General features: G+C 38.2%; 7 protein-coding genes across 13 annotated transcripts in view; 5 read left to right on the forward strand and 2 right to left on the reverse strand.

Moving 5' to 3' along the window:
* The first annotated feature begins 8,526 nt into the window (after window positions 1-8,526).
* LOC133641452 (pancreatic secretory granule membrane major glycoprotein GP2-like) lies at window positions 8,527-19,193 on the forward strand. The gene is made up of 10 exons (XM_062035185.1): window positions 8,527-8,718; window positions 10,675-10,726; window positions 10,805-10,912; window positions 12,594-12,802; window positions 12,884-13,041; window positions 17,900-18,014; window positions 18,072-18,199; window positions 18,268-18,460; window positions 18,535-18,640; window positions 18,731-19,193. Exons 1-10 carry the CDS (start codon window positions 8,698-8,700, stop codon window positions 18,853-18,855), a joined length of 1,215 nt encoding a protein of 404 aa, XP_061891169.1. The 5' UTR covers window positions 8,527-8,697; the 3' UTR covers window positions 18,856-19,193.
* A 1,355-nt stretch (window positions 19,194-20,548) lies between these two features.
* On the forward strand, window positions 20,549-74,062 carry LOC133641941 (matrix metalloproteinase-15-like). Its single transcript, XM_062036083.1, has 10 exons — window positions 20,549-21,030; window positions 30,814-30,962; window positions 34,518-34,637; window positions 34,700-35,013; window positions 39,919-40,080; window positions 42,634-42,989; window positions 49,522-49,660; window positions 63,713-63,863; window positions 63,940-64,055; window positions 70,420-74,062. The coding sequence occupies exons 1-10, from the start codon at window positions 20,911-20,913 to the stop codon at window positions 70,884-70,886; spliced, it is 2,094 nt and encodes a 697-aa protein (XP_061892067.1). The 5' UTR covers window positions 20,549-20,910; the 3' UTR covers window positions 70,887-74,062.
* A 1,339-nt stretch (window positions 74,063-75,401) lies between these two features.
* Window positions 75,402-145,534, forward strand: LOC133641726 (uncharacterized). Its single transcript, XM_062035671.1, is given in 41 exon segments — window positions 75,402-75,522; window positions 77,969-78,097; window positions 85,650-85,731; window positions 85,885-85,906; window positions 85,970-86,015; window positions 86,179-86,269; window positions 88,972-88,991; window positions 89,066-89,168; window positions 89,597-89,621; window positions 91,275-91,362; window positions 91,443-91,552; window positions 91,671-91,734; window positions 93,079-93,154; window positions 93,260-93,284; window positions 94,310-94,613; window positions 99,617-99,766; window positions 99,856-99,906; window positions 104,534-104,583; window positions 104,692-104,909; window positions 106,805-106,832; window positions 109,819-110,241; window positions 110,243-110,527; window positions 115,828-115,987; window positions 117,440-117,454; window positions 122,245-122,277; window positions 122,443-122,544; window positions 122,620-122,774; window positions 127,366-127,563; window positions 127,712-127,920; window positions 128,518-128,568; window positions 130,040-130,126; window positions 131,359-131,423; window positions 131,530-131,652; window positions 131,814-131,955; window positions 132,030-132,189; window positions 135,826-135,923; window positions 137,656-137,739; window positions 139,092-139,210; window positions 139,298-139,444; window positions 140,209-140,389; window positions 144,494-145,534. Coding segments are annotated over 39 exon segments (4,647 nt in total). The 5' UTR covers window positions 75,402-75,522; window positions 77,969-78,097; window position 85,650; the 3' UTR covers window positions 144,752-145,534.
* Window positions 145,535-151,343: 5,809 nt separating this feature from the next.
* On the forward strand, window positions 151,344-171,658 carry LOC133641996 (F-box/LRR-repeat protein 14-like). 2 transcript variants are annotated; one of them, XM_062036186.1, is made up of 11 exons: window positions 151,344-151,783; window positions 155,143-155,244; window positions 155,336-155,470; window positions 158,406-158,585; window positions 161,314-161,619; window positions 163,227-163,443; window positions 166,372-166,529; window positions 166,609-166,824; window positions 170,140-170,352; window positions 170,427-170,641; window positions 170,702-171,658. In XM_062036186.1, the coding sequence occupies exons 1-11, from the start codon at window positions 151,730-151,732 to the stop codon at window positions 170,862-170,864; spliced, it is 1,959 nt and encodes a 652-aa protein (XP_061892170.1). In that variant the 5' UTR covers window positions 151,344-151,729; the 3' UTR covers window positions 170,865-171,658. The 2 variants fall into 2 exon arrangements, with proteins under 2 accessions (XP_061892170.1, XP_061892171.1); XM_062036187.1 differs by lacking the exon at window positions 161,314-161,619.
* Window positions 171,659-172,049: 391 nt separating this feature from the next.
* LOC133641544 (engulfment and cell motility protein 3-like) lies at window positions 172,050-234,175 on the reverse strand. 2 transcript variants are annotated; one of them, XM_062035337.1, is made up of 21 exons: window positions 233,910-234,175; window positions 206,294-206,406; window positions 204,757-204,797; window positions 204,578-204,650; window positions 201,142-201,192; window positions 200,771-200,940; window positions 200,069-200,168; window positions 199,835-199,986; window positions 199,666-199,744; window positions 197,029-197,079; window positions 196,839-196,961; window positions 192,045-192,167; window positions 191,845-191,949; window positions 191,657-191,765; window positions 191,427-191,563; window positions 179,522-179,685; window positions 178,162-178,274; window positions 177,989-178,093; window positions 173,341-173,420; window positions 173,188-173,265; window positions 172,055-173,116 (listed from the first exon to the last, which is right to left on the reverse strand). In XM_062035337.1, exons 2-21 carry the CDS (start codon window positions 206,369-206,371, stop codon window positions 172,904-172,906), a joined length of 2,145 nt encoding a protein of 714 aa, XP_061891321.1. In that variant the 5' UTR covers window positions 206,372-206,406; window positions 233,910-234,175; the 3' UTR covers window positions 172,055-172,903. The 2 variants fall into 2 exon arrangements, with proteins under 2 accessions (XP_061891323.1, XP_061891321.1); XM_062035339.1 differs by lacking the exons at window positions 191,427-191,563; window positions 191,657-191,765; window positions 191,845-191,949; ... (10 more) ...; window positions 206,294-206,406; window positions 233,910-234,175 and adding an exon at window positions 183,246-183,337 and having other exon boundaries at window positions 172,050-173,116.
* Window positions 234,176-235,137: 962 nt separating this feature from the next.
* LOC133641590 (transcription factor E2F4-like) lies at window positions 235,138-257,092 on the reverse strand. 2 transcript variants are annotated; one of them, XM_062035426.1, is made up of 11 exons: window positions 256,654-257,092; window positions 254,038-254,147; window positions 249,099-249,261; window positions 246,300-246,342; window positions 246,165-246,229; window positions 245,920-246,087; window positions 245,703-245,778; window positions 243,642-243,785; window positions 242,038-242,085; window positions 241,909-241,953; window positions 235,138-236,236 (listed from the first exon to the last, which is right to left on the reverse strand). In XM_062035426.1, the coding sequence occupies exons 1-11, from the start codon at window positions 256,816-256,818 to the stop codon at window positions 236,121-236,123; spliced, it is 1,143 nt and encodes a 380-aa protein (XP_061891410.1). In that variant the 5' UTR covers window positions 256,819-257,092; the 3' UTR covers window positions 235,138-236,120. The 2 variants fall into 2 exon arrangements, with proteins under 2 accessions (XP_061891410.1, XP_061891409.1); XM_062035425.1 differs by having other exon boundaries at window positions 243,642-243,788; window positions 256,654-257,090.
* LOC133641588 (protein C12orf4 homolog) overlaps window positions 256,952-288,358 on the forward strand; it is a 111,051-nt gene continuing 79,644 nt past the window's right edge. Inside the window, exons 1-14 of one of the 4 annotated variants that reach the window (XM_062035424.1) lie at window positions 256,952-257,075; window positions 260,125-260,313; window positions 261,791-261,936; window positions 264,334-264,515; window positions 266,986-267,085; window positions 267,218-267,342; window positions 267,497-267,603; window positions 269,683-269,880; window positions 272,713-272,841; window positions 277,894-277,962; window positions 278,048-278,250; window positions 281,153-281,210; window positions 284,092-284,159; window positions 288,022-288,358. The exon at window positions 288,022-288,358 is cut by the window's right edge and continues 347 nt beyond it. In XM_062035424.1, coding sequence (XP_061891408.1) covers window positions 260,133-260,313; window positions 261,791-261,936; window positions 264,334-264,515; window positions 266,986-267,085; window positions 267,218-267,342; window positions 267,497-267,603; window positions 269,683-269,880; window positions 272,713-272,841; window positions 277,894-277,962; window positions 278,048-278,250; window positions 281,153-281,210; window positions 284,092-284,159; window positions 288,022-288,114 — 1,659 coding nt within the window. In that variant the 5' untranslated portion in view covers window positions 256,952-257,075; window positions 260,125-260,132 and the 3' untranslated portion in view covers window positions 288,115-288,358. Of the gene's footprint in view, window positions 257,076-259,727; window positions 260,000-260,124; window positions 260,314-261,790; window positions 261,937-264,333; window positions 264,516-266,985; window positions 267,086-267,217; window positions 267,343-267,496; window positions 267,604-269,682; window positions 269,881-272,712; window positions 272,842-277,893; window positions 277,963-278,047; window positions 278,251-281,152; window positions 281,211-284,091; window positions 284,160-288,021 lie in introns of those variants that run through there. The other 3 variants (XM_062035423.1, XM_062035422.1, XM_062035421.1) reach the window with 3 other exon arrangements.

The raw sequence follows: 288,358 nt of genomic DNA on the forward strand, positions 1-288,358 counted from the left end.
AATTTGAAAATCCAAGAAAATATTTTAAAGACTTGGTCTTCACTTGTTTAAATAAATTCATTAATTTTTTTTACTTTGCTTCTTATAACTTTCAGAAAGACAATTTTAGAGGAAAAATACAACCTTAAAAATTATTTTAGGATTTTTAAACACATATACTGTACCTTTTTACCTTTTGAATTCCTTCCTCTTCTTTCCTGACAATTTAAATCAATGTTCAAGTAAAAAAAAATGTTTTTATTGTAAAGAATAATAAATACATTTTAATTTAATTCTTCATTTTAGCTTCTTTTTTTTCGACGAAGAATATTTGTGAAATATTTCTTCAAACTTATTATGATTAAAATTCAAAAAAATTATTCTGGCAAATCTAGAAAATCTGTAGAATCAAATTTAAATGTTATTTCAAAGTCTTTTGACTTTCTTTTAAAATTTTTGTTCTGGAAAATATAGAAGTAATAATGATTTGTCTTTGTTAGAAATATAGCTTGGTCCAATTTGTTATATATTCTAACAAAGTGTGGATTGGATTTTAACCTATTTAAAACATGTCATCAAAATTCTAAAATTAATCTTAATCAGGAAAAATTACCAATGATGTTCCATAAATTCTTTTTTTAAATTTTTCTCTTCTTTTTTTCGGTTGAATTTAGAATTTTAAAGAGTCGAAATTGAAGATAAACTATGTTTCAAAATGTAATTGTCATTTTTTGGGGGTTTTCTCTTCTTTTAAACCGTTCAATTAAGTGTAAATATCATTAATTATTAATAATAACAGAGTTAAAGGTAGATTGAGCAAATTGGCTATTTCTGGCAATTTATTTAAGTGTGTATCAAACTGGTAGCCCTTCGCATTAATCACTACCCAAGAAGTAGCTCTTGGTTTCAAAAAGGTTGGTGACCCCTGCTGTAAAATCTACGGTTGTTGTGTTTTATAGTGTATTATTACTCTATATTGAAAGTGGATTTCACTGTAAAAAATGTTTACTGTTAATTTTTTACATGAACGGTTTGTTGAATTACTTTCTTTGAAATCATAAGCAGATATTAAAGTATTTTTGGTACATAGTGCTATTTGGCAAGGTTGCTTTAGCACTTCAGCAACCATCTATTGAAGCAATAGATATTTCCATGGTCTACAGGTTGCTAGTATATTAGCTTTTAGCATTTAATTTGTATTATTTGCACGCCCCGCTCAAAATATATGCATGCATTTTTTCAAGTTACAATTTTTTGAGCAAAATAAAGTCAATGGGACAAAATAACTACACTCAAACATTGTTGGCTCTCATTCAAATCCCAAAGCTCCACTGTGTCTATAAACTTGCAATATCAATAATATAGAAATGTAACATAAGCACATACCCAAAAGAGAAAACTGAAAAATGGTAAAGCAGGCAAAAGTATCCATCTGATGCGGATACTTGCCTTGATATCGACACAATCGATATTCAAATCGACTCAGATTATAAATGTGTCAAGAGAAAAAGGCTGCAATAATGTGTAAACTCTATAAAACATTAAAATATATAAACTGTGTGTGTTTGTTATTTTTATAACTTTGCAAATTATAAAAAATAATAAATTACAAAAAAATTTGCTGTGCTGGACAAAATAAATTCACATTCGAATCTCGATTTCAATTAATTAGCCTCTGAATCGAATCAAAACGTTAAATCAAAAACGGATAATAAAAAAAATGTAATCCTTATTCTTTATTTCAGTGACACAATTAAGACCAGCTATTAAAGTATTGATATACTGCACATGTTAAAAGTATGAGTCAACATTACAACAAAGGACCGTTAACATACTGATACCTTTAAACTGATCGATCACTCTGCATGTTCATATTGGAGAATGATCTTTCTCCTTTTACCGTGAAGAAAACCATCATCAGTCGGCCTTCTGCTGTCTTGGACCTCCAGTGCTGCTGGCAGAAAGATGGAAGACAATAAAAGAGGATGGCCCCTCAGAAGAACCACCTCAGAAAACACTTAGTTCTCAGAGTACCACCTTTCCTGGCCAGTGCCCGCCCTGAGAGCGGTAGGTTGTGAGTTCAAACCCCGGCCGAGTCATACCAAAGACTATAAAAATGGGACCCATTACCTCCCTGCTTGGCACTCAGCATCAAGGGTTGGAATTGGGGGTTAAATCACCAAAAATTATTCCCGGGCGCGGCACCGCTGCTGCCCACTGCTCCCCTCACCTCAGGGGTGAACAAGGGGATGGGTCAAATACAGAGGACAAATTTCACCACACCTAGTGTGTGTGTGACAATCATTGGTACTATAACTTTAACCACCAACATTAAAAATACATTCTCGTATTAGGCGTAAGTATCATAAAAATTCTGGCAGCTACCGTTCAAAAGTTTGGGGTCACCCAAACAATTTTGTGGAATAGCCTTCATTTCTAAGAACAAGAATAGACTGTCGAGTTTCAGATGAAAGTTCTCTTTTTCTGGCCATTTTGAGCGTTTAATTGACCCCACAAATGTGATGCTCCAGAAACTCAATCTGCTGAAAGGAAGGTCAGTTTTGTAGCTTCTGTAACGAGCTAAACTGTTTTCAGATGTGTGAACATGATTGCACAAGGGTTTTCTAATCATCAATTAGCCTTCTGAGCCAATGAGCAAACACATTGTACCATTAGAACACTGGAGTGATAGTTGCTGGAAATGGGCCTCTATACACCTATGTAGATATTGCACCAAAAACCAGACATTTGCAGCTAGAATAGTCATTTACCACATTAGCAATGTATAGAGTGTATTTCTTTCAAGTTAAGACTAGTTTAAAGTTATCTTCATTGAAAAGTACAGTGCTTTTCCTTCAAAAATAAGGACATTTCAATGTGACCCCAAACTTTTGAACGGTAGTGTGTATATTTCTCAGATTTAACTTTCTGTTCTCACATTTATTTTGAATCTAAATGTTGACTTTAAAAACATTATATCTAAATGTTCAATCTAAATGTATCTAAATCCAAATGTTATATCCAAGCCCTAAATCTTAAGTATATACGTTAAATCCAAACCTACATGTTAAATCTAAATATAAATGTTTAATCTAAATCTGAGTACTAAATGCTTAATTTAAACATAAATTTAAATATAAAGGGTAAATTTAAATCTTTAATCTAAAACTACATGTTAAATCTAAACCTAAATGTAATATTTAAATCTTAAATCTAAATTTCAATCTAAATGTTGAATCTAAATCTAAATCTGAGTGCTAAATGTTAAATATAATCTCAAACCTAAATGTGAGCGCTAAACATTTAGCGCTCACATTTGAGATAGGCTCCAGCGCCCCCCCGCGACCCCGAAGGGAATAAGCAGTAGAAAATGGATGGATGGATGGATGGATAGATTTAATATTTATATTTAACATTTAGCGCTCACATTTAGATTTAAGGTTATATCTAACATTTAGGTTTAGATTTAGATTTAACATTTAGACTCAGATTTAACACTTAGATTTAATTTAAGATTTTTTTTCTAGATTCAACATTTAGGTTTAGATTTAACTTTTCGCGCTCACATTTAGATTTAAGGTTATATTTAACATTTAGTTTTGATTTAACATTTAGATTCGGATTTAACATTTAGATTTCACTGGGGTGAGTTTTCCTTGCCCGTATGTGGGCTCTGTACCGAGGATGTCGTTGTGGTTTGTACAGCCCTTTGAGACACTTGTGATTTAGGGCTATATAAATAAACATTGATTGATTGATTTAATTTAAGATTTGTATTTAGATTTAACATTTAGGTTTAGATTTAATTTTTCACACTCACATTTAGATTTGATATCTAGATGCAAGATTTAGATTTAAATGTATACATTTAGGTTTAGATTTGACATTTAGCACTCACATTTATATTCAAGATTTATATTTAAAAATATTTTAATTTAGATTCAACATTTAGGTTTAAATTTAACATTTGTGTTTGGATTTAAGATTTCACACTCACATTTATATTTAAAATCTAGATGTAAGATTTAGATTTAAATGTATCATTTAGGTTTAGATTTGACATTTATATTTAAGATTTATATTTAAGATTTATATTTAAGATTTATATTCAAGATTTTAATTTAGATTCAACATTTAGGTTTAAATTTATCATTTGTGTTTGGATTTAAGATTTCGATTTAACATTTATATTTAAATTGAACATTTAGGTTTGGATTTAACGTTTAGCGCTCACATCTAGATTTAGAGTCAACATTTAGATTTAGATTTTAAGATTTATATTTAAGATTTATATTGAGATTTAACATTTAGCTCTCACATCTAGATCTAGAGTCAACATTTAGATTTAGATTTTAAAAGATGTATATTTCATATTTATATTGAGATTCAACATTTAGGTTTATATTCAACATTCAGATTTATATTTAAGATTTAGGTTTGGATATAACATTTAGATTTAGATTTTAAGATTTATATTTCATATTTATATTGAGATTTAACATTTAGTCCTCACATCTAGATTTAGAGTCAACATTTAGATTTAGATTTTAAAAGATGTATATTTCATATTTATATTGAGATTCAACATTTAGGTTTATATTCAACATTCAGATTTATATTTAAGATTTAGGTTTTGATATAACATTTAGATTTATATTTTAAGATTTATATTTAAGATTTATATTGAGATTCAACATCTAGCTCTCACATCTAGATCTAGAGTCAACATTTACATTTAGATTTTAAGATTTATATTTAAGATTTATATTGAGATTCAACATTTAGCTCTCACATCTAGATCTAGAGTCAACATTTAGATTTATATTTTAAGATTTATATTTCATATTTATATTGAGATTTAACATTTAGTCCTCACATCTAGATCTAGAGTCAACATTTAGATTTAGATTTTAAAAGATGTATATTTCATATTTATATTGAGATTCAACATTTAGGTTTATATTCAACATTCAGATTTATATTTAAGATTTAGGTTTGGATATAACATTTAAATTTAGATTTTAAGATTTATATTTCATATTTATATTGAGATTTAACATTTAGTCCTCACATCTAGATCTAGAGTCAACATTTAGATTTAGATTTTAAAAGATGTATATTTCATATTTACATTGAGATTCAACATTTAGGTTTATATTCAACATTCAGATTTATATTTAAGATTTAGGTTTGGATATAACATTTAGATTTAACATTTAGAGTCAACATTTAAAAAACCCAAGAGGGGCCTAAAAACCCCTCAACCCCAGGGCCAGGCCCTTAGGTTAGCCCAAGTACCACTACCACAGTTTGAGAATCCCTACAACAGATGAATGAGGGTGGTAAGTAAGTAGTCCCTCGCTGTATACTCACCATTTTGAGGTGTGGTGACCGCAACATCCGGGGACTGTTGGCTCAATTCATGTGAACGCACTTTCGCACTCAAAATGAACGGATTCACACCAAAGCAATACCTCTATCCTAAATATCTATGGTGACTGAAGATGTTTTCTATTCAAATACTACCCCTTGTCTGAGAAACCTTAGTGTTGTAGATGTTCATTTCTGTGATGAAAAATGTTCCAACAAATATATGAGGGCAGTTTTAGTGAAATAATATTTTCCAGGCACAGTTCATAGACAACATATCCTGAAGGAGTTTACAAAAGTTGAGCTAAGGAAAATAAGGACAAGATATATTACATACCAAATTGTTCCCAAAATTAAAGAAATACAATTTTAAATGATTAATGGAATATACCCTTCAAAGGATTTTTTTAAACTTAAATTGAACATGGAGGTTGATGGTTGTTATATCTGTGGAGCTGTAGAGGATGTCAATCATCTGTTTGTGGAATGTGAGAGTGTACATGTGTTTTGGGAGGAGACCAGGGGCCGTACTTATCAAGCTTCTTAGAATTACTCCTAAGAAGTCTGCTAAGAGTTGACTTAAGAGTAAATAAATTATTCGCTGAAAGCTGCACTTAAAAGTTAGTTATCAAGCGTCTTACTCACACTTTCAGTGAAGTGTAGGACTGAATCTTAAGTGTCACACTCAGAGCTGAATTACGACATTACTATGTGCCGTAAACGCAATTTTAGGTGACGTCATTTCTGTGTCCATAGAAATGACCAATCACGGAAGGGAATCCGTTGTCTAAGAATAAAGAAATATCTTGGAAATATTTAAGTGGACAATGGGAGTGTATATTTTGACAATAAACTACAAAATAATACAAAACAAACTAGTCCCCGCCGGCACTCACGCTACCGCTCCCTCTCTTCTATCGCCCACACACTCACTGACGTCACTCACCTCACGGCCACACACATACGCTACTGTCATAACATTTTCTTTCCAATTCATTAATTAGGCAACTAATTTGAAACTGGTGTGGGTGGCTCTATATATACTAGCCCACTGCAGCCACATGCAGAAATCAACAAGGAATCGAAAAGTATTAAATCTGTGACAAAAATAATACCCGCTCTGTCTAAACGATACCGTTTGATCAGCTGCTCGTCATCAAACAAATCCAGGACATCGTTCCGCTCCCTGAATGTTCGCGCACGTCTCTCTCGCCTCAGTGCCATCCCCTGCTGGCAACTCCTAACCACTTAAGACACCTCTGAAGGTCTCTTAAATATCGTGGAGAGTAGGAGTGATTCTTAGACTTAAGAACGTTGATAAAAAGCTTTTATTCTTAAGTTTGAGAGTAGGACTAAATTTCGCAAATTCTCAGGACTTAAGTGTAAAATGGCACTCTAAGAAGCTTGATAAGTACGGCCCCAGAAATTTGCTAAGAGACAAGGGTGTGGAGATGTCCCCATTCTCTATAGAAGAGATCACATTTGGTATTTTGGTAAACGACTGTAACACAGACATGTTTGTCAACATTATTATGCCCCAGGCAAAAATAATTTCTACATAAATGTCGATTTATGAAAGTTTAGTTTGTTTAGTTTAGTTGATTAAGGATCCCCATTAGTCTACACCGCAGTGGAGACTATTCTTCCTGGGGTCCAGGCAAAAAACATCACACGATCACAAATCAAAAGATTACCATACCATACCGTACCAGCTTTACAAGGCAGTACAACACGATCAAATAATAAAATGGTGTACTACAAAAATAGCAACAACAAAGAACTAAAAAACAACAACAATAACTTCGAGTTTACATAATAATGTTCACACCAAAGATAAAAAGAGCAATATATAAAAAAATATATATATATATTTTTGCAAAAATTAAACAAAGAACCAATGGCCTAAAATATACACAGTGTACCAAAGACAAACAACAAGTGACGAAAAAGTACCATCCATCCATTTTCTACTGCTTGTCCCATAATCAATAAAATAGTCAATAATTAGAGATGTCCGATAATATCGGTGTCGTTTTTTTTTTTATTATCGGTATCGTTTTTTTTTGTGTTTTTTTTTGTTTTGTTTTTTTTAATTAAATCAACATAAAAAACACAAGATACACTTACAATTAGTGCACCAACCCAAAAAACCTCCCTACCCCCATTTACACTCATTCACACTCATTCACACAAAAGGGTTGTTTCTTTCTGTTATTAATATTCTGGTTCCTACATTATATATCAATATATATCAATACAGTCTGCAAGGGATACAGTCCGTAAGCACACATGATTGTGCGTGCTGCTAGGCCACTATTAGTACTAACCTTTAACAGTTAATTTTACTCATTTTCATTAATTACTAGTTTCTAGGTAACTGTTTTTACATTGTTTTACTTTCTTTTTTATTCAAGAAAATGTTTTTAATTTATTTATCTTATTTTATTTTATTAATTTTTAAAAAAAAGGACCTTATCTTCACCATACCTGGTTGTCCAAATTAGGCATAATTATGTGTTAATTCCTCGACTGTATGTATCGGTATCGGTTGATATCGATATCGGTAATTACAGAGTTGGACAAAATCGGAATATCGTATATCGGCAAAAAGCCATTATCGGACATCCCTATCAATAATCAATAAAGTCAGTCATGACATTAGGTAAGGCCTACATTTTGTAATTGGCTTAATGGGTTACAATTATCAATCACAACTTGGAGAAAGATTAAGAGTACAAAAGCCCTTAAATTGATATCTTTGTTAAAAACATGATTTAGGTAGCCCTTTTCATATTTCATATCTGTATTTGCTTTTGTTTTCTTTCCTTCATGTTGAAAGTGCCTTGACGTTTGTGTGAATTATAAATGCAAGTTTGCTGTTCAATAAAAAAAATAAACAAAAATGTAAAAAAAAACATTTAAAAACATGAACGGATTCACAGCTGAATCAATCGAAGTAAAGAGCGACATCTAACGGTGGAAATTGAAATGACACCAATTACACCAAAGTAATAGCAATTGTGTTCGCTCCGTTTTTACTATTATTGTTATTTTTTTAAATCATCTATCCATCAATTTCAAACAATATTTACGGGAGAAAATAATTTTGATTTTTTTTCTTCGATAAACCTAACCAGGGCGAGGACAGAAAAAGGAGGCGGGCTATAAAAGTGTCAGTGAGGCTGATTCGACCATGTTTACCCGCCATCGCCGACCGCAGGTGTTTTTAATCGAAAGGCGTCGGGTGATACAAACGCCCGCTAAGCAAGCAGTCGGCCTGTTTCACCGCAAACAAGAGCTTTAAAACTACACAATATATGTTTTTAGGTGGGAAAAGGTAACACAGAAATGACTTTAAACGACAATAAGGTGAGTTTGAGTGTGTCGCTTTGGTGTTTTGCTAGCTAGCCTGTTTAGCTTAACTCCACTTAGCCAGCACCCCCCCACCCCAGCGACTCCAAAAAGGGACAAGCGGTAGAAAATGGATATATGGCACTTAAGGAGCATGATGAGAACTAGATGAGGCAATTCCTGGAGAAATTGCGTGTAAATAATGATCCAATGCTGAAGTTGAACTGAAATGCTGACAGAATGTAGCATGAATGTAAGAATGGTTTGAATGTTGAAAAGTTTGAAATTCCAGGAAAGCCGGAATTTAATTTGGAACTTGGTAAAGTGTTAGTTTGAATGTCCAGGATGAGTGGAATGTGTTGATGTTGGAATGGTTTGAATAGGTTGAAAAATGTGGGAATTGTGCAACTTGGGGAAAAATGTCCCATTCATTTTAATGGCAACTTCCTGGAAATGTGGGAATTTTGGAAAAGCAGAATTTTTTGAAAATGATTAGGAGCATGAATGTCCTAAATGAGCTGAATTGGTTGGTGTTACACTTGTTTAAGTCGGTCAAGAAATGTTGAAATAGTAAATGGCGTTAGGGAATTTCGGGAAAATCTGGAATTTTTTTTGAACTCAGAAAAAGGGTAGTTTGAATTTCCAGAATGGTGGAATGTGTTAGAGGTGGAATGGGTTGAAGAATGTGAAAGGAGTAGTCGAACTTAAGAAGGGTGGAAATAGGTTACCAAAAAACGGGAATTTCTGGAAAGTTGTTGAATGTGCAATAATGGTAGGTTGAATGTCCAGGATGAGTTGAAGGTGGAATGGGTTGAAGAATGTGGGAATTGTGGACGTTTGGAAAATGGCCAATTCATTTTGAATGGGGAAAATGCCAAAAAAAAAAAAGGAATTATGGGAAATCCGTTTTTTTTTTTAGAATTGTTGAAGTAGAGCACACAATTCCTGAACACGCTGACAATTTTGAAGTTGGAACGGTTTGACTCGGATGAAAAATGGGAGAATTGTGGAACTTTGAAGAATGTCCCACTTAATTCAATGGGAATTTTTTTTTTTAATTGGAAATTTTTGGAAATGGTAAAAAACTTGAATGGTCTTGAGTTGAAATGGTTGGTATTGGAATTTTTCAAATCGGTTGAGAAATGGTATTGAGTTAAAGTTAAGTGCCAATGATTGTCACACACACACCTAAGTGAAATTATTCTCTGCATTTGACCCATCACCCTTGATCACCCCCTGGGAGGGGAGCAGTGAACAGCAGCGGTGGCCGCGCCCGGGAATCATTTTTGGTGATTTAACCCCCAATTCCAACCCTTAATGCTGAGTGCCAAGCAGGGAGGTAGTGGGTCCCATTTTTATAGTCTTTGGTATGACTCGGCCGGTGTCTGAGCTCACAACCTACCGATCTCAGGGCGGACACTCCAGTACGGAATTCCTGGAATTTCGGTAAAACCGGGAATTTTTCCAGTTCAAAAAACAACTTTGTTTTTTGTCCTAATTAAGAGGAATGTTTTGACGGTGGAACGGTTGAAGTGGGTTGACAAATGTGGGAGGAGTAGTCGCCAGAAAAAAGGGTGGAAATAGGTCTTTGGAAAAGCAGGAATTCTGGAAAAACCTGACATTTTTTTGAACTTGGAAAAATGATAGTTTGAATTCCCAGAATGGTGGAGTGTGTTGAAGGTAGAATGTTTTGAAATAGGTTGAAAAATGGCCAATTCATTTTGAATGGGAAAAAATGTCCCGGGAAATCTGGGAATTTTTTGAATTTGTCAAGGGAAAGCCCGCGATTCCCGAATCGACTGAACAGTTTGAAGTTGGAACGGTTTGAATCGGGTGAAAAATGTGGAAGGTAGAGCGTGGCAAAATCTGGAGAAGAAGTTGAATGTTAAATAGATGAATTTTGGTTTAGAAAACCATGTGTGAATGCTTTGGCGCATTCACACAATTAAGTGGAAATATTTTCTTTCGCACCAGCTGAGGGTCTTCCTCCTGCTCCTGCTTGGCTTTGCACACCGCCAAGTTACAGGTAAAAACAAAACCAAAAAAAACGTTGAGTAAAATGTCACATGAAAGTGTTTAACGACTGTGCTGTTGTGTTGAGCAGGAGTCTGCGATGTCGACTTTTGTACCGATCCGGAGAAATGTATCCTCTCTGAAGACAGGAACAGCTGCAAGTGTGTGGAAGGATTTTATGATAACCACTGTAACAAAGGTTGGCTTGCTTTTTTTTTAATCTGCCATCTTTATTTTTCACTGTGTAAAATGAATATTCCATTTACACAAGGGGTGTCCAAAGTGCGGCCCTGGTGCCATATTCTGCCGGTAGCTCAGATTTTATTCTAAACTATTTTATAACAAAAATAAACGGGGATTTTTGGATTGCCTAGTACACAGTTGTCAAGCTCAAGGCCTGGGGGCCAAATTTGGCCCGTCACATCATTTAAAACGGCCCGGGAGAGCCCTGTACTAATGAGTCAATAAGCATTTTATCATTTACTCAATGTAATGTTTTCATTGTGACAGAAATACATGTATTGCATGCAGTGGATTTTACAGTAAAAAAAACCCCAACTAGTAGCGTTTTTCCATTAAAAAAAAAAAAAAACAAACAAAAAAAACTGTCAATTTTACGGTGAAGTTGTGGCGACTCAGCTGCCAGTTTGTTTTTTTTACTGAAAAATCAATTTTTTGTTACTGTTTGTAGTACAAATCTAATCAAATGTACAGCAATTAATTTTATAATATGAGATGAATTCTTATACATTTATATACGGTTACAAGCGGCCCTCTTAGGGCAGCCGTAACTGCGATGTGGCCCTGTAACAGTGTTCGACACCCCTGGCCTAGTACATATAGTGATCTACATTGGACTGGTTTTAGCAAATCCTAATACCCAAAATATATAAAAAGTGACCGCTGCATCCATTTTTTTTTTGTTTTTTTTGTAAACGACCCTGTGTTGGGATACGTCTGTTTGCAGCTTCCACAATATAATTAGAGCTGTTTAAACATGCTTTTGCACACTTAACAAAGTGCAGGTATTTATTTGCCAAGCATATTTGAAAGCCAACATCCTCTGCAGTGGACATTTTGTTGGTTAGTTACTTTTGTCTGAGCTATATTTTTTGGGGAAAAATGGTTAATTTTCAAGTGAATTGGTTCTCATGTCTTGTTTTTTTTCAGCTAATAAACACACTGCAATAAACTCCTGTTACCCAGTGTTCTGAGAAAATGTGCTACCCATAAAAATTTGCCACCCAACGCTTCTCAGTATGCGCATCAACGCTAAAGGTCCCCTCTTGCCCCGATGTGGAATCTGAACTGAGGATGTCGTTGTGGCTTGTGCAGCCCTTTGAGACATTTAGAATAGACTAGAAAGTACTTTATTGATCCCTGGGGGAAATTCAGCCCCACAGTTCGCTCACAATAGACAAACACTTAGGTATTTTTTGTGATTAAGGGCTACACAAGTAAACTTTAATTGAAACAATAACCATATTAAGGTTAAAAAAAATATTGCTGCAATATATTGTAATTTTTTAGCATTTTTTTTTAACATACCAGGAAATTAACCAAAACAAAAATGGTATTGATTAACCTAAAATGCATGGCTGGTTGTTTGTCTATACTTTATGGTGACGGAGTGAATGTCAACAATAAGTATTTTGACAAGCTCATATATGAAAATAATAAATAACAAAAGCACTTGTTCCAGGACCTATTTTAGACATTTTCTGAAAATGTCATCAAAATCTGTCCATTACTTGCTGCATGTTGCTAACTATCAGATTATTCAACTGGTTGCATTTTTTTTTATGAAGCAGCAAATTTTTTTCAGAACACCGGATTGTCAGATCTTAAATGATTTTATTTGAATTTTTGTTTTTTTACAGATGCACACCTCAAAGTCTTGTGCACTAAAGACTACATGGGACTCAGAGCAACGGAAGCTTTCTTCTTGCATTACAATGCGCCTGTCGAGGCTTTGCACCTGCCCAACAGAGAGTGCAAAGCAGACAGGGAAGTTATCGGCAACGTTCCGTACTTCGTGGTCAAGGTATCTAAAGATCAATATATGGACTGCGGCGGAAAGCCGCTTGAGGTGAGTCGGCAGTAGGTCCTAACATCCATGTGTAATACATCAAAGCATTACGATCATTTGATTAATTTTTCTGCTTCATAGAAAAACTTCACTCATGTCATATATACCCTGAGTCTTCAAACAGAGCCTCGGGCCGCAGGAAATATCATCAGGGATCCAGTCCTTAAGCTGGAATTCATCTGTATCTTCCCATTAGTCAGAACAGTCAGCTTGCCTTTCCCAGTCAACCCCATTATTAGGTAAAGTCACTTTTATTTGATTTTTCTGTCTGATTTTAGCCTTGTTGCTCACTACTAATAACACTGAAATCTCAAGAAAAAACGTCTTCCATCACCAGCAGCTTAGTGGTACACAGAAATTAGTTTCATCAAATCGCCCTTTTTAACACTATTTTACTTGCAGGCCTGTGTATAATAGAAAACAAATGTGCCTAACTCAATGTTCACTTCCTTAGCTCCCGATCCGATGTTAATATTGGTTTGATATCAGCAAAAAACTATCTAAAATCATCTTACATCTAAAATCTTATCTTTGATACATGTAGTCCTGTTCAATTGTGCAAAGCTGGACAGCCAGTCAACATCTAAAGGTCTTCCAATAAGCACACAAGGTTGGTCTGATCTTTCATTTTAGTAAAGTAAATGACAAAGTGAACCTTGTAGGCTATAGGCTACTAGGAGCTAACGGCTACACAACAGCCAAGCACACAGTATGTAGTATGTGTCCTTAACTGAACAAAATTTAATTGGATAAAACGATTATGAACATAAAATAATTATAGCTGCATATTACTTGCAGCTACAAAGTCTCCAAGGCAGAAGCATATTAGAAAGTATCCATTAATAAACCTGTCTGCATCATTCAGCTTACTGCGTAATGAGTCGTGCGCTTAACTTAATGACCACTAGGTGTCTCCAAAATCAATTACCACTTCAACCTACCGGTAAATACATAAGTCCTAAGGTGTATAGGTCAGTGTTTTTAGGGATGTGCAATACCACTGATTTTCTTTCCGATAGAGTAAAATTTAGGTTAGTATTTGAGATTCTGATCCGATACGATACTTTGTGCAAACTTACCTAAGATGTCTGCTAAAATTTTTTATTTTTTTGAGTATTTCAAATAACATCGCTCACAGCATAAATAATACAACTCTGGTATTTCAAATTCTGAAGTATATTGAGGTAATGGCCTAAGTAACTATATAGTCAAGCTAAAACAGGACAAAATCATACTAAGTACAAAAAATGTTGTCTCAAACCATAAAAAAGGAATTGGGTAAAATGATGTCATTTAAAAAAAAAAAATTAAAGTATTCCGAACTACCATTAGCATAAAAATAAATTCACCTTTCAGTGCTTCTCAAATATTTACTGTTGCGACCCCCACTCCTAGGAAAAAAATATTTTGTGCCACTTCCACTCTCCACAGTGAATATAGATATTGGAAAACTTGTCTGTAAAGTTGTTTTAACTATACCCTGCCGCACTCCTTGAGCTGAGCTGAGTTACATGAACATGTTAACGTGATAATACTGAACACGTAAATTAGCACTCAACAAAAGCATCCAACATTGCCTCATTCACTAGTTTCGTTACTTTTTTACACTGTGTTCATGTTATTGCTAAATTATCTCCATTAAATAAAATATCAAACTATTGATATTTTGATTTGACAATCGATATTACAGCATAAATATCTGGTATCAATCTTTCAGTATCGATCCATGCATCACTATTGTTTTTATGTCTACCGTTCTGTTTAATTAGTAGTAAGTAATTTCACTTGATCAAGCGATTTCTAACATGCCACACTACAATATAATGAAAGTATGTATAATTCCTGATGGTATCTGATTAATATCGATATCGCCCAATAGAGAAAATAATGTGTCGTGACACCAATACTTATCATACATTCCTTTTGTCATAGCCCGCCACAAGTAAATTTAGACCACCACAGATTTTTATTTTTTAGATTTGGCGTTTGGTCCTTGCTCTCTAACACATAAGAGAGTGTACAGGTAGCTTGTTTTGTCCAACTCATGCTATGCTGTTACACGCATAGGGAGTCTGCCATTTTGGTTTGCAGGCACTGTTTTTTTTATGGGATTAGTATACCGTTTTGCATTTTGTGTAATTGGGTTTAAAGGCCTACTGAAATGAAATGTTTTTATTTAAACGGGGATAGCAGATCTATTCTATGAGTCTTACTTGATCATTTTGCGATATTGCCATATTTTTGCTGAAAGGATTTAGTATAGAACGACGATAAAGATCGCAACTTTTGGTATCTGATAAAAAAAGGCTTGCCCCTACCGGAAGTAGCGTGACGTAGTCAATTGAACATATACGCAAAGTTCCCTATTGTTTACAATGATGGCCGCATGAAGTGAGAGAGATTCGGAGCGAGAAAGCGACGATTTCCCCATTAATTTGAGCGAGGATGAAATATTTTTAAATGAGGAAAGTGCAAGTGAAGGACTAGTGGGGAGTGGAAGATGCTGTGAGAGCCGGGGGTGACCTGATATTCAGCTGGAAATGACTACAACAGTAAATAAACACAAGACATATATATACTCTATTAGCCACAACACAACCAGGCTTATATTTAATATGCCACAAATTAATCCCGCATAAAAACACCTAGGTGTTTGTTATGCTAGCTCCTAGCTACTAGCTACTAGCTCAAGCTAGTTATAGCTCGAGCGGGTAATATGGACGGGATCCTGTATATATAACCCGCCAATACAATTCAAACACCTGCATAACACACACACTCACTCAGCCCAAACAACCGTTCACCTAACCCAAGGTTTATAAAGCTTATATATTTAATCAAAGTTACGTACATGACACGCACGTACGGGCAAGCAATCAAATGTTTGGAAGCGCGCGGGTGGGACCTGCTATTCAGCTGGGAATGACTAAAACAATAAATAAACACAAGACATATATATACTCTATTAGCCACAACACAACCGGGCTTATATTTAATATGCCACAAATTAATCCTAATGCTAGCTCCTAGCTACTAGCTCGAGCTAGTTATAGCAAGCGATCAAATGTTTGGAAGTGCAGCTACGTACTCACGTTATCGCAACTGTGTATCCAAATCAAAGTCCTCCTGGTAAGAGTCTCTGTTGTCGGAGTTCTTCCATCTTGACTGCATCTTTCGGGAATGTAAACAAAGAAGCGCCGGCTGTGTACGTGTTGTTGCTGACTTCCCTCGCAAAATAGACACTTCGCACCGACAACTTTCTTCTTTGCTTGCTCAGCTTCTTTCTCCATAATGCAATGAACAAATTGCAACAGATTCACCAACACAGATGTCCAGAATACTGTGGAATAATGAGATGAAAACAGAGCTATTTCGTATTGACTTCAATGGTGTCCGAATACTTCCATTTCAATGATTGACGTCACGCGCATACGTCAACCCTCAGAGGCGTTTCGAACCGGAAGTTTAGCGGGAAATTTAAAATTGCACTTTATAAGTTAACCCGGCCGTATTGGCATGTGTTGCAATGTTAAGATTTCATCATTGATATATAAACTATCAGACTGTGTGGTCGGTAGTAGTGACTTTCAGTAGGCCTTTAATTTAATGTTAACATTAGATAATGGACCCCAGGTTAATGTACAGTTAGGGTTGTCTGAGAAACCTTGTTTGCATCAGTGTACTTATTAGACTTGGAGGCCTATCTTGACAGGAAGTAGGAAACATTATGGATGCCTCCCAGAGGGAAGCAATTGGAAAATGTTGTTTCCGTGGGTTGAGCCAGAGGATCTGACCAGCCTGCATTGTTTGTGCAGTGTACAAGTCCTAAGAGGGCCAATCCTTTCTGCAGACCTTACTGTCCTCTGCAATCTATTTTTGGTCCTCATTTGTTGTCAGTGGATTCAGATGGTTTAGTTGTCATGGAGATGATTTAATCACCACTGTCACACTGGATGTTCTGTATGAGACCATGGAGACTGTAAGGATTTTCTGGTATGCTACTTGTCAGTTGGAGCGTATTTTCCCCCTGTACCAAGACTTTACAAGTAATTTCAGCTCTTTTAGGGGAGCTAGTTCTCTTAGCTCGGCTTATGGAAAAATAACCTGCTTTCTCAGTTCCCAAATGGCAAAAATGTTTGTTTTTGCATGAGTTTCATATTCTACCAAAAAATTAAATATATTGTTTTATACGGTATGTAAATGGATTTATTTACTGTATATGTTCAACATTGAATAGATTGCTACAAAAAGGTTTAATCTGTAAATTTCCAACTATTTACAGTGAAACATAATGAAATATGAATTAAAGTGCATAACTAAACACTTTTTGCTAGTCTTTACTAAAGATTGGACACAAAGCGCCTCAGCTTTTGTTCCCTCACTTTACAAGCCTTATATTTGTAGCACATTCTCACAATCTTGTCTCCTTCCGGTTTGTGTGCCAACGACTGTGTTCGCTCTGTAACCTCTTCTGATCAGCGTAGACGCCCAAAGCACCACGCAATTGGACCAAGGGAAAAGCCGCAAACATTCCCCCTGTTTGGAGCCGGCTTTAAGATATAAATTGTTAATGAACAACCCAATTATTTGCTAGATTAAATACAGGGCCTTTTATTGCCAATACTTTTAATTTACTTTCTTCAAGATCATTGTATAACAATATTTAGCAAAAAGTACATATTTGAACTACTTAGCAGTAAGGCAATGTAACACTTTAAAGTTTTCTTATTACATACTATATCACAAAGACAATGGTGCAGAATCAGTAAACAAAAGCAAAAACTATTGGTTGTTATTGAAGTCATTTGGCTTTTTGCCTCCGAAGTCCTCCTGTGTCCAAAGGCTTAGTCCCTGTCTTTATAAATAATATATAACGACAAAAATGCAGAGAATAATTTCGTCACACCTTGTGTGTGTGTGACAATCATTGGTACTTTAACTTTAACTTAACTTTAACTAACAAACAAATCTGTGAAAATTAACCTAAAAAATGTAGATCTCATCAATCTGGTAGCGATCCAATACGTATGCTAGCCCTACTTTGCCCACTTTGGACCTGCAGTGATATTTTGCTCATGGCCTGTTTTGGTGACCCAGTGAGGCGATGGTACGTGTGGATGAGCTGGAGGCGATCATACAGATGAGTCTGTACACCGATCAGAGCTACACTCAAGCCTTCACCAGTGCACCCACCATTGAGCTGGGAGATAAGGTACGGAGTTAAATTATTATTTTCTCGCGCTGTTTTCCCACTTTTCATTCTTTTCAGGTGTTTGTGGAGGTGACTGTGACAGAGCCTGCAGACTTCTTTCTTCTTCGCATCAACGACTGTTGGGCCACACAGAGTCACCAAGCCAATGATTCTGAGGGATTGGACCACAGCCTGCTTTTGAACGGGTTCGAACATAGCAACCTTCACCTTAAAAGTAGATATTTTGTGCATGACTTTTGCCGTCTGTGTGCAGGTGCGTGAATGACAATACTGTGTCCTTCCACAATCTGAGCGAGGAACATTTCCAACACTCTGACACGAACGGGCAGAGCTCCACCCTTCACTACAGCTTTGAAATGTTTCGCTTCACGACCGAGCCCCACGAGTTCTACCTGCACTGCACTGTGCAGCTCTGTGACCCGGATGACAGGAAGTCCTGCACACCTGTGAGCTCATAGTCCTCCTCGCTACTGCAGCATGTACACACTTTTTTTTAAGAGGTGCTTCGCTTTCTTTACAGAACTGTAATTCCATCACTAAGAGGGAAGCCGTGCGAGCAGACCCTCCCCAGGCGCTTATATCATACGGGCCCATCAAAACTCAAATATCAGGCAAACCTCTATCCAGTAAGCCAATTATCACCCATTGCTGGCTGATATTGTGTGAATGACACATTCTGCTATAGTACAGTGTTTTTGTTTTTTTTCTATCCTCAGGTGTCTTGACGACAGTTGTACTGCCAGTAGCAGGTGTCTGGACCGTGGGCTTCCTCCTTACCCTTTTCATCGCTGTGGCAAGAGCTGGCAGTAGGAAGCATGCTGCACAAACTGTGCAGCCCTGAAGACTTCAATAAAAGAAAAAAAAAGTCAACCGTGCTATTATCCCTGCTATGTTATTGTCAGAACAAGCAGGGCTAAAATGGCAAACACTGTGGGATGACAATTGTCCCAAAAAATTGTTTTTTAATCGTATGACATTCATTTAGATGGTAAGAAGGGAAGCAGACAACCATTGACTTCAACTTCTGATTGTTGGTCTCATTGAAGCCTGAAATTTGTTAATTTTTGGATATCCAACAGACCGTTTTTGTCTTTGTAAATACACTTGGGTGCATTATTTGAGACAATTTTCAAGTTGCCTTCTCAAGGATGTTTTTACAAATGCAATAAAAAAATATGAGGGTCAAATTGTGTTTTTATTTAGTTATATCTAAATTAACTCCTGTAGTGTATGATGTAAACCAGGCGTCCCCAAACAATCGGTGTGCATATATTCCTCGCACACTAATTGACTGAAAGACCACGCACTTGCTGCGGCGCGAGCGTGATTTCACGTTGTCTATGGTAAAATGCATTTTTAGACTATATGATTTGCCTGAGTGGCTAGGAGACACTGAGTAACGAGCGGTAGAAAATGGATTATAAATGACAAATTTTAAAAAACTAACTTTTTTTTTTTTTTAACTAGGGACTTTCTGCGGGCCACATTTTGGACGCTGGTCTGCTGTATCCTTAGTTTGGGGACCGCTGATGTAAATGCACATGCTGAAATATATTTAAGTTTTAAGATTCATTTGTTTGCATTGTTAGATATTAACGAGTCATGTTGGGGGCAGCACGGTGGAAGAGGGGTTAGTGCGTCTGCCTCACAATACGAAGGTCCTGTGTAGTCGTGAGTTCAATCCCGGGCTCGGATCTTTCTGTGTGGAGTTTGCATGATCCTCCCCGTGACTGCGTTGGTTCCCTCCGGGTACTCCGGCTTCCTCCCACCTCCAAAGACATACACCTGGGGATAGGTTGATTGGCAACACTAAATTGGCCCTAGTGTGTGAGTGTGAATGTTGTCTGTCTATCTGTGTTGGCCCTGCGATGAGGTGGCGACTTGTCCTGGGTGTACCCCGCCTTCTGCCCGATTGTAGCTGAGATAGGCTCCAGCGCCCCCCGTGACCCCGAAGGGAATAAGCGGTAGAAAATGGTTAGATGATGGATGGAGTCATGTTGGGGACAAAAAAGCTTAATTCACAGTAACTGTAAAGGCAAGCATATCCGTTGTCCCCTAATGTAAATGATCCATACAGCTGTAGTGCTTTTTAAAATGCAGCAGAGGGCGCTGTGTCCTTTCGCTCTACTGGTCTGATAGAGGGGAAGGCTTTCACAGCGGTGGGCGATACTGAAAACATTGGCGTCCATCCAATAACTAAATGCATGCTCAGCGTTGCTTACAAATGTTAAAATGACTACTTTTAATCCGAATTAAACGGCATCAATATTTTACTGAAATATTTTTGTTTAAACCAACTCGTGACCCATTTGACAATATTAAATGCAATTGTTTTGAGCGTTAAAAAATGAATGGTGCAAAATAACTCAATGTAACAAAAGCTAGACAAATGTATAAAAATGAGAAAAGGGACAAGCGGTAGAAAATGGATGGAGTACAGTCTAGAAAACGGAAAATACTGATGTCGATATTGATACTGGTACTGCTGTCGGTCGACTTACCCACCCCCAACTTGTTAGAGGGGAGGACCCTCAACCTCGGAACTATTTGACGACCTATTCGTCTGTTTTATGGCGATCTTCTGTTTATTACTTCTATGGAGGACATGAAACTTCAATGCAGACCTTTGAGGATTACTTTTGCATTCTTTTTTGCCGATTAAACTTTCAAGTTGACTTTTTTTGTGTGCAGAAAGTGGACGTCTTCGTTGTGGAGAACTTGTGGACTAAGGCGGCGTTTTGACGTGGAGCTAAGCTATGGATTTTTAAACTATCTTCTCTTTTCTTTAGGGGCCAGTTGCTTGGGTTTTCATGTAAGGAGACGAGCTGCACTTTTGTGTCCCCGCCACAATCCCTGCCTTGCTGGAGAATCATTCCTTTGTTTCCTCCACTGATCGATGATGATGTCAAAGCAAGAACCCTGGACTCAAATCCGGATCACTTCGGTCTTTGTGATGATTATGGTCCTTGGCAGCTACGCAGCAGATGTCCCCGCGGAGGAGGGCTTCAATGCAGAGGTAAATCCAATCCAATCCACTTTATTTATATAGCACATTTAAACAACAAAAATGTTTCCAGGGTGCTGCACAACAATATTAAAAACAATATTAAAATACCCTTAGCTCCACCAATGACTGAATAAAAACAAAAAATAAATATGATTAAAAACTATTTTAAAGGGTAAAACCAATTAAAACAGTAAATAGAAAAAAAAGGAAAAAAAATGTTACCCAAAGTAATGTCCACGTTTCCATTGCCAATTGACCTTGATTCGAATTAATGAGGGGGGGGAATCACATTTTAATGCACCAAAAGTCACAATAATGGGGTTGCATACAGTGCATCCGGAAAGTATTCACAGCGCTTTACTTTTGCCACATTTTGTCACGTTACAGCCTTATTCCATAGTGAAATACCTTCATTTTTGTCCTCTGAGATTCCCAATAATGACATTGTGACATTTTTTATTTTGCTAATTTATTAAAAATAAAGCGTTCACAGCCTTTGCTCTATACCACGGGTGTCAAACTCAAGACCCGGGGGCCAGATTTGGCCCGCCACGTCATTTTATTTGGCCCTCGAAAGCCTGGAAATATGTATCAATAAAGTAGTGTAACTTTTCTTCCTAAATATATTCTTTCTTTCTATTTTGGGGGAAAACATATATATGTACTCCATGTAATCGCAAATTATGTTAACTTAAATATTGTCCAATTGTACCAAAATATATTAAACATTCAAACCGTTTTTTGAATAGAAATAAATACTAATAATGATTTCAAAGCAAGTTATCCATCTAATTGTGCAATGTAAAAGTAGCAATAGATTTCATAGTAAAATTGTGATATTTACTGTAGTTTTTATATCATTTTTCTCTTAATGAAAAAAACCCTACTTTTTTTTACAGTAATAAACTGTGGTGCCGTTTTGGCATTTACAATAATACACCGAAAAATCTACACTTGTTGATTTGCGGTAAAAAAAATAGAAAAACTGACAGCTCAAGTGCCAAAATTTTACAGTAAAATTGCCGTGTTTTTTATTTACAGTTAAAAAACAAATGTAAATTTTACAGTACAAATCTGTCAACTGAGCTGCCTTTTTTTAACCATAAAAACAGCACTACTGTTTTTCCATTTACAGTAATACACATTAAAATTTGAAGTGAAATTATTGCAATTTACCTTTTTTTTTTTTAACATTTTAGTTTAAAATGCATTAAATTGTGTAGTAGTAGTATTCACTCTTAGATGCGGCCCTCTGTGGCCAAACATAACTGCGAGGTGGCCCTCAGTGAAAATGACTTTGACACCTCCGCTCTATACTTTGTTGACCTTTGGCAGCAATTGCAGCCTCAAGTCTTTTTGAATATGATGCCACAAGCTTTGCACACCCATCTTTGGGCAGTTTCTCTCTTTCCTCCCTGTCCATTCCTCTTTGCAGCACTTCTCAAACTCCATCAGATTGGATGGGATGCGTCGGTTTTCATAATTTTGTTACGTTACAGCCTTATTCCATAGTGAAATACCTTCATTTTTGTCCTCTAGATTCCCAATAATGACATTGTGAATTTTTTTATTTTGCTAATTTATTAAAAAATAAAGCGTTCACAGCCTTTGCTCTATACCACGGGTGTCAAACTCAAGACCCGAGGGCTAGATGTGGCCCGCCACGTCATTTTATTTGGCCCTCGAAAGCCTGGAAATATGTATCAATAAAGTAGTGTAACTTTTTTTCCTAAATATATTCTTTCTTTCTATTTTGGGGGAAAAAATATATATGTACTCCATGTAATCGCAAATTATGTTAACTTAAATATTGTCTAATTGTGCCAAAATATATTAAACATTCAAACCATTTTTTAAATAGAAATAAATACTAATAATGATTTCAAAGCAAGTTATCCATCTAATTGTGCAATGTTAAAAGTAGCAATAGATTTCATGGTAAAATTGTGACATTTACTGTAGTTTTTACATCATTTTTCTCTTAATGAAAAAAAACCTACTTTTTTTTACAGTAATAAACTGTGGTGCCGTTTTGGCATTTACAATAATACACCGAAAAATCTACACTTGTTGATTTGCGGTTAAAAAAAATAGAAATAAACTGACAGCTCAGGTGCCAAAATTTTACAGTAAAATTGCAGTTTTTTATTTACAGTTAAAAAACAAATGTAAATTTTACAGTACAATTCTGTCAACTGAGCTGCCTTTTTTAACCATAAAAACAGCACTACTGTGTTTCCATTTACAGTAATACACAGTAAAATTTGAAGTGAAATTATTGCAATTTACCATATTTTTTTTTTTACATTTTAGTTTAAAATGCATTAAAAAATTGTGTAGTAGTAGTATTCACTCTTAGAAGCGGCCCTCTGTGGCCAAACATAACTGCGATGTGGCCCTCAGTGAAAATGACTTGACACCTCCGCTCTATACTTTGTTGACCTTTGGCAGCAATTGCAGCCTCAAGTCTTTTTGAATATGATGCCACAAGCTTTGCACACCCATCTTTGGGCAGTTTCTCTCTTTCCTCCCTGTCCATTCCTCTTTGCAGCACTTCTCAAACTCCATCAGATTGGATGGGATGCGTTGGTTTTCATAATTTTGTTACGTTACAGCCTTATTCCATAGTGAAATACCTTCATTTTTGTCCTCTAGATTCCCAATAATGACATTGTGAATTTTTTTATTTTGCTAATTTATTAAAAAATAAAGCGTTCACAGCCTTTGCTCTATACCACGGGTGTCAAACTCAAGACCCGGGGGCCAGATGTGGCCCGCCACGTCATTTTATTTGGCCCTCGAAAGCCTGGAAATATGTATCAATAAAGTAGTGTAACTTTTCTTCCTAAATGTATTCGTTCTTTTTATTTTGGGGGAAAAAATATATATGTACTCCATGTAATCGCAAATTATGTTAACTTAAATATTGTCTAATTGTGCCAAAATATATTAAACATTCAAACCATTTTTTGAATAGAAATAAATACTAATAATGATTTCAAAGCAAGTTATCCATCTAATTGTGCAATGTAAAAGTAGCAATAGATTTCATGGTAAAATTGTGACATTTACTGTAGTTTTTACATCATTTTTCTCTTAATGAAAAAAACCCTACTTTTTTTTACAGTTATAAACTGTGGTGCCGTTTTGGCATTTACAATAATACACCGAAAAATCTACACTTGTTGATTTGCGGTAAAAAAATAGAAATAAACTGACAGCTCAGGTGCCAAAATTTTACAGTAAAATTGCAGTGTTTTTTATTTACAGTTAAAAAACAAATGTAAATTTTACAGTACAATTCTGTCAACTGAGCTGCCTTTTTTTAACCATAAAAACAGCATTACTACTGTTTTTCCATTTACAGTAAAACACATTAAAATTTGAAGTGAAATTATTGCAATTTACCATATTTTTTTTTTTACATTTTAGTTTAAAATGCATTAAGAAAATTGTGTAGTAGTAGTATTCACTCTTAGAAGCGGCCCTCTGTGGCCAAACATAACTGCGATGTGGCCCTCAGTGAAAATGACTTGACACCTCCGCTCTATACTTTGTTGACCTTTGGCAGCAATTGCAGCCTCAAGTCTTTTTGAATATGATGCCACAAGCTTTGCACACCCATCTTTGGGCAGTTTCTCTCTTTCCTCCCTGTCCATTCCTCTTTGCAGCACTTCTCAAACTCCATCAGATTGGATGGGATGCGTCTGTTTTCATCCTGGATGTACACAATACAGCGATATTGACGCGAAATCTTGAGTTTTAGAAACAAATGTTTATTATTATTTTGGAAACATACGCTACTTCTGGTTTTGAGATCGAAATGAAATTTCACAATCAAATGATCATCTAGTAGTGTAATTATGATAGTTGAGGGAACTGGCTGTAAAAATGCAAGTGAGTGATTTATTTTAAAATGTGTTAACATTTCTGTATTCATATAATTGCCAAACAAAAATGTGTGTATTGGTTAATCCAATTAAATGATTTTTCAGTAGAATATCCGAATACTAAAATATTCAATAGCTGCAGCCGTAACGCCTCCAACACAAAAATCTTGTAATGATATCAAAATAAGAGAGGCTGTGCAGGTTTAAAGGCCTACTGAAATGACATTTTTTTATTTAAACGGGAATAGCAGATCCATTCTATGTGTCATACTTGATCATTTCGCGATATTGCCATATTTTTGCTGAAAGGATTTAGTATAGAACAGGGGTCACCAACCTTTTTGAAACCAAGAGCTCCTTCTTGGGTACTGATTGATGCGAAGGGCTACCAGTTTGATACACACTTAAATAAATTGCCAGAAATAGCCAATTTGCTCAATTTACCTTTAACTCTGTTATTATTAATAATGAATGATATTTACAGTTAATTGAACGGTTTAAAAGAAGAGAAAAACCCCAAAAAATGACAATTAAATTTTGAAACATAGTTTATCTTCAATTTCGACTCTTTAAAATTCTAAATTCAACCGAAAAAAAGAAGAGAAAAATTTAAAAAAAGAATTTATGGAACATCATTGGTAATTTTTCCTGATTAAGATTAATTTTAGAATTTTGATGACATGTTTTAAATAGGTTAAAATCCAATCCACACTTTGTTAGAATATATAACAAATTGGACCAAGCTATATTTCTAACAAAGACAAATCATTATTACTTCTAGATTTTCCGGAACAAAAATTTTAAAAGAAATTCAAAAGACTTTGAAATAACATTTAAATTTGATTCTACAGATTTTCTAGATTTGCCAGAATAATTTTTTTGAATTTAAATCATAATAAGTTTGAAGAAATATTTAACAAATATTCTTCGTCGAAAAAAAAGAAGCTAAAATGAAGAATTAAATTAAAATGTATTTATTATTCTTTACAATAAAAACATTTTTTTTTACTTGAACATTGATTTAAATTGTCAGGAAAGAAGAGGAAGGAATTCAAAAGGTAAAAAGGTACATGTGTTTAAAAATCCTAAAATCATTTTTAAGGTTGTATTTTTTCTCTAAAATTCTCTTTCTGAAAGTTATAAGAAGCAAAGTAAAAAAAATGAATGAATTTATTTAAACAAGTGAAGACCAACTCTTTAAAATATTTTCTTGGATTTTCAAATTCTATTTGAGTTTTGTCTCTCTTAGAATTAAAAATGTCGGGTAAAGCGAGACCAGCTTGCTAGTAAATAAATAAAATTTAAAAAATAGAGGCAGCTCACTGGTAAGTGCTGCTATTTGAGCTATTTTTAGAACAGGCCGGCGGGCTACTCATCTACTCCTTAAGGGCTACCTGGTGCCCGCGGGCACCGCGTTGGTGACCCCTGGTATAGAACAACGACGATAAAGATCGCAACTTTTGGTATCTGATAAAAACAACCCTTGCCCCTACCGGAAGTAGCGTGACGTCACAAGACAAAGGATTCCTCACAATTCCGCTTTGTTTACAATGGAGCGAGAGACATTCGGACCGAGAAAGCGACGATTACCCCATTAATTTGAGCGAGGATGAAAGATTTGTGGATGAAGAACTTTAGAGTGAAGGACTACAGTGTAGTGCGGGGTGTATCTTTTTTCGCTCTGACCGTAACTTAGGTACAAGCTGGCTCATTGGATTCCACACTCTCTCCTTTTTCTATTGTGGATCACGGATTTGTATTTTAAACCACCTCAGATACTATATCCTCTTGAAAATGAGAGTCGAGAACGCGAAATGGACATTTACAGTGACTGAACATGTAAATACACGGTTAATAATTTTCAGCTTGGCGAAGCTAAAAAAAATAGAAGCTAACTTAGCTACGGGGCTAACGTGATAGCATCAGTCTCAAATGCAGATAGAAACAAAATTAAAAAAAAACCCTGACTGGAAGGATAGACAGAAGATCAACAATACTATTAAACCATGAACATGTAAATACACGGTTAATAATTTTCAGCTTGGCGAAGCTAAAAAATAGAAGCTAACTTAGATGCGGCGGCGGGCGTTGTACGCTTTTGACGACACCCCGGCCGCCATCAGAGTCGGCAAGAAACATATATTTCCCCAAAGTTACGTACGTGACATGCACATATCGACACGCACGTACGGGCAATGCGATCAAATGTTTGGAAGCCAAAGCTGTACTCACCGTAGTGCGTCTGCTATCCTGCTCAAAACACAACACAACCTCCTGGTGTTGGTGTTGCTACAGCCAGCCGCTAATACACCGATCGCACCTACGACTTTCTTCTTTGCAGCCTCCATTGTCCATTAAACAAATTGCAAAAGATTCACCAACACAGATGTCCAGAATACTGTGGAATTTTGTCGAAGAAAACAGAGGTATTTGAATTGGGTCCAAACACTTCCCTTGACCTCGTGACGTCACGCGCATACGTCATCATACCGCGACGTTTTCAAGCGGAAGTTTCGCGGGAAATTTAAAATTGCACTTTATAAGTTAACCCGGCCGTATTGGCATGTGTTGCAATGTTAAGATTTCATCATTGATATATAAACTATCAGACTGCGTGGTCGGTAGTAGTGGCTTTCAGTAGGCCTTTAGGCAACCATGATTTTATTTTTATTTTTTAATTTTATTGTTTCGTTTTTCGCTAAGCAGATAACTTTCTCCTTTTTCTATTGTGGATCACGGATTTTTATTTTAAACCACCTCGGATACTATATCCTCTTGAAAATGAGAGTCGAGAACGCGAAATGGACATTCACAGTGACTTTTATCTCCACGACAATACATCGGCGAAACACTTTAGCTACGGAGCTAACGTGATAGCATCGGGCTCAAATGCAGATATAAACAAAAGAAATAAACCCCTGACTGGAAAAATAGACAAAAAATCAACAATACTATTAAACCATGGACATGTAAATACACGGTTAATGCTTTCCAGCTTGGCGAAGATTAACAATGCTGTTGCTAACGACGCCATTGAAGCTAACTTAGCAACGGGACCTCACAGAGCTATGATAAAAACATTAGCGCTCCACCTACGCCAGCCAGCCCTCATCTGCTCATCAACACCCGTGCTCACCTGTGTTCCAGCGATCGACGGAAGGACGAAGGACTTCACCCGATCATCCGTGCGGTCGGCGGCTAGCGTCGGCTAGCGCGTCTGCTATCCAAGTCAAAGTCCTCCTGGTTGTGTTGCTACAGCCAGCCGCTAATACACCGATCCCACCTACAACTTTCTTCTTTGCAGTCTTCATTGTTCATTAAACAAATTGCAAAAGATTCACCAACACAGATGTCCAGAATACTGTGGAATTTTGAGATGAAAACAGAGCTTTTTTGTATTGGATTCAATGTGTCCGAATACTTCCGTTTAACTACTGACGTCACGCGCATACGTCATCATACAAAGACGTTTTCAAGCGGAAGTTTAGCGGGAAATTTAAAATTGCACTTTATAAGTTAACCCGGCCATATTGGCATGTGTTGCAATGTTAAGATTTCATCATTGATATATAAACTATCAGACTGCGTGGTCGGTAGTAGTGGCTTTCAGTAGGCCTTTAGGCAACCATGATTTTTTTTTTTTTTTTTAATTTTATTGTTTCGTTTTTCGCTCCTTAACTCCATTGTAGTTGTTTTTAAAAAAACTTTTCGTGTTATAATTCTGTTTCATTGTATGTTTTGTTCCTAACACTTTTAAGAGTGTGTTGTTTTACAAAAACACCCAGAAATGATGATGAAAAAGAATTGTTGTGTTAATGAACATCATTTGGTGAAACACAGTTCACTTAATATCGTAATTTAAGCCTCATCAAAAAGTTGAACATTTTCTTGCCCATTCTGACAATTGGTTGGCATGAACTTGCCTATTTATGCAGAAATGGATGTTTTATTGTCTTCTGTGCACTTTTATGGGTGTGTGCTGCATGCTGTGCATTAAAGTAGGAGTCTCGTGACCCTGCTGTGTTGAGGGCGCCTGCTTTGTTGTTTTTGAGTCACGCTGAGGCTTCAAGTCAGGAGTACACTGCAAAAACTGAAATCTAAGTAAGATTGAATATCTCAAATAAGGGTGATATTTGCTTATTTTCTGTCTGATAAGATACTTCTTCTCACTAAGCAGATTTTATGTTCGAGTGTTTTACTTGTTTTAAGTGTTTTGGTCCTAAATGATCTCAGTAAGATATTACAGCTTGTTGCTGAGATTTGATGACGTATATTGAGTAAAACATGCTTGAAACTAGAATATCAAGTGTTGCAAAGCTGTGTCATCAACACTCACGAGTATAAAACTGCTTTTTCAAAATAATAATTTCTCATTTCAAGCATGGAATAAAAAATCATGACTTTGACACAATTGTGTCTCATAATTAAAACAGATGACAGCCAAATGGACTCTGCTGTTTTATTTTCAATGAAACAATAGAACATACGTACTCATACAGTAGTACAGTTGGCACGGTACAGTAAACTGACAGTTAATATTTAAACATTTATCATGTGACATTTCAAACAATTTTGAACAGAAAAAGTTCATGCACATTCAGATGAATTCTTCAAAATTACAATAAATACAAATTTGGAGCACATATCATGTCAAGATAATGGCACTGGCATTTACTTAATTTAAGAATATTTTTCAGCATATTGAGAAAAAAGGTCTCATATTTGTTTTTTTCTACCAAGAAAAGTGCACTTGTTATTAGTGAGAATATACTTATTTTAAGGTATTTTTGGGTTCATTGAGGTTAGCTAATTAGGGTCCGCCCTGTACCCTGTACAAAGGACTCCCTCAGGGAGTCCTTTGTACTGGTTACAAAGGAACCTATTGTTATTGTAATGTTTATTATTTATTATTATTATTCTTTATTTTTCCTCCGCAGCTTTGCGCACTACTTTGCCCCCCTTAACATGCTTCAAAACTCACCAAATTTTTTACACACATACAAACGGGTACAGCACCCTTTAGTAAAAAAACCAAACCCCAAAAATCACAATTGCGCTCTAGCGCCCCCTAGGAAGAAAACTGCCTCTAACTCCCACTAGGAAGGTCGTAGAGACATGAAACAAAAACCTGTATGTAGGTCTCACTTAGACCTACAATTCATAATTTCACTTCTTCGGGCGAAAACCAACAGGAAGTTGGCAATTTCCATTTCAAGACAAAAAATGACTAAAAACACTCATTTTTTATTTTTGAGCTGTAATTTGACCCCCTTAAAATACTTCAAAACTCACCAAAATTCTCACACACATCTGGACTGGTGGAAATTGCGATCTAAAAAAAAAACCGAAACCCAAAACTCAAAATTGTGCTCTACATAATTTTTGAAAAAAACAGAAAAAACTGCTCCTCAGAGGAAAACTCAGACAAAACTGCTTGCCAAATTTTCTTGTTCTATTGGCAGATCATTTTGCTTAGTTCAAGTAAAATGCCCCTAACTTTTGTATTTTTTTTCCTTGTTTTTGAACACTGACTTTTTGCAGTTTAACTATTGGAGTCTTTGTGTCAGTGCACCTTAGACGCATCTTGATGGCCGTGAACAGCAGATTTCAGTGTTTTTGGCGCAGTCATTAAAGTCTGATGTAATGTTTTAATTGTTTTCCTTAACATCTGTTTACAGCCTTCTCCTCATCTTGGCTGTTTTTGCAAAGAAAGGGTCAGGAATGTGCTAATATTATTAGAAGCCATCTGGTTTCAATCAGCTTTCTCTTTTTTTCCTCCTCAGATATTTCCCCAGTTGTTAGACAATGGTTGTGTTCCTGGATGAGCACAGAAGCCCCAAAACCATACCAAGTTCTGATTGTTACAGCTGATTTCTCGTGACCTTTCACCTACCTCCTGCAGGCATGGCTACGTCAGTTTGGCTACCTGTCTCAGGCCAGCAGACAGATGTCCACCATGCAGTCCGCTCAGATCCTGTCCCAAGCCGTCAGTGACATGCAGCGTTTCTACGGCTTGGAGGTGACTGGGAAGACGGACGCTGCCACCATCAGGTAAGCTCAACTTCCCCAAACTAACCGTTTTGCAGGTACTTCCAAAGAGGGTTGAAAATGGGATTGTGGAGGAAAATCTATTTACCGTTTACACCAACGCACATCCAATCAGGCCTGGCCCTAACCAATCTGGCGGCCTAGGCAAGATTTTAGGTGGCGCCCCCCCACATCGGCAGTGAAGTGTATATACTCACAAGAAACCGAATAGCTTTGTCTTTGACCTTTTTTTTTTACTTAAGGAAAGCAAATTAACATATTATATGAGAATGTTATGTTATGATTACCTTTAACCGAATCACAGCAGTGCTCAAATTAAAAAACAGCATTCCCTCATGTGATATTGCTTAATCAACATTAATGATGTGCACTTTCACAACTAGGCTTACAACTACACCTAATATATAAAGGGGTGGAAAAGTGACTATTACCTGCAGGGCAAACATTAGCTAACCAGAAGGCAATAACAATGTAAACAAAAAACACCTGCTTAAAAGATCTAATACAAATGTCCCTGAGGAATGTAAGGTGGGAGTACTGTAATTACCTAATGTTACATTATTTTCCATAACAATTTAGCCCCCTCCACAATATTAACCCGACGTTAAAACAGAACTAGCTATTTATTGATTAGCAATTGCAGAATCATGTAACATTGGCTTAATGCTAAAAAGCCAGGTTACTATCACATTCTGTAACAGACAAATAATTTCATGTAGGCTAACGTTACATATACCTGCTACCTCTGTCTTTTTCTCGTTTCTCCTCCTCTTCTTTTCTATTTTTTCTTCCCTGGGCACCTGATAGTTTTGGCCGTTTTGACATCTGGTGTTGATTTTTTGATGTGTTGACGTCCAAAAAGAGTCATGATACCTAAATGGAGGGGGTGCACCGTGCCGGGGGAGGGGGGGCGTAATGTTGTAACAAATATTTGTATTAAATAGGCTTTACTTTGCATTTTAATTAACGTGGGATTATTTTTTGTATTTAGAAATAATAGTACCAACTTTTTTTTTTTTTTTTTTTTTCTCCAACACTTGTGGCACTGGCGTGGCGCCCCCTGATGGACGGCGCCCTTAGCATTTGCCTATACGGCCTATGCCACGGGCCGGCCCTACATCCAATACATATAATCATGTTAAACCATCATATGTCCACTTAAACATTAACTTGATAATAAAACAAATATTCATTTGCATTAGGGCGTTCTAATAAACAGGACTCTGTAAAGGTCTTAGAGCACCTCTAGTTTTATTGTTTTAATGACCTTTTTACTGCTGTGGCTTATAAAACAAATAAAATCCATATTAGACAGTACAGGCCAAAAGTTTGGACACACCTTCTCATTTCAATGCGTTTTCTTTATTTTCAAGACTATTTACCTTGTAGATTGTCACTGAAGGCATCAAAACCATTTCAGGTGACTACCTCTTGAAGCTCATCGAGAGAATGCCAAGAGTGTGCAAAGCAGTAATCAGAGCAAAGGGTGGCTATTTTGAAGAAACAAAAATATAAAACATGTTTTCAGTTATTTCGCTTTTGTTTAAGTACATAACTCCACATGTGTTCATTCATACTTTGAATGCCTTCAGTGACAATCTACAATGTAAATAGTCATGAAAATGACTATATATAAAATGATGGACCTCCATATACATACACACACATATTGGAACCTCAATTTATGCACTTAATGGTTTCTTGAACAGGGTTCGTAAATACAAAAATATATTCCCCATTCGAAACAATGTACACATGAAAAATAGGTTCCAGCCTCGACAAAAGTCCATGTTTTAATAAAAGTTTGTACACTTTCAACACACTATAACGCACTATACAGTACTATGTATCAAACAAACATGATAAATGGGTGATGGATCAACTTTGTATTTAATAGCAAAGTCAACACAGACACACGGTCACTAGCCCTGTGGTGCACTCACAGTTTGAAGTCACAAAACTCCTTAAATTTAACAGCCAGATCGCCACAAAGATTAGGAATGGAAAAAATAAAATCCACTTGACCTTGTTGGTTAATCTTCTTGGCAGGGAGAGTGAGCAGGAGAAATGCACTGTCGACAACGCTGTGGATACCGCTTAAATGTTCAATCCACACATTGCTTGTCCTTTTTTTTTAAAACTCATTGAGCTAGCACAACTAGAAAAGACACTTAAGAGTTCATAAATCGAGGTTTCGCTTTTACAGTGTGAGTCAAATGAACAGTCCAACCTCAGAATCATGACCACATCAAACTGAAATCATATGTCCCTCTTCTAAAGTGGTTATGTTATTCATGTAGGTTGGATTGTTTGTTCGAACAAGAATACCAAAACCATTTTTTTGAATGTAAATAATACGTTGAATCTTGAAGATTAAATCAGGCATACTCAGGAGGTGGTATCTGTCAGATTGTGCACGTTTGAGTGGCCTGTGTGGAGGTCTCTGCTCGACTGAGCACCGATCTAGTTGTAGTTCTATATGTACGGCAGCCTTTTTGCAACTCAAATGCAGAGTATTTAAATTCTTACATCGGGGTGTTCAAAATGTGACATTGGGGGGCAATTTTTTTAGCACAGATTACGTTTTTTTATTGGCCGTTTGGCGTACTATTAAAAATTAATTAAAATTGTAATCTATATTATCGGCCGATAAATGCTTTAAAATGTAATATCGGAAATTATCGGTATCGTTTTTTTTATTATCGGTATTGTTTTTTTTTTGTTTTTTTTTTGTTCTAATTTTATTTTTTTAATTAAATCAACATAAAAAAACACAAGATACACTTACAATTAGTGCACCAACCCAAACAACCTCCCTCCCCATTTTACGCTCATTCACACAAAAGGGTAGTTTCTTTCTGTTATTAATATTCTGGTTCCTACATTATATATCAATATATATCAATACAGTCTGCAAGGGATACAGTCCGTAAGCACACATGATTGTGCGTGCTGCTGGTCCACTAATAGTACTAACCTTTAACAGTTAATTTTACTCATTTTCATTAATTACTAGTTTCTATGTAACTTTTTTTTTATATTGTTTTACTTTCTTTTTTATTCAAGAAAATGTTTTTAATTCATTTATCGTATTTTATTTTATTTTATTTGTTTTTATTTGTTTTTATTTTTTAAAAAGGACCTTATCTTCACCATACCTGGTTGTCCAAATTAGGCATAATAATGTGTTAATTCCACGACTTTATATATCGGTATCGGTTGATATCGGTATCGGTTAATATCAGTATCCGTAATTAAAGAGTTGGACAATATCGGATATCGGCAAAAAGCCATTATCGGACATCCCTACTATTAATTGATAATACACTAAATTGCCTTATCGTCGATGTCACCAAGCTAAGAATGTTTTGTTGACACAAGTCAGCAGATATTGACCCACATTAGATTGTTTTTTAGCATCTTATATTGTACAAAAATTATCAAAGTGGCCCACCACCTTTCAATTGTTCTGGAAACGGTTTGCACACCTGTGTTTTACCAAAAGCACATGTAGCAAATGTGAAAGTCAAATTAAAATGTACGTTACTGTATGCGTAGAGCCATGCGTCGACCTCGCTGTGGCCTCCCTGACAAAAAAGCCGACACTGAAGATGGAGCGAGGAGGAGACGCTACGCCCTCACTGGACAACGGTGGGACAAGGACCACCTCACCTACAGGTACACCTCACGGACACATCCAAGATGTATTGTATACAACATGACACGTGTGTCTGCCTCAGCATATTGGAGCAGCACATCCCGCCCTCCCTGGGAGCAGGGCGGATGCACGATGCCATCGGTCGAGCCTTTGACGTGTGGAGAAAGGTCACGCCGCTCACCTTCCAAAAGTTAACGGCTCCACAAGGCAACAGCAGCGGGGCTGAGCTCGCCGACATCCTGCTGTTGTTTGCCTCTGGTTTCCATGGTGACATGTCCTTGTTTGACGGCGAGGGGGGCGCGCTGGCCCACGCCTTCTACCCTGGGCCGGGAATGGGTGGGGACACACACTTTGATGCAGACGAACCTTGGACTTTAGACAGTCCAAACTTTCAAGGTAGGCGGCTTGTTTTTTTTTCCCTACATATATGGCCACATCACTCACAAATGACTACAAAACCTATTCAAACTATTCATCTTTATTCCTCCTGTTTGTTGAGTGACTGCCTGGAAACTCCTCAGGCAGTTTTATTTTATCTTTTCTTGTCGCTCTTATTTTGGTTCTACTTCCTGTTTGGCTGCACCTTCACTTTCTGCTCAGTTTCCTGCCAGGGCACCTGTTTTCTATTTTTAATTGATTCTATTTAGGTTCTCCTCCTGCTCCTTGCCAGCGCTGCCTTTAGTCAGTGTGCTGCCGCTACGTGCCTCGCACTAACCTTTCGTAAAGAATTAAATTATTTGACCTTCTGCGTCTTTATCCTGTGATCACGCCATCAGCCGCCACCATGAAACACATGGCGTTTATGCCAGGGGTGTCAAACGTACGGCACGGGTTTTATCCGGCCCGTGGGATGAGTTTGCCAAGTATATAAATGAGCTGAAATTCTTGAATGAAAGAAACTGCTCTTCTAAATGTGTCCACTAGATGTCACAATAGCAATTCTTTGTGTCTTTGTAGATTACATATGTAAAAACAAACAAAAAAACTAGGGATGTCCGATAATATCGGCCGATAAATGCGTTAAAATGTAGTATCGGAAATTATCGGTATCGGTTTTTTTATTATCTGTATCTGTTTTTTATTTATTTTTATTTTTTATTTTTATGAAATCAACATGAAAAACACAAGATACACTTACAATTAGTGCACCAACCCAAAAAACCTCCCTCCCCCCATTTCTTTCTGTTATCAATATTCTGGTTCCTACATTATATATCAAAATATATCAATACAGTCTGCAAGGGATACAGTCCGTAAGCACACATGATTGTGCGTGCTGCTGGTCCACTAATAGTACTAACCTTTAACAGTTAATTTTACTCATTTTCATTAATTACTAGTTTCTATGTAACTGTTTTTATATTGTTTTACTTTCTTTTTTATTCAAGAAAATGTTTTTAATTTAGTTATCTTATTTTATTATTATTTTTAAAAAGTACCTTATCTTCACCATACATGGTTGTCCAAATTAGGCATAATAATGTGTTAATTCCACGACTGCATATATCGTATCGGTTGATATCGGTATCGGTAATTAAAGAGTTGGACAATATCGGAATATCGGATATCGGCAAAAAGCCATTATCGGACATCCCTAAAAAAAACACATGATGTTAGTGCACCAGTCGAGGAAAATGAGCAGACTACATAAATAACATACCGTAATTTGATTTTGGTATAATTTTTTTTATCTTGATAGATTGATAATTAACACCAATGTGTTGACTGATGAACATTATCACATAATTTATTCAGAAAGTAAAAATAACGACAAATTAAGGTAGAATAGTATTAACCGCGACATGTAAGTGTAAAAAAAAACCCCATCAACATTATGATTTGTACATTTTTAGAATGTGCTTGTTCGGTTTTTTAACAAATTAAACAATTTGAAGTTGTCTTCATTTTTAAGTTACCGTGCCGTGATTTTACCAGTACGGCCCACTTGGGAGTAGATTTTTCTCCATGTGGCCCCCGATCTAAAACGGGTTTGACACCCCTGGTTTATGCTAATAAAATGTTATAAAGGGCATGATTATACAAAAATTGTACTATAAATATAAGCAAATAACTTTTAAAAAAAATTAGTTAAGTGTGAATTTGACCAAATATATATATGTACTGTATGTGTATATGTATATATGTGTATGCATGTATGTTACATGTACATTAGGGTTGTCCTGGTACCAATATTTTGGTACCAGTCTCGGTACCAAAATGTATTTCCAATACTTTTCGATACTTTTCAAAATAAAGGGGACCACAAAAAAAAATCTTATTTGGCTTAATTTTAACAAACAATTTTATGATACGTTAAACATATGGTTCCTATTGCACTCAAACAAGATTAAAATAAGAATTTATAGGCATTAAACACAATGGGATTTTCTTGTTGCACTCAAAGAACAATTTACAATTTTATACATTACATATTTCCTGCCGTAATCTAGGATTAGAATAGAATATAAAGCTTTATTGACACTGCTTCATGATTTATGTTTGCCACTCTTGGTTTGTGCTTTAAGGAAAATACAATTGTTAGTAAATACTAAATATAATACCATGGCTGAATGTACACGGATAAGACATGACGCAGGTAAAACTCACATTGTTAAAGATAAAATACAAATTGTAGCAATTTGTTACAAAATTCAGTCATTTCCCTTGCATCACTACGTTGGCGGTTTGGACTCCGCTAATACTGTCCATCTGTCTGCATGTTATTGAATTGTTAAGCTAAGTTTGAAGCAAAGGTGGAAATACTTTAATCATGCCACTTCTGGTGAGGCATGTTTTAAAGCTGCGCTTGCGGTGTGGCACTTCCGTGTTTAGAGCGTCTTTTCAACGATAGTTTTGAAGCCTAAATACCGTCGTATTTCGCTTCATGCACCCTTTTTATTAACCGGTAAAATGGTCTTTATTTGCCATTTTTCCTCTACTCGCTGTTTCTTCTTGTGCGCGCTGACACACTCAACATGCTCCGCCGCTCTGTAAGTCACCACAGCATGCGGATGAAAAAAAATACTGGCATTTTTTAAAGGGAGTATAGTATCATTTTTAATTCATTATTACCGTGGTACTTTATTAGTATCGCTATACCGTACAACCCGAGTATGTATGTATTTACTTCTTATCCAAACTGTACTTTAAAATTCTCTTTCCTTTTGTATTAGTTCACACATTCTCCTGCTGGCCACTAGACTCTCCCTAAATTTGTCTCAATATTTCCTGTTTTTCTCTTTAAGTACTTATAGCCTTTGTTTTACATCCTGTCTCTGCACGTCTTCCAGACTGTGCTCATCTGCTTCTCATCACTTATTTAATTCTTGTGTATTTATTCTCTCTGCTAGTTTTGCTTCGCTTGTAAAAACCCATCCTGGCGTGGGATAGATACAGCAGTGTTTCTTAACCATAGAGCCCCTAGAGGGCGACAAAAAATATCTGGGGCCGTGCTTATCAAGCTTCTCAGAATTACTCCTAAGAAGTCTGCTAAGAGTTGACTTAAGAGTAAATAAATTCTTCGCTGAAAGCTGCACTTAAAAGTTAGTTATCAAGCGTCTTACTCACACTTTCAGCGAAGTGTAGGACTGAATCTTAAGTGTCACACTCAGAGCTGAATTACGACATTACTATGTGCCGTAAACGCAATTTTAGGTGACGTCATTTCTGTGTCCATAGAAATGACCAATCACGGAAGGGAATCCGTTGTCTAAGAATAAAGAAATATCTTGGAAATATTTAAGTGGACAATGGGAGTGTATATTTTGACAATAAACTACAAAATAATACAAAACAAACTAGTCCCCGCCGGCACTCACGCTACCGCTCCCTCTCTTCTATCGCCCACACACTCACTGACGTCACTCACCTCACGGCCACACACATACGCTACTCTCATAAAATTTTCTTTCCAATTCATTAATTAGGTAACTAATTTGAAACTGGTGTGGGTGGCTCTATATATACTAGCCCACTGCAGCCACATGCAGAAATCAACAAGGAATCGAAAAGTATTAAATCTGTGACAAAAATAATACCCGCTCTGTCTAAACGGTACCGTTTGATCAGCTGCTCGTCATCAAACAAATCCAGGACATCGTTCCGCTCCCTGAACGTTCGCGCACGTCTCTCTCGCCTCAGTGCCATCCCCTGCTGGCAACTCCTAACCACTTAAGACACCTCTGAAGGTCTCTTAAATATCGTGGAGAGTAGGAGTGATTCTTAGACTTAAGAACGTTGATAAAAAGCTTTTATTCTTAAGTTTGAGAGTAGGACTAAATTTCGCAAATTCTCAGGACTTAAGTGTAAAATGGCACTCTAAGAAGCTTGATAAGTACGGCCCCTGATTCTCAGCTGTGGTCCTGTATGAGCCACAGCTGAAGTCATAGAGAAGTTTCTGAAGTGCAAAAATTATGACTAAAGTGGTGAAGCTGTATTTTCATTTGCACTTAATTCTTTTTTTAAGAAACACATATTTACTATCAATTTAATTACAACATATTTATTTTAGCACTGCAATTGTATGTACCGTATTTTTCGGACTATAAGTCGCAGTTTTTTTCATAGTTTGGCCGGGGGTGCGACTTATACTCAGGAGCGACTTATGTGTGAAATTATTAACACATTACCGTAAAATATCAAATAATATTATTTAGCTCATTCACGTAAGAGACTAGACGTATAAGATTTCATGGGATTTAGCAATTAGGAGTGACAAATTGTTTGGTAAACGTATAGCATGTTCTATATGTTATAGTTATTTGAATGACTCTTACCATAATATGTTACGTTAACATACCAGGCACGTTCTCAGTTGGTTATTTATGCTTATTCAGCCTGTTGTTCACTATTCTTTATTTATTTTAAATTGCCTTTCAAATGTCTATTCTTGGTGTTGGCTTTTATCAAATAAATTTCCCCCAAAAATGCGACTTATGTTTTTTTCCTTCTTTACTATGCATTTTCGGCAGGTGCGACTTATACTCCAAAAAATACGGGAAAATGTATTTTTAATCAGTTTTTATGACTCCTATCGTTTAAACCGTCTGACCTAAGCCTTGATAATAACCTTTGTGATTAACACTTGCTTTCATATAATTTGACAAGGTTGTAAACTAGATTTAAGTTAGATATAATTACTGAATACGATTAAAATCAAGAGTAAGTCTTCTAATTCAGTCAGTGTTAATATTTGAGTGGGACCCGGGACCCTCTGTAGTGGAAAAGTTGGGCTCTGAAGTCAAAAAGGTTGATTATAAAGGATGCACAATGTGGATATCACCATCATGGTCTGTGTTGCAGGTGTTGATCTCTTCTTGGTGGCGGTGCACGAGCTCGGTCACGCTTTAGGCCTGGAGCACTCGGACAATCCCGACGCCGTCATGGCTCCCTTCTATCAGTGGATTCACACACACAACTTCACGCTGCATGCTGATGACATCCAGGGAATACAGTACATATATGGTGAGACACACACACACGTTACCGTATTTTTCGGACTATAAGGCGCACTTAAAATCCTTTCATCTTCTCAAAACTCGACCGTGCGCCTTATAACCCGGTACGCCTAATGTACGGAATAATTTTGGTTGTGCTTACCAACCTTGAAGCAATTTTATTTGGTACATGGTGAAATTATACGTGTGACCAGTAGATGGCAGTCACACATAAGAGATATGTGTAGACTGCAATATGATTCAAGAAAATAACACAAAAATGTTATGTTCCATTGAAAATATAGAACATTACACACGGCACTCAAAAATCTATCAAAATGTTTTAGCACGACTTTGGTAAGCCATGAAGCCGCACCGCATGATGGATTGTACTGTGCTTCAACATACGAGTATTATTATGGTGTGTGTATAAGGTAAGACATTATCTGGCGTTTTGTTTTGCAATATTATGCAAAACCAACTTTTCTTACCTTCTGGTACCTGCTGATCTGTATTTGGGATCTGCATAAATCCTGAAAATTTGCGTATGTCCGTATGTAGTCGATAAGCTTCTTCTTTTTCTCTATCTTCTTGTAATGGGACATTCATCCTCCGCTGTTGCCATTTCTAATATAAAGTAGGGAAAAGTTCTTACTTATATCTGTCAGTAAACCCGCCATGAAAGCGCTAAAACGTACCGGTATAGTGAGTTTACATTATTCACCCAAGGAACTTTAGTTATTAGAGTTCCGGTCTGACTTTTTTTCACGGGACACATTTCCGGCCTTGTTGTTGCACTAGTGAGCCATGGATGAGGAGATGTTGCTCCGTTATTGATTGAAGTAAAGTCTGAATGTCATTAAATCAGTTAGCTCCATCTTTTGACACTTCTTCCACTCCTGTCCTTGCACGCTACACCGCTACAACAAAGATAACGGAGAAAAGACGCTGCCGAAGGTGAGCCACGTAAATAAGACCGCCCACAAAACGGCGCATCCTGATGCGACTGTCAGAAAGCGACTTGAAGATGATCTGTAAAACATCATCTATGCAACATTTTGACCAAAGAACCACCATTACATGTTATGTAGACCACAAGGAAGGGTTTTATATTGAGAAAAAAAATCGTAATAATATCACCTCTTTAATGCGCCCTATAATCCGGTACGCCTTTTGTATGAAAATAGACCTGACTAGACCCGCTCATCGGCAGTGCGCCTTATAATTCGGTGCACCCTATGGTCCGGAAAATTCGGTATATATTATGTCTGCAGTCAGACCGCCTCACCTCTTTTAAACACTCTTAATGTACATTTTACGTTTCAGTCAGATATAGTAAATATCAAGAACACCCATTCGGGTCGGAGAGATGGTTTGTATTTAGGCGTATGTATTTTGATAGTGTGTGTGTATTACAGTGCATATTACAAGTGTAAGAGCAAAAGAGCGGTTTTTAGGAAAAAAATACTAAAAACTAGTGAAATCAGTGCATCTAGTTAATTTTTCTTGATTAAAAAAAAATCCTAAATTAAGATTTGTAAATCTAGAAATGAGCAAAACCTTTAAGATAGACATAAATATTTTATTCTGAAAACAATCATTATTCAACTTGCAATTTTTAAATTAAGCATCCTTGGGATGTTGCAGAATATTTAAACATTTTTTTCTGTATGGGGAAAACCAAAATATCTTATTGGAATATTTATTTTCTTAATTTTAAAAATGTTTACACTAGAATAGACAAAATATAATTATTCATGCTAAAATTAACCTCTAAAGGCTTAGTGGCCACATGCGTGGACAGCACCTTTAAGCTCTTATTTCCAAAATTGTGTACAATACTGAATTGGGGTCTTATGCAGACATATGGACACTTATCCTGCTATCTGGTGGTGTCAGAAAAGTATAACATACAATGGAATTTGGAAAAAAAAAGTGTAAAAATACAAATTTGCATGTCACTACACAAGAAGTACACGTTTGTGTACTTATATAAAAGTATGAATTTTAGTTTTTATTCTAATTAGGGTCTAATAAGACCAAATAGCAAAGAGAAATAAAAAAGCATGTAAACAAACAGCTCGGGCTTTAAGAGGTTAAGATGATGTCAATGACTTAAAACAGCACAATTTTAACATGTAACAAGCCTTGTAAAAAGAAAAACAAACGTTTAAAAATGTGTAAAAACAATAGTATAATGTAGTATTAACAACTACAGTAGTTTTATAAAGTAATGTAATAATAATGTTCACCTTTGAGAGTGGACCTCTACAGTACCTCCTTCCAGCTGCTTCTCCGTCAAACACACCATCAGCAGCTTTTCCCTATTTTCATGGATCCATGTCCACATTAAGATATTATATTTTTCAAGTTTCAACTTATTATGTAGCAGTGTTTTTGTCTCTTAGCAACCGGTGGCACTGTTTATTTCCAAAGTAGTCAGCGTCGAAGAAATGAGCTGGGGCGTTAAATGGAAGAAACATCGTCTTTGAGTAATGGAGAGGATGATGTTATGAAAAAGGTTTTCAAATGCCACCCACAAGCTCCTGGAAACCACGTCTTGTACTTCTTTCTCTTACAGGTCCTCCTCTCGCCACTCAGGCCCCTCCCAAGTCTCCTCCGTCCTCCGATGGCTATCCTGAAGCTGAATCAACCACCGCTCCTCCCGAGGATGCCAAACCTGACATACCGAACCCGACCGAAAGAGCCCCGCGTGTACCGAGCCAGCCTGAAATAACCCCTGGCACGACTCCCCGCCATCCCGACATCGCCACAACCGCCCGTCCTGATCCTGTCACCCCGCCCATCAGAAAAGACGTTCCCCTTCCTCCGCCTACCCGGCGGCTTCCCAAGCAGCCTGACAACGCGGCCCCTGACATCTGTGACGGCGACTTTGACACCGTCACCTTGCTGAGGGGAGAGATGTTTGTGTTCAAGGTGAGAAATGCACAATTTAGACCAGGGGTGCCCTTTACGTCGATCGCGGAGGGTGTGTCAGTCCAACGCCAGCCAGGCATTAAAAAAATAGTCCTAAAAATTTGCGATCATAAATCTTCACTAAGACGTCCCTTTTGTCACTTGATTGACATTCACGGCACCCGAGGGTCTTGTGAGATGACGCTGGCTGCTGCGAGATCATTATTAAGAAAAAATGACCGACAGGAAGGCGAGAAACACTTTTTATTTCAACAGACTCTCGCGCCGTTGTCGTGGGAAATTCTGTATCCCTGAAATATTGTGTATCTCCTACCGCGGGAGCGCGCATGGGGGCGGAGCTCTGTGACTTGTTTAGACAGTGGCAGAACTTCTGTGTTATTAGCGATGTCAAGGATTATAAATATGTATCCCTACTAACTTTTTTTGTGATTAATAACAAGAGTCCAAATTCACAAGTTTTGTTGTTGATGATGCTAAGTATCTACAGAATCAGACACATGATGTTAGTACATCAATTCAGGAACATAGAGGGGGTGGCACATTTTATGGCAGCACAGAAATATGCTGAAATATTATGCATACCCTACTACCGTAATTTCCGTACTATAAGCCGCACCAGCTAAATTTAGGGGAAAATACAGATGGCTCCATATATATATGCCGCACCCGACTATAAGCCGCAGGCGTTTTGATGGGTAATTACCGTAGTACAGGGGTCACCAACGCGGTGCCCGCGGGCACCAGGTAGCCCGTAAGGACCAGATGAGTAGCCCGCTGGCCTGTTCTAAAAAATAGCTCAAATAGCAGCACTTACCAGTGAGCTGCCTCTATTTTTTAAATTTTATTTATTTACTAGCAAGCTGGTCTCGCTTTGCTCGACATTTTTAATTCTAAGAGAGACAAAACTCAAATAGAATTTGAAAATCCAAGAAAATATTTTAAAGACTTGGTCTTCACTTGTTTAAATAAATTCATTATTTTTTTTACTTTGCTTCTTATAATTTCAGAGAAAAAATACAACCTTAAAAATGATTTTAGGATTTTTAAACACATATACCTTTTTACCTTTTAAATTCCTTCCTCTTCTTTCCTGACAATTTAAATCAATGTTCAAGTAAATTAATTGTTTTTATTGTAAAGAATAATAAACAAATTTTAATTTAATTTTTCATTTTAGCTTCTGTCTTTTCGACGAAAAATATTTGTGAAATATTTCTTCAAACTTATTATGATTAAAATTTTTAAAAAATATTCTGGCAAATCTAGAAAATCTGTAGAATCAAATTTAAATCTTATTTCAAAGTCTTTTGAATTTCTTTTAAAATGTTTGTTCCGGAAAATCTAGAAGAAATAATGATTTGTCTTTGTTAGAAATATAGCTTGGTCCAATTTGTTGTATATTCTAACAAAGTGTAGATTGGATTTTAACCTATTTAAAACATGTCATCAAAATTGTAAAATTAATCTTAATCAGGAAAAATTACTAATGATGTTCCATTATTTTTTTTTTAAATTTTTTCAAAAAGATTCGAATTAGCTAGTTTTTCTCTTCTTTTTTTCGGTTGAATTTTGAATTTTAAAGAGTCGAAATTGAATATAAACTATGTTTCAAAATTTAATTGTCATTTTTTTCGTGTTTTCTCCTCTTTTAAACCGTTCAATTAAGTGTAAATATCATTAATTATTAATAACAACATAGAGTTAAAGGTAAATTGAGCAAATTGGCTATTTCCGGCAATTTATTTAAGTGTGTATCAAACTGGTAGCCCTTCGCATTAATCAGTACCCAAGAAGTAGCTCTTGGTTTCAAAAAGGTTGGTGACCCCTGCCGTAGTATATAGGGGTTCCTGCTACCACGGAGGGGATTGTCGGGACAGAGTTGACTGTTTGGGAACGCAAAGCGTCCCATTTATTAACAATAAATCTTTCAATCATTCAATCAAACTTTCACATCTTTGACATGGCGAACAGCATTCGTGCAGAGTACAAATAATACAACGGTATTACCGGTAGTCGGTCTTTAATCATTGTGTCATCGTCTTCCTCCTGCGTACTAAAACCACCGAAATCCTCTTCGTCGGTGTCGGAGAAGAACAGGTCCAAAATGGCGTCGTCAGCCAAGTCAAGGGTACGTGAGCAGCTCTATTTCCTTCTTTGACAGCCAGATCAATTGCCTTTAACTTAAAAGCAGCATCATATGCACTTCTCCGTTTGTTTTCCATATTGAGGGTGTTTGCATGAACACTTCCTTCGCGCAAACTGTCGCTGACGCTCTCCTACTCTTTGTTTTGCTCTCGGTAGTGCGCGCCCCTGGTTACCGTAAGCCGTAAAAAAGCCGCACCGTCGTAAAATCCGCAAGGACCAAAACGAGGGGGAAAAGTAGCGGCTTATAGTCCGGAAATTACGGTAACTTTTTTCGTAATTTATAAAATGAGCCCAAATTCACAAGTTTTGTACAATGCCAAATCCGTACATGTAATCCACATGTTAGTACAGGCCTGGGCAAATTAAGGCCCGGGGGCCACATGCGGCCCGTTGAGCTTTTCAATCTGGCCCGCCGGACATTCCTAAATAATTGTTTTAGATGTTTAAGATGGAAAGTGTGGCTGCCATTATGATGTGCAGTGATGTTTTCTAATGACCGTAAGTCTTCAACTATACTAAGTCTTTCAATGCTTGGAATCTACATGATATACTAGTTACTGTATATACCAGGGGTCGGCAACCTTTACCACTCAAAGAGCCATTTTGGCAAGTTTCACACATTAAAGAAAGTAATGGGAGCCACAAAAATGTTTTTAAAATTTAAAATGAAAAACACCGCATACCAAGCTTACATGCTTTGTGCTATGTTAACCAGGGGTCTCAGACACACGCACCGGCACGCACTATAATGTGGGAATTGGATGTTAGTGCAGCCCGCGAGTTTTGGATGAATGTCGCTTGCGTCACACTTGCCAACCTCTCAATTTTTCCCGGGAGACTCCCGAATATCAGAGCGTGATGACACTGCATTTGGCGCCCTCTACAGTCTGCCCAATCAGTGTACCTGCTCGACCACAAGTGGAATGCAGCTTTAGCTTGCTCACGTAAGAGACAGCAAGGCTACTAAATCAGCAGCCACACATCTTACACTGACGGTACCAATACCCAGAATCCCATGCAGCCCTAACTCTTCCGCTCAACCAACCACGAAGAGGGGGGGGGGGGGGTTGATGTGTGGGGGGATTTGGTGGTAGCGGGGTGTATAATGTAGACCGGAAGAGTTAGGACTGCATGGGATTCTGGGTAATGGTTGTGTTGTGTTTATGTTGTGTTACAGTGGGATGTTCTCCAGAAATGTGTTTTTCATTCTTTTTTGGTGTGGGTTCACAGTGTGGCGCATATTTGTAACGTAACAATGTTGAAGTTGTTTGATACGGCTACCGTCAGTGTAAGCTGTGTGGCTGATGAGTAACTATGCTTTGCTGTCTCCTGTGTGAGCAAGTAATAACAACATGCAACATGTGGCTGGCCCTGGCATGCTGTAAGTAAATGCTGTAGAGGACAATTACTGCAGTGCAATTAGGGCACGCCTTTTATATAGTAATTAGAGTGTTAATAGTATTATTTTTCCCTGGGAGTAGTCTATGAGAGACACTGACATCCATAAGTCTCCTGGGAAAATCGAGGGGGTCGGCATGCATGTAGCTGAGCCGCATCAGAGTGGTCAAGGAGCCGCATGCGGCTCCGGAGCCGCGGGTTGCCGACCCCTGGTATATACTGTAGTTATTGGGGCGGTATAGCTCGGTTGATAGAGTGGCCATGCCAGCAACTTGAGGGTTCCAGGTTCGATCCCCGCTTCCGCCATCCTAGTCACTGCCGTTGTGTCCTTGGGCAAGACACTTTACCCACCTGCTCCCAGTGCCACCCACACTGGTTTAAATGTAACTTAGATATTGGGTTTCACTATGTAAAGCGCTTCGAGTCACTAGAGAAAAGCGCTATATAAATATAATTCACTTTACTTCACTTCACTTCACTACTGTGGTCATCTAATTAGTTACTTTGGTATGAGATATCTCAGATTGTAGGTGGGTTTTTTTTTTACACGGTCATATTTCACTATGTTCGTTGCATTTTGGTTGTGTTTCGGTTGATTGTAAAATATGTTGTCAATATTTAGTGTTTTATACTTCATAGTTAATATTGTACATTCTTTATTTTCATGTACATTCTGGGTGTCTCATTCAGTAAAAAAATGTCAAACTCCATTCCGTTTTTCAAGGCGGTCTGTCATAACGTTTTTAGCTTTCGATCATTATTGTGAGGTTTTGTATTAGGGTTCCTAAAAATAGATATACCGGTCCCAAGACACATTTTTTTAAAATCTAAATCTGGCCCCCCCCAGTCAAATAATTGCCCAGGCCTGTGTTAGTACATAGCTTTAGGGACATACATGGGACACATTTTCTGGCATAAAATACGTGGTTTTTTTTATAACATGGAATTAAGTCTACACTGTAGTCTGTGTTCCCATTATATTGGTGTTATTTTTAAATTTATCAGAAGATTACATAAATAATAAACCAAATTACAGGATGTTATTCATGTCATTTGCAGAAAATAGCAGGCTGATTAACCGATTAAAGTACAACACAACCCCGAAGGGAATAAGCGGTTTAATTGATTGATTGATTGAAACTTTTATTAGTAGATTGCACAGTACATATTCCGTACAATTGACCACTAAATGGTAACACCCCAATAAGTTTTTCAACTTGTTTAAGTCGGGGTCCACGTTAATCAATTCATGGTATAAATATATACTGATGTAGTAAATGGATGGATGGATGGACGTCATGTACGGATGATCAAAAGCATTTATTTGGGTAGGAATGTCACATGTTACATCAACAGTCATACTTGCCAACCCTCCCGTTTTTAGCGGGAGACTCCCGGTATTCAGCGCCTCTCCCGATAACCTCCCGGCAGAAATGTTCTCCCGACAAACTCCCGGTATTCAGCCGGAGCTGGAGGCCACGCCCCTTCCAGCTCAATGCGGACCTGAGTGGGGACAGCCTGTTCTCACGTCCGCTTTCCCACGATATAAACAGCTTGCCTGCCCAATGACGTCATAACATCTACGGCTTCTAGAGAGTAGAGTGCACAACTGCCCACACAACAAGGAGACGAAGCAGAAGAACGAGGAAGTTACAGACATGGCGACGCCGTCGACGAGCAAGATGAAGAAATACGCTTGCAAGTTCCAAAACGAATGGAAACAAGAATTTCAGTTCATCCAGGACAGTTCGAAGGGGAAGGGGTATGTAATTATGTTGCCTGTACATTTAGTAGAACAGATTTCTCCATTGAACACGGTGGCCGAGTCATGAATGGAGGAGAAGTTAAACAGGACAATACTGCCATCTACTGGATAGCCCCCAGAACACTGAAATTCAAGTATTTATTTTATTTATATGTATAATAAAATAAATATATATATATATATATATATATATAGCTAGAATTCACTGAAAGTCAAGTATTTCATACATATATATATATATATATATATATATATATATATATATATATATATATATATGAAATACTTGAGTTGGTGAATTCTAGCTGTAAATATATTCCCCTATTAACCACGCCCTTAACTACACCCCCAACCACGCCCCCCACCCCCCACCTCCCGGTATCGGAGGTCTCAGGGTTGGCAAGTATGCATCAACATTTTTGACAATCAAGGATTGATCGTAATAATCCACATTTTGTATCATTGACATCGCTAATAACACGGATGTGCTGCCGCTGTCTGAACAAGGAGCAGAGCTCCGCCCCCGTGCGCGCTCCCGCGGCAGGGGATACAAAATATTTGAGGGATACAGATTTTCGCACTACACCGTACGTACCTGCCGTCAAAACTCTAAAGACCGACCGCACAGTTCCTGTCTTCACAATAAAAGCCCTGCTTCATCCTGCCTGCGCTAACAAAATAAGAGTCTAAAGAAACTGGCGTGCACAAGCTAGCAAGCTATGGAGTTTGCCGCCAATGTATTTCTTTTAAAGTGTATAAAAAGGAGTATGGAAGCTGGACAAATAAGATGGCAAAAACCAACCACTTTCATGTGGTATTGGACAGAAAGGAGGACTTTTTTTATCCTCCATTTAAAAAAGTTGATGTTATCCCAACTGTCTGATTCCAATCAATGCAAGTCATCAGAATCAGGTAATACACCAACTTATATTCTTGTCTTCATGAAAGAAAGGAATCTATATGTGCTAAACATGCTTGTATTATCATTAAACACCTTTAACTTGTTAACAAAAATGTATCTTTCATAAATAAATAAATATAAATTATATATATGAATGAGGTAGATCACCTCGACTTGGTCAATTGAAAAGTAGCTCGCCTGCAGAAAAAGGTGTGGGCACCCTTGGTTTAGATCGACAAAGTTCAATTTGGACTGACTAACAAACACAACAGCGATTCAAGGGGGACTAGATGATGTATTGTTTCCTTTACTTCTGCACGCAGGGTCGCTGGTTTTGGCGAGTTCGTCGGAACCGCGTCCTGGACAACTATCCCATGCCGATATCGGTCTTCTGGGGTGGTCTTCCGAGTGATATCGACGCCGCTTATGAACGCCACGATGGCAAATTTGTCTTCTTCAAAGGTATGTTCCCACCGTGATCGTCCTGACTTTCATCAGCATGGTCTGTCACGCTCGACCGATGCCTGCCTTTTTTTTTCTCGACGATCGACGGTGGCCGACAGAGACAAACGCACTGCAAAGTACAAAACACACACAAACCGCCAAAAGACGTGCAACTTCACAAAACGACAACATCCAGTGGAAATACGATGAAACATAAATTAGCTATGGCGGGCCAATTGGGACAAAATTAAACAAATAATGACTTAAATGTGTGGGCAGCACGGTGGAAGAGGGCTTAGTGCATGTGCCTCACAACACGAAGGTCCTGAGTTCAATCCCGGGCTCGGGATCTTTCTCTGTGGAGTTTGTATGTTCTCCCCGTGACTGTGTGGGTTCCCTCCGGGTACTCCGGGCTTCTCCCGCCTCCAAAGACATGCACCTGGGGATAGGTTGATTGGCAACACTAAATGGTCCCTAGTGTGTGAATGTGAGTGTGAATGTTGTCTGTCTATCTGTGTTGGCCCTGCGATGAGGGGGCGACTTGTCCAGGGTGTACCCCGCCTCCCGCCCGAATGCAGCTGAGATAGGCTCCAGCACCCTCTGCGAACCCGAAAGGGACAACCGGTAGAAAATGGATGGATGGGTGGACTTAAATGTGTCATTCATTTATTTTAATTACATACATGTGTATTAAGTGTCTCATTAATGTATTTGATGTAAAATGATTAGTGCTTTTCTCTGTTTACATAGTGAAACCCATGGTCTGAGTTACATTTAAACTAGGAGCAGGTGGGTAAAGTGCCTTGCCCAAGGACACACCGACAGTGACTGGGATGGCGGAAACGGGGTACGAAATATAGGAAAAAACACACACTCTCCAAAAAAACGTAATAAAACAAAAATAAAGAGGTGCACGGCAAAAAGTGTACGTAAAGAAAAAGCAAGACCAGCAACACTTGTGTCCTTCTAATAATTTTAATATAAACTGCGCTACAAAACACAGACCGGTTTCGACAAAGTCTTCGTCTGTGTGCAATTTCCAACAGGAAGTGAAGCGCTTAAATAGTCACAGCTGTGGTCAATCAATTGATATATTAAATCAAGAACAACTTCAAAAATGAAAGTGCACGAATAATAGACAAAATAAAAACTTTTACAAAATAAATCAAAACTCAGTACAGTATCATAGGAAAATTAAAGCTGCAAGCAGCGATGGACGGGACCGACTTTGAGGGGTCATAAAATCTAAACCGAAGCAGTAATTAAAACTCTTTCATCAACTTTTATTCAGAAGGGTTCAACCTCTCTCCTGTGCTAATTTGAAGCCGACACGACAAACGCGCTCAGAGGAGATAATGTTTGAAAAAAAGTGACTGTTTTTACTCAACTTTTGTTTTGAAGGGGGAATTGCAAACTTCCTGTTGATTTTTTCTGGGGGTTGTGAGTGAATGAAATCTAGGTCTAAGTGAGACCTACATAGAGGTTTTTGTTTCATGTCTCTATGACATTCCTACTGGGAGTTACAGGCAGTTTTGTCTGTGTTTTCTTCCTAGGGGGCGCTAGAGTGTAATTTTGAGTTTTGGTTTTTTGATTAGATCGCAATTTTCACCAGTCCTGATGTGTGTGTCCAATTTGGTGAGTTTTGAAGCATGTTAAGGGGGTCAAATTACAGCTCAAAGAGGCGGCGGTATAATAATAAAACGCTAGAAATACAATAGGGTCCTCTGTCCCAAAACGACTCGGTCCCTAATAAATAAAGCAATAAAAAAAACATAATTAGGATAAATAAATAAAAATCGAACCGACAACCCTCAAGTTGCTGGCACGTCCGCTCTACTAACCGAGCCACATCACTTCATTAAAGGCCTACTGAAATGAATTTTTTTTATTTAAACGGGGATAGCAGATCTATTCTATGTGTCATACTTGATCATTTCGCGATATTGCCATATTTTTGCTGAAAGGATTTAGTATAGAACGACGATAAAGATTGCAACTTTTGGTATCTGATAAAAAAAAAAGGCTTGCACCTACCGGAAGTAGCGTGACGTAGTCAGTTGAACATATACGCAAAGTTCCCTATTGTTTACAATGATGGCCGCATGAAGTGAGAGAGATTCGGACCGAGAAAGCGACAATTTCCCCATTAATTTGAGCGAGGATGAAAGATTTGTGGATGAGTAAAGTGCAAGTGAAGGACTAGTGGGGAGTTGAAGCTATTCAGATAGGGAAGATGCTGTGAGAGCCGGGGGTGACCTGATATTCAACTGGGAATGACTACAACAGTAAATAAACACAAGACATATATATACTCTATTAGCCACAACACAACCAGGCTTATATTTAATATGCCACAAATTAATCCTGCATAAAAACACCTCAGTGTTTGTTATGCTAGCTCCTAGCTCCTCTGCTAGCTCCTAGCTCCATAGAACACGCCAATACAATTCAAACACCTGATCAACACACACAATCACTCATCCCAAAAGACCGTTTACCTAACCCAAGGTTCATAAAGCTTATATATTTTTAAAAAGTTACGTACGTGACGCGCACATACGGTCAAGTTATCGAATGTTTAGCAGCAAAGGCTGCATACTCACGGTACCTGATATTCAGCTGGGAATGACTACAACAGTAAATAAACACAAGACATATATATACTCTATTAGCCACAACACAACCAGGCTTATATTTAATATGCCACAAATTAATCCTGCATAATAACACCTGCGTGTTTGTTATGCTAGCTCCTAGCTCCTCTGCTAGCTCCTAGCTCCATAGAACACGCCAATACAATTCAAACACCTGATCAACACACACAATCACTCAGCCCAAAAGACCGTTCACCTAACCCAAGGTTCATAAAGCTTATATATTTTTAAAAAGTTACGTACGTGACGCGCGCGCACGTACGGTACGGTACGTGTTATGCTAACTCCTAGCTCCTCTGCTAGCTCCTAGCTCCATAGAACACGCCAATACAATTCAAACACATGATCAACACACACAATCACTCAGCCCAAAAGACCGTTCACCTAACCCAAGGTTCATAAAGCTTATATATTTTAAAAAAGTTACGTACATACGCAAAAAAAAGCCAAAGCTGCATACTCACAGTAGCACGTCTGCGTCTTTGTCATCCAAATCAAAGTAATCCTGGTAAGAGTCTGTGTTGTCCCAGTTCTCTACAGGCGTCTGTGTATCCAAGTCAAAAGCCCTCCTGGTTAGAGTCTCTGTTATCCGAGTTCTTCCATCTTGACTGCATCTTTCGGGAATGTAAACAAAGAAGCGCCGGCTGTGTACTGTTGTGGCTGACTACGTTCGAAAAATACGTCCATTTCGCACCGACAACTTTCTTCTTTGCTTGCTCGGCTTCCTTCTCCATAATGCAATGAACATGATTGCAACAGATTCACGAACACAGATGTCCAGAATACTGTGGAATTATGAAATGAAAACAGAGCTTTTTCGTATTGGCTTCAATGTGGAAGGCATACCGTGTTCGCCGGGCTACGTCACGCGCATACGTCATCCTCAGAGGCGTTTCGAACCGGAAGTTTAGCGGCAAATTTAAAATGTCACTTTATAAGTTAACCCGGCCGTATTGGCATGTGTTATAATGTTAAGATTTCATCATTGATATATAAACTATCAGACTGCGTGGTCGGTAGTAGTGGGTTTCAGTAGGCCTTTAAGTATCGACTTCATTATTTCATTCATGATTTCATGATTTAATTGTTAGATTTTTTTTTTCATGGATTAATGACACATATAAGTAATTATTCAAACATTATGTTCAATTCTGTTCCATTTGGCCCTCCATAGTTAGCATGTTACTAGGACGTAAGCCCGACCAGTGGCGTCAGGTCTGGGAGGGGTTTACAAATACCGTATTTTTCTGACTATAAGTCGCAGTTTTTTTCATAGTTTGGCCGGGGGTGCGACTTATACTCAGGAGCGACTTATGTGTGAAATTATTAACACATTACCGTAAAATATCAAATAATATTATTTATCTCATTCTTGTAAGAGACTAGACGTATAAGATTTCATGGGATTTAGCGATTAGGAGTGACAGATTGTTTGGTAAACGTATAGCATGTTCTATATGTTATAGTTATTTGAATGACTCTTACCATAATATGTTACGTTAACATACCAGGCACGTTCTCAGTTGGTTATTTATGCCTCATATAACGTACACTTATTCAGCCTGTTGTTCACTATTCTTTATTTATTTTAAATTGCCTTTCAAATGTCTATTCTTGGTGTTGGCTTTTATCAAATACATTTCCCCCAAAAATGCGACTTATACTCCAGTGCGACTTATATGTGTTTTTTTCCTTCTTTATTATGCATTTTCGGCCGGTGCGACTTATACTCCGGAGCGACTTATACTCTTATACTCCGAAAAATACGGTACATAAGAAAGATGGCATACTGAAAAGGTGTTTTTGTACTTCTTTATAGCAATATCATAAAGCTACCAATTTAAAGGCCTACTAAAACCCACTACTACCGACCACGCAGTCTGATAGTTTATACATCAATGATGAAATCTTAACATTGCAACACATGCCGATACGGCCGGGTTAACTTATAAAGTGCAATTTTAAATTTCCCCCTAAACTTCCGGTTGAAAACGTCTATGTATGATGACGTATGCGAGTTACGTCGCTAGTTAAACGGAAGTATTGGTACACCTTTGAATCCAATACAAAAAAGCTCTGTTTTCATCTCAAAATTCCACAGTATTCTGGACATCTGTGTTGGTGAATCTTTTGCAATTTGTTTAATGAACAATGAAGACTGCAAAGAAGAAAGTTGTAGGTGGGATCGGTGTATTAGCGGCTGGCTGTAGCAACACAACCAGGAGGACTTTGACTTGGATAGCAGACGCGCTAGCCGACGCTAGCCGCCGACCGCACGGATGATCGGGTGAAGTCCTTCGTCCTTCCGTCGATCGCTGGAACGCAGGTGAGCACGGGTGTTGATGAGCAGATGATGGCTGGCTGGCGTAGGTGGAGCGCTAATGTTTTTATCATAGCTCTGTGAGGTCCCGTTGCTAAGTTAGCTTCAATGGCGTCGTTAGCAACAGCATTGTTAATCTTCGCCAAGCTGGAAAGCATTAACCGTGTAGTTACATGTCCAGGGTTTAATAGTATTGTTGATTTTTTGTCTATTTTTCCAGTCAGGGGTTTATTTATTTTGTTTATATCTGCATTTGAGCCCGATGCTATCACGTTAGCTCCGTAGCTAAAGTGTTTCGCCGATGTATTGTCGTGGAGATAAAAGTCACTGTGAATGTCCATTTCGCGTTCTCGACTCTCATTTTCAAGAGGATATAGTATCCGAGGTGGTTTAAAATACAAATCCGTGATCCACAATAGAAAAAGGAGAAAGTGTGGAATCCAATGAACCCTTGTACCTAAGTTACGGTCAGAGCGAAAAAAGATACGTCCTGCACTGCACTATAGTCCTTCACTCTCACTTTCCTCATCCACAAATCTTTCATCCTCGCTCAAATTAATGGGGTAATCATCGCTTTCTTGGTCCGAATCGCTCTCGCTGCTGGTGTAAACAATGGGGAAATGTGAGGAGCTCTTCAACCTGTGACGTCACGCTACTTCCGGTACAGGCAAGGCTTTTTTTTTATCAGCAACCAAAAGTTGCGAACTTTATCGTCGTTGTTCTATACTAAATCCTTTCAGCAAAAATATGGCAATACCGCGAAATGATCAAGTATGACACATAGAATGGATCTGCTATCCCCGTTTAAATAAAAATATTTCATTTCAGTAGGCCTTTTAATGAGTTGTTTTCCCCATATTACATGTGTTTTGGGGGTTTGTGTGTGTTTGCCCCCTGTCAACCCCTGTAAAAAACTGAACAGCTCAGCTCGACCACAAATTCAAATCGTGTGTTGAGATTTGAGAGGGTCAAACTCAAAGGAAACAGTGCAAAGTCAGCATGTTTCTCTTGCCAACTCGGAATTCAACACAGCTCTCCACATGCTTTCCTGTATGTGGACGTTGGGGACGCTTCATAACCTACTTTTATTGTAACAAGACATAAGCACTGACCTTAAAGTGAGGGGACAGCTGTTTCCAACAGCTGGTTCACTTTAATTGGCCTTTTTCTGAACAAATCAGTTCTTTACCTTCTGACAATACGGCAGTGAAAAGAAACAGAACATTTGACTGTGACCGCATTTGTGTGCGTGTGCGTGTGCGTGTGCGTGTGTGTGTGTGTGTGTTGCCAGTTCAATGGATGTCATAAATGACGTCTACTGCCTGGCAGCTGTTGCTGCTGGCCCAACAGTCCAGAACCCCAAAACTCCTCCAGAGAGAGAAATAACTGATTGCATCATCCTTCAATCCATGCTCCAGATGTGAACAGCTTTCACTTTTAATCAGGCTCAAATATTTTCTAAGAAAAATGTTGCAAAGTCAATGTGATGGAGGAAGCATATGTCTAAAATATTCAACCAATAGTGTTGGAACGCTCCAGTTTCAAGTAAATACAGGGCCAGTATTGAAGCTAAATGATACTTTTTACTGGAGATGTCTGATAATATCGGCCTGCCAATATTATCTATCGTTTTTTTTATTATCGGTATCTGGTTTTTTTTGTATTTATTTTTTATTAAATCAACATAAAAAACACAAGATACACTTACAATTAGTGCACCAACCCAAAAAACCTCCCTCCCCCATTTACACTCATTCACACAAAAGGGTTGTTTCTTTCTGTTATTAATATTCTGGTTCCTACATTATATATCAATATATATCAATACAGTCTGCAAGGGATACAGTCCGTAAGCACACATGATTGTGCGTGCTGCTGGTCCACTAATAGTACTAACCTTTAACAGTTAATTTTACTCATTTTCATTAATTACTAGTTTCTATGTAACTGTTTTTATATTGTTTTACTTTCTTTTTTATTCAAGAAAATGTTTTTAATTTATTTATCTTTTATTCTATTAATCTTTTTAAAATGGACCTTATCTTCACCATACCTGGTTGTCCAAATTAGGCATAATGTGTTAATTCCACGACTGCATATATCGGTATCGGTAATTAAGAGTAGGACAATATCGAAATATCGGATATCGGCAAAAAAGCCATTATCGGACATCCCTACTTTTTACTTCACATTTTTCAAGATCCTTGATTGGTTTTGTGGTTTTGCCTTTAATTTCTTGGTCATGATAATAATTCAAATTTTGTGGACAATTTACATCTCGCTCATAAACACATAACGCACTTCGGGCCTCATTTACTAATATCCAAAAACCACACGCTAAATAGCGTGTGCAAACAATAAAATTGTGTGTACTATTAGTGGAGCGTGTTGTGCGTGATCTACCAAGACAATTGAAAATTGGCTCAGTCCGCATTGGTACTTAGCCACATACGTAGGTTGAGTTGAGTTTGAGTTTATTTCGAACATGCAAAACATCACAATTTCCAGTTTTTCTTTTCAACATGTTTATTTAATCCTACCCCTTTTCTTTTACATAACAGTTGCTAAAACTTTTGTTCACTTCCTGTTCTCAATTTATTCACAATACACTCCATAAGTAATCACAATAAAAATAAATAAATAATAATTGGTGAAGTAAGTTATATTTCATATGATGAGAGAAGTAAGATTATTTTGAGAATGAAAGAATGGATGGATGAAATACATTCAGAATGTATTTGGTTCTTCTTCTTTGTACTTTGTAAACACTTTAAGTTTGAAGAGTTTCTTGAAGTGTATCATTTTAGTACATTGTTTGATTGCTTTGCTTAATCCATTCCATAATTTAATTCCACATACAGATATACTGAAGGTCTTAAGTGTTGTACGTGCGTACAAATGTTTTAAATGACATTAAGGTACCTACACTCCCACATAAATACACAAATACAGTACATACATACATACATCCACACGCACATTCACTGTACAAACATACATACCCACATACTGTACATATACAAGCACATATGCATATAATCACGTTTCATTAAACATATATTAACGTTGTTCCCCTAGAGCAGGGGTCGGCAAACCAAAAGGTTGAAAGAGCCATATTGGAACAAAAAATACAAAAAACAAATCTGTCTGGTGCCGCTAAAAATTAAAAGCCATATTACATACAGATAGTGTGTCATGGGATATAAATTGAATTAAGAGGACTTAAAGGAAACTAAATTACCTCAAATATAGCTACAAATGAGGCATAATGATGCCATATGTACATAGAGCTAGCCTAAATAGCATGTTAGCATCGATTAGCTTGCAGTCATGCACTGACCAAATATGCCCGATTAGCACTCCACACAAGTCAATAACATCAACAAAACTCACCTTTGTGCCTTCACGCACAACATTAAAAGTTTGGTGGACAAAATGAGACAGAAAAAGAAGTGGCATAAAACACGTCCTAGAAAGTCGGTGAAAGTTGTACATGTAAACAAACTAGGGTGAGTTCAAGGACCGCCAAAATTAGTAGGACAATACGGCGCTTGCCAAATACTTGAATCAGTGAAGCATGTTTAATATAAACAGTGTGATTTCTAACAATTAGGGAGGTTTGTGTCATGTTTGTCCTCCTACAGAAACCATATTAAAACCAAAAAAATTTTTTTTCCTCATCTTTTTCCATTTTTCATACATTTTTGAAAAAGCTCCAGAGAGCCACTAGGGCGGCGCTAAAGAGCCGCATGCGGCTCTAGAGCCGCGGGTTGCCGACCCCCGCCCTAGAGGAAACTGGGTAAAACACGGCACATTGACAAAGCTTAACCTATTTTACTATAACAATCTACAAGGTTAATACAGTTCGCTTATCTTTCTTCCCCTCCATTCATTGTTCTTTTGTATTTCAAGTTATTACATATACAGTACAGGCCAAAAGTTTGGACACACCTTCTCATTTCAATTTGTTTTCTTTATTTTCATGATTATTTACCTTGTAGATTGTCACTGAAGGCATCAAAACTATGACACCTGTGAAGTGAAAACCATTTCAGGTGACTACCTCTTGAAGCTCATGGAGAGAATGCCAAGAGTGTCCATAGCAGTAATCCGAGCAAAGGGTGGCTATTTTGAAGAAACTAGAATATAAAACATGTTTTTGGTTAGTTCATCTTTTTTTAAGTACACAACTCCACATGTGTTCATTCATAGTTTTGATGCCTTCAGTGACAATCTACAATGTAAATAGTCATGAAAATAAAGAACACGCATTGAATGAGTAGAAAGTGTCTCCAAACTTTTGGCCTGTACTGTACATCCACATGCACATTCACTGTACAAACATACATATACACATACATGCATATATAAGCACATATGCATACATACAGTCATGCATATAATCACGTTTCATCAAACATTTATTAACGTTGTTCCCCTAGGGGAAACTGGGTAAAAACACGGCACACTGACGACTTTAAAGGCCTACTGAAAGCCACTACTACCGACCACGCAGTCTGATAGTTTATATATCAATGATGAAATCTTAACATTGCAACACATGCCAATACGGCCGGGTTAACTTATAAAGCGCAATTTTAAATTTCCCGCTAAACTTCCGGTTGAAAATTCCTTTGGAGGATGACGTATGCGCGTGACGTAGCCAGTTTAACACAGGTATGGCTTCCCCATTGAAGCCAATACGAAATAGCTCTGTTTTCATCTCATTATTCCACAGTATTCTGGACATCTGTGTTGGTGAATCTGTTGCAATTTGTTCATTGCATTATGGAGAAAGAAGCTGAGCAAGCAAAGAAGAAAGTTGTCGGTGCGAAGCGGAGTATTTTGCGAGGGAAGTCAGCAACACAACACAGCCGGTGTTTCATTGTTTACATTCCCGAAAGATGCAGTCAAAATCGAAGAACTCGGACAACAGAGACTCTTACCAGGAGGACTTTGATTTGGATACACAGACGCAGACGCGATACCGTGAGTACACAGCTGCGCTTCCAAACATTTGATTGCTTGCTATTACTAGCTCGAGCTAGGAGCTAGCATAGCAAACACCTAGGTGTTTGCTATGCGGGATTAATTTGTGGCATATTAAATATAAGCCTGGTTGTGTTGTGGCTAATAGAGTATATATATGTCTTGTGTTTAATTACTGTTGTAGTCATTCCCAGCTGAATATCAGGTCCCACCCGCGCACTTCCAAACATTTGATTGCTTGCCCGTACGTGCGTGTCATGTACGTAACTTTGGTTAAATATATAAGCTTTATGAACCTTGGGTTAGGTGAACGGTCCTTTGGGCTGAGTGAGTGTGTGTGTTGTGCAGGTGTTTGAATTGTATTGGCGGGTTATATAGACGGGATCCCATCCATATAATCCGCTCGAGCTATAACTAGCTCGAGCTAGTAGGTAGGAGCTAGGAGCTAGCATAACAAACACCTAGGTGTTTTTATGCGGGATTAATTTGTGGCATATTAAATATAAGCCTGGTTGTGTTGTGGCTAATAGAGTATATATATGTCTTGTGTTTATTTACTGTTGTAGTCATTCCCAGCTGAATATCAGGTCACCCCCGCCTCTCACAGCATCTTCCCTATCTGAATCGCTTTCATTCCCCACTAGTCCTTCACTTGCACTTTCCTCATCCACAAATCTTTCATCCTCGCTCAAATTAATGGGGAAATTGTCGCTTTCTCGGTCCGAATGTCTCTCACTTCTGGCGGCCATCATTGTAAACAATAGAGAACTTTGCGGAAATGTTCACCCGACTATGTCACGCTACTTCCGGTAGGGGCAAGGCTTTTTTTTGTCATATACCAAAAGTTGCGATCTTTATCGTCGTTGTTCTATACTAAATCCTTTCAGCAAAAATATGGCAATATCGCGAAATGATCAAGTATGACACATAGAATAGATCTGCTATCCCCGTTTAAATAAAAAAAATTCATTTCAGTAGGCCTTTAACCTATGATTACTATAACAATCTACAAGGTTAATACAGTTTGCTTCTCTTTTTTCTCCATTTATCTACTTTCTTTTGTAATTCAAGTTATCATGACATATATGTATTGTTGCATTTGCATTACATGTGTATCCTATAAAAGTTATCCCATTAAGTACCTGTTTGTATAGTTTTATTAATACATAACTGTTGTTTCTAAAAGAACTACATGTTTACAGGTAAACTAGCTAGCTGGTGAAGCTTCCATTCATTCAGCTAAGAGTAAGCTAGCATCTTTACACCAGAACTATGCAGTGAACATTATTACATTAAAAATAAATAAAAAAATTACAGGAATTTAATGAGGTCTGACTCGTCTCTGGCTCTTCTTTTATTCCAGTAATTACAATGTCCGCCGGTGTTAGTTTGTGACGAGCCAGAATACTACTGTTTAATACTCCGGTTACGGTTCTTAGAATGCTGTTCTGTTGCCCAAACCTCGAGCTGTTGGAAATACGGCATGCACTTTCGACCAACTCCACTCCTGCACATGTCTACTTTGTTGTCCATGTAGTCTTCTTTCAATTTTTCGATTTTGTTATGAATTTGGTCGAAGGACCAAAAACAGCCTAAAGCAGCCATCTCTGTCTCGATTCCCTCCGAAATAGGGCACGTTCTCGTCGAGGTTTCAGATTTGTGCCAAAGAAACAATTTGTCACGTCCGACGTCCAAGATTCACTGGTGTGCTCCATTAGGCCCTTATCCACCAAAAGCTCAGGAACTTTTAGTTCCTGGAACCTCTAGTTCCTGGTACAAGGTTCCTGTAGAAGAGAAGTACAGAGCGCCAATAAACCTTAAAGGCCCCGCCTTTGCGTGCCGGCCCGGTCACATAATATCTACGGCTTTTCACATTCCCCAATGAATGCAATGCATACTTGGTCAACAGCCATACAGGTCACACTGAGGGTGACCGTATATACAACTTTAACACTGTTACAAATATGCGCCACACTGTGAACCCACACCAAACAAGAATGACAAACACATTTGGGGAGAACATCCGCACCGTAACACAACATAAACACAACAGAACAAATACCCAGAACCCTTTGCAGCATTAACTCTTCTGGGACGCTACAATATACACCCCCGCTACCCCCCCCCACACACACACACCTCAACCCCGCCCACCTCAACTGCCTCATAGTCTCTCTCAGGGAGAGCCAAATTCCAAGCTGCTGTTTTGAGGCATGTTGAAAAAAAATAATGCACTTTGTGACTTCAATAATAAATATGGCAGTGCCTTGTTGGCATTTTTTTTCCATAACTTGAGTTGATTTATTTTGGAAAACCTTGTTACATTGTTTAATTTCATCCAGCGGGGCATCACAACAAAATTAGGCATAATAATGTGTTAATTCCACGACTGTATATATCGGTATCGGTTGATATCGGTATCGGTAATTGAGAGTTGGACAATATCGGATATCGGCAAAAAAGCCATTATCGGACTTTCCTAATAAAAAGTAAGTAAATGAAATACAAAGCAATAATATCCAAAAGATATGACTTAAAAAAATAAAGTTGTTCATAAAAAGTCAGGCTTTTGTCCACAATGTCCAACAGTCAGAAAGTCGTCCTCTCGGTAAATGATGAATTCACGAAGGTCAGGCGATTGACTACAATGAACCCTAACTAACCCTAACCCTCCATCTTCTTGAATGACACGATGCATTAATATTGTCCTTGTAGATCACACGTGTCAAACTCAAGGCCCGGGGGCCAGATGTGGCCCAACACTTCATTTTATTTGCCCCTCGAAAGCCTAAAAATAATATGTATCAATAAAGTACTGTAACTTTTCTTACGAAATGTATTCTTTCTTTCTAGTTTGGGAGAGAAAAAATACGTACTTCATGTAATCGCTGATTATGTTAACTTACATATTGTCTAGTTATGCAAAATATATGATCAAACGTTCAAACCATTTGTTAATCAAAATAAATACTAATAATAATGATTTCAAAGCAAGTTACCCATCAAAGTGTGCAATGTAAAAGTAGCAATAGATTTCATGGTAAAGTTGGGAAATGTACTGTTTTTTACAGCATTTTTCTCGAACTGAAAAAAAAACAGTACTTTTTTTACTGTAATAAACTGTGGTGCTGATTTGGCATTTACAGTAATACACCAAAAAATCTACAGTTCATTTGTGGTAAAAAAAAAAAGGCATTTTTTTTACTTACAGTTTTTTTTTAAAAAGTACATTTTACGGTAAAATTCTGGCAACTGAGCTGCCTTTTTTTAACCATAAAAACAGCAGTACTGTTTTTCCATTTACAGCAGGGGTGTCAAACGTGCGGGCCGGATGAGGCCCGCAAACATGTTTTATCCGGCCCGCGGGATGAGTTTGCTAAGTATAAAAATGAGCCAAAATTTTGGAATGAAAGAAACTGCTGTTTTAAATGTGTCCACTAGATGTCGCAACAGCAATTCTTTGTATCTTTGTAGATGATGCTACATTTGTAAAAAAAAAAACAACCACATGTTAGTGCCCCAGTCGAGGAAAATGAGCAAAATACATAAATAACATCCTGTAATTTGATTTTGGAATTATTTTTTTATCTTGATAGATTGAAAATGAACACCAATGAGTTGACTGATGAACATTATCACATAGTTTATTCAGAAAGTATAAATAACGACAAATAAAGGTAAAATACTATTATTCGCAACATGTAAGTGTAAAAAAAAAAACAACCCAACAACATTATGATTTGTACATTTTCAGAATGTGATTGCTCTATTTTTAAACAAAGAAAACAATCTGAAGTTGTCTTCATTTTTAAGTTATCGTGCCGTGATTTTACCAGTCCACACTTGAGAGTAGATTTATCCCCATGTGGCTCCCGATCTAAAATGAATTTGACACCCCTCATTTACAGTAATATACACAACATTTTGAGGTGAAATTATTGCTAGTTACCTTTTTTTTAATTTATTTTAGTTTAAAAAATATCTACTAATAAAATGCATTAAAAAAATGGTGTAATAATAGTATTCACTGTTAGAAGCGGCCCTCTGGGGCAAAAAATAACTGCGATGAGGCCCTCAGTGAAAAGGACTTTGACACCTCTGTTGTAGATGATCGATACTGGATCTTCAGGGAAGCGGATTTACTTCCAGGATACCCACAACCCATTGGGCAATATGGCCAAGGAGTTCCCGCACACAGCATCGACACAGCAATCTGGTGGGAGCCAAACGGACACACCTACTTTTTCTCCGACGACAGGTGTCAGGCACTCGCACGCACTAACTACTCCACGCACGATGACATAATGAAACTAATGTTTGCTCTCTGTGCGCAGGTACTGGCGATACAACGAGGAGACCCGCAAGGCAGATCGAGACTTCCCAAAACCAATCGGCAGATGGGGCAAGATCCCTCACTCGCCCAAAGGAGCCTTCCTCAGTGATGATGGCGGTAAAGGATCACTTCAACTCTGTCATTGTCAATACGTGCAGCTTCAATTCATGGTAGTCCGGAATATAATTTCACATTAGACCGGTGGAATTATTGTGTGGAAGACATACAATATACTTGGAGGAAAATAGTTGTACACTAAGTATAAATAATACTGTATTTTTCGGACTAGAAGGCGCACTTAAAATCTTTTCATATTCTCAACACTCGACAGTGCGCCTTATAACCCGGTGCGCCTAATGTACGGAATAATTCTGGTTGTGCTTACCGACCTCGAAGCTATTTTATTTGGAACATGGTGAAATGATGATAATAATAATAATACCTGGGATTTTATATAGCGCTTTTCTAAGTACCCAAAGTCGCTTTACATGTTAAAAACCCATCATTCATTCACACCTGGTGGTGGTAAGCTACTTTCGTAGCCACAGCTGCCCTGGGGTAGACTGACGGAATAGGCTCCGGTAGATTTATGCTGCTTTAACATCTGCTGACTGAAGCCTTGCTTTTGAAGAATCCTCCATCAAGTCTTTTATTGGGCGCCAAACAATCATCCGTGCCACACCCACTTCAAGTCCATAAGTGTGGCCACACTACAACATACTTGCCAACCCTCCCGTTTTTAGCGGGAGAGTCCCGTTATTCAGCGCCTCTCCCGACAACCTCCCGGCAGAGATTTTCTCCCGACAAACTCCCGGTATTCAGCCGGAGCTGGAGGCCACGCCCCCTCCAGCTCAATGCGGACCTGAGTGGGGACAGCCTGTTCTCACGTCCGCTTTCCCAGCAGCTTGCCTGCCCAATGACGTCATAACATCTACGGCTTTTAGAGAGTAGAGTGCACAACAAGGAGAGAGAGTTCTCGGTTTCTTATGTGGGTTTATTGTTAGGCAGTTTCATTAACGTCCTCCCAGCGCGGTAACAACACACAACAACAGCAGTCACGTTTAGTCTACCGTAAAGCAGTTCGTCTGCCGTAAACAGCAATGTTGTGACACTCTTAAACAGGACAATACTGCCACCTACTGGATAGCCTGCAGAACACTGAAATTAAAGTATGTCTTTTATTTATATGTATAATAAAATAAAAAAATTTAAAAAATATATATATATAGCTAGAATTCACTGAAAGTCAAGTGTTTCATACATATATATATATATATATATATATATATATATATATATATATATATATATATATATATATATATATATATATATATATATATATATATATATATATATATATATATATATATATATATATATATAATATGAAATACTTGAATTGGTGAATTCTAGCTGTAAATATACTCTCCTCTTAACCACGCCCCCACCCCAAACACGCCCCCCACCTCCCGATATTGGAGGTCTCAAGGTTGGCAAGTATGCACTACAAAAACTGAAATCTAAGGAAGATGAAATATCTCAAATAAGGGGAATATTTTTTTCTGTCTGATAAGATAATTCTTCTCACTAAGCAGATTTTGTGTTCGAGTCTTTTACTTGTTTTAAGGGTTTTGGTCCTAAATGATCTCAGTAAGATATTCCAGCTTGTTGCTGAGATTTGATGACCTATATTGAGTAAAACATGCTTGAAACTAGAATATCAAGTGTTGCAAAGCTGTGTCATCAACACTCACGAGTATAAAACTACTTTTTTTAAAGTAATCATTTCTTATTTCAAGCATGAAAAAAAACAAATCATGATTTTGACACAATTGTGCCTCATAATTAAGACAGATGACAGCCAAATGGACTTTGCGGTTTTATTTTCAATGAAACAATAGAAAATACGTACTTATATAGTAGTACAGTTGGCACAGTACAGCAAACTGACAGTTAATATTTAAACATTTGTCATTTCAAACCATTTTGAACAGAAATAGTTCATGCACATTCAGATAAACTCCTCAAAATTACAATTAAAAAAATGTTGGCCGGGGGCCGGGCTGTATATATGCGCACTAATTGACTGAAAGAGCACGCACTTGGCGCGATGATGTCATGTTATCCATGGAAAAATGCATTTTTAGACAATATGATTTGCCTGAGCGGCTAGGAGACCCCGAGAGTAACAAGCGGTTGCCTTGTTGCCTTTCCATTAAGAAAATAAACTAGTTTTTAGTGTAAATTTGCTGGTTTCAAGAAATGTAATGCCGAGCGCATATCATTATGTCAAGATAATGGCACTAGCGTTTACTTAATTTAAGAATATTTTTCAACATATTGAGCAATAAGGTCTCTTTTTTTCTACCAACAAAAGTACAGTTATTAGTGAGAATATACTTATTTTAAGGTATTTTTGGGTTCATTGAGGTTAGCTAATTTTACTTGTTTTGGAAAGTCTTGACAAGCCACATTTTCTTGTTCTATTGGCAGATAATTTTGCTTAGTTCAAATAAAATACCCCTCATTTTGTTTTGTTTTTTTCTTGTGCCATCAGTGAGTGAATGTGTGTGTGAATGGGTGAATGTGGAAATACTGTCAAAGTGCTTTGAGTACTTTGAAGGTAGAAAAGCGCTATACAAGTACCGGTATAACCTATTTATCATTATTATTTGTTTTTGAACACTGACTTTTTGCAGGGCAGGAGCTGGCAGTCACACAAGAGATACATGTGGACTGCAATATGATGGCAGTCACACATAAGAGATCCGTGTAGAGTGCAATATGATGGCAGTCACACATAAGAGATGCATGTAGACTGCAATATGACTCAAGTAAACAACACCAAAATTGTATATGCTCCATTGAAAATATATTGTATATGCTCCATTGAAAATATAGAACATTATACACGCGCTCAAAAATCTATCAAAATGTTTTAGTACAACTTTGGTAAGCTATGAAGCCTCACCGCTTGATGGATTGTACTGTGCTTCAACATACCAGTATTATTATGGTGTGTGTATAAGGTAAGACATATTATCTGGCGTTTTGTTTCACAATATTATGCAAAAGCAACTTTTCTTGCCTTCTGGTACCTGCTGATCTGTATTTGGGATCTGCATAAGTCCTGAAAATTTGCACGCCTCCGCCTTTGCAGTCCATGATGACGCCGTAGTCGATAAGCTTCTTCTTTTTCTCTATCTTCTTGTTCTGGGACATTCATCCTCCGCTGTTGCCATTTCTAATATAAAGTAGTGTAAAGTTCTTACTTATATCTGTCAGTAAACTCGCCATGAAAGCGCTAAAACAAACCGGTGTAGTGAGTTTACATTATTCACCCATTATTAGAGAGTTCCGGTCGGATTGTTTTTCACGGGACACACTTCCGGCGTTATTGCACTAGTGAGCCACGGATGAGGAGATGCTGCTCTGTTATTAATTGAAGTAAAGTCTGAATGTCATTAAAACAGTTAGCTCCATCTTTAGACACTTCTTCCACTCCCGTCCTTGCACGCTACACCGCTACAACAAAGATGACGGAGAAATATTATTGTTATTGTAGTCTAGACGTCCAACCAAATGACCACGTCAGCTCTGTTAGGTCAAAGTATAAAATATCAAATAATTGATAAGGATTGATAAAAATGGAGGACATTTATCGTAATATTTGCCTTCAATTCAAAATGTATTTTACTTTAATCTCACATTTTCTTTGTCTCCGGCCAAGTAAATGTGCAAGCAATGCTTAGTTTCAATATCAGTGATGTTGACAAGCACTTTTGTCCACAGCTGCTTTTGTTGACGTCAATCAGCCAGTCCAAGGAGTGTGAAGGGTTCCACTGTAATGACTTCAATGACCGCATTAAACTAGAATGGGACTTAACAGTAGAGTGCAGAATAAATGTGTGCGTAGTATTTGTGATTTTATCAGCGAGCAGGCTACTTACTGCTTCATGAAGGACGACAAACATATGTTAATGGGTTCTTTTTGGTCTTTGGTTTTACATTTTAAGTGTAATCCTGCTAACTACTCTGTCAAAATGATTGCTGGGGAGAAGATGAAAGCAGTCAAATTAATAGTGGCCTAAAACTTTTACGTAGTATTGAATATTCACTTTTTTTAGAACACTGTGTGCAAACTTCCAGAATAATATGCCACTTTAATACCTTTTTGTACATTAAAGATGCTAAAACAATCCAATGTACTATAGGTCAATTTATGTTTAACAGACATCCACATCTTAGCTTTGTGTTATAGCCAATGTTAAGCAAATTCCTTTTAAAAAGTAATTATAGTTACTTTCCCAAAAAAAGTATTTGAATTATTACTGCTTCGGTTGCTTGTTGTCCGCAAATGCGATATTCACTTCACTGAATTGTTGTTCATTATTCCCACGTAGTAGTAGTAGTACTATGTACTTTACAGGCCAAAAGTTTGGACACACCTTCTCTTCATTCAATGCATTTTCTTTATTTTCATGACTATTTACATTGTAGATTGTCACTGAAGGCATCACAGCTCTGAATGAACACATGTGCAGTTATGTACTTAACAAAAAAAGGTGAAATAACTGAAAACCTGTTTTAAAAGTTAAAGTGCCATTGATAGTCACACACTAGGTGTGGTGAAATTAACCTCTGCATTTGACCCATCTCCTTGTTCCACCCCCTGGGAGAAGAGGGGAGCAGCAGCGGTGGCCGCGCTCGGGAATCATTCTGGTGATTTAACCCCCAATTCCAACCCTAGATGCTGATTGCCAAGCAGGGAGGTAATGGGTCCCATTTTTATAGTCTTTGGTATGACTCGGCCAGGGTTTGAACTCACAACCTACCGATCTCAGGGCGGACACTCTAACCACAAGGCCACTGAGCAGGTTATATTCTAGTTTCGTCAAAATAGCTACCCTTTGCTCTGATAATTGCTTTGCACACTCTTGGCATTCTCTCGATGAGCTTCAAGAGGTAGTCACCTGACGTGTTTTTCACTTCACAGGTGTGCCTTCTCAGGATTGATTAGTGGAATTTCTTGCTTTATCAATGGGGTTGGGACCATCAGTTGTGTTGTGAATGTTTGCCCTGATTACTACTTTGCACTTTGCATTCTCTCGATGAGCGTCAAGCACACCTGAGAAGTGAAAACCATTTCAGGGGACTACCTCTTGAAGCTCATCGAGAGAATGCCAAGAGTGTGCGAAAAAGTAATCAGAGCAAAGGGTGGCTATTTTGAAAAACTAGAATATAAAACATGTTTTCAGTTATTTCACCTTTTTTTGTTAAGTACATAACTCCACATGTGTTCATTCATAGTTTTGATGCCTTCAGTGACAATCTACAATGTAAATAGTCATGAAAATAAAGAAAAACGCATTGAATGAGGTGAAGGCGTGTCCAAACTTTTGGCCTGTACTGTATGTAAAAGTAATTAATTAGTTTACTGGCCATTCGTCAAAGTATCGGCGTAATTCCTGCCACTGGTAATAGCTGACAAAGCGCATCCATCTCATTAATAATGAGTCAATTGTGTTACTGTAAATATTCAGAAGGCCAATAAAAGTTGTAAATTGTATTCGGGGACTTCAGATTTCAGTTTGAAACTTTTTCATCGGTGTAATGCGCATCTTTTTGTACCTAAACGGCTACAAAATAACATTGAACACAACTAATAATTAGAGATGTCCGATAATGGCTTTTTTACCGATATTGTCCAACTCTTAATTACCGATATCAACCGATACCGATATATACAGTCGTGGAATTAAATTATAATGTAGCGTCCCGGAAGAGTTAGTACTACAGGGGACTCTGGGTATTTGTTCTGTTGTGTTTATGTTGTGTTACGGTGCGGATGTGTTTGTCATTCTTGTTTGGTGTGGGTTCACAGTGTGGCGCATATTTGTAACAGTGTTAAAGTTGTTTATACGGACACCCTCAGTGTGACCTGTATGGCTGTTGAACAAGTATGCATTGCATCAATTCGTAATGAGTAAAGCCGGTAGATATTATGTGACTGGGATGGCATCCACGTAAAGGAAGTGCCTTTGGGGCGGTATAGCTCGGTTGGTAGAGCAACCGTGCCAGCAACTTGACGGTTGCAGGTTCGATCCCCGCTTCCACCATCCTAGTCACTGCCGTTGTGTCCTTGGGCAAGACACTTTACCCACCTGCTCTCAGTGCCACCCACACTGGTTTAAATGTAACTTAGATATTGGGTTTCTCAATGTAAAGCGCTTTGAGTCACTTGAGAAAAAGCGCTATATAAATGTAATTCACTTCACTTTAAAGGTTTATTGTCTCTCTGTACCTTTCCCTACGGCCGTGTACACAGCGGCGTTTAAAAACATCATACATTTTACTTTTAAAAATCGAAACTGATAATTTACGATATTACATTTTAAAGCATTTATCGGCCGATGATATCGGCAGCCCGATATTGTCGGACATCCCTACTAATAATCATGTGTTTTGTCTTCTGCAGCTTACACTTATTTCTACAAAGGCGCAAATTACTGGCGGTTCGACAACCACAAGACCGCGGCAGACAGCGGCTACCCTCGCTCCATCCTTAAGGACTTCATGGGCTGCGTGGCCGTCCCCGAGCCTCAACCAGACCCCGAGGCCGAAGACAAGCCCACCGAACCTTCGGACGGAGGAAAGGATGAGAAGAAAGACGCGGACAAAGGCAAGGACAAAGACACGGAAAACGACGACGAAGCAAAGTCCGACAGTCCGGGGGAAGGGGCGGACGACAACAACGAGGTGGACGTGGTGGTGACGGTGGCCGACGACAACTCCAAAGTCATGACTCTGATCATGGTGGTGGCTCCTCTGGTGCTCATCTTGGTCATCCTCGTCTTCATCTACGCCATCCTCAGGACTCTGCAGAACAAGGAGACCCCCAGAGCTCTGGTGCACTGCAAGCGCTCGCTGCAGAACTGGGTGTGACACCAACACAAACCGTAAGAGCTTTTTTTCTTATTCCAGCATGGCGTGAAGATGGTTGTAGCCATGCGACCTACCAAGTGGTTACCACGGTGCCTCTGGAGTCCTTTTTCCAGTACTGCACTAATGGCACAATAGAAATGGAAGGCTTGAATCATAGAAAATGGGGGACAGCTGTGTTAAACACTTGCATCAGCAACACATTTGCACTTTTTTTTTTTATTTTTTTACCCTCTCTGTTGTTGTTGTGCCGGCAGATGTGACTTACAGTGCTCTCACGCACGCACGCTAGCCGGGGTCATCCTCCGAGCACACATGGCCCAGCATCACATGACACCAACGAAGAGACCACTTACCCAAACAAAGGCACATACCAGTTGTTTTTCTTTTTGCACAGACCTCCCTTCTTCCCACTGAGATCCATCCTTTAGGCTCCACCCCTAAAAGTACAATCCCCGCAGTCATAATGTTGCACAGTAGATCCCTGCTATTTGTGGGGGTTACCTTCCAAGACCACCCACAAAAAAACACGGAATGATGGACACACCCATAAAAAGTACTGTTATTGGTACTCTCAACAATAACAGTTTTGAATGTATTTTATATTCGGTTTTACACATTTAAAAACCCCAACAGTGTTGTTGTTAGAAAACACAACAAAGCATCTTCCAGCTGGAAAATGTTGAGCAAATTGACCTGTGAGATAGCGCCCTCTGCTGAGTTCATAGCTGCAGCACTAACTTTACCATGCAGGTAGCGCCATCAAGCCACTTTCTGTTCAGGTTAACAAAAAAATTGTTGGTACAGTCGTCCCTAGTTTATCACTGTTAAATAGTTCCGCTGTAAACACATTTGGAATCATTGATTATAAATCAAATATTTTCATAGCAAGAGCATTAAAAAAACTGTTTATGACTTTCTAAATAGGTTTTTTAACATTATTAAAACCCTCGAAGTATGAAATAACACCCTTTAGTCACCTTTACACTCTTTTAATTCAACATGGTCATGCTGCCTGAGGCTGAGCCAATCGGTGGCCACGATACTGAACCGCCATTTTGTCCAAACAAATATACCCCTCTGATTGGTTTGGTCTCCTCTAGTGGCCAGTACTACTGTATTTTGGTTTATTTAGCCATTTTAATGCTTAATTTAGGCCCAAAATGTTGTGGAATATGCTTTAAAAATGATAAATCCTCCAGTGATATGGTAAAGCCGCAATATTTGAAGCGTGATGTGGCGAGGGATGACTCTTATTTCCTCTTAAAAGGTTTCTATGAAAACCAAAATTGTACTAAAAACCAAGCAATCTTTTCCATAAAATATGTAAATGCATTCCAGACACCCAAAGATATGAGCACATTTTGTAGAGACCAACTGTAGTTGTATGCAGACAATGTAAAATACATATAATTCAACATTTAACATCACTTTTATTTTTATTGTAGACTTGTAGGAGATGACGGTGATGAGTGGACCTACACGGACCCCATCTTTGTATATCTGTCTTGAATTCAATAGTGTTTCTCACCTCCTTTATCAAAGTGCTGGCACTCGCAACTTTCTTTGGCCCCATGTCCCTCAGAGGTTCTTGACCTGGGGCCGTACTTATCAAGCTTCTTAGAATTACTCCTAAGAAGTCTGCTAAGAGTTGACTTAAGAGTAAATAAATTCTTCGCTGAAAGCTGCACTTAAAAGTTAGTTATCAAGCGTCTTACTCACACTTTCAGCGAAGTGTAGGACTGAATCTTAAGTGTCACACTCAGAGCTGAATTACGACATTACTATGTGCCGTAAACGGAATTTTAGGTGACGTCATTTCTGTGTCCATAGAAATGACCAATCACGGAAGGGAATCCGTTGTCTAACAATAAAGAAATATCTTGGAAATATTTAAGTGGACAATGGGAGTGTATATTTTGACAATAAACTACAAAATAATACAAAACAAACTAGTCCCCGCCGGCACTCACGCTACCGCTCCCTCTCTTCTCTCGCCCACACACTCACTGACGTCACTCACCTCACGGCCACACACATACGCTACTGTCATAACATTTTCTTTCCAATTCATTAATTAGGCAACTAATTTGAAACTGGTGTGGGTGGCTCTATATATACTAGCCCACTGCAGACACATGCAGAAATCAACAAGGAATCGAAAAGTATTAAATCTGTGACAAAAATAATATCCGCTCTGTCTAAACGATACCGTTTGATCAGCTGCTCGTCATAAAAAAAAAAACATTGTTCCGTTCCCTGAACGTTCGCGCACGTCTCTCTCGCCTCAGTGCCATCCCCTGCTGGCAACTCCTAACCACTTAAGACACCTCTGAAGGTCTCTTAAATATCGTGGAGAGTAGGAGTGATTCTTAGACTTAAGAACGTTGATAAAAAGCTTTTATTCTTAAGTTTGAGAGTAGGACTAAATTTCGTAAATTCTCAGGACTTAAGTGTAAAATGGCACTCTAAGAAGCTTGATAAGTACGGCCCCAGATATTTTGGCATACAAAACTAGTTTATTATGCTCAATGTTTGGCCGTTGGAGTAACTGAGACGGTATAGAAAAACTGGGACAAAATAGTGACAAGTTAAATCAGAGAAAATAAATCTGTACGGATGGGGAAGGGATCGACTAAAGGATAGTTTCACCTTGTATTGTTGTATTATTGTATGTGTTTCTTCAGTGGGCAAAGCCTGCAGGACAAAAGCAAACAGTCCAGGTCTGCTTTCCATTAGGCCCACATGTTGCAGATTTAGTTGTGTAAGGCTTGCAGAAAGAGGAGGGGGAAAAAGGAATGAAAAAAACTGGTAGGATGAGGAGGAAATGAGAGAATGAGATATAGGAAGAAAGAAAAAGAGTTGGGAGGTGAAGCAAAAGGATTCCGGTTGTTATTTCTGTGGAAAAAGAGGCGTAGAGGAAAGAAAAAAAGAAAAAGGGAGGAGCAGCGCTGGCGTTGAGCCTCTTGACCTAAATCATTCAAATCTCCACGTTGTTTGTCTTTAGCAGGAGATGACTTCCTCTCTGACCTCCTTCTTCACTTTGCCTCTTCCGCATATTCTGCCTTTTGTCTCAACTAAATATTTGTTTTTAACCTGGGTTTACCTTCCTTGCGCTTCATACATTTGTTATTTTTCTCTGAATGTGAGCGTGTTTTGTATTTGCCAATAAAAGTCTGAGGTCTTGACTCCTTTCTCTGCTGAACTTTCTCACACATGTTTATTACCTTGAAGTGTTGCTGTTATCTTTTTCACCACAAGAGGGAGTCCTTGCTGCTCGTATGACAACAGTCATTGTTAATTACTGTACGCCTCATTAGTGTATGCATGTTAATATTCTCTACTTTGTCTGGTGTATGAGTCAAGTTTAACACTCGGTGTCTAACATTTTTCCAGTCAGGGCATCAGAATGAAACATCAAACAATTGATTTTCATATATCTTTTTTCATTTTGTAAAAAGGCTCTAATAATTGACAGATGTTCAAAGACTACACTTTGTGTTAGTAATGTAGAATCAATATTTTTCTCTTTTTGCAATTTTTTTTTTGTTGCAATTTTTCCATTTTGAGGGTTTAATTTAATTTCTGCAATGTGCAGCAGGCCATTTAAATCGAGTTGTGGGTTGAAAATTACAGAGCCCCTAAAGGGACATGGGGGAAATGTATTTTATTTAAAAAAAATTTTTTTTTTTGTGCTCACGAGAAACTTTTTATAAAAAAAAATAAATCTTTTTTTTCTTTTTTTTAGAAAAAGTTTCTCGTGCGCATGAGATACATGTCTGATAAAAAAAAATTATAATTCCCCATGTCCCTTTAGGGGCTCCGTAGAAAATGGGCCCCTGGAACCTTTTTATTTTCTTTTTTTTAATTTTTTTATTGAACAATTTTCACAAAAACCAAGGAACTTTCAACAAATCTCAACAATTTCAAACATCAATCAGGTTGAGCAAATAGTGTCTCACAAAAAATTTAAAGAAAATAAAACTAAAGCAAATACAAATAGAATATAAAAATGAATAAGAAAATTAGGATAAGATACAAAATTCAAACAGACAAAAAAGGCTAATCAAAATCACTTTACATTTCTGCAATAACAAATCTATTTAAGGGTTTTTGTATCTTTTAATCGATTTTATTTTATAATTTTAAAATATTAAGCCAATTAGAAAATGTAGGTTTTGCTTTCATAAATCGACATTTATGTTGAAAATGTTTTGCTTGGAGTATAATAATGTTGACAAACATTTCTATGTGCCCCTGGCACCTCTACACCCGGCATTACGGTACTGCAGGCCGGTAAGTAGCAGTGGAGGGTAAAGTGGGGATGTTGTACCGGGGCTTAATTTGTAAACTTTGAATATTTTTTTCTGTCATTTGAATATGTGGGTTATATTTTTTAACTACATAAATTAATATTGCCATCAATATTTAATAAGGTTGCTTGAATCAAATTAGGAATGTCTAACAATATGAACACCCCCTATCAAAAATGCGAAATGGTTCCTTCCACCTGCTAGCGGCCAAGCTAGCTTCGAACACTTCACTCGAAACCAACTTCATAACATCACCAAAAGCTCTCCTTTAAGCATTTACACACAGTACCAACATTTTGGAACAAGGATGAAGTGATAGAAGAAAGGTAAATACCAAAATATAATAAATAGAACTGTTGCAGCATAGGCGAAATTTATCTTCAAGTTTGCCCCTCATTGCCCATAATTGTGGTGCGTTTAAGGAACCTCGAATGAAGTTAGAAACAGGCGTTACTAGTTTTTTAAAGACTTCACTCCCAGTCTCTCTCTTTTTTTCACTAATAATGAAATAATCATAGTGAAAATTGTGTTTTGTTATGATTAACATTATCCACTGAAGGTAATCTTACGAAAATCCAATTTATCTCTCTCTACGTTACACTCTGAAGTAAAGGAAAACTTGACAGATTTAAAATCATTTAAGTGAAAAATTACGGATCAATCACATTCATATTCTGGAAAGTAAATTGATTGGCAGGCACTTTTCTGTAAAAAATAATTAATGCATAAAAGATTGACTCTTGTGTACCTCACTTTCGTATTGATACCAAGTAAATACAGCAGCACCTTAATTTTCGCTAATTCCATTCGGTTGAAAAATAATTCCCGTAAAAATTATATAAATCCAATTAATCCCAAAAATATGTGCACAAAACTAATTATATTACCGTATTTTTCGGACTATAAGTCGCAGTTTTTTTCATCCGACTTATACTCAGGAGCGATTTATGTGTGAAATTATTAACACATTACCGTAAAATATCAAATAATATTATTTAGCTCATTCACGTAAGAGACTAGACGTATATGATTTCATGGGATTTAGCGATTAGGAGTGACAGATTGTTTTGTAAACGTATAGCATGTTCTATATGTTATAGTTATTTGAATGACTCTTACCGTAATATGTTACGTTAACATACCAGGCACGTTCTCAGTTGGTTATTTATGAGTCATATAACGTACACTTATTCAGCCTGTTGTTCACTATTCTTTATTTATTTTAAATTGCCTTTCAAATGTCTATTCTTGGTGTTGCCTTTTATCAAATACATTTCCCCCAAAAATGCGACTTATACTCCAGTGCGACTTATATATGTTTTTTTTCCCTTCTTTATCATGCATTTTCGGCCGGAGCGACTTATACTCTTAAAAATACGGTAATAATAATTTTGGTTTTGCATATAGAAAGCAATGTGAAATACATAATGATGAATTCAATGATTACATTTACATCTAATATCACACGGGTGTCACCTTTGTGCTTTGCTATGCCTACTCATTCTTTTTTTTTAATTCAACAGTGTTGCTCACCTTCTTTATCATAGTGCTGGCAGTCGCAACTATCTTTGGCCCCATGGTGGATTATTTTGCAGGCGTACTTAATAAAAAAAATTAAAAAATTTCGAACAAATGAACAATATAAGGATACAACAGTACGACAACTTTACAATAACAACAAAATTATACAATTATCCCTTTTTGTTAATTGGTCGAGACAGACGTTTGCAAAATAATTAATGCTTTTGTATCAACCCGAATACTGTTGAACACTTGATACTATCAATATTGATGCGACTCTAGGTACTACATCGGTGTACTTGTTTGCAATGGAGATTTGTTGTTGCAATAAAAGTGGGATGTAATTTGTTGAATAATTTCCTGTGAAAATTAAAATGATCTGTATTAAATAAATATTATATATAAATATAAATGGCTGTGATGATAATTTAAATGAGGGATTTCTAATCACTGTTATGTTGGATTTCTTATTAATATTGATACTGTTGTTGATATTATTTATTTTTGTTTGACTCCTTTTGGATTGTTTTGTGTCATGTTTGTGTGTCCTCTCAATTGCTCCGTTGATTGCTATTCTGAATGTTTCTGGTTTTGGAATTGGAATTGTATTATTATGGTATTATTGTGTATTATTTTGTTGGACTGATTAATACAAAATAAAAATAAAAATATTCAATTTAAATGAATAAATAAAATAATTAAAAAATGTTTTCTTAAATATTAATAATCTGTAGAATTTACGGTAAACCGTATTCATTTGTTACACTGAATTAATGTGAGTCACTGTTATTTTTCAGTAAAGTTCTGGCGACTGAGCTGCCAGTTCTTTTTACCATAAAATCTATGGTCATTTTTTTTTTTTTTACAGTACATTACTGTAAATGAAAAAAACGGTACCAATTTTATTTTTTACAATAAAATTCTGCCACCCGAAATCATAACTTTTTTTGAACAGTGCATGGTAAACGAGCTTGTTCTCTTGCGATACGATATTTATGTTATTGTTGTGTTAATGTTGCGTTATCGTTGCGTTATTGTGTGCGATTGTTCACTGTGAGTGGGAGCTCGCTCTCCTGCATTTCTGTCAGCGGTGATCAGGATTATCTGCTCTCACACAGATCATCCACAGCAGCTTTAGCAGCACTTCCTGTTTTCCTCCCTTCGCTGCGGACAAAGACGTCACCGTCGTGATGCACAGACGTCTCCCTAAATAATAACTATAAATATCCGTCTGTCTTCCATCTTGTCCAGATGCTAGGATGGGGGTCAGTGGGCTGCTGCCACCTTGCAGACCGCTCGTCCAAGATGATCCCCTGCTGAGCTCCTAATGAGATCTGCACGTTTCTTCACTTGCTGTTCCTCTGAAGGCTTTACAAGAAGGTGACCTGCTGGACTTGCTATCAAATTTGCCTCATTTCTCAGTATAAAGCTTTAAAAGCCCCCCGTGGAAAACATTAGGGCCTCCATCTATAGAAGTATAAAACAGTCCAAAATTACGTTCCCTGAATTCATATTCTGCAATTCTAACACCTGATTGATGAGGACGGGTACTCCCAGACCGTAGTTGAGGGGCGCAGGGGAGACGTTTCTCCAGGGCCTATGTGCTTCGGGGCTAACAACCTTCACTTTACCCGGAAGTGGGTCTTTGACGAGGCCGGCGGTTTGTTGCAACTTTGTGACTTTATTGCACGCAGCCATCCACCAAGCTAGAGCACCTGCACGCACTCACTGTCGCCGTTCCCTCACCTCTCTCGCCCACTCACTCACTGACGTCACTCACCTCTCATGCTGTCATATCTTAAAGGGCCACACACACACACACACACACATACGCTACTCTCATAACAACTAACAAGACATCATGGCGAAGCCAGAAGTCAAGTTTCTTAACATGGAGACATTCTCAATACTTTTCTTTTGTTGAGCACAAAGAAAATAACATTTTAGTTAAATGTAGGTTGTGTCTTGGATCAAAGATCCTATCTACTTAAAGTTAAAGTGCCATTATGTTGCAGATATTTAAAATAGTTTTGTCAATTTGTTCTGGCCTGAAATAAATTGGCCCTTTGAAACATATCTTTGTCCACATTGCTTTCTGAGTTGAGTGATGCAAATGCATGTCAAGTTGATCAACACATTGTATTATTCTCCAGTGCAATAACAGAACTGAAATGAAGGCTAAAAGGGCATTAATGGGAGCCTTAAAAAAAAAAGGGGAAAAAAAGAAGTAACTAAATATTTACTTTTCACAATAACGCATTACTTTTTGGTGTAAGTAACTGAGTTAGTAACTGAGTTACTTTTGAAATAAAGTAACTAGTAACTGTAACTAGTTCCTGGTTTTCAGTAACTAACCCAACACTGCCTGTGATGAGGTGGCGACTTGTCCAGGGTGTACCCCGCCTTCCGCCCGAATGCAGCTGAGATAGGCTCCGGCACCCCCCACGACCCCTAAAGGGACAAGCAGTAGGAAATGGATGGATGGATTACCAGATTTTGACACACTTTTTTATTTATGTGAAATCATTTTTTTCTATTTTCATATAAATGTTTTTATTTCAGTCAGGCTTGAATTGAATGTGATGCATGTTTTATACAAAAACTAATTCGTGGAAAATAAATTGTTCAGTAATTCATTTTTTTTTAACATACAAAACCCAAAACCAGTGAAGTTGGCACGTTTTGTAATTCGTAAATAAAAACAGAATTCAATGATTTGCAAATCCTTTTCAACTTATATTCAACTGAATAGACTGCAAAGACAAGATATTTAATGTTCAAACTGAGAAACATAATTTTTTTTTGCAAATAATCATTAACTTAGAATTTAATGGCAGCAACACATTGCAAAAAAGTTGTTACAGGGGCATTTTTACCACTGTGTTACATGGCCTTTCCTTTTAACAACACTCAGTAAACGTTTGGGAACTGAGGAGAACATTTTTGAAGTGGAATTCCTTCCCATTCTTGCTTGATGTACAGCTTAAGTTGTTCAACAGTCCGGGGGTCTCCCTTGTGCTATTTTAAGCTTCATAATGCGCCACACATTTTCAATGGGAGACAGGTCTGGACTACAGGCAGGCCAGTCTAGTACCTGCACGCTTTTACTAAGTGCCACACTGTTGTCACATGTGCAGAATGTTGCTTGGCATTGTCTTGCTGAAATAAGCAGGGGCGTCCATGAAAAAGACCTTGCTTGGATGGCAACATCTGTATGTACCTTTCAGCATTAATGGCGCCTTCACAGATGTGTAAATTACCCATGCCTTGGGCATTAATACACCCCCATACCATCACATATGCTGGCTTTTGAATTTTGCGCCTATAACAGTCCTGATGGTTCTTTTCCTCTTTGGTCCGGAGGACACAACGTCCACAGTTTCCAAAAAGAATTTGAAATGTGGACTCGTCAGACCACAGAACACTTTCACACTTTGTATCAGTCCATCTTAGATGAGCTCTGGCCCAGCGAAGCCGGCGGCGTTTCTGGGTGTTGTTGATAAATGGCTTTGGCTTTGCGTAGTAGAGTTTTAACTTGCACTTACAGATGTAGCAATGAACTGTAGTTACTGACAGTGGTTTTCTGAAGTGTTCCTGATCCCATGTGGTGATATCCTTTATACACTGATGTCGCTTTTTGATGCAATACCGCCTGAGGGATCGAAGGTCCCTAATATCATCGCTTACGTGCAGTGATTTCTCCAGATTCTCTGAACCTTTTGATGATATTACGGGCCGTAGATGGTGAAATCCCTAAATTCCTTGCAATAGCTGGTTGAGAAATGTTGTTCTTTAAACTGTTGGACAATTTGGTCACGCATTTGTTCACAAAGTGGTTGACCCTCGCCACATCCTTGTTTGTGAATGACTGAGCATTTCACGGAAGCTGCTTTTATACCCAATCATGGCACCCACCTGTTCCCAATTAGCCTTTTCACCTGTGGCATGTTCCAAATAAGTGTTTGATGAGCATTCCTCAATCTTCTCAGTCTTTTTTGCCACTTATGCCAGCTTTTTTGAAACATGTTGCAGGCATCAAATTCCAAATAAGGTAATATTTGCAAAAAATAACAATGTTTTCCAGTTCGAACGTTAAGTATCTTGTCTTTGCAGTCTATTCAATTGAATATAAGTTGAAAAGGATTTGCAAATCATTGTATTCTGTTTTTATTTACTATTTGCACAACGTGCCAACTTCACTGGTTTTGGGGTGTGTACATTCCCCTCAATGAACCGCAGCTCCCCATTGGCCGGCAGCACTCGTGTATCATGCTTCCTGCTCCATGCTGGACTGCAGGAAGGACACAATTATGTTGTGTAGAGTTTAGACAAAACAGTCAGGTTTTTAAAAAAAAAAGGTGTTTTTTTTATTTTTCTCAGGTTGCCGCATCTCCTATTAAGTCTTCTAACCATAAAGGCTCATTTTAAGCACAGCGAAAGTACTACTGTAGTACCACCACAGTACAGAAGCACTGGAAGTACTGCGGTACTATAAAAGGTTTGGAAGGAGCGACCATGTGATCATCGCTTGACTCGCCCTCAATCTGGATCCAAGTCCAGGATTGAGGCCTTAACCTTCAGGTGCTGCTGCCTAATCCAGTTAGGAGCAGGCGGCCGCTGTGGAAAATCCCTACAGACCCGAGACCTCACTTTGTGGACCTCATCGACTGCAGCGGCATGCAGGACCACCTGTAGACCCTCAGGTAGGAACAAAGAGACTGTTTGTGTTCATGTTGGGATTATTGGGATTCCTTAAATATTTGTGGTGGATTGAGAAATATTCATAGAAAACGCTGCCTGTTGCCTTCAAAAACGTGCATACGGTACATAGACATACACACACACTTATATATATATATACAGTATATATATATATATATATATATATATATATATATATATATATATATATATATATATATATATATATAATGTATAAATATATATATATATATATTACTGCTAGTTTCCTTTTCTCAACCTAATAATATTTTGCTATATTGTGCAAAAATTTGCATATTTTATTAATATGATTATCATCAAGAGAGTTGCCAATCTAACTCATCATCATTTTAAGTTGAGCCAAGTTGAATTATTATCGGAACTGCTTTTTTTTCATTGCTCTTCTATTATTAGCATTACCTTGGTTGTCATAAACTTCCATTGTCTTTAGTCAAGTATGTGTTGTGCACTTAGGAAATAGTCTCTGACATATGAAGTACTACCAATAAATTATGATGTGCCCACAATATTTTTGGCCTGGTGCCCTGATGCTGACGTGGATTATTCTAACGAGCGACTGAAATCTCCAACCTGACTCACTCGTTTATTTCTACATTTGGTCTGTGTCCAAATTAGGACCCCTGGGGGCCATTTGTGGCCCACGGCGGTTTTTTGTTGTTGACCCTTGGCACGTTTTCAAGGTCCAAATAAAGCAACAGCAAACATAGAATTTACGCTTACACCTACACATTTACATTTACGTCTATGTCTGCAACTACGTCTACATTTACATCTACAAACCCCGTTTCCATATGAGTTGGGAAATTGTGTTAGATGTAAGTATAAACGAAGTACAATGATTTGCAAATCCTTTTCAACCCATATTCAATTGAATGCACTACAAAGACAAGATATTTGATGTTCAAACTCATGAACTTTATTTTTTTTTGGCAAATAATCATTAACTTAGAATTTCATGGTTGCAACACGTGCCAAAGTAGTTGGGAAAGGGCATGTTCACCACTGTGTTACATCACCTTCAGTGTTTCCCATAAACTGCCAAGATACCTGTGGCGGTGGGGGCGTGGCTATGGGCGTGGTCACCATGACATCATCGAGTAATTTCCATAATTTACTACAATGATATGATTTTCTCTAAAAAGGCTAAAAAAATGTATACTTACTAAATAATAACAGTTTTGTTTTAAACGTCCATCCATTTTACAATATAATTACAACACTTTATGTACATATTTATATACAGATTTGAACAATAAGTTATTCACTGAAATATATTTATTAATTGTGGTTCTTACAAAAAATATATCTTATAAAATATAAAAGCTAAAATGCCTCTTAAAGCTCTGCCCCTTTAATTAGTGCATACTAAATAATTTAACTTTAGCCTACTACTACAACCATATTATTTACCAGCAACATAAAGTGAAACAGAGGCAGAGGTGTCCTGCCACAGTCAGTAACAAATAAACAGAAAACAGTAGTGGTCAAATACAAATAAGGCAACAAGAGAAGTATCCTACACTTCTCTTTTGTAAAGTAAATCTGAACAGCCGAAATGGGCATCTACATCAACTATATGATTTGCCTGAGAAGCTGGACAGGACAAAAAATATATTTTTTTAAAATTTGTGGCGGACGTAATTCTTTCGTGGCGGGCCGCCACAAATAAATGAATGTGTGGGAAACACTGACCTTTTCTTTTAACAACACTCAATAAACGATTGGGAACTGAGGAAACTAATTGTTGAAGCTTTGAAAGTGGAATTCTTTCCCATTCTTGTTTTATGTAGAGCTTCAGTCGTTCAACAGTCCGGGGTCTCCGCTGTCGTATTTTACGCTTCATAATGCGCCACACATTTTCGATGGGAGACAGGTCTGGACTGCAGGCGGGCCAGGAAAGTACCCGCACTCTTTTTTTACGAAGCCACGCTGTTGTAACACGTGCTGAATGTGGCTTGGCATTGTCTTGCTGAAATAAGCAGGGGCGTCCATGAAAAAGACGGCGCTTATATGGCAGCATATGTTGCTCCAAAACCTGTATGTACCTTTCAGCATTAATGGTGCCTTCACAGATGTGCAAATTACCCATGTCTTGGGCACTAATGCACCCCCATACCATCACAGATGCTGGCTTTTGAACTTTGCGTCGATAACACATGCCACATCAATGTGGAATGCGCTCCCAACAGGTATAAAAGAAAGGGCGCCTCTATCCTCCTTCAAAAAAGTTCACCTCCAGGCAGCTACAACCCTAAACTAACACCCTCCCCAGATTGCTAATAATCAAATGTAAACAATCAAATGCAGATACTTTTTCTTATGCCTTCTGATCTCTCTCTCTCTCTCTCTCTCTCTCTCTCTCTCTCTCTCTCTCTCTCTCTCTCTCTCTCTCTCTCTCTCTCTTCTTTCTCTATGTCCACTACTTGCTGTCCATATCCTACCCCCCCCCCCCCTCCACACCCCTGATTGTAAATAATGTAAATAATTCAATGTGATTATCTTGTGTGATGACTGTATTATGATGATAGTATATATCTGATAGTATATATCTGTATCATGAATCAATTTAAGTGGACCCCGACTTAAACAAGTTGAACAACTTATTCGGGTGTTACCATTTAGTGGTCAATTGTACGGAAAATGTACTTCACTGTGCAACCTACTAATAAAAGTCTCAATCAATCAAAAAAACAGTCTGGATGGTTCGCTTCCCCTTTGGTCCGGATGACACGATGTCGAATATTTCCAAAAACAATTTGAAATGTGGACTCGTCAGACCACAGAACACTTTTCCACTTTGCATGAGTCCATCTTAGATGATCTCGGGCCCAGAGAAGCCGGCGGCGTTTCTGGGTGTTGTTGATAAATGGCTTTCGCTTTGCATAGTAGAGCTTTAACTTGCACTTACAGATGAAGCGACAAACTGTAGTTACTGACAGTGGTTTTCTGAAGTGTTCCTGAGCCCATGTGGTGATATCCTTTAGAGATTGATGTCGGTTTTTGATACAGTGCCGTCTAAGGGATTGAATGTCACGGTCATTCAAAGTTGGTTTCCGGCCATGCCGATTACGTGCAGTGATTTCTCCAGATTCTCTGAACCTTTTGATGATATTATGGACCGTAGATGTTGAAATCCCTAAATTTCTTGCAATTGCACTTTGAGATACGTTGTTCTTAAACTGTTTGACTATTTGCTCACGCAGTTGTGGACAAAGTGGTGTACCTCACCCCATCCTTTCTTGTGAATGACTGAGCATTTTTTGGGAAACTGTTTTTATACACAATCATGGCACCCACCTGTTCCCAATTAGCCTGCACACCTGTGGGATGTTCCAAATAAGTGTTTGATGAGCATTCCTCAACTTTATCAGTATTTATTGCCACCTTTCCCAACTTCTTTGTCACGTGTTGCTGGCATCAAATTCTAAAGTTAATGATTATTTGCCAAAAAAAAAAAAAGTTTATCAGTTTGAACATCAAATATGTTGTCTTTGTAGCATATTCAACTGAATATGGGTTGAAAATGATTTGCAAATCATTGTATTCCGTTTATATTTACATCTAACACAATTTCCCAACACATATGGAAACGGGGTTTGTAGATGACCATAGTAACTAGTACATCATGCAAAAGCGCAGATTCCAACCATTTAAATACTTTGTATAGTTCAAGACTTACGGTCATTTGACAACATCACTGCACATCATAATGGCGGCTATAGTTTTTATCTTAAAGATTTAAAAAAATGATTTAGGAATGTCCGGCGGGCCTTAATTTGTCCAGGTCTGTACTGGAGAGATTGGAGCAGATGGACGCTTAGGTGTTTTTTTTTTCTTGTTTTTTTTGGCGCATGCGTACTAGGTTGCGGCGGCGGACGGAGGTCTTAAACGGTGGCATTTGTGTGTGGACACGGATAAGGTTAGGTGTGATTTACCCTGGATAACCTTATCCGGCTTAGTGTAAACGGGGCCTGAGTGAAGTGTCTCTCTGTCATCATTATCATTAGCTTTACTTGCCATGCTTGACAAAGGGCTGTGTGTGTGTGTGTGTGTGTGTGTGTGTGTGTGTGTGTGTGTGTGTGTGTGTGTGTGTGTGTGTGTGTGTGTGTGTGTGTGTGTGTGTGTGTGTGTGTGTGTGTGTGTGTGTGTGTGTGTGTGTGTGTGTGTGTGTGTGATTGTCTGTAAACAGGATGTTCAACTGGGTAGTGAAAGTGGTCCCACAGCCCCCTGAAGGTCCTCACCGGGAGGAAGAGATCCGGAAACCTGCTGAGGTACACACACACACACACACACACACACACACACACACACACACACACACACACACACACACACACACACACACACACACACACACACACACAGCATGTTTTGTGTATTTAATTCCTATGTTAACAACCATACTGTTGTCTGTAATTAAACAGCATCGCCCCAAAAGCAAAGATGGTAAGGACTAACTATATTTATTTACTTTCATGTACGAAATGCTAATAGTGATTGTTCTTACAGGAAAATGTCCTGCACCGAAGAACTCTGATGACGTTTCAGAGGACAGGTGGATTTTTCATGCATACAAATACGGTAGAACCGTTATGTCGACACGCCTCGGGCTGGCTTACTAATGTGGCGTCGACTTAAATGGGTCCTACAGTATATATACAGTATTTATTCATGAATATGTCTTGTGTGAATACTGTAAGATTTTGTTCTCTTCACAGTCAGTCCCAGACGGGAGTTTTTGGTTGGCTGTCCAACGGCTTCGCCAGCGCCCTGCCTCAGCCCGCTGGCTCTCCTCACCTGGACGGCAGGGTGAGGCTTTCAAATCTGTCGTGGATTTCTAGTTCAGGAATGAAAACATCCAGCAAAGCTCAGTTTAATAGGTTGTAATTTTTTCAAGCAAACTGATCTTTGGTAACACTTGTGCGAGCTTAAGATGGACGATACACACTTACTCATAGCATCCAATAAGGACCTGCTCATAAATGTGTCATACGTTAGCAATAAATAAACATTTTTTAAAATCTTTTAACAACTTTAGACTTTTTTTTATTGATATACAGTTTTTTTTAAGTTGTATGGGCCTTTTTTATGATGGGAAATGCAATATATGCAATATTTCTAAAAATATATTTGAGGTTCAGTAATTACAGCCTTGAATAGGTCAATAATTCATGACAACATTGATTTTGATGGAGAAGATAAGTAGACATTTATTTTTTACAGTGCCTACTGAGCTAGAATGAGAGCGAAAGCAGACAGGACATTTATTGAGTACACACACGTGTTTTTATAAATATCTGCCATGTTATATATACAAGTCATTGTCTTTGTATTTTAGCAGTTTAGTGGCAGTTTTACCATTTACACTCATCAAAGCTCTTAGAATTATGTAGCACGGTTTTCTGGCACCACCTGGTGTTTAAGGGGTGCAATTACACCAAATCAAAACTCGGTCTTGTTTTTCAATCTACAACAAGGATCGGCAACCAAAACTGTTGAAAGAGCCATATTGGACCAAAAATACAAAAAACAAAAATGTCTGGAGCCGCAAAAAATGAAAAGCCTTATATAAGTGTTATAATGAAGGCAACACATGATGTAAGTGTCTATATTAGCTATAATAGCCTACTATCAAAATGACTATGTGTCGCAGGCTGAAGCAAATCTTCGTTAACGGAAATGTTGAAATGTAATATTTATTCTACACATTTTTACAACATTAGAAACCTTTATTGAATCAGAGGCTACACAGAAGGTGAGATAACTCCAGGAAGTGACTGGCTTTTAATGGCCAAACGTATAGATGTGTGTGTCCAAGTTAAAGGAAACGGCAGGCTGTCTTCTTTTAATAGATGTATTATAATCTTTGGCAAGCTAGGTAATGTTTGCTATTGTCTGGAACAACATGGCACCCAAACAACTATCTGAAATGCAGCCAATATTACATACAATGTGTCATGATGCATGCAAAACTAAATGATATACAAAGAGGATACACGTAAAGGATATTGAATGAGCTCAAATATACCTACAAATGAGGCATAATAATGCATCGTGTACATACAGCTAGCCTAAATAGCATGTTAGCATTGATTAGCTTGCAGTCATGCACTGACCAAATGTGCCTGCTTAACACTCCCAACAAGTCAACAACATCAACAAAGCGCACCTTTGTGCATTCACGCACAGTATAAAACGTTTGGTGGACAAAATGAGACAAAGGAGGCGTGGACGATTTTACGTGTTGCGTCACAGCACACTATGGGGAGTTCAAAAACCGCCAAAATTAGTAGGACAAAACGATGTTCACCAAATACTCTCATCAGTGAAGCATACACACCCACACATATTAAACAGTGGGCTTTCTAGCAATGGGGAAGGTTTGTGTCATGTTTGTCCTCAAACAAAAAACATACTAAAACAAAAAACTATATAGACCCCCCTTCCTTGTTTTTCCATTTCCAATTCAAAGACATGCACCTGGGGATAGGTTGATTGGCAACACTAAATTGGCCCTAGTGTGTGAATGTGAGTGTTTTTTAAAAACTTGTAATAAAAAACCTCCCTGGCGAAATTACAGACCGCTAACAATCGTGCCACTTAAGGAACACACACTGCAAAAACTGAAATCTAAGGAAGATGAAATATCTCAAATAAGGGTGATATTTGCTTATTTTCTGTCTGATAATATAATTCTTCTCACTAAGCAGATTTTATGTTAGAGTGTTTTACTTGTTTTAAGGGTTTTTGTCCTAAATGATCTCAGTAAGATATTACAGCTTGTTGCTGAGATTTGATGAGCTATATTGAGTAAAACATGCTTGAAACTAGAATATCAACTGTTGCAAAGCTGTGTCATCAACACTCACAAGTATAAAACTACTTTTTTAAAGTAATCATTTCTTATTTCAAGCGTGAAAAAAATTCATGACTTTGACACAATTGTGTTTCATAATTAAAAACAGATGACAGCCAAATGGACTTTGCTGTTTTATTTTCAATGAAACAATAGAAAATACGTACTCATATAGTAGTACAGTTGTTATTAGTGAGAATTTACTTATTTTAAGGTATTTTTGGGTTCATTGAGGTTAGCTCATTTGACTTGTTTTGGAAAGTCTTGACAAGCCAAATTTTCTTGTTCTATTGGCAGATAATTTTGCTTAGTTCAAATAAAATACCCCTAATTTTTGTATTTTTTATTCTTGTTTTTGAACACTGACTTTTTGCAGTGCATGCATTGCCACTTTGGGCCCCGGCGAGTTAAACTGAGTGGAAATATGCTCTCATGAGCATTTACAGTAAAAAAAAACAAAAAACTGGACAACCTTTCAGCAACAATTAAGTCAAACTACACAAAACATGGTGGACTTGCTGCACTAAAGATGCTGAAATGCTGTTTTTATCCACCAGGATATTTTGTTTAGTAAAAATATGTATGTAGTTTTTACAGATGTCTAAAGCTTTGTATGTCAATTCATCCTTTTGTTGTTTTTTTCCCGCTCCATCAGACCGGGGGTGATGGTGAAAGGTAAGGTTTGAAGACGCAAACGTACTTGATCTCGTATTTGTTGACGGGTGAAGTGAATGTTGTTTGTGTGGCAGGTCGGGAGTGATGGGCTGGGTGACACAGGGTCTGACCAAGGTGCTGCCGCAGCCTGACGACAAGTACAGAGAGATAGACAACGGGAACGACGAGCACACAGAGGTAACATTTTATGTGTGGTGGCAACATAAGAAATGACTTAAAACCAAGTGCTCTCATTTACCTAATGTCCTTGAAAGCTACATAGTCAACTAGCTAGTTTTTACCAAGCCTGTTAGCATGACTTTGAAGCAACAGTTTTATTTTCTTATGTGCTCTTTCTACACTGACAAAACTAAACTGTATTATTATTTCACACATATAAAAATGTTATATATATATATGTACAAATAATTTAGTCATTTTTGTTCAGGAAAGGTTTCTTCAACCAACCCTAACATTAGCTTTGAAGCTAGCGCTAATACAACGCAAGAGGCTCATTTGCCAATGCTAGCACTATATTACAATGCTGACTACTACAATATTTTCAAACTTATTTTATGTTCAAAAATGACATTTTACACATGTTGTGCTATTCTTTGCTGCTACAGGTCTATGAAGTTGAAACAATGCCAGGTATGTTTTGTCTTTATCAGTCTTAAAATAGCTTAGAAATTAGCTGGATGGATGGGTAGTTTTTTATTTTTAATATATATATATATATATATATATATATATATATATATATATATATATATATATATATATATATATATATATATATATATATATATATATATATGTATATGTATATGTATATATATATATATATATATATATATATGTATATATATATATATATACAGTATATATATATATATATATATATATATATATATATATATATATGTATATATATATATATGTATATATATATATATATATATATATATATATATATATATATATATATATATATGTATATATATATGTATATATACAGTATATATGTATATGTATGTATATATATATATATGTATATATATACAGCTTAGAAATTAGCTGGATGGATGGGTAGTTTTTTATTTTTAATACATACGTACATATATATATATATTTATATATATACATATATATATATATATATACATATATATATATATATATATATATATGTATATATATGTGTGTGTGTATATATATATATATATATATATATATGTATATATATGTGTGTGTGTATATATATATATATATGTATATATATGTGTGTATATATATATATGTCTGTATATATATATGTGTATATATATATATGTGTGTGTGTGTATATATATATATATATATATATGTATATATATGTGTGTATATATATATATGTCTGTATATATATATGTGTATATATATATATGTATATATATATATATATATATATATATATTATATATATATATATATATATATAATATATATATATATATATATATATATATATATATATATATATATATATATATATATATATATATATATATATATATATATATATATATAAAACATTTTATTTAACATTGTCATTATGGGTATTGTGTGTAGAATTTTGAGGACAAAAACAAATTTATTCAATTTTGGAATAAGTGTGTAACATAATAAAATGTGGAAAAAGTAAAGAGCTGTAAATACTTTCCGGATGCATTGTAATAATTTAATCATTTAATTAACTGTTTTTACTATTCAATAACTATTCAGTCTTTTAATTAATGGTTGATTTCATTATTTCATGACTCAATTATTTATTTTATGATTTAATATTGATTTAATTACTTCACAAACTAGTTTGTCAGTGCCTATTTAGATGTATTTCATTTGTTAAACTCAGCCGTTAAAGTCAGTGGGCGGGTCCTAACACCTGATTGGTTAGTTATTGGACCCTTCGACCAGAGAAGCGGAGGAGTACTGGTCGATACTGGGTCTGAAAGTGTGGAAATAACTCTGACAACTTCAATCACATAATCTACAATGAATTACATCGTGAAATAATTCGATCATGAAATAGTTATTTACATCATGAAATGATGAAAATAATTAATTTGATTATTAAATAGTTAAATATGGGAATAGTTAACTGATTAATCAAATAAATGTACTTTTACATTAGATATATTAATGACACATTTAATAACACATGTGTATACTTCTAATTAAAAGTGGTTGATTATAGCTAATTAGACACATTTTTGATGATGAATTTGTTATGAACGTCGTTTTCCAATGTTTCTGTGTGTCCAGATTATGATCCCCTCCCACACATTCCAGTGGTGGAGATGGTGTCAGACGACGAGATGTCTGAGGTGGAGAGTGTTTCTTTCCCTCCAAAGTGAGTGCATCACCATAATGTCCTGGGCATGTCGCTCCTTCACAACACACTTAATGGATTTGGGTGTTGTTGGGTTGCAGTGTGGTGACTTGGATCAAGCAGAAGATTCCTCAGCCAATTCTCCTGCCTGCTAGTGCTACGTCCATCGAGTCCAAACACAAAAAGACTCCCCGCTCCTCTCTGGACAAAAGTACATACTTTACGTTCCCGGGTGGGAAGATTCACGTCTAAAATATTTTGCACAAAACTGTTTAGGTTGTACTTTGTTGACTAAAGAGTTGTTAAATGTTATCTATTGTATGTTACAGTTCTTTCTCCACCACCCGAATCTCTCAGTGGAATCTCATTGGACACTGATGGCAAGGCCTCAAAGTAAGTTTATTTTCTCCTTCACAGCTTTCATTCCCTTCTTTACATCCTTCCTTATCTCCTTCACTTCCTTCCTTTCATTTGATCCTTTACATGGTTCCTTATCTCCTTACATCCTTCCTTATTGCCTTTACATCCTTCCTTATCACTGTCACAGCATCCTTATATTGTATCCTTTACATCCTTTTTATTTTATACTTTATCTGTCATTATCTCCTTTACATGCTTCCTTTTATTTTATTCTTTACATTTTTCATTTTATTTTATTCTTTAAATTATTTCTTGATCCTCAATTTTCTTCTTGGCAATTTGCAGTTTTCTCCTTTACATCTTTATTTATCCCTTTTCTTTTCTCTTTCACTGGATTCTTTGTCTGTGTTCTTTTATCCTTCTTTACATTCTTTTTCTACTTTGTGTTCCTAATTTCCTTTTTAATGTCCTTCCTTTTCTCCCTTTCCCCTCATATATCCTAAATGTCCTTCTTAAAATCCTTCTTTTGTTCCTTTATGTCCTTCGTTTCCTTCTTGACGTCCTTACTTTTCTCCTTGGTATCCTTTTTGGTTTTCTTCTTTTTCCTCCTCGAGGTTCCACATTCTTTTCTTAAGTTCTCAATCAGCTGCTTTATATTCTTATTATTTTCATTTGTATCCTCAATTTTCTTCTTGACAAACTTTATTTTCCCTTATTCCCTTTTTGTATCTTTTGTACGCCCTTCTTTCCCCTAATCTGCCTTGTTTATCTCCTTTGTGTTCTTCCTGACTTCAAATACATCCTTTGTTTGTTCTCCTTGATATTGTTTTCTCAGTCATTTCCTTCTTGACACCCTTCTTTTCCTCCTTTACATCTTTAATCTCCTTTTCATTTTTCTTTCATATCCTTCATTGTCTTCTTGATATCCTTACTTTCTCTGCTTTATCGCCTTCAGTTCCTCAGAGTTTTCTTTTTAATCCTGGTTTTTAAATCCTTAATTATCACATTTGACAATCATTGTTACTTCTTCATAAGTTCTTCATTATCTCTTTAAACACTTCATTCGACAAACTTTATTGATCCCAACGGAAATTCTTTTGTGATATCTTTTTAATTGTCTCGTTCACGTCCTTCTTTTTCTCCTTTATGAACCTAATTTCCTTTTAAGCATCTTTTATCATCTTTATGTCCTTAATGTTCTTTTTTATTTAATGCAACCTTCTTTTTCATCTTTATTATCCCCAACTTGCTCATTCACCTTCTTCATTTTCTCCTTCATCTCTTTTCTCTTCTCCCTTTGGTCCTTTGTTTTCTTCTTTGTGTTTTTCCTTTACTGGCATGAATGTGGAGCACAATGATTGATGTGTTTCTCCTCAGTGTGGTTGGCTGGTTCGTGTCAGGACTTGGCTTGAAGATCCCTCAGCCGATTCCTCCACAACAAAACGACGTTGAGGTAAGTTTTTGCGACAACTTTATGTTAACTGTTTTTCTACATGAGTCTCCTTTCATCCTCGTATTTCTTTCTCCCCACTCGGATGCTGCCGTGGTGTGTGTTCAGGCTGCTGCTGAAGCTCTAAAAAAAGGTATGTTTTGGTTCCTACAAGTGACGTTGTCTCAGTCATAGACGACCGTCCTCCGCGGGCTATTTCCCCCAACGCCACTATTCACAGTTCACTTCGGCCAAGTGTTGTGTTTTTTTCACAGTAAGGACGTTCGGAGCCTAACTCAGTACCTCTTCTCCTTCTGTTTCAGGGGGGAAGGCGCTGCGAGCCCCTTGAACAGCAGGAGGAGACGACTGGGGGACGCTCACGTTCTCACACAAATCCTGATTGACTTATTACTATTTGGCAGTAGTGCAGCTTCATCATACTCGGGCAGCTGGAAAACACAACATGAACATTTAACTTACCTTACTGTACATACACTTCAATATGAATGTTTCAAACGTATGCACGGCAAATCAAATTTGACATTTTGGTTCTGCGCTGTTTGAGTCACCTTCATGCACAGCTATGACATCATATACATTCACGCCTATTAGTCACATGTGTGCGATAAAAACACACTGTATGATGTAAAAGTCGACATTTGTTTATTGTTTATAGAATTTTACACTTTACTCACCAACAAATTCAGATTGCAAAATGAAATATGATAAATGGCAGCTATGTGTATTGTATTGTAGTGTTACAAAAGTAATATTTTTATTTAATCATATTATATCACCAACTTGCATTCAGAGAGATGACTCAGATATGAATTTATGTTCATTTCGGTGCAAAAAATATCTGGATTGTATCCAAAGCAAGCTAAAGTGTTAGTTGTAATGTGTTCATGACTGTCGAATGAAATAATAAGTAATATTATATGCAGAATAAGGCCTGTCTTGAGCCACTTTATCCGCGTATATGGCCTTGAACTGTGAAATGTGGCCTGGGGATGTGTTTTCTTGTTCATGGGACAATCTTTGAGGAATAAAGATTCACTTGTTTGAGACCACGTCTTAAGTTTTCTTACAAGTTCCATAAAATGTTGCTGAACCTTCCAAAAAGTTCACTTCTCTGCTACCTCCTTCCACACAAAATGATCCAATGCCGTCCTCCCTCAGTGTCAACCAAACTCGACCCTAACATGGTGTTAGAGGACGTGGATTCAGAGGACGATGTCCAACACACTTCTACGACAGCCCCCGGACAGCCGGCAGTGATAAAAAGAAGCCAGTCCAGTTCGTCCATGCACCCCCACACGTGTGCTGAGACTAACCGAGAACCAGGACCATCCCACCCGACTTTGCCAACTTTGGCTAAAATACCGCAGGAGGATGCTGAGACTCAGACAGGCCGCTGGACACCATTCATCGAAAACATCAAGAAGGAGGCTGAGGATGTTGCTATGGCCACCATGGAGGAACGGTAAGTGGCCCCGTATGGTCTTTAATATCATTTCTTATTATTACTGAAGGGCCCTCACGTCACTCTAAACCTAATGTCATCACCCTAAACCTAACCTTACCACTCCAAATACACACATACTGTACTAATTATTGACTTAGTTTGGTTGAAACCAAACACATGCAAAAACTTGAGTTTTTAACGTCCCCCAAGATTTTGTATGGAAAAAACTTTAATAAGGTTAAATAAGGATAGTAATTAACGTGACAATACATCATCATTATGATATTAACTACTGGGGCGTTTTATAACTAGCGATGCCTCATTACATTTGTCCTTATAGTGTATGGTGTTTCTTCTTATCATTATTGTTATTATTATTAGCATAATCCCAATTTATCCATCCAATTTACCCGTGATAATGGTCACTAAGTGACTTTTCAACTTTCAGTAAATATATTTTCATAACTTTTAGGATGATACATGGATTTACAGCTAGTTGAATGACACCTCTGTCATGGCCTGCACTGCAGTAACTGAAATCTAAGTAAGATTAAATATCTTAAATATCTCAAATAAGGGTGATATTTGCTTATTTTCTCTCTGATAAGATAATTCTTCTCACTAAGAAGATTTTATGTTAGTGTTTTACTTGTTTTAAGGGTTTTGGTCCTAAATTATCTCAGTTAGATATTACAGCTTGTTTCTGAGATTTGATGACCTATATTGAGTAAAACATGCTTGAAACTAGAATATCAACTGTTGTAAAGCTGTGTCATTAACACTCACAAGAATAAAAATACTTTTTTAAAGTAATAATTTCAATCATGATGCCGAGCGCATATCATTATGTCAAGATAATGGCACTAGCATTGACTTAATTTAAGAATATTTTTCAACATATTGAGCAAAAAAGTCTCTCTTTTTTTTTCTACCAAGAAAAGTGCACTTGTTATTAGTGAGAATATACTTATTTTAAGGTATTTTTGGGTTCATTGAGGTTAGCTCATTTGACTTGTTTTGGAAAGTCTTGACAAGCCGAATTTTCTTGTTCTATTGGCAGATAATTTTGCTTAGTTCAAGTAAAATACCCCTAATTTTTGTATTTTTTTTTTTCTTGTTTTTGACCACTGACTTTTTGCAGTGTGAGGGGTTCTGTATAGCTTTTACTGGCACTTGGCGACATTGAGGAGGGTGGCAGGAACCCTGCCAAACAAAAAACTACAAATGTACTGACTTGCTTTACGACATACATCACTCCCCCTTTCTCCATTCGTTAAAAAGACAGCAGTCGATGCGAACGCCTACGTGCCGCCAGAAAACAAGAAGAAGAACCCCTACGTGCAATTACTGCTATCATGGCTGTGGCTCCAAAACAACCAAAGAAACGAAAAGTTTTGTCTAAGCAGACAAAAAGAGAAAAACGGAGCTTACTCAGATAAAAGGACAGTCAGGATCAACATTGCCCTGGCTTTCACTTGCTGGCGTGAGCTCATATACGAGGAATTCCACGCTGCCTTGGCTCTGTTACTGCTGGATTAGTAAGTGACTTTCAATGCTCAAATCCAAAACGCTAATGCTAATGTAAGCTTTGGGAAATTTGCGTGGTAGCAATAAATAGTCCAACGCTACTTCCTTCAAAAAAACTCTACGCCGGTCTTTTTTTTGCTTCGGACCTGTATCCGCCTCGATACATTCTTGGTAGTAGCGTCACGTTTTTAGCGCAATCCAAGATAGTTTCTTGATCGTGTCTGCTATTTCACAACAGCATAGCCATTAGTGACTTAATATTTGTGCCAATATTTCAATAATGAATAATACAGTGGACGTACGATGCTAAATGTGCTAGTCATCATGGGAAAGGTAGTCTTCCTCTGGAAAAATACTACCGCTTTGGTCCACTGGTGCCGCCAAAATCAACCAAAACTGAAAGTTCTTAAGTGGGGCTTTAAAGCAGGGGTGTCCAAACTTTTTTCCAGAGAGGGCAGTTCACATATTTAAAAACACTTTGATATAAAACATGCTGAAACTACTCTAATGTAATGCTAAGCAAAAAAAAAAATCAGTCAATCAATCAGTCAAAGTTGACTTATATAGTCCTTAATTACAAATGTCTCAAAAGGTTGCACAAGTCACAACGACACCCCACAAATCCCACATCAGGGCAAGAAAAAACTCAACCAAATGGGAACACGTGAAACCTTTGAAGGGACCGCAGAGCAGAAAAGAGAGACGGCAGATCAACCGGTCTAAAAATGGGTCTATTTAAAAGTTAGAGTATACAAATGAGTTTTAAGATGGGACTTAAATGCTTCTACTGAGGTAGCATCTAACTGTTACCGGTTATTGGAGCCCGAATAAAAAACGCTCTAAAGCTCGTAGACTTTTTTTGGGCTCTGGGAATCACTAAGCCAAAGTTCTTTGAAGGCATATTTCTTGCTGGGACATATGGTACAATACAATCAGCAAGATAGGATGGAGCTAGACCGATTAGCATTGGCGTTGTTAGGCCTATTTTAGGGGGGCTCAAGCCCCCCTAAAATGTTCTTAAGACCCCCTAAATAATTTAGTGTTAAAAAAAAAAAATCACTTTTTTTTTTTTTTCTACAAATACATGCTGACATATTCATTATAAAGTGGCCCAAATATGAGTTTAAATAAATAATAATATAACCTGACATTATTCACTCAGTTTCCCCTCACTTCATAGCATAAGGTAGTGAGCCCCTTTAGTGCGTCGGTATCCAATCCATTCCACTTGTTCATATAGAAAATGCCCACATCACTCAAAATCAAGTCCGCATTTTCTCTGCGACCTTGCTTGCGGTCCTTTGACTTGTTCAATTACAAAATGCCCACATCACTCAAAATCCAATCCGCATTTTCTCTGCGACCTTGCTTGCGGTCCTTGGACTTGTTCATATAGAAAATGCCCACATCATTCAAAATCCAGTCCGCATTTTCTCTGCGACCTTGCTTGCGGTCCTGCATGTGTACGAAGCACATTAGCACATAGTACTGCAGAACAAGAACCTTGTGTCTGCAATTGTAAATAATTTCGTTTTTAAGTTTTGTGTTTCTTGTAGAATCTATATAAAGTAATATACATTAGCCTATTGTTAAAATAATGAAAAAAACATCATAAAACACATTTGTTGTATTGTATTGTTACATTAATAGCTGTTGTATTATTATAGGATGGCTTGTTAAACATTTCATAGGATTTTCAGAGGGTGGAAAAACCAAGACATTTAATGTAAAATGAATAAATACATAAAAAGAAAAAGAAAAAAAATGATTAAAAGCCATCGTCCCGGGGAGCATTTAATTTCATCCCGTGCATTTTATTTACCGTCCCCGGGACGACGGGACTACGTTAATCTCAAACCCTGGAAGTTACATTTTATTGTTTGCATTATTTGTTTCAGCATTGCACTTTGAAGATGGTCCCTCAGCTCTTTGACAGCTTTGGCTCTTTTTCAGATCAGCAGACGGACTCTAAGTCTTTCTTATTTACAGTATATATAAAAGTTTCTCATTTCTATTCAGACTTCCATGTATATTTAATTTCCTTAACGGCTTGCCATAAAATATATATATATAAATATATTATATACAAGCCAAATTATCCCGATCCAGATATTACTTTAATTCAAGTAATCAAGTAATATTTCCAGGGCTTGAATTTACAACCATTTTAGTCACATATGTGCCCAAAATGTAATCTGTGCAACTTCAAAATATTTGGGAACAAACAATTATTGTATTGTGAGCTAAAGTGGTGGCATTAGCCTCTAGAGGCTAATGCCATGACTTTCATTGTGTTTCAGTGTATCTTGAAGGATCATGCAAGTCATTGTTTCTTGTTGATGCTGTAAACAAATTGTCACTGTGCAAACCCATGTTTGTTGTTGTACTGAACACAGATTGAAAATAAACCCACTGAAATAATAATAATAACAATGATTAATTTCTAAGTCTTTGTTAGCCATTTGTGAAGTTTTGTGCTTGTTCGCTCGCATCCTGTACATCTCCTGGGGGCTAAGCCCCCCCTGTCCTTAAAAGCTAGTGACGCCCCTGCCGATTAGTATTTTATACGTAAGTAGTAAAACCTTAAAGTCGCATCTTAAGTGCACAGGAAGCCAGTGCAGGTGAGCCAGTATAGGCGTAACATGATCAAACTTTCTTGTTCTTGTCAAAAGTCTAGCAGCCGCATTTTGTACCAACTGTAATCTTTTAATGCTGAACATAGGGAGACCTGAAAATAATACGTTACAGTAATCAAGACGAGATGAAACGAACGCATGAATAATAATCTCAGCGTCAGTGGTGGACAAAATGGGACGACTATTAGCGATATTTCGGAGATGAAAGAAGGTGAATGATTGTACTCAAAATAGAGGCTAATATTATTACCGGTATATATATTTATTTATTTTTTATTTTTTTATTTACATTTTCTGATTATCCAAATAAATGCTATATAAATATCATATACGCTAATATATTTTTTCTGTGATCTATTCATTATTTTTTTGTTTTATTCTATAGTATATGACAAATATTTTTTTTTTCTAGAAAACTTTTTTGTAATCTCAAATTTTTTTTAAATTACGCTAAAATCCTGTTTTATTTTTTATTTCAGTTATAGGCTATCAGAATTGTATATGATGTCTTCTACTTAAAAAAAATGTTTTTTTTTCTTAGTTGTAATGCAAACATTTTATTAATCATTATTCATTTCATAGATTTTTACTGTAATGTTTTCAAAATTTAATTTTTTTAGTGAGGCCCTAATCAGCCCTTGGTACATTAATATTCAAAAGTAGGCTGTATTGTGTTTTTTCTATAAATACATATGCTGAGGTTGCACTTTGGACATCCCAGCATTAAACTAATTCTTTTTTAAATTTGTAATTGATGGTATGAATTATTGATTCACATTTCTAACAAACCCAAATCGACTTGACATATAGCATCTCAGCAAATTTAACTACAGCAATAACCACAAATCCTTTGTTCAGTTTGCTGCAAGAGCGCATGGAAATGACACGTGTGGCCGAAGAAGTGGCGAGACACGCGGCTGAGATGGCCATTCGACAGCTGGCCAGTGAGGGCCAGTCCATTAAACTGTCACTGGGGAGCCAAGAGCTGCTGGAGGAGTTTGACGCAGAGTACGAATTCCTTTCTCTTTCTTTCTTTCTGCTGGCTGTGTGCTTTGTTCATGCTTTGAGGTATGTGACCCTGTGTTGACTGCTCACAGACTGCCAGATTTACAAGAAGACAGAGAAGCCAGTCATCCTGATGGCATCGAGTAAGTTATGGAAGATCTCTGCAGGAACTTTAGCTGCACTTGTTCTGTGTTTGCTGCTGTGTTGCTTCGTCTCCACTCTCCATAAAAGTGTGTGGCTAAGTGTGCTTTGAAAAAAAGATAATTTTGTCCGGTGGAACTTCATCCACAGCGTGGGTGTCTTAAGTGCAGCCTGGGGACCATTTTTGGCTTGCAGCTCATTCTTATGTATTGATGACACGTATAATTTTGTGGTAAATAAATTTTAGGATTCATTTTTTGTTCTACTTTTTTTGCTCAAATGTCTAAGTCAACTGCAGTCCTTAATACAAATTGCTAACATGTTTTTAACAACATTTTAACTCTTATATAATTACGTCAGTTTTTTTTTATATTGCAAAATGTGCATAAAAGTAGTTACCTATATAGTAAAGGTTAAACGGCTGTTGTACTGGAATAAGATCAGGCCTGAATATACATATGATTAGTTTTAAAAATGATTTTGATGCATTGTTGCTGTTTCCAATTTCAGGGTTTTATTCTGGAAAATAATAGCACAATTTGTCATATTCACTGTTTGGAATTAGATGAGACAATTTAGGTCAAGTGTTTCTTACTTTGACAGTGGCCAGACTTCCACATGTTTGCTTTTTTTTATTCAGGACTAAAGTTGGTTCAGAGATTTGAGCAAAAAAAAGGAGAAAAAAAATGAACCCAAAAATGTTTACTTTAAACTCCCAGAGGACTTTTTCATCCTGGTGCTACATAAATGGGCTTAAATTATGTTCTAGTGCAGTGGTTCTCAACTTTTTTCTGTGAACATTTTTTTAATTTAAGTACCCCCTAATCAGAGCAAAGCATTTTTGTTTGAAAAAAAGAGATAAAGAAGTAAAATACAGCACTATGTCATCAGTTTCTGATTTATTAAATTGTATAACAGTGCAAAATATTTCTCATTTGTAGTGGTCTTTCTTGAACTATTTGGAAAAAAAGATATAAAAATAACTAAAAACTTGTTGAAAAATAAACAAGTGATTCAATTATAAATAAAGATTTCTACACATAAAAGTAATCATCAACTTAAAGTGCCCTCTTTGGGGATTGTAATAGAGATCCATCTGGATTCATGAAATTAATTCTAAACATTTCTTCACAAAAAAAGAAATCTTTAACATCAATATTTATGGAACATGTCCACAAAAAATCTAGCTGTCAACACTGAATATTGCATTTCTTTTCACAGTTCTTTTTGACAGACATTTTAGTGAGAAACCTGAGCTTGTGCTTCACTGAGTTTATGAACTTACATTCATATTTTGTTGAAGTATTATTCAATGAATACATTTATAAAGGATTTTTGAATTGTTGCTATTTTTAGAATATTTAAAAAAAATGTCACGTACCCCTTGGCATACCTTCAAGTACCCCCAGGGGTACGCGTACCCCCATTTGAGAACCACTGTTCTAGTGTATCGTTAACATATGTAATGATAAGAAATACTAAAAAATAACTCAATTCAGAGTAAGACAACCAAAGTTATGACCTAAAATAGAGCAGAACTGTATCTGAAAGGACCAAAAAATGGCTAAAAAGTATCAAAATTTCATCCTTTTCTTATTACATTGTACCTTTTTACTCCTTCTTTCCATTATTGTGGGTATTTTCTGCCTGTTTGACTTCGACAATGAGCTGCAGCCCCCAAGTGCACCCCAAACCGCACTTTGGACACCCTGGTTTACGCATTTCACTCTGTCTTTTTAGAGCTATTCCTAGACAAAAGCTGGGCTGCACACTTATGGAGTTGTTCTGCACGCTTCCACACCTCACCTTTTCACGGCCGCATGTGGATGTGCCCTGCATGTCTAAAAATTCACATTTTGCAACCACTTGTATTTTATCATCCGCAGGCCCATATTTTGTGGCCCTTTACTAAACTTCATAGTTTAGTATAATTGCGGCCCACAATATCAATTCAATATATTATGGCAATCTTGAATACCACTAGATACTAACTACAATAACTCTGCAAAAAAGGACTACAAAATAAAACACACATTGGCTAATGCAAAGAGCAACTTCCTTTAAGCAAGCGGAAGTGTCTCCGACCATCTCCTGGGGAACTCAATAGTTTCAGAATATACAGTTTTATATATACAGACTAATACTTCCACTGGCCCCCAGGTAAATTGATCTAGAGGGGTATGAATACTCGCTAAAATTGTCACTACATTGGTAACTTCTTCCTGTGTCTTCTTATTCTCTGGCAGACCTGGGGCCGTACTTATCAAGCTTCTTAGAATTACTCCTAAGAAGTCTGCTAAGAGTTGACTTAAGAGTAAATAAATTCTTCGCTGAAAGCTGCACTTAAAAGTTAGTTATCAAGCGTCTTACTCACACTTTCAACGAAGTGTAGGACTGAATCTTAAGTGTCACACTCAGAGCTGAATTATGACATTACTATGTGCCGTAAATGGAATTTTAGGTGACGTCATTTCTGTGTCCATAGAAATGACCAATCACGGAAGGGAATCCGTTGTCTAAGAATAAAGAAATATCTTGGAAATATTTAAGTGGACAATGGGAGTGTATATTTTGACAATAAACTACAAAATAATACAAAACAAACTAGTCCCCGCCGGCACTCACGCTACCGCTCCCTCTCTTCTATCGCCCACACACTCACTGACGTCACTCACCTCACGGCCACACACATACGCTACTGTCATAACATTTTCTTTCCAATTCATTAATTAGGCAACTAATTTGAAACTGGTGTGGGTGGCTCTATATATACTAGCCCACTGCAGACACATGCAGAAATCAACAAGGAATCGAAAAGTATTAAATCTGTGACAAAAATAATATCCGCTCTGTCTAAACGATACCGTTTGATCAGCTGCTCGTCATCAAAAAACCAAAACATTGTTCCGTTCCCTGAACGTTTGCGCACGTCTCTCTCGCCTCAGTGCCATCCCCTGCTGGCAACTCCTAACCACTTAAGACACCTCTGAAGGTCTCTTAAATATCGTGGAGAGTAGGAGTGATTCTTAGACTTAAGAACGTTGATAAAAAGCTTTTATTCTTAAGTTTGAGAGTAGGACTAAATTTCGCAAATTCTCAGGACTTAAGTGTAAAATGGCACTCTAAGAAGCTTGATAAGTACGGCCCCAGGTGTGCATGATCAGTGTTAGGAAGCAGAGTTACGATGCAAACCTTCACCTGATGGATAGCACATAATCTATTTGTGATGGCTAAAATTCTCCACAAATAAATTAATTTAAGGATTAAATTGTCCTTTATACACAATAATGTCTCGCACCTAGATAAGGGATCCTCATCGTATTGACGTACAAACACATACATACTGTAAATAAATTGTGTGTGTCCTTTGAACAGGCAGAGATCTAAAGTCACAGTTGCTTTGACCTTAACATTAGTAATCACGTTGACCCGCTCTAAGTCCCCCGCGGGCTCCTGTTATGTATACCTCTGCCTCAGCATCTGTGCCCTAGCAGCCACAGCTTCCCCTAGCAACGGCCTGCCTTCCCTCTCTCCCTCCCCCTTTGCATCGCCGCCTTCCCCGCGGTTCCTATGGCAACCTGCTGCTGTGCCACATCCTGACACCAAAGACGCACACAAAATGGAATATGTGGCTTGTTTTTCCAATTAAATGGTGGAATCCTAGTGTTTGTCATTCGGGTGCTCTGGGTTTTTCCCTTTTGACCATTATCTTTATCAACATTGATGGATGATGTGAGTATTGCATAAAAATGTTACATAAACAAAGAGTGCTATTGTTGATTGCTACAGCTTGACTTACAATTCAGTAGTAGCCTAGCATCTATTACAGTATTATTACTATAGTATTACTAGTACTATTATTTTGATATTTCATCCGTTCTTCATCTCTTATATCACCAATTGAACATGGGGAAAGTTAACGTACGCACTCACACCTTAAAAATGTGACTTACAATTGAGTTTTTCATTGATTTAGATAACATATCAGTAATGATGTGTTACTTTCAACTCGTGTAACAATTACGTTGTGCTATTTCTTTGCTAAATGTTTTTTTTTTAATTAACACTCAGACTTTCTATGAATCTATTAATGACATACTGTCTTTTAGTACAATATGATCTAGTTTGATGTAGGGCTGCAACTAACGATTAATTTGATAATCGATTAATCTGTCGATTTTTGCTTCGATTAATCGATTAATAATCGGATAATAGAGACAAACTACATTTCTATCCTATCCAGTATTTTATTGGGAAAAAAACAGCGTACTGGCACCATACTTATTTTGATTATTGTTTCTCAGCTGTTTGTAAATGTTGCAGTTTATAAATAAAGGTTTATGAAAAAAAATTAAATAAAATTGTATTAAAAAAAACAAAAACAAAAAAAAACTGCGCATAGCATAGATCCAACGAATCGCTGACTAAATTAATCGGCAACTATTTTAACAATCGATTTTAATCGATTTAATCGATTAGTTGTTGCAGCCCTAGTTTGATGTTTTCAGTTGGTTAAATGGTAAAATATTCTCATAGTAAAGCCATTTTCACATTAAAACACGCCGCAAACTGGCATATTTGTCAAACTAAATAGAACAAATGCACAAATGTCTCCTGTTCTGCATACAGAAAAGAGAGTCCCGTTGTGGAGGCTGAGGAACACACCATCAGTGAAGAAGGTACAGAACAACCTAGCACCACTACCTTCTGACATGACCAGAATAAAAATGTCTCATCACTATTTAAATGTGCATCCACACTAACATTCCTTTTCCATGTAATCATAGTGAAAGATAATCAAGAGCCCGAAGAAGAGCCCCAGCAACCACCAACAACATCACCTTCGCCACCACCTCTCAGACCTGAACCAACAAAGGCCTCGGAGCCAGACCCTGAACAGCAGGTAGAGGACAAGACCCAGGAAGTAGTTTCTCAACCTGAGCCTGTGACCCAGCAGCCACAGAAGGCTGAGGAAGTCGCTGAGTGTGCCAAGACTGCTGAAAAGGTACTATTAGCACCACAATGACCTAGGGCTGTCTTCTAATAGTCGAAGATTCAACGATTCTATTCGGAGGAGTCTGATTCGGTTTTCAACTTCGTCCATCGTCAGACATGAAATCCTCTCTGTGGGATGAAGACCATTAAATACCTGCTTTGACCCTGCGTATACAGCAGGTGTGTGGGGAGGATACAATTAATTGCGTTCCTTATGTCTTCTTTAAATTTTAGAAAAAGATTCTTGTCTGCAGACAAATTGTGTTTTGTCAACTGAGATGTCTTCTTGATGCTGCGCCAGAGCCGAGGTCGTCACAAACTTTGGTTTAGCCTTTTTTGAGGTGGAAATGAGATCTTTGTTTTGTTCACTTTAATGAAAGACTGTTTTCCTTTTAGTTCCTTTTAATCAACTTTGACAACATTCATGTGACCTTCCTGACACCTAAGTGACCACTACTATTTCATGGGTTTCTTCACATTTTCAACATCAGGGCCCAACTTATCCAATACAGAGGGGCCCGGGGCCGACTTAAATATTAACACTGAATTTGTCATCTTAACCTTGATTTTAATCGTATCAAACAATTATATCCAACCTATTTACAGTTTACAACCTTCTCAAATGATATGAAACTGTGCGTTACTGAGGAAGGTATTACAGTATTTATTGGACAAATAAACCTTGGGCTTAGGTCAGGCTGATAACAAAAATAAGTCCTGACCAAATGCACTGCATTAGAAGGGTTTCATAGATAACTGACAAAATATATATTTACATACAATTATGTTGTGATAAAATGAATGAATTAAATGAATATGTTTCCTAACTAAACTTACAATAAAATCAAAGTGCAAATGAAAACACAGCTTCACCACTTTAGTCATAATTTTTGCGCCTGAAGGGACCCTATTTTGTAAAACCAACTTTTCTTACCTAATGGCACTTTGGGATCTGCATAAGTCCCAAAAAATTTGCAATCAAGTCATGGAGGCATGGCAGAGATATTTATAAAACAATTTTGCCATTCTCCATACTTCTCCTAACGAGCCGTAAATGGGACGTTTTACCCAGGTGTGACTTCAGCGGATTATCCATATATGATAGGGATTTACCAAAAGTGCTTTGCGCGAGTCCGCCGTTGTAGTCAATAAGGTGCTTCCTTTTCTCTATCTTCTTGTTGTGGGGCAGACTGGCTCGTACTCGCACACGCATGCTCCGCTGTTGCCATTTCTAATACAAAGTAGCGTATAGTTCAAACTTATATCTGTCAGTAGAATCCATATGGAAGCGCTAAAAACTACAGCATGGCTGACGGGAAGAAGACGCAGTCAAAGTGGAGGCATGTAGATAAGACCGCCCGCAAAGCTACGCATCCTGACGAGACGGTCAAAAAGCAGCTTGAAAATGGTCTGTAAAACATAATCCATGCAACATTTTGACCAAAGAACTACAATTACTTGTTATGTAGACCACAAGGAAGTGTTTTAAATGTAGAAACAAAATAATAATATGACCTCTTTAAGAAACTTCTCTATGACTTTAACTCCAGACTTCTTCTGTTTTTTGATATTGTCATAACTGCCACAAGTGGTGGAAAAGTGTATTGCATCGTAGTACCGCTACACTCTTACAGACCATAGCTGAGAAACAGATATATTTGGTGGTCCTCTCCAGGGCGCTCATGGCCCAACAATGGGCCCCGGCCCAATGGTTAAGGAAAGCTGCACTACTACATATCTGTTTCTCTTAAAAATGTTCAACTGATCAGCGACGATAGGCAAAATCTAACAAATTTCATTGGAGTATGAAAATCTTTAGTCGAAGACAGCCCTAAAATAAACACATTCAAATTTGCTTTCACTTGTTGTAGCTGTGAAAAATAATTTGTAAGTGTTGTTTTGCAGGAGGAGGCCAGTGAGGACGAGTGTGGGGGTAAGTTGTTTTTGTATTTTTATTCAAGGTTTGTCAGAGAAGTTCCAGGACACATGGAGTTCCAGGACACACAAAAGTCACACAAAATTGTCACAAAAGACAATAATCCTCCAAGTGCAAGTCTGTCAAACGCACTTTCCCAGCCTTCATGCACAGCTGCAAGGATTCTTCTGGGATCCTCTTGATGCCATCCACGTCTTCAAGAAGGGAAAGAGGAAACAACGAAACCAGGGTCATGCTGGAGCAACCTCTCTACTCAGCAACCTGGCTCTGTCCTCATTTTTTTTCCTCTTTTCCAAACTCAAAAGTGGACCAGATCAAGATGACAGTGATGACAAAGCCGCAGTGAACTCCTGGTAGAACCCTTGTTGTAAGATTAGATTCAATCAATCAATCAATCAATGTTTACTTATATAGCCCTAAATGACGAGTGTCTCAAAGGGCTGCACAAGCCACAACGACATCCTGGGCTCAGATCCCACATCAGGGCAAGAAAAAACTCAACCCAATGGGATGACAAAGAGAAACCTTGGAGGGGACCGCAGATGTGGGGACCCCCCCTAGGCGACCGGTGCAATGGACGTTGAGTAGATCTAGCATAATGTTGTGAGAGTCCAGTCCATAGTGGATCTAACATAATAGTGTGAGAGTCCAGTCCATAGTGGATCTAACATAATATTGTGAGAGTCCAGTCCATAGTGGATCTAGCATAATATTGTGAGAGTTCAGTCCATAGTGGATCTAACATAATAGTGTGAGAGTCCAGTCCATAGTGGATCTAGCATAATATTGTGAGAGTTCAGTCCATAGTGGATCTAACATAATATTGTGAGAGTCCAGTCCATAGTGGATCTAGCATAATATTGTGAGAGTTCAGTCCATAGTGGATCTAACATAATATTGTGAGAGTCCAGTCCATTGTGGATCTAACATAATAGTGTGAGAGTCCAGTCCATAGTGGATCTAACATAATATTGTGAGAGTTCCGTCCATAGTGGATCTAACATAATATTGTGAGAGTCCAGTCCATAGTGGATCTAGCATAATATTGTGAGAGTCCAGTCCATAGTGGATCTAACATAATAGTGCGAGAGTCCAGTCCATAGTGGATCAAGCATAATATTGTGAGAGTTCAGTCCATAGTGGATCTAACATAATAGTGTGAGAGTCCAGTCCATAGTGGATCTAGCATAATATTGTGAGAGTCCAGTCCATAGTGGATCTAGCATAATATTGTGAGAGTCCAGTCCATAGTGGATCTAACATAATAGTGTGAGAGTCCAGTCCATAGTGGATCTAACATAATAGTGTGAGAGTCCAGTCCATAGTGGATCTAACATAATATTGTGAGAGTTCAGTCCATAGTGGATCTAACATAGTAGTGTGAGAGTCCAGTCCATAGTGGATCTAACATAATATTGTGAGAGTTCAGTCCATAGTGGATCTAGCATAATATTGTGAGAGTCCAGTCCATAGTGGATCTAACATAATAGTGTGAGAGTCCAGTCCATAGTGGATCTAACATAATATTGTGAGAGTTCAGTCCATAGTGGATCTAGCATAATATTGTGAGAGTTCAGTCCATAGTGGATCTAACATAATAGTGTGAGAGTCCAGTCCATAGTGGATCTAACAACAGTGTGAGAGTCCAGTCCATAGTGGATCTAACATAATATTGTGAGAGTCCAGTCCATAGTGGATCTAGCATAATATTGTGAGAGTTCAGTCCATAGTGGATCTAACATAATATTGTGAGAGTCCAGTCCATAGTGGATCTAACATAATATTGTGAGAGTCCAGTCCATAGTGGATCTAGCATAATATTGTGAGAGTTCAGTCCATAGAGGATCTAACATAATATTGTGAGAGTCCAGTCCATAGTGGATCTAGCATAATATTGTGAGAGTTCAGTCCATAGTGGATCTAACATAATAGTGTGAGAGTCCAGTCCATAGTGGATCTAGCATAATATTGTGAGAGTTCAGTCCATAGTGGATCTAACATAATAGTGAGAGTCCAGTCCATGGTGGATCTAGCACAATATTGTGAGAGTTCAGTCCATAGTGGATCTAACATAATAGTGTGAGAGTCCAGTCCATAGTGGATCTAGCATAATATTGTGAGAGTCCAGTCCATAGTGGATCTAGCATAATATTGTGAGAGTTCAGTCCATAGTGGATCTAACATAATATTGTGAGAGTTCAGTCCATAGTGGATCCAGCATAATAATGTGAGAGTTCAGTCCATAGTGGATCTAACATAATAGTGTGAGAGTCCAGTCCATAGTGGATCTAACATAATAGTGTGAGAGTCCAGTCCATAATGGATCTAGCATAATATTGTGAGAGTTCAGTCCATAGTGGATCTAACATAATATTGTGAGAGTTCAGTCCATAGTGGATCTAGCATAATAGTGTGAGAGTTCAGTCCATTGTGGATCTGACATAATATTGTGAGAGTCCAGTCCATAGTGGATCTAACATAAGAGTGTGAGAGTCCAGTCCATAGTGGATCTAACATAATAGTGTGAGAGTCCAGTCCATAATGGATCTAGCATAATATTGTGAGAGTTCAGTCCATAGTGGATCTAGCATAATAGTGTGAGAGTTCAGTCCATTGTGGATCTGACATAATATTGTGAGAGTCCAGTCCATAGTGGATCTAACACAAGAGTGTGAGAGTCCAGTCCATAGTGGATCTAACATAACATTGTGAGAGCACAGTCCATAGTGGATCTAGCATAATATTGTGAGAGTTCAGTCCATAGTGGATCTAACATAATAGTGAGAGTCCAGTCCATAGTGGATCTAACATAAGAGTGTGAGAGTTCAGTCCATAGTGGATCTAACATAATAGTGAGAGTCCAGTCAGGGGGACTTTCAGTCCTGGAACTTTCCTGACACACCTCGTCTGTACAGTGTTGTTCCAAGGAGTCCAGCATTACTGATGAAAGCGTATGTGTGCTATCCACTTGTCTCCTCCGTAGCGCCTGTGAGCTGCGATGCAATTAAGAGCTGCCTGATGCGCATCCCTCTCACCTCGGAGTGCCTGGGCAATATCAACGCCTTCTTCAAAGAGAACGGCATCTCCCGTCCCAAGATCCCCTCCATGCCGAAACCCCCCACGCAGCTGTCTGACATCACCAAGCATTTACCCTCTCTGCCCCCCGAGCTGCGCCAGGAGCTCTCTCAGATCCGACTCACGCAGGTCCCTCGCAACATCGCCCGGACTGTGAGCGAGCTCCTGCCCGCAGCGTCTACCGCCACCTCCTCGGTCGGTTCCACTCTGACCTCTTTCTCCCAGAGCTTGTCCAACGTTCCTCAGAAGCTGTCCCAGTTTCCCAGCAGGACCCGGCAGTACTTTGTGAACGTCAGGAGCCGCCTCAACAGCCTTATGCCTCAAGATGCCTAAGAAGCGACAACAACAGCAAAAACAGGACTTCGAACTCAACCCCTTTGCTCGACAAGGTCCTCTCCCTCCTCACCTCCAACAGCTCCGCTCCCGCTCCCCGTCTCCGTCCTCGCCCAACGGCAGCACCCTTGAATTGCCAAATGTCCCCTCACACCCCCGCCTGCCGCCCATTGTCAGCCCCCCGTCTAAGCAGCTCAACTCGCTGCCCCGCCAGCTTTCAGGCCTTTCTAACCCTGCCTTCTTCATCGAAGACGACTCGCTCATTACACCAATAAGACGCACAGGTGAATCCGTCCACGTACAACTTGCACATACTCTGCCGTAGAGTTGAATGACATCACAGCATATCATAGCAACCTTACAATACCATGCCAACATACAGCACAGCTGGACATCCAGTTAACGCCTCGATGTTTTTGTTTACAAAGGGTAAACATGGTAATCTTTAGACTCCTAGGAACTTGCAGCTGCACAACAGCTAAGCACACAAGCTAGACATACGTAATAAGTCTCCTTTACTGTACAATGTTGCAGTCTAAAACATGGCATTTGTCAATATAGACAAGTATCAAATAATTCAAGTTGCATATCACTTAGAGATACGCAGTCCCCAAGGCAGAAGCGTATTAGAAAGTATCCAGTATTCAACTTACTGCGCCATGAGCTTAACTTAAAGGCCTACTGAAATGGATTTTTTTTATTTAAACGGGGACAGCAGATCCATTCTATGTGTCATACTTGATCATTTCGCGATATTGCCATATTTTTGCTGAAAGGATTTAGTAGAGAACAACGACGATAAAGTTCGCAACTTTTGGTCTCTGATTAAAAAAAAGCCTTGCCCCTACCGGAAGTAGCGTGACGTTGTCAGTTGTTCGCTTCCTCATATTTTCCTATTGTTTTCAACGCAGCTAGAGCGATTCGGACCGAGAAAGCGACAATTACCCCATTAATTTGAGCGAGGATGAAAGATTCGTGGATGAGGAACGTTAGAGTGACGGACTAGAATGCAGTGCAAACATATCTTTTTTCGCTCTGACCGTAACTTAGGGACAAGCTGGCTCATTGGATTCCACACTCTCTCCTTTTTCTATTGTGGATCACGGATTTGTATTTTAAACCACCTCGGATACTATATCCTCTTGAAAATGAGAGTCGAGAACGCGAAAAGGACATTCACAGTGACTTTTATCCCCACGACAATACATCGGCGAAGCTCTTTAGCTACTGAGCTAACGTGATAGCATCTGGCTCAAATGCAGATAGAAACAAAATAAATAAATCCCTGAGTGGGAGGATAGACAGAAGATCAACAATACTATTAAACCATGTACATGTAACTACACAGTTAATAATTCTCAGCCTGGCAAAGCTTAACAATGCTGTTGCTAACGACGCTGAAGCTAACTTAGCAACTTAGCAACCGGACCTCACAGAGCTATGATAAAACATTAGCGCTCCACCTACGCCAGCCAGCCCTCATCTGCTCATCAACACCCGTGCTCACCTGCGTTCCAGCGATCGACGGCGCGACGAAGGACTTCACCCGATCACAGATGCGGTTGGCGGCTAGCATTGGCTAGCGCGTCTGCTATCCAAGTAAGTCCTCCTTGTTGTGTTGCTACAGCCAGCCGCTAATACACCGATCCCACCTACAACTTTCTTCTTAGCAGTCTCCATTGTTCATTAAACAAATTGCAAAAGATTCACCAACACAGATGTCCAGAATACTGTGGAATTATGAAATGAAAACAGAGTTTTGTATTGGATTCAATGGGTCCGAATACTTCCGTATCAACCGTTAACGTCACGCGCATATGTCATCATATCTAGACGTTTTCAACCGGAATTGTGGCGGGAAATTTAAAATTGCACTTCATAAGTTGACCCGGCCGTATTGGCATGTGTTGCAATGTTAAGATTTCATCATTGATATATAAACTATCAGACTGCGTGGTCGGTAGTAGTGGCTTTCAGTAGGCCTTTAAGGAATTGTGGCCAATAGGCATCGTAAAAACAATTACCACTCCACTTCAATTTAAAGGCAGCATTAGTCTAGTCCAGACTGTTCATAATAAATGTGTTAGAGTTTTTCATAGCTACCATAGTTGTTTCACTGATATCACACAGCCTTTTCTAACATTTCACACTACAAACTAGGGTTGTCCCGATACCAATATTTTGGTACCGCTACCGGTACCAAAATGTATTTAGATACTTTTCGATACTTTTATAAATAAAGGGGACCACATAAAATGGCATTATTGGTTTTATTTTAACAAAAAATCTTATGGTACATTAAACATATGTTTTTATTGCGATTTTGTCCTTAAATAAAATAGTGAACATACGTGACAACTTTTCTTTTAGTAGTAAGTAAACAAACAGAGGCTCCTAATTTGACTGCTGACATATGCAGTAACATATTGTGTAATTCCCAATTCTATTATTTTGTCAACATTATAAGGGACAAGTGGTAGAAAATGAATGATGAATTCACTGTTAATATCTGCTTACTTTCTCTTTTAACATGTTCTATCTACACTTCTGTTTAAATGTAATAATCACTTATTCTTCTGTTGTTTGATACTTTACATTAGTTTTGGCTGAGACCACAAATTTGGGTATCGATTCGATACCAAGTAGTTAGTAGTCAAAGTCATGATTTAAGTCCTCATGTGTCCAGGGACGTATTTCCTGAGTTTATAAACATAATATAAATGTAAAAAAAAACAAAAAAAGATTTTGTGATGCTAAAAAAATATCAAACTACTGGTAATCATAGTCGTATTGACTAGATACGCTACTTGGTATCATCACAGTGGATGTCAGGTGTAGATCCACCCATGGCGTTTGTTTACATACGGTGTGTAGTGAAGCATGTTTAGCTACTCCTCGTCCTGCAGGGATGATACTTGTAAGAAACATACTTTATTTGTCGCCATGGAGGCGAGGATTAGTGATTTAGAAGTAGCTAAAACACTGCAGACTGTGGCTGGAAGTTAGCCGCTAGCTAGCTAGCCATGTCTTAAAGCACTTCTTCCTGAGGGCGTTTCAGTGTTATAACTTCACCTTTATCTTCAGTTTTCAAGCCAAAATGCATCCGTTCTCCCTTTTCTGTCTACACACTGTGTCTGCTTGTAAGTACTCTGTGATTGTGCGCTGCCGAACGTGCTCCTCTGCTCGTAAAACCAGCAATGTCACGACGTGACGTCATGCCCGGGAACCGGTACTTTTCAAACACAGTATAGTACCGTTTTTGATTCATTAGTACCGCGATACTATACTAGTACTGGTATACCGTGCAACCCTACTACAAGCTAATTAAAGTATGTATGATTTCTGCTGATATTGTATTGGATCAATATCGGTATCGGACAATACTTAAGGCTCCAATATCAGTATCATTATATAGTATTGAGACACCCCTAGTAATGATGACAGCAGCCAATAACTACATTTTTCCATTTGTTTGTTTCTAATTGCATTACATTTTAACGGGTTCTTGATGTATCGTATATTCCGGACAATAAGCCGCACTCACTAAATTTGAGAAGAAAACAAGATTTTTTTCATATATTAGCCGCACCGGACTATAAACCGCAGATATATACCAATACGATGTGAAATGAGATATTTACATAGAAGATTTTGTAAATGTTTATTTACATACTTTGTTTCCAAACGGCTGATCAAATAAACAGAAAAGTCGATGATGTCGTTTATGAGATGAATAAGGTTTTTTTTCCTTTTTAATGAGGTTCAAGATGTTTATCAGGATTCTTCTTCCTTGTACTTTGTAAACACTTTGAGTCTGAACAGTTTCTTAAAGTGGATCATTTTAGTGCATCGTTTGAGTTCTTTGCTTAGTCCATTCCATAATTGCATTCGCTTGTGAAGAAAAGTCCATAGATTAGCCGCAGGGTTCAAAACTTGGGGAAAAAGTAACTAATAGTCCGGAAAATACGGTACTCGTAAAAGTTTAATGGAAATGTGTGCTGTAGTTGTTATGCAGTATATGGCAACTAACAAACTAGCTACCTAACTACAGTGTTTCCAACAGGACTACAGTCTGTGGTGTTGGGTAGCCGGGGAGGATAGATGACGTCAGTGTCTAATTAGCATAATTGGCCATGACGCATGTGAGCATGTGTTATACAAATTAACTTAATTTTTGTGCCTTTTATTGTCACACGCCTGTGTGTGCGGTTGGATGGGACAGAGGGTTGTATGCGTAAGGACCCGCTGCTTTATGAAAAGAGTGAAATGTCGCCAGTTTTGTTTCTGGCAGCGTTATTTTGGAAAGGACAACTGAGAGGGGTCTGGATACTCGCTAAATATACGACTAAGTTGGCAACACCGATGCCTCCTCCTGCTACGTCTTCCTACTCTCTGGCTTATGAGATGTGTTAAGAAGCAGAGTTCTACTGTACAGTTGTAACGACAAGCTGCATCCACAGACAGTCCCATCATAATGTGTTTATGATAAGGGAGTAATCGTCAAATCTAAGTTGGGGTGGCCTGTCAACAAAAAAAAATTAAAAAAAAATGCATGGGGCAGCACGATGGCAGAGGGGTTAGTGCGTCTGCCTCACAATACGAAGGTCCTGAGTAGTCGTGAGTTCAATCCCGGGCTCGGGATCTTTCTGTGTGGAGTTTGCATGTCCTCCCCGTGACTGCGTGGGTTCCCTCCGGGTACTCCGGCTTCCTCCCACCTCCAAAGACATGCACCTGGGGATAGGTTGATTGGCAACACTAAATTGGCCCTAGTGTGTGAATGTGAGTGTGAATGTTGTCTGTCTATCTGTGTTGGCCCTGCGACTAGGTGGCGACTTGTCCAGGGTGTACGCCGCCTTCCGCCCGATTGTAGCTGAGATAGGCTCCAGCGCCCCCTGCGACCCCGAAGGGAATAAGCGGTAGAAAATGGATGGATGGATGGTATGGCAAGCACTCTTGACCAACAGTACAGAGTTCACAATAATTACTATAGATAGTTAAACTTTTTACAAATGCGAGAGAGGAAATCAATGATTATAAAACGACAAATCCTAGAAATAATTTTAAAAAACATGTTATTTACCAATATTTGTTGATGGAGGGTCATCAACAAAAAACTGATCATAAAAATTAATGTTATTGTGAGACAGTAAATGTTTAATAGAGCAATAGTCGAAACAAAAATCGTTTTTGAGTTGTCTCAGTCCAGAAGATTGCTATGATATGCTGTGATGTTCTTGCCAGAATTCTAGTCAGTTCAAATCTTTCTTTGGTGCTCGAGTTTTGGCAATAGACTATAATGTCCTTGTTTGTACTTACTCAACAAGTATTAGCTCTTGTATTTTTCTAGAGCTTAGTTTGAGGACACATTTTGTATATAATGAGTGAGACGCAGCTGAGCTAGATTATGCAGACCCATGAGTTTGTCTAATGATCTGTCAGGATACGCTTACAGGTGACCTAATTATCAGGTAAGCCGTCAAGCCTCTGCGCTCTGCTTGTGGCCCGCTTTGCTGCATGCATTTCCTCCTTCCTCATCCTTGTTACCCTCTTTTAACACAACAATTGTTTGTATAAACCTCCACAGATAGTTCTAGACTCGGCCTCCGCCCAGCCGTCAATGTTGAGGATGTCGACTCGGACCGGGAGAAAGCTGGGGAGGGAAATGGGGAGGAGCTCCTCGCCCCCCAGGACCCCAAACTGACAACTCTGACTGTCCCTGTGACCCCCACAGGAGGTCGACAGAGGTGGGTGTGGACATTGTTTCTTGCGTTTGTGTACCTTTTAGTAACAATAAAAACACGGTGGGCTCAATCCGTGGGTCAACATAAGCGGCACAGACTTAAATATGTTCCACTGTACCATATTTCTTCATATCGTCCCTCGCCACATCGTGCTTTAAATATTGAGGCTTCACCACATCAGATTATCTTTTTTTTTTTTTTAAATCAAATTGTACAACTTTGTTGCCAAAAATCAAGCATTCCAAGCATAAAATGGCTAAATGAATTAAAAATATCAATACTACTGTATTATTGGCCACTAGAGGAGACCAATCAAAGCGCGCTGTTCATGTTTGTGGCGACTGATTGGCTCAGCCTCAGGCAGCATTACTCAGTGGCCTAGTGGTTAGAGTGTCCGCCCTGAGATTGGTAGGTTGTGAGTTCAAACCCCAGCCGAGTCATACCAAAGACTATAAAAATGAGACCCGTTTCCTCCCTGCTTGGCACTCAGCATCAAGGGTTGGAATTGAGGGTTAAATCACCAAAATGATTCCTGGGCGTGGCCACCGCTGATGCCCACTGCTCCCCTCACCTCCCAGGGGGTGATCAAGGGTGATGAGTCAAATGCAGAGAATAATTTCGCCAATCATTGTGACAATCATTGGCACTTTAACTTTTAATTACTATATTTGATTAAAAGAGTGTAAAGGTGACTAAAGTGTGTAATTTCATATATAGAGGGTTTTTTGGCCCCTTGCCAATTTTTTTTTATCCCAATGCGGACCCCTCGTGAGTTCAAACCCCGGCCGAGTCATACCAAAGACTATATAAATGGGACCCGTTTCCTCCCTGCCTGGCACTCAGCATCAAGGGTTGGAATTGGGGGTTAAATCACCAAAAATGATTCCCGGGCGCGGCCACCGCTGCTGCTCACTGCTCCCCTCACCTCCCAGGGGGTGATCAAGGGTGATGGGTCAAATGCAGAGAATAATTTCGCCAATCATTGGCACTTTAACATTAACTTTTAATTACTATATTTGATTAAAAGAGTGTAAAGGTGACTAAAGTGTGTAATTTCATATATAGAGGGTTTTTTGGCCCCTTGCCAATTTTTTTTATCCCAATGCGGACCCCTCGTGAGTTCAAACCCCGGCCGAGTCATACCAAAGACTATATAAATGGGACCCGTTTCCTCCCTGCTTGGCACTCAGCATCAAGGGTTGGAATTGGGGGTTAAATCACCAAAAAATGATTCCCGGGCGCGGCCACCGCTGCTGCTCACTGCTCCCCTCACCTCCCAGGGGGTGATCAAGGGTGATGCTGAGAATAATTTCGCCACACCTAGTGTGTGTGTGACAATCATTGGTACTTTAACTTTAACATCAAAACGTTTGGACACCCCTGGCTTATATACACAGCAATAAGTGTGTTAAATGCAAGTGTGTCTCTCTCTCTCTTTTTATGTTGCATCTGCAGCAAAGGAGATAAAGAGTAAGGATGCTGCATGGGTTAAGTTGTAGTGCGGTGCTATTATACTGTGTGGACACATTCTTTACATGCGTACAGCTTTAATGCACCACTTCTTTGCAAGGCTAATATTTCAGTTCAAAAATCAGTGAACTGGAATGGGTGAGGGCCGACATCCGGGCAACTGAGCTACATACGGGTTCTTCGAGCCATAGCAACCAGACTGGCGTTGAAAACAAACCGTTGCCATTACTCTTTAACCTGTCGACCTACGCTGGTTAAACCCGTCATTCTGCCTCCAAAATGCCGAAAAACTGTGTTGTTTTTGGTTGTGCTAACCACAACCGGAAACAGGGAAAACAAAGGTTGTATTTTGTTCTGCCAAAGCGTGATAACAGCCCACAGAGACGAGACAAATGGCTCGCAGCTTTACACCGGGAAAACGAGGACGGTTCTCACTGGAGTCCCCCAAAGTCCCGGGTCGTGTGTTCGGATCACTTCGTTTCTGGTAAATATAAGGAACAAAAATCCACCTTCTTAACCACAACTTGGCTATACGTCCGTGCTAATGTTGTACTTGTTGAATTTGTACCTCATAACGTTCGACAGCTGAAGTTGTTGTTGTACAAAAATAACATGCGGTATATACTATATAGTCTATAGCCTAGCTAGCTATTTTCGAAAACCGGTTTCGTTTAAATTTGCACTTAACAGTTGGGTTTTTAAAAACCAATAAACCCTATAATTTTCATGTTGCCATTCAATACATGTAGCCCTCAAATCTCTCAATATTGTATACACTAACACTTGATCTTGTTGTTGAAAACTTCCGCGTCTTTCTTAGTAGCGCGCAGGCTAAGCTAACTAGCAAGCTAAGCTAAGCCTGAGAAGCTTTAAAGTTCACTGAGACGAGTCTGACGCAAATAATACATTTTCGTTTTTTCACACGATATGCGAATAAGTAAAAATGTGTAAATGAAGGATTTAACGCCGACTTCCAAGCCACAACGCTCGTTAAATGCTTTTTCTGTCAATGCTGTGTTCGCTGTGAGCTGGTTTGTTTTCAACAAATTCCCGGTTGCTAGGGGATTGGTAGGCGGAAGTGACGTAGGTCCGCCCTCACCCATTGTGTGAATTCCCATCAGTTGGAATGTGTTGCTTCACATTTTACTTCCTGTGTTTGAAATTGTCTCTGGTGCCCTCTACTGTCCAGCCTTTAGCAAAGCGGTGTTGGCGCCTTTTCCACCAACTTTAGAATAATACCAATTTTACATTATTATTGATGATCTGTGTAACACCTCAGAATTCCTTGAAAACATACCTCATCAGTGCATGGGATTCTGAAAGACAAACCTCGTTACCAGGTATTTTTTAAAGGTTTGGATCGGGAGAAAGTTTTTTAACTCGACTTTTTCAAAACCCCAGGAAAAGTTTCTGTGGTGGAAAAGAGGCTATTTTGTTTTATTTGTGTCCTGCAAACGCTCCAATACACTATGTTTAAAGTACAGCGGAACCTCGATTTATGAACCCTTCTATTTGCAAACTTTTCTATTTATGAACCTTTAGATCGCGCCCAACATGCTTCTTTGTGCGAAGAATACCAATACCATTATTTATAAAGCCCTTTAAAAACAACCACAGTTGAAGAACAAAGGGCTGTACACCAAAGAAATACAGGCAAAGGACAGACTAAAAAATAAAAATCGCAGTCAATACGAAAGCCCAGGTTGGTGACCATGGGCTTAACGTGCAAAGCCAAGGGGCCAAAGTCAACAGGGGGGAGCTCACAGGTACCACTAGGTCCAAACACTATTACTTCTGTCTTCTTTTCATTGAAATTGAAGAAGTTTAGGGCCATCCAGGCCTTGATATCATCAAGACAGGCAAGTAGTGGCTTCATTGAAGAGGCATGATTTCTCTTTAACGGAAAATACATTTGTGTGTCATCACCACAACAATGACAAGAAAATGTCTCTGTGTACGCTTTAGGTACTAATAAAGTACTGCAGTACTAATTAATTGAAAACGGTACTATACTGCCTTTGAAAAATACCGGTATTTTCTTTTCATCCGCATGTTGCCGTGTGACGTACAGAGCGGAGGAGCATGTTGAGTGTGTCAGCGCGCATACACTCACAGAGCACACAAGCAGAAACACCGTGCGGAGGAAAAATGGCAAATAGAGGCAATTCTACTGGTTAATAAAGAGCGCGCGTGAAGCGTAATTTAAAGATGACGCTTTAAACACAAAAGTGCCGCGCTGCAAACCCTGCTTTAAAAACATGCCTAGCCAAAGGTAGCACAATTTAAGTATTACTAGGTAAACATTTTGATAACAATCATCGAGACTTGCACAATGAGTTTAAAGGTTTTCTAGTAATTAGCGCCACTGTTGTGCACAAATCGTTGACGAGCACACAGTTGCTTGGCTTGATGCCAAATATTAGCGGAGTTCAAACCGGCCATGTTGCGCAAACTAATACAAGTTAAATGACTGAAATTTGAAACAAATTGCTGCAATTTGTGTTTTATCTTTAACAATGTGTGTTTTACCCGCTACATCTGTGTACTTTTAACGATAGTATTGTTTTTAGTATTTACTAATGATTGTATTTTTCTTAAAGCATAGACCAAGAGTGGCAACCATAAATCATGAAGCGTTTAATATATTGTAAATAAAGCTTTATATTATATTTTAAACGAATCCTAGTGTGGGGAAGACTTTATGTAATACATCAAATTTTAAGTTGTTCTTTGAGTGCAACAAGAAAATCACATTGTGTTTAGTGCCTTTTAATTTTTATTTTAATCTTCTAAAATTGTATTTTGAGTGCAATAAGAACAATATGTTTAACGTATCTTCAAATTGTTTCTTAAAATGAAACAACATTTTTTTAACAATTCATGATCCTCTTTATTTTGAAAGGTATCGAAATACATTTTGGTACTGGTTCCGGTACCAAAATAGTATCAGGAAAACTCTAGTACGCTTCATTCATTAATTTTGTGTCCCAGCCATTTTGGGCTGTTCGTATTGAAAAGATTGAGGAAGTTGTCTTCGTACCACAGAAGGTTTTTAATTGTGATGAGAACAGACTTTTCTGGAATAAATATGCCAAAGCGGACTTACTTCACAGCGGAAGAGAAGACGACCTCTCTTCCAAAGCACACACATGGCCCCACCACCCAGCCACCTCCCTTCTCTCCCTCTGTCTGCTCATTTCTCTTTGCTGATTATATACTTGAGTGCATAATGCTTTTTAAAATGTTTATTATTGTAGCAATATGGCTGTGAAAGTTAAGGATTTTTGTAATTTCTAGTCGTTTGTGAGGGCACCAAAGGGACTTCTTGTGTGTGTGTGCATGTGCACGCGTTGGCAGAGCAGCACATACAGGACAGTTTAGCTTGTTGTTCTTGTTTTAGATTGTTAAAAAAGTAGTTGAGTTTGAGTTTATTTTGAACATGCAAGCTTACAACATGATACATCACAATTTCCAGTTTCTCTTTTCAACATGTTCGAAAATGAGTAGGAAGAAGCAGAGCTTATTTAATCCTACCCCTTTTCTTTACATAGCAGTTGCTAAAACTTTTTGTTCACTTCCTGTTCACAATTTATTCACAATAAACTCCATAAGTAATCACAATAAAATAAATAAATAATAGTAATAATTTAATAATAATAATTGGTGAAGTAAGTCATATATATAAGTATGTAAGTAACATTTATTTGTATAGCACCTTTCACAGACAAAAGCCACAAAACAGTTAGAATACGATACATTTTGCACAATATAAAAGGCAAATATAAATATATAAAGACAATATAAAAAGCACTATATAAAATAATATAAAAAATACAAAAAAAAGATAAAAAACGTAGCAGCCCAAGAGTAGCTAATTAAAAGCCTGAACAAATAAATGAGTCTTAAGTTTGCTTTTGAAGGTGTCAATCAGTGGCCTAGTGGTTAGAGTGTCCGCCCTGAGATCGGTAGGATGTGAGTTCAAACCCCGGCCGAGTCATACCAAAGACTATAAAAATGGGCCCCATTACCTCCCTGCTTGGCAGTCAGCATCAAGGGTTGGAATTGGGGGTTAAATCACCAAAAATGATTCCCGGGGGCGGCACCGCTGCTGCCCACTGCTCCCCTCACCTCCCAGGGGGTGAACAAGGGGATGGGTCAAATGCAGAGGACAAATTTCACCACACCTAGTGTGTGTGTGACAATCATTGGTACTTTAACAGAGTCAATAGGGCACAATGAGGGCGGAAGTCAGTAAAGAGACAGTCGATCCATCACCTCCTTGTTATGTTTGTTTGATATACAGTGCTGTATTGTACTTTATATTGTGCTCAAAGTAGACAAACGGTCTATTATTTTAGTCCTTATTTTAGTTAAGGTTTGAAACCTTAACTAAAATAAGGACTTTTGTTGAGGCTGGAACCCATTATTCATATTTACATTGTTTCTTATGGAGAAATTTGCTTCACTAGACAAACTTTTGGATTTGCGAACCCTGGTCAAGAACCAAAATCGAGGTTCCACTGAACTGGTATTAACCCTGTGACACTGAAAGCAAACCAACACATTTTGTCTTTGTTTGTTGTGATGTATTGTGAAGTTCTCCTCACTTGTGCTGTTTTTTTGTTGTTGATGTTGTAACGCTTTATAATCGTGACCGCACTAAGAAGATCATATTGCGCCTTTCAGTGAAAGTAAATAACATGCATTATTGTGTCAACTCTGTTGTTCTGAACATTACGCTCACTCTGACACTCACTCCCCTTTCTTAAACCTTGTCTCCAACCATGTAGTGGAGGAACTCGTAGGACTGTCTGGACAAAGATGTAAGACTTAACGAATACAGCATCCCCTTCCCCCTCCAGACACCATTCATCTTGTCACCTGTTCATTAAGCCTCTCTCCAACTGCACTACATCATCCACTAATCCATCACACGTGTCGTGTGCTGCAACTGTCAATTTGTGACACGGCCCATCTTGCTTCAACAGTAGGAGGCTGCAGTCTCAAAGTGAAGAAGAAGATGATGAAGAGGCAAGCATCCCTGTCAGAGCCTGGCCCAGTCAGTCGAGCCTCCACAGCAGCGATGACCCGTGAGTATCACGCACGCACACACACAATCCTAAAATAAGAGTCTGCACATAGTAACACGTGTGTTGACTTTGAAGCCTGCGAGAACGTCCCTCATCGTCAGCCAGTCAGACGAGTGCGGTGGTCAGCGAGCGTCTTCAGGAGCTGGTGCGCATGTTTAAAGAGAGGACGGAGAAGGCTAAAGAGAAACTCATAGATCCTGACAGCTCGGATGAGGACAGCGTCGTCCCCTGTGAGTGACACTGGACACTGTTTCCCAACCTTTAATGTGCCACACAGCACAAATTTTACATTAGACAACAAAAATTTGCATCTACATGCATCGGTACTTCCCACTTTTCATATGATTTGGTTCATGACTGCCAAAGGTTTGCCCCGTTTTTTGTCTCGGTTATCATACAGCCAAACATTGCACCTGCGTGTCATTCGTGAGTGGCTAAGTCTTTTTTGAAAAATGGATGTAGGTTATTTTAAGAGTTGGGACAGGTTAAATCAGGGGTCTCAAACTCGTGGGCCATTATGCCATGCAGCGCCAGGGCCGGCCCGTGGCATAGGCCGTATAGGCAAATGCTAAGGGCGCCGTCCATCAGGGGGCGCCACGCCAGTGCCACAAATGTTGGAGAGAAAAAAAAGTTAGTACTATTATTTCTAAATACAAAAAATAATCCCACGTTAATTAAAATGCAAAGTAAAGCCTATTTAATAAAAATATTATTTGTTACAACATTACACCTCCTCTCCCCCCGCACGGTGCGCCCCCTCCCTTCCCGTATCATGACTCTTTTTGGATGTCACCACATCAAAAAATCAACACAAGACGTCAAAACGGCCAAAACTGTCAGGTGCCCAGGGAAGAAAAAATAGAAAAGAAGAGGAGGAGAAACGAGAAAAAGACAGATTTAGCAGGTAGGTAACGTTAGCCTACATGAAATTATTTGTCTGTTACAGAATATGATAGTAACCTGGCTTTTTAGCATTAAGCTAATGTTACATGATTCGGCAATTGCTAATCAATAAATAGCTAGTTCTGTTTTAACGTCGGGTTAATATTGTGGAGGGGGCTAAATTGTTATGGAAAATAATAATGTAACGTTAGGTAATTACAGTACTCCCACCTTACATTCCTCAGGGACATTTGTATTAGATCTTTTAAGCAGGTGTTTTTTGTTTACATTGTTATTGCCTTCTGGTTAGCTAATGTTTGCCCTGCAGGTAATAGTCACTTTTCCACCCCTTTATATATTGGTATAGTTGTAAGCCTAGTTGTTAAAGTGCACATCATTAATGTTAATTAAGCAATCTCACATGAGAGGGAATGCTGTTTTTTAATTTGAGCACTGCTGTGATTCGGTTAAAGATAATCATAACATAACATTCTCATATAATATATTATACTGTTACTTTGCATTCTGCTATTCAGCATTTCACTGTAATGATGACAATAAATTGAATCTAATCTAATTTGCATATCAGTTAACATCATACATATATCTCCTTGGTTTTTCATCTATATTATATCATTTCATTTTATTCCTGGAATCATATGTTTTTATTATTAGACTGTAATACTTCACTACCGATGTGGGGGGGCGCCTCCTAAAATCTTGCCTAGGGCGCCAGATTGGTTAGGGCCGGGCCTGTGCAGCGCCATATTTTGTGTGTCTCTACATAACTTCATAGTTTTGTGTAATTGCTGCCCGCACTCTCTGAGTGCAGACATAAAAATGACAGCACAACAAACACATATTGGGCAACACAAAGAGCAACTTCCTGTAAGCAAGCTGAAGTGTCTCTAACCATCTCCAGGGGATCTCAACAGTGTCAAAGTATTGCATTTTTACATTCAATTGTACATTTATAACGCTGGGGATCACTAAAGCTGCTGGCCCAAGTAGTTAGAGAATGTAATCACGTGGTTAAAACGTGATTCTGAAGTGAATACTTTGTGCGAGCCAGCCTCACCCTGACTCGAGCACCAGCGGTACCCAGGTAAATTGAGTACGAGACCCCTGCTTTCGATAGATTCTGGCCACTGAATCCTTTTAATCATTTAATGTGTGTGTTTTCTTTGTTCATAGAACGCACACAGAGTCATAAAAAACTCCATTACTGTGTACTGTCTACCAATCTATTGAGCACTGTGCTACCTGCATAATCAGCTGTTCACCCGATGAGGCATTCAAGCACACAGCGTAACTCTTGAGTGTTCCAACAATAGGCTTTTAGACAGTGTCTGTTCTTCTTTTAATTGTAAACGACTGCAAAATAATTCCACATAGGGCCAATGAAGGTTGTAAGTGCCAGGACTTTGATAAAGACGGTGATAAACACTATTGAATTCAATATACCAATTACAGTACAATGGTAAAAAATCTTACAGTAATGAGAAATAAAAATGTTAATATTATTTTAAATGGTTAATTGCGTTATTATTATACATTACGATTAAATTACATTACAAACACTGTATCGTTTTTATCAATAATTATTTGGTTTAATGGCATGATGAATCCAATCCAATCCAATCCACTTTATTTATATAGCACATTTACACAACAAGAATGTTTCCAAAGTGCTGCACAGCCATGTTAAAAACAATATTAAAAACAATATTATGCTCCACCAATGACTGAATAAAAACAAAAAATAAATGAATAAAAAAACAATATAAAAACAATATAAAAAATAAATATGATTAAAAAAAACTATTTCAAAGGGTAAAACCAATTAAAACAGTAAAATAGAAATCAAAATTTATAAAAAACACAGAGGACAGAAGACCACACAACTCACGTAGTGTTAAAAGCCAAAGAATAAAAGTGGGTCTTAAGACGAGACTTAAAACACTCCACTGTGGAAGCAGTTTGAACATGGAGGGGCAGGGTGTTCCAGAGCTTAGGGCCGACCACAGAGAAGGCCCTGTCTCCCCTGGTTTTAAGTCTCGTCCTGGGCACCATGAGCTGGAGCTGGCTCTCGGACCTCAGAGCGCGCGCAGAAGTGTAAATTTGGATGAGGTCCGAGATATACTGAGGTGCCAGTCCAGGTAAAGCTTTAAAAACAAACAGCAAGGTTTTAAAATCAATTCTAAAATGAACAGAGAGCCAGTGCAAACTCTGAAGAATTGGGGTTATTTGCTCGCGTTTCCTGGCCCCGATGAAGACAAAAGCTCTGAGTCTGTCTGCATTAAGCCAAACATTTTTTAAAGTAAATTATTGCATATTGTTCTAATGTGTGGCACCTTTAGACAAGAATATGTTGATTGACAATCTAAAAGTAAAATGTCTTCAATCACTCGTTATTTTTGCAATTTTATGCATTTGTATGTATAAGATATCTATCCATCCATTTTTACATCCATACTGCTTGTCCCTCTCGGAGTCGCGGGGGTGGCTGTAGCCTATCCCAGCTGCATAAAAATTGTATACCGTATATATATATATACTGTATATATTTATACACAAAGAAACAACCACATTGCTGCAGTGTCTGGTGCATGACAAAAACACATATTGATAACTATGGAGAAATTGAACAACTGATGAATCAATTGTTATCCTAATGTGTCATACTTAGCTGATTGATGCCTCCCATAGGAAATGCCATAGCATGGAAGTAGCTCACAAGTGGAGACTGAATCAATAGTGCTTCTGCTAGTTGCGGGCAAGTACTGCGCTCCCATGCCGCATAAATTGCTTCCATTAATCCTGTGATTCCCAACCACTGTGTATTAGTGCACTGTGAGAGATCAACAGGTGTAGTTAAAATGTATATTATACCTTTGTTCATCTATCAATGCAGTGTTTTCCACACATTCATTTATTTGTGGCGGCCCGCCACGAAAGAATTAAGGCCGCCACAAAAAAAAAGTTTTATTTTTTTTATTTTTTAAAATTATTTTTTGATATTTTTTAATTTTTTTATTTTATTTTTTTTTGTGTGTCCTGTCAAGCTTCTCAGGCAAATCATATAGTTGATGTAGATGCCCATATCGGCTGTTCAGATTTACTGTTTATTTGTTACTGACTGTGGCAGGACACCTCTGCCTCTGTTTCACTTTATGTTGCTGGTAAATAATATGGTTGTAGTAGTAGGCTAAAGTTAAATTATTTTCGATGCACTAATTAAAGGGGCAGAGCTTTAAGAGACATTTTAGCTTTTATATTTTTACAAGATATATTTTTTGTAAGAACCACAATTAATAAATATATTTCAGGGAATAACTTATTGTTCAAATCTGTATATAAATATGTACATAAAGTGTTGTAATTATATTGTAAAATGGATGGATGGATGGATGGACGGACGTTTAAAACAAAACTGTTAATTATTAATTAGTAAGTATACATTTTTTGAGCCTTTTTAGAGAAAATAATATCATTGTAGTATATTATGCAAATTACTCGATGATGACATGGTGACCACGCCCATAGCCACGCCCCCACCGCCACAGGTATCTTGGCAGTTTATGGGAAACACTGCAATGCCAGTGATGTATAGTGAAAGACAGGGCAATTAAACAGTATTTCACAAGATGGCAGAAGGTACATAATTGTCCTGTGTATCCTGTGAGATTTTTCCACTGTAAAATATGTGCCTCCATTCAAAAAAGTTAGGAAACATTGTCTTATTCCATAATTCTCCTTCGTACTGTAGGACTTTCCCATTGATTAGGTTTGTTTACTGATTCTAATGCAAGAATGAGGGGAGTCAGGTTATTGCAGGAAGGGGTTTTAAGCAAAGAAGGCCAGACCCCAAAGACAAGGTCCAGCATAAGCAGTCGTGCCTTCTTCATACAACCTTCCTCATGACCTGTGACCTTTCAGCAGCTCCTCCTCAAGCCACAGCACCGCAACCTGCCCCTGCTCCTGAGCCCCTGGACGAGGACGAGGAGCCACCTGGTCCGTCGGTAGGAAAAGGAGAGAGTGAGGCAGAGGAGAAGTCGAGGCCCAGGGTGAAATCCCATCGATGGATACCAGCCTGTGTGCACTACCGCTTCCCTGCCAGCATCGACCCTTTCACCAGTGAGCACGCTGCCCTCCCTTCCCCTTCCACCTTCCCTCGCCACCATCCTCATACACAAATAGCATGCTTTAGCTTAGCACAAGCAGCAACTCAGACCAAATCTTATTGTCTCGCTCATCTTCACTCCCTCCATCCGCTTATCCCCAGATCTGATGTACGTGTTGTGGATGTTCCTGGTGTCTTTGGCGTGGAACTGGAACGTGTGGTTCATCCCAGTTCGCTGGGCCTTCCCCTACCAGACGGCAGACAATATTTACTACTGGCTGCTGACCGACTACCTCTGCGACCTCATTTACATCCTGGACATCACCATCTTCCAACCGCGCCTGCAGTTTGTCCATGGAGGGGACATAGTCGTGAGTGCCAAAGATATCTTTTTTTTATATATACACTACCGTTCAAAAGTTTGGGGTCACATTGAAATGTCCTTATTTTTGAAGGAAAAGCACTGTACTTTTCAATGAAGATAACTTTAAACTAGTCTTAACTTTAAAGAAATACACTCTATACATTGCTAATGTGGTAAATGACTATTCTAGCTGCAAATGTCTGGTTTTTGGTGCAATATCTACATAGGTGTATAGAGGCCCATTTCCAGCAACTATCACTCCAGTGTTCTAATGGTACAATGTGTTTGCTCACTGACTCAGAAGGCTAATTGACGATTAGAAAACCCTTGTGCAATCATGTTCACACATCTGAAAACAGTTTACCTCGTTACAGAAGCTACAAAGCTGACCTTCCTTTGAGCAGATTGAGTTTCTGGAGCATCACATTTGTGGGGTCAATTAAACGCTCAAAATGGCCAGAAAAAGAGAACTTTCATCTGAAACTCGACAGTCTGTTCTTGTTCTTAGAAATGAAGGCTATTCCACAAAATTGTTTGGGTGACCCCAAACTTTTGAACGGTAGTGTACATGAGAATTATTTATGAGATGTGTTTTTTTCCACAGTGTGACAAGAAAGAAATGAGAAAGAATTACATGAAAACTAAACGTTTCAAGGTGAGTAGTAGAAGTTTAGTAGTCTACTTCTAATGTTTATCGACAAACAGGGTGTACAATCTATTGCAGAAAGATGACAGGATATGGAGGCCACATTAATATGATAATTATGTAAATAATTAATACATTTATTCTAAATTTTTTCTTTATTTATTTTTTTACATTATACAACCAGTCCAGTGTAGGTTGAGCTATGCCAAGCTGGTACATTTATTTTAACAATGTGATGTTTTGTACAAACATTCAATATTTTATCTTTCTTCTTTGGTTCAAACCCTCCTTGATAATGTTTCATTTTATGTATGGAATATTTCCCAAAGGAAGGAAATACAAATGCCGCTCCTTTGGCACCCTTTATCTATAGAGAAGGGGCTTACACATTGGCAGATTATTGTACAGTCGTCCCCCATTTATCGCGGCTAATTGGTTTCAGGCCTGACTGTGGTAAACACATTTCCACGAAGTAGGATTATTATTAATAATAAATCAAATATTTTCAGTTAAAGCAAAAACATTTTTACATCTATCTAAATAATAAAAAAATAACATTATTAGAGACCTCTAAATATGAAATAACACCAATATAATCACCTTTTTACCCAATATAGTAGCCTTGAGTGTATTCTACTGTAGATTACTGTACTCACTTCTTAGCTAGACCAGTGGTTCTCAAATGGGGGTACGCGTACCCCTGGGGGTACTTGAAGGTATGCCAAGGGGTACGTGAGAATTTTTAAAAATGCAATATTCAGTGTTGACAGCTAGATTTTTTGTGGACATGTTCCATAAATATTGATGTTAAAGATTTCTTTTTTTGTGAAGAAATGTTTAGAATTAAGTTCATGAATCCAAATGGATCTCTATTACAATCCCCAAATAGGGCACTGTAAGTTGGTGATTACTTCTATGTGTAGAAATCTTTATTTATAATTGAATCACTTGTTTATATTTCAACAAGTTTTTAGTTATTTTTATAATAGTTCAAGAAAGACCACAACAAATGAGCAATATTTTGCACTGTTATACAATTTAATAACTCAGAAACTGATGACATGGTGCTGTATTTTACTTCTTTATCTCTTTTTTTTCAACCAAAAATGCTTTGCTCTGATTAGGGGGTACTTGAATTAAAAAAAATGTTCACAGGGGGTACATCACTGAAAAAAGGTTGAGAACCACTGAGCTAGACGACCCTCCATGCATATGTTGTGGTCGTCGCCTGGCCATTAAAACATAGCCACAACAAGAAAATACAGTACTTTGTCACATCCTGGAGAATTCCTGTAAGTTAGGCTTTGAGTCCTGAAACCAGGGACATGTGTTGTTCTGACAAAAGTTGGTCAGCTTGACAGTGTTGTTATCGCTCTGTGTAGTGTAATTAATGCATGTCTCTCTCTACTTTGCTTTTATTTTATTTTATATGCATTACCCTTATCAAGAAGCATCGAGGTATCACCATCTTTCTTTTCAGTTCGACGTTGCCAGTCTTGCTCCGCTGGAGCTCTTCTATTTCAAAACTGGCATCAACCCTCTTCTACGGTTGCCTAGGTTACTCAAGGTGAGCTTTGCCATGTAACGTTTACAGTTTAAAAAATGGCTTACCGATAGCAACATTACAAGAGTAATGGTCACACTCCATCACAGGCATCACCAGGCACGTGCACAGATAGACCCCTAGTGCTGCTCAAAAGTGGAACCCTTTTTATAAATGAATTTACATAAAAATTACGATCTGTCATCAATTCCCTCGGATATGTTTTGATATCTGATGGGCATACACTACCGTTCAAGAGTTTGGGGTCACCCAAACAATTTTGTGGAATAGCCTTCATTTCTAAGAACAAGAATAGACTGTCGAGTTTCAGATGAAATTTCTCTTTTTCCGGCCATTTTGAGCGTTTAATTGACCCCACAAATGTGATGCTCCAGAAACTCAATCTGCTCAAAGGAAGGTCAGTTTTGTAGCTTCTGTAACGAGCTAAACTGTTTTAAGATGTGTGAACATGATTGCACAAGGGTTTTCTAATCATCAATTAGCCTTCTGAGCCAATGAGCAAACACATTGTACCATTAGAACACTGGAGTGATAGTTGCTGGAAATGGGCCTCTATACACCTATGTAGATATTGCACCAAAAACCAGACATTTGCAGCTAGAATAGTCATTTACCACATTAGCAATGTATAGAGTGTATTTCTTTCAAGTTAAGACTAGTTTAAAGTTATCTTCATTGAAAAGTACAGTGCTTTTCCTTCAAAAATAAGGACATTTCAATGTGACCCCAAACTTTTAAACGGTAGTGTATATTTGAGTTTGAGTTGGAATTCCTTCCCAAACTGCTTGAGGGCAGCCTTCTCCCCCTCCTCCTGTAGTGTTTAGTGTCAACGCAAACATCTGCAGCCTACGGTGCGTCGCCTGTGGCACGCAGCATCAGACAGACAGGAAATAACAATGTTTATATACCGTAATCTCCTGATGTTGTTTGACGCTAAATAAACCACAACATTACGCTAACAACATTATGTTTGACGTTTCCTAAACAAAATGAAACAGCAACTCAGAGCCTTGTCCAGCTCGAAAGAGGGCATACCCGTCAATATTTGCATTCCAATATAAGGGACATTTCCATGCAGGAATCCACACAGATTGACCGTTAGTAATAAAATTTGATGAATAATTCTGTCTGAGCGCCCACACCGCCAAAACGTCTGTGCACGTGGCTGCATGACCCCGACAGTAAGATCAGCGTCAACACAATTCTCAAGCATTTCTGTGTCGATGCTTCAACAGATCAACTCATTCTTTGAATTCAACGAGCGCTTAGAGGCAATCTTGACCAAAGCCTACGTTTACAGGTATGCTGCCAAGGATGCAATATGGTGGAACAAACTTATATTTCTTCAGATTTCAACCAAAATGGTCGTCCTTGTCACACATAACGCGCTGGGATGTGTCCTTCAGGGTGATCCGTACCACCACGTATCTTCTCTACTGCCTCCACTGTAACGCCTGCCTCTACTACTGGGGCTCTGCCTACAATGGACTGGGCTCCACTAAGTGGGTGTACGACGGCAAAGGCAACAGGTTGGTGCAACAATCACATTTAGTTTTTGGCTTTGTGTGCGTCATTGTAGTGCGGTTTTCAACAGAACTCAATGATGGCTGTGTGATAATCTCTCTGGTTGCCAGTTGTGCTGAGGTGAAAGTACACACTGCCTTCTGTGTTGTGTCCTCCCTCACCACAGTTACATCCGTTGTTACTACTTTGCGGTGAAGACGCTTATCACCATCGGGGGGTTGCCAGATCCCACCACCCTGTTTGAGATCGTCTTCCAACTCATCAACTACTTTGTGGGAGTCTTCGCCTTTTCCATCATGATTGGCCAAGTATGTTTTCAAATAAACCAGTGCTGGTAATGAATTAGAGACACAGAGATACATAATCGATGCATTTTTCTCAGATGCGTGATGTTGTTGGTGCAGCCACAGCGAGTCAGACCTACTACCGCACCTGTATGGACAACACCATTAAATACATGTCTTCGTATCGCATCCCCAAGGATGTCCAAAACCGCGTCAAAACATGGTACAACTACACCTGGCAATCACAAGGCATGCTGGGTAAGTTGGTAAACGGATTTGACCTTCAAGTTGAACAGTCAAGTGCTGCAGGTTACAAGTGTTGATGTTTTTTAACCTTTCTGGACTTCTATTGACCCGTGGCTCTGTTTGAGTTGTGGCATTATTTGGACAATATTAACATGATTCAACAACAGATTGTTTTTCAAACTTGGCATTTTAGACATAGATGTACTGTATACAGCAGGCCTGGGCAATTATTTTGACTCGGGGGGCCAAATTTAGAGAAAAAAATATGTCTGGGGGCCGATATATCTATTTTTAGGAAAACTAATACAAAACCTCACAATAAAGTCTGATTGAATGCTAAAAAGGTTATGACAGACCGCCTTAAAAACGGAATGGAATTTACTTTTTTTCTATTTTTTTATTTATTTTATTTAGCCTTTATTTAACCAGGTAATATCCCATTGAGATCAAAGATCTCTTTTCCAAGGGAGACCTGGCCAAGAGGGCAGCAGCAAGGTTACATTAAAAAACAACACATAAAACATCACATTTACAACATTAAAACTTGCTCACATAACACATGTGCATACAGACAAGGTAGACTGCAATCCGGACGGCGTGGCGAAGTTGGTAGAGTGGCCGTGCCAGCAATCGGAGGGTTGCTGGTTACTGGGGTTCAATCCCCACCTTCTACCATCCTAGTCACGTCCGTTGTGTCCTTGGGCAAGACACTTCACCCTTGCTCCTGATGGCTGCTGGTTAGCGCCTTGCATGGCAGCTCCCGCCATCAGTGTGTGAATGTGTGTGTGAATGTGGAAATACTGTCAAAGCGCTTTGAGTACCTTGAAGTTAGAAAAGCGCTATACAAGTATAACCCATTTATCATTTATAATCCTTTCACAGAAGCTTTAAACTCATTCAATGTAACAAGGGTTTGAAGTTTAATATTCGATCGTAGGTTATTCCAAGCCTTCGGTGCTGAAAACCTAAATGCTTTCTTGCCCAGTTCAGTTCTTACTTTGGGGACGACAAATTGCAGAACATTCATTGAACGAAGATTGTGACTTCCTTGTTTCTTTGTTAAATGACAAGACAGATAAGATGGAGTGATACCCAGAATGGTTTTGGAGATGAAAACATACCAATGATTGAGGCGTCGAGCACATAAAGATGTCCAGTTAACCATTGAGTATAATACGCAATGGTGAGTAAGGGGAGCGCAGTTGGTGATGAATCTCAGTGCCCCGTGGTACACACTATCCAGCTTGTGGAGACAACCAGCAGTAGCATTCATGAACGATAAAACCTTGGATATTGAGAACATATGAACGTCACACCCCCTCTCAATCGACATATTTTAAAATCAAGCCAAATGCAACAAAAATGCAACAAACACAGCGAAATATGAACGTGAAGGGTAAAAAAAACAAAAAACATCTACAATCTGATATACCGTGTGTGATATATCACTAAGCTTTAGAACTTTCTTGTAAAAATCTCCTTCCACGACTGTCCCTGACACCCACATTTCAGGCTACCGCTGTGGAAACGCTCCCCACCCACACTGCTTGGTGCCTCGTCTGACCTGCTGTGACGTACAAACCCCGTTTCCATATGTGTTGGGAAATTGTGTTAGATGTAAATATAAACGGAATACAATGTTTTGCAAATCATTTTCAAACCATACTCAGTTGAATATGCTACAAAGACAACATATTTGATGTTCAAACTGATAAACTTATTTTTTTTTGCAAATAATCATTGACTTTAGAATTTGATGCCAGCAACACGTGACAAAGAAGTTGGGAAAGGTGGCAATAAATACTGATAAAGTTGAGGAATGCTCATCAAACACTTATTTGGAACATCCCACAGGTGAACAGGCTAATTGGGAACAGGTGGGTGCCATGGTTGGGTATAAAAGTAGATTCCATGAAATGCTCAGTCATTCACAAACAAGGATGGGGCGAGGGTCACCACTTTGTCAACAAATGTGTGAGCAAATTGTTGAACAGTTTAAGAAAAACCTTTCTCAACCAGCTATTGCAAGGAATTTAGGGATTTCACCATCTACGCTCCGTAATATCATCAAAGAGTTCAGAATATCTGGAGAAATCACTGCACGTATGCAGCTAAGCCCGTGACCTTCCATCCCTCAGGCTGTACTGCATCAACACGCGACATCAGTGTGTAAAGGATATCACCACATGGGCTCAGGAACACTTCAGAAACCCACTGTCAGTAACTACAGTTGGTCGCTACATATGTAAGTGCAAGTTAAAACTCTCCTATGCAAGGCAAAAAATGTTTATCAACAACACCCAGAAACGCCGTCGGCTTCGCTGGGCCTGAGCTCATCTAAGATGGACTGATACAAAGTGGAAAAGTGTTCTGTGGTCTGACAAGTCCACATTTCAAATTCTTTTTGGAAACTGTGGACGTCGTGTCCTCCGGACCAAAGAGGAAAAGAACCATCCGGATTGTTATAGACGCAAAGTGTAAAAGCCAGCATCTGTGATGGTATGGGTGTGTATTAGTGCCCAAGACATGGGTAACTTACACATCTGTGAAGGCGCCATTAATGCTGAAAGGTACATACAGGTTTTGGAGCAACATATGTTGCCATCCAAGCAACGTTACCATGGACGCCCCTGCTTATTTCAGCAAGACAATGCCAAGCCACGTGTTACATCAACGTGGCTTCATAGTAAAAGAGTGCGGGTACTAGACTGGCCTGCCTGTAGTCCAGATCTGTCTCCCATTGAAAATGTGTGGCACATTATGAAGCCTAAAATAGCACAAGGGAGACCCCCGGACTGTTGAACAACTTAAGCTGTACATCAAGCAAGAATGGGAAAGAATTCCACCTGAGAAGCTTCAAAAATGTGTCTCCTCAGTTCCCAAACGTTTAATGAGTGTTGTTAAAAGGAAAGGCCATGTAACACAGTGGTGAACATGCCCTTTCCCAACTACTTTGGCACGTGTTGCAGCCATGAAATTCCAAGTTAATTATTATTTGCAAAAAAAAAAAAAAGTTTATGAGTTTGAACATCAAATATGTTGTCTTTGTAGTGCATTCAACTGAATATGGCTTGAAAAGGATTTGCTAATCATTGTATTCCGTTTATATTTACATCTAACACAATTTCCCAACTCATATGGAAACGGGGTTTGTAGATTACCATAATAACTAGTAGGGTTGTACGGTATACGGGTATTAGTATAGTACCGCGATACTAATGAATCATATTCGGTACCATACCGCCTCTGAAAAGTACCGGTCCGCCACACCCTAAGATTTTTTGTTAAAATAAAGCCAATAATGCAATTTTTTCTGGTCCCCTTTATTTAGAAAAGTATCGAAAAGTACCGAAAAGTATCAAAATAATATTGGTATCAGGACAACTTTAGTCACTAAAATATCATGCAAAAGCGCAGATTGCAACCATTGAAATATGTTGTATAGTTCAAGATTTATGGTAATTTGAAAACATCACTGCACATCATAATGGCAGCTACACTTTCCATCTTAAAGATCTAAAAAAAATATTTGGGAATGTCCGGCGGGCCAGATTGAAAAGCTTAACGGGCCGCATGTGGCCCCCGAGCCTTAATTTGCCCAGGTCTGGTATACAGGGTAGAACTTACTGAAAGTTGTCCACCATCCAGATGAACAGGAGCTGCTGACTCAGTTACCAGATAAAATGCGTCTGGACATCGCCATCGATGTCAATTATTCCATTGTCAGCAAAGTCCCTCTCTTTCAGGTAAAAGGAAACATATTACAATCATACAGTGGAACCTGTTCATGTTGACCGCCTGTTGACTGGCTGACTCACGTTAACGTAGGCGGTTGTCGCCATAACCAAATTGCTGTAACTATTTCTTGTGAGTTTGCTCAGAGACATAATGAGAATGGGTGATAATTAGGGTTGTCCATTGTGAAGTGAAGTGAGTTATATTTAAATAGCACTTTTTCTCTAGTGTCATTATCTACATTTAAGCTACGTTTACACCAGTGTGGGTGGCACTGGGAGCAAGGTGGGTGAAGTGCCTTGACCAAGGGCACAAGGGCAGTGGCTAGGATGGCAGAAGCTGGATTCAAAACTGGAACCCTCAAGTTTCTGCTAAGGTAGCCACTTTTGTAGGCCAAAGCTTTTGTTTAAATGGCTTTACCTTACCTGCTGTAATGTGAGGAAGAGCAACAAACTGGATTAAATTGGATCGTACAAAATAAAAAAATCAATGGACCGTACTGAGACAAACTGTTCGCTATTCCAGAGGCTCGCTACCTCGATAAAACTAAGTTAAATTGAGTTGAGTTTGAGTTTATTTCGAACGTGCAAGCATACAACATGATACATCACAATCTCCAGTTTCTCTTTTCAACATGTTCGAAAAGGAGTAGGAAGAAGCAGAGCTTATTTAATCCTACCCCGTTTCTTTTACATAACAGTTGCTAAAACTTTTGTTCACTTCCTGTTCTCCCTTCAGCTTCTTTCCCTGTCTCAGCAATGCCATTTTAGATGTTCTGTTTACGAGTTTCACGAGGACGACTGGCGTGGCGTTGTTGTTTCTTCCGTTCAGTGGGATGCATGTTGCGATGGTATTGATGATTTCAATTTCCTTTGAGTGCAGAAAGTTGACCACTTGCTGTTCTGCTGAGACAATATCCATTTCATCTGGTTCACCTCCATTATTCACAGCTTTCGCATTGGATCTTGGTTTAATTCGGCAGTCAAGTGCTGCAGGTTACAAGCGTTGATGTTTTAGACTGTAATATTGTTCAGTTAACGACATTTATTACATACGTTTAGCTTGTGTGCTATTGTGTGCTTAGCTGTTGTGTAGCTGCCTGCTATAGTAGCCTACAGCCTACCATGTTTATCTTTTGTAAATGACTTGACTAAAATACAAGAAAAGGCCACCTTGTTTGCTTATTAACTGTCTGTCCGGCACAAGTAACACGCAAGATGCAATCCGACTTGTTTTTTGATATTGGACCAATATCCTATATCAATATCGGATCGTGACACCCGTAGTGATAATAAAAGATTTGTGAACCTAAGGCAGTTTGTTGATGACAATAAAGTTTTTGTTCATGTGCAGATTTGAAAAAATAAATAAATAAATAGCTGCATTTCGTTAGTTGCTGTGGTAGAATCCAGATTAATGCTGTCATTCTTTTATTTTGAAGCTTACTTTGCACATAACAGGAAGTACCTCTGCACACACATATATATGTAACTAGTCATGTTGCTGTTTTTTTAGCGTTATTGAGGAACTTGACAATACTACAACACATGTTGACATAAACGGTCAGATTTGTATAAAATGACCCTTCAAATTTCATGTGATGGTCAGCATATAGATTGCAGACTCAAACAGGTTCCACTGTAGTAGTGAATAATAAGAAATTATTATCCAACTCACCTGAATGTGAACTATACCAGATAGCAGATGTTGACTAAATCCATTGTTTTTGTTTGTTTTTAACAGGGTTGTGACCAACAGATGATTTTTGACATGTTAAAAAGCCTGCGTTCAGTTGTCTATCTTCCAGGCGATTATGTCTGCAAAAAGGTGAATTGTGGGCGTCTTTTGTGTGTCGTTTGCATGTTCTGCCTTGTGTGGGACTTTCACTGTCTAAAAACAAAAAACTCCTATAAGTATCATGTAGAACGCCAATTGATGAATGACAGGGCGCTTCATATGAACGTATCCATAGCCCCTTCCTGCTACGTCATTGGTAAGAAAATAAAGGCACATTTCACCAGACAATTTATCCCATGGAACACATTTGTTAGTGTTGGGCTGGAAAGTTGACATTCAGGGTTTGAATATTGGTCAAGGTTGTGCCAGGAATGTGTGCTACTTTAAGTTTCAATTATGTTAAATGTGTTATTTTGCACTAACATAACATTATAAAAACAATTTATTTCCAATGAATTAGTGTTTGTACTGAGGTGAATTATACCATGTACCATTTACTTATATGATTGTGAGCTTGCAAGTGTTTGTATTTGGTCACAGAATACTTTAGAGCAGTGGGGTGGGGGGTTATGGGTTTTTTGTTTTGTTTTTTGTGATAAAGAAATACAATCATGTGTGCTTACGGACTGTATCCCTGCAGACTGTATTGATTTATATTGATATATAATGTATATATTGTGTTTTTTATGTTGATTTAATTTTTTTTTTTTAATTTTTTTTTTTTAATTTTTTTTTTTTTTTCTTGTGCGGTGGTTGGGGACCACTGCTTTAGAGGATTATTCTACTAAGGAAATATACCCTTAGATAACTTCAAAGGTGCACATGTCCATCAAAAGCTCTCTTGAGAGTGGTGGCTCTTTCCCCCCTGATACCTGGAATCCAGGTTTGGATTTTAGAAGTGAAAATAAAAACATTAGCAACATCTGGTAGGAAGCCCTCACAGGTAGGAGTAGAGGATAGGAGTCGGAGGTCACCCGACTCAAACTGATCAGAGGAATAATGTCAGGGAAAGATTGACTGGCCAGACTGACCGGCTCCAAGGCTAGAACTACAAATGTACAAAGAGTAAGGGTTTTTGTGTAAAGGGTATTTAAGGACAGTTGTTCAAGAAGACAGGAGAAGAGAGATCCGGCCCATACTCTTTCTCTTGGAGCTGCAGCTGCAGTCTGAGGCTCGCTGAAACAAATAAAGCTTTTTGTTCGACGATTCCTCGTTGGCGTCTTCCTGGCTCATCACCCATCGCACGACCAACAAATATACAACAGTACAAAACGTGCATAAAATGTAATTCAAGTTTGATTAAAAACAAAATATAAAATCCTTTTGGCATAAGTAAAAAAAAGTGTGAGAAAGGGCCTCAATTTAGCATGGCCTTGAGCCCGTGATTGACAGGTGACCAGTCCAAGGTGTAGCTTTGACGATGCCACAATTTTCCCCCTCAGGGGGAAGTTGGTCGGGAGATGTACATCATCAAAGCTGGGGAAGTCCAAGTGGTTGGCGGTCCAGATGGGAAAACCGTGTTTGTCACTCTCAGAGCTGGCTCAGTCTTTGGAGAGATCAGGTAAGGATGTTTTAAATGTGCTTCATGATTGCTAAGTGTATTTTCTTTAATCATCTAAAATATCCGTGTCTTCTGTCTGATTGGCAGTTTACTTTCCGTAGGTGGGGGCAACAGGCGCACTGCAAATGTAATTGCTCATGGCTTCGCCAATCTGTTCATCCTGGACAAGAAAGACCTGAATGAAATTCTGGTCCACTACCCGGAATCCAAGAAACTGCTGCGCAAAAAAGCTCGGTTAGCAATGTATATTATTTTATATGACCCATTTCTACGAGTTTGGAGTGTGTCTAGTTTCAATCATAATGAGATTCGTCATATCACCCACATGCAACAATAATCTTGTTCATCTCAAAGGTGACAAGGAGCCCGTAATTAGTTGTTAAGATGTGTGCCCTAGCACATACACTACCGTTCAAAAGTTCGGGGTCACATTGAAATGTCCTTATTTTTGAAGGAAAAGCACTGTACTTTTCAATGAAGATAACTTTAAACTAGTCTTAACTTGAAAGAAATACACTCTATACATTGCTAATGTGGTAAATGACTATTCTAGCTGCAAATGTCTGGTTTTTGGTGCAATATCTACATAGGTGTATAGAGGCCCATTTCCAGCAACTATCACTCCAGTGTTCTAATGGTACAATGTGTTTGCTCATTGGCTCAGAAGGCTAATTGATGATTAGAAAACCCTTGTGCAATCATGTTCACACATCTGAAAACAGTTTAGCTCGTTACAGAAGCTACAAAACTGACCTTCCTTTGAGCAGATTGAGTTTCTGGAGCATCACATTTGTGGGGTCAATTAAACGCTCAAAATGGCCCGAAAAAGAGAACTTTCATCTGAAACTCGACAGTCTATTCTTGTTCTTAGAAATGAAGGCTATTCCACAAAATTGTTTGGGTGACCCCAAACTTTTGAACGGTAGTGTACATGCATCAAAAATGCTTAAAAAAACAACTGCTTTTATCTGAATTCTCTTTCCATCATTTCCTTTCAGAAAGATGCTCACAAAGGGGAAGAAATCTGAAGCCAAAGAAGAAGCTAAGACAGCCCCCGTCAAGCCCGAGACTCCCAAATTGCTAAGAGCCGCCCTGGAGATGACTGAAAAGTTGGCTGGACTTAAAGGAGCCATGGTCCAAGTTAAAGAGAAGACCAACAAGTCCAGTGTCTCACTGCAGGTTACCTTTGAACGCACACTATATTCTCACATATATTTACTCAACTGCAGAGAGTATGAGGTGTCTGTTAGGTATGAGACCTTTAATTATATAACAATATTGGCATATATCGTTTAACATATTTTCCCTACTTTTGACCACACCCACTAAATTACACAGGACTATAAGCCACAGTTACGTTGTGAAATGAGTTATTCACACAGAAAAATCTTGTAAATGTTTATTCTCATACCTTAATTGTTTCCAAACGATGTCTGTAACACGGCAGTAAAACGGTTTATCAAACAAAACAGAAGTCATCGTCATGACTGCGGAAGGTGGCTCTCTAACCAGCTAAATAGATTCAATAACTCCGCGGGGACGTTTTGGTGAATTTACTGAGGAATTTGTGAAACTGAAACAATACAAAAAGAATGCTATTGTAAGTTAATAATACTGTGTTGATAAAACGAGATGTATTAAGTTTCACATTTGAAGTTGAAAGTGAGGTGAATTATGTTTGTATAGCGCTTTTTCTTTAGAGACTCGCAGCGCTTAACATTGTGAGACCCATCATCTCCATTTTTAAGAGACATTTAAACCAGTGTGGTAGGACGGTGGGTGAAGTGTCATGGCCAAGGACACAATGGCAGTGACTCAGATGGATTCGAACCACGAACCCTTAAGTTTCTGGCCGGCCGCTCTACCACATGAGCCATGCTGCCATGATTAAAAAAACGCTGAAATGAATGGACTTTGACACGATGTTCTGTTTTTTCTTTAGTTTCACCTGTAGTATCTACACCACAAGGAGGCGTTTTAGACGTAGATAAAAATCATCATCAGATCGTTAACGATCTGGCAAAAACAAGCGAATTCCTTTTGTTTGGGTTGAAATAATCTATGAAAATAAACGTTAAAAATGAGTAGTACTGCCATTTTCTTTTTGTAAAAGTAGCTCTCTGATGAAAAAAGGTTGGAGACCCCGTGGGGTCCTCACTTCAGTCAGGGTCTGTATCTCATTAAAAAAGAGTATGCCAAGAGCCGATTAAAAAGTGAGCTGCACTTTGCTCACCCCTGCAGTAAAGGTGATTACCGTATTTGCGTTTGAAGGTAAGGGGAATTCCCCCACAACTGCCTGCTGGTTCACGGCACCATTGCCTCGCACTTTGCTGTGGTTAGAATGTAGTGTGGGGAACTTTTTGAATTGCGGTCATGGGGAGAAAAGGTAGACAAGTACGGTAATTCCAACCAGATGTGTCATTTCTTTTCCTGAGTGAAAAAGAAGGCGTATATTTGAGGTGTGGCGTTTCTTTAAGTCATGACCTCTCACGACAGGTCTTGTCTTGTGTTTGTTATGATTCGTCTTAGTTTAGTGTTTCTGTTCTGTTCTCAGTGCTCCTTTACGCCTTTCTTTACAGTCCTTGTTGCTAAGGGCGCTGACTACACACACCCGACTCTTGTTTATTTGATTGGTGTCCCCACCTGCTGCCGACACTAATCACGTCCCTTATATACCCGGTTTCGCCAGCTCTATGTGACAGCTTACGTTTGTACAGTCCATGTTATGTTCTAGTTCAGGGGTCACCAACGCGGTGCCCGCGGGCACCAGGTAGCCCGTAAGGACCAGATGAGTAGCCCGCTGGCCTGTTCTAAAAATAGCTCAAATAGCAGCACTTACCAGTGAGCTGCCTCTATTTTTAAAATTGTATTCATTTACTAGCAATCTGGTCTCGCTTTGCTCGACATTTTTAATTCTAAGAGAGACAAAACTCAAATAGAATTTGAAAATCCAAGAAAATATTTTAAAGACTTGGTCTTCACTAACTGACAAAGAAACAGATAACAGATTTGGTGTCCAGTTCAAAGTGTCACATTATTTATGAGTTATTATTTGTACAAACATGGTGCAAAGTAATTCATGATTTGTTAAAAAATGTTAGTGGCTAGCTAGTTAAAATGGAATATTGTGATTTCACAAGACTGTCTAAGAAGTCATCATTTGAAAATGTTCAATTTGAAAAATTTACATTTAGAGAAAATATAAAAATAAAGTGTTGCATATTGATATTTATCTGTTTCTATATATATTTATTGTGAGAAATCATTAAGATGATCAGTGTTTCCACAAAGATAAATATCATTAATTATTAATAATAACATAGAGTTAAAGGTAAATTGAGCAAATTGGCTATTTCTGGCAATTTATTTAAGTGTGTATCAAACTGGTAGCCCTTCGCATTAATCAGTACCCAAGAGGTAGCTCTTGGTTTCAAAAAGGTTGGTGACCCCTGCCCTAGTTCATTCATGCTAGCCTCATGCTACTATTATTACTAGAGATGTCCGATAATGGCTTTTTTGCCGATATTCCGATATTGTCCAACTCTTAATTACCGATTCCGACATCAACCGATACCGATATATACAGTCGTGGAATTAACACATTATTATGCCTCATTTTGTTGTGATGCCCCGCTGGATGCATTAAACAATGTAACAAGGTTTTCCAAAATAAATCAACTCAAGTTATGGAAAGAAAATGCCAACATGGCACTGCCATATTTATTATTGAAGTCACAACGTGCATTATTTTTTTTAACATGCCTCAAAACAGCAGCTTGGAATTTGGGACATGCTCTCCCTGAGAGAGCATGAGGAGGTTGAGGTGGGCGGGGTAGGGGGTAGCGGGGGGTGTATATTGTAGCATCCCGGAAGAGTTAGTGCTGCAAGGGGTTCTGGGTATTTGTTCTGTTGTGTTTATGTTGTGTTACGGTGCGGATGTTCTCCCGAAATGTGTTTGTCATTCTTATTTGGTGTGGGTTCACAGTGTGGCGCATATTTGTAACAGTGTGAAAGTTGTTTATACGGCCACCCTCAGTGTGACCTGTATGGCTGTTGATCAAGTATGCCTTGCATTCACTTGTGTGTGTGTGAAAAGCCGTAGATATTATGTGATTGGGCCGGCACGCAAATGCAGTGCCTTTGAGGCATGCCCCCAATATTGTTGTCTGGGTGGAAATGGGGAGAAATTCGTGAGAATGGTTGCCTCGGGAGGGGCACAGAAATTCGGGAGTCTCCTTGGAAAATCGGGAGGGTTGGCAAGTATGACTGGGAGACGCAACTGCTCTGTACTTCTCCCTACGTCCGTGTACCACTCCGTACAGCGGCGTTTTAAAAAGTCATATATTGTACTTTTTGAAACCGATACCGATAATTTCCGATATTACATTTTAAAGCATTTATCGGCCGATAATATCGGCAGTCCGATATTATCGGACATCTCTTATTATTACTATTACTACTATTAAAAGACTTTTACCAGCACGCTGCTTCTGCCGCTTCCTGTCCTTCCGCATCTTGAGAAACACGACCAATTTATTTGTCTATTTACTTGTAACTAGGGATGTCCGATAATGGCTTTTTGCCGATATCCGATATTCCGATATTGTCCAACTCTTTAATTACCGATACCGATATCAACCGATACCGATATCAACCGATATATGCAGTCGGGGAATTAACACATTATTATGCCTAATTTGGACAACCAGGTATGGTGAAGATAAGGTACTTTTTTAAAAAATTAGTAAAATAAGATAAATAAATTAAAAACATTTTCTTGAATAAAAAAGAAAGTACAACAATATAAAAACAGTTACATAGAAACTAGTAATGAATTAAAATTAGTCAAATTAACTGTTAAAGGTTAGTACCATTAGTGGACCAGCAGCACGCACAATTATGTGTGCTTACGGACTGTATCCCTTGCAGACTGTATTGATATATATTGATATATAATGTAGGAACCAGAATATTAATAACAGAAAGAAACAACCCTTTTGTGTGAATGAGTGTGAATGGGGGAGGGAGGTTTTTTGGGTTGGTGCACTAATTGTAAGTGTATCTTGTGTTTTTTATGTTGATTTAATAAAAAAAATAAAAAATAAAATAAAAAAACGATACCGATAATAAAAAAACCGATACCGATAATTTCCGATATTACATTTTAACGCATATATCGGCCGATAATATCGGCAGGCCGATATTATCGGACATCTCTACTTGTGACACAGCGTTTATTTATCACAACATTCAGTACTGACTTCTATATCGTTCCTCCTCCAGGCGTCCATCTCCTCCCCCTTGCCGTCTCCCGCTTCCACGTCCGGCCCGGACAGAGACGTCTCCACGCCCTCGCCCACTTTGGACAGTTCCACAACGTTCCTCTCCACCTTCGCCTGCTACAACGACAACTCCGAGATGTCGCTCCCGGAATCCCAATGTTGCAGTGATACGGAGGACGTGCTGCCAGTCGATGACAGACAGGAGGGGCCGGGCGAGGAGGAAGAGGCCTACGAGGGAGGAAATAAGGTGCAGCGATAACAAGGGGGAAAATATTACTGAGAGCAGAAAGGTTGAAGGTCAACTGCCTTAGCGCGGACGGACTAATTGCATGGCTAGAGATAAAAGTCTTGCTTAAGAATAGGCTCATATGAGACTTCGGATTATTAATACCAACTTCACAACAATATCAGCTCACTGCAGGCAAGTTGGTTAAATTCATACGATATAAACAAAAGCTCACAACTTTTAATACGATTAATCTTGTTTTTGCTGTTGTTGAACCATAAATGTTTACATTTTTTGTACATTAAAAGGTTGCCTTATTTTATGTTAATGTCAGTAGCTTACACGGCTAACGTGTTGATGTTTTTGAACCTACGTATAAAAAAAGAGTCCATAAGTTGTATTTAAAATGTAAATGATTGTTAAAAAAATATATTATGAGGTCATGATTGATAATTAAACAGTGCTTGATTTGTACAATAATAAACATGTTTTATTGTTAAAATTAATTGTACCGATCAGAGGTGTACAAGGGGCTATTTTTCAAATATATTTATTACCTCTTTATTTCTTTTTACCATTTTCACAAAATTAAAAAGGTGAAAATGGCCCCTCAGTGTAAAAAGTTTGGACACCCCCCTGGTATAGATGATTGTATTGCTTAAACAAAAAGCAGTTTACACTCTTTTCCAGTAAGTCCAAATGATATTGTCTATCCTTTTGATTGTGTAGGCTGGCTAATCATGCCAATGTTTTATGGATATCATAATAGTGTGCTCATACTCAATGTGTCACTAAAGTAGCACTGAAATAAAACAATAAAACATCTAAATTAAGTTGTCCGGCTGCTTTCTCAAACACTTTCATTCTGTGATTATTCTATGAGTTCGAGTGTTTTTTGTAACTAAAAAATGTAACCCTCGGGGAGACCAGGGACTTTTGTGGGTCTTTAATTGCTTTTGACTTCATGCAACAGAAAATTAATTTAAAAGGTTAACGGGATAACATATGGCCACACAAGTTGTAAAGGAATGAATCACAAAAATTGCATTGGTCCGCTTCTTTGCTAACTTATTTTTAGCGCGAGCTATTGAGTGAGTACACATTGGAGTCCCCTGGGACCGTTTTGTCCCCCATTGACCCCCTTTTATAACGGCCTGTTAACCTGATATTTTCTGAGTTTTCCATGAGAGCCAAATTAATTCAAACATTTCCCTGTGAAACACATGCAAGTCCTATTCGAGGTGTAATTTGAACCATCAACCAATTAATACCACAGAGTACCATGTATTTATATTAGACGCATAATTGCTTCCAATCTGCCAACAATTTAAATGTGATAAAAAACAATGTTGGTGAGTTGGTAGTGAGATAAGATGTAGTTACAACAATATTGTGCATGCAAGGAACCAATATTGCATAATTTGTGTTTTTGTCATAAATAAAAACTAGGTTTCCTTTGACAAAAAGAGCACAAAACTTAGAAATAAAAAAACTTTATATCAATGGATGGATCTGAGAGATTTAAGGGTTGAAAGTAAAAATATATGTTTACATTATACATATTGTTGCGTTGACCAGCATTCCTCCAATGGGGAATTCAAATTGCTAGTCTCTCCCAGATTCTTTTTATGGCAATATGCTGTTGTTTATATTCAATCACCAGGCAGAAGTTGGTATTTTGTAGTTTATTCTCAAAGCTTAGAGGACAAACCTGAGACCAACCCAGCACCCAAGCGTTTCCTATCCCGGTCCAGATCGGTCTCTCCTCCACCTCCTGTCCCCCCAAGCTCAGCACTGCCCTGTGCTCCTTATCTAAGGAATGTTATGGCAGTCTCAACAGCGCTCTGCCTGTCTACTCAAGGACACTCGAATCCAAGCACTTTGTACCACACGAGACATTAGCTGATGTAAATATGACTATAGGAGTTTTAGAAAGAAGTAACACTTAAATATGGATATGATTCTGATCTGCTTCCATCAATATATAGTCGCGATCAAAACTTTACATACACTTGACCTCACAGGGACAAAGATGAGACTTTCTAGAGGAAAGTTCTGTGGTCCGATGAAACATTGTTTTAGCTGTTTGGCCACAATACCCAGCAATGCGTTTGGAAGAGAAAGGGAGAGGCCTTTAATCCGAAGAACACCGGACCTACCGCCAAGCATGGTGGTGGTAGTATTATGCGCTGGGCCTGTTTTGCTGCCAATGGAACTGGTGCTTTAAATGGGACAATGAAAAAGGAGGATTACCTCCAAATTCTTCAGGACAACCTAAAATCATCAGTTCGGAGGTTGGGTCATGGGCGCAGTTGGGTGGACAATGAACCCAAACACACGTCAAAAGTGGTAAAGGAATGGCTAAATCAGGCTAGAATTAAGGTTTTAGAATGGCCTTCCCAAAGTCCTGACTTAAACGTGTGGACAATGCTGAAGAAACAAGTCCATGTCAGAAAACCCAACACATTTAGCTGAACTGCACCAATTTTGTCAAGAGGAGTGGTCAAAAATTCCACCAGAAGCTTGTGGATGGCTACCAAAATGCGTCTTATTGCAGTGAAACTTGCCAAGGGACATGTAAGCAAATATTAACATTGCTGTATGTATACTTTTGACCCAGCAGTAGACCCATAATATATTCATAAAAGAACCAAACTTCATGAATGTTTGTTGTGACCAACAAGTATGTGCTCCAATCACTCTATCACAAAAAAATAAGAGTTGTAGAAAGTATTGGAAACTCAAGACAGCCATGATGTTCTTTACAAGTGTATGTCAACTTTTGATTGCGACTGTATATTATACCTGTATATACCGGACAGTCCAAAAGTTTAGACACACCTTCTTATTCATTGGGTTTTATTCATTTTCATGACTATTTACATTGTAGATAGTCACTGAAGGCATCAAAACTATGAATGAACACATGTGGAGTTATGTCCTTAACAAAAAAAGGGTGAAATAATTGAAAACACGTTTTATACTCTGGTTTCTTCAAAATAGCCACCCTTTGCTCTGATGACTTTTTTTGCACACTCTTGGCATTCTCTCGATGAGCTTCAAGCGGTAGTCACCTGAAAGGGATTTCACTTCACAGGTGTCATAGTTTCGATGCCTCCAGTGACAATCTACAATGTAAATAGTCATAAAAATAAGGAAAACATATTGAAATGAGAAGGAATGTCCAAACTTTTGGCCTGTACTGTATGTATATATATATATATATATATATATATATATATATATATATATATATATATATATATATATATATATATATATATATATATATATATATATATATATATATATATATGTATATATATGTATGTATATATATATATATATATATATATATATATATACACACATACTACCGTTCAAAAGTTTGGGGTCACCCAAACAATTTTGTGGAATAGCCTTCATTTCTAAGAACAAGAATAGACTGTCGAGTTTCCGATGAAAGTTCTCTTTTTCTGGCCATTTTGAGCGTTTAATTGACCCCACAAATGTGATGCTCCAGAAACTCAATCTGCTCAAAGGAAGGTCAGTTTTGTAGCTTCTGTAACGAGCTAAGCTGTTTTCAGATGTGTGAACATGATTGCACAAGGGTTTTCTAATCATCAATTAGCCTTCTGAGCCAATGAGCAAACACATTGTACCATTAGAACACTGGAGTGATAGTTGCTGGAAATGGGCCTCTATACACCTATGTAGATATTGCACCAAAAACCAGACATTTGCAGCTAGAATAGTCATTTACCACATTAGCAATGTATAGAGTGTATTTCTTTAAAGTTAAGACTAGTTTAAAGATCTCCGGGTTGGGGAGGAGACCCTGCCCCAAGTGGAGGAATTCAAGTACCTCGGAGTCTTGTTCACGAGTGAGGGAAGAGTGGATCGTGAGATCGACAGGCGGATCGGTGCGGCGTCTTCAGTAATGCGGACGCTGTATCGATCCGTTGTGGTGAAGAAGGAGCTGAGCCGGAAGGCAAAGCTCTCAATTTACCGGTCGATCTACGTTCCCATCCTCACCTATGGTCATGAGCTTTGGGTTATGACCGAAAAGGACAAGATCACGGGTACAAGCGGCCGAAATGAGTTTCCTCCGCCGGGTGGCGGGTCTCTCCCTTATAGATAGGGTGAGAAGCTCTGCCATCCGGGGGGAGCTCAAAGTAAAGCCGCTGCTCCTCCACATCGAGAGAAGCCAGATGAGGTGGTTCGGGCATCTGGTCAGGATGCCACCCGAACGCCTCCCTAGGGAGGTGTTTAGGGCACGTCCGACCGGTAGGAGGCCACGGGGAAGACCCAGGACACGTTGGGAAGACTATGTCTCCCGGCTAGCCTGGGAACGCCTCGGGATCCCCCGGGAAGAGCTGGACGAAGTGGCTGGGGAGAGTGAAGTCTGGGTTTCCCTGCTTAGGCTGCTGCCCCCGCGACCCGACCTCAGATAAGCGGAAGAAGATGGATGGATGGATGGATAGTTTAAAGTTATCTTCATTGAAAAGTACAGTGCTTTTCCTTCAAAAATAAGGACATTTCAATGTGACCCCAAACTTTTGAACGGTAGTGTATATATATGTGTATATATATATATATATATATATATATATATATATATATATATATATATATATATATATATATATAAATTACTTACTTTTAAGACAACACTCACCACATTTGTGGGATCCCCAAGGGTAAAAGGAGTTACTTGCTTTTAATACTTATTAAGATTGTGCACACTTAAAAAAAAATTAATTTCCTGCATAACAACCACGTTGCTGCAGAAAATCCGGGTATAAAGGAAATTCGGGTTCCTGACTGCATTTGGAAGCGTGGTTAGTTTGGTTTTATCTCTTGACAAAAGTGACCTACATAGCCTATAATGAGAATCGAGCACATTTCCACAAAGACTTAACCACATGCTGAGAAATATAAACGTTTATCACAGTGCGTCGTTATTTGTATTGGTTTTGAGGGATTTACAGTTAAAGGTGAAAGAATTCAACCTCCTATATATTCATTTTCAAATTGTTCACATTGTTAACACAAACATTTGATTATGACCATGTGTGGAATTATAGATATGGTTACTTATTTACAAATTATTATTTTTTTAGTTGTTTTAGGCGGGCAACACGTCTGCCTCACAGTCAAACGTTCATGTGGAGTTTGCGTGTTCTGTGATTGACTGGCGACCAGTCCAAAGTAAGCTGGGGTAGGCTCCAGCTCACTTGGGACCCTAATGAGGACAAGCTGAATGGATGAAAGGTTTATAGCTACTGAAAGGCAACAAACACTGCCTAAAAATATTTGTAATGAGGGTTGAATGTTTTTGAGTACAACAATACACACAAAAAAAGAAACACTATGGCACATTGAGAGACCAAAAAACCCCCAAAATAAAACCAAGCTCCTGAAGAGAATTAATTAATTCATATTATGTTCTACATTTATATTCACCTTATGTGAGTGCGGAAATACGACCACATCACACCAGTTCTCAAATCCCTTCACTGGCTTCCTGTTCCACTCAGGGTTGAATACAAAGTCTCCCTGGGGCGGCATAGCTCGGTTGGTAGAGTGGCCGTGCCAGCAACTTGAGGGTTCCAGGTTCGATTCCCACTTCCGCCATCCTAGTCACTGCCGTTGTGTCCTTGGGCAAGACACTTTACCCACCTGCTCCCAGTGCCACCCACACTGGTTTAAATGTAACTTAGATATTGGGTTTCACTATGTAAAGTACTTTGAGTCACTAGAGAAAGGCGCTATATAAATATAATTCACTCACACACTCACACTCCCTACTAACCCACCAGTGCCTCCATGGAAATGCCCCCCAATACCTCAAAGAACTGCTCACCCCCAAATCCTCCCCACGACACCTCCGCTCCAGACAGACTAACCTCCTCCATGCTCCGAGGACAAAGCTACGAACAATGGGAGACCGGGCTTTCTGCTCCGCCGCTCCCAGTCTGTGGAACGCTCTCCCTGACCACCTGAGGGCACCACAGACTGTGGATGCTTTTAAAAAAGGCTTACAAATCCCTCTTTTTAAAAAAGCCTTTTTTTTAGCTGTAGTTCTATTTTTTTTAAATATTTTAATTTTTTTTTTTAATACACTGTAGCACTTATTATATATATATATATATATATATATATATATATATATATATATATATATATATATATATATATATATATATATATATATATATATATATATATATATATATATATATATATATATATATATATATATTCCTTGCGCACTAATTGACGTTATCGATGGGAAAATACATTTTTGGACAATATGATTTGTCTGAGTATATAGCTATGAGACCCCAAGAGTAACAATTGATAGAAAATGGATTAGAAAGGACAGATTTAAAAAATAATGATAATAATTTAAAAAAATTAAAATGAACTTTTTAAACTTGGATTTTGGACGCTTGCGGGCCGTAGTTTGGGGACTCCTGGATTATTTGGTGTTTTGATTGAGAAGACATTCTTAACAAACACTCTTACAACACGATAGTAATTGATTGACGGTCCCTAAATGTAAACGACCAGCATTGAGCTGCATTTCTCCCGCGAGCTCCCCGGTAGCATGAGAGAGCTTTACGGGCTCGGTGAGGCGGAGCTTCCGCTGGAGCTACGGAGGTGAATATCCACCTCCGCTCTTCCACCGGGTTGGTTTTCCCGCCCATAGTGACGTCATGGCAGTCAGCTGATCCAATTCAGGACACCGGCGCAGCCTCATAAATGAACAAATGTATTTACTGTCCCGTTCTACGAACGCTGTGTCAAAGTCTGGAGGAGGCAGTTGTTGACACGACAGTTGTTGACATGGCTCTTTACTACTCTCTACTGTCACGACGTCGGCCATGTCGCTCATTATTCTACATATGAGCTCGAGTCCAGCTGGCTTGCTAGCTATTAGCATTCAGGCTCGGTAGCTGCTAGCTAGTGAGCGGTTAGCTCCAGACCGCTGAGGGCTACTCTGAGATGGAAGGCAGCGATGAGGAGGACTCGCCGGAAGCACCGAATTTACCCCTGGAGGTGAGTCAACTCGGAGGTCATTCAAGGAGATGCTAGTGTCAACTAGTTGCAAAGAGTGAGCGTGTTGTAATGTAAATATATACATGTAATGTACATATAGACATGTCATGTACATATAGACATGTCATGTACATATACACATGTAATGTACATATAGACATGTCATGTACATATACACATGTAATGTACATATAGATATGTAATGTACATATACACATTTAATGTACATATAGACATGTAATGTTCATATATACATGTAATGTACATATACACATGTAATGTACATACACTACCGTTCAAAAGTTTGGGGTCACCCAAACAATTTTGTGGAATAGCCTTCATTTCTAAGAACAAGAATAGACTGTCGAGTTTCAGATGAAAGTTCTCTTTTTCTGGCCATTTTGAGCGTTTAATTGACCCCACAAATGTGATGCTCCAGAAACTCAATCTGCTCAAAGGAAGGTCAGTTTTGTAGCTTCTGTAACGAGCTAAACTGTTTTCAGATGTGTGAACATGATTGCACGAGGGTTTTCTAATCGTCAATTAGCCTCCTGAGCCAATGAGCAAACACATTGTACCATTAGAACACTGGAGTGATAGTTGCTGGAAATGGGCCTCTATACACCTATGTAGATATTGCACCAAAAACCAGACATTTGCAGCTAGAATAGTCATTTACCACATTAGCAATGTATAGAGTGTATTTCTTTAAAGTTAAGACTAGTTTTAAGTTATCTTCATTGAAAAGTACACTGCTTCTCCTTCAAAAATAAGGACATTTCAATGTGACCCCAAACTTTTGAACGGTAGTGTATACACATGTAATGTACATATAGACATGTAATGTACATATAGACATGTAATGTACATATACACATGTAATGTACATATACACACACTTACATTAACAGTTTGTAGTGAATGTGTGTATTGAGAGGCATCGATATTGCTCTCTGTTCTCTTCTAAGTAAATTTTTTTACAAGTATCTGTGATTTTTAAGTTGTTTACATTTTGGATATGATGTTCTCATATTGTTATACAGTATACACACACTATAAATGTGTGTATATATGTGTGTGTGTGTGTATATATATAAATGTGTGTGTGTTAGAGCTGGGCGATATTGCATTTTTTTAATATCGCAATATTTTAAGGCCATATCGCGATACACGATATATATCTCGATATTTTGCCTTAGCCTTGAATGAACACTTGATGCATAAAATCACAGCAGTATGATGATTCTATGAGTCTACATTAAAACATTCTTCTTCATACTGCATTACTATATGCTACTTTTAAACTTTCATGCAGAGAAGGAAATTACATGTAAAAAAATCACTATTTTTTTCATACGGTGTTGATCTGGAAATGTTTGCCTCTGCATTTTGATGGTCTGGGCGTGTGGCACCAAACGGAGATATTGACGTGCGGAGTAAGCACTCTTCATTGTCTAGCAGGTGACTTTTCAAATGATGCTAGATATTAGCAGTGTAGCCGAGTGTCCTGGGTTTGCCTATACAGTGTACTTATCTAATAAAATAATAAACAGGAGACATTAGAGCAGGTTCGGTAGCCACCGCTTCTTTAATGTCAACATCACACACCTCCTTCCACAACCACACGTTGTGGAAGGAGCTAATCTAGATGTTGACATCTAGATTAGCTTCAAGCACACTTGTGAAGTGAAAAACATTTGAACCTACCTCTTGAAGCTCATCGAGAGAATGCCAGGAGTGTGCAAAGCAGTAATCAGAGCAAAGGGTAGATATTTTAAAAAACTAGAATATAAAACATGTTTTCAGTTATTTCACCTTTTTTTGTTAAGTACATAACTCCACATGTGTTCATTCATAGTTTTGATGCCTTCCGTGACAATCAACAATGTAAATAGTCGTGAAAATAAAGACAACCCATTGAATGAGAAGGTGTGTCCAAACTTTTGGCCTGTACTGTGTGTGTGTGTACACAAATTAGAAGCAAAATCACTAAATGATTACAATTTCAAGGAGAACGTACAATATTTGTATCAGCATTGGCAATAGAGAATTTAAAGAAATCATTTATTCTGAAACTACTACATCAACCATATAAGCAATATTCAAGTCATACTAGTGGCAGGGCACATAGTACAATTATGAGTATAAAGTCGTAATGGTACGAGTATCGTATATTACATGATTTAGGTTCAGTAGAAATAGATGATAAATAAATAAGTCACAGGCCATTCAAGTTCAGACACATCTGATTGGAATAATTGTCATACATATTTGAAATTCATTGTTTCTGATTTAGTTTTTTACTCTCAATCCAAATTTGCCATAGTATTCGGTTGTTTATGTATTGCAGTTGATTATGTATATGTGTGTGTGAGCTTGTGGGGTGTGCGGTGCTGCGGATGTGGTAGAGCAGTGTGTTTTTGTGTTAGTTGTGTTTTATTGTAATGTATGTTTTAAGTGTTGGGACGCCCTTGAAAAGAAGATGCTACCTCTCAAAGGGTCTGTCCTTTATAAATTGAAATTGTCAGGGGTAATTAGATCGTTTTTGAGTGTTGAATTTTCCGCACAAATGTGCATACCCAAATACCAAAATACCAGACCTCACCTGTCGTCATGTTTTTTTACATTTATATAATATTATTAGGGATGGGTACCGAATTTGGTACTTTTATAAGCACAGACCAAAGTCATAGGACACGTAAAACCAAACAGTGCAATATATCGTTACTTTTGTTGCACCTGATGTCACGTGATGTCCGGTTGCAGACTAAACGCCAGCTCAAGGAAACCCTTACTCAAGCATTTCTCAGGGCGGACTCAGCCAAACTCCCTCTTAGTAAATTTGCAATTTTCAACACCAACAAAGAAAGTATGATTGGTAGAAAACTCTTGAACGTAAAGTAAGGTTCCACTCTTCCAATGATGCTAATTTACATCGGATTCACCATAGGCAGGCTACGATTAGCGATTTTACATGGTTTTCAACACCTCCAAATTTGGTATTGAAAACTCCAACTAAGTTGAATGCTACAATCAAACAGCTGGTGTGTAAAAAGCACAATACTCACAGTATAAATACTTTGTAGGGTGTAACATAACACACTCAGCTTCACTGAAAAAGCTACTTCCTAATCAGACAACATGTCCTAGATAGCCTATACATACAGTACTGCCAACTAATGTCTTGGAAGTGCAATTGCATTGCAAATGAGACTTGGAAATGTATAAGAGAACAAGCATAGTTATCGTAATCAGCTCATTTTTAAATGTTACCTTAAAAATTTAATTGTATCATGTTCTCAGCAACCCCCTTTTCTTTTAAAGCTAATCTAATGTTCCCCACCACGCTTTTTTGACAGATCCTAGTGTACGTGCTGGGCTTTCTACCGACTTCAGACAGGAAGGAAGCCTCACTCGTCTGCCGCAGCTGGTACTTTGCCAGCCAGGACTCCTGCTTTCAGGTGATTTGTGCCACATACATGTCACTTCGGCGACGATGATTGATTATTACTTGAAGGACAAACCTCTCGTCTGTCTGCTCTTTTTGTGTAGAAAAATGTCATGTTTTGCTTTCCGGCTTCAGCCGCATCCCTGGAACTGGTCAGGGGTCTGGGGCGAAGATCTCGCTGCAGCCTGATCATCAGCCAGCTGGATGGATTCAGCTTGTCCAGATCTCTGTTGATGGAGGTCAGTTTGTGGTGCATCAAACCTTTATAAAGGGAGCGGCTTTAATCAGTGTCGACCAGGTTTCAAGTTGTCCAAGCTTGAAATTGACTAGCCTTGTATTTGTTTGTCTACATTATTATACTATTACTGTCATGCAGATTATTATACTATTACTGTCTTGCAGTGAGGTTCAGACTTTAGACTAGCAGTGATGACCAGCCGTATCTACTGAGCACCAAATATTGGAAAAACAGCTGTGGCCATTTTAATATTGAAACATTTAAATAAAAAAAAAAGCTAAAACTATTTAACATGTTGACATTAGAAGAAGTTTGTGAAGTGGAATAATGAATAATTTTTCATTTTTTTGTACAAATTAAAAACAGAAAAGTGTAAAATATTCAGCCCCCCTTTACTCTGAGTGCAAGCAATTGCCTTCCAAATATTCCTTTATGGGCCCCTGATCAGATGTTGACCTATTACAGAAATACCTTAACTTAAGAGTTCATTACGTTCCAAGAACGAACTCGTATCCCAAATCAGCCCCTCCCATTTAAATGAATATCACTCAATCAATCGATCAAAGTTTATTGGCCTTTATTGGCTGTGCCTTCCAAAACACAACAATTTTAACATGTAACATCTCTTTGAAAAGAAAAACTAACTTTTAGATAACAAATATTGTTTGAAAAAACATTGCAATAAGATGTACTGTAGTACAAACAACTATACTAGTTTATGAATTAATGTATTAATATTGTTCAGCATTTACCTAGGTGAGATCATTTTGCAAGTGTTTCCTACAGGCTGTTTCTCCGTCAAATATATTTATGTTGCACACAAATATTTGAGTGACGGACCGAAGAGTTAACTAGTGATATGTATTTTTGTGTACCAAAGGTAATGCCCGATTGTCCAGTTTGAGTCAGTAGTAGACAGAACACATTGAAAAACGGCGAACACAGCATCTGCAGCTTCCCAATATTTTTCTGGATAAATGTTCGTTGTTTGGACGTTTGTGGCTACAGGCCGCGGACGCTGGCTGCAGCTTGTGTAATGCGGACTGACGCTGCAGTGGGGCTGACTGGTCGCGTAGGCTGCTAACCAGTAGGGCATGTTTTTAATGGTTTGTTTCTCTTATTCGGTCGTCTGATTTTTCTTTTTTTGCACTTTCTCACTTCTGGTGGTTGGAGGGCAGGATTGTGATGATCTCTGAGCGGCGCTTAAACGCGCATGTCAACTGTCTAATCAAAACTTGTGTTTAGAGATGTCCGATAAATGCTTTAAAATGTAATATCGGAAATTATCGGTATCGGTTTCAACCTCCCGATTTTCCCGGGAGACTCCCGAATTTCAGTGCCCCTCCCGAAAATCTCCCGGGACAACCATTCTCCCGATTTCCACCCGGACAACATTATTAGGGGCGTGCTTTGGAGGCACTGCCTTTAGCGTCCTCTACAACCTGTCGTCACGTCCGCTTTTCCTCCATACAAACAGCGTGCCGGCCCAGTCACATAATATATGCTGCTTTTACACACACATAAGTGAATGCAAGGCATACTTGATCAACAGCCATACAGGTCACACCGAGGGTGGCCGTATAAACAACTTGAACACTGTTACAAATATGCGCCACACTGTGAACCCACACCAAACAAGAATGACAAACACATTTCGGGAGAACATTCGCACCGTAACACAACATAAACACAACAGAACAAATACCCAGAACCCCTTGCAGCACTAACTCTTCCGGGACGCTACAATATACACCCCCCCGCTACCCCCTACCCCAAACCCCGCCCACCTCAACCTCCTCATGCTCTCTCAGGGAGAGCGTGTTCCAAATTCCAAGCTGCTGTTTTGAGGCATGTTAAAACAAATAATGCACTTTGTGACTTCAATAATAAATATGGCAGTGCCATGTTGGCATTTTTTTCCATAACTTGAGTTGATTTATTTTGGAAAACCTTATTACGTTGTTTAATGCATCCAGCGGGGCATCACAACAAAATTAGGCATAATAATGTGTTAATTCCACAACTGTATATATCGGTATCGGTTGATATTGGAATCGGTAATTAAAAGTTGGACAATATCGGAATATCGGCAAAAAAGCCATTATCGGACATCTCTAATATTACCTGTCACTTTTTAAACTCCATGTGCAGATCTGAATGCCTATTATTTAAATGTGTACCTAAGTTTGAAGCAAAGGTGGTAATACTAATGGCAACGTTTAGCAAGGCGTGTCTTAAAGCAGCTGTTGTGAGAGTAGTGTATGTGGGTGTGTGCTCCTTTAAGAATGGCAGTATGTGGGGTGAGTGACGGCAAGGAGAGGTAGCGGTAGCATGTGCAGGAGTGTTAATAGCATGGTGGGCGTGCCCAGTGGAAATGATAAATAAAGTGACCAAGTTGTAACTAATCGACGGCCTCGTCATTCCGACTAAAGAGCGGAGCTTTACAGACCCAATGTTACCCCCGACAAAACATTGGCCCTGGAGGGAACGTCTCCCGTGCACTGCTCAAGCAGGAAAGGTGTAAAACAACCCTTGACGTTTAAAGTGTCACCTTTATTGTTAGTTTTGAAGTCCAAATACCTCCATAATGCGCTTCACGCACCCTCTTTATTAACCAGTAGAAGTGTCGTTTTTTGCCATTCTTCCCCACCACGATGTTATTGCTTGTATACACTTTTGTGTGCGTTGTGACACACTCAACATGTGCCTCGGCTCTCTAGTCACCGCCGCACAGCGGCATTCAGATGAAAGAATGGTACCGGTACTTTTCAAAGGTGGTATAGTACCGATTTCAGTTGATTAGTACCGCGATACTTTATTAGTACTGGTATACCGTACAACCCTGGTATGAAGACTTTTTAAATTCACTGTACGTTTATAATCCTTTCCTCACAATACTTTTCACTCTGTCCTGTGTTTGTCCCTGTGCCCTTCAGGTGGGTTTATGTCTCGGCTCCAGGTTGGACAGTTTAGCACTGCCTGGCAGCAGTGTGTCTGAGGCCTCTCTGCTGGCCCTCCTCCCTCGCCTCACCTCCCTCCGCAGGCTCGACCTAAGAGGGCTGGACAGTCTCTTTATGTCAGGAGCTTTCCTCTCCAGGGAGGAGCACAGACAGCAGGTGACATCACATCTTGCTACCACTATTGAGATATGGCTCGTCTTCTAACTGATGCAGCGACTCTGTTTTTAGGAGTGTTCTTGTATTTTCTGGCTTTAAAAATGTTAAAGTTGAAGTCAGGCTGCAACTAACGCCAATTTTGATAGTTGACAATTCATTGTCTAGCTTAACGATTAGTTGACTAATTGGAGAATGAATATTCAGTGGTTCTAATACAACCATCGGCTTTTTAATTTAGTGTTAGATAATTTTAGGCATTTTCAGCACACGTGCTCTTCTTGACCTGCTAAATTCAGAATAATCCTTACAAATTCTTCCTATCGATGTAATCGGGTCTTCTGCTGTGTTCCGTTTGTTGAAAACCATATACCGTATTTCCTTGAATAGCCGCAGGGGCGTTAATTAATTTAAAACCTCCTGTCACTCCTGCGTTTACCGGAAACCGGCGGGATGGCCGTGCATGCGGTAATTATTTTAAAACCTCTTCTCACTCCGGCGTTTACCAAAAGGAATCCATAAAATTTAGGCGTGCGCTTTGAGTGTGATGTAAGCATACCATCATGAAAAGCACATTTAATTAAAAAAAACGTTATTATGGTCTTACCTGTACTTATAAATGGAGTCCATTTGCAGCTCCTTCTGACCAAAAGCATCGATAGCTTGTTTATAGAAGTCTTCCTTATTTTCTTTCTTCAGTTTTAAAAGTCTCTGTTTCGATGGAGATATTCCTTTAATTATTACCTCCTGCTTCCATTGAAAGTCCAGTTTAGAAAACTGTTTTATTTTAGATACCCTCCTTGTTAAAAGGAAGACAAAAAAATCTCTTGCTGTGTGTGTTTACTTCTTCTGCAGTACCGGAAGTAGCAAGAATGATCACTAGCGCGGCAGCGCCCTCTACCACCAGGAGGCGGGAGTCATTTAATGACTTATACAGTATTTCACACACGCAGCTACGGTATATTAATAAAACATAGCTGCTTACTGTTCTCTTTAGCATACTGTACCGGTATTCAATAGCTTGGACCTTAAATCCAACTGAATAGCTCTTTATCTTGTTTCCTTTGTGCGATTGTAAACTACTACAAGCAGCTTCCTCCATTTTGAAAATGAGGACAGATGCGTCACTCGTGACGTAACGAATTTGACCCGGTGGAAGTTCTAGCCATATGCTAAATATTTTGCGAAACGAGTTTGACCCGGTGAAAATTATAGACATGCGATAATAAAATTAATATTTTGCGAAACGAATTTGATCCAGCTTCAATAATAAACCGGCGATAAGGCCAAGCATGCGTTAATTATTTTGAGAAACGAATTTGACCCGGCAGTAATTCTAGACGTGCGAATACTATATTCCCTGCGCCAATTCAAGGAAATACGGTAGAATCAAGTTGGCAATACCGTATTTTTCGGAGTATAAGTCGCACCGGCCGAAAATGCATAATAAAGAATGAAAAAAACATATAAGTCGCACTGGAGTATAAGTCGCATTTTTGGGGGAAATATATTTGATAAAACCCAACACCAAGAATAGACATTTGAAAGGCAATTTAAAATAAATAAAGAATAGTGAACAACAGGCTGAATAAGTGTACGTTATATGACGCATAAATAACCAACTGAGAACGTGCCTGGTATGTTAACGTAACATATTATGGTAAGAGTCATTCAAATAACTATAACATATAAAACATGCTATACGTTTACCAAACAATCTGTCATTCATAATCGCTAAATCCCATGAAATCTTATACGTCTAGTCTCTTACGTGAATGAGCTAAATAATATTATTTGATATTTTACGGTGATGTGTTAATAATTTCACACATACGTCGCTCCTGGGTATAAGTCGCAAACTATGAAAAAAACTGCGACTTATTGCCCGAAAAATATGGTAATATTTTCAGAATGTGTTTGTTCTATTTTTGGCCAAAGTAAGACAAAGAAAACAATCTGAAGTTGTCTTTATTTTTTAGTTTTAATGCCATGATTTTAATAGTCCGGCCCGCGTGTGCACAGCTTTTCCTCCATGCGGCCCCTGAGCTAAAATGAGTTTGACACCCCTGCAATAAGCCTTGCAATGTGTTTCTCACAGTTTTTGAACACATCACAGTATCATACAAAAAGTCTAAAGTGACTTGTTAGACGGCGCCCTCTGCTGGATTCATGATTGCAACACTTTTTTACCCCCTGCAGATAGTGCCATCTAAACTCTTAAGTTTGCATAAAAAAACCAAGTAACTACACTGCAAAAACTGAAATCTAAGACGCATAAATAACCAACTGAGAAGGTGCCTGGTATGTTAACGTAACATATTATGGTAAGAGTCATTCAAATAACTATAACATATAGAACATGCTATACGTTTACCAAACAATCTGTCATTCATAATTGCTAAATCCCATGAAATCTTATACGTCTAGTCTCTTACGTGAATGAGCTAAATAATATTATTTGATATTTTACGTAATGTGTTAATAATTTCACACATAAATCGCTCCTGAGTATAAGTCACATCCCCGGCCAAACTAAGAAAAAAACTGCAACTTATAGTCCGAAAAATACGGTAGCTGTTTTTCACTATTTAGAACGCACAGAAAAGGGAAAGACGTGTGTGTTCTTGTCTCATGTAAGGATTGTGGCTTATGGGCAAAATTCCAAAAAACTGCAGTCTCTTTTTAAGCAATAATGTGTGTACAGAAATCAATGTTTTCCATTGGGTCCTAGGTCAGATCGGCCTTATCCGGGCTAGAAGAACTGGATCTCTCCGACCTGCGCTACCTCTCTGACCTCACCTTCAACCGCCTCACAGGATGCACGCCGCGGCTCCGCCGCCTCTCCTTGGCTGGCTGTCATATTGCTTTTGAGTTTGACCCATATCGCGGATGCCCGGTGGGAACTGTGGAGGTTTCCTCAGCACTGCTCTCGCTGAGGAATGTGCGGAAGTTGCTGATTGAGCAGAACACCACCATTGTCGCCCTGGACCTCAGCAGGACCTCCATCACCCCTGAGTCACTTCGCACGATTGCCAAGGTCAGCAAACCTCATCTTGTACTATGGCTCTATAAACACTACTTTTTTTGGGGTACAATTTTCAGATGATTTTGCTGCTGAAATATAAGATACATTTGAATAATATAAGACATCACCTACTTTTCAAGAAAAAAAAAACAAAAATATGCACAAATGGGGGGAAATGATGACAACAAACTGCCTATGTTTCCAGACAAAGTCCCAAGTGTGCAAGCAATGGCTAGAAGGGCTGCAGCTATTACCGTATTTTTCGGACTATAAGTCGCAGTTTTTTTCATAGTTTGGCCGGGGGTGCGACTTATACTCAGGAGCGACTTATGTGTGAAATTATTAATACATTACCGTAAAATATCAAATAATATTATTTATCTCATTCACGTAAGAGACTAGACAAATAAGATCTCATGGGATTTAGCGATTAGGAGTGACAGATTGTTTGGTAAACGTATAGCATGTTCTATATGTTATAGTTATTTGAATGACTCTTACCATGATGTGTTACGTTAACATACCAGGCACGTTCTCAGTTGGTTATTTATGCCTCATATAACGTACACTTATTCAGCCTGTTGTTCACTATTTCTTTATTTATTTTAAATTGCCTTTCAAATGTCTATTCTTGGTGTTGGGTTTTATCAAATAAATTTCCCCAAAAAATGCGACTTATATATGTTTTTTCCCTTCTTTATTGTGCATTTTCGGCCGGTGCGACTTATATTCCGAAAAATATGGTAGTTATTTTAGTAATCCAGTAATCCATCAATTAACTTCTTTGATTTACTGTATCAAGTATTTGAATAAAACATACTTTAGCCTAAATGTGCCTTTTAGGGAAAATAGTTTAAATAAACAAGGATTTGTATTCTTTCTTCCTATAAACTTAGACTCATACTTTGTTGATCCACAAGGCAAATTGTTTGATCAAAATAGCTCAGTTACAAAAAGAAAAGATAAAAAGAACACTCTCAAAAACACAAGAAAAGAGAAAAAACTTAATAGAAATAAAAATAGAATAACATATAACAAACAATACTAATCATACAAAATAAATATAATATAATAGGAAGAAAGAAGAATGCCTGGAATAAAATAACATTAAAAAAGGCTTTGTATAATTACAAATAGGATGCACATAACATTGAAGTTACCCTTTTAACACGGGAGTATCACTATATACTATATTACTTGTATTTAAAAAAAGATAAGTACAACCAAACTAAACAAAATGACTGACAAAGTACAATATGATAAATTGAGTGGCAATATATTTAGCAATTAAACATATACAGATTTTGAAAAGGTATTAATAGGAGGAGTGTTTGATCTTTGGACACACAACTTGTTAGCACATGCCATATCGCCTCCAGACTGCAGCGTGACCTGCATCACCAGTAGGTGCACCTGTGCGCTGTGTTGAAACAGTCATGCAGAAACAATGTCAGCGTATTTTATTTATTAAACAAATCATTCAAGCAACAACATTCAAATTGTTGCTTTTTTCTAATTGATGAATCGTTGCAGCGCTAATGGCTAGTTACGTCGACATAAACAAGTTGTATTTTTTTTTGCTAAAAATTCAAATATTAAACATGTGTGTGTTGTTGCAGGTTGAAGGTCTGGCCTTAGAGGAGCTGTGTCTGCAAAGCTGCAAGGAGCTGACAGACTATTCAGTGGAGCTGCTGCTGAAGCACCAACCCAGCCTCCAGAGATTGGACATCAGCGGCTGCACTGAGCTGACCAGCAGGAGCGTAGTCGCCATCGCGCGAGGCCTGAGCTCGCTGACGCACTTATCTCTGTCACGTGCCTGGAGGATCACTGAAACAGGTGTCCTGTCAGTCAATAGTTCAACACTATTATTACTTTTAGTGTATATACTGTATAACCTTAAATACCCAGCTACTGAATAATAAGTCACCATTGCTAAAAGCCCGTGAATGTTGTCATTCGTGCAGGTCATCGTCTTCTCACAGTCAATACATCTTAACTGAACTGCTCTGATTGTCTTAGAAGATGTTCTCATCAAGCAGGCTTCATTAGTCCATGCTCACAGTCTTAAACATTGTATGCACACTCTGAAAGTGCCCAGACAAGGAGGGTGTTGCTCCATTGTGGTGGACTTCATCCTAAGAACATCTTCATAGACCTTTTAGAGCAGGGCTGTTCAACTAAATTGTTTTGGGGGCCACATTTCCAGAAAGCTAAGGACACTATTCTTATTTTGTACTGTGTAATCCAGAGAACTAATGTCCTCTACAGTAGACGTTTGATTTTGCTCTATTTATTTTGTCAGAGTAACTGGAGCGCTCTGCTGTTTTCAAGGACCTTCTCAGCATAAAAGCTACCGTTTTTTTCGGACTATAAGGCACACTTAAAATCCTTTAATTTTCTCAAAAATCAACACTGCGCTTTATAACCCGGTGCGCCTAATGTACTGAATCATTCTGGTTGTGCTTACCGACCGCAAAGCCATTTTATTTGGTACATGGTTTATTGATAAGTGTGACATAAGAGGTACGTGGAGACTGCAATATTACGCCAGTAAACAACACCAAAACTTTAAATGTTCCATTGAAAATAAAGAACGTTACACACCGCACTCAAAAATCTGTCAAAATGTTTTAGTATGACCGCACCGCTTGATGGATTGTCGGCCCATTACGGCTACCGTAGTCAGAGATACAAGTATTACTATGGTGTGTGTATAAGGACTGCAAAATGGCACCTGTAAGCAGACATATTATCTGGCGTTTTGTTTCACACTATTATGCAAAACCAACTTTTCTTACCTTCTGGTACCCGCTGATGTCTGTGTTGATACCATAGTCGATAAACTTCTTCTTTTTCACTATCTCCTTGTTATGGGACGTTCATCCTCTGCTTTTGCCATTTCTAATATAAAGTAGTGTGAAGTTCTAATTTATATGTCGCTATGGAAGTGCTAAAAACTACCGGTGTAGTGAGTTTACATAATTCACCCAAGGAACTTTAGTTATTAGAGAGTTCCGGTCGGACGTTTTTTCACGGGACACAATTCCAGCGTTATTGTTGCACTAGTGAGCCACGGATGAGGAGATGCTGCTCCGTTATTGATTGAAGTAAAGTCTGAATGTCATTAAAACAGTTAGCGCCATCTTTTGACACTTCTTCCACTCCCGTCCTTGCACGCTACACCGCTACAAAAAAGATGACGGGGAGAAGACGCTGCCGAAGGTGAGCCACGTAAATAAGACCGCCCACAAAACGGCGCATCCTAAAGCGACTGTCAGAAAGCGACTTGAAGATTATCTGTAAAACATAATCTTTACAACATTTTGACCAAGGAACCACCATTACATGTTATGTAGACCACAAGGAAGTGTTTTACATATTGAGAAAAATCATAATATGACCCCTTTAATGCACCTTTTAATCCGGTGCGCCCTATCCAGCACTCTAGTGTTTTTAAGACTGCTGCAAAAATGTGAGTCTCTTTTTGAACTAAACTCGGTGGCCACTATTGAAAAACCCAAATGGTGACAAAGACTGGACCTAAAATGAACTAAAGAGGTTGACCAAATGACTGCATCTGAAGTAAACAAGTTACAGTAACAACTTGGATACAAAAATCACATTCGCAATCAAAAATGAAACTGCCAGACAGGCGAGGATTTAAAGGAGTACTTTGAGGAACGCCTCAGTTATGTAAATCACAAGTTATAGATAGAGATTTCCGATACTATCGGCCGATAAATGCTTAAAAAATGTAATATCGGAAATTATCGGTATTGGTTTCAAAAAGTAAAATTTATGACTTTTTAAAACGCCGCTGTACAGAGTGGTACACGGACGTAGGGAGAAGTACAGAGCGCCAATAAACCTTAAAGGCACTGCCTTTGCGTGCCGGCCCAATCACATAATACCTACGGCTTTTCACACACACAAGTGAATGCAATGCATACTTGCACAACAGCCATACAGGTCACACTGAGGGTGCCCGTACAAACAACTTTAACACTGTTACAAATATGCGCCGCACTGTGAACCCACACCAAACAAGAGTGACAAACACATTTCGGGAGAACATCTGCACCGTAACACAACATAAACACAACAGAACAAATACCCAGAACCCCTTGCAGCACTAACTCTTCCGGGACGCTACAATATACACCCCCCGCTACCCTCAACCCCGCTCCCCCCATCCCCGCCCACCTCAACCTCCTCATGCTCTCTCAGGGAGAGCGTGTCCCAAATTCCAAGCTGCTGTTTTGAGGCATGTTAAAAAAAAATAATGCACTTTGTGACTTCAATAATAAATATGGCAGTGGCATGTTGGCATTTTTTTTCCATAACTTGAGTTGATTTATTTTGGAAAACCTTGTTACATTGTTGAATGCATCCAGCGGGGCATCACAACAAAACTATGCATAATAATGTGTTAATTCCACGACTGTATATATCGATATCGGAATCTGTAATTAAGAGTTGGACAATATTGGAATATCGGATATCGGCAAAAAAGCCATTATCAGACATCTCTAGTTACAATGTTTGCTAGCAAGGTTCAAATGACAATGGAAGGATATGCCAATGTGTTTACAGTGGTCCAAGTTCCTCTACACAACAGGAGCACTCTAGTGTTTGTAGGGACTTTCTGTCAGTTTTAAACTGAACATCTGGTTTTGGCCCTCAGGCTGCCAGTTGTGTTTTAGCTGCCATGAACATTTTGTGGGGGGTTATAAAGGTTAATGATGGTGGTCATGTGGTCTACAGGCCTGGCTGACCTGCTGTCGGTGTCATCCCTGAAGAGTGTGGATCTCTCCGAGTGTCTTCACATCGGGGGCACAGAGATGGTGAAGGGTTTGTCTCGCTGTGATGCTGAGCGAGCACAGCTGGAGAAGCTCCACCTCAGGAGCTGCGCTTACGTTCGGGTCCGTCCTTGTCTCATCCGTCACATTTGGGTTGGAAAAACAAACAACTATTTAATAACCTCCTTTTTTTTCTCTTCAGGACGAGGCTGTTTTGGCCCTCACGCAGCTTGTAGGCAGCACCTTACGTCAGCTGGACCTGACCTCGTGTGTCAATGTGACCGATCTGTCGGTGCGTGCCATCGCCTCCTACCTGCAGGGCCTGGTAGTGCTCCGCCTGGGTGGGTGCAAGGAGGTGACAGACTGGGGTCTGCTGGGCATAGTGGAGAACACGACATGTGAGCTGGATGAAGAGAAGGTGAAGAAAACACACTGTAGTTCTATCACCTACTCAGTGGCCTAGTGGTTAGAGCAGACCTGGGAAAAATAAGGCCCGGGGGCCACATGCGGCCCGTTGAGCTTTTCAATATGGCCTGCCGGACATTCCCAAAAATTTTTTTTTAGATCTTTAAGACGGAAACTGTAGCTGCCATTATGATGTGCACTGATGTTTTCTAATGACCGTAAGTCTTCAACTATACAAAGTATTTCAATGGTTGGAATCTGCGCTTATGGATGATATACCAGTTACTATGGTAATCTAATGAGTTACTATGGTAATCTAATGAGTTACTATGGTCATCTAATTAGTTACTATGGTAATCTACGTCACAGCAGCTCAGACGAGGCACCAAGCAGTGTGGGCGGGAAGCGTTTCCACAGACGCGGAAGGAGATTTTCACAACAAAGTTCTAAAGCTTAGTGATATATAAAATACAATAGAAAGTACTTTATTGATCCCTGGGGGAAATTCTGCAAATATCAGATTGTAGGTGGGTTATTTTTGTACCCTTCGCATTTCACTGTTTGTTGCATTTTTGTTGCGTTTCACTTTTGATTGTGAAATATGTCGATCGAAAGGGGGTGTGATGTTCATATTTTGTCAATATTCAGTGTTTTATCGTTCATAGAAAAATGTGAAATTCCATTACGTTTTTTAAGGCGGTCTGTCTTAACGTTTTTAGCATTCAATCAGACATTATTGTGAGGTTTTGTATTAGTGTTCCTAAAAATGATATACCGGCCCCCAGACACATTTTTTTTCTCTAAAATGTGGCCCCTGAGTCAAAATAATTGCCCAGGCCTGGGTTAGAGTGTCCGCCCTGAGATCGGTAGGTCGTGAGTTCAAACCCGGGCCGAGTCATACCAAAGACTATAAAAATGGGACCCTGCTTGGCACTCAGCATCAAGGGTTGGAATTGAGGGTTAAATCACCAAAAATGATTCCCGGGCGCGGCCACCGCTGCTGCTCACTGCTCCCCTCACCTCCCAGGGGGTGAACAAGGGGATGGGTCAAATGCAGAGGACAAATTTCACCACACCTAGTGTGTGTGTGACAATCATTGGTACTTTTTTTATTGACAATGATTAATAGTCTATTATTATACAATGGAACCTCCATTCACAAACTCCTCTATTTGTGTCCTTTCCGGTTTACAAACGTTTATGTCGCGCCAAATATACTGTACCTGCGTGTATGAACCACGTCTCGGCGTACAAACGCTTCATTCATTCATTCATTTTGCATACCACTTGAAGCCATGACATCACTTCCTGTACACATAGGCACGGCCATTTTTACAGTAAAAAAAATCGATTATTGATGTTTACTAATCGATTTTATTATTTTCCATGTCCAAATTGCGATGCATCTAAAAATCGATTACTTCCCCCACCTCTAATTGATGTGAAGTTTTTATTGTTTTATAAAATACAGTATTGGCCAAAAGTTTGGACACACCTTCTCCTAATTCAATGTTTATTTTCATGACTATTTACATTGTAGATTGTCACTGAAGGCATCAAAACTATGAATGAACACATGTGGAGTTATGTACTTAACAACAAAAGGTGAAATAACTGAAAACATGTTTTATATTCTAGTTTCTTCAAAATAGCCACCCTTTGCTCTGATTACTGCTTTGCACACTCTTGGCATTCTCTCGATGAGCTTCAAGAGGTAGTCACCTGAAATGGTTTTCACTTCACAGGTGTGCTTGACAGAGCGCCGTGCTTTGTTTTAAGATGTGTAGTGAAACCTGCTTCTTTCCCCCCACCCAAAGCCATGAGCGTGTACTACAATTGTGTTACTGTTCCAACTAGAGATGACCGATAATATCGGTTGTGTCTCCCAGTCATACTTGCCAACCCTCCCGATTTTCCCGGGAGACTCCCGAATTTCAGTGCCCCTCCCGACAATCTCCCGGGGAAACTATTCTCCCGAATTTCTCCCGATTCCCACTCAGACAACAATATTGGGGGCGTGCCTTAAAGGCACTGCATTTGCGTGCCGGCCCAATCACATAATATCTACGTTTTTTCACACACACAAGTGAATGCAAGGCATACTTGGTCAACAGCCATACAGGTCACACTGAGGGTGACCGTATAAACAACTTTAACACTGTTACAAATATGTGCCACACCAAACAAGAATGACGAACACATTTCGGCTACCCACCTCAACCCCGCCCCTCCAACCCCGCCCACCTCAACCTCCTCATGCTCTCTCAGAGAGAGCATGTCCCAAATTCCAAGCTGCTGTTTTGAGGCATGTTAAAACAAATAATGCACTTTGTGACTTCAATAATAAATATGGCAGTGCCATGTTGGCACTTTTTTCCATAACTTGAGTTGATTTATTTTGGAAAACCTTGTTACATTGTTTAATGCATCCAGCGGGGCATCACAACAAAATTAGGCATAATAATGTGTTAATTCCACGACAGTATATATCGGTATTGGTTGATATTGGAATCGGTAATTAAGAGTTGGACAATATCGGATATCGGCAAAAAAGCCATTATCAGACATCTCTAGTTACAATGTTTGCTAGCAAGGTTCAAATGACAATGCAAGGATATGCCAATGTCACACTCACCCACGGACCTTTTTATATAATAAAATAACATCTGTGAATTAGTATACACAACATTTTTGTAATATATAATGAATTAATTCAGCCATTATTAACATACTGAGATGAAGAATATGTTATTTTCAATAAGGTTGAAAGTATTTCTCATAATTCTTCTTCTTTGTACTTTGTAAGCACTATTATTTGGAACAACCTGGATCATATCAGTACAATGTTTAACTTCTTTACTTAATCCATTCCATCATTTAATTCCACATACAGATATGCTAAAGGTTCTAAGTGTTGTACGTGCATACAAATGTTTTAAATAATATTTTCCTCTAAGGTATTTCTCCTCTTTAGTTGAGAAGAATTGTTGTACATTCTTATAGCACCAAATGAGGTCAAAGTTCCTTGGACCTGTTTACTCTTTGGCTCGTTGACCAGAGTTGTGCATTTCATGTTCTTTTCTGCGCTGAGATTTGCTTAAAAAATATATTTGTATTTGCAGGTGAAATGTAGTGACTTTTTTAATCCAGCAGATGGTGCTATTATGACACACTCACCCAGTATCAGTGCAGGCTCAATACAGCCATCTAGAGGTCAAATGTAGAAGACATTTCACGCCTCACTGTTGTGCATCAACAACACTTCTGATTTTGTGTGTTTGTGGCTTTAAGAAGGCACATTTTAAAGCTCCGTTGATGCCCTCAACAGGAGGACCACGGCCCCAGGTTCACGCGCACCTTTGGAAACATGGGTTTCTTCAAGCCCCCCCGCTTGCCTTTTGAGGATCGTCCCAAGCTGGTGACGCAGGACCACCTGGAGCGCTTCAAACAGGAGGCGGGAGCGTCGCTTTTAGCTCTCTCCAGGCTGCGGGAGCTCAACTTGTCCGCCTGCTGCAAGCTGACCGACAGCAGCATCGCTCAGGTGGTGACGTCATCACGCACGTGGCGTCAAACACGGGAGAAAAGCGGGACTCATGATTTGACGAATCCACGCAGGTGGTGCGCTACCCAGACCTCCAACATCTGTCACTGTCCATGCTGCCTGAGGTCACAGACGCCAGTTTGTGGGCCGTCGCTCGTCACTGCCGCAGCCTGACCAGCCTGGACGTCAGCCACTGTGCACACCTAAGTGACCTGGGCGTGGCACAGGCGCTCCCACACCTGCACAGACTGCAGCACCTCTACCTCGCCGCTTGCAACATCACTGACAAGTAAGTCCGCCCTTTTGTTCACGTGCGACACTTTCCCTTCTTTACCGTGTGGATGTGCAGGTCTTTGTTCCTGCTGACTCAGCACTGCAAGAGACTGAAAACTTTGGACGTGTCAAAGTGCAGCAGAGTCTCAGTGACCATGGTGGACCGTCTTCACTCTCAGATGCCCTTTTTGGAAAATGTCCAATACAGACTACATAACGGTACTGAATTCACACTCTGATTGGACCTTCACAGCAAAAGTATTTTCTGTCCTTGTGGTGGAGACCAGCTTTTATACACGCTGTGGCCCAAATATATAAATATCATACATATACAGTACAGGCCAAATGTCTGGACACACCTTCTCATTCACAACACAACTGATGGTCCCAACCCCATTTATAAAGCAAGAAATTCCACTAATCAACCCTGATAAGGCACACCTGTGAAGTGAAAACCATTTCAAGTGACTACCTCTTGAAGCTCATGGAGAGAATTAGAGTGTCCGCCCTGAGATCGGTAGGTTGGAGTTCAAATCCCAGCCGAGTCATACCAAAGACTATAAAAATGGGACCCATTACCTCCCTGCTTGGCACTCAGCATCAAGGGTTGGAGTTGGGGGTTAAATCACCAAAATGATTCCCGGGCGCGGCGCCGCTGCTGCTCACTGCTGCTCACTGCTGCTCACTGCTCCCCAAGGGGATGGGTCAAATGCAGAGGACAAATTTCACCACATCTAGTGTGTGTGTGACAATCATTGGTACTTTAATCTTTAAGAATGCCAAGAGTGTTCAAAGCAGTAATCAGAGCAAAGGGTGGCTATTTTGAAGAAACTAGAATATAAAACATGTTTTCGGTTATTTCACCTTTTTTTCTTAAGTACATAACTCCACATGTGTTCATTCATAGTTTTGATGCCTTCAGTGACAATCTACAATGTCAATAGTCATGAAAATAAAGAAAACACATTGAATGAGAAGGTGTGTCCAAACTTTTGGCCTGTACTGTATGTATATACAATATATATATATATATATATATATATATATATATATATATATATATATATATATATATATATATATATATATATATATATATATATACACACACACACACACACAGGTATGTTTATGTATATGTGTGTATATACATGTAATGCATATATGTATGTATACATGTGTGTATATGTATAATGCATATATATATATGTATGTATACATGTGTGTGTATATATATATATATATATATATATATATATATATATATATATATATATATATATATATATATATATATATATATATATATATATATATATATATATATATATATATATATATAGTGTAGATATATTCTAAACAGAAGCATGGGGTTATTGAGGGATAACCATTAAGCAGATATTTCAGTATCGCCAGTAAAGTCATTTAATGCATTTATGTTGACACAAATTAAGTTTTATCAATATGACAGACAATCACAAACATTTCAATATGCTACTGTGTAAAAATACTGTTTTTAAAAAATGACAAAGGAAGCTGGACTCCAGTAAAACTAAAGAGATCTGGAAATTGTACCTGGATTTATTTTTGACAATTTTTTAGTTTTTAACAGATCTTTGTACAAACACACAAAATAACGTCCAAAGTCTCCGTTGTCAGGGCATAGAGAAATCTAATTTCTGACACAATTTGCCATGACTGACTGAAAAATCTGATATAAAAGTTTTTTTGTATTTAACTAGTTGGTGTGAACTCATTTCATCGTGTAAGGTGTTGGCATTAAAAGATGTTGGGAAGAACGAGACAGACGTATCTATCATCATGTTTAAAATACAGTACATCATTTGTACCATAACATTTACAAGTGATTTGCACACGGTGTATGATTATTTTCATTGTACCGTAAGTCCTAAAAAGGCTGATTTTAAGCTCCACCTTGGTAAGATAACATTTTTTAAGGCAGTCTTTAGCCTCAAGTGTTCACGCAGGAATAGTCCATCTATCACACAGATTATTATTGGTAAAACAGTACAATCATTAAAAAAAACAACAGTTTTTGGTGGTGCTTCTGTAATGTCAGGTCGGACAACAAATATGCAGCAGATTATTAAAGCAAAATTGCACTTTATGCTTTCAGTCAAGCGATGGGTGTTGTTGACATGTGTGATTCGAAAAGAATCACCATGATTTATGTTGTAAAAAAACAAAACATGAATGCATTGGTCACATCCCACACACACACACACACACAGTATATTTACACACACACACACACACTTTACTGCTCCGTTTGGCTGAAGTCGTAGCAGAAGTTGTAGTTGCTGGGTGGTTTGGGCACGACGGGCGCACTCTCGGGGATGGGGACGTTCTCTAAATCCAGGAGGCGGAGCTTGATCTCCATGGAGAGGAGGATGTCCAGCTCGCTGCGCATGGACTGGCTGCTCATGTCTCGGCCCAGGAGGACGTTGAGTCCGTCTGTCCACAGGCAGAACTGACAGCGCAGACACAGACCGTCAAGAAGTGTTTGATCGACTAAAAAAAGACGAGCTGAGACCAACTCACGTCAGTTCTGGAAGGTGCGATGAAGTTGAGGCTGTACTCCACGTCGTACGTGATGCTGAAGGCCAAGTCCAACACCTCCTAAATACAACATGGTGGACAGTGAGGCTCTCTGCATCTCTTCTGCAATATTATAGTGAATGTAGAGCTGTGGACCTTGTTCTGTTTGCCTTTGTTCTCCTTCATGTGAGGACAGTCTTTGCCCGTCAGCACAGCTTTGATGTCCGCCACTGGAACTACACCATAAATATGTTAGTTACTGTATGCCCTCAACACATCTACTGTACACCGTCATGGTATGGAGCCTAACCCAGCTGCACTCGGGCAGAAAGCGGGGTACACCCTGGACAAGTTGCCGTCTCAACGCAGATCAAAAGAACACAAATAGTTACACCTAAAAAGCCATAAAAATGCCTATTTTTGATACATTTAGAGCCTATGTGTCAAAGTCAAGAATTATCAAAGGTAAATATTTTATTTTTTTTAAATAATCAGTCCAACAAAATAATATAATTCCAAAACCAACAACAGCAACATTCAGAATAACAATCAACAGAGCAATTGACATGGATGGATGATATTTGATTAGTATTAGAACCGGCCCGCAGGCCACAGCCGCCTGCTGCTGTTTTGCACGCACCAATACTCCATCAGTGTTGGCACTAGGAATTTTCCAAATGGGGTCCCAGGGACCCCATCAAGTCATAAAAATGAGGTCCCACAGTACATTTTTGGGGTCCCACTTTTTTTGTAAGCGTTTTGAATAAATAAATAAATGGGTTATACTTGTATAGCGCTTTTCTACCTTCAAGGTACTCAAAGCGCTTTGACAGTATTTCCACATTCACCCATTCACACACACTGATGGCGGGAGCTGCCATGCAAGGCGCTAACCAGCAGCCATCAGGAGCAAGGGTGAAGTGTCTTGCCCAAGGACACAACGGACGTGAAAACAAATGATAAATGTATGCATGATTCTGTTATATCTCACATTCTATATTGTGTTGTGGGAAAAGGTTGTCATAAATGTTAATTCATTTAAAAAATAATACAAAACACGTTTTTATGCATATGCAAATGTATTCAGTTATAAACATTCATTCACTTTCTCCTTTCCTTCATGGATCTAAACTTTTCAATATTTTCATTGTACCATATTTTTCGGGGTATAAGTCGCTCCGGAGTATAAGTCGCACCGGCCGAAAATGCATAATAAAGAAGGAAAAAAAACATATATAAGTCGCACTGGATATAAGTCACATTTTTGGGGGAAATGTATTTGATAAAAGCCAACACCAAGAATAGACATTTGAAAGGCAATTTAAAATAAATAAAGAATAGTGAACAACAGGCTGAATAAGTGTACGTTATATGAGGCATAAATAACCAACTGAGAACGTGCCTGGTATGTTAACGTAACATATTATGGTAAATAACTATAACATATAGAACATGCTATACAATCTGTCACTCCTAATCGCTAAATCCCATGAAATCTTATACGTCTAGTCTCTTACGTGAATGAGCTAAATAATATTATTTGATATTTTACGCTAATGTGTTAATAATTTCACACATAAGTCGCTCCTGAGTATAAGTCGCAAACTATGAAAAAAACTGCGACTTATAGTCCGACAAATATGGTAATATTTTCAGAATGTCTTTGTTCTATTTTTGGCCAAAGTAAGACAAATAAAACAATCTGAAGTTGTCTTTATTTTGTAGTTTTAATGCCATGATTTTAATAGTCCGGCCCGCGTGTGCACAGCTTTTCCTCCATGCGGCCCCTGAGCTAAAATGAGTTTGACACCCCTGCATTAAGCCTTGCAATGTGTTTCTCGCAGTTTTTGAACACATCACAATATCATACAAAAAGTCTAAAGTGACTTGTTAGACGGCGCCCTCTGCTGGATTCATGACCAACACTTTTTTACCCCCTGCAGATAGTGCCATCTAAACTCTTAAGTTTGCATAAAAAAACCAAGTAACTACACTGCAAAAACTGAAATCTAAGTAAGATGAAATATCTCAAATAAGGGTGATATTTGCTTATTTTCTGTCTGATAAGATAATTCTTCTCACTAAGCAGATTTTATGTTGGAGTGTTTTACTTGTTTTAAGGGTTTTGGTCCTAAATGATCTCAGTAAGATATTACAGCTTGTTGCTGAGATTTGATGACCTATATTGAGTAAAGCATGCTTGAAACTAGAATATCAACTGTTGCAAAGCTGTGTCATCAACACTCACAAGTATAAAACTACTTTTTCAAAGTAATCATTTCTTACTTCAAGCATGAAAAAAAAAATCATGACTTTGACACAATTGTGTCTCATAATTAAAAAAGATGACAGCCAAATGGACTTTGCTGTTTTATTTTCAATGAAACAATAGAAAATACGTACTCCCATAGTAGTACAGTTGTTATTTTAAGGTATTTTTGGTTTTACTTGTTTTGGAAAGTCTTGACAAGCCAAATTTTCTTGTTCTATTGGCAGATAATTTTGCTTAGTTCAAATAAAATACCCCTCATTTTTGTATTTTTTATTCTTGTTTTTGAACACTGACTTTTTGCCGGGTATTACTACAGATGCTTGATATTGGCTTTGTTACCAATATCTGATATGTTGATACTGTCCAGCATTTTCTTCATTACCAGTATCGACTGATACCACCATCCTTTCATTTGGGCCAAATTCAAGCAATAGCTCATTTTGTATCATTATCGGCACAAAACCGATACAGCTTTTCATGATATACGGGCCGATATTAGCGATCATTGCTGTCCTTTACAAGTCAAAGCAGAGAAAAGAAATCAGCAAAAGTGCGGTAGAACGACTAAAGAACCGGATTGTCGGGCAAAATCTGCTCTTTCCTGGTCCAAACATGTCCCATGTTTGCTTAGTCTCCACCAACACAACGCTGACTTGTTTTTTCTTGGATATTAAACAAGCATATTGGTTTTTAGTACATACAATAGGAAAGGGATTCGTCACAGTTTACCTGACACATGAAACGTGACAAATTTGGGGCGCGCACTATCCACCTTAGCCGCCAGATGGCAGTGGAGCAGGGGTGTCAAACTCATGTTGGAGGAACATCTGTGCACACGCGGGCCGGACTATTAAAATCATGGCATTAAAACTAGAAAATAAAGACAACTTCAGATTGTTTTCTTTGTCTTACTTTGGCCAAAAATAGAACGAACACATTCTGAAAATATTACAATAAAAATATAGAAAAAATAACCGGCAGCGGTAAAGTTTAGATCCATGAAGGAAAGAAGAAAGTGAATAAGTGAATACATTCACATATGCATAAAATAATGTTTTCTTTTGTATTATTTTTTAAATGAACTAAGTAACGTTTATGACCACCTTTTTCCAAAACACAATATAGAATGTGAGGTATAACAGGATCATGCATACGTTTATCATTTGTTTTCAAAACGCTTACAAAAAAGTGGGACCCCAAAAATTTACTGTGGGACCCCATTTTGAAAATTCCTAGCGCCAACACTGATGGAGTATTGGTGCGTGCAAAACAGCAGCAGGCGGCTGTGGCCTGCGGGCCGGTTCTAATACTAATCAAATATCATATCATTCATTCGCGGGCCGGATCTGGCCCACGGGCCTGGACTTTGACACAAAGGCAGTAGAGTGTTAAATATCTTCAAATGTGTTTTGTGGCAGTTCCAACATAGACCACAATGTCAGTGGGCTATGTAGAGTGGCGCTTTCCGTCATTTTCAGCAGACCGCATTGCAAAATCATTACCCCCCCCCCTTCCCTTCACACGAGACCATACTTGCCAACCTTGAGACCTCCGAATTCGGGAGATTGGGGGTAGGCGGGGTCGAGGGGGGGGGGGGGGGGGGGGGGTTAAGAGGGAGGAGTATAATTATAGCTAGAATTCACTGAAATTAAAGTATTTCTTATATGTATATATATATATATATGTATGTGTGGGGAAAAAATCACAAGACTAGGAGATCCTGAGGATTGAGGAAAACCCCTCATGAAACAGGCCTGTAGAGATGAAATAGTCTTGTGATTTTTTCCCCACACATACATATTACGCTCTACCACGGTATCGAGCACTAATTTTTGGATAATCTAATTAAGACATATATATATATATATATATATATATATATATATATATATATATATATATATATATATATATATATATATATATATATATATATATAGTACAGTAAACAGTAATGAAAACTGTACTGTACTTGCTGCTTACTTAAAAAAAACAACACTTACCTTTCACTATTTGAGTAGCCTTTGTTCTGCCATTTGAGTACTGGCGAGCAATCTCTGAATCCGGGAACATATCCTTCACGGATTTGTTGAAAACATCCGCAAATGAGAACGGAATGTTGCTTGCAAGGTGGCCCATAATACTGCGTTGCCGCCGCCTTGTGGATGTTGTATGTCAGTGTATTAACGTGCCGGCTGGAATAAACACACGCTGAGAAATAGCTCCATGCCTGCCTACTTTATGGGTTATAGATAAACCTATGGATAACGGAGACATATGTAATAGTCTCCTTTTCAGGTGAGAGAGGACGCTAAAGGCAGTGTCTTTAAGGCACGCCACCAATATAGTTGTCCGGGTGGAAATCGGGAGAGTGGTTGTCCTGCGAGATTTTCGGGAGAGGCACTGAAATTCGGGAGTTTCCCGGAAAATTCGGGAGGGTTGGCAAGTATGTGCGAGACCCACCCAGGAATGGGGCCGTACGGAACCCTTCCCCGCTGTCCCTCTATGCCCTCCAACAAAGACGACACTCACTCTTCTCCTGCAGGCTCTCAATGGGGGGGTTCTCCGCGTCGTCCTCCACGTCTCCGTAGTGCAGCATCTTGTGATTGGGTGACAAGCGGCAGTACCACAGTTTGTCTGAAGGGGGAAGCACAAGCCGAGAAGTTGGTAAGCGACATTTCCCGCGTGGATCGAAGTGCGCTCACCTTGTCTGCGCCGGCTGCTGATCTTCCTGAACATGGTTCCTTGGCACAGCCGGTGGAGTCTTTGTTGGCGGATCAACTCCAGCAGCTCGGGCTTCAGACGCTCTTTCAGTTCCCTGGCACACCAAAACAAGAAGTGTTACAAATAGAGATGTCCGATAATATCGGACTGCTGATATTATCGGCCGGTAAATGCTTTAAAATGTGATATCGGAAATGATCAGTATCGGTTTAAAAAAGTAAAATTTCTGACTTTTTAAAGCGCCGCTGTGGTACACGGACTAGAGAGAAGTTCAGAGCACCAATAAACCTTAAAGACACCGGCCCAATAACATAATATCTACGGCTTTTCACACACACAAGTGAATGCAATGCATACTTGGTCAACAGCTATACAGGTCACACAGAGGGTGACCGTATAAACAACTTTAACACTGTTACAAATATGCGCCACACTGTGAACCCACACCAAACAAGAATGACAAACACATTTCGGGAGAACATCCGCACCGTAACACAACATAAACACAACAGAACAAATACCCAGAACCCCCTGCAGCACTAACTCTTCCGGGACGCTACAATATACACCCCCCGCTACCCACCACAACCCCGCCCACCTCAACCTCCTCATGCTCTCTCCCAAATTCCAAGCTGCTGTTTTGAGGCATGTAAAAAAAAATAATGCACTTTGTGACTTCAATAATAAATATGGCAGTGCCATGTTGGCATTTTTTTCCATAACTCAAGTTGATTTATTTTGGAAAACCTTGTTACATTGTTTAATTTCATCCAGCGGGGCATCACAACAAAATGAGGCATAATAATGTGTTAATTCCACGACTGTATACATCTGTATCGGTTGATATCGGAATCGGTAATTAAGAGTTGGACAATATCGGATATCGGCAAAAAAGCCATTATCGGACATCTCTAGTTACAAATGTTTACAGCTATGTAAAAAAAAAAAAAGAATAAAAAAAAAAAAAAAGGCTTCACTACACATCTCAAATGAAAGCCTGGAGAGCTGCCATCAGTCAGTTAGAGAAATGGGAGCAGTGAGTTGCATCATGATCATGGACACTACATACAAAGTATTCACAGCAGCACCCGCTGCTCGTTGAGAAGATGTTTTCATGTCCGTCTGCACCAGTCATAAAGAAAACTTATTGAATGCGGAGAAGGTGTGTCCAAACTTTTGGCCTGTACTGTATGTAAATAGTTTTTTGTCATACCTAAAATTGACAAAATATTACAAATAACAGCGGCGGTCAAAGGATGTCTACATGTGACACTGACACAGACCTACAGTACGCCATAACGTGCAAACGTTCCGCATTCGCCATCTTGGCGGTGTACTCACAGTACGGGCGCCGCCAGCGTCTCTTCCTGGTGCAATCGTTCCGTCTGTCTCAGTTTGAGGATCTCGCTGTAGTTCAGAGCGTTGACTTTGTTCTTGAAGAGGTCCAGAGAGGTGGGCTTGGTGGAGAGTGTGCGCGTGATCTGCTCCCTCACCACCTGCATGACCTGTGCGAAAACCACAACACGTCTTGTGAAGAAGGAGCGAAGGATGCTGCGGTGAACTTGTATCCGTGACATCGTCTTGTGTCACTTGCACATCTTTGGTTTCAGATTAGACACAAACAAAATGTCAATTACTGTACATTTATGTGTCCTTGCACTGTCATTACAGGCTGCACTATTTCTTTGAAAAGCACTTTCTGACCCCAGGGAATGACCTAGTCCGCATTGACTCACTGAAAGTACCTCTTCTCCCATCTCGTTGCTCATTGAACATTGCACCATTGCATTTTTTTGCTCTTGCCCCCCTCCAAACTGAGCCTACTCCCTCCCCCTTGCATTCAGTGTATAAAGAACAACACATTTCTCTTCCAATTGCACACTCCTTGCATACTTTGCTATGACGTGACTTCTGCCTTTTGAGATGCTCGAGCTTCTCAAATAAATGGTAAATGGGTTATACTTGTATCGCGCTTTTCTACCTCCAAGGTACTCAAAGCGCTTTGACACTATTTCCACATTCACCCATTCACACACACATGGCGGGAGCTGCCATGCAAGGCCCTAATAAAGACCCATCAGGAGCAAGGGTGAAGTGTCTTGCTCAAGGACACAACAGATGTGACGAAGTTGGTAGTAGGTGGGGATCAAACCAGGAACCCTCAGGTTGCTGGCACGGCCACTCTCCCAACCGCGCCAGGCCGTCCCCTAAAAAAAAAATCTAAAAAACACAATTTTGTTGGACTACTTAAAACAATTTCCAATACAGGCACATGATCAAATCCTCCCTGGTAGGCCACACCCCTTCATGCTCATCCATTCACTACTTCTTTGATCTGTTGTAACTCAGCTTGTCCACCCCGCCCCCGGCAATTTCCTCTCAACAGCACGCCATCAATGACACGTGGCGTCTTTATTAACCTACTTCAGTCATTGATCACGCAGAATTAGAACGATCAATGCCTCCTTTCAAAGGTTAAACCCCCCCCCCCCAATAAAAAGACAATGACCATTGACAGAAGGTCCACAGTGTGTGGTTTCACCATCTCATGTACAAGGTTTTATATTTAATACAGATTCAGTCATTTTTTTTTAGTCTGACTTCCTGTTCCTGCACTTGCATGTGTGTAATTTAAAACAAATAATAATGAAATCTGCCTAGCAACCACTTTAAAGGCCTACTGAAAGCCACTACTACCGACTACGCAGTCTGATAGTTTATATATCAATGATGAAATCTTAACATTGCAACACATGCCAATACGGCCGGGTTAACTTATAAAGTGCAATTTTAAATTTCCCGCTAAATTTCCGGTTGGAAACGCCTCTGAGGATGACGTATGCGCGTGACGTCAATCATTGAAACGTAAGTATTCGCACACCATTGAAGTCAATACGAAATAGCTCTGTTTTCATCTCATTATTCCACAGTATTCTGGACATCTGTGTTGGTGAATCTGTTGCAATTTGTTCATTGCATTATGGAGAAAGAAGCTGAGCAAGCAAAGAAGAAAGTTGTCGGTGCGAAGCGTCTATTTTGCGGGGGAAGTCAGCAGCAACACGTACACAGCCGGCGCTTCTTTGTTTACATTCCCGAAAGATGAAAGATGCAGTCAAGATCGAAGAACTCGGACACCAGAGACTCTTACCAGGAGGACTTTGATTTGGATACACAGTTGCGATACCGTGAGTACACAGCTGCGCTTCCAAACATTTGATCGCTTGCTATAACTAGCTCGAGCTAGTAGCTAGGAGCTAGCATTAGGATTAATTTGTGGCATATTAAATATAAGCCTGGTTGTGTTGTGGCTAATAGAGTATATATATGTCATGTGTTTATTTACTGTTGTAGTCATTCCCAGCTGAATATCAGGGGCCGTACTTATCAAGCTTCTTAGAATTACTCCTAAGAAGTCTGCTAAGAGTTGACTTAAGAGTAAATAAATTCTTCGCTGAAAGCTGCACTTAAAAGTTAGTTATCAAGCGTCTTACTCACACTTTCAGCGAAGTGTAGGACTGAATCTTAAGTGTCACACTCAGAGCTGAATTACGACATTACTATGTGCCGTAAACGGAATTTTAGGTGACGTCATTTCTGTGTCCATAGAAATGACCAATCACGGAAGGGAATCCCTTGTCTAAGAATAAAGAAATATCTTGGAAATATTTAGGTGGACAATGGGAGTGTATATTTTGACAATAAACTACAAAATAATACAAAACAAACTAGTCCCCGCCGGCAGTCACGCTACCGCTCCCTCTCTTCTATCGCCCACACACTCACTGACGTCACTCACCTCACGGCCACACACATACGCTACTGTCATAACATTTTCTTTCCAATTCATTAATTAGGCAACTAACTTGAAACTGGTGTGGGTGGCTCTATATATACTAGCCCACTGCAGACACATGCAGAAATCAACAAGGAATCGAAAAGTATTAAATCTGTGACAAAAATAATATCCGCTCTGTCTAAACGATACTGTTTGATCAGCTGCTCGTCATCAAAAAAACCCAACATTGTTCCGTTCCCTGAATGTTCGCGCACGTCTCTCTCGCCTCAGTGCCATCCCCTGCTGGCAACTCCTAACCACTTAAGACACCTCTGAAGGTCTCTTAAATATCGTGGAGAGTAGGAGTGATTCTTAGACTTAAGAACGTTGATAAAAAGCTTTTATTCTTAAGTTTGAGAGTAGGACTAAATTTCGCAAATTCTCAGGACTTAAGTGTAAAATGGCACTCTAAGAAGCTTGATAAGTACGGCCCCAGGTCACCCCCGCCTCTCACAGCATCTTCCCTATCTGAATAGCTTCAACTCCCCACTAGTCCTTCACTTGCACTTTCCTCATCCACAAATCCTTCTTCATCCTCGCTCAAATTAATGGGGAAATTGTCGCTTTCTCGGTCCGAATCTCTCTCACTTCATGCGGCCATCATTGTAAACAATAGGGAACTTTGCGTATATGTTCAACTGACTACGTCACGCTACTTCCGGTAGGGGCAAGCCTTTTTTTTATCAGATACCAAAAGTTGCGATCTTTATCGTCGTTGTTCTCTACTAAATCCTTTCAGCAAAAATATGGCAATATGGCGAAATGATCAAGTATGACACATAGAATAGATCTGCTATCCCCGTTTAAATAAAAAAAATTAATTTCAGTAGGCCTTTAAGGTGCTAACGTCTTCTGAGTTTGCCGTAGGAAGATTTTGAATAGAAGCAAACACGACCACCCATGTTTGTGTTGACATAAAATAAACACAGCATTGTAAAGTTTAAAATTGCTCTCAGTATCCGTTTCTAGGCTGCAAATAGAATGTTTGTATAAATCCATCAGCTGCACTTGCTCCACTCTGCTGACAAATTATACTGATTGTCGCTACATTGCACACACGAAGCAGGCGCCTGAACACAAAAACTCAGGTTGCAGTCAACCAACTTAATCGACTTCCCGCCGTAACCCTCCGAAAGAAAATACCTTCATAACAAACTCCTGTAAGAATACGTCAACCATCAAGTCAGTTTTGACGTAAAAATGAAAGTTAATCAAGCAAATCAACCTTACCTCCATTTTGAGCAAATATTTCAATCCCCAGTGTGAGGCGGTAAGAGAGGCAACGATCACCTACATGACGGCAGCAGAGGTGGCTGTCTGTTTTGTAAACAAACGCCCTGACACTCTCACACACCCCTAACGCCCTCCACCCCCTCCCCAGACAACCTGTCAGCCAATCAGAGCCATGAATGGCAGCTGTCTCAGAACCCTTCAGCATGTGCGTGAACGTTCACACGCGTGTGTGTCTGGGGGAGCACCGTCGGTCTTCGCTCGTTTAGCGACAGTTTCAAACCTGCATAACACACAGTGCATTTAAGTTGCTATGGTAACCGCTATGTCACACTGGTATCAATATATACTTGCTATACAGGCACCTCACTGGAAATATGTCAGCTAAAGGCTCAATTAGGGGAAAACAGAAAACAATTCAGACCACAAGCACTTAAAAAAACAAAAGCTTGAAACAAAAAATACATCCTAAGACTAGCATAGATCATTCGTAATTCCACTAAACAAAACACTAATGCTGCAAACTTAGAAGGAATAGTAAGTTGTTTTTTTCAAACAGTGTGCTAGTGGTAAAGTGTCATTCCTCTACTGCTAAAACTCAAATAATAAGAACTAGAGATGTCCGATAATATCGGTCTGCCGATATTATCGGCCGATAAATGCGTTAAAATGTAATATCGGAAATTATCGGTATCGGTTTTTTTTATTATCAGTATCGGGTTTTTTTTGTGTTTTTTTTTTTATTAAATCCACATAAAAAACACAAGATACACTTACAATTAGTGCACCAACCCAAAAAACCTCCCTCCCCCATTTACACTTATTCACACTCATTCACACAAAAGGGTTGTTTCTTTCTGTTATTAATATTCTGGTTCCTACATTATATATCAATATATATCAATACAGTCTGCAAGGGATACAGTCCGTAAGCACACATGAGTGTGCGTGCTGCTGGTCCACTAATAATACTAACCTTTAACAGTTAATTTTACAAATTTTCATTAATTACTAGTTTCTATGTAACTGTTTTTATATTGTTTTACTTTCTTTTTTATTCAAGAAAATGTTTTTAATTTATTTATCTTATTTTATTTGATTCATTTTTTTAAAAAGTACCTTATCTTCACCATACCTGGTTGTCCAAATTAGGCATAATAATGTGTTAATTCCACGACTGTATATATCGGTTGATATCGGTATCGGTTGATATCGGTATCGGTAATTAAAGAGTTGGACAATATTGGGATATCGGCAAAAAGCCATTATCGGACATCCCTAATAAGAACCTTTGTTTACTTTTACTTAGTTATTCCACAGACTCGATGCTAAAGATATAAAATGTATAATCAGGCTTACATTATAAAAATTAACTGTAAAATATATTTTTTTTAGATTGTAAAATACTGTCCTGCACATTAATCTGATCGTTTTTTCATAGTTTTTTTAATTAAATGAACTGAAACTATCTTGAACACAGGAAAAATAGCTTCTTTTTTTTTGTCCCCACTATCAAAATTATATTTGATTTTACCATGAAATATAATCCTAAATCAGAAAAGTAGATTTTTTTTTTTTAACATATTTGTATTACTCCTTACCCGAACTATACAATACAAGTCACACTTTAGTCATGTCCCTCGGTTTTCACTCAGTACTGTTCAGGAGCGTCGGAGTGGAGGGATAAGTGGGGAGGTTGTACCAAGGCCCAAAGCACTTCTGTAAAGTTTTTTCTGTCATTTAAATATGTAACTTATAAAAATACAACAACGTCATAAATGATAACCTACAATTAAAATAGCCAGGAAAGTTTATTAATAAGGTTGCTTGAATCAAATTAAGAATGTCCAACTACACCCCCTGTCAAAAATGCAAAATGGTTCGTTCATAGCAAACTTAACGAACTAAACAAACACTTAACTCCACACGGGCATCGAAATGTCATTAAAGCTCACCTTTAAGAATTCACACACAGCACAAACATTTTAGGAAAAGAATGAGGTGATGGAAAACAGTTAAAAAATATTACAATCTATCGGTGGCAACATAGGAAAAGGGATGTACTAGTTTTATTTTTCGCATAATTGTGGTGCGTTTAAAGACCCCCTTGATTAAAGCTAGAAACAGAGGTGTCACTAGTTGTTGAAGATGGGGGAGACTTTATCCCAAAGAAATGCGCTAATAATAATATAATCATAAAAATAATTAAGTATTATTTTATATGATTTGTATTATCCACTGATATGTATATCAGCTAATCTCTGCTTTACACTCTGTATCATATTCTGGCGACTTCATATTTAATTTGTTGGCATTTTTTAAAATAAACAAAACCAAATTATTTAGGAGGTATATCTAGGTATGTTAAAATAAGAGTTAAAATATTTTAAAATATTTGAATTGCTTTTTTTTCTCATGTCTTAAAAAGCTGGTTTTGAACAAATCCATGCACTAATTAGCTTTGTAGTACATGTAAACATACCAAATGTGTGTGTATGGCATGGCGAAGTTGGGTTTTGAGTGGATAGGGTGCCACTCAGGAATTTGGTGCTACGTCCCTGGTTACCTTAAAAAATGATCCCCTCTGAAAAATGTGGAATATTCCACAAGTCATATTTTCTGAAGACCATGGAAAAACCAAAAGTAAGGATATACTTACATTCATCCCACCATTGGGAAATTATCACTCATTTATTTTACCGTGTATTCCATGACATGTGACTATGACTGAACGGGGTTCAAATCTCAGCCCAATTATATTTATACTATTTGTTTATTTTTAGGGATCACTGTAATGTGCTGAGTACCAACATGCTGTCAGCATGAATGTCCTGTGGCAATAGTTCATGTATTTAAAAGTCAAAGATCCTTTATTTGCTAATTCTATGCTAAAAAAACTCACTCCAGTGACTTTCAGTAGGGATGATGTTCGAAACCGGTTCTCCCGGTTGTTCGATAAGAAAAGAACCGTTCGACAAGAAAAGAACCGATTACATGGACTCGAATCCCTTTTTGAGAACCGGTTCCCGTTATCGAGGCCACTATAGTAAAGAAAAAGAGTTGGTTCTTTATTTGAATCCCTGGGAACGAATCCCGTCCCACAAGAAATGCCCTGTGGGACATCACAGGAAATTACGTAGCTCAGTCATTAGACTGAGCTACGTAATTTCCTGTGATGTCACACAAGCAGCAAAAATAATGGACCGGAAAAAACGCCTCAAGGTATGGCTATTCACCTATAGATCACAGAGACAGGTTGTTTTTGTGTTACTGTATATATTTGTTTTTCTGAAAAATCCCACTTAATATACTTTGGGTAACAACAGTCAATATTTTTTTTTTTTTTTTTTTTAGGGGGGTAACAGTCAATATTTATCGATTTATTTATTTATTTTTCTTATAAAATAAAAGTGAGCTTTTGTAAAACCAAATATTGTGTTTTTTTCCATATACAACAACCTATCTGGATTCGATAAGAGAATCGATAAGGAATCGGTTCGATAAGAGGATTCGATAATGGGCTCAAACTCGATAATTTCTTATCAAACATCATCCCTAACTTTCAGTTCCTCAAATGAGTCATATTTGGCTTTTTTTTTTTTACAAAAAATTAATAAAAGTTTAATCAGATTTTTTAAATCAGATTTAGAGTTGAACATTTACAGCAACCATTAAAGTCTCCCTTTCAATTTGATACGAAGAAAAACACCATTTTACTTTGGATATGACTTTGTCTAGCAAGCCTCTTAAGCCCAGGGTTGATGAGGTTAATCATTTAAATGTGCATATTTGTGTCTCACATTTGGACCCAACTCGTTCAAAAAATTTATAATAAAACATGTAATAAAACCTACTCAGTGGCCTAGTGGTTAGTGTCCGCCCTGAGATCGGTAGGTTGTGAGTTCAAACCCCGGCCGGGTCATACCAAAGACTATAAAAATGGGACCCATTACCTCCCTGCTTGGCACTCAGCATCAAGGGTTGGAATTGGGGGTTAAATCACCAAAAATTATTCCCGGGCGCGGCTACGCTGCTGCTCACTGCTCCCCTCACCTCCCAGGGGGTGAACAAGGGGATGGGTCAAATGCAGAGGACACATTTCACCACACCTAGTGTGTGTGTGTGACAATCATTGGTACTTTAACTTTAACTTAATACACAATCAATGTCTGACTTGTTTTTATTTTGAGGTAAAATTGAACAATATCCTTTACGTCTTCCTCCTTGATGTATACACATAAGTAAAATATCTGATTCTGTGCCGCAGTTTGGATATTTCCTTTAATTTACACATTATTTGTATACATTAATTTATCATGTTCCTCTTCATTCCTCACTGAACACAAATGCCATATTAAAGCCCTCTAAAACACACTTTGCACATGTAATTGTGAGTATTAATGTTTAAAAAAATGTCAATTGAGTAAAAGTGGGTCGCGACTTAATTACCGTCAATGTCATACTGTGAGTCCCAGGTTGAGACCATTTGGGAACTCCTGCATTGAATAATAACAATAGTAAAAAGTCAATTAAATGTAGTATCTTCCTGCAGTGTTGTGCCCTCATACATGATTGTGTGAAATTCCCTCTCTTGTTGTGTAATTACTGCTGACGCTATGAACGCTTTGTTTCCCTTATTTCCTTCTCCCCCTGTTTCTGCCGCCCTGCACGCTTTCTCTCTTTGTTCAACCAACGTCCCTTTGTGCTCGCCCCAAAGCACCCTGGGTAGGGAGTTGAAAAAACAAAAGGCCAGATCTCGGGCCTTGGGCTCCGGACACTGGCCCAGCTCCGTAAAAGGTCAAGAGGTCGCTGGGTTTTATGGCCATCAAGGGAGCGCTTGGTGGGAAAGTATGGCTGTGGGTGCTGTGGACATGCACAGGGGGGGACAATAGCACGGCCGCTTTGCCTTTGAGGACGATCTGAACAGACAGATGATCAATATCCCTTGTAGACAAGCTCCTGCTGCTCAACACTTGGCTCTAACGTTCACCGTTGTGCAAGCATGACGATCACTGTGTGGTCTACCCTGCATGTCGGTGAGGGACCACGGTTAGCGTTAAAATGAGGTTGTACAAATTTGTTAAGCTAAAAATTATTTAGCTTAAAGGCTACGATGAATTTAGTCTTTTCTAACTAATAAATGTAACAATGTTGGATACTCGTGTTAAACAATGCCAAAGAGGAGCTCCTCCCCCTCTGTCTCAGGCTAGGAGAAAACGCAGGAAAAGTTAGGATAAAGTAATATTTTCATATAATCTTGGCATGTGTGTTATAACACCGCCGTGCGACATGCTGTGAAAGAAATGCTGCAAACAGCTTTTTTTTTTAATGCGCAGTCTGAATCAATCGGCGAGTGTGCCGGTGTCCCTAATAATGAATCCATGAAATGTTTATTTTCCACCGTGTCTGGAAAACATTTCCAAAAAGATACACTGCCGTTCAAAAGTTTGGGGTCACCCAAACAATTTTGTGGAATAGCCTTCATTTCTAAGAACAAGAATAGACTGTCGAGTTTCAGATGAAAGTTCTCTTTTTCTGGCCATTTTCAGCGTTTAATTGACCCCACAAATGTGATGCTCCAGAAACTCAATCTGCTCAAAGGAAGGTCAGTTTTGTAGCTTCTGCAACGAGCTAAACTGTTTTCAGATGTGTGAACATGATTGCACAAGGGTTTTCTAATCATCAATTAGCCTTCTTAGCCAATGAGCAAACACATTGTACCATTAGAACACTGGACTGATAGTTTCTGGAAATGGGCCTCTATACACCTATGTAGATATTGCACCAAAAACCAGACATTTGCAGCTAGAATAGTCATTTACCACATTAGCAATGTATAGAGTGTATTTATTTCAAGTTAAGACTAGTTTAAAGTTATCTTCATTGAAAAGTACAGTGCTTTTCCTTCAAAAATAAGGACATTTCAATGTGACCCCAAACTTTTGAACGGTAGTGTAAATCGTTCATTTGCAATCGGGGAATGCTTGCAGACAGTCGCCATTTTGCAGGCAGACTCAAAACACTGTCAACGTGGAGCCAAAGCTACGCAAAAATGACACCAAATCATATCCAATACATATATGAAGTCTTTTAGATCATCGGAGGTCCCCTTTAATTTATTTAGAACACAATCTGGGACTCTGGTCCACCTTCATTTTTTTCAGAACCCCCAAAAATAAGTCAACGATTGAAAATGAATTAATCCAGCGGTGCTCAAAGTGTGCAACGGGAGACATTTTTGGCCAAAAGCTTGTTTTTTTTATTGACATAGGCTAAAAAAAAACTATTTATTGAGATATATTATTGGATTTGCAAAATGTGTCACCTATTACACAAAGCTAAAATGTTAATGTTTTGTTCAGATAGCTTACTGACTTACATTAGATTGAGTTTAGCATCTTTAATGCACAAAATGTATCATATCACTAATGAAAGATACACACTATACAGTACAGGCCAAAAGTTTGGACACACCTTCTCCTCATTTAATGCGTTTTCTTTATTTTCATGACTATTTACATTGTAGATTGTCACTGAAGGCATCACAACTATGAATGAACACGTGGAGTTATGCACTTAACAAAAAAAGGTGAATGAACTGAAAACATGTTTTATATTCTAGTTTCTTCAAAATAGCCACCCTTTGCTCCGATTACTGCTTTGCACACTCTTGGCATTCTCTCGATGAGCTTCAAGCACACCTGTAAAGTGAAAACCATTTCAGGTGACTGCCTCTTGAAGCCCATCGAGAGAATGCCAAGAGTGTGCAAAGCAGTAATCAAAGCAAATGGTGGCTATTTTGAAGACACTAGAACAGGGGTCACCAACCTTTTTGAAACCAAGAGCTACTTCTTGGGTACTGATTAATGCGAAGGGCTACCAGTTTGATACACACTTAAATAAATTGCCAGAAATAGCCAATTTGCTCAATTTACCTTTAACTCTTTATTATTATTAATAATTAATGATGTTTACACTTAATTCAACAGTTTAAAAGAGGAAAAAACACGAAAAAAATGACAATTAAATTTTGAAACATAGTTTATCTTCAATTTCGACACTTTAAAATTCAAACGAAGAAAAAAAGAGAAAAACTAGCTAATTCGAATCTTTTTGAAAAAATTAAAAAAGAATTTATGGAACATCATTAGTCATTTTTCCTGATTAAGATTAATTTTTGAATTTTGATTACATGTTTTAAATAGGTTAAAATCCAATCTGCACTTTGTTAGAATATATAACAAATTGGACCAAGCTATATTTCTAACACAGACAAATCATTATTTCTTGTAGATTTTCCAGAACAAAAATTTTAAAAGAAATTCAAAAGACTTTGAAATAAGATTTAAATTTGATTCTACAGATTTTCTAGATTTGCCAGAATACTTTTTTTGAATTTTAATCATAATAAATTTGAAGAAATATTTCACAAATATTCTTCGTCGAAAAAACAGAAGCTGAAATGAAGAATTAAATTAAAATGTATTTATTATTCTTTACAATAAAAAAAATAAATTTACTTGAACATTGATTTAAATTGTCAGGAAAGAAGAGGAAGGAATTTAAAAGGTAAAAAGGTATATGTGTTTAAAAATCCTAAAATAATTTTTAAGGTTGTATTTTTTTCTCTAAAATTGTCTTTCTGAAAGTTATAAGAAGCAAAGTAAAAAAATTAATGAATTTATTTAAACAAGTGAAGACCAAGTCTTTAAAATATTTTCTTGGATTTTCAAATTTTATTTGAGTTTTGTCTCTCTTAGAATTAAAAATGTCGGGCAAAGCGAGACCAGCTTGCTAGTAAATAAATAAAATTTAAAAAATAGAGGCAGCTCACTGGTAAGTGCTGCTATTTGAGCTATTTTTAGAACAGGCCAGCGGGCTACTCATCTGGTCCTTACGGGCTACCTGGTGCCCGCGGGCACCGCGTTGGTGACCCCTGCACTAGAATATAAAACATGTTTTCAGTTATTTCACCTTTTTTTGTTAAGTACATAACTCCACATGTGTTCATTCATAGCTTTGATGCCTTCAGTGACAATCTACAGTGTAAATAGTCATGAAAATAAAGAAAACACATTGAATGAGAAGATGTGTCCAAACTTTTGGCCTGTACAGTATGTCATTTTTTTTGCAATAAAAGATCAATTAAATTTGTTGCAGTGTAAAGTTAGCCTACTGCACCTTGTCAAAGTCCTCCTGTGTGGCTCTCATCTCCTTCCAGGTTTTGTTGAGCAGCTGGATGCACACACAAAAGAGCTCCTCCAGGAGTCGGTCCTGACTGAAGAAGACAGGGTGGTAGTCGGATCCTGTCTCTGAGGCTGTGAGAATAAAGCCAAAAAAAAAAATGGACGACCGGTTATGGAGATGATTTGTCTACACTGAAAGTTCAGAGGAACTGATGGCTGACTCACGGGGCTCGCCGATGCGGAGGATTTCACACAAGATTAAAGTAAGCTGGATGCTACTCCGAGCGAACGGACACTCGTGCTTGTCCTCCCTGCTGCTGTTCTCTAGAACAAACTGTCAAGAAAGTGGAAGGTAGAAAAAAAATATCGTACAATTAGTTTTAAATTGCGTAAAAACCTAAAATCATGCTTACCCTGCTGTATGCATCGGGATTGCGAGTAGCAAAATATAACATGGTGTCCAAAGCTAAAAGGCCAGGAGGCGTTCGTATCAAGTCCTGACCAGGGTTGCTATTGTTCTTGAAAAATTAAAAAAAGTCAAAGACATTTAGAATAATAGAAAAACTATATAACACAACAGTTAGAATACCATGTCGATACTAAAGCAACTTACAGAGAAGCCCAACTTCTTGAACTCTTTGGCGCAGAGAGAACGTCGTCTCTCGTGGTTCAGGCTGTTTTCACTCTCCGTCTCAAAGGCGGTCTGCCGCAGAATGTGAAGGTTGTCTCTCTGCTCCTGCATGAATACAACATGCATGCCTTTTGACTCACCTCCAATCTAACCTCATGTAAACAATACAAGACTTGAAATGTCAAGTCATGAGGAGGAAATTGCTTGCATTCAATCTAAGCTAATAACTTCTTTATTGTGTTCTATCAGACATTTGGTCATAAGCGTTACAAATTAATGCTTAGCTTTGTATATTTTGGAGTTATAACTATAGAGGTTGTACACCCACTATAATACATACACTACCGTTCAAAAGTTTGGGGTCACATTGAAATGTCCTTATTTTTGAAGGAAAAGCACTGTACTTTTTAATGAAGATAACTTTAAACTAGTCTTAACTTTAAAGAAATACACTCTATACATTGCTAATGTGGTAAATGACTATTCTAGCTGCAAATGTCTGGTTTTTGGTGCAATATCTACATAGGTGTATAGAGGCCCATTTCCAGCAACTATCACTCCAGTGTTCTAATGGTACAATGTGTTTGCTCATTGGCTCAGAAGGCTAATTGATGATTAGAAAACCCTTGTGCAATCATGTTCACACATCTGAAAACAGTTTAGCTCGTTACAGAAGCTACAAAACTGACCTTCCTTTGAGCAGATTGAGTTTCTGGAGCATCACATTTGTGGGGTCAATTAAACGCTCAAAATGGCCAGAAAAAGAGAACTTTCATCTGAAACTCGACAGTCTATTCTTGTTCTTACAAATGAAGGCTATTCCACAAAATTGTTTGGGTGACCCCAAACTTTTGAACGGTAGTGTACAGAATTTCACAAAAGTAAGTAAACCCATGACAATGTAACAAAAATCTTATGATATATTTTTAAAGTACACATAAGCATCCAGATGACCGAGATTTCACTAACAAACCCATCAGGACAAAGTTACAATCTATGGGCCGCCGGGCTTTCTGCTCGACCGCTCCCGAACTTTGGAACGCTCTCCCCGACCATCTTAGAGCACCACAGTCGGTCGACCGTTTTAAGAAGGGACTAAAAACCCACCTTTTTAGCACAGCTTTTATCTAATTTCTCTGCCTTGTTGTTTTTAAATACACTGCTTGCTTATCTGTTTTTTATCCAGTGCTTCCATGCTTTTATTTCTATTTTTATCTATGTTTCTGTTTTATCCAGTGTTGATCTAGTGTGTCATGATTTCATTTCTATTTGAATTTTTTATTATACATTCTTACTTTCTATTTTTATTTTTATACTTTGTAGCACTTTGAGATCTTAACAAATGTAAAGTGCGTTACAAATGTAATTCATTATTATTATTATTATTATTATAAAAGTTCTCTATGTATTTTTTCCTCTTGAAAATGAATCTGGCAGTCATTTTCCAGAATATTCATTGTTTTTTCAGTAATCAATAGATTGTACCTTTCTATCGCCAGAGTCGTCTTGGCGTGACGTCAGCTACAGAACTGAAGCCCATTGCCCGGCATAGACAGTGTGAATAAAAGCTATTATTTTGATCATTTAGTTGCACGTTTGTCACCCTGGTCCATGATTACTTTAAAAGCAATAAGGTGTAACATTGTGAGCAAAAAAGAAATACAAAGGAATCGCCATTTACAGACTTCCCTGCTCTTCCATAGACACCATAGCCTGTGTTTCCTCATGCTGTTTCAGCATTTAATCAAGCAACTTGAGGAAAACATCAGTAGAAGAGGACGCAAAACAGAATACTTGCGGCCAACATTCTTTTTCTCTCATTTATGAGCGCCCGGTCTGCTCTTTCTCTAGGTTCTGACTCAAGTCTTTTCTCCCCTCCTCCTGATTTTCATAATCACATTTGGCTTGAGTCTTTTATCAATCAATCAATCAATGTTTATTTATATAGCCCTAAATCACTAGTTTTAAATGTGTTCCATCCAAACTCCGACCAAAACCCTTCTTTTACAAAGTCAGAATCAATAAAACGATCGCTGAAAATTCAATTTCTCTCGCTTGGTCCGTCCCATTTTGCACAGGTTGATTTGGCTAAAGAGGTCCATACTTTGCTCATATTCTTATCATTTGGAAATAATATGCAGGCCGACCCCTTCTTGAGTTGTATTGCTACCACCTGCAACAATGCAACTGGCAGCCATATTTGATAGTTCCTTGAAATTCTGTGTGAAAATATTGTGATTCCTGATGGAGATACTACCAAAACACATACTACGCAATATGAAACTACCTCTAGTCTTCTGTAGGTGACGGCAGCAGGCTGATGAAGTCCCGCCTACATTTTGGAACCAAAAGTGAGCGTTCCAAAACGTCCTGAAACTTGTTAGAAAACAAGCCTAAAATCACTACTATTTTCAGGGGGAATTTTACCTGTAGAAACATTTTAGATCCAGAACTATAAAATAAGTGCCAATGTTGTCAGCATTTGAGGGATCACAGTGGAACCTCGGTTCTCATTCGTATGCCATTACAAAAGGACAAAAATCAAAGCAACTTTCCCGATTAGGAAGTAATGTAAATCCAATGAATCCTATAACAGACAACCAAAAATACAAACATCTTTTAGAGATAGTTTACATGCAGAAAACAATGTGAAATTCACATTCATTATGAACTAAATGGATGATTAAACATTTAGCTTAAAGGCCTACTGAAATTAATTTTTTTTATTTAAACGGGAATAGCAGATCCATTCTATGTGTCATACTTGATCATTTCGCGATATTGCCATATTTTTGCTGAAAGGATTTAGTAGAGAAAATCGACGATAAAGTTCGCAACTTTTGCTCGCTAATAAAAAAAAGCCTCGCCTGTACCGGAAGTAGCGTGACGTCAGAGGAGCTAGTATTCCTCACAATTTTCCTTTGTTTACAATGGAGCAAGAGAGATTCGGACCGAGAAAGTGACGATTACCCCATTAATTTGAGCGAGGATGAAAGATTCGTAGATGAGGAACGTTACAGTGAAGGACTTGAGAGGCAGTGATGGACGTATCTTTTTTCGCTCTGACCGTAACTTAGGTACAAGCTGGCTCATTGGATTCCACACTCTCTCCTTTTTCTAGTGTGGATCACGGATTTGTATTTTAAACCACCTCAGATACTATATCCTCTTGAAAATGAGAGTCGAGAACGCGAAATGGACATTCACAGTGACTGAACATGTAAATACACGATTAATAATTTTCAGCTTTGCGAAGCTAAAAAAATAGAAGCTAAGTTAGCTACAGAGCTAACGTGATAGCAGGCTCAAATGCAGATAGAAACACAATTTGAAAAAAACCCTGACTGGAAGGATAGACAGAAGATCAACAATACTATTAAACCATGAACATGTAAATACACGGTTAATATTTTTCAGCTTGGCGAAGCTAAAAAAAATAGAAGCTAACCTAGCTACGTAGCCAACGTGATAGCATCAGTCTCAAATGCAGATAGAAACTACATTTTAAAAAACCCTGACTGGAAGGATAGACAGAAGATCAACAATACTATTAAACCATGAACATGTAAATACACGGTTAATATTTTTCAGCTTGGCGAAGCTAAAAAAAATAGAAGCTAACTTAGATGCGGCGGCGGGCGTTGTACGCTTTTGACGACACCCCGGCCGCCATCAGAGTCGGCAAGAAACATATATTTCCCCAAAGTTACGTACGTGACATGCACATATCGACACGCACGTACGGGCAAGCGATCAAATGTTTGGAAGCCAAAGCTGTACTCACCGTAGTGCGTCTGCTATCCTGCTCAAAACACAACACAACCTCCTGGTGTTGGTGTTGCTACAGCCAGCCGCTAATACACCGATCGCACCTACAACTTTCTTATTTGCAGCCTCCATTGTCCATTAAACAAATTGCAAAAAGATTCACCAACACAGATGTCCAGAATACTGTGGAATTTTGTCGAAAAAAACAGAGGTATTTGAATTGGGTCCAAACACTTCCCTTGACCTCGTGACGTCACGCGCATACGTCATCATACATAGACGTTTTCAAGCGGAAGTTTAAAATTGCACTTTATAAGTGAACCCGGCCCTATCGGCATGTGTTGCAATGTTAAGATTTCATCATTAATATATAAACTATCAGACTGCGTGGTCGCTAGTAGTGGCTTTCAGTAGGCCTTTAATTTTTACACTGAAGATCATTGTAGGTAAAGAGGACGATGAACAGGGTGGAAAGGAGGAAAAAGTCACACAGATGACACAGTCGTACTTTGCTACGAGTTCTTTCTTGAGTTCAATAGTGCTTCCCACCTTCTTTATCAAAGTGCTGGCACTCGCAACTATCTTTGGCTCCTCAGAAACTGGAAATGGTGCTGTATCATGTTGTAATTGTATGGATGTTCGAAATAAACTCAAACCAGAACCATAACCACGGTGGATTATTTTGCAGTCATAATAGTAAATACAGTGCACTGACTCAAGATACAGGATAACTGACTCATTTGTATCTCGCAATGCTTGGCCGTATAATAACGGAGATGGTACATGAAAACCAGGGGAAAAACATTTGTTGAAAATCAAATCATACAAAACGGGGCCCAAAACAGAGGTAGTAAAAAAAATGTGGGTATACTTTAGAGTAGTCAGTGTACAGCTTATTTAACTGTCCTCTGAAATTCCAGTCAATATTGTCCACATATACAAAGTGTATTGTGGCAAAATTCTAAAAACTGCCCAAACCAAAGTGTACATGTTGTGTATGTGTCTCACCTGGCTGTAACAGTCCAGCGGCATCCTCATTCGTGGCTCCAGGTGATTCAAAGTCACTGATTGTAGGACATAGAGGTAGTGGGCCATCTCGTCCTGGACTGAACCAGAACTGTGGATGATGTTCTATAACATAACATCATTAGCTTCATGGATGAAGTCATGTGATTACATATCTAAGAACATCATTTACCTTGTAAATGTACTGGCGGAGATTTTTCTTATTCATGTATGCAAACATTTCCTGGGGGTGGAAAAAAAAAAGTTGTGATTGCAGGATTCTAACACCAGGTGGCGACAGATAGGTAGTAACATATCTAGAGGGTTAGACAGGATTAAACTTTGACTTCTGTGATGAAATCATGACTTGCTGGGAGTTGATGGGTGGATTTGTGAGGAAGTGTGCGTAATGAAGCGAGATGAGAGAGAATAGGAGACGGCAGTTGAATGGGGAAATTGTTCCCGTACAATGAAAGCAAACAGAGTTCGAGCAGAGGCAAAGAAAGACTTGTCTGTCTAATGCATGGCTGTCCAAAGTCAGGCTCATGTGATATTTTACAGAGAACATAAACATTACTTATGATAATTATAACATAATCATTTTTGTGCATTTATTGTGACATTACAAACAGTTGCTGTAAATAAAGATGTACAGTACGTGTAGGAAAACCCTTAAGTGTTTTCAGGCTTTAAGAATGAATTTAAAAATAATGTTTAAAAAAGCAACATTAATAGATCATAGGTTAAGATATTTTCAAAATGTGGGCATTTTGGTGTCTAAAGTCTAATAAGGCGCCATTTTTAAATAGGGCAGAAAAAGTTCAAATGTAAGATGCGAGCTGTTATTTGTTTAAATATACTTAGCATATATGGACCAACATTGGATTGTAGTTTAGCGTGTTGAAAAACTAAATTTAAAAATATCAATGTGGTCCCTGAATTCTGAAAGGGGACCAATGCTGATTTCAACCTACATTTAAAATAATAATAATAATAATAATACCTGGGATTTATATAGCGCTTTTCTAAATACCCAAAGTCGCTTTACACGTGTGTGGGGGGGATTAAAACAACTTTATTAGGAAAAGAAACTAAGAAAAGAAAAAAGAAAAAAATAATAATAAAGAAACACCAAGGGCAGGGTCAGTTTGGAAAGGCTAATGTGAAGAGGTGAGTTTTTAGGGTGGTTTTGAAGGTAGGGAGGGAGGGGGCTTCTCTGATGTGCCTGGGGAGAGCACTTCCTTGTGGTCTGGATCAGTGGTCCCCAACCTTTTAGTCACTGCGGTCAGCGCTTGAAAATTTATCCCACGGACAAGGGGCTGGGGGAGGGGGGATTTTTTTTTTTTTTATGTTTTTTTTTTGTGCCCGGACTGTATCCCTGCAGACTGTATTGATCTTGATCTATATTGATATATAATGTAGGAACCACAAATATTAATAACAGAAAGAAACAACTCTTTTGTGCGAATGAATGTAAATGGGGGAGGGAGGTTTTTTGGGTTGGTGCACTAATTGTAAGTGTATCTTGTGTTTTTTATGTTAATTTAATTAAAATAAAAAATAAAAAAACATTTTTTTATTTTTTTTATTATTTCTTGTGTGGCCCGGTACCAATCGAGCCACGGCCCGGTGGTTGGGGACCACTGGTCTAGATCAGGGGTTCTTAACCTTTTTGACCTTGGGGCCCAACATTTTCACTACATATTTCACTGAAATATCAATATGAACACTAAATTAGTAATCTTACTCTTGATTTTAATCCTATTAAATAAATATATATACATAACCTACTTGTAGTTTAACTTTTTTAAACGATATGACAGCATGTGTTAATCACAAAGATTATTATCAAGGCTTAGGTCAGGCTGATTCTAATCCAATTTTTTTGCAAAAGAAGAAACTCATAAAAACTGATGAAAAATATTACATACCCAGTGCTAAAATGAATAAACTAAATCGATAATAAATAATAATAATGATACATATGTTTCCTAAATATACACTACCGTTCAAAAGTTTGGGGTCCCATTGAAATGTCCTTATTTTCAATGAAGATAACTTTAAACTAGTCTTAAATTTAAAGAAATACACTCTATACATTGCTAATGTGGTAAATGACTATTCTAGCTGCAAATGTCTGGTTTTTGGTGCAATATCTACATAGGTGTATAGAGGCCCATTTCCAGCAACTATCTTTCCAGTGTTCTAATGGTACAATGTGTTTGCTCATTGGCTCAGACGGCTAATTGATGATTAGAAAACCCTTGTGCAATCATGTTCACACATCTGAAAACAGCTTAGCTCGTTACAGAAGCTACAAAACTGACCTTCCTTTGAGCAGATTGAGTTTCTGGAGCATCACATTTGTTGGGTCAATTAAACGCTCAAAATGGCCCGAAAAAGAGAACTTTCATCTGAAACTCGACAGTCTATTCTTGTTCTTAGAAATGAAGGCTATTCCACAAAATTGTTTGGGTGACCCCAAACTTTTGAACGGTAGTGTACTATCAATAACATTAAAGTACAAATGGGGGCGGTGTTGCTCGGTTTATATGGCATAGGTTATAAATAGCATAGGTTAAAAAACGGATTACAAATAAAATGGAATAAATAGAAAAATCTAATAAATTGTGGTCCTGTAGTGCAAATAGATAGTACAATTAATGACAGCAAACCAAACCAAATAAAAGGCCAGTTCAGCCCAGTTGGTACACATGTGCATTTTGTCAGAACTCCAATTCATTCGCACAACAGTGCTTTGACTGGCGAAAATAAGCACCCTTCACCTTAAGTTATACATACTGTACATCACTTTCAATCAAGTCGGTACCTGTCTGTCCGCATCCCCTGCTGTTTGCAGCAGAGCCATGAGTAGAGCCATTGCTTTGGTCTGGATCTGCTGATTGGTCCTGTGAGACAGACACACGAAAGGTAAAAATTGTCGGTCACAATTAATAATTTAACAATTTGATAAAGTCAGTAAATCAGGGGTTACTCACGTCTGGAGGTGTGTGATTAGCCTCTCCATGGTAACCACTTGTTTGACCTGCAGGAAGAGGCTGTGGCTGCTCGGGACCATACTCTCCAGGATGTCTAAGCACACCTGCTGGATGGATGCATCTGCCACCTTGGTGTTGACAAAACTAGCGATCTAAACGCAGAGAGTGGGGCAAAAACAAGTTGGAAAAACTAATGTGTAAAATGCCTCAGCGAAAATTGGAAAACCACAGCACCTTCTCAATGAAGATTGATGAGAGATTTTCCCAAGAAACTATGCCATGATCCATCAGCTCCATAAAGGCCGTCAGCGTGTGAGTCATGATCAGAGCACCCCTAAACAATACAAACAAAGGGAACAAATATGCATAAGCACATTAAACCAAACATTGACTTTTTCTGTGGACACAATACAGTTAAAATGGGAATATTTCAGGTATTGTTGCAAATAATGATTCATTTATTGGTAAACCATGATTATTCTGATTATACATTTTAATCATTTGACAGTCCTTCAAATAATGAATCCCTGTGATGTATAGTGACAAGTGGATCAATTATATACTCTTCTACTAGATGGCACAAAGTACATGATTAACCCTTAAAGCCACCCATTGCAACAGAATAAGTCATGGCACGCTTGTGTACGGTGAGATTTTTCAAAAGTAAAATACTGCATGTATGGCTCAGTTAAGTTTTGGAAACAGAGTCTTAGATACTAATTATTCCAGTAGCTGATACTAATTATTCCAGTAGCTGTTGTGAACACATTCTTAAACTCTTAAATGATTGTGTGTAAGTGTGTAGAATCATAATTCTATCAATTTCCAGAAAGGCGTGACACAATTGAATTTCTGTGGTTCGAAACCATCATATTTTGTTTCCCTTGTGCTCATACAGGTACAATAGTAAGTTGAGAACACACAGACAGCACTAACTCATTAGAATCTTCCACTATCTTGACCAGTAAGATGTGTCCGTCTCGGCTGATGAACTCTTGAGCGAAGGTCACGTCTGTGGCAACATTCGCCAGTTGCTTCAACGAATCACATCGCACGCCCAGGTCCAAGCTTTGGATGCCCTTGAACAAGTCCTCCGCACAGCGCCCCTGTGTTCCACCACAAGAATAAAACACGTTCACAACATACCCCACAGTTTTCTCCTTTTCGAGAGGTTTAGACGACGTGGTGCTTTTGTGACGGTCAGCAGTGACACATAGTAGAAATTGCAATGGAGAGGCCACAGATGGCCACCAAAGGAATGTTGGAAGGTGGGAGGTGAAAGGGAGGGTTTGTGGATGCAGACTCACCGGGGCCTTGGTCAGACGCAGAATGCAACCGTTCTTTATGTCCAAACGATTCTAGAACACACAAATGAACACTTTTGTTAAGCACTTAGGCAAAACGACACTACAAGTGTATGGCCAAGACTGTTTATTACAACTAAAGAATGGTTCTCTGCGCTGATCTGAAAGGTTTTTTTTAGCTTTTACAGGTTGGGCTTTAAGAAAAAAAGCCCCCACACAGGTCCTTGAGGCCAGGAATGTTGTTTCTGTGTTCACTGACCTCCGTGACGGACCACGAAAATGATAACTGATAACTGACAACATCAATAAACGTATTCGGAAACCTGTGCAATAATCACTGCATACTAAAAATGGAAGCGGTCCCTATAAAATATGTTTCTATTCATTACTCCTGAACTATTTTAGAAGGTCAGAGGTCACTGTTATGCAAGGGGGCCGTCTAGCTCACAATCTCTGTTCTAGTACCCATCCAACATGGATTCATGGACCTGCAAAGGGAAATAGTCTAAAACAGAAAAGGCGCGTCCCCAAACTCAGCCTGTTGTATATTTTTCCATTGTTCATTTAAACATAGCCATGTAATAGAAGAACATGCAATTATTATGCAGTTAAAAATATCAATATTATGTTGATTGGGTTATTTCATCGAGTTGTGCAAGTCACAGGTTTTGCTAATTGAAGTGACAATGCCAGAGAGAAGTCTTCAAGGTTTCTAGAAAGAATGACACATTAGAATATAAATACTGCACAATTACTACAGTACAGTGACAATCATTGTGTCGTGTTCATTGTGGAGTTACGACTACATTTAAACAAAGTTAGAAGCATAATTTGTCCAAAGTTATTAAGTTACTTAGTGATTTATGTGTAAGTGGATCTATGAGGTCTTGGGGGATCCATGAACTAAACATTGTCTCACTGGTTTTGTTTTTAAGGAAAAAAGCAAATGTGCATGCACTCTCTTTTTAATGTTGAGGTTGTGCAACTTCTGAATGAAAATGGCTAAAAATAAAAGTTAGAAGCAAAAGCAGAGGCATTTCCTTGTGCTCTGACTTTTGACAGCTAACAAGCCAAATTTTTCATTCTCGCAGTTAGAATCTGTCTGTGTGGTAAAACGCTTCCTGACTTGGCATTGAGGCTTTAACTCTTACTCTACTCTTTTGTGGCTTTCTAACTAATTATAATGCAGGTGTTAAATCCATGAAAATAGTCAAAAGCCTTGATACTAAAGAATATGAGTTTGAACACATTAAGAGTAAAGCCAGTTTAGTTTAGAAATATATGCCTTCAAATTAAAACACAATGAAGCCATACCTTGAGTCTTTACCTAATCCCATTTTAAATTAGACAATGTATCAGATACAACAAAAATAGTATTTCACAGGTGTTTCTAAAGTTAAGATCAAGCATTCCAAAGATGAAAAGAAAGCTTCATGGCTTCCTGATACTTAATCATGCTTTTGAAGACAGTTTTGTCGGGATTGTTTGGAAAATAAAGACTTCAAAAGATGAAACAGTAGTTGGTTATTGTACACAATATTTCATTGAGTCAAGTGAGGTTTTGGTCAAAAGTTCATAGCCCAAGTTTTATTGCATAGCTTCAAACTAATGAGTCCATGCTAAACACATTTACAATCAACAATACAGTCGTCCCTCGTTAGATTAAACTTCAAATCTCGCAGTTTCACCACATCGCAGATTTAAAAATTATTTTTTATTTTTTTAAAAAGGGGAACTGCACTTTTTTTTTTTTTTTGCCTATCATTTATAATCCCTATGTGAGAAAAGAACGCAGAATATTCTTTTTTTTGTGCATTCAAAATTGGAAGAAAATCAAAAAACACTAGCAGTAGGTAGCTAATAGTAGAGGTAATGGGGGTTTGATCTAATCTGTCAATAAAGCGCTCTAAAAACATTCTAAAACCTCTAACAACATTTTATATACATGCTGTAAGTATATATTTAATGTAGTACCAACTTTTTAATGGACTTCATCTTCAACTCCTGCCTCATCAGTAACACATGTCCACATTGTTGAGACTTGATTGCGAGTGATGTCGAAAGAAAACAGATGGAATTAGCATCAGACATTTAGCGCAGCGCTAGAGAGGGCTACCTTTAACTGCTATAAACTATTATCTATCAGCAGCTGTCCAGTCAAAGTGGAGATGAACTCTTTTAATGTACTTTATCTTCAACATCAATAATACTGCTTTGATATGATTGAAGTAGAACGACAATGCAGACACACAAAGCTAACATGGAATGATAACGTCACAGCGGATGGCTGCATCTCCAACTGTCGAGTTGACCAAAAGGGTCAGAACAATTTAGGCCTGTTATTTCAGCATTGAAAAACCAGTTATAACTTAGGGCAATGATTCTCAAACTGTGGTAAAGGTACCACTAGTGGTACGCTGGCTCCATTTAGTGGTACACCAAAGAATCACTTGATTACAGTGTTTTACTTTCCTAAATTCAAACACTGTTACTGTTCCAATTGTGTGTAATGTTACAGTGCCATAAAATATTACATATACTTGTTAAAACCTTTGCCATGTTTTTCTGAATACTTAGTCCTACTAGGCTACTGTATTTTAATGTTGGTCAATATGTTGGTGCTTGGAGAGTCAAGTGTTTTCTGAGGTGGTACTTGGTGAAACAACTTTGAGAATCACTGACTTAAAGGAAATACACGGGATGTGATGAAGTATATGCAAATCGTGGTCGTGTTGTAGTGGCCGGGTGATGGCCATAGCAATGGTGCCTGGAGGATTCTCCAAGCTACTGGTAAGCAATTTACAATAGAACAACCTCAAAGCTACAATATTGGGTGAAATTGGTGTAAAAGTGAATTTATTGGAGTTATTTAATGTTCAGAGGTTCTAAATTATGTTAAAAGGGATTAAGAAACAGTTGTTTTAATTCTGTAACTATGAAAATATGTGATTTATTAATAATAATAATACTTTGCAGAAATCATTATCTCGTGGTCATGTCCCGATAAATGAGGGACGACTGTAAGTGGAGAAATGCGCATCTGACTAAAATGATAGAAGTGTGCAGCAGAGGTTTGTGTGTCTTTAAGGATGTAAGGATTAGTGTGGATGAACTATTTATATTCACCGGACCATTGTCAAAATGCTAACATAGTAGGACCTGATTTGTTATACATTTTTCTGATGTTGCAAAACTGAGAGGCTACGAAGGTGAGTGTCATTAATGGCCATGTTTTTGGCGAGTCCAACGTTTATATTCACAGAGCCTGCAGTTGTAATCTCAGCGGTATAAAATTGACAATTATGTAAAACACAGTAAGGCAGGCAAATAGGAGGCTGTGAAAAAACCCTGTTTTCATGAGTAAAACAATGGGCGGCCTGCTGGCTGGCCATTGGAACGTTAAGGGGTTAGAAGACACATGTTATCAATAATCACTCACTGATTCAGTGATGTATGTCTGCACTCCATCGGCATACTGCAGGGCGTAGTTTTCATGGCCTGGAAGATTCCAGCTGCGCATACAAAACACACACACCCAATATTATGAATACAATTTAATCAAAATGATTTAGAAAATGGATGGATGGATGGATTTTAAACATAAGAACATGGACGTACCCATCACAGACCTCCTTAATAACAGCAGACAGTGGCTTTTTCTGCACAAGAAAACAGATACAAGTCACATACACCATGTTAAAGTTGAAGTACCAATGATTGTCACACACACACTAGGTAGCATACTGCCTGTTGATAGAGTAGTACCACTTTGCCTTCTCAACAGAGCGCCCCTTGGTGACCTGCTCCCAGTGAGCATGTAAATACAAGTCAGACTTCCATCATGTCTAACACTCAACTATCCTACTATTAGTGGTCAGACCAGTGGTCAAGCTGTCAGAGTGTGTGGTACGCCCCGTGACTGCTGTGTTATTAGTGGCAGCAAAACGCGGCCACCAGTCACATATACAGGGTAGAGACAGTTGGGGCTTGAAGATGATCTTATTGAAAAAAAAAAGAACATTCACAATGCATATGAACACTCAATTACTTTGTCTAGTTTATTATAACAATACTGCATTAATATTACAGTCTCCGTACACATGCGGGCTAAAACCAATCCAACGCAGATATAGTGGGAGACAAGAAGTTCACATCACAGGTATGTAACAAAGTGTATTATTAAATCAATATCAGTGTTTCCCACACATTCATTTATTTGTGGCGGCCCGCCACGAAATAATTATGTCCGCCACAAATAATTTTTTATTTTTTTTGTCCTGTCCAGCTTCTCAGGCAAATCATATAGTTGACGTAGATGCCCATATAGGCTGTTCAGATTTACTTTACAAAAGAGAAGTGTAGGATACTTCTCTTGTTGCCTTATTTGTATTTGACCACTACTGTTTTCTGTTTATTTGTTACTGACTGTGGCAGGACACCTCTGCCTCTGTTTCACTTTATGTTGCTGGTAAATAATATGGTTGTAGTAGTAGGCTGAAGTTCAATTATTTAGTATGCACTAATTAAAGGGGCAGAGCTTTAAGAGACATTTTAGCTTTTATATTTTATAAGATATATTTTTTGTAAGAAACACAATTAATAAATATATTTCAGTGAATAACTTGTTGTTCAAATCTGTGTATAAATATGTACATAAAGTGTTGTAATTATATTGTAAAATGGATGAATGGATGGACGTTTAAAACAAAACTGTTATTATTAATTAGTAAGTATACATTTTTTGAGCCTTTTTAGAGAAAATCATATCATTTTAGTAAATTATGCAAATTACTTGATGATGTCATGTTGAACACGCCCATAGCCACGCCTCCATCGCCACAGGTATCTTGGCAGTTTATCGGAAACACTGAATATGTTCTACTTTTTCTTATTCATTTTACACCTTTTTGTTAATTTTTGCTCTAGATTTCTTGTTTTATTTTATTTAACAATGTGCCGCAGGACACTAAAAACCAAACTGCGGGCCACAAATGGCCCCCGGGCGGCACACTATCAGAGCATAAACTGGGTGAGACAATTAACAGGGCCTCTGCTACTTTCCTAATTGTGTGTTACTAAAAAAAGACCAACATTAACTCCCTGTTTACTGTAACATTAATTTGTATTGTTGACATTCATGCAAGCTGTGTGGTACCTGGTCCAGTCGTATAAGCTGGGGATAGGCCCCTGGCATCTGGATGGCTATCTTCACTATGTCTTTCTGCTGCGGCATTTTGGCACCTCTGGACTCCACAACGATGGCTGTTGCTAAAAAAATGAAAAAAACAAAACCAAAGTGCAGTTAGTTAGACAATCAAATATAAGATCATCTTTAAGCTGTATTGCAAGAATTGATTACAGTGGCTGTAGTTTGCACTGGATCTTACACAAAGATGTTTCTGACATTTAATGTAGCTAAATGAGGTGACCCCAGAAAGTAACTAAAATAATTAGAATATTAGAGGTAAAGTACAACACGTCCATGATGACTGGTGTAATAACATGATTTGTTGTTTTATTATATTTTGAATCAACAAATTCCAACAACTTTTTATTTAAAGTAAGCTAGTAAACTTATCTAAGATTACACTATATTTAACACATACATGCTGTGTTGAAGAGGGTCATTTACTGTTGACTATGGCTAAATTAAGGACGAAATTGTTTACTGGATCAGTCAACTCATTTTACAAAATGTGGCATCTCAAAAAAAAAAAACAGGGATTAGACGTTGGGTTCGGCTCAGCAGAGTAGACATTTGGTATGTGTTTTTAGATTTATGACTCACTCACTATATGGACCAAAGCATTGACATATAAAGGTAAATCTACAATCCAGACGATTAAATGCTGCCATCTTTGTAAGAAGATTTGGGGGAAAGACCACTGTGTTCCTCTGCGCAAAAAGCCAATTTCAAAGTCAGTTGGAATAAGCTCCAGCTAGACTTGAAAACAGTTTTCTCCTATAGGGTTTGAAAGATTTTGAAATGCATTGTGGGGGCTGGGTAGATATACTGCAGCCTACCTTTTTCCCCCAGGTGTTTCCGTATGCGTCCCCCTCCCCTTGTTTCCCTAACAGACACACACAGCAACGGCATCACTACCTCCAGCGAGAAGTTTAGAATGGAAGGTGTGAAACTATTTTGGTTTTGTGAGAACAGATGTGAACCTGGTGACTGGACACTGCAAATGTTGTCTAAAGTCTGTTGCAAAAAGAAGCAGCAGCATAACAAACTTACTTTCTCATAAAAAAAACAGAGTTATCCAGCTGAGTGGGAGAAATTACACTCTTTACAAGGAGAACAAAACTGCTACAACCAACAAACTCCGGCGAAAAGCCATCTTACTGGGGTTACTTTTACCCAAGCTACCAGCTACTCTAGGAATGGGGCAGAAGCTTAAAATAATGAGCTAATGCGTATTTTTTAAACTTGGTGTAAGCAAGTCTGTCTTCTTTCAAACTACAGTGTCTTTTAAAACAAATTATTTTGGCACAACTCAAGAAGGGAAATAGAGTTAGTTACCTCCGCAAGGACGTTATGTAAGATCCCATTAGTCAGTTAGTTACTTTGATGAACTAGCAAAAAAGCTAAAAAAGTTATGGGCGAATGTTGACGTAACTTGTTCAAAATGGGATAAGGAAGTGATTAGATTTTGGGGATAATCCGAAAAATTTCTACTAAATTATGAGGCTGAACTTGTGTGTGTGTGTGTACGCAAGCGTACACGCCTCCACCCACAGAGACAAAGAAACTGGATGACTGACAAGAGAGTTCCCTCCGTTTATTTCAGTGACATAGCTCAAAAAGTTATGGGCAGATTTTGATTGAACTTTCAGGAAAGGAAAAAGTGGTTCGATTTATGGGGTTATGGGATCATCGTCTGGATTCAAGACTTAAAAAAAATAATGATTTACTATTGGAAGATAGGACCTTGCAGAGGTCTGTGCTTTTCAAGTGTTGTTATGGTTTTGATCATATTTAATCAAAACTTGTTTTAAATTATCTTCCGAATTTGTACATACATTTTTTTTAAGTAGAGGAAAAAAACATCAATGTATGCCATTCTGGTAAAAAAATCGCCAATTTTATTTTTAGGCCCTAAAGACCCTGGTAAGCAAAGGTCACTAACCTATATGCACCGGAAATTATAGTCAAGAAATTATCTATTTGCTTTAAGTTTCAGTGGGCCGATTCTATTTTGACCGGCACAGGTTTTAGAGACAGTACAATAATGGTAATATTTAATTTTCTTTATTTAACCAGGTGCTATTAAAGATCTCTTTTACATGAGTGACCTGGCCAAGAGGGCAGCAAAAAACAGGTTTCATTAATACAAAGAAAAACACACTACAGTTAAAAGCACAAATTACAACCTAAACACGTAATAGATAAAAAAAAATGTAAATGATTCAATAAAAACTATTTAAAAACAAGTATGGTGCCCAATAGAAACAGCTTCTTGATATTATAAAATAGCCCGAAATTCCCCCAAAGTAGCCTCAAACCCTTTTGTAATTCATTCCATGACCATGGAGCAGCAAATCTGAAGGATTTTTTTCATAATCTAGGAAAGGCATAAACGTGGTCAGGATCAAGCGTTTTCTAACTTGTAAAGAAAATAAGACTTGTTTCCAAAGAAAGAAAACAGTTTATTTTAAGTTTAGCCACAAATTTTTCTATCTATCCATCCATCTTCTTCCGCTTATCCGAGGTCGGGTCGCGGGGGCAGCAGCCTAAGCAGGGAAACCAAGACTTTCCTCTCCCCAGCCACTTTGTCCAGCTCTTCCCGGGGGATCCCGAGGCGTTCCCAGGCCAGCCGGGAGACATAGTCTTCCCAACGTGTCCTGGGTCTTCCCCGTGGCCTCCTACCGGTTGGACGTGCCCTAAACACCTCCCTGTGTAGGCGTTCGGGTGGCATCCTGACCAGATGCCCGAACCACCTCATCTGGCTCCTCTCGATGTGGAGGAGCAGCGGCTTTACTCGGAGTTCCTCCCGGATGACAGAGCTTCTCACCCTATCTCTAAGGGAGAGCCCCGCCACCCGGCGGAGGAAACTCATTTCGGCCGCTTGTACCCGTGATCTTGTCCTTTCGGTCATAACCCAAAGCTCATGACCATAGGTGAGGATGGGAACGTAGATCGATCGGTAAATTGAGAGCGTTGCCTTCTGGCTCAGCTCCTTCTTCACCACAACGGATCGATACAGCGTTCGCATTACTGAAGACGCCGCACCGATCCGCCTGTCGACCTCACGATCCACTCTTCCCTCACTCGTGAACAAGACTCCCAGGTACTTGAACTCCTCCACTTGGGGCAGGGTCTCCTCCCGAGACCAACTAATTTTTCTATGTGAGATTTAATATACAAGTTCTCATCAATAACAATCCCCTAGTAGTTATATGTTGTGACCATTTAAAGTCCAACCTTCTGAGTAGTCAATATTTTTGGAATGTTCAGTGGTAGCCGTTTGCCATTTGAAAATAACCACCTTAGGTTTCTCTGCATTTAGTACTAGTTTCAGCTGAGTCAGCTGGGACTGAATCAATCAATCAATCAATGTTTATTTATATAGCCCTAAATCACAAGTGTCTCAAAGGGCTGTGAACAACATTAAAAGCAAACTGCAGGAGCTCAAAGGTTTGCGCTACAATGGGGGATGAACAATATATGACCGCGTCATCTGCATAAAAATGGAACGCGGCACTTGACACATTATCCCAGAGAATATTTACAAAGATGGAAAACAACATTGCACCTAACATAATCACACATACACAGGGTGCTCCCTGAGAAGAGAAAAGTGGACAACAAAAATAGAGCTTTTTAACCCAGAATGCACCGACTCATGTATGTTCATTCTTTCCTCTTGAAGCCCAAAATGTGTTTGTCTCATTCTGAGAGACTGAGACAATAATAGAAGAAAGTTAAATTAAACATTTACAAAAGTAAAAAAAACAACCTTTAATGCAGAATATCACAGAAATTGACATAAATATGACTAAAAACCTGTCATTGTGGCGTGAAGGAACGTTTGGGGAAATCGGGTTTCCGGGACCGCTCATTCATCCCTGAAACGCTCAACTGCTTCATACTGAATTAAACAATATTGAAACAGCCATTTGAGACACCGGCTAAGTCTGTGAACAAACTACAAAGCTAATGCTAGCCGGGACAGTCGATGCACATCTCATCTGCTTGTCATGGACGAGACCACAGATGCAAACTCAATGTACAAACAGGATGGCAACCATAACTTGAGCCACTCATAAACATAGCAGCCGTCAAGCGCCCTTAAGAACAACAGCGCATTTCCAGCCTTCTCAATAACTGTGCTGTGTGCAACATCCGGTCTGACTGTGCTAACAAAATAAAGGTTTCAAAAAAAGTACCTTACATAAGCACTTTGTACTTAAAGCACTCATTGGTAGAATTATGTTACGCATTTATTATGTTTTGACTTAAAAAAACTGGTCAAAATTGTCCAAGGAGGCGAGCTGATACCTGCTTGGGCACCCGCGTTCAGCAGGATGTTTTAAGAGGATAAATTGATTGTGTTCATCACCCATCCAGTCATCCATTTCCTACCGCTTGTACCTCTCAGGGTGGCGGGGGGCTCGAGCCTATCTCAGCTGAACTCGGGCGGAAGGCGGGGTACACCCTCATCGCAGAGCCAATACAGATAGACAACATTCAAACTCATTCGCACACTAGGGACAATTTAGGGTTGCCAATTAACCTATCCCCCATGTCTTCTTTAAATATTACAACAATATTATTCTGTCCAGGGTGCTGACAAATAGTTTTTACAAATCCCCAAACCAGTGAAGTTGGCACGTTGTGTAAATCCTAAATAAAAACAGAATACAATGATTAGCAAATCCTTTTCAACCTATATTCAATTGAATAGACTGCAAAGACAAGTCACTTAACGTTCAAACAGGTAAACTTTGATATTTTTTGCAAATATTAGCTCATTTGGAATTTGATGCCTGCAACATGTTTCAAAAAAGCTGGCACAAGTGGCAAAAAAGACTGAGAAAGTTGAGGAATGCTCATCAAACAAGTCCCAGAGGGGTACAGGCTAATTGGGAACAGGTGGGTGCCATGATTGGGTATAAAAGCAGCTTCCATGAAATGCTCAGTCATTCACAAACAAGGATGGGGCGAGGGTCACCACTTTGTGAACAAATGCATGAGCAAATTATCGAACAGTTTAAGAACTACATTTCTCAACGAGCTATTGCAAGGAATTTAGGGATTTCACCATCTACGCTCCGTAATATCATCAAAAGGTTCGGAGAATCTGGAGAAATCACTGCACGTAAGCGGCAATGCAGAAAACCAACATTGAATGGCCATGACCTTCAATGGTTCAGGTGGTACTGCATCAAAAACCGACATCAGTGTGTGAAGGATATCACCACATGGGCTCAGGAACACTTCAGAAAACCACTGTCAGTAACTACAGTTTGTCGCTACATCTGTAAGTGCATGTTAAAACTCTACTATGCAAAGCAAAAGCCATTTATCAACAACACCCCAAAACGCCGCCGGCTTCGCTGGGCCAGAGCTCATCTAAGATGGACTGATGCAAAGTGGAAAAGTGTTCTGTGGTCTGACGAGTCCACATTTCAAATTGTTTTTGGAAACTGTGGACGTTGTGTCCTCTGGACAAAAGAAGAAAATAACCATCTAGACTGTTGTAGGCGCCATGTTCAAAAGCCAGCATCTGTGATGGTATGGGGGTGTATTAGTGCCCAAGGCATGGGTAACTTACACATCTGTGAAAATACCATTAATGCTGAAAGGTACATACAGGTTTTGGAGAAACATATGTTGCCATCCAAGCAACGTATTTTTCATGGACGCCCCTGCTTATTTCAGCAAGACATGCCAAGCCACATTCTGCACGTGTTACAACAGCGTGGCTTTGTAGTAAAAGAGTGCAGGTAATCTAGAGCTGTCTCCCATTGAAAATGTGTGGCGCATTATGAAGCGTAAAGTACGACAACAGAGACCCCGGACGGTTGAACAACTTAAGCTGTACATCAAGCAAGAATGGGAAATAATTCCACCTGAAAAGCTTAAAAAATTGGTTTCCTCAGTTTCCAAACATTTGTTGTTGTTAGTGTTGTTAAAAGGAAAGGCCATGTAACACAGTGGTAAAAATGCCCCTATGCCAACTTTTTTGCAATGTGTTGCTGCCATTAAATTCTAAGTTAATGATTATTTTCCAAAAAAAATTTTGTTTCTCAATTTAAACATTTAATATCTTGTCTCTGCAGTGTATTCAATTGAATATAAGTTGAAAAGGATTTGCAAATCATTGTATTCTGTTTTTATTTAGGATTTACACAATGTGCCAACTTTACTGGTTTTGGTTTTTGCAGATAGTGTGCGATATATCCTAGTTTCGGCTGTCACTTCAGCCTTTTCCTCACAGCGGTCGCAGCTTTCTGGTGTGACATCAGGTCTCTTAAATCAGTTGCCGTGTTTTGCCCTTCCACATCTCTTATTACATAAAATCTATTTGTCTACACACTAGAACATTTTACTAATATTGTTGGGCAGATGTTGCTACATGGAGTATGTGATTGAGGCTCATGGGTACAAGCTTCTGCCGATGGCCACAGTGAAACCTGCCAGAAATTGGACACGCATGTGTAGCTCTTGTTTTGTAAAGGTAATGATCCTTCAGCAGGTTTATATACAGAACCTCAGCAACTGTGTTTTAGCCTTTTTTGAGGTGGAAAAAGTCGCAAATGAGATCTCTGTTTTGTTCACTTTAATGAGACTGTGTTCCTTTTTTAAGTATCCTTGGTTACATTTGGAAAATTCACATATGTGTGACGTTACTGACACCTATTGACCAGTAAGTATACACTAACTAACTACTACATATCATCATCTGTTTGTTTCTCTTTAAAAAAAAGAGAAAAAAAGAAGGGCAAAATCTAACAAATCAGATTAGACTATGAATATCCTTTGTCAAAGCGAGCCCTAAAAAGCACACATTCTAAGAAGGTAAAATAAGTGTAAAAGGTTAAAAAACCTCATTTGAAAAATATTAGAAGGGGGGAAAAACGGAATTTGAGAAAAAATAAAACCTGATTTGGAACAAAAAACAGATTTTATAGGGCCCTATATATAATATGAACAACCCATACATTTACTACCTAACAGATGTGAATGCTCCTTCCCTGCCAGACCTTTCCAGCCTCAGTTTAAAATCAGGGCAGGACATGCTAAAGCTTGACGGACAGTTGGTTTTTTTGATTGATTGATTGAGACTTTTATTAGTAGGTTGCACAGTGAAGTACATATTCCGTACAATTGACCACTAAATGGTAACACCCGAATAAGTTTTTCAACTTGTTTAAGTCGGGGTCCACTTAAATTGATTCATGATACAGATATATACTATCATATATACTATCATCATAATACAGTCATCACACAAGATAATCACATTGAATTATTTACATTATTTACAATCAGGAGTGTGGAGGGGGGGTGGGGTGGGGGGGTGGGGGGGGGGTAGTGGACATAGAGAGAGAGAGAGAGAGAGAGAGATCAGAAGGCATAAGAAAAAGAATCTGCATTTGATTGTTTACATTTGATTATTAGCAATCCGGGGAGGGTGTTAGTTTAGGGTTGTAGCTGCCTGGAGGTGAACTTTTATAGCGGTTTTGAAGGAGGATAGAGATGCCCTTTCTTTTATACCTGTTGGGAGCGCATTCCACATTGATGTGATTACATGCACACCTCAATACAACTACAAGGCTACTGTATATTACACAGTATACTAAATTATAGCGTAGTTTAGACATTATGATGTTCTAGACCTTTGCTTGAAGAAATTTTCTCTTACTGGACCGATTTGAATTTTTGTTGAATAAACCTGCTGTACAGGATTAGCATTGATCTGAGACAGAATTGGTCACACTGTGCATCCAGTACAGGGGTCACCAACGCGGTGCCCGCGGGCACCAGGTAGCCCATAAGGACCAGATGAGTAGCCCGCTGTCCTGTTCTAAAAATAGCTCAAATAGCAGCACTTACCAGTGAGCTGCCTCTATTTTTAAAATTGTATTTATTTACTAGCAAGCTGGTCTCGCTTTGCCTGACATTTTTAATTTTAAGAGAGACAAAACTCTAATAGAATTTGAAAATCCAAGAAAATATTTGAAAGAATTGGTCTTCACTTTTTTAAATAAATTCATACATTTTTTTACTTTGCTTTTTATAACTTTCAGAAAGACAATTTTAGAGAAAAAATACAACCTTAAAAATGATTTTAGGATTTTTAAACACATATACCTTTTTACCTTTTAAATTCCTTCCTCTTCTTTCCTGATAATTTAAATCAATGTTCAAGTAAAAAAAAATTTTTATTGTAAAGAATAATAGATACATTTTAATTTAATTCTTCATTTTAGCTTCTGTTTTTTCGACAAAGAATATTTGTGAAATATTTCTTCAAACTTATTATGATTAAAATTAAAAGAAATTATTCTGGCAAATCTAGAAAATCTGTAGAATCAAATTTGAATCTTATTTCAAAGTCTTTTGAATTTTTTTTTTAATTTTTGTTCTGGAAAATCTAGAAGAAATAATGATTTGTCTTTGTTAGAAATATAGCTTGGTCCAATTTGTTATATATTCTAACAAAGTGTAGATTGGATTTTAACCTATTTAAAACATGTAATCAAAATTCTAAAATTAATCTTAATCAGGAAAAATTACTAATGATGTTCCATGAATTATTTTTTTAATTTTTTCAAAAAGATTCAAATTAGCTAGTTTTTCTCTTCTTTTTTTCAGTTGAATTTTGAATTTTAAAGAGTCGAAATTGAAGATAAACTATGTTTAAAAATTTAATTGTCATTTTTTCCGTGTTTTCTCCTCTTTTAAACCGTTCAATTAAGTGTGAATATCATTAATTATTAATAATAACATAGAGTTAAAGGTAAATTGAGCAAATTGGCTATTTCTGGCAATTTATTTAAGTGTGTATCAAACTGGTAGCCCTTCGCATTAATCAGTACCCAAGAAGTAGCTCTTGGTTTCAAAAAGGTTGGTGACCCCTGATCCAGTACATCATTCAACAATACTAAAGTAGTTGAATTTTAAGACAAAGGCGAGTTGCTTCTAAAAGGATTCAAAGAGCTCCATGCAACTATCATTTTCAGTTCATATGTTCCTCTTTCATCATGCCGTTATGGCACACTGTGCAAAAATTTACTGTTTGTACATACTAGGGTGTACGCCAATGATACACACTTCCTCCTTAACCTTCAGACTTCACTCCCTGAGGGGACAGAAGAAGCCATCATTCCCTCCAACCCCCACTTCCTTGTCCTTTGCTCTGAACACATGGAAAGGCCATTTAAAATGATTCTACGTGTTCGTGAGGTCATTCCGGCAGAGAGGAGCTCGAACTTGTGCCTGCTTGTGTTCAGAGCGATGAATGGACCCCACCCTGTGCACCATCTCCAGGATAGTTCACATACCGTGACTCTCGTCTGGAAAAGAACGCTCTCCCTCTGGCTCTCAGTTTATTGCCGCTCCTGTCAAAACAAACCACACATCTTTACCGCCTTTACTTCACTCGCCCTGGGGCTTGAATTTAACCGGCGTAAAAAAAAGCCTTGAAAAAGTTAGGTCCTCCTGAATTGGATCAACAAACACAAGTGCAACATATTTGTTTTGAATCATGCACATTGGCTGCATAGTGAGAACAAGCCTGGTATGCAGTTACAACAAAAGGTCAACTCAAACACTACTACAACAACTCCCGGCTTAATCTGGACTGGAAGAAGTTTTATGGGAATGCAAACATAATGAGAAGCTTATGAATCAGCTCAGTTCACAAAAGGGCAAACTGAGGCTAGTGGTGAATCTTAATAGGAAAATACTAATGGTTACAATATACTGTAAATTCTCTGTAATGTAAATTTGCATTTTTGCTTCATTTATTGCCTGCTGTTTTTGTACTGGTCAGTGCAAAACCAGATATAAATTAGTAATGAATAAAAATATAATAATAATAGCAATAACAACAAATGTAAATAACAAATAATAGAAATATGAAAAAGTATAACATTTAGTTTTTCCGTTTTAATTGTTTTTAATTCCGTTTTTTTACCTTTTACACTTATTTTACCACTATGCTCTGTGTGATTTTTGTGTCAAATGTTTGACACAAAATCCATCCATCCATCCATTTTCTACCGCTTGTCCTTTTCGGGGTGGCGGGGCGTGCTGGATGTTTTTTTTAATAAAATGCTAAAATCCTCACATTTATTGGTGCAATAAGTCTTTAGACATTTTTTGACCAGTATTTTAGGTCAAAGTATAATAATTATCTAAATGTATCAATAAGTGCTATCAGTACATTATGCTTGTTTAAGGCGCTTTATTGAAACTTTTATTTTGTTAGCGCAGTCATACCGAATGTGGCGCACCGCACTATTACTGTGAAGGAGGGGAAGTGTGCTATGCGGCTGTTCTCAGCTTGACCAGTAAAAAGGCGATTCACTTGAAGTTGAGGCTGTTTAAAAAAGAGAGAGAGCCTCTCAAATTGCAAGTTCCTGTTGTTATCGATGATGTCGTTCACAACAACACAAGTAGATAAGATTTGTTGTGGGTGTATGGAATGTTCTTGTTAGCTTTAGCTTCGTAGTTTAGTCTGTGTTTTTTAAGTGAACCTCTCGGCATTATTTAGTTTAGAACAGAGCGATTGGCCGTGTCGGGGATTAATGAGCGCTACCGGACACATTATGTTCCCAAACAAATGTTGCTTCTCTTCACAATGACAACATTTCACTTAAATTTATGACAATTTCCCTGATATTCTGCGTTTAACAACGGATTCCGCTTGATTGGCTAATTATTTGACTCCGTCGGCTGTTACGTGAACACTGAAGTCATATGCCTTACTTATTTTGTTGGGTGAAGTGATTATTGATTGGGCATACTAGCGTTGTGACAAATAAAGAGTAGCAACCATGGTGACATCCCAAACTTCTCGTAGACATTCTCTATACACATTTTTATATAGTTAGAGAATATTTTCCCTGCGTTTGACAGAATAAGAACGTCTTGGAATTGGCCTTCAGTCTGCTAGAAGAAGATAAACACAAAGAATGCAGCTTGTTATTTATCTGTGCACTCTCACACATGTCATGAGGTACAGGCCTGAAGATAGAGAGGTTGGAGGTGAGTGTGTGCAGTAAGCACACACACGTCAAGTAAAGTTTCAGTTTCTATTCCTGCGGGTGACACATGGCAAATTGTGTGGTCAAATACATATACTGTACATAGAAAGACAGGCAACCATTTTAGAGGCTGCTTCGACCTTTAGAGAGCTCAGCTCCCTCTCTACAGCGCTGGTATCTTTATTGTTTGTACTTACTTTTGTTTTGTAGAATAAATTGTTAAACATCAGTTCTAGTTACCTCTCATCATTTTAGACAGCCTTAGAACTAAAGAATCTGGGAGGACTCTGCCCTCTTAAAAGGGAGAATACTATTATAAATTGAATAATATTATTAAAAAAAAGAGAGTGAGTGTGCATCTGACAGTTTTGGGGAAGTCGGCCACCGCCAAACAGAATAAACAAATATTAACTAGAAAAGCCATCAAAGAACACAGACCTACAATAGTAAAAAAGTCCTGCATCCACGGTGACGGTGATCCAGATTTAAACCAAAATGCAATCACTTGCGCCTTATCCAATTTCTGACAATATCCTGACACTTTAATCAAAATGTGCCCATAAACCAAAAAAATAAAACATTTAATTAGGGATGCAAAATATTATCGGCGGCCGATAATTATCTCTGCGTTTGTCATTGGACTCTCTGTCGTGGCTTGTGCTGTCGCCTGGTATGGTCGCATATTCGTTATGTCATGACACTACACGCGCCCTGAGAAAAGCATGATGGCGCAGCAGTCACTTGTGTGGGCTTTCTTTGGCATTCCAGAAAAAAGACATTTCACTTGTAGTTTGCAAAATGTGTTCTGCCCACACTGCCAAGCCGAAACCTAGCATTAATGGCGGCAACTGCAGCAAATGAAAGCCACAGGACTGATGAGAAAGTGTACGATAAAAGGTAACAGACTGAAAGAAAATACCTGAGAGGGGAAGAATTTGATGATAAAATTAGTTTCTTATTTTTCTTAAAAACCTTTCATTTTCCTAAAAATCGACAATGCATATGTATGTAATAATTCTAGTTGTGCTTACCAACCTCAAAGCAATTTTATTTGGTACATGGTGTAGAGAGTAGATGGCAGTCACACAAGAGATACCAGAACCAGGTATTGCTTGGATTCACATGATGTCACGTCCGGCTCACATCTGGCTCATTAAATATGCGTGGTGGTCAAGCCAGTGTCTGTTCTCAATGTGTACTGGGCTCCATTTAGCCTTTCTCAAAGAAACATTCCCTTTGCTTGTGTTGTTTTAGGCTGTTGGAACCGTTCAAATCGTGAAAAGGATACACGTTTTTTTCAGAATTGCTAGGTAATAAAGAAGGGCGGAAGAGTGCAAGGTTTTAGTAGACGACGAAAAGAAAAGAGGCACGGGAGCAGAGTCAAAGACGGCACTAGGTTGCAGCAATCACTTCGTTAAAGGTTTGTTTGATATAGTTTTAAGTGTTATCTTGATAATATTTGTATTTCTTAAACACATTATTGCTGCGAGTGTTTCGGAAAGCACCAACTCGGCAAAGCACAGGTGGAAAAACCTAAAAGAGTAAAGCTTTTACCAAAGGAAGCAATCATAAATGAAGCTTTCAGGACATACACAATGTTGACATCTATACTTATATTTTGATAAAGACGGGGGAAAACACACGTACTCGTACACGGCGCGTGCAAAAACAACAAACATGGCAGTAGACTGTCTGGGAACGCGACCGACAGATAATTCTTGATATCACTCAACATCTTTATTTTTATTTTTTTAAGTATCGGGATCTATTCTATTGCACAGTTACATTTTTTGCTCGTTCCTGCTTTTTGCAGAAAGGCCCTTTGCGTACATCTTGCACGCTGCTTGCTGAACAACAGCCATCTTGGCTTGGTTGACCACCACTGTTTTTAGCTTCCGGGAAGAAATCATGTCACGGAATACAAGCAATAGACAGAGTATGCCTATGATGTAGTCAATAAGCTCCTGACGGGGAGAAGACGTTGTCGAAGTGGAGCCATGTAAAAAAGAAAAAACATAAATAAGCCCGCCAACAAAACGGCGCATCCTGTTAAACATAATCTATGCAACATTTGGACCAAAGAACCTCTTCATACCCAAAATGTATTCGAATGCTCCTAATCCCATTCCTGACATTTCCTGAAAGTTTAATCAAAATGTGCCCAAAATGTTTTTAGCTATTTATAGTGGAAATAAAAGAGTCAGAGGGAAGCCTCTTGTCTTTCATTCACTCTTTGTCTCTGTAAGTGGAGGTGGGGCCAGAAGCAAACACTCAACACAGAAGTTGAAGTTTGTAACGTAAACGTAAGGTAAAATAGTAGAATGCTCCGGATCAGGTCTAAAGTCTAATCAGTTGTTTCCTTATCCCAATTTGGATACTTCTTAAAAGTTTAATGAAAATCCACCCATAACTAAGTTATTTTGCAAACAAACAGACCAACAGCAACAACCACATAACCTCCTGGCGGAGATACAGTAATTATTAACTTTGCAGAACACGCTTTAATTTTAGTGTAAAAGAACGCCCTTGTTAAGAAGCGATTCAATTTGGCAATTATTGCAACAATTAAGTGAGTCTTGCAGCAAAATTAATATTCTGGCAGCCCAATCATTGTTCCTAAACAGAATAAATGTCACAGCACAAAAATGTTTCTGCAGTGGAATAAATGTTTCTCCAGCAGAATGAATGCTCTTAGACAATAACTATTATTACTTCCACAAAGTGCAGTAGAATGAATATTCCTGTATGACAATACGGGTTATTTCAATTCAGTGAATTATCCTGCAGAAAAACAATTGTTGCTGCAGAAGAATAAACGTTCAAGGAGTTGAATACATTTTAGTGCAGCTAAATATATGTGTCTATGGCAAAATACCTCTTGCTGCTGTTTGTTCTCCATCAGAAGTATTACTCTTACAGTAATAAATGTTCCCAGGGAAAAGTGAATGTGCCTGCAGCAGATTACACATTACTGCAACCTAATAAAATGTCACTGCAGTGAAATAAATGTTCTTACATAGGAATTAATGTTTTTGTAGCCAAATGTTGTAGTTAGTCCTGCAACAGAGCAATACATTTTCCTGCAACAGAATGATTGTTATAGCAGTGGAATGAATGTTCCTCAGCTGATGACAAATCACATTTGGCCTGCCTGTCCATACATGCTTGGTTACAAAAAAAATTTGAGGATAAACTTTAGCCAGAGCTTAACTGCAAATCAAAACAAGCTTAGCAAGTGTTGTACGCCACATCCTGACTCATCAGATTTATTGAATGTATTGTATTTACTCATGATGGCTTCAGTGTTTCACATGTTAAATTAAAGTTAAAGTACCCATGATTGTCACATACACACACTAGGTTTGGCGAAATTATTCTCTGCATTGCACCCATCACGCTTGATCACCCCCTGGGAGGTGAGGGGAGCAGTGAGCAGCAGCGGTGGCCGTGCCCGGGAATATTTTTTGATGACTTAACCCCCAATTCCAACCCTTGATGCTGAGTGTCAAGCAGGGAGGTAATGGGTCCCATTTTTATAGTCTTTGGTATGACTCGGGTGGGGTTTGAACTCACTACCTACAGGGATAGAGACTCCTCTAACCGCCCGCCACAAATACATATGGGCCACACCAAATAGATGTGGAGCTACCGGTTTGCCCTTGCTCATAAACACATTATGTAATAGGACTGAATGTGAAATCGGATTGCTATAGACCAGGGGTGTCAAACTTTATTTCTTTGAGGGCCACATCACAGTTGTGGTTGCCCTCAGAGGTCCGCTTCTAACAGTGAATAATATATGAATATTAATGTATAAGGATTCGCTCCATGATATTTCATAAGTTCTTGTGCATCTGATTATTAAATATGTTTTCATGTACGCTGTGAATTTTTCTATTTTGATATTACTGTTAAAAAATCTGGCAGCTCAGTCGCCAGAATTTTACTGTAAAATTTGCGATGGTTTTTACAGCATATTATTGTAAATGGAATGCAAAAAACCATACCACTGTTATTTTTACGTTACAATTTAAACAACTTAGCTGCCAGTTTTTTTACTCTAAAATTGACGGTTGTTGTTTTTAGAGTGTATTACTAATACTGTAAATGGAAAAATGTACCAAAGTTGTTTTTACGGTAATTTTTGTTTTTTGTTTCAACGGTTTTAAATGTTTCTACGATAAAAAAAAACTGGCAGCTCAGTCGCCAGGATTTTACTATAAAATCTATTGTCATTTTTACAGTGTACAATTTGATGGATAACTTGTCTTGAAACTATAAGTCAACCAGATATTTAAGTGTTTATTTTTATTTTCAGAAAAAAATGTTTCGGAATGTTTGATAATATATTTTTGGGGCATTTGATCTATTAAAGTTTAAATGATACGCAATTGCATGTAGTACATGCATTTTTTTGTATGTCAAAACGGAAAGAACAAATACATTTAGTAAGAAAAGATAAAGTACTTTATTAATGTATATTATTTCCAGGCTTTCATGGGCCATATAAAATGATGTGGCGGGCCAGATCTGGCCCCGGGCCTTGAGTTTGACACTTGTGCTATAGACAATATAAATTATATACTGTAGATTTGGCTGACGATAAAGCTTTTAATATGATCGTTATATTGAGATAATGCATGTTGACACGTTCTAGCTGTGTCCGCATGTTTGACAGTGACAAGTGAACAAATGCGTCCTTAACTCAATGTAGTGTCGTTTCTAGCGAGCTAGCAGCTAATGTGCCCCACAGTGCAACGTCACTTCTAAATCAGCAATCCTTGCTGCCATGGCGACAAATAAACTACGTTTCTTACAAGTATCATCCCTGGAGGACGAGGAATAGCTTAACATGCTACACTACACACCGTAGGACAGGGCTATACAACTGGCGGCCCTGGAGCCAAATCCGGCACAAGATTGACACCAGACTGGCCCCTGAGTTCAGCTCAAAAGGTGGGAGACAAACATCTTTGAAGCTAATTGCTTAAAGCACTAGTGTACTAGAGTACTTTTCTTGTATGGAAAAACTTGGACCAGTGTAAACACATTGGCAGATCCTTGCATTAATATTTAACCTCCAAATGGCCAACGTCCACTATTTTGAATAACTTGGCTATTTTCTTCGGTAATTAGTAACTCATGAAATAATAAGTCTATAAACAAAACGTCTGACAATGCTGGTTCTCAAAATAGGAATAATAATAAACGGAAGAGGAGGATAAGTTAATCGCTAAGCTAGAGCTCTGGGGCCGTACTTATCAAGCTTCTTAGAATTACTCCTAAGAAGTCTGCTAAGAGTTGACTTAAGAGTAAATATATTCTTCGCTGAAAGCTGCACTTAAAAGTTAGTTATCAAGCGTCTTACTCACACTTTCAGCGAAGTGTAGGACTGAATCTTAAGTGTCACACTCAGAGCTGAATTACGACATTACTATGTGCCGTAAACGGAATTTTAGGTGACGTCATTTCTGTGTCCATGGAAATGACCAATCATGGAAGGGAATCCGTTGTCTAAGAATAAAGAAATATCTTGGAAATATTTAAGTGGACAATGGGAGTGTATATTTTGACAATAAACTACAAAATAATACAAAACAAACTAGTCCCCGCCGGCACTCACGCTACCGCTCCCTCTCTTCTATCGCCCACACACTCACTGACGTCACTCACCTCACGGCCACACACATACGCTACTGTCATAACATTTTCTTTCCAATTCATTAATTAGGCAACTAATTTGAAACTGGTGTGGGTGGCTCTATATATACTAGCCCACTGCAGACACATGCAGAAATCAACAAGGAATCGAAAAGTATTAAATCTGTGACAAAAATAATATCCACTCTGTCTAAACGATACCGTTTGATCAGCTGCTCGTCATCAAAAAAAAAAAAAACATTGTTCCGTTCCCTGAACGTTCGCGCACGTCTCTCTCGCCTCAGTGCCATCCCCTGCTGGCAACTCCTAACCACTTAAGACACCTCTGAAGGTCTCTTAAATATCGTGGAGAGTAGGAGTGATTCTTAGACTTAAGAACGTTGATAAAAAGCTTTTATTCTTAAGTTTGAGAGTAGGACTAAATTTCGCAAATTCTCAGGACTTAAGTGTAAAATGGCACTCTAAGAAGCTTGATAAGTACGGCCCCTGGAATATAAACAAAGGGGGGTGGATTGATAAGAATATCAACAGTAACAATACACAGTACAAATAATGCCATTATATGGTCGACACTACAGTGGCTAGATCGATATTTTGTATTCATCAAAAAAAAACTTTGTCATTTTTGTTATTGTTTATAAACTCAGCCAATAAGTCCCTGGACTCACGAGGGCTTTTAGGGAAAAAACCAAAAGATTTAAATAAGAGTCAGTAGTAGAAAATACTTTAAATATTTAATGTATATTGTTACACCGCCATGCTCTGTTTTTGTCTGATCTAAATTGAGATAAAAATTTACCAGTATCAGCAATGGTATGACCAGTACTGCTCCTGTAGTTACTTGGTATTAGATCGAGTGCAGCTGGGATAGGGTTCAGCCCTCCTGCGACTCCAAGAGGGACAAGTGGTAAAAAATGGATGGATGGATCGATACCCACATTAGTAGTATCGCCCAAACCTAATGTAAAGTATCCAAGCAACAGAAGAATAAGTGTTCATTACATTTTTACAGAAGGGCAGAGAGAACCATGTTACAACATAAATTAAACAGATATTAACAATAAATCTTCAAGTATCAATCAATCAATCAATGTTTACTTATATAGCCCTAAATCGCGAGTGTCTCAAAGGGCTGCACAAGCCACAACGACATCCTCGGCTCAGATCCCACATCAGGGCAAGAAAAACCTCAACCCAATGGGATAACAATGAGAGTAGATAAATAATATTTTGGGAAAATAATTCAACCGCAAAATGTTACCGCATATGTCAGCAGCTAAATTGGAGCCTTAGTAACCCGCTTTGAAATGCCCCAAAATATATCCGTGATGCATATAGTTATTGCGGGAGGCTGCAATATGTATCACAATGTAGATTGTAGGCCACATCGACCACCTCTAATGTGAATGTAGCTTGTCGTTACAACTCCGTACAGTAAATCATATCAAAACTCTGCTTCTAAACACACTTCAAACGCAGCCGGGGCCTTATCTATAAAAGTCTTGGTAGGCCACAAACACCAAATTTGTGTACGTGCAAAAGTATTCAGACTTTTAAAACCTGGGTTTCACACACTTTTACGCAATTTGGAGTGGAAGTGTGCGTGCATAATCCCACCTCACGCCTTGCCCTCCTCATGCCTCACTTTTAACACACAAGGTCAATGCGAATGATTTATGAATTTGGCATTTCCCGGAGACAGAGGTTGGAGAGGCGGAGTTACAGTATGGTGCACTGCCTTGGTGCATCATGCAGAACTTTAAAAAAAAGTGGTCGGAGATTAAGGTACACACTTTCATTTGCAGCTAGCATGTTTTTAAGATTTTGATGACGATCTATCCATCCATCCATCCATTTTCAACCACTTGTCCCGATCTAATTGATTCATTATTTTAGATTAAAATAAGTATAGTAAAACCTGTTTTATTTAAAAGTGGCTGCAGAGAGTTAAAAAATGGATGAAGTTATGCAGACGAATTGCTGTATTTCCAGATGTATATTTCAAAATCATTTCACGTTATGCTTTTATTACCACCATGGAAATATTAGGATCGTTATATCTCCCTGCTTGGCACTCAGCATCAAGGGTTGGAATTGGGTGTTAAATCACCAAAAATGATTCCTGGGCGCGGCCACCGCTGCTGCCCACTGCTCCCCTCACCTCCCAGGGGGTGATCAAGAGTGATGGGTCAAATGCAGAGAATAATTTTGCCACACCTAGTGTATGTGTGACAATTATTGGTACTTTAACTTGAACTTATTTATTAGGGTCTACATTTGTTTATAATCGCAGCAAAGCAAAATCCTAAAATGGGTTAACTCATCATTTGTGGAAAAAGGAAAACTAGTAAGAGTAACGTGACCTGATACTTCCACACAAATAAAGGTCGTGGTAAGATAAATACATGATTATATTGATGACATATGCGACGAAGAGTTGCCTTGATTTATGATAAATTGTCCAATGTAGCACTAATGACATGAATAAATCATGTGCACTTGAACCCATTTAATTATTGAATTGAATAACTTGATGTTTATTATAATTGATGATTGCCAAGTACATATTAATGTGACCATGATGATACAATTAAATGTAATATCCAAGTGCTATGAGGTTTTTATGTGTCTTTTTGGACACTGATGCACTCGTATTTAATAGCGTTTACTTTCTGCTACCACTACTATCAATCTATTTACACACGAGTACATTTTATTGACCAGTTGATTGATCAGTGTAATGTAAAATAGACACACTTTCCCCAAAGGCTTTTTAACAACGGCGTGATGGTTAAAGGAGCTATTTGCAACATTTATGCAGATGCCTAGTGGGCGCTAACTTTCCAATGTGTCCTGCAAAAAGAGGAATCCAGGTGACCACGGTTAATTTCTGGAGCGGTACCAGTCTGGAGGAGGTGTTAGCTGACCCGAATTGAGACCTGAGATGGACCACTCGTTGGCCCACTCTTCCATGAACAGCTATAGACATCTCTGGGAGCTGACTAGATGAGACTGGAACAAGACACAACACCCCCCCTCGATGACTTTCTATTAGTTATGCGATGGACTGGACTCCCGCTTTATCTATTAATTTAACAATTAATTTGACAATATTCATTTAACAATTTAATGACTGTACCCACTTGACATCCATTGTAGACGGTCACCCTGGAAGGAGGGTCTCTTCATATGCAATCCCTTCTCAATGGTTTTTGTTTTTCCTCATATGGGAATTTTTTTGTTTTTCTTCGCCCGGATGTGGATTTAGATCAGGGGATGTCGTTGTGAGTTTGTCAAGGCCTTTGAGACAACATAAGTCAAATTTGATTGATTGAGTGATTAAGCATTCCAGCCCAGGTTTTAGGACGTAATGACGTACACTTTGTACTGTATATACGCAACACGTGCATGCACATTAACTTTGTGTGTTATTAGCTAATGGTGGCCGTTTGGATACCTAATGTTAGGGATTATTGTTTGTATGTTCTATCATAACAACAATATGACAGAGCTAATATTTTAACATCGACGTCATTAATGGCTATAAGTGAGGAAATTACTAATGCATGGTAAACCGTGTGCAGCAGCAGTATTTATGGATCTAACAAAAGCATTTGACACAAGCATAATGTCTTAATGAAAAAAATAAAACAATATGGCATCAGAGTGTTTGTACTGAACAGGATAAGAAGCTATTTAACCAACAGGAAGCAACACATCCAGGCAACTTCAACCCTAAACTAACACCCGCCCTTCCTCATATTACCTCTTTGGATTGAAAATAATCAAATGTAAACAATCAAATGTAGACACTTTTTCTTATCATTTCTGATCCCTCTCTCTGTGTCCAATACTTGCTGTACATATCCTACCTACCAAGTCAGACCTACACTGTTCCAATGTCAATTTCTCTGATGATGCAATTGTTGATGACTGAAGTGTTGATACCAACCAAACTTAACCCCCCGCCCCACCCCCTCCATATCCCACACCCCGGATTGTAAATAATGTAAATAATTCAATGTATATACTCTGATGATTATCTTGTGTGATGACTGTATTATGAAAATAGTATATATCTGTATCATGAATCAATTTAAGTGGACCCCGACTTAAATAAGTTGAAAAACTTATTCGGGTGTTACCATTTAGTGGTCAATTGTACGGAAAATGTACTTCACTGTGCAATCTACTAATAAAAGTTTCAATCAATCAATCAATATGTGAAGCTAAGTGAAAAAATGTCAACAGAACTAAACATATCTTGCAGTGTACCCAAGGGATCAATACTGGGACCAAAACGATTTAATCTCTATATAAATGACATTTGTAAAGTTACAAAGGGCTTAAAGTTAGTATTGTTTGCGGACGACACGGCTTTGTTTTGTTCAAGAGAGAACACAGAGAAGCTAATACAAATAACAGAAGAAATTAACAAATTAAAGAGATGGTTTGACAAAAACAGACTATCTTTGAATCACAGTGAAACTAAAATAATGCTATATGGTAACATTTGGTAATATATGGTAATATTTATATTTATTTTTATTGTCTGCATTTTTATTTTGCTTTTATTTTCTTTCATTTCACTTTGTTGTACCACATGTGCTGTGAAGCACTTTGAGTCGGCCTTGTGTATGAAAAGTGCTATACAAATAAAGTTGCCTTGCCTTGCCTTGCCTTGCCTAACAATAGAAGAGACAGTCAAACACAAGACATTGAAAGGGTGAAATAAATCAAATTTGGGGGCGTAATAATAGATGAAAAAATGAACTGGAACTCTCATATAAAAAATATACAACCCAAAGTTGCAAGAAATATTTCAATAATGAATAAAGCAAAATATCACTCCATATTCTCTACTGCTCGCTAGTGTTACCATATCTAAATTATTGTGCAAAAATATGGAGAAATAACTACAAAAGTACACTTTACTCACTAACCATGTTACAAAAAAGATCAGTTTGAATAATATATAACAGTTATAGACAACATAGAAACCTTAATTAATTGAATATACAATACTGAAACTTGGTAATTTGGAGCGTTTACAAATAGCTAAAATGATGCACAAAACAAACCATAACCTGCTACCCTAGAGTGTACAACAATTCTTCTCAACAAAAGAGGAAAAATATAACCTCAAATGAAAATATAATTTAAATAATTAGTATGCACACACAACACTTAAAGCCTTTAATAGAGGGGTGTCAAACATACGGCGCTCGGGCCGTATAAGGCACGCAAACAGGTTTAATCCGGCCCGCAGCCTGCAAGATGAGTTTGCTAAGTATAAAAATGAGCTGCAATTTTTTATTGAAAGAAACTGCTGTTCTAAATGTGTGCACTGGATGTTGCAATAGCAATTCAAATGTAACCCACGTCAGATGGCGTTTCAGCTGACTTTAGGTGCCCCCTTGATTGGCTGCCGCTACTCCAATCAGCGCAGGTGCACGCAATGAGCTGCTCTGGTTGTTGCTGGCAGCAGACTAATGCTGTAGCAACACACAAAACCTTCTCTAATTGTAAATGATCCACGTAACGGATAAAATAACGAAATGGTAAGATGCAAAGTTTTAAGTCAACTTGACCATCATGTTTGTAGTTAGTTCCGTGCAGCGCTCGCAATTGGTTAACGGCACAATGTGCACACTGAGCTCCATTATAAAAATGTGTGTTTCTACATTTGTTTTGTTTGCTTTATTTTATTTTATGCTTAAATCTACAATGTTCACAATGGTTAATTTTTTAGTCACGTTACCTTTGATTCGGCTACAATGGTGTAATTTTTTTGACAATTGTTTTGATGATATTATAATTGTAATACTTGAATGATGATAAATGAATGTGTTGTGGTAGTTGTGGATGTCAACAATGTGGCAGTTTAAGGAAACACTTGATTGCTTTTCCAAACACGTCTTTAACAGTGAACTAAAAGTTTGGCTTTGTAAAAAACACAAAGTCCAAGTTCATTATGTTCTTCATGGTGTTTTTGAAACCGCACCCAATTTTTCCTCAGAATGTTCATCCAATTTGAAGTGTTTTGCCAAGAGGGTTAGTTCTAATATGTACATTTTAAGAATGTACTTGTTCTATTTTTGGCCAAAGTAATACAAAAAAAAAAACAATTTCAAAGTTGTCTTTATTTTTAAGTTATTATGCCTTGATATTGTTAGTCCGACCCGTGAGGGAATAGATTTTCCTCCATGCGGCCCCTGAGCTCAATTGAATTTGACACTCCTGCTTTAGTATATCAGTATGTGGAATTAAATTATGGAATGAACTAAGCAAAGAAGTCAAACAATGTACTAATATAATCCAGTTTATGTTCAAACTACAAGTGTTTACAAAGAAGAAGAATTTTGATCAACTTTGTTGAACATTAGATACCATTCATCTCATTATGTGAATCGTAACTGACTTAACTATTAAGAGAATTGTTGCATTTAGAAGTTATTAATGTAAATTGTGTTACACAATGAGAATAGGAAGGGAACTAATGTGTCAGTAATTGCTACAAATTGGAAAAGTGGTAGGAATAACTAGGCTTCCTACTCCTTTTCGAACATGTAAATAGAAATAAGAATGTATGGATTATATGATGTGTCATATTGTATCTGTATACATATTCAAAATAAACTCAAACCATAACCATAAACATACGTTACACGTGCACACACAATACCTTTGTGTGTTGTTAGCTAATGATAGCAATTTGGATACCTAATGTTAGCAATCATTGTACTGTATGTTCTATCATAACAACAACATAACTGCAAATGGTTTGTTGCTTCTCGGACTGCTTTGTTTGTTTGCACGAGCTACCTGCGTGTACGCGTTTATGAGACAGTGGGAGTGACAAGGGAGGGAGGGGGGGGCAAGCTCCAGTTAAATTAATTTCAACTAATTTAAATGACGTTGACTTGAGATGCAAGGGTTTTGAGTTAAGAGCAATTAAGCTCAAAAGTGTAGGTACTATTCATCCAAATATTGCAGACTACTGTGCACATTCCAACGTCAGGTTGTGCGTGTGTTTAGTAGCTCCCACACTAATAGCGCCGCCCTGCTTGTGACATTTGTTTTTCTAAACAAGTTTTTCTTTTCATGATTTTAGCTCACTTTTATGTCTCTCCCAACAAAAAAGGTTAGATTCTCATGTATCATGCCCACATTGCCCAGCTATGCAAATTAGACGAGTCTCTTGCATCATGCTGGTTGCAGCTTAAATACTGTAAATAAGAGGTTCTCAACCTTTTTGACCTAGGGCCCAACTTTTCCACTACAGAGAGGCCCGAGGCCCACTCAAATACAGACTTAGACTTAGACAAACTTTAATGATCCACAAGGGAAATTGTTTCACACAGTAGCTCAGTTACAAAGGATGGAAAAGATAATGCACACAAGGGCACAAAAAGAGGGCAAAAACAAAAAGGTATAAAGTAGACTAAAAATGTACCATAGTAGCAATATAAATTATAATATATAGGTAATATTTACATATTATATATGAAGTATATAATATATACTGATATATTATATCATAATATGATGTAATATATACAATATATAACAAATCCCAATTACCATGTACAATATTACAGTATTTGTAACAGCTGCAGCAAAAAAAATTGGCAACATAAAACAAACAGTGAATTAGCAATATTACTCTTGATTTTAATCACATTCAATATTCATTTCTAACCGAAATACAGTTTACAACCTTGTCAAATGATATGAAGCCATGTGTTAACCACAAAGACTATTGGTTATTTAACACATAATTCTTAGGCTTAGGTCAGACTGATTATAAAAATAAGGACTAACCAAATATACTGCGTGAAAAAGGACTCATAAGTAACTGATGAAAAAATGCATTTACATACAATTATGTAGTGCTAAAATAAACAAAGTCGACAATGAAAAATGTTTAACTAAACTGTCAAGTCTCAATGAAAATACAGATTCACCAGTTTAGTCATATTTTTGGCGCTTAAGAAACTTCTCTATGACTTTAGCTCCAGACTTCTTCTCATTATTTGTTATTGTCATTACTGTGCGAAAATAAACTAAGTTGACAATGAAAAATGTTTAACTAAACTGTCAAGTGTAAATGAAAATACAGATTCACCAGTTCAGTCATATTTTTTGCGCTTAAGAAACTTCTCTATGACTTAAGCTCCAGACTTTTTCTCTTTATTTGTTATCGTCATTACTGCCACAAGTGGTAAAACAGTGTATTACAACTGAGTACCAACGCAGCCCAAATGGGCCCTATGGTTAAGAAACACTGATCTAAATGACAATAAGATGCAAAGGCAGCTACTGTACATCCCACCCTGTGGAATTAAATACGAAATGACATGTTCAGCAGCTGTCTGTGTGTGTGTGTGTGTGTGTGTGTGTGTGTGTGTGTGTGTGTGTGTGTGTGTGTGTGTGTGTGTGTGTGTGTGTGTGTGTGTGTGTGTGTGTGTGTGTGTGTGTGTATTCTTCCATGGCTAGTGGGCTTTGTTAAAACATAAAGCCGCAAGTAATTCTTTCTGGACCTTTTGTTTGCCTGTGGATCCACAAGTGTGTCTCAGTACCAGTCCCCCCCATTCACATTCCTCCTGTGTGTGCGCGTGCGCGTGGATGTGTTGGAGGGGCACCTCTCAGCTGCCTCAAGATTTTAACGTGACAGGCTCCCACCTACACACACACACACACACACACACACACACACACACACACAGACACACACACGCGTGCACACACTCACACACACACATTATTGTATTTGTTACCTTCTTGAGACCTCCGAAAAATGCCTACCTCTTTAGGACCACCCTTTCTAGATATGTAAAGATTTGTATTTACAACATTAATAATATATACATACGATGCAAATATAAAAAAGCTTGCTGTGAAGAATGAATTGGAATTTCACAAGAAAAAGGTCACAATTTCACAAGAAAAACCTAGAATTTTGGCAGTATTATAATAAAAGTCGTAATTTTACTCAACGCAAGTCAAAATTTCATAAGAAAAACTGAACATTTGTGCAATATTATGATAAAAGTTGGAATTTTACTCAATAACAGTCGCAATTTTACAAGAAAAAGCTTAAATATTTGGCAATTTTCGTAATGTTACTCGACTTTTGTCGAGTAACATTACGAAAATTGCCAAACATAACATAAGAAAACTTTAAAAATGTTGGCAATATTATAATAATAATCTGAATTTTACTTGGCAAAATGACAAAAGTCATAATTTTACTCAAAAAATGTCACTATTTTACAAAACAACAAAAAAAATGGCAATATTGTGATAAAGGTCAGAATTTTATATGACAAATGTCACCATTTTGCATTAAAAGTTATAATTTTACATAAAAAAAGTAATTTTACGAGAAAATATTGCAATATTACAGAAACAGAAAGAATATGAGAAATTGTTCCCAATTTTATGAGAAAGAAGTCGACACTTTGTGAGAAAAAGACTGCTTTTAGTTCATTTATTTATTTATTTATTTTGTCTTTGTAATTGGTTTTTAATCTTCATTATTTACTTCCAAGTTATTACAGTATGTCTCAATATACTTTTTTTTTTTTTAATACATTAAATTAAGGCCCGGGGGTCACATGCGGCCCGTTAAGCTTTTCAATCTGGCCCGCCGGACATTCCCAAACATTTTTTTTAGATCTTTAAGATAGAATCTGTAGCTGCCATTATGATCTGCAGTGATGTTTTCACTGCAGATTTTTACAACAATGTTCTAAAGCTTAGTGAAATATCAGATGTATCAGATTGTAGGTGGGGTTTTTTTACCCTTCGCGCTCATATTTCGCTGTGTTTGTTGCATTTTTGTTGCATTGTTTCGCTTGATTGTAAAATATGTCGATCGAGAGGGGGTGTGACATGTGATATGTTGTCAATATTCAGTGTTTTATCCTTTTATAGTTCATATTGTAAATCCCACATTCTTTATTTTCATGTACATTCTGTTTGTCTCATTTAGTAAAAAAATTTTAAATTCCATTCTGTTTTTTAAGGCGGTCTGTCATGACGTTTTTAGCATTCAATCAGACATTATGGTGAGGTTTTGTATTAGTGTTCCTAAAAATAGATATACCGGCCCCCAGGCACAATTTTTTCTCTAAATGTGGCCCCCCGAGGCAAAATAATTGCCCAGGCCTGATGTACATGGTCACATATGGGACGCGGTCAGCACCAGAAGTCCTAAAATCAGCTGTTCACCTGGCGGGTTTTTCCGGGGATGAAAAGGTAAGTCCTTCTTTACCTGCCGTCTTGTTTGATCATATACTGCCGCCTTTGCACCTGTCGATGTTTACTTTTGTATGCACATTAAATCAACAAAAACAATCCTGACTTTGGGGCAATGTTCACGGACTCTAGTATTTGTCTCTCTATTAGATGCAATGGTTTTCCGTATTGGGACCATGATTTCGGTCCTAACATGTTCACCGGTCCTCATAGGGAAGGTACTTTTCCTTGTTGATGTCTCAAGAAGGGCAGAAATACAAGAACACACACACACACACACACACACACACACACACACACACACACACACACACACACATATATATATATTGACATTCACATACATACACACACACACACTTTAAACGTAAAACACCTACCTAGGTAACAACCGTGACAATGTGGAGCTAATTAACATAGCGTGTTTTTTGTAGTTAAATAATTTTGTGTTTGCATGGTTTATTTGGGGTTTTTTCAGCATGTCGTTTTTACATTCAAAATATAAGTTAGTTAAATCTAGGCAAAAAAGTGTGGCTTTGTGTATGTCAAAGGTTATTGTAAATGAGGCTGTTCTAAAAATACATTTAAAAAGTAGCTTTAATGCAAGAAAAGAGAATGCGTCCTACCTGATTAGAAAAGGCAAGTTGAAAGTTTCTCTCCCGTAGGAACGGTTGCCCTCGCAGCGAGGAACATTTGAAGCAGTCTGTTCTCCACTCAGAGGGAGCACAGTCCGGTTTAAAAATCCTACTATTCCAAGACAAATGTCCGAGCTACCTATTAAACTACCTATGAAAACGGTCGAAAGCCGTAAAGTGCGTTTTCAGAATTACTCCGTTTATATTAAAGTTCCGGGTTAGTTGAGTAGCTCTGGTACAGATTTTCTTTTCGCAAATCCAGCAAAAATGGCAAATCCTTTTCCGCTTGGTGTATTTCAAAATAAAGCCGTGCACCGCGCCGTTTTAAGACTCAGAATGTAATAAGTGAAATACCCCGTTATTAAAATTGACGTGGTCAACATTCAATTCAGAAGTTTAATTTTTAGTCTGTTTTAAAAGTTTAATCACACTTGGGCGTAAGGTAGTACATGACTACAAACGAAATAGGGATTTTATTTGGAAAAGGAAAGACAGGAACTTCCACGGAAATGCTGTTTTGGGTAAGCGTTTGCAAACGAGTTGTCCTCGGGAAAAAGATGAACTGAATATTTGGGAAATCTACTTTCATTTCATGGTGAACAAAGTTTATTTCAGTGCTTTAGGGCTCTTTGTATGTTACCAAATGATGACATCTTTGAGTGGGCGTGAACGAGTTGTCCCCTTGAAGGGTTTTCCGGGCAAACATTAAAAAAAGTCAGTCGTCCCATGCAAAATTCGAATTAACTTATAAAGGCCTATTTGTAATTATATTATATTTTTCTTCTTTTGTGAAAAATACAAATACATTTTAAACATTGACCATTTCAAAAAAGCAAAACGCTATCTTGACTCATTCTGAAATTTGTCACAATATATTGGAGTGGAAGTACATGTATATTCAATTGTTTGAATTGAAAAGATCAATCAATCAATGTTTATTTATATAGCCCTAAATCACAAGTGTCTCAAAGGGCTGCACAAGCCACAACGAGATCAATGACTCAATGTCATATTTTCTTAAATTAAATGCATTGAATGGATGGATATAGTTAATTTGCATTTAAACATACACAGAGTATTGTTCTCTGAATTACACCATTAACACTGTTGTCATTACAGTACTTTCATTTTGTGTAGTTCCCCAAACTGATTAGTAAGCTAAGCTTACTGCTGCTTTTTAGATGACAAAAGGATACAACCATATAAATGCCACACAATCTAAAAAGATAACAGTGTTTATTTAGTTTCCTCTGATGCAAATACACATTGCCTGTTAAAAAAAGGCATGAGAAGTTGTAACTTAATTTCCATTTGGCTCACTCACACACTTTACTCATCAAGTTGTGCTGAATCGTCTTCCCTAAACTCCAAAGTACTTGGTGTTGCATTGAAGGATTAGGCGCAAACACAATGGCTGGTGACCATGGTCTGAAAAAGTGGTGGTTCAGTGTGATGTAAAGTGCACCGAGACAAGATGCTTTGATGATCCAGCAAATAGAGCCGCTCAATTCCATATACTATAGCTTGTACAGCCCCGAATGGATCCTTTAAAAAAATCTAGCAGATACAAATGCTATTCTATTAGCATACAGTGTATGGGGAAATAAAATACACAGGTTGACTTTACAGAAAAGGGAAAAAAAGCTATTTCAACCAACTATATCTTCTTCTGTTACAAATGCAATAGACAATTGACTGGTGTGCTCCTAAGACAAAATATATATTCTTTATGTACACAAAGATAGTGCATATTTAACCAGCTGCGTTTGGACTGATTCAAGCCACGAGTGAGCAGCTGGCGGGTGATAAAGGCTGCGCTCCGTTAGTCCACCATGACTCTGGACCTGATAGGAAAATGTTTCTTGTTTTCTTCCCCCTGAAGACACTGGACTTAATCGTACAAAACACACAATAGTATGCGTATACACGCACACACGTTAAGCCTACACACATTCATTTGCAAGTCCGTACACGGATGGGACATATAATCAGTAATTCAAAAATAGATTTGTTCTTTTTTGTGTTGATCCATGGAAATGCTGAAAATCAAATAAAAAATGCTGTGTTTCCCCCTTACGTGGCGCTATGGAGCTCCCTGTTCATAGGAGTCTGTCAACAGTGCTGCTCTACTTCTTCACCATCATGAAGGTAGTTGTAAGGGAACATTAGCTTAAGAGAGTTTCGGTGGCCATCTTTGGAGGGTCAGAGGTTAAGGATGGGCACGTCGAAGAGGTCACACAGGCCTTCGGTCTCATCCAGGTTGTAGATGTATTCATGGTCGCTGGGCGGCGGGGACAGACGCAGGAGAGGCGAGAACACTGGAGGTGGAATGGCAAGAGAAAATAGATTCCACACGTTACACCAGGAGTTTGCAACTTTGTAAAAACTCAATTTATGTAACTGCAAACATTTCATTGTACCACAGGTAGGTACAAGGAAATACTCTGCTGGCCTAACATAACCAGAAATCATAATCATAATTAAAGATAAAAGTAATTTTTAATTTACTTTCCCTAAATATGTAAAAGCAACCCCCGCGAACACGAACGGGACAAGCGGTAGAAAATGGATGGATGGATGTAAAAGTATTCATATTCTCTTCATGTCATATCAAGCTCCTTCCAATGCTGTTGTTTTTAGATTAGAGTTTGTATCCAATCAGAATTCAGGTAGCTTATGTTGCCATGCTGTACGAAATCTGCCCAGGGCCTTCAGAATCAACAATGACTTTGCGCTGTAAGTGAACAGGCACATACAGTTGATAGACAATTGAGATAGCCAATCAGATCACGAGTTGTTGTCAGTAAGGCCTTCTTTTCTGCCTAACGCTGTGTTTGAATACTCACTTGGGACTCCCAAGTGAGTATTCAATCGCAAGTTGCGAAAACAGGAATTGGCACCGGAGCCATAGAAAGCCACATAAAACTCACCGGTAAAATAAGAAGATAAAGTGTTTGTTTTACACCTAGTAATCCGCTGTGGACAGAGGAAGCCAAGTAATGCAGGTTTAGCGAGCGGTGCGTGCTTCCGCGAAGGAAATATATTTTTGGCAGGCAATCAAATTTTGGCACAACACCGGCGGCGAAATGGTTTGCTCGCCACTTTCACACGAATCAAAGGACTATGACTGTACCACTGGCTTATACGGCGTCGGATAGGTGCCACAAATTGTGAGTTCAAATATTTTATTCCTTTATTTGTTTTATACAATTCTTTTAATTTTGACAGTACCATGTAAGATATGTTTTAATTGCAGAAGCGGTTTTATTGAATGTTGTGCCAAAAGAATAGACCCTTTTGTACACTGTTGAGGGGATCAATGCCCAGTATTGTGCAAGTGTGTTTCTGTATAGTATCCCCAACCGTGTCCATGTGGTGACAAAAATTACGGTATTTTGAGAGGTGAAGTCGGACTAAGTAGGACATCACTGAAGGCCTAGGTGAGAAACGCACGGTCCGCCACTGCCTTGTACTGTATGTACAGTTGCACTGTGATTCAGTCGACACTATTTAAATGTGAGGGGAAAACCACTGGTTTATCCAAATAAATCATTTACAATGGGGGTTAAACACTTAAATACTAAAATCCACTTCTTCGCTACGTCAGCGCGGCCGCCATCTTACGGCAGTCCCGTATGCCCCATCTACCAGTACAAGTCAAAGTGACAGCAATGTGTTTTATGAAGAAATCGCTCATTTAAGTGGCTGTCAAGAATCTTAGTGTTGATAGATTTATAGTTATCGATGCAGCAGCAGTGTTTTTTATGACATGGTAACAATGTAGCATACAGACTCCTTTTGGTGAAGATATATGATGTAGTTGATGTCAAAAACATGACAAACTATTCATTTACATAAGTTAGGCATAGTGATACGGGTGAAGTCTTGTCAAATGACTGCCGTAAGATGGCGGACAGCTTGAAGTATGATTCAGCCAATCCGTGGGGCGTTTAGTGTATACTGTAAGTCTATGGTCTATATAACCTGTAATGGTGGTGCTTTGGGGAACATTTTACTGACCTAGAGCGAGAGGAAAGCGGCGATGAAGAAGAAACTTCAGAACCGAGCCTTGACATAAAGCATCTCAAAAAGTTTGTTTATTTATTTATTCTTTCCACAATTTTCATTGCCATGAAACAGTAAGTATACACGCTATGTGTTATTATAGTATCTGTCTTCTTGTTTAAACCGACATATGGACCTAAATAAATTTAAAAAATATAAACGTGTTGGCCCTGTGATGAGGTGGCGACTTGTCCAGGGTGTACCCCGCCTTCCGCCCGCATGCAGCTGAGATAGGCTCCAGCACCCCCCGCGACCCCAAAAGGGACAAGCGGTAGAAAATGGATGGATGGATAAAAAATAAGGAAATTGTCAATCTGTTATTGAACGTACCACTTCATTGTCTCCCCCATTGCCATAAATACAGTAGTAGACACAGATCCAGCCGTAAATGTGTTTTTTGGGAAAAATCCTACTGTGTATTATCGGAGGTTGGTAAAATAGCGGTCTTTAAAGTGGTCTGCACACATGGAGACTTCCTCAGGGTTGTAAACACAAGGTCACAAAACCCAAAAGTTTCTTACGTCGTTAGATGAAGCTGGAGGTTGGTATGGTGGCCGGTGCTGATTAATCCAACCAATAAGAGAGCATTTTACGTGATATTGGTCTGCCAGTGGACATACTGCATTTTTGTTTGCACAATAAACACTAATAAGGCTCAGGTCTGTGAGCACCCTTTGAGAAAAACAGAGAAAAATGGGCACAAAGTGCTGCCAGGCAAGCCCTGAAAGAAAATTGTGAAAATCAAGACTGCAACTGCAACTGAACTGGGTGCATTTCTACACTATATTTCACTTTTAGATTTATTCCCATCTACCAACCTCTTTTAGCTGTCTTTTTGACACTTACATGTTCCATGTAATTTATCACATCATTTTGTAGCTTTTTTTAGTAGATAATTTATTAACATTAATATAATTGAAAATATAGTGTAAAATTCTATAACATGTATGCAATGAACTTTAGCCCACATCTCATGTTTTGTTTGTACACAGCTCACTGGACAGTGTATGCACTGTAGTTGTAATAACAAGCATTGCGTGCTACATTTATCAATATTATAGTGACTCACTCAATGGACAGTCGTGTATTTGGTCTAGCTGGCCGGGGTTGCTTTTTTTCCGGTTTATTTTGGGTAAGCACGCCATTTATGTCGGCATAGTTTGGCTCCAAGTTCCACATTTGCCGTGTCAAATCAAGCTGACCTCACTCTCTCGGCTTCTGTCTGCTCCAACGTTTCAGTCTCTTTTTGTGCTCGATAAGCTTCTATAACCAATAGTTCATCCTCTGTATATTTAGGTTAAAAAAGATAAGGTTGTGAAATCTCATTTGTCCAAAAATAGCCATCTTCGTTTTCTATTACAAAGTCTTCCATGGTTAGAACACACAAGCGTTTGTTTCCAGAAGTAGAAACACACATTTGTTTCCAGAAGATTGTTGCTATGAGGAAATAAGTTTTGGTAATGCATAAAATTGACCAAAATACGCTAAATATTGTACATATTGCATATTGTTATTAACGTGTCTGTTACTACATTAATTTCCCCTCAGGGATTAATAAAGTACTTCTGATTCTGATTATATATACAGTTATGTTCATAATAATAGCAGTGTGTTTAAAAAGGTGAGTAAACCTCTAAATTCTTCAAATAAATTGTATTTTAATGAACACAAATGCATTGGAGACACTGCACATTCTATTTCAAAGTCAGAAAATTGGAAAAAAGTAATTTAATTTGACAATATTTTACAGAAAGTCAAGAAATATAAAACCAAAAAATAGCAGTGTTGACATCTTTTTTTACAAAACTCAAATGTACTGTATAAACTAAGAAAGGCTAGCAGATTCAACTTTCCTTAGAATTATTAACTATAATTTAGTTGCATAACCAGGGTTTCTGATAACTGCTTCACATCTGTGGCACATGGAGTCGACCAACTTCTGGCACCGGTCAACAGGTATTGCAGCCCAGGACAATTGTACTACGTTCCACAATTCCTCTGCATTTTTTGGTTTTGCCTCATGAACAGCATTTTTTATGTCAGCCCACAAGTTTTCAATGGGATTAAGGTTCAGGGATTGTGCTGGCCACTCCATTACTTGAATTCTGTTTGTCTGGAACCATGATTTTGCTCGCTTGCTGGTGTGTTTGGGGTCATTGTCTTGTTGAAACACCCATTTCAAGGGCATTTCCTCTTCAGCATACGGCAACATGACTTGTTCCAGTATTCTGATGTACTCAAACTGATCATTGATCCCTGGTATGCGATAAATAGGACCAACACCATAGTACGTGAAACATCCCCATATCATGACGCTTGCACCACCATGCTTCACCGTCTTCACTGTGTACTGCGGCTTGAATTCAGTGTTTGCAGGACATCTGACAAAACTGTCTGTGGCCCTTAGACCCAAAAAGAACAATCTTCTTGCTGGTAGCTTGGCTTCACATAAACGTGGTCTAAATGTTACAGTACTCACAGGCCATCTTAGATCTTCTTTGATCCTCCTGGAGCTGATCATAGGCTGAGCCTTTGCCATTTTGGTTATTCTCCCATCCATTCCAATAACCGTTTTTCTTTTTCTTCCTCGCCTTTTTGGTTTTGGCTGCCATTTTAAAGCGTTTGATATCATTTTAGCTGAATAGCCTATCATTTTCTGCACTTCTTTATAGGTTTTCCCCTGTTTTATTACATTTTTAATCAAAGAACGCTCTTTTTCTGAACAGTGTCTTCAACGACCCATTTTACTCTGTTTTTCCAAGGACAAATGCACAGCCAGCATATGCAGAGTCAGTTGCCTTGATCCTTAAATAAGGGCTACTTGTTTAACACATTTTTTTCCCACATAATCAATGACATCACTAATTGAACTACGCACTGCTATTTTTTGGAACACGCCCCTTTCAGTAAATGATTCAGTTTCACAGAATCAGCAGCATGAACGTCATGCCTGTTGGGTCTGTTGGTTTTCTATACCTTTACTAAACATTCTAGAAACTTACTTGCAGTGTAGAAGTTGAAATTCTAACAAAAACAGTGATTTATCTTGCTAGTGATGTGGGACTGCTATTATTTTGAACACAACTGTATATACTTGCAGTGTGTATATAAAACAATGGCGGGTTTTGAAGTAGTTTTAGAGGGCTTTGAAGGCTACAATGGTGATTCAGATTAGCCGCATCTAGCAAGTGTTTTTTTTATCAACTTTAGAACCCTAAAAAAAAAGACATACGTGTTCTTGATTGATAATGATTGTGAACAATAGGCAAAATTACCCAAAAAAGTGTGTTCCCCTTTAAGACATAGAGCTTATTATGCCACAATGAAGGTGATCATTATTAACTTAGGAGAGCAGCTCCAAACTGTGTATGGAGACACATAATTAAATGCTAGCCGGGGGACTAAAAATAAATAGAGTTAGCCAGAGGGGATTGGCGGCAAAAGAAAAAAAATGGCCGATACTGATTGGTGGCCGATCGATCGGCCCATCCCTAGTGACAACAGGTACAAAAAGCGGGCTTTGTATAATATGACCCCTTTAAAGTGCTAACGTAAATAGCCAATTTCCACTAAAAACTCTCAGTAATTTGTCATAAAACCAAAAAAAGAATAGGTAAAGTGATTTTATTGTGATTACTTATGGAGTTTATTGTGAATAAATTAAGAACAGGAAGTGAACAAAAAGTTTTAGCAACTGTTATGTAAAGAAAAGGGGTAGGATTAAATAAGCTCTGCTTCTTCCTACTCCTTTTCGAACATGTTGAAAAGAGAAACTGGAAATTGTGATGTATCATGTTGTATGCTTGCATGTTCGAAATAAACTCAAACTCAACTCAACTCAACTCAACTCAAAGTTAATTGAATAGTTCTAAAAACACCAAACGTCAGCATCCATTATCTGCTCAAAGAATTTTACTCTTCTTACCTTCCGATGACATCAGGTCCTCCAACAAATCTCCGCTCATGATCTCTGCGACACAGAGAACGGATGTGGAAAATGTTGTTTTAAGAAGGTCACGGCACAACGCGCCAACTTGAAAGGAATTTAACTCACCTTTTGTTGGATCAAACATCTCTGAGAGCTCTTTGGGAAAGTCCAGCACTGAATGGAAACCAATAGAAATACATTATGTTAATATAGCATACTACATAGTTGGCACCGACTTATAAAATGCAATTCATTCATAAAAATAACTAAGTTGAGCTATTGTACATCTTACATGTGCGCAAGTGCTCGACGTGGATGTGATATTTACTCAATACGACCATTCCTCCAGCAAGTTATTGAGCATGGGCGCTTCATGTTGACATTGAAATGACTATAGTGAGGTGAGCAAATGACTCTTAAGTGAATTTCCAGTTGGTCGTTCGCTTGAAAGTCTTTTTTTTCTACTAAAATTGCCTACAGTATATTCATGCGCCACATTTATTGCTGTACCAAGAAGGAAGAGATATTGGCGCGTGAAAAAACGTAATTCAGCAGGTAGGGTAGAACAGTTTTGCGTACACATTTTGAATCATACGCACATTTGTAATGTACGGTACTTGCATTTATTTGTAGTATAATCATTTAATTCCATTTTGTTTATTTTTGCTGTATTGTTAAAACGGCGGTGGAAAACTTTAGTTGGCACAGACTTTGTCTGTAGAATGTATAGTTTGTTTCTGTACTACAAAGTTCTTTAGGTAAGGGGAAATACAAAATAGTGCTGTCATTACCAAAAAATTAGGATATGGCACCACATAATGTAATGTATACAATAAAAACAAGACAAAATAAATTATAATACTACGTCAGGATAATTTCTACCATCCATCCATCCATTTTCTACCGCTTATTCCCTTCGGGGTCGCGGGGGGTGCTGGAGCCTATCTCAGCTACAATCGGGCGGAAGGCGGGGTACACCCTGGACAAGTCGCCACCTCATCGCAGGGCCAACACAGATAGACAGACAACATTCACACTCACATTCACACACTAGGGCTAATTTAGTGTTGCCAATCAACTTATCCCCAGGTGCATGTCTTTGAAGGTGGGAGGAAGCCGGAGTACCCGGAGGGAACCCACGCAGTCACGGGGAGGACATACAAACTCCACACAGAAAGATCCCGAGGCCGGGATTGAACTCACGACTACTCAGGACCTTCGTATTGTGAGGCAGACGCACTAACCCCTCTTCCACCGTGCTGCCCAATAGATTAATTATTGGTGGCATATGTAAACTTAAATTATTCTGAGAAATCTTATCTTTTAACTTCTACAAGTCATAGTTTCCTTCATATTTGAGTTAATATAACGAGACAATCTTTTGAACGGCTCTTTGACATGAACGACTTCTCAAGATCCGGCTCCATTAAAAAGAGCCATAAATCCCATCGCTACATGATTGCACTTTACGCCAGTTAGTATTGCTAATTAATTAACTTGCAAAACAAAAATAAACAGATAGACAAGAGAAGAAAAGAAAAAGCAAACTCGTAACCCCCCACAACAGTTAAGTTTCATTTTCACACTTAAGTTTTCACATTTAAGTTGGAACACATTCAGAAACGATTTATCGTGCTTTCATCAGAAACAACTTCTAACTTTCTTTATCCACAGTCGCACTCTTGGCCTTCAAAAACCTCAGAAGAAAATCCATTCGGGCGGCGACTCACGTTCAGACGGGCCCGACTTAACGGGTTCAAACACTGTCGATGCAGAAGAAGACACAGATCCATCCAATAAGGCAGAGGATTGAAGTTGCTGAGTCATGGCCGCAGGGGCGTCTGTGGTTGGAGTGAGTGGTGTGGTGCTGGTCACTTCTGAAACAAATGGCATATAGTCTGTATTTATATAGCACTTAACTATACCTGACGTGAAAAATGTGAGACAATAACAACAAATAATTGATACACTGGAGGAACGCTTTTATCTCGACACCACTCGTATGGGCTGACAGATGTTCACTTTAGTGGTTGTCGACATACACAAAATCGTAACTTGCCATTGCTTGCACATTTACTGGTAACTTTGTCCAGGCGTTTAAATATTTTTTAACCTTTATGCATATTTTTACTCAGATCCTTCTGTTTTAATGTTACTTTTATAGTCATATCTAACACAGATGCTGTGGTGATTTATTTGTATGTTTTGACTACTTAGACAAAAAACTTTCATACAAAAAAACTAATCTTAAAATAAAATCAAAAATGAAATGGGTGCATTTTGTTTTGTTGCTTCTATTTTGTAACTTACTTTGCACTGAACATGAAATGACTGTATGCATGTTCAATAACCAGACATCGACATAAACTAACCCATTTTTCATAAAAATGACCTTTAGGTGTCAACGTCAACTAGGTGGACAATGTTTAGTCATATTAAAAACACAGCGGACCAGGACCTGATAAGTTGGTCCACAAACAAGTTTTTTTTTACCATAAAAGACAGCAACTTCTTTGTTATTATTCGATTTGATTATGCGATTAATCCTTCTTACTGTTTTTCTTTACTCTATATTATGTAAAGTATTACATATTCTCCACTCATTATCACCAAACAATGTTACTATTAACCCATAGTTACTTATTTATCGATCAATATCTATATGCTTTACATTTATATTTAATGCCAAGAGTGTGCAAAACAGTAAACAGAGCAAAGGATGGCTATTTTGAAGAAACTACAATATAAAACATGTTTTCAGTTATTTCACCTTTTTTGTTAAGTACATAACTCCACATGTGTTCACTCCTAGTTTTGATGCCTTCAGTGACAATTTAAATAGTCATGAAAATAAAGAAAACCCATTGAATGAGAATGTGTGTCCAAACTTTTGGCCTTTGCTGTATGTTTAAAATAAACTAAAATTACGACAAAAGCATACAGTAAAGAGTAAATCCTTGTTTATCGCGGTTAATTGGTGTGAAATTTATAATACTAATAATATATTAATAAAATATAATATTTTAATATCCATCCATGCATTAGCTACCGCTTGTCCCCGTCTGGATCGTGGGAGCCTATCCCAGCTGCACTCGGGCGGCAGGCAGAGTACACCCTGGACAAGTCGGCACTTCATCGCAGGGCCAACAGATACGCACATTCACATATAATAATCTTCAATTAAATTTTCAATGATAAATCAAATTTCTTCATAGCGAGATTAATGAAAAAAAACCTTCTGAACACGGTTTTCAACATTATGAGAGCTCTTTAGACATGAAATAACACCCACATAGTCACCTTGGACGGGATGCTGCCTGAGGCTCAGCCAATCAGTGGCCATGATACTGAACATTGCGCTGTGACTGGTTTGGTCTCATGTAGTGGCCAAGACTATTATTGTAATTTTATTTTTTGTTTGTGTAGCCTGCAGTTGCATGCCTGAAAATGCTTAATTTAGGTTAAAAAAATACATAGAATATGCTTTAAACAATCTGAGATAAAGTTAAGTCGCAAACCTCGAAGTGCGATGTGGCGAGGGACGACTGTATTGCAGTAATCCAAAGAGGTTCATTAGGTCTTCAAAAAACTATGCAATTTGTTATTCTTATAGCCATACCTGTGTGTTTACTTCCGTACCTTCCTCAGAGGTCATCACATGACGACCTCTGAGAAAGGCAACAGTTGTAGCCGAAACTGTCAGGTACGGAAGTAAACACACACGTCTGGCTATAAGAATAACAAATTGCATGAATGTATTGCAATTTCAAGTAATAGACCTTTAGGCCCACCTGCAACTGAGCTTGACTGGCTGGCGGATGGTGAAGCAGAACTAGGCTTTAGCGATACTGGAGCTGCTTTAGGAGCCTTGAGGGAGAAAGTGAGAAGTAAAGTTAAACGCATGGAAAATACATTCAAATAAAACAAGTGGGAAAGCTTTCCATTTTTCAATTCATGTGATTTCAAGTTAACAGACCGAAGCAAAGCCAAGCAAACATCTGTGCACACCTGGGAGGAGAGTGACGGTGCAGGGAGGCTCTGGAGGACGTCATCTGGGGGCGGGACAGGCAAAACAACTGGCGAGGAACTGGATGCATCCTTATTGACCAGTAAAACCTCAATGGGGCCGGATGAACTTTTCAGACGGATCTGGTACTTCCTTTGTCCGTTCATAACCTGTAAATACACGATGGTGGTCAGAGGCGACACAGGTGACCAGCAGATGGGACTTGTGTGATAGGAACTGAACTTACGGCTTCTGGTATTGGCACCTCGAGTTGAGTGCCGATTGGAGCGCGTATCGCCAGGAGGGTGTCACCTGTGGAAAGACGAAGATAAGTGATGGAGCCTGTTTGAGGTGGTCAGCTTCGAGTTGGACAAGAGATTACCTTTGAAAGCGCCACAGAGGTCCTCATGTTTGACATATGCCATTGTATCGACAGGTTAAGGGTCAATTAGCCAGAAACAAGTTAGAATGTACACCTCAACCTAAGAATGCCCCAATTTAAGAGTGTTGTGAGATAAGCTAATTGTTAAGATTTAGGTCGCAAGCTAAAATTTGAGTTAAAAGCATCCCCGCCATTAGTTGGTGTAACAAAAGTCATAGTGAACCCCGTAAGATCCGACCAAAACATCTGGTCTTACTTGCAAGCATTAGCTTATAGCTAGAGATGGACATACATTTGTTTTCCAACCACTGGAAGAAAGAAAATAAGTGTGAAGAACAGTGCTGAGAAGAAGAAGTGGATGATGTTCATTGAATTAAAAATAGAAATCATGACCAAGTGTGTTGCTAACTTGGCGAAACAATTCCAGCGTATTACTGCTAGTCTACTGAAGCAAAATGAGTCTATTGCCAGACATGAATGTTGAAATAATATTTAAAAGGTGGACATTTATTCATAAAAACATGTAGAAGTTGCGGATTGTGTGTTTGACTGAGAAACAGCTGAGAGGAGATACCGCAGAAGTCCGCTCTCCAAGGTAAATGCTGTACAATATTTACTTCATAAGACTAAATCTATTGCATTATTTTTATATATATTTTTATTTTTTTATGCAATATTTCTAGCTCAAAGTGTGTTTTTCTTTTTGAAATGTATGGTACATTGTGCTGTTTTAGAGGGGCAAGCACCAAGTAAAGTAATTTAAATTCATTTCAATGGTAGATGCTGAGGAGCTCCGCCACAGTACAGGCTTCACTACACATATTAAAATATAGCCTGTTGCGCTGCCAACTTTCCAACAGCTATAGACATGGAAGCTGTAAATTTGATCATACCGTTTTTTGTTGTTGTTGAGAAAATAAGATAATCAAATAGGAAGGAATAAATCAGTTCAGTTGCTTGTAAACCGTAATATTTACAGGATTTCATCCTACTACTGTACTTGCGTATCCTGATGCTGCTGAACAGCAAGTACCTGTGACTGAAGCGAGCATTCAACAAATTTTGATTAGATCGTGTTTTATTGATATTTCATTTTAAAAAATTTTAAGAAGGCAGAATTTCGAGTATGACTGTGAAATAATCCACTGAGGGGCCAAAAAAGCTGGTATGTGCAAGCACTTTCATAAAAAGGTGAAAAACACTATTAATTAGTGCATACTAAATAATTTAACTTTAGCCTACTACTACAACCATATTATTTACCAGCAACATAAAGTGAAACAGAGGCAGAGGTGTCCTGCCACAGTCAGTAACAAATAAACAGAAAACAGTAGTGGTGGTAGATAGACACAGAGCTTCATCAAACATCTGATCCACTGAACAAAGAGCTCCAAAAATCTTGAACTTTAGACTGCCATTAGTTTTACTCCCTACACTTAACCATGTGTTTCCTACTGCCTGCAGACTTTGCACCCTTTGTTATATACACATGTTGTGTTTCTAATACAAATACATTTAATAAAGTCAAATACAAATAAGGCAACAAGAGAAGTATCCTACATTTCTCTTTTGTAAAGTAAATCTGAACAGCCGATATGGGCATCTACATCAACTATATGATTTGCCTGAGAAGCTGGACAGGACAAAAAATATTTATTTTTTTTTTAAAAATAAAAATTTATTTTTATTTTTTTAATTTTTATTTTTATTTGTGGCGGATGTAATTCTTTCGTGGCGGGCCGCCACAAATAAATGAATGTGTGGGAAACCCTGACATACTTAAAATACTCAGATGACACAGCCATTCTTGCACTTTTCTCCAACAGTCAATCCATCCTGGACTATCATAACACAGTCAAACATTTCACAGAGTCATGCACAGCCAGTTATCTGGAAATCAATGTCAATAAAACAGAAGACACATGGTTCAACCCCCCCTCACCTCAGCACCCCATTATCATAAACACACACACAGTTAAAACAGTTGACACTTTTAAATACCTGGGCGTAACCTTGGACAATAAACTCACCTTTGCTCAGCACACCACGGACATTCAAAAAAGAAGTCAACAAAGACTGTCAGCCATCCGTAAACTTAAAGGACTATACGTTGCACCTCACCTCCTGTTATTACTTTACCAAAGCATTGTTCAACCCATCCTTCTGTACTGTTCCACATGTTTTTTCACTATGCTTTCTGTAACCAACCGGACCAAACTCACACGCATTACAAACAAAGCAGCTAAAATCATCAGCCTACCCACACCCAACATTTCAGATCTAAACCACAGGTCCATCATTCGACTGGCAAACACAATAGGATATGACTCACCCACTACACTAATACATCATCCCACTACCATCAGGGCCCAGGTACAGAACTATCAAATTCCGGAGGGCCCGCCTCGGGAAAAGCCTTATCCCTGCAGCTATAGCCGCCCTAAACAGCAGGCCCGGCCGACCTGTCTGACAAGCCTGTAAATGTGTTGGTCATGTATAATGTCTTTTTGTTATTTTTGTTTGTGATGTGTAATGTCTATTGTTTAAATGTACGGCAGTGAAAATGTATTTCCCCAACGGGGACCAATAACTCTAAATCAATCAAAATCAAATCAGCTCATTAGCATTAAAGCTACAGACACACAATGTGGTGAGTTCTCTAGTAGGTTTAACCAAAAGCACTTTAAACTTGGTTTTAGGCAACACACTTCCAATACACTACTGTGGGACTTCACAATAGTTAGAAGTACTAGAATATGGCTTCCTTTCATAGCTGTATATAAACTGCTAATAAGGATATGGACTATTGTCAGAGTCGTCTGTGACATTTTTGATGCTCTGCTGCACCCAATTTCTCTGCTGGTCCAGCTCATGTTCCTTCTTGGCCAGATCATCAAGTTCTACCTTCAGATCATTCAGCTTGTTCGCTATCTCTCTGGTATTGCAACCTGGACCCACACCTCTGAAACACAAAGAAAAACAGATGATTGGAAACATACACACGAAAGGGCAGCTTTACCTATAAAATACATTTTCTGAGAAACAATTAAAGTGCATTTTCAACTACATCTACAATAATGAGGCAACCTAAATACATCTCTACATTTCTTGACACAGTATACTTAAGGCAGGGCTATTAAAAACATTTTTTTTTAAAAGCCTAGAAATGACACCATGTCATTTGGGCTATTCAACTGGTGGCCCATGAGTTCAGTTCAAAAAACCTATTAAAGACTCACATTTAAAAACACTAAAGTGCTGTCATGGAGATGATTTTTGACTTGCTTTTTTGCATTAAGTCCTGAAAAACACCAGAAAGCTTCTGTAACTCCGACAAAATAAACGAGACCAAAATCAAATGTTTACTGTAGAGGACACTGGTTATCTGGAATATAATAGAGTACAAAATAAGAATATTGAAGGGAGAGGTCCGGTCCCCCGGTCCTTAGCTTTCTGGAAATTTTTTGTTGAATATCACTGTCTTCGGGCATTCAATCTATCACAGCTGGACTGTTCAGATTACCTAATTTGAGAAGGCTTCATGCTTAAAGACTAGGTAGGTCCGCTCTAGTCTGAAGAGAAGAAGAGGACAGACAAGAGCAGTATCCTGTAGATATGTATAAAGATAGATGTATTTATGAGCTGTATGTCTGCATGGTAATCCTAGAAAGTTTTGACATGCAACGTGAAGAAGATAGTAGTCTGATATAAGCAAAACCAAAAATGAATATTGGATTATTTTGGCCTTCATCTGAAATCCCCAATATAAGAACTCGAATACAAGCAGTTCATTACAGACCGCACTCCAGCAAAAAATATTGTTCTCTGTTTGGGTCATTTCACTTGCTCAAGACTTTTCTAACAATACATATTACAAATTAGTAATAGAAGTACAGTGAAAACTCAATTTACTAACTTAATTGGTTCTTGAACATGGTTCACCAACCGAAACAGATGTTCCCGTAAGAAACAATCTAAACATGAATAATTGGTTCCAGCCTCGACAAAAGTCCCTATGTTAAATAAAAAATGCACACTTTGAAGACACTATAGCAGGGGTCACCGACCTTTTTGAAACCAAGAGCTACTTCTTGGGTACTGATTAATGCGAAGGGCTACCAGTTTGATACACACTTAAACAAATTGCCAGAAATAGCCAATTTGCTCAATTTACCCTTAACTCTATGTTATTAATAATTAATGATATTTACACTTAATTGAACGGTTTAAAAGAGGAGAAAACACGAAAAAAATTACAATTAAATTTTGAAAAATAGCTTATCTTCAATTTCGACTCTTTAAAATTCAAAATTCAACCGAAAAAAAGAAGAGAAAAACTAGCTAATTCGAATCTTTTTGAAAAAATTAAAAAAAGAATTTATGGAACATCATTACTAATTTTTCCTGATTAAGATTAATTTTAGAATTTTGATGACATGTTTTAAATAGGTTAAAATCCAATCTACACTTCGTTAGAATATATAACAAATTGGACCAAGCTATATTTCTAACAAAGACAAATCATTATTTCTTCTAGATTTTCCAGAACAAAAATTTTAAAAGAAATTCAAAAGACTTGAAATAAAATTTAAATTTGATTCTACAGATTTTCTAGATATGCCGGAATATATTCACAAATATTCTTTGTCGAAAAAACAGAAGCTAAAATGAAGAATTAAATTAAAATGTATTTATTATTCTTTACAATAAAAAAAATAAATTTACTTGAACATTGATTTAAATTGTCAGGAAAGAAGAGGAAGGAATTTAAAAGTTAAAAAGGTATATGTGTTTAAAAATCCTCAAATCATTTTTAAGGTTGTATTTTTTCTCTAAAATTGTCTTTCTGAAAGTTATAAGAAGCAAAGTAAAAAAATTAATGAATTTATTTAAACAAGTGAAGACCAAGTCTTTAAAATATTTTCTTGGATTTTCAAATTTTATTTGAGTTTTGTCTTTCTTAGAATTAAAAATGTCGGGCAAAGCGAGACCAGCTTGCTGGTAAATAAATCAAATTTAAAAAATAGAGGCAGCTCACTGGTAAGTGCTGCTATTTGAGCTATTTTTAGAACAGGCCAGCGGGCTACTCATCTGGTCCTTACGGGCTACCTGGTGCCCGCGGGCACCGCGTTGGTGACCCCTGCACTATAGTGTGTACATCAGGGGTGCCCATTACGTCGATCGCGAGCTAACGGTCGATGGCGGAGGGTGTGTCAGTAATGCCAGCCAAACATTTTAAAAAATAGACCTAAAAATTAGCAATCATCAATCTTCACCAAGACGTCACTTTCGTCACAGATTACAAATATTACGTCTCTAATGGCTACTTTGCTGATGTTAAATAGCAGACAGCACCAATAAATGATCTTAGATTGCGCTACGAACATGACACTACTACCAAGAATGTCTCGAAACGGATGCAGATCCAAAGCAAAGAAAAACTGGCGGGAGAAAGTTGTTTTTGAAGGAAATATTGGACTAAGAATCATGGAAACAAAACTTTAAAATGAAAAAATATACAGTACAGGCCAAAAGTTTGGACACACCTCATTCACAACACAAATGATGGTCCCAACCCCATTGATAAAGCAAGAAATTCTACTAATCAAACCTGATAAGGCACACCTGTGAGGTGACAACCATTTCAGGTGACTACCTCTTGAAGCTCATGGAGAGAATGCCAAGAGTGTGCAAAGCAGTAATCAGAGCAAAGGGTGGCTATTTTGAAGAAACTACAATACAAAACATGTTTTCAGTTATTTCTCCTTTTTTTGTTAAGTACATAACTCCACATGTGTTCATGCATAATTTTGGTGCCTTCAGTGACAATCTACAATGTAAATAGTCATGAAAATAAAGAAAACGCATTTAATGAGAAGGTGTGTCCAAATTTTCGGCCTGTACTATATGCCTGTATATAGTTACTAATCAACTTTAGTTATTAGAGAGTTCCGGTCGGACGTTTTTTTACGGGACACATTGTTGTTGCACTAGTGAGCCACGGAGGAGGAGATGCTGCTCCGTTATTCATTTAAGTAAAGTCTGAATATCATCAAAACAGTTAGCTCCATCTTTTGACACTTCTTCCACTCCCGTCCTTGCACGCTACACCGCTACAACAAAGATGACGGGGAGAATACACTGCCGAAGGTGAGCCACGTAAATAAGACCGCCCGCAAAATGCCGCATCCTGAAGCGACTTGTCAGAAAGCGACTTGACATTTTGACCAAAGAACCACCATTACATGTTATGTAGACCACAAGGAAGTGTTCTCATTTTAGAAAAAAAAAAAATATATATATATATATATATATACAGGGGTATATATATATATATTAGGGCTGCAACTAACGATTAATGTGATAATCGATTAATCTGTCGATTATTACTTCGATTAATCGATTAATAATCGGATAAAAGAGACAAACTACATTTCTATCCTTTCCAGTATTTTATTGAAAAAAACAAGCATACTGGCTCCATGTTGTGGAAATTGGGGGTGCAGCATACACCGATAACACAGAAATGTAACTCATCAGATCAGAACTGAATCAGATATTGTACACGTTTCTGTTGTGAATAATAAAGGATTCATTTTAGGCTGCCTCTGAATAATAGCATGAAATATTCCAGCACCTTCATAACGTTTAGTTATACTGAAGCGTCACTCAAATCTAAATATATTTATATAGCTTTATCGGCCCGGCTACATTGATCCATTATGAAACCAACCTGAGATATTTCTGTCTGTTACGTTTATTTCGAAATTGGTAACCGTGCGTTTTCTCTCTCAAGACGGAGTCAAATGTGCCGGAGACACATTATCAGCCCCGCGTTGCAACAAAGGCATAACTTTAACGTTACTCACAAAAAAGCTGAACTCATGAATGCCTGTTGCCACTATGGACTTAAAAAGTTACGTACCATGAGTTCCTCCCTTCATCCATGGCTCCAACATGTTTCCTTTTCAGGTGCTTCTGAAGCAATGTTGTACTTCCGTGCCATTTTGCAGGAAACGGTCTTCTTTGAAGTCTTTAAAGTAAAGAGTTCCCACACTTTTGACGACTTAGGTCGTACACTTTTCTCCATTGAAACAATAACCTCAAGATGTTTCTCCGCTAAACTATCGGTCGTGTTTTCCTGCGACATTTTTCGAATTTTTCCAGCAAAGGAGACGCCGTCGTCACGTGAGCTGCACATGACACATCATTAGCTAGCTTACGCCACCTCATGAGACGTAGCCTCAGCGCCGCCCTGGCGCTGTTTTGTACTGTTTTTGTACTTATTTTGATTATTGTTTCTCAGCTGTTTGTAAATGTTGCAGTTTATAAATAAAGGTTTATAAAACAAAAAAAACCAACAACAAAAAAAATAACAAAAAAAAAGATTAAAAAAAAAAAGCCTCTGCGCATGCGCATAGCATAGTTCCAACGAATCGATGAATAAATTAATCGCCAACTATTTTGATAATCGATTTAATCGATTAGTTGTTGCAGCCCTAATATATATATATAACTCCTTTAATGCTCCCTATAATCCGGTGTGCCTTATATATGAAAAAAGACCATTTATCGGCAGTGCGCCTTATAATCTGGTGCGCACTCTGGTCCGGAAAATACGGTAAATGCAGAAGAAACATCATTAACCTGTGGTTGCCAAATAATTCATGTGCCGTGAGATTTGTCAGTACCGGATGTCAGTTGGGAAACATAATTAAATAACAATGAGTGTCCTTACTTCCACTGGATACTGTTCTTGGACTTTTTCTCTATCAGGCCAATTCCCTCCAGCACATTAGTGATGTCGTAGATCCGCCGCTTTTGCCGCACGGCCAGTGTGTCTGCAGCCTGATTAACAGAACAGAAACAAAGCACAAAACAACGCTAAATATATTTGACGTGTCATTGAAATAACACCAGCAGAAGCAGAGTCTGCTTTTTATAGCATCGAATTCGGCGCCTTAAAACCATTACGGAAAAGTGTAGTTGTTCAACTTCCTTCCTAGCTGTCGGGTTGTGTCAAGTTGGTGCACAATAAAAGTGACGATAACGGTGTCTGTGCGCTGATAAGTCTACGCTCTGGCACAAGGAGCTGCAGGTGCACCCTCAAAAAACTTGAACATGAGGAAACGTTAACAGTTTAAGACCCAATTATGCAACAACTCTTTGTTACTGGTGACCTTTCACAAGTGGAGAATGCGCTGAAAAAGATTAGACATGGATATACTCAAACTTTAGAGGAAGGAGATTTTCCTAAAAAGCGTTTGGTAGGGCAAAAAATGTGAATCAATTTTCTTACTTTCAATTCGGTGTTTACGTAAGGAATTTTGCAAGTCAAGAGTTTTATGCTGCCAATTGTGTGTTGATTGGCAACACTAAATTGGCCCTAATGTGTGAATGTGAGTGTGAATGTTGTCTGTCTATCTGTGTTGGTCCTGTGATGAGGTGGCGACTTGTCCAGGGTGTACCCCGCCTTCTGCCCGAAAGGGATAAGAGGTAGAAAATGGATGGATGGATCTTGAACTCCCTTTTCTCATTTTTTTATTGAGACAAATAGTAGGGCTGTGAATCTTTGGGTGTCCAACGATTCGATTCAATAACGATTTTTTCCCGATTCAAAATTCATTCAATACATAGGATTTCGGCAGGATCTACCCCAGTCTGCTGACATGCAAGCAGAGTAGTAGATTTTTGTAAAAAGCTTTTATAATTGTAAAGGACAATGTTTTATCAACTGATTGCAATAATGTAAATTTGTTTTAACTATTAAATGAACCAAAAATATGACTTATTTTATCTTCGTGAAAATATTGGACACAGTGTGTTGTCAAGCTTAGGAGATGTGATGCAAGTGTAAGCCACTGTGACACTATTGTTCTTTTTTTTTTGTTTTTATAAATGTCTAACGATAATGTCAATGAGGGATTTTTAATCACTGCTATGTTGAAAGTGTAACTAATATTGATACTGTTGTTGATAATATTCATTTTTGTTTTACTACTTTTGGTTTGTTCTGTGTCGTGTTTGTGTCTCCTCTCAATTGCTCTGTTTATTGCAGTTCTGAGTGTTGCTGGGTCGGGTTTGGTTTTGGAATTGGATTGCATTGTTATTAGGGGTGAGGGAAAAAATCGATTCGAATCCGAATCGCGATTCTCACGTTGTGCGATTCAGAATCGATTCTCATTTTTAAAAAATCGATTTATTTAATAATTTTTTCAATTTTTTTATTAATCAATCCAACAAAACAATACACAGCAATGCCATAACAATGCAATCCAATTCCAAAACCCAAACCCAACCCAGCAACACGCAGAACTGCAATAAACAGAGCAATTGAGAAGAGACACAAACACGACACAGAACAAACCAAAAGTAGTGAAACAAAAATGTATATTATCAACAACAGTATCAATATTAGTTACAATTTCAACATAGCAGTGACTAAAAATCCCTCATTGACATTATCATTAGACATTTATAACAAATAAAAAGAGTAACAATAGTGTCACAGTGGCTTACACTTGCATCGCATCTCATAAGCTTGACAACACACTGTGTCCAATATTTTCACAAAGATAAAATAAGTCATATTTTTGGTTCATTTAATAGTTAAAACAAATGTACATTATTGCAATCAGTTAAAAAAAACATTGTCCTTTACAATTATAAAAGCTTTTTCCAAAAATCTACTACTTTGCTTGCATGTCAGCAGACTGGGGTAGATCCTGCTGAAATTCTATGTATTGAATGAATAGAGAATCCTTTGAATCGGAAAAAAAAAATCGTTTTTGAATCAAGAATCATGTTGAATTGAAAAAAAAAAATCGATTTTGAATCGAATCGTGACCCCAAGAATCGATATTGAATCGAATCGTGGGACACCCAAAGATTCACAGCCCTAATTGTGATGGTATTGCTGTGTATTGTTTTGTTGGATTGATCAATTTTTTTTTTTTAAATAAATAAATAAAATAAATTAATTAATAAATAAAAAAATTGATTTAAAAAAAATGAGAATCGCGATTCGAATTCGAATCAATTTTTTCCTACACCCCTACCAAATAGCATTATTTTAGTTTTCCTGGGATTCAGATTCAACTTGAAAACTGCCAGGGGGTGGGGAGGCAGTCTGAAAAAAAAGTTGGTCGGACAGCGCTTCACAAACTTCCTGCACTTTTGTCACAAGTAAACGCACCGCCATATTCAAGTTCGTGTTGCGAAGTACGACACATTTCCGAATGGAGACTGTCAAGAAGCTAGGCTATGCTAGCAGGCAGGCTAGCAGAAGTGCGTGTAACCCAACGACAGCGGGGTGACATGTGCTAGCTAACACAACAAAGACTGCAATGCTCACGGCTTTCAGGTCCAGCACGCCGTCCTTCGCTTCCTGCAGCAAAGTTACGAACTTGGCGGTGAGGAGTCCCAGGCTTTTTTCGTGTCTGCTCGGCGTCTGTGGCTGCAGGGGATCCCCCATGGATCCCAGTTCGCCCCGATTACTGGCCGACTCGAGCTCCATCATCTCTCCACTCCCGGGACCAGTGCCTCCCCGACCTCCCCCCCCAACAAAAACCCAGGAAGCGAGCCTGGGAAAGCACGCTCCGCCACCCTTAGTCGAATGAAATAAAGGACCGTGGCGTGTGTGGCATTAGCGCGTTTTTTGATGCGCTTTCATGGGCGGAATGGCTCCAAAACACGGCACTAAATCAACCGGCGTAAGACAGCGGCGATGATTCATTGAGCGAGCTTTCCGTTGGGGAGAGCCGTTGGCCACGCGAGGTATGACGCGACTGTTCAAGCATTGGAGAGAGCGTCGAGCAATGTGTAGGTTTTCAAACGCGTACAACCGAACATTGGTTGACGTATATACATTCAAAATCAATATACCAAAGTTTTTTGTATAAATATAATTCCAGAATAAGGCCAACTTGAGTCATTTAGTATTTTTACATAGTTAAAAGTTATCATACCTGGATTTTATATTATTGCTGTTTGTAGACATACCCTTGTCGACCCAAAACTTGAAGAAAACGTGACTGCGCATGCGCTTGTGCAATATGCGGATGTAGCGAGCATTATTTTAATTTATTTTTATTTTTTATTTTTAATAGACGCTACAAACATACATTTATAATGCGCACAAAGGCCAACTTGAGTTGTTTAGTATTTTTATATAGTTAAAAGTTATCATACCTGGATTTTATATTATTGCTATTTGTAGACAGACCATTATCGACCATGAATTGATTAATGTGGACCCCGACTTAAACAAGTTGAAACACTTATTCGGGTGTTACCATTTAGTACGGAATATGTACTGTACTGTGCAATCTACTAATAAAAGTTTCAATCAAAAAAAAAACTTGAAGAAAACGTTACTGCGCATGCGCTCTTGCAATTTGCTGATTGATTGATTGATTGAAACTTTTATTTGTAGATTGTACAGTACAGTACATATTCCGTACAATTGACCACTAAATGGTAACACCCGAATAAGTTTTTCAACTTGTTTAAGTCGGGGTCCACGTTAATCAATTCATGGATGTAGCGAGCATTATTTTTATTTATTTTTATTTTTTATTTTTAATTGAACAAAAAACATACATTTATAATGCACACAAAAGTCAAAGCACTTTCAACATAACCAACAATCTACACATCAGGTTGGGCAAATCATGACATCAGCAAAACATGTCAAGGAAAGAAAATTTAAGCAAATACAGATAGAGTATTAAATATTGATAAATAATAATAATAATAAATATAAAACAAAACACAAAAAGGGCTACCTAAATTACTTTTTTTTTAATTAACAAAGATATCAATTTAAGGGCTTTTGTACTCTTAATCAAGTGAGACCTACACTGTTACAATGTTCATTTCTCAGATGATATAATCGTTGATGACTGAAGTATGCTGATAGCAACCCAACCTAAGCCCCCCCCCCCCCTCCCGCCGCCCCCATCCCACCCCCCGGATTGTAAATAATGTAAATAATTCAATGTATATACTCTTATGATTAACTTGTGTGATGACTGTATTATGCTGATAGTATATATTTGTACCATGAATTGATTAACGTGGACCCCAACTTAAACAAGTTGAAAAACTTATTCAGGTGTTACCATTTAGTGGTCAATTGTACGGAATATGTACTGTATTGTGCAATCTACTAATAAAAGTTTCAATCAATCAATCAATCAATCAATCAATCAATCAATCAATCAATCAATCAATCCTTCAATATTTGATTGATAATTCTAGACCATTAAGCCAATTAGAAAATGTAGGCCTTACTTTCATAAATCGACATTTATGTAGAAACAATTTGGCCTGGAGCATAATAATGTTGACAAACATGTCTATGTTACAGTCGTTTATAAACAATACTAAATGTGATCTCTTCTTTATTAAAATATTATTTCACTAAAGCTGCCCTCATAAGCTTTATTTTTTGAAGATATGCTACAGGCTTACCTTTATATATATATATATATATATATATATATATATATATATATATATATATATATATATATATATATATATATATATATATATATATATATATATATATATATATATATATATACTTTTGGATACTTTCAAGGCATTGCATTCCCACAATATAGTTGTAAATACATCTATAGCTACGTTAAAATATAGGGTCTTTTATCGTTTATGCCTTTTTAGTAAAAAAGTGTTTTAATTTTCCTCACTGGATAAATAAACAATATTTTTGTAAGTAAAAATCGTCGAACGAGTGAGAGATCTTTCAAGTTATCCTACCGAGCCAATCTAAATAGAATGATTTTAAGCGACTGTTCAAACTACAAGTGTTCACAAAGTATAAAGAACAACAATTATTATGAATATCTTGAACCTTTTTGGGGGTTGTGAGACAATGATTATTTTTGTATTTAATATTTGTTTACTTACTATCGTATAATATTTATTTTTAATTAATTTATTTATTGTTCTGTTACAGAGAACAAGGAAATGGGATACAATTGCTATGATTAGAAAGGGGGTAGGATTAAATAAGCTCTGCTTCTTCCTACTCCTTTTCGGACGTGCTGCTGTAATGAAAGAACTGGAAATATGTGATGCATTACATTGTATCGGACGCATGTTCGAAATAAACTGAAACTGAACTCAACTGAACTGAAATTTTGCAAGGATGTTATCTGGCCACGAGGGGATAAATAATACTCGCCGAAATTCAGAGCCGAAAGTAATTATCCGAACATTATTTTTTTTTAATTATTCAATAATTTTATTCGGCCTTTAATGGCAACAAATTGCATTAAAATAAATACCAATATTTATTTAAAATCTAAATAAATGGTCAACAGTCTTGTCTGCTTCTAAAAACCAAATTACAACGCATGCTTCAGAATGACGAAAGTGCTGCTGCTGTCACACCTCCTCTTGAGTCGGTCAGCTGACCAGGAACAGGAAGAAAAACAGTGGCCGTAGTTCCTCTGTCACACGGGTACATTTATATTTTCTTGGTTCTGTTGATCGATAAAATGAGGATAAAAGCGTAACTGCACTGTTATAAAATGGGAAAAAAGGCTTTACTGTCATAGTTTTTATAGCGTTAGCAAAAATACTAGCTAACGTTGAGCTTCCTGTCTGACAAGCTAACATCTCTACAGACACACATCCAAGGTAATCATCCATCCATCCATCCATAACTGGTCAATTTTTTGTCTTTATTTCAAATACCGTCGATTCTAGTTCTGCGTATAAGTAAAAAAGGTTCCACATTGCACTCGACAATAATAGTATATTTAAATTGTTGTCTAATGTCTGCTGCCCTCAGTTTGTGCAATGAAGAGGACCAAAGCAAAAGAAAGCAACAAAACTGAGAAGGAGTTTGTGTTGGAATTCAAGGCAGGGAAACACAACTGTCTCCTCAAAGTGCCTCTGCAGTTCCCTGTTGAAGAGAACATTAATGACCTCCATGGACGTCTGATGCTGCTTCATAAAATACCTTGCTACATAGAACATGGTAAGGATGCTGTTGTGACTGGCTGCATTTTGGCAATCTGCAGGAGACGGAATGATTGTTTCCTGGCCAAAGGTTGCCAAACAGTCTTTGACTCCCTGTGAATCATAAAATAGTGTCTACATTCGTAATTGTTGGATTTGTTAGTTTAAACCGGGGGTCGGCAACCCGAGGCTCTAGAGCTGCATACGGCTCTTTAGTCTAGTGGCTCTTTGGAGCTTTCTCAGAAATGTATGAAATATGGAAAAAGATGAGGGAAAAAATATATTTTTTCTTTTAATATGATTTTTGTAGGAGGACAAACATGACACAAACCTTCCTAATTGTTAGAAATCACACTGTTTATATTAAACATCCTTCACTGATGAGACTATTTGGGGAGCGCCGTTTTGTCGTACTAGTTTTGGCGGTCCTTGAACTTACCGTAGTTTGTTTACATGTATAACTTTCTCTGACTTTCTAAGACATGTTTTATGCCACCCCTTTTTTTTGTCTCATTTTGTCCACCAAACTTTTAATGTTGTGTGTGTGTGAATGCACACAGGTGAGCTTTGTTGATGTTATTGACTTGTGTGGAGTGCTAACTAGACATCATTATGCCTCGTGTGTAGGTATACTTGAGCTCATTTCATTTTCTTTAAGTCGTCTTAATTCAATTTATATTTGCATGTCTCATGGCACATTATCTGTGTGTAATATTTGCTGCATTTCTGATAGTTGTTTGCGTGCCATGTTGTTCCAGACCACAGCAAACGTTACCCAGCTTGCAAAGGTTGTAATAAATCCATTAGAAGAAGACAGCCTGCCGTTTCCTTTAACTTGGACATACACATCTATACCTTTGGCCATTCTAAGCCAGTAATTTCCAGGACTTATCTCAACCTCTGAGAAGCCTCCATTTTACTAATGATTTCGAATGTTGTAAAAATGTGTACAATAAATATTACATTTGAACATTTCTGTCAACAAAGATTTGCGTCAGCCTGTGACACATAGTCATTTTGATAGTAGGCTAATATAGCTTATATAGACACTTAGATAATGTGTTCATTATAACACTTATACAGGGCTTTTAAAGTCATTTTGATAGTAGGCTAATACAGCTAATATAGACACTTACATAATGTGTTCATTATAACACTTATACAAGGCTTTTAATTTTTTGCGGCTCCAGTCAGATTTTTTATTTTGTATTTTCGGTCCAGCATGGCTTTTTCAACATTTTGGGTTGCCGACCCCTGGTCTAAACATTAGTTAATATCCTGAGATGAGCGTAACTGGCACTCAACTAAATTATTTAAAGACAAATACAAAAAAAATACGAGAACATGTTTTTATAATGTTGTATATCAAAACAGAATTATAGGATGTGATATATTTCGCAAAGTTGGGAAGTTTCCTGTGTTCTTCATTGATGTTCTTCATGTTTTAAATGAAAATGGTTGCAATGTGTTTTTAAAAAAAAAACATTTTCTTTTAGATCTGAAAGTGTCTTTGTCGGACTTTATTGAGAAGGAGACCATCTTAGATTACGACAGGGAGGCCGAAGCAGCCCTAGAGAGACTCACATCGGGCCATGTAGACATTAACCAGCTCGCCAATGCGTGGACCAGATCCTACGTGGAGGTGAGGACATACAGGTGCATCTCAATACATTACTCTGTCAGTTCAAACTAAGATACAATTCAAAGGCTCGGGAAGTTTTTGCAGTTGATTTGCTGATTTACAGTAGTTTGTATTAAAGTTGAAAAAAGATAGAGGTATCGTATTTTCCAGACTATAAGGCACACTTAAAATCCTGTTTTTCCCCAAAACTTGACAGTGCGCTTTATAACCCGGTGCGCCTAATGTACGGAATAATTCTGGTTTTGCTTACCGACCTCGAAGCAATTTTATTTGGTACATGAATTGATTAACGTGGACCCCGACTTAAACAAGTTGGGAAACTTATTCGGGTGTTACCATTTAGTGGTCAATTGTACGGAATATGTACTGTACTGTGCAATCTACTAATACAAGTTTCAATCAATGTTGTAATGATAAGTATGACCAGTAGATGGAAGTTAAACATAAGAGATACGTGTAGACTGCAATATGACTCAAGTAAATAACACCAACATTTTATATGTTCCATTGAAAATATAGAACATTACACACGGCGCTCAAAAATCTATCAAAATGTTTTAGTACGACTTTGGTAAGCTATGAAGCCGCACTCCTTGATGGATTGTCGGCGCATTAAACATACAAGTATTATTAGAGTGTGTGTATAAGGTAAGACATATTATCTGGCATTTTGTTTCGCAATATTATGCAAAAGGCAACTTTTCTTACCTTCTAGAACCTGCTGATCTGTATTTGGGATCTGCATGAATCCTGAAAAATTGCGCGCGTCCGCCTTTGTAGTCTGTGCGGACACCGTAGTCGACGAGCTTCTTCTTTTTCTCTATCTTCTTGTTATGGGACATTCATCCTCCGCTGTTGCCATTTCTAATATAAAGTAGTGTAAAGTTCTTACTTATATCTGTCAGTAAACTCGCCATGAAAGCGCTAAAACATACCGGTGTAGTGAGTTTATATTATTCACCCAAGGAACTTTAGTTGGACGGTTTTTCACGGGACACATTTCCAGCCTTGTTGTTGTTTCTGGATGAGGAGATGCTACTACGTTATTGATTGAAGTAAAGTCTGAATGTCATTAAAACAGTTAGCTCCATCTTTTGACACTTCTTCCACTCCCGTCCTTGCACGCTACACCGCTACAACAAAGATGACGGGGAGACAACGCTGCCAAAGGTGAGCCACGTAAATAAGACCGCCCACAAAACGGTGCAGCCGGAAGCGACTGTCAAAAAGCGGCTTGAAGATGATCTGTAAAACATAATCTATGCAACATTTTGACCAAATAACCACCATTACATGTTATGTAGACCACAAGGAAGTGTTTTACATTTAGAAAAAAAATAAAATAATAATATGACTCCTTTAATGCGCCCTATAATCTGGTGCGCGTTATATATGAAAACAGATCGAAAATAGACCATTCATCGGCAGTGCGCCTTGTAATCCGGTGCGCCCTATGGTCCGGAAAATATGGTACATTCATTTATTTGGACGACCACAGATAGATTTGGTGCTAACTGTTCGTCCTCGCTCATAACACATTATAACGGGGCTGTCTGTGAATGTAGCCTGTGGGTACAACTGTGCAGTACAAATCTGCTTCTTCACACTCGTCACATGTCTGCCGGGGACTAAGAAAACGTAGCAGCAGGAGGGATCAGCAGCGAGTATTCAGACCAGAAGCAACAGAAGAAAGTTTATTTGTGTTTCCGAACATATTTGTTTTGCTTTTCATGTTTTGTTCTCACTTTTTGTCTTCTGCATCATCCATTAAGATTACATGCACATACTCTATGTCATGGCCAATTATGCAAATTAGACATTTGTGTTATCTACGTCCCCCTTGTTGTAAAGTGCAAACTCACTATTTACAAGTGCAGAGAGGAAAAAAATAATTGTACATGAAGTCTGCCAACTCTGATTTGATAATTCTAAGACAGTTGGAGATGGTACAGAACAATCATCAGAGGAAAATACGGTAGATCAAGGAGAAACATTGATTTTTAATAGAACTTGATTGTGGACTACTGTCACATTGTTGTATTTTAAAGAAGGTTCAGGAGTATAAATAGTTTTGCCACCTTGCTGGGCTGCCACGAGCTTGAACCGTCAGGCCTCCCTTGCCTTCTGCACGAAAATATTTAAGAGCGGCTTTTACTGCAGTCTTTCAAAAATAACCATGGAAGCTTTCCAGTGTCCATCGTGATTCCTGAGCAAGTATAAATAGAGGAGTTCTGATTATTTTCTATTGACGTATGTACTGCTTAGGTTTTCTTTGAACATTGAAACAACACATTTGACACTGTACCAGTTCTCTCTTTTAAGAAGAAGACTAAACTCATCATGAGATGCATCAATAAATTGCTTGAATTAATGATTCCCTGTCTGTAATGATTTTAGACCACACTGGAGCACGCTCGACCCGAAGAGCCCAGTTGGGATGAGGACTTTGCCGACGTTTACCACGAGCTGATCCACTCCCCTGCCTCGGAAACACTCCTCAACCTGGAGCACAACTACTTTGTTCGCATATCCGAGCTCATCAGCGAGAGAGATATGGAGATCAAGAAGATACAAGAGAGGTCTGTGTTGGAGCTCATTGTATCCCATACATTTATTTGTTTGTGGCAGCCCGCCATGAATACATTTGGACGGCCACATGTATATTTGAAAGTGTGTCTCAGGGAGCATTTGTGTACCGCGGCTTGTTTTTTATGGGCCCAGGGTAAATTGTTGAAATAAGATAAAAGGAAAATGTAAAAAAGGAGCTACAATACATACAGTAAAAAGTGGAAATGTTGATACTACTGTAATAAGTAACAGAAACAAAAATTAGAAATACTGTAGGGTAGTTTTTTTAACCATAGCCCCCAAAAATATCTGTTTCTGCCGTGGTCCGTGTGGGGCAGCGAAACTCAATTGTAGTACACTTTTCCACCACTTGTGGCAGTAATGTCAATATCGAACAAGCAGAAAATGTCTGGACTTATTGGACACACCTTCTCATTCAATGCGTTTTCTGTATTTTTATGACTATTTACATTGTAGATTGTCACTGAATGCATCAAAACTATGAATGAACACATGTGGAGTTATGTGCTTAACAAAAAAAGGTGAAATAACTGAAAACAGGTTTTATATTCTATTTTTTTTTCCAAAAAGCCACCCTTTGCGCTGATTACTGCTTTGCACACTCTTGACATTCTCTCGATGAGCTTCAAGAGTTAGTCACCTGGGGCCGTACTTATCAAGCTTCTTAGAATTACTCCTAAGAAGTCTGCTAAGAGTTGACTTAAGAGTAAATAAATTATTCGCTGAAAGCTGCACTTAAAAGTTAGTTATCAAGCGTCTTACTCACACTTTCAGCGAAGTGTAGGACTGAATCTTAAGTGTCACACTCAGAGCTGAATTACGACATTATTATGTGCCGTAAACGGAATTTTAGGTGACGTCATTTCTGTGTCCATAGAAATGACCAATCACGGAAGGGAATCCGTTGTCTAAGAATAAAGAAATATCTTGGAAATATTTAAGTCGACAATGGGAGTGTATATTTTGACAATAAACTACAAAATAATACAAAACAAACTAGTCCCCGCCGGCACTCACGCTACCGCTCCCTCTCTTCTCTCGCCCACACACTCACTGACGTCACTCACCTCACGGCCACACACATACGCTACTGTCATAACATTTTCTTTCCAATTCATTAATTAGGCAACTAATTTGAAACTGGTGTGGGTGGCTCTATATATACTAGCCCACTGCAGACACATGCAGAAATCAACAAGGAATCGAAAAGTATTAAATCTGTGACAAAAATAATATCCGCTCTGTCTAAACGATACCGTTTGATCAGCTGCTCGTCATCAAAAAAACAAAACATTGTTCCGTTCCATGAACGTTCGCGCACGTCTCTCTCGCCTCAGTGCCATCCCCTGCTGGCAACTCCTAACCACTTAAAACACCTCTGAAGGTCTCTTAAATATCGTGGAGAGTAGGAGTGATTCTTAGACTTAAGAACGTTGATAAAAAGCTTTTATTCTTAAGTTTGAGAGTAGGACTAAATTTCGCAAATTCTCAGGACTTAAGTGTAAAATGGCACTCTAAGAAGCTTGATAAGTACGGCCCCTGAAATGGTTTTCACTTTACAGGTGTCATAGTTTTGATGCCTTCAGTGACAATCTACAAGGTAAATAGTCTTGAAAATAAAGAAAACACATTGAAATGAGAAGGTGTGTCCAAATTTTTGGCCTGTACTGTATGTATAAAATGTATATTCTTTATTTTTAGGACTGGGTGTGTAAATGTATTTTTCATTAGTTTTTATTAGTCCAGTCTATCTGATTAGTTATTTTTGTAATCAGCTTGACCTAAGCCTTGATAATAATCTTTGTGATTAGCAAATGGTTTCATATAATTTAACAAGGTTTATCCTGTTAAACTGTAAGTAGGTTAGATATGTATTCAATACGATTAAAATGAAGGGTAAAATTACCAATTCAGTGTTAGTATTTGACCGTGTCTCGAGCCCCTCTGTATGTAGTGGAAAAGTTGGGCCACAGGTCTAAAAGGTTAAGAACCCCTGCTGTAGGGAAAACTGTGTGTCCCTTTATTTCTTGGTTTGGACAAAATACTGCCATTGCTATCCTTATCCACCCCAAAACTTGCATCAAAACCAAAATTTTTATTTAAATAACTAGGATCTACCACCTTACATCATCAGAATTAATAACACATTCTTACCTACCTTCTTACCATAATAGAACATTATAAATGGTTGTAATAACAACAATAAATCAATAATCACATTTGCATTCATGTTCCATTTAGATTAAAATCGGATGTATGCCCATTGAGACGTATGTCAATATTAACATCCATCCACAATAGAGTACAATGATGACGTTGTCCAATAGAGGGCAGCATAGATCTTTCAATTAAGGCCTCATCAGCACTTCATACAATAGTCAAGTCTGATGGAAAGAAAATATTTTTGGTTCCTATCTCATGTTGCAATGGAAACATAAGTTTTCTCCTCCTATGTGACAGGCAAGCTGCAGAGATGAACAAAGTGATGCACGAGTTGGGAAACACGCTGAGTGACCATGATGTGAACGCAGTGGCGTCGCAGCACTTTGATGCACAACAGGTACAACGTGCAGTCAGCAGCGGGGTTTGACCTTGTGCGCAGAGCTGATTTATCTTGTTCTCACCACAGTTGTAATGTACCTTTTGTTCGAGTTGGGGTTCCTCAATTGCTGCCTTCCTTTTAATTGGGCAGGTGCTGGAGAACAAGTGGGCCAATGAATTAAAACAAGTGACTTGTATTCAAAAGCAAGAATATCAGGAGTGGGTCATTAAACTGCACCAGGACCTGCGGAAATCCAGCAACAGCAGCAAAATTAAGTACGTTTGTCCGTAGGTACTTGTGTGCAATATGATGATTTTTGAAGGCATGATATGCTGGGTGCATTTTAAGTCATTTATTGAAACTTAACAATTTATATTTCCTGGGAAAAAATGTATAATAATGGTTAATTTGCTTGATTCTTATATCCAGTGAGGAGATTAAAATGCAGCCCAGCCAACTGTTGGAGCCTTCTGAATCAGGTGGCAGGATGTTTGAGGAGCAGCCCCAACTGGAAGAGAGCTTCACTATTCATCTAGGTAGCTGCCTGACATGTTGACTAAACTTTACCACTTTGGGTAGTCAGGGTTTGTCTGTGCTGCAAACCGGCTAGGAGCTCTCCGTGTTGAGTTTGCATGGTTCGTAGGATTTTAGGTTGATTGGAGACTCTTAATCAGGGCTATCAACTGGAGGCCCAGGGGCTAAATCCAGCCCAGGAATGAAACCCTACCGGCCCCTTAGTTTAGTTCAAAACTTAGGAGTCGAACATTTTTGCAGCACATTCCTTTTGCAGGAACTTGGACCTTTTTAAACAGATTGGTAGATCGTTGCATTCACATTTGAACATTGCTCGCTAACATAGAACTAGGGTCATTACTTGTGGTTTACATAACTGAGGTGTTAAGTCTTCTCCTTTCTGGTAGTTACCAAGTGTTTTCCTATTATGTTTTATGTAAATAAGGTTTTGCTGTAGCTTGTGTACTTCCAATGCCGTCAGTAGTCATTTGTTCAACTTCTTCAGTTATAATAGTGGTGTTCCTCAAGGTTCTATTTTAAGGTCCTCTGTCTTTGTTTTGGCCTATCCAGTTCAGTTCAGTTCAGGAAGAGAGTCACATTTTTTTGCAGCAGATTCTTAAAAACACTACAATGCTTTCATAGTGATGATCTTTGACTTGTTTTTTTTGCAGATGGTCCCAAAACACAGCAAAGCGCTCCTGTAACTGAATATAATATAGATCAAAATCAAGTGTCTACTGTAGAGGACGCTGGTTCTCTAGAATGCATAACAAGACTAATAGTGAAGAGAAAAGTCTGTTGTTCTGTTTAGGTGAGCTGCTTTGTCAAAAAGATTTAATGCGCATTAATGTTTAAGTTTCCTTGAAACAAATTAGAATCAAAATTAACTACTTTTTGTAGTCTTACCTCATGTAGACTTTGTCACTCGCGCTACAAGTAAGTAATTATTTTAAATTATATTTGATTCTGTTTTCTGACCAGTAAGCATGTTGTAGACCAGGAGCGTCAAACTCATTTTTGCTCTGGGGCCACATGGAGGAAAATCTATTCCCAAGTGGGCCGGCCTGGTAAAATCATGGCATGATAACTTCAAAATAAAGACAACTTCAGATTGTTTTCTTTGTTTAAAAGTAGACCAAACACATTCTGAAAATGTAAAAATCATGTTGTTGTTTTTTATACTGATATATTGCGGTTAATAGTCTATCTTCATTTGTGGTCATGTATACTTTCTGAAGAAATGATGTGATTATGTTCATCAGTCAAATATGCCTCCCAGTTATAAGTTATAACACAAAATGTACAGATTATCAAAAGCATATATTTGGGTATAAATGTAACATGATACACTACCAACATCTTTGAGAAGCAAAACATGAACCGACAATCCACATTTTGTATACTATCATTAATAAGCAACGTAAGTACGAAGTGTCCAAACACGGAAGCGGTAGCTCTGCCCCCTCTGAAGTCAGGGAATTCAAAGAATTGCTGTTGCGACATCCAGTGAACACATTTAGAACAGCAGTTTCTTTTATTAAAAAATGTCAGCCCATTTTTATACTTTGCAAATCTTGCGGGCTGGATAAAACATGTTTGTGGGCCACGGGCCGTGCGTTTACCACCCCTGTTGTAGACTCTTTCAGAAAGTTCACATTGACACACATAATAGTAGCCTAAATTTTTGTTTTCGGCACCTTTGTTTAAACGGGAATAGCAACTGGTAGCTTTTTTTTTCGAGGAAGCAGCTAAATTAGACAGAACACTTGCCCCCCGGTCCCTAGCTTTTTGGATATGTGGCCCCCAAAACAAGTGAACAATTTAGTTGAATATCCCTGCTCCAAATTGGTGTTAATGTGTGTATGAATGGTTGCTTATATGCAGTATATGTAACCAGTCCAGGGTGTTCCTTACCTCTCGCCCAAAGTCAGCTGGGATAGCTCAGCCGTGACCATAAACTGTATAGAAAATCACTTACCAAATGAATCAACTACTCACCATATTTAGCTGTCATTGCTCAGTATTTATACATAAAAATCATTCTTAATATTTTGAAAAAAAACCAAGTTACAATATATATTTTTTTCTCACCTTGTTTTCAGGAGCCCAGTTGAAGACAATGCATAACCTGCGACTGGTCCGGGCTGATGTGTTGGACTTTTGTAAGCACAGACATCACGGCAGCGGCGGAGCAAAGCTGCGGCGCCTACAAACGGCCCTTTCGCTCTATTCATCTTCACTCTGTGGTCTGGTTCTGTTGGTTGACAACAGAGTCAACTCCTTCAGTGGCATCAAGAGAGGTTAGATTGCATGTACTGTACATTATATAGGGCTCATTTCATATACTGTACATTATGTAGGGGTCATTTCACCGAACCTGCTGTTTACTTGTTGTAATGCGCTCCATATAAACATAAATATTTCTTGCATATGCCTTTTTTTAACTGTCACTCTAAATTTAAATAATACACATATTGAACAGTAGTACCCTAACTTGCAAGCTTAACTGACAGAGCTTTTAACTCAAAACACTTGTATCTCAAATTAACGTCTCCCATTGGAATTAATTAAAATTTATCAATTAAACTGGTGCCTGGCCCCCTTAAAACAGCACAATTTTAACATGTAACATGCCTTTTCAAAATAAAAATCAACTTTATTGATAAGAAATATTGTATAAAACAATACCGTAGAATGTACTACTAAAACAACTACAGCATTTTTTTGAAGTGATGTCATAATATTGTACAGCATTCTACAGTATCTCATTCCAGCCGCTTCTCCGTCAAACACACTATCAACAGCTTCTCCATAATTTCATGGATGAATGTCCGCTGTTTAGATGTTTTTTTTAAATGTATTGGCCTTCGCATTTTATGTTGCATTAAGCAGTGATACACTTGAATTGCTTTGCAAAGTTGGCGACACATTCGGGCATGTTTTTGATTATTTATTTTTTTAATTCGATTTATATCATCCACTTCTTTTTCTCAGTACTCTCCTTCAGACTCCCTTTTTTCTTCCAGTTGTTGGAAAAGAAAGTTATGTCCATCTCTAGCCAAAAGCTAATGCTAGGTAGTAAGACCAGATGTTTATAGGTGGAACTTACGGGGTTCACTGTAACATTTGCTATGCCAACTAATGGCGGGGACCCTTAAAACTAAAATTTTGGTTTCCAACTTAAAGCTTAAAAACTAACCGAGAGACAGCTCTTATCTCAAAACACTTAAGTGGGGGCGCTCTTAAAGGAGAACTGCATTTTTTTTGGAATTTTGCCTATCGTTCACAATCATTATGAGAGACAAGACGATGGATGTTATTTTACATTTTTTGCTTTCTAAATATTGAATAAATGCGATCAAAAGTTTGGTTATAATGGAGCTGTGGGAGCCGCGCCATTCCGCCTTTAAAGCCCTTAAAAAAACATCCAAACACCTCCATTGAGGTTTTATATACGTGATGAAAGTATGTAATGTAGTACTGGGTACATTTATAACAACATTTAATATTTACGTACATTGATCATTTTAAGCATACGTGGCGCATTAATTTAAAAAATGCATCACAATGTTTGCTTTTTTTTCTTTTCTTCATCACTGAATATTACTCAGTGCAGACTTCATGAGAGACAACAAACATAATAAAACATCACTTACTGTACAATGTTTGCTGTCATTAGGATGCAGACTGTTGGGATGTTCATATAATTCCCATTAAGATGAAGAATGTCTCATAATCCTCACGAAGAAACAGGATAAGAAACAGGACAAGTGTCTTTTCGTGTCTTTCTCGCCATTTCCGGGCCCTAAATGGCTGTCAAAGTGTACCAACTTGTCGGATTACCTACTCAGACGTCTTCTGTCCAGGTGAGATACATGATTTATGATCTAGAATAAACTTACAGGGAGCAAGGAAGCGAGGAAGCAGCTGACCACTCGATGATGTAAATATAGACACACACGAAAGTGATCACGGCACCGCTACGAATAGTGTGTCTGCGTTAGCGCTTATAATAACAATATCACTAATACTTGGTTAATATTCAAGTCACAAAATGTAAATGGAGTATTGTTGGCGCTTTTTGTATGGGTATTTATTAGATTTTATGGGCAAAATAGATGAGCTCCCATTGGCTATGCTGTAAGCGGACTTTTATGTACTATTATTTGCAAGTTAGAATGCATTAAAAAAAAATCTATCTGTTGTGATGTCTTTCATAATAACTGTGAACGATAGTCAAAATTCCAAAAAACTGCAGTTCCCCTTTAAGTTGAAGTACCACTGTACTCCAAATGTGTATTGGCCCATCTCAGACAAGTTTATTTCCCTTTTGTACAAGGTTCTTAAGCCAAAGATGACTCATTTAAGTAACAAGACTGAAAGTAAGATGCGAGTTTGAGCATAACATTAGCCACATTCCATTTTTACTACTTGTAAGAGCATGTCACATTACAGTGATACAAAAATAGTATTTTAAAGTAATGTAAAAAAGAAAAAGGTAAAAGGACTGAGCTTCCATTTTACTTTTGGCCTTTCAAATGGCCTGGAGAGAATCGGAATGATGCAACTTCCTATGGACCATGTGACTTTTGGAATATGCATCATTTTTTAGAGGTAGTAAGTAACGTGTGTTCGGCTTACAGGACTGAGGGAAATGACTAAGTTCATTGTGTTTAAAAAACAATTTTTAAAGTGTAGTTGGGATAAGGAGTAACACAAATATGTATAAAATACAATATTTCTGAAGGATCATGTTTAAGTCTAATTTAAAGACAGGCAACAAATATTATTTTTCCAGTGATCAGGATAGTTTCAATTAATATTTTAAATTGTATTCCTTCCTTTTTGTAATCAAATGAATGAACGGGACACTTAATAAAAATATATATTTTACTGGTAATTTGATCATGCATTCATACATTTTTTTTCTTAGACACGCAACTGGCACCAATTAGGGGAATGGACCATAGACGCTGTATATATCAGTTTGTCTTTACATTGCTGATAAGTTTTTAGCTGGGATTATTTAATTGACCCTCCCCTGATAATGATGTAGCGATAATCGTCCTATTTAGGCACCAACATGGCCCAGTGTATCATGGAATGACTGTTTTATCACCTTGTTGACCTAGATTTTGCAACGGTTGCAAAGGAGTGCACAGACTTCCACTTTCCTGCTATGGAGCAACAGCTGGAGGAGGTGCAGCAGGTGGTGCTCTATGCTCGAGCGCAGCGGAGCAGCAAGCAAAAAGAACAACCCGGTAAGACGTTTTTGAGCTTGCATTGTCGTGATCCCACATGACAGTTTGGATTTTGTTCTTTGTTTTCCTCGTACTGGTGATTTTGTTTTGGTAGTACTTCCTGTTGGATTCCTTGTTTTGCTGCACCTTCACTTTCTGTTTAGTTACTTGCCAGCGCACCTGTTTTCTATTGGTTAATTGAGTCTATTTAGGTTTACCTTTTGCGGTCCAGGAAGCGTGTGCCCTGGAGAGAGTCCTCTGGCCGCGGCTAGAGTGATGTGAATAGGTTTAGCCTTCGTAACTATATGTGTGTTGCTGTCGGTAGATTTATCGTCAGCTCAGTATGTAGTATTTTTAAACATAATACATTGAACTCTTTAATTACTTAATAACTTCTTACCAAATTTGTAAAGCACTCAGGTCAACTTTATTATTTTTATTGCATACTGTTTACTGTAGACTTCAGGAATAAGAACTTGTTAGGATATCTAGGATTAGGACTCTATGTATTGAATTTTTTATGTATTATTATGCATTAATTCATTCTTACCTGAAAGGACCATGGTTCTCTTTATATACCAAGTAAAATCATTTAAAATATATTATTCCTAATTAATAGTTATTAAATAGTTACTTACTTACTTACTTAGGCCTTAGTATCACCTGAGGAACATAGGCCGCAGACGAAAGCCTTCCATCCATTCCGGTCTTGTGCCCTGCGGTCGAGTTGTTGCCATGACAGCCCCTCAGCCCTGATCTCCTGTTCCGTGCTCCTTCTCCAGGTTGTTGTTGGTCTCCCTCTGTTTCTTTTTCCCTGTGGGTTCAATGTTAGTGCCTGTTTGGTGATTGATTTATTGGGTTTTCTGAGTGTGTAGCCTATCCAGCTCCACTTCCTTCTCCTGATTTGCAGTTCCACTGGTTCTTGTTTGGTGAGTTCCCACAGGTTGGCATTGGTGATGGTGTCTGGCTAGTAGACTCCTAGGACCCGACGGAGGCAACGGTTTATGAATGTCTGTAGTTTAGTGAGTATGCTATTGGTGGTTTTCCATGTTTCTGATCCGTACAGCAGGATGGATTTGACATTTGAGTTAAAGATTTTCAGTTTGGTTTTGAGAGAAATGTTTTTTGCTCTCCATATTTTGTTGAATGATGTTCTTGCTTTCCCTATTCTGGATTTGACATCTTCATCTGCCCCTCCATCTACACTGATTATGCTCCCCAAGTATGTAAAACTGACTACCTCCTCTAATTGATTATGGTCCATTGTTATCGGTGTATTGTTCTTGTTATTGATACGCATGACCTTTGTTTTTTGTGAATTGATCTTAATTTTTTATGTATTATTATGCATTAATTAATTCTTACCTGGAAGGACCATGGTTCTCTCTATATACCAAGTAAATCATTTAAAATAGATTATTCCTAATTAATAGTTATTAAATAGTTAATGGAGTGTTAATTGTATGATGGTTACTTTTATAACTAGAGTGTCAGTCAGTCAGCCGTTGGCTTTGCAAAGTCACTTGACAATGTAGTTTGACATGTACCCTCTGAAACACGCTAAAAACAATCCAAATGATGTCCCAGAAAGACCTACGTGGTCTTTCCTGTGGGAATCACACAGTACTACTCATATATTATTTCTAAAGAGGTGTTTGATGTCATTTCTAAATATAGATGTCTTATGTAAAAGCCTAGACTATTCTTGTAATTAAATTAAATGTAGTTTAATTAACCTTTTGTCACTACAATTAAGCGGTTCATTTTAGCCCTGTTGTCCTTTAAATAGCCTTGAGTCCATTTCCTCCTTGAAGGTGAACACAAGATCACAACAGTGAGTTAAAACGCATATAAAAGTGAACATTTTCCAATAAAATATAAATGTACATGATGCTCACAAACAATAACTAATCTCGGTCTATGTATGAAAGCAATCTACAGTATATTGCAAAAATAGTTAACGTATGATCAACTATTCCATTCACTCATTAATAAGACACCTAATAAGACATTAGGGTTGTACGGTATACCGGTACTAGTATCACGGTACTAATGAATCAAAAACGGTACTATACTCTGTTTGAAAAGTACCGGTTCCCAACGGGTATGACGGCACGCCATCACGTCATGACATTGCTGGTTTTACGAGCAGAGGAGCACGTTCGGCAGCGTCTACTTACAAGCAGACGCATTTTGACCTAAAAAGTAAAGATAAAGGTGAAGTTATAACACTGAAACGCCCTCAGGAAGAGGTGCTTTAAGACATGGCTAACTAGCTAGCAGCGAACATCTATCTGCAATCGGCAGTGTTTTAGCTACTTCTAAATCACTAATCCCCGCCTCCATGGCGACGAATACAATTGGTTTCTTACAAGTATCATCCCTGCAGGACGAGGAATAGCTAAAAATGCTTCCCTACTAGAGATGCGCGGTTTGCGGACACAACCGCGGAGTCCGCGGACAGTCCGCGGGTCGGACGGATGCATGACGAAAAAAATAGATTTTAATTAGATTCGGGCGGGTGGCGGTTGAACCAAGTCTCGAATATCTGCTGATTTTCACCCAATCAACAATAATAAGGGCGTGCCGTGTTGGTACTGCCTTTATCACCCTCTACAACATGTACAGCCAGCGTGCTAGCCCAGCCACATGTTGTACGCAGCATCTGCTTGCACACGTAAGTGACAGCAAGGCATACTTGGTCCACAGCCATACAGGTTACACTGACGGTGGCCGTATAAAACAACTTTAACACTCTTAATATGTGCCACACTGTGAACCCACACCAAACAAGAATGACAAACACATTTCAGGAGAACATCCGCACCTTTAGACAACATAAACACAACAGAACAAATACCCAGAACACCTTGCAGCCCTAACTCTTCCTGGCTGAAATATACACCCCGCTACCACCAAACCCCGCCCCCCGCCCACCTCAACCGACGCACGGAGGGGGGTGGAGGGTGGGGGGGTTGATGTGTGGGGGCGCAGTGTAGGGGGGGCGGGGTTTGGTTGTAACGGGGGTGTATATTTCAGCCAGGAAGAGTTAGGACTGCAAGGTGTTCTGGGTATTTGTTCTGTTGTGTTTATGTTGTCTCATGGTGCGGATGTTCTCCCGAAATGTGTTTGTCATTCTTGTTTGGTGTGGGTTCACAGTGTGGCACATATTAAGAGTGTTAAAGTTGTTTTATACGGCCACCTGTATGGCTGTGGACCAAGTATGCCTTGCTGTCACTTACGTGTGCAAGCAGAAGCCGCACACATGTGACTGGGCTGACACGCTGTCTGTACATGTTGTAGAGGGTAATAAAGGCAGTACCATCACAGCACGCTCTAATTATTGCTGTAAGGGTGCGACCCCTGGTCTATATTATATATATAACAACGAGCGGGTGGCGGGCGGTTGTGGCTTTGATAAAATGTTAGTTCGGTTGGATGGCGGGTGGATGACGACTTTTGTGATGCGGATGCGGATGAAGTAATTGCCTATCCGCGCATCTCTATTCCCCACACACCGTAGGAGGATACAATAGCTCACCGGCGTCACCGCGAACAAAAGCTAGCGCGCTTGAATGTAAACAAATGCCGTGGGTGGCTCTACACCTGACATCCACTGTAATGATACCAAGTTCAACAGTGTATCTAGTCGATACTACTATGATTACATGTATATTTTTTATCCTCACAAAATCTTTTCTCCTTTTTAAAAAAAAAATCATATTATATTTATACACTTAGGAAATACATCCCTGGACCCATGAGGACTTTGAATATGACCAATGTATGATCCTGTAACTACTTGGTATCGGATCGATACAAAGTAGTGGTTTCATCCAAAACTAATGTAAAGTATCAAACAACAGAAATGTTTATTACATTTGAACAAAAGTGTAGATAGAATATTTTAAAACAGAAAATAAGCAGATATTAACAGTAAAGGAACAAGTGGATTAATAATCCATTTTTACAGCTTGTCTTTAATAATTTTGGCAAAAATAATAGAATGAGAAATGACACAAAATGTTACTGCATATGTCAGCAGACTAATTAGGAGCCTTTGTTTGCTTACTACTAAAAGACAAGTTGTCTAGTATGTTCACTATTTTATTTAAGGACAAAATGGTTCTTTGATTGCAATAAGAAACACATTTTTAATGTACCGTACGATTTTTTTGTTAAAATAAAGCTTTTGCTATTTTTTGTGGTCCCCTTTATTTAGAAAAGTATCAAAATACATTTTGGTACCGGTACCAAAATATTGGTATCAACCCTATAAGACATACTTCTACCTTTTTAGATCTAGTAATTGAAAGAATATGTAAGGCTTTACTTCCAAACGCTGAAAAAAGCTCCATGCATGTCGTTGTCTGCAAAGCCCGCTATGAGGCTATATCTCAGGGTGAAAAGAGCAACGCACAGCATGGAGGTCGCTCAACATTACGATAATCGAGGTCTCATTTTTTTAACACAAATTAAAAGTTCTACTGTCACGCCAAGCTTTAGATGTCTGGTTTTAGATTATTTAAAGGAAATTATAAAGCTACACTTACATTTTAAAGTCGCTCATTCCTCTCCGCATAGCGCCACCATGTTGAAAATATTTTTTCAGAGCTGGGGACGCAGAAAATCTTGGGATATGGACTGTTGCAAAGGATCCTCAACATGTTTGACATATCTGTCGACCGGATTCAAAGAACTCTTGGAGCTTTTTCGAATTGGAATAGCCCTTGCACTCTACAATGTCAGCACCTCACACATGCACACTGCAAAGGAAGCGGCCGCCCAATTGGGACATGGCGAATGTTTGCGTTTGTGCTGCAGTACCTTGCTGCCGCTACATGCTCTGCAGTCTGCACTAAACTGCTGTTTGCTAACTTTTGTTATTTTTCCCAGTTTATTTAAGCTTTTTCTTACCTGCATGTCACCTGCTGTCTCTGCATCTTGAGGTTACGACAAGCTCAAAAATGCAAGCATGTATATTATTGAAAACTAAAAAAAAGTGCTTCATTTGTGTTTTATTGGTGAAATCTGTTGACTTAAATCCTTGTCCTCATATCTGTGTCCTTGCAGAAATCTCAAAGAATGGAAGCGATGACAAAAGTAAAAATGTAGAAAGAAATCCGTCAAATATATCACCAGGTAATTCGTGTTGATTTTTTTCAGTTGTGCCACTTTCTGACCAAACTTTATCATTCCTCTCACACACTGCTGTCCATTCGTCAAGGCGAGTTCTACGTCTCGCGGCATTCCAACCTGTCCGAGGTCCAAGTTGTCTTCCACCTGTGTGTGGACGACAACGTGCGTTCAGGGAACATCACGGCCAGGGACCCGGCCATCATGGGCCTGAGAAACATTCTGAAAGTCTGCTGCACTCATGATGTCACCACCATCACTGTTCCGCTGCTGCTGGTGCACGACATGTCAGAGGTAATCGAAACTGCAAGTACCATAAACATGTTTTCTAAAGTCATCACTAGGCTTTTTTTACCTTATACTTTTTACCATATGTACTATCTTGGATTTCGTACAGCAAAATATTGAGCGTAATAAACAACTGTTTTGCACGCTTCCATACTCCATCATTGTTGGTCCCGGGGACCCCATCAAGTCATAAAAATGGGGTCCCACAGTAAATTTTTGGGGTCCCACTTTTTTGTAACCGTTTTGAAAACAAATGTTAAATGTAAACATTATTTTGTTATATCTCACATTCTATATTGTGTTTTGGAAAAAGGTTGTCATAAACTTAAAGGCCTACTGAAATGAATTTTTTTTATATAAACGGGAATAGCAGATCCATTCTATGTGTCATACTTGATCATTTCGCGATATTGCCATATTTTTGCTGAAAGATTTTAGTAGAGAAAATCGACGATAAAGTTCGCAACTTTTGCTCGCTGATAAAAAAAGCTTTGCCTGTACCGGAAGTAGCGTGACGCCACAGGAGGTAATATTCCTCACAATTTTCCTTTGTTTACAATGGAGCGAGAGAGATTCGGAGCGACAAAGCGACGATTACCCCATTAATTTGAGCGAGGATGAAAGATTCGTAGATGAGGAACGTTACAGTGAAGGACTAGAGAGGCAGTGCAGGACGTATCTTTTTTCGCTCTGACCGTAACTTAGGTACAAGCTGGCTCATTGGATTCCACACTCTCTCCTTTTTCTATTGTGGATCACGGATTTGTATTTTAAACCACCTCGGATACTGTATCCTCTTGAAAATGAGAGTCGAGAACGCGAAATGGACATTTAAAGTGACTTTTATCTCCACGACAATACATCGGTGACACACTTAGCTACTGAGCTAATGGGATAGCATCATTCTCAAATGAAGATAGAAACAAAATAAATAAACCCCTGACTGGAAGGATAGACAGAAGATCAACAATACTATTCGGGGCGGTATAGCTCGGTTGGTAGAGCGGCCGTGCCAGCAACTTGAGGGTTGCAGGTTCGATCCCCGCTTCCGCCATCCTAGTCACTGCCGTTGTGTCCTTGGGCAAGACACTTTACCCACCTGCTCCCAGTGCCACCCACACTGGTTTGAATGTAACTTAGATATTGGGTTTCACTATGTAAAGCGCTTTGAGTCACTTGAGAAAAAGCGCTATATAAATGTAATTCACTTCACTAATTCACTATTAAACCATGTACATGTAACTACACGGTTAAAAATTCTCAGCCTTAACAATGCTGTTGCTAACGACGCTAAGGCTAATTTAGCAACTTAGCAACCGGACCTCACAGAACTATGATAAAAACATTAGCGCTCCACCTACGGCAGCCAGCCCTCATCTTCCCATCAACAGCCGTGCTCACCTGCGTTCCAGCGATCGACGGCGCGACGAAGGACTTCATCCGTGGGTTTGGCGGCAAGCATCGGCTAGGCGTAGTAAGTAGTCCTTGTTGTGTTGCTGTAAGTATTGTACTTAGCCGCTAATACACCGATCGATCCCACCTACAACGTTCTTCTTTGCAGCCTCCATTGTTCATTAAACAAATTGCAAAAGATTCACCAACACAGATGTCCAGAATACTGTGGAATTTTGTCGAAGAAAACAAGAGGTTTTTATATCGGGTCAGATGGGGTCCAACCACTTCCGTGGATTTTGTGACGTCACGCGCATAAATCATATCCAAAGGAGTTTTTCAACCGGAAGTGTGGCAGGAACTTTAAAATTGCACTTTATAAGCTAACCCGGCCGTATTGGCATGTGTTGCAATGTTAAGATTTCATCATTGATATATAAACTATCAGACTGCGTGGTCGGTAGTAGTGGCTTTCAGTAGGCCTTTAAAACATTAAAAAAAATAATACAAAAGAAAACATTTTAAATGTATTCACTTATAAACATTCATTCACTTTCTTCTCTCCTTCATGGATCTAAACTTTACCGCTGCCGGTATTTTTTTTCTATATTTTTATTGTAATATTTTCAGAATGGGTTTGTTCTATTTTTGACCAAAGTAAGACAAAGAAAACAATCTGAAGTTGTCTTTATTTTTTAGTTTTAATGCCATGATTTTAATAGTCCGGCCCGCGTGTGCACAGCTTTTCCTCCACGCGGCCCCTGAGCTAAAAGTTTGACACCCCTGCTTTAGCATAATCCAAGCTGTAGTCTGTATGCAAGCTTGGTACACTTCGATGGCCCCAGCACGCTTGGAAAAAGTGGACGTGAGCCTAGCACGCCAACATAGATGTGTCATATCATTAGTGAAATGACACCCCCTATCAGTTGTTGATATAACCGCTACACTGCATAATACAATAAATGATAATCCAAAAAATGCTTGTTAGCTTTAGGAGGCTTAGTGCAAAACTATGTGTGAATGGTAGTTTGTCTGCATGTGTTGTGATTGACGGGTGACACATCAATGGTGTACTCCACCCCTTTCCCCACAGGCAGCTTGTATGGGCTACAGCTCACCCATGACTGAATTAATGAGCAGCAATTACGATCATAATTATGACATTGGCAGACGGAATTCCTCCACAAAGTCAACGCCGACAGTATGCTCGCTCATGTCTGTGTCATGTAATTAGTACGATTCTTACCCCTGCTGGTTAATAATAACTGACACCTTGGGGAAATGTACTCAAGTCAACTATGGTTGCCCTAATTGCTCTTTCAACCACTCTTCTCGATTTAGAACATAATCAAAATTATTCACATAGTTAGGATACATTAAACATTTTATTAATATTTCAGTCTTCGTCTGACCTAATGTACTCAAAACATGAAATTATTCACTTTCCTCATATGATTAAGAGACATTAATCCTGTTTTACTTGTGAATTCATGTGTGTTTTGTCCTTTCCTGACAGGAGATGACCATACCCTGGTGTTTGAAGAGAGCTGAGCTGGTGTTCAAATGTGTGAAAGGTATGTGTTCCTCCCTCCAAGCACGTACAGACACAAGTGGCTTTATTTATTCTTCAAATCCACCATTCAAATTAAGTAAAACAGTAATGACAGTCTCAGCTAAATAAGTATTGTTTTTTACATTTGACATGCACGGCATAACACAAATAGTATAAAATAAAGATATAAGTAACATAAAGTAGTTTACCTTGTTGGCTGCATGCTATATGAAGTAATTGGACAGCTGTAAACGTAGCTGGAAAGTTTGTCTTTTCTGCTGTGTCAACTGAACCAAAGTGGGATAGCAGCACAGCAACACTTCCGGTAAATGTCACTTCAAAATAAAAGCATCTTTAAATATCAAAATAATACCACATATTTGGCGCATTTAGATTACAACTCTTGATAATGAAATATGCATGTATACGGTAAATTAAACAATTACAGTATGGTTTAAAAAATACAACAGCAATTTCTAAAATTAAAACATTGTATTTACAGTACAGGCCAAAAGTTTGAACACAACTTCTCATTCAATGCCTTTTCTTTATTTTCATGACTATTTACATTGTAGATTGTCACTGAAGGCATCAAAACTATGAATGAACACATGTGGAGTTATGTACTTAACAAAAAAAGGTGAAATAACTGAAACATGTTTTATATTCTAGTTTTTTTTCAAAATAGCCACCCTTTGCTCTGATTACTGCTTTGCACACTCTTGGCATTCTCTCGATGTGAAGTGAAACCCATTTTTTTAGTTTTAATGCCTCTTTAAGCTCATCGACAGAATGCCAAGAGTGTGCAAAACAGTAATCAGAGAAAAGGGTGGCTATTTTGAAGAAACTAGAACATGTTTTCAGTTATTTCACCTTTTTTGTTAAGTACATAACTCCACATGTGTTCATTCATAGTTTTGATGCCTTCAGTGACAATCTACAATGTAAATAGTCATGAAAATAAAGAAAACGCATTGAATGAGGAGAAGGTGTGTCCAAACTTTTGGCCTGTATTGTATGTGTTTGTTATTAAATTCATTTAGACGATCCAGCTTTTCCACTACACACTAATGATCGCTCAGTCCAGCTAGACTTGACGCAATCGGATTTGGCACAATCAGTTTTCTACTTTAAAAAACATTGTGATCATTTTGGTGAAACTGTAAAAATCACGTTGCGTTAAACACATTAGTCATAAGTTGTAACAAGACAACAATGGAAAAGGATCTCCTCTATTTCTTTCTTGGCATGTGCTTAGCGGCCATGGTAAGAAGCAGGGCTGGCCTGTCACATAAACACGTCACAATGATCATGGTACAGGCTTAGGAAATATTTTAATATTATTTTCTTTCATTTAAATCAGTCAGTTATAAAATAGGTTGTAAAAGTTCATTCATCCATCCATTCATTTTTTACTGCTTGTCTCCCTTCGGGGACTGCTTTCGGGCGGAAGGCAGGATACACCCCGGACAAGTATCCCCCTCATACCAGGGCCAACACAGACCGGATAAAATAAATCTTCCAGTCAAAGTTCAATAAAAAGATGTTCATGTGTAACACAACCTACACCCCCTTGCAAAAATGCAAAATGGTTCCTTCTTGTTGCGGCAAACCCAGCATGGAACACTTAACTGTTCACTCGACACAGACGTCATACCATCTTTAAAGGTACCATTTATGCATTCACGCACAGCATTAACATTTGGAACCACGATGAGGTAATAGAAGCAATATAAAAATATAATAAATCTATTTGTGGCAGCATCAGAAAAAGTTATGTCTATGTTTTACTTTTGCATCCCATAGCACATAATTGTGGTGCGTTCAAGGAAGCTTGATTTATTTAGTGCATGTAAACATACTAAGGGTGTGTATGTAAGGGTATGGTGTTAGGTTTAGGGTGGGGTTGTGGGGCTCCAGGAATCTAATAGTAATAATGATAAACATCAAAGACCAAAATGGGGCCACACAAAGCCTAGAGCCAGCTGTGGTAAGAAGACATTTTATCCAAGAGGAAGCTGAGGGCAACTAATTAGAGACTGGAGGGCTTTCTCAAGTGCGGCTCAGGGGCTATTTTGACCGTTTGCCCATTAATAATAATTAACTAAACTATTATGATTATATACACTACCGTTCAAAAGTTTGGGGTCACATTGAAATGTCCTTATTTTTGAAGGAAAAGCGCTGTACTTTTCAATGAAGATAACTTTAAACTAGTCTTAACTTTAAAGAAATACACTCTATACATTGCTAATGTGGTAAATGACTATTCTAGCTGCAAATGTCTGGTTTTTGGTGCAATATCTACATAGGTGTATAGAGGCCAATTTCCAGCAACTATCACTCCAGTGTTCTAATGGTACAATGCGTTTGCTCATTGGCTCAGAAGGCTAATTGATGATTAGAAAACCCTTGTGCAATCATGTTCACACATCTGAAAACAGTTTAGCTCGTTACAGAAGCTACAAAACTGACCTTCCTTCGAGCAGATTGAGTTTCTGGAGCATCACATTTGTGGGGTCAATTAAACGCTCAAAATGGCCAGAAAAAGAGAACTTTCATCTGAAACTCGACAGTCTATTCTTGTTCTTAGAAATGAAGGCTATTCCACAAAATTGTTTGGGTTACCCCAAAATTTTGAACGGTAGTGTACCAATTTTTTTTGTCGAGTAACAATAGTACAAACTCAAACTAATCTCCTGCCTGAACCAACCAGTCTCTTGCTCACTCTTAAAATCAAAACTTTTTTTCTTTTTAAAGGGGAACCCACGCATTTTCTTTTCATCTGTATTATTATTTTCAGTAAGGTGTCATTACCTCACAGCTCTGTATTTTACATGCACATGATTATTGGATCATGTGCATGTGGGTTGGCCACTCGTTAATTGTCCTTTTATTGGCAGGTTTCATGATGGAGATGGCGTCGTGGGATGGAGGCATATCACGCACTGTGCAGTTCCTTGTGCCAAAGGTGACATGTGCCTGTGTTGTCTCTTTTAACTGTCACACAACCATCTACTCAATGCTGCGGTGTCCAAAGTCATTAATAAAGATTACCAATGAATCAAATTTCATCAGGATTAATCGAAATTAATACCAAGCACCCTGTGATTTGATTAAAAAAAAACTTAGTCATTTGAAAGCACTGTAAAAAATAAAATCGCCATATGTATATATGTATATATATATATATATATATATATATGTATGTGTATATATGTGTATATGTATATATATGTAAATGTCTATATATGTATACATATATGTGTGTATATGTATGTATACATATGTGTGTATATGTTTATGTATACTGTACATTTATATACATATAGATATACGTAGGTATATATATATATATATATGCATGTATGTGTGTATATACAGTATATATATACACATATATATGTATATATATACATATGTATATATATATATATATATATATATATATATATATATATATATATATATATATATATATTAGGGCTGCAACTAACGATTAATTTGATAATCGATTAATCTGTCGATTATTATTTCGATTAATCGATGAATAATCGGATAAAAGAGACAAACTACATTTCTATCCTTTCCAGCATTTTATTTTTAAAAAAACAGCATACTGGCACCATACTTATTTTGATTATTGTTTCTCAGCTGTTTGTAAATGTTGCAGTTTATAAATAAAGATTTATTTAAAAAAAAAAATAAATAAATAAAAAATTTTTAAAGCCTCTGCGCATCCGCATAACATAGATCCAACGAATCGATGACTAAATTAATCGGCAACTATTTTTGTAATCGATTTTAATCGATTTAATCGATTAGTTGTTGCAGCCCTAATATATACATACACATATATATAAATAAATATATACATACATATACTGTATATGTGTGTATATATATATATATATATATATATATATATATATATACTGTATATATATATATAAACACATATATATATATATGTATGTATATACATCGTGTATATAGCAAAATTGCTATATACACAAATTACAAAATTGCAATCTCTTGATCACATGCAGATGCAGTGTAGAAACCATGACTTAAAGTTCCATAAATCCAAGCTTCGTCGTGTAATCACAGCAATGATATAATACAACAAATGTGAACCTGGCAGAAGTAAATCCCTTGTAGTCATTTGCTGTCACAAAAGCTCTGTTAGTTTAACCAAAATGTGTACTAAAGGCGCACCCGGCTTGGCGGCACATACCTTTTTGAATGGAATTGTTTGAAAAGCTCGCCCTGAATCATAGATTAGAGAGCCTTCGTTTGTGTTGTCTGTGTTTACACAGTGTGATAAATGTCAGCTTAGACACTCATCCCCAAACATGTGTGCGAGGCATCAGGATTTAAACGCAGCTGTTCTTACTGCAGTAAATTTACTTTGAAATCCACCTCTATTGTTACGTTTTAACAGAAAACTGTCCCTAGAAGGTTGCGGTGTTTCCACATCATTTGGCTCAAAAACCCACTTGGGCCTGCTTGCCTCATGACGTTTTATTCCGGGGCTTTGCGGAATGTTTATACCTATGGACTGTGAGATTCAGCAGACAGCTGAGCCTAGAGCATGTCGCCTCGTTGACACCAAAAGACGATAAAACCGGCGGCATCAAAAGCTCTGACTGAATCAGCTTCCTGTCAGCTCCCTGCTCGGGCAGCAATGAAAATAGCTGCTCTGAAACAACATTGTTGCATTTAAAGAGGCTATATATATGCTTTGTGTTGGTGTGCGGTGGAGTCTGTGTTTGTGTGCACCATTCAATACTTAACATTCTCCTTTGACTGGTGGCCATGCTTGGCGTGACGCTCAATCCCGTGTGTTGTAGCTAACATAGATCATTCAGCATCCTCTTGACTCCAATTTCACAAGGCTGTTATCACCAATCGCTGAATATGATGATGCAGTTTTGTGTATTACTTAAAAGCGCTTATCAAGAGACATGCTAGTATATTAAAAATGGCATTAGGACAAAGAACCAAACTGCTCTCACCCCCAGAAAAAAGCTGAAGTTGGCCGTGTAGGAAATTTTGGATACTTAAAAAATAACCAGGGAGTTCACCCATGTGCAAAACCTGCCAACGTTGCAGCTTATGAGTCTTAATACATCCAGTATGGTGCAGCTTTACACGCCAAAGTAAAAGTTGTCACTTACAGTCAGTAGCTTAACATTGAGTCAGTTCAGTGTAAACCAGGGGTTCTTTACCATTTTGACCTCTGGGCCCAACTTTTCAGGGCAGCCTGAGGCCCACTCATGCATTAACACTGAATTGGTCATCTTAGTCTTGATTTCAATCATATATAATAATTATATCTAACCTACTTACAGTTTAAAATCCATGTCAAATGATGTGAAACCACGTGTTAATCACAAAGATTATTATCAAGGCTTAAAAAACCCCAAAAACTAATCAATAAAAGTTAAATACTGCAAAAGAATACAATTTACACAGTGCTAAAATTAATACATTCTAACTAAATTAATAATATATATGTTTTTAACTAAACTGTCAATAAATAGAAGTGCAAATGGAAATACAGCTTCACCACTTTAGTCATAATCTTTGCGAATAAACTTCCTTATGAATTTAGCTCCGGACTTTTTCCTGTCTGTTTGAAATTGTCATTACTGCCACAAGTGGTGGAGAGGTGTATTACAACTGATGTGCCGCTGCGGCCTACACTACCGTTCAAAAGTTTGGGGTCACATTGAAATGTCCTTATTTTTGAAGGAAAAGCACTGTACTTTTCAATGAAGATAACTTTAAACTAGTCTTAACTTTAAAGAAATACACTCTATACATTGCTAATGTGGTAAATGACTATTCTAGCTGCAAATGTCGGGTTTTTGGTGCAATATCTACATAGGTGTATAGAGGCCCATTTCCAGCAACTATCACTCCAGTGTTCTAATGGTACAATGTGTTTGCTCATTGGCTCAGAAGGCTAATTGATGATTAGAAAACCCTTGTGCAATCATGTTCACACATCTGAAAACAGTTTAGCTCGTTACAGAAGCTACAAAACTGACCTTCCTTTGAGCAGATTGAGTTTCTGGAGCATCACATTTGTGGGGTCAATTTAACGCTCAAAATGGCCAGAAAAAGAGAACTTTCGTCTGAAACTCGACAGTCTATTCTTGTTCTTAGAAATGAAGGCTATTCCACAAAATAGTTTGGGTGACCCCAAACTTTTGAACGGTAGTGTATATGGACCACAGCTGAGAAACAACAGTTTTGGGCTCGCAGCAGAACAATGGGCCCCAGCCTTATGGTTAAGAAACACTGGTACAAACAAACGGCGACAGGTACTCCTGTCAAAGGCTTCATTCAGTGACCATTTAACGTTAGAGATAGCTTCTTCCTGTCTGTGTGGAATAAACTATAGGCATGGCAAGGTAATTTAAACAGTAGCTTGTAGAATAACAGCACATACAATGGGATCTAATTATGTATATTCCACTTATTATTAACACAACATTAAACCGACTATTACAAATTAATAAATAGTTGATGACAACAACACTAGAATGTATACCCACATGATCAATAAAGATATTACCCTTAGTCTAATATTAATGTGTTTATTAATGATAATGTTTTATTACTGTTGCACTTTTGTACTGTTATTTCCAACAGTAATAAATAACACATCAAAATGTCTAAGGAATGTCTGTGTTTTTATAAATGTTTTCTTGTGAAATTAATCGTGATTATTACTCAGACTATAATCACACTGCACTCTCAAAATCTATTATCGTTGCATCCTCATTTCTCACTGGCCTTGTGTGTGTCTTTGTTGTTGACAGAGTATTTCAGAGGAAATGTTCTACCAGCTGAGCAACATGCTGCCTCAGATCTTCCGCGTCTCGTCCACCCTAACGCTCACGTCAAAGCCCTGATGGGTATCTGCTCCCCACTACAAACTGTACTCAAGGTGCATCCAGTGAGCTTCATGTCTTGACATGTTTATTGTTTTGTTTTTTTATTGAGAATGAAAACAAATTATCACCTACATTGAGGATGTATTAATCCTGCTTGTGAGTGTTGTCTGTAAAGCTGCATATCGTACTGAAAGACGACTGAATGCCAAAGCAGCTGTTGTAATTATCTCAAACCTCCAGGGTGCAGCTTCACACACATACT

This window comes from Entelurus aequoreus, linkage group LG24 (genome assembly GCF_033978785.1).
Source record: "Entelurus aequoreus isolate RoL-2023_Sb linkage group LG24, RoL_Eaeq_v1.1, whole genome shotgun sequence".
NCBI lineage: Eukaryota > Metazoa > Chordata > Actinopteri > Syngnathiformes > Syngnathidae > Entelurus > Entelurus aequoreus.

What these genes read in the sequence shown, in the direction of transcription:
- LOC133641452 (XM_062035185.1), top strand. Translation starts at nt 8,698, where the DNA reads ATGACTTTAAACGACAATAAG. An exon ending in TGACTTTAAACGACAATAAG is followed by an intron (nt 8,719 to 10,674) that starts GTGAGTTTGAGT and finishes CTTTCGCACCAG; the next exon opens with CTGAGGGTCTTCCTCCTGCT. An exon ending in TGATAACCACTGTAACAAAG is followed by an intron (nt 10,913 to 12,593) that starts GTTGGCTTGCTT and finishes GTTTTTTTACAG; the next exon opens with ATGCACACCTCAAAGTCTTG.
- LOC133641941 (XM_062036083.1), top strand. Translation starts at nt 20,911, where the DNA reads ATGATGATGTCAAAGCAAGAACCCTGGACTCAAATCCGGATCACTTCG. An exon ending in GAGAGATGTTTGTGTTCAAG is followed by an intron (nt 42,990 to 49,521) that starts GTGAGAAATGCA and finishes TTCTGCACGCAG; the next exon opens with GGTCGCTGGTTTTGGCGAGT. An exon ending in CTTCCTCAGTGATGATGGCG is followed by an intron (nt 64,056 to 70,419) that starts GTAAAGGATCAC and finishes TGTCTTCTGCAG; the next exon opens with CTTACACTTATTTCTACAAA.
- LOC133641996 (XM_062036186.1), top strand. Translation starts at nt 151,730, where the DNA reads ATGGAAGGCAGCGATGAGGAGGACTCGCCGGAAGCACCGAATTTACCC. An exon ending in GGGAGGAGCACAGACAGCAG is followed by an intron (nt 158,586 to 161,313) that starts GTGACATCACAT and finishes ATTGGGTCCTAG; the next exon opens with GTCAGATCGGCCTTATCCGG. An exon ending in CTGGAGGATCACTGAAACAG is followed by an intron (nt 163,444 to 166,371) that starts GTGTCCTGTCAG and finishes TGTGGTCTACAG; the next exon opens with GCCTGGCTGACCTGCTGTCG.
- LOC133641544 (XM_062035337.1), bottom strand. Translation starts at nt 206,371, where the DNA reads ATGCCGCAGCAGAAAGACATAGTGAAGATAGCCATCCAGATGCCAGGG. An exon ending in ACGCTGGCGGCGCCCGTACT is followed by an intron (nt 178,275 to 179,521) that starts GTGAGTACACCG and finishes TTGGTGTGCCAG; the next exon opens with GGAACTGAAAGAGCGTCTGA. An exon ending in CAGCAGCCGGCGCAGACAAG is followed by an intron (nt 178,094 to 178,161) that starts GTGAGCGCACTT and finishes TTCCCCCTTCAG; the next exon opens with ACAAACTGTGGTACTGCCGC.
- LOC133641590 (XM_062035425.1), bottom strand. Translation starts at nt 256,818, where the DNA reads ATGATGGAGCTCGAGTCGGCCAGTAATCGGGGCGAACTGGGATCCATG. An exon ending in GCGTGCTGGACCTGAAAGCC is followed by an intron (nt 254,148 to 256,653) that starts GTGAGCATTGCA and finishes TCTGTTAATCAG; the next exon opens with GCTGCAGACACACTGGCCGT. An exon ending in CCTCTGTGGCGCTTTCAAAG is followed by an intron (nt 246,230 to 246,299) that starts GTAATCTCTTGT and finishes GTCTTTCCACAG; the next exon opens with GTGACACCCTCCTGGCGATA.